This window comes from Platalea leucorodia (assembly GCF_965183815.1).
Source record: "Platalea leucorodia genome assembly, chromosome: 8".
NCBI lineage: Eukaryota > Metazoa > Chordata > Aves > Pelecaniformes > Threskiornithidae > Platalea > Platalea leucorodia.
This window is the reverse complement of record NC_138830.1, coordinates 47,036,499-47,319,571: the sequence shown is the minus strand read 5'-3', so window position 1 is coordinate 47,319,571 and position 283,073 is coordinate 47,036,499. Positions and strand designations below refer to the sequence as shown.

Below are 283,073 nucleotides of genomic sequence, written 5' to 3'. Positions count from 1 at the left end.
CTGCTGTCCTATCAAGCTGTCTTTATCTCAACCCACTAGTTTTACTTTTTTTTTTCCTGATTCTCTCCCCCATCCCATTGGGTGGGGTGAGCAAGCGGCTGTGCTGTGCTTAGCTGCCAACTGGGGTTAAACCATGACACCTCCGCATCGAGGAACCAGCTTTCAAGCATTGTCCCCCCCAAGACCACAGACACCCCTCGCCTTAGGAACAGGTATCAGTGTTTTATGGGACTACAAGTGCATCTGATCATCCAAATGCAGGATTTTTAGCACCAAGTGAGACACCTATGTCAAAGAGTGGACCTAAAACATACAAAATGTTTTCTAATATTCTGACATGCAGAATTAGTATTATTACTGGTGGTAGTGGTGTTACCTAATTTTAAATGCTGTGTATGACATAATTCAGTATTTCTTTTTATATATTTGTGCCTATTTATAGTTATGTATCTCCAGGGACACATATATTATTATTATTTGTTAGTAATCCATTGGCCATCTTTAATTACAAAAGTACCGTTAGACTTTATGATAAATTCATACAAGGACTCATGGAAATAAACACTGAGACTCTGCATTCACCGTCAGATGATTTAAGGTCCTTGAAAGGTCAACACAAATTAAATTGCATAATTAACTATAAATTTAATTAAGGAGTCACAGAATGAGAGAGAAAAGAACACTGAGATCAAATTTTCCATTCTACATCCTTAAACATTAACTCAGTTGGCATCAGGAAGATTGAAATCACAGACAGACAGACAGGGGAAATATTATTGGCTTTTCAACAACTATCTTGGACCCAATTATTTCCTAGTGTGTACATACATATTCAAAAAATATATATGTACAGAAGGCAACGATAGCATAATTAACCATCTTCCTCAAAAGTCTGCGAGCAGGTGAATAAATAAGAAACTAAGTCTGGTCCCATTCCAATGCCTAAGAGCATCTTTTGTTCCATAGAAAAAGACAGTTGGTAGCTTTAAAAATCAGAAAAATAGCCTCTGAGAATGTGGGCATGACATAAAATTCCTACAGAATACTTTCTTGACATAGCAACTATAGAAACAGAATGAAGAGCCTCTTCATTCTAGACCTCCTTTCTTTACATGGCATGTAAAAGAACACGACTTCTGCCTTTGGGCCCTGGTGCTGCTGTGAAATGTTTTATTGATATGTTTTATCTGTATTAATAATTTAAAATTATTTTTCCTCTTGACAGATTTTATGCCTAAAGAACTGAATTACTTGATTTAAACCTCTAGAAAATATTTTTCAAAATAAATTTACCTGTCCTATACATGCTAGCTGAAAAATGTTATACAGTAACTTTACATATTTTAAATTCCATCCTTTTCATTAAAATAGCTTTTAGCACAGAGAAATTTCCTTTTGTTAGTAATTCTACAATATGTCCAAAATCAAAAAAATCTTTAGGATCTTCCTGGGAATTCATTTTACTTTGATCATATTCAAATCCATTGCTTGAAAATCGCTAACCTGAAAAATGAAAACAATCTTCACCCTAAGACTTCTTAGAAATGTAATTTAGTGAATATTAAATAAACAAATGAATTTAAAAATCTAACCACCCATCCTAACCCTTCAGGAATTCCATTCACAACAGATCTCAAAACCGTAACTGATATCATTGCTTCCCATTACCCCTGCTTGAAAGACAGCATAAAAATGGAAAAAAAAAAAAAAAAAAAACAATGAAAATGAGGAAAGTAGAATGTGGGCACTGGTACAAGAAATCCAAAAGTGTCACATGCAGACAGGCCTGAACAAAGAGAATTATATAGCAGCTGTGCTAAAATCCACGCTACAATATGCATGTAATATCTCAGACTCTCCCATTTAAAATAAAGTCAAATCCTTGCCCACATAAGGCTAATCCTACTCACTATACTCATGCAAGTACCTCCATAGGCAGTGAAATGATTTCTTGCATAAGGCAAATAGGAGTTGCCTTCAACCTGAAATCAGACAGAACCATTCCTCTTCCATTTAAATTCAGCAGCAAGTGGGTTCATCAATTGTAAGCACAGTACTTAACATCAAACAATATATACTGTAACAACAACATCAAAAACTATATACTGCTTGTAGTCATTTTACTGAAATTTAGAAGTGCCTTTACTTCCGGAAATGAGCTCAGTGTGAAACTGGTTATTTAACAGAAAAAAGACGTTCCAAAACACTCTTCAGAAGGGGCTCAGGTCATCTAAGCAGGTTCCAATACAAACACAACGCCTCTCTCCTGTGAGAGTAAGAAGCTGAAGCTGAATCAAAAAAAATCACGTACGGAAAGTGATATGCAAAAAGTACCTACCTGGATTCCTGCCTTCCCTCTACTGAAGTGATTATTCCCCTCAGTTCAGCACTTGAGAGACCACATCTGGAATATTATAGGCACCTTTGGGCTCCCCAATATAAGAAAGACATTGATACACTGGATTGAGCCCCGCAGAAGGTAACCAAGATGATTCGGGGACTGGAGTGTCTCTGTGCAAGGAGAGACTGAGCATACTGGATTTTTCAACCCAGAGAAGGCTTGGGGGGATCTCATTGCTGCCTTCAGCTACATGTCAGGAGGATATAGAGAAGACGGAGACAGACTCTCCCCGGAGATACAATGATAAGAGGCTATGGATACATGTTACAACACAGACAATGCAGATTAGATTTAAGCAAAAAATTTTCACCATGAAGACAGGTATCGTGCGAATAGGGGCCAGAGAGATTTGAGTCTCCCACCTTGGAGATATCCAACTGGACAAGGCTCTGGACAACCTCCTCTACCTGTATCTGCTTTAAGTCAGAGGATGAACAAGGTGACCTCCAGAAGCCCCTTCCAACCTACGCTGTTCCACAGCTCTGGGAGATCAATAGGAAAGGTCTTCAACTGAATGACGGGAGCAAGGACAGCAAAAAATAATTAGTGCACAAATTCATGCCTACAAATATCAAGGTCATACTGCTGCTCCATTCTTTAATGGAAAATTACGTTAAAAATATCTATCTGAAAAACACTTTCAAATCTTTTGAGGCTTTTCACAAAAATTAAGTTGGAAATAAAAGTTAGGTATTAAGACTCTCCATGCAAAAATGACTGTCTTTTTTCATATTTTAAGTAAATTTTTGAGAAAACAGAATGAACGTCTGGATTTTTTTCGAAAGAGAATAATTTGAAAAATTTTCCTTCAAAATATTTTTTTTATTACATTTCAGAACACAGCAAGCTGTGAAAATACGAGATGCTTCCTATCAAATTCCAGTCCCTCTTTTCCTGACCTCTTCTGTTTTTAGCAGCAAGCACAGATTTATACAGCCTGGTCTACCACAGAGTAGAAACTCCCAGCAAGGTATTACCTTCGCCCATGGGCTTGTGTAATCAGCTTGCCCAGAAATGGCAGAGCACTGGGAATGCCCAGCACTTCTGGCACTGCTGGTCTAGCACAGGTGCAGGGCTAGCTGAGCTGGCGTAAGACCTGGCCAAGTAACGTGAAGGCAAATATATCTGCATATATTTGGTGATGAGACCCCTACAGCAGCTAGCGCTGATGAAATCTCACTGCTACTAGATCAATGCTGTTACCACCAGCAAGGCACAAAATTTTCTACACAGAAAAGACTTTCCTGTTCCCATAAACAACGATTAATCAATTTTGCTCATCCTGAGGCATTTTATCTAAGACTAATTATATAATCCAACTGACATTTATTTCATTACCACCTTTTCCATTAAAAAAAAAAAAAAGTGATGAACAGTATCCCCCAAACGTCTCGTTACTAATACATAAAAATTCTCAGTCAAAAAAAGATCTCATTATAGCAAGAAAATTTATTTTGCCTTACAAAAATTGGCTGTCACAAAAAGTCCATGCGGGTAGCATAGCAGCTACCACACTTAAGCATCAGTTCAGCACTGGGCTCCAAGAACCTCAAAAAAAACCACAGGAGATGGTAAGCTGAGTTGAGGAGGTCTGTCACTTCAGCAGACTGCGCTAACAGTACAGTTTTATAATGAAGTCCCTAGATTGAGGAAAATGTAAAATCATTCAAGAATAAAATTATCTGTCTTCAGCAAGGGTTTCTCACTGATTTTCCCTTATCAGTAAATTGGGAAACACCCACTGAGGACGGCAACTTTGTACAGTTCCATCCGTAAGGAATGCCATTCCGAACCTTACCTAAATGTACTTGAGCTCCCAGTCAGTCACGCTCCCTATTTCTAAAGGCTAGGAAAAAAACTTTCTTGAGAAAGTGACAGAATTCAGACTGGACACACAGGCCATAAATGACCAGAGACAGATGCTGCTTTAGTCCTCCTTGTTTTGTGATGTTATGAGAAAGACAAGCTAACAGATACGAGCAGCAGAAATTCTGAATATTTTTTATCTTTGTTCCAGCTCTCCCAAATACAGTCCATAAGCGAACTCCTATGTAATAAATCATTTATTTGTGGAAAATTTTCTTTAATACAAATCTATTTTACCAAAACAGAAAAGCAGAGGCAACAAAAAGAAACAAGTAACAATGTAAACTACCTATAACATCACCCTGACACAACACATCACTGCTGAGGTACTGCACTAAGTGTGCACATAAGAGTCTGGCCTGAATTCCGCAACACATCCAGGTTTCATTCAGGTGCACAACTGAACGAGAAAAACAGGAACCCCTAAAAGCTGGAAAACACACGGGATAAAAGGGTAAAAAACTGCCCCATCTCCATACGCATGTGATGCAGATTTGGAAACTAACCTACAATGTTTAGGTAGATTCAAGATGAGTGTGCTGAGTACCGATAAGTACCAAAAAAGTTATTGTTAACTGTGACCATGTTTCTGCAGGCTTTGAGCATCATATGTCGCACACTGTGTTGACTGACCCAGAAACAACTGTTCTCTGTCTCAGAAGTAGTTGCAATTCCTACTGGACGTAAAGGACAAGACTGTCACAGAAAGGGGTCTAAAGCCAGGCTGAGATAGGGATTTTTTTCAGAATTACCAAACACTAAGCAATTCCCTTGCATTCAAGGTCAGCTACTAAGGCCTCTAGCTTTTCCAGTTTTTCGGCTTATGTAATAGTCTAAGCATAGATTTTTCAGTCAGACATAAGACTCCAAGTCTGTCAGGATTCAAGTTAATACTGATACTATGGGTAAACGTAAGGCACCATTTGGGAAAGATGCCAACACCAAAATTTGCAGAAGTGTTAAACATTAGAAATTCCTGAAATTTAAAGCAGAGAAAATATTTTAATATCCTTAAGTACAGCATCACATGCAGACATGACTCTTCACATGCAGAACGAGGCCAAGGGGGCACATATCCAGAAAAACAACACAAAGAAAATCAGCTTTTCTGATATGTATATAGACTTACACCTTCATGCCATAACTAAACAACCAAGAGCCCTAAAATGAAGCCATACAGTTTCCATTTATTGAAACGACAGAGAAGGAGCCTTTCAAGGAGTCAAATATTCTGAGGGGCTGAAGAAATTAATCACAAGATAACTTTTGCAGCAGCATTTTGAGTGATTTTAGGGTAGGAATGTATTAATTAAGAACAAAGGTACTATAGTTTTGGCAAAAGGCACAGGTATCCCTGAGCCATAATGAAACGTACGTGTAAATTTCCAGTAAACCTTCATTTCAACTGCCTTAGACTCGCTTAATGCTTGCCTGGATTTAAAAAGAACAGGAGAAGAAAAAAAAGATGATCAATGACAGCAGAAAACTTTTTACAGAAAGACCAGAAAGTTCAGAAGTTTTACATCCACCCCAAACTTCATTACAACTCTGAATCCATCACTACTGATCCAAAGAGAAACTGAACAGCCTAGATCTGATGGTAAAGTTGTTCCAATGTGAGAGGACTCGCTCACCGGACTACGAAGCCACCCGGGGGCAGGGAAGTGAAGAAAGCCACCTACATACTCACGGAGCACCCATTTCCATTTCCCTCACTCGCGAGCAGTACCAGTGGGACCACTCTGCAAGTGCCCGCAGTGCTAACGCACGCACAGGAGAAGGAAACCGCCAACATAACTTGGTTCCTAAAAAAATCCAAACGGCTGCCAGGACGTGCCACAAAAGGCCTTATTTCTTGCATTCTTTACCTCAGCAGCCGACTATGTGCTTTTCTTAGAGATAAACAACCAATTATGAAAGCTCACATGCTTTAGTACCTGCTGCAACCCTGTTTTCTCTGTCTCTAGCACTAAGGCATTTATCATTCACAAAGAGAAACGTTTCCAAGATCCCTGGTAACAAGTAGATCTTAGTATTGTAAAGTGGGTTTAGCCCTTACTTGGACTCCATTCTTCTCCTGGCCCCCATCCAGCCACAGTGAATTATTTCCTCTGCGCTGCTCAGATAATCCCGTCCATCCCCGCGGGTTTATTCCCAGGCAGTCCCCTCCCTTTCTGCCAAAGTGCCGGGCTGGACTCGGCTTTCAAGAGCCGTTATCCGCCTACAGCTCCTTATCCAAGCAGCAAATCCCCGCAGCGCCCCTAACACTTTCCTTCCCTTTCCCCGGGCCCTGCAGGAGGGGACGGAGCGGAGCCGGGGTTACTCCAGGCCCCGGGAGCTCAGGAGCCCCCCAGGCCGGCTCAGGCCCCCACCTATGTGCAGCCCCGAGCACCCCGCGGGCGGCCCGGCCCGCCGTGCGGCCTGCGCCGGCCCCGCCGCCTCCGGGCCCCGCTCCCCCCGGGCCGGACCGGCCCCCGCACCCCGGGGACCCGCTCCCCTCGGGCCGGGCCACCGCCCGCCCCCGCCGGGCTGCCCCGGCTCCCTCCCGCCCCCCCCCCCGCCGCGGCTGGAGGCAGGGCAGGGCAGGGGCAGCTCCGGCCGGCCCCCGCGGGGCGGAGGTCACCCGCCTCCCCCCGCCCTCCGCCCATGGGCGCCGGCTCCGTCCCTCCGCCGCCGCCGCCGCCGCCGCCGCTCCGGCCCCGCACGCAGGAGGAGGCGGCGGGGCGCGTCTCCCGGCGGCGGCTGCGCCCGCCTCGCCGCCCGCTGCCGCCCGCCCGCCGCCGGGGAGCCGCGGCGGAGGCGCATGGAGACAACGGCCGCCGCTGCGTGCTGGGGTAAGGCGCGCCGAGGCGGCGGGAGCCGCGCCGGGCGCTCGCCCCTGCCGCGGGCGGCAGCGGGGGGCGCGGCGGGGCGGGGGGCGGCCCGCGGCCGGGCAGGGCTCTGCCCCGGTCGGCGGCGCGGCGCGGCGGGGGAGCGCTTCCGCGGAAACTTTCTGTTACTCGGGCACCCCCTCCCCAAAAAGCAGCAGCTGCCCCCGCCCCGGGCTGCGCCCCCGCGCCGTGCCGAGGCTGCGGCGGCGAGCGCGGGAGCCGGAGGGGAAAACCCGCTGCGGGCGATGAGCGGCGAGGTGCCGGCGGCGGGGCAGACGCCGGGACCATCCCCGGGCGCGGGGGCAGCGTGCCTCGTCCGGGAGCAAGCACGGCCCCGGCCAAGGGCCGTACAAACAGTGCACGGCACCCGACGGACGGGCGGGGGGTCGTGTTTTGTATGCAACTGCGGGAGCAAACAAGCCCACCTTTTAAGAAATCTAAACGTTTTGTTATTTAGGGCACGTTTTACTCACACGCGTTTTGTTGCCTGCAAGTATAAACCCTTGAAGTGCGAGTTATAAATATTAAAGCTTAAATGCATAGGGGGAGTTTGTGTATCAAATTTTAGAATAAATTTATTCCAACCCGATTTGACACACGCACATGCCTAATGTATTCAAGATGCACTTAAACAAATTAGGAAACAGTTATTTTGTTTTACAATGGTAGGTGCCTGTTTCAGAGACTGGTGAATGACTTAACAACAATAATTAGCATATTTATATAACACTTTGTTGTTTATACATGGGGTTTTGACTCTCAGAGGCATTAAAGTCATATATAATACAATTTCCTGAACTGGAGGGATTCCTGGAAGTATGAAGCAATGACTTGCTTGGTTTTTTCACCCCCATTCAAGCTACATCTGTGCGTATATTCAGAGCCTGCAACATGTAATCCTGCCCCAGAGAGAGCGGGTGCATGTTAACAACACAGTGTGTCTTCAACTGACATCTGGTTGCAAAACAAAAACAAACTGCTATTAAGGACCTTTTTTTCCATTTTTCCCTCCTTAGTTCTTTTCTTCCAACTTCCTCTCATCTCTGGAAGCTCCATCCATATTGGAATAGGCAGCAATTATTCCAATCTCTGTAAGTAGTCTCTTTTTTTTTTTTTTTAAACTGCATTAATAGCATGCCTTGCAGTCATGTACAGCTGTAGGAATATTATATTTAAAGTCCTCTAGCAGATAAACATCAATCCATTAAAAAGCAAATAGCTTCCTGACTAAGACCACAACTGAGTTAACAGAAATTGACTTAACCTTGTGATCTTTATACAGACAAAACTCACAGAAATGAGTGAGAGAATTGTCTGTACTTCAATACTTCAGTACTTCAATATTTCTTTTTTTTTTTTTTTTAAATCCTCCTTTTCAGCATCTTCTCCCACGACAACAAATTAGCACATAGCTGCTAAAACTGATTTACAAATTGAGCACACTGACATCAGTCAAAATTTATATCATTTTGGCACTCACTAGTGAAAAAAATGTGGCTAAAGATTACTTCCAATCACTGAAATAAAACAATTCCTGACATTTGACTTCCTTCTACTCTCCTTTTTATGACTGACTTTTGTAGTTATTACATGAAAGTTTTTTGAAAAGGAAATGTAACGTTTTAGGAGCCAGTTCTGCCTTTGTCACTGGTCCTGTTTTGGCAGAAAACGACATGTATGCAGGGAAGCAGAGTAGCTCATCCAATCTCTTATATGAAAGAATGTGTAATGATAAAAATATATGCACAACAATTAAAAGAACCAAGATATCTCTCAGAGCAATTGCTGCAGCTCAAGAAGAGCCATGCTGAAATGTTGTAATTAGATTATGACTTCGGTAACAACTTTCAAGCTAAAATGCCCATCATGGATGAGAAATCATATGATTAAACCTGAAGTTTAAAGAAAGAACAGGCAAAAAGTTGTCTTATTTACTCTGGAACACACATAAAGGAATAACAAAGGCAGCTACTATCACTCACAGACTAGAACTACTATCAAGCTTAATGTTTGCTGCCACAACCTACCAACTTGGAGAAGTAACTCATAGTGTCAAGACCAGCGTCTGTCAACACTAGGTATTTGTAGGATCTAACCCCAAGATAACTTTGGTAACTGGAAGTGGAGTTTGGTTGGTAAAGCTGAAGACAGTGCAAAACCAAGTAAATGCAAAGTGTTCTCTTTCAGATTGCCTGGTAATCCGTTGAACTCCTAGAAAAAACATGTTAAAGTTGGGCTCAGTTGGGCAACTGCAAAATTAAAATTGTTTATTAAATTTTAATTTTATATTAATATTATATTTATATTTATATTAATAATAATAATAAATGATTAAAATTGTTCACCCTCTGGCTACCTAATCGATGGCCAACTGGCATCACTGAAGTCACAGAAAATACATAACAACAATACAAAAACGACAGGAAATTGTAAATGTTTACATTAGCATAGCTACATGTGGCAGTCTGCTCATTTATTAGTGAATTGCCGGTAGACTTGGCAAAAAAATACTTGATGTGCTTATGTTGTTGCAGGTTAATATTGCAAAAATACTCTTTAGATAATTTTTGCACAGAACTTTTGGTTTTACATTATGCGTGAAATGACATTTCGTGGCACTTCATTATATATGTAGCCAGTATATGTTTAGTTTGGGGATTCATATCAAAATAACATAATTTCTCATCCATTGTTCACTTTCACGTTCCTTGACCCTTAAGCTCAGATTTTTCCCTGCCATTGCCCCTCCCAGAGAGACCACTTCCTTATGGCGGGACAACTTTGTATTGCATTAACTCTAGATTAGTGGAGTTTTGTAATAGAACTGTTGCAGCAAACAGTTCAGAGTAGTCTGAGTATTGCCCTAATTTCCAAATGGGTGCCTATGTTTCTTCAAAATTAAGTGTTCTTATGACAATATTTTTGTTTTACTTTGGCCTTAACTGAGTACAGTTCAGCCAGGCCCGGCGTTCTGGCCTTCTACACAAGGGCTATTGTGTTTAATTACTGTACTGCCTGGACTGTGAAATGTTCTACTGACAATAACAGATAATATTAACACAATACCAGGTGGGCAGTAGCCAAAAGAACACCCAACAAACCAAACTGTAGCTTGTATTATGCTTTCACAGCAAACATGGAAAGAGACTGGTGTTATCCCAGGCCGTTACTATGTACTACAGGAAGGAGCTATGCAGAATTAATGTATGCCGCGTACTAGACCTGTTTACTCTCCAAACAGTGATTTTCCTAAGCAAGTGCAACGGCCCGGGAGCAGGACTGCAGCTTTTCTCATACAAAGTCAGCTGTGCCTCAAGAATACTGCATCTTGTACAGGACAAAGGGGTAGAGTCACAGAAGCCAAGTCCAGGCAAGCTAATACTCAAGAATGGACCTATGTGACTTCAACCACACAGTTCCAAGGCGGGCTGATGGTTCCAGCATTTAGTGGAACTTTCCGATCAGAAATAAAATTTGCTATTAGCTTTGTTGCTTTACGTGTTCCTTTCTGAAAGAAACACTGGATTTTCTTTGCAAAGCGTTTTTAGCTTTTGGTCAGGTTTGTTTGTTTTTTAAAGTAAAAAGTCAAAATTATCTCTAGAAAATATTGATGACAATGAGTATAAATCATTATTAATCAGCAGTCATGAACCTCAGTCAGCGTTTGTAATACTTAAATGAAGGGGGCCCAAAACTATCCGAGAAGTAAAAAGGCAGACAGTGGTCAAGGGCAGACAAAACCGCCTTCCCTTCCTGCATGCCGCTGCCTCCTCCACCTCCTCCCCGGCAGTTCTGAGATTCATCTCTGCAGAAACGCATTTTAAGCACAGGTAAAAGCAAACAAATCAACTGATTTTTCAATCAGTTATCCAGATTGCCAATACATGTCAGCTATTATAAAAAGATAGTTGTTTTATGACTATTAAGTGACTATAGTTATGTATTTAAATATTAGTAAATCTTTATGATAACCATTTTGAACTATGTCTCTGCTGTTACATCTAAGAGCACAAGGAATGTCCAGAGATACGCAAAACATTCATTTGGATGCATGAATCAGGAAAAACAAAACTGAAATATGCAGACAGCATTTTAAAATCCAGCATTAAGACGCTCTGTAAAGGTGTTATAACCTTTATAGATCTTACAAACTTACTCTTACTAAACAGAATTATCTCACAAAATCAAGAAGGAACAAGAGCATTCAGAATGTGGTGCGCTCCCCTTTCTGCATGAAAACCCACCTAAGCCAGGCACAGGGTCGTACTTCCTAGAAAGTAAAAGTGCAGAAAATCCTGATCCTGAAACCAGTAGGCCCTTGAGTAGACATTTGGATGCTATCCGTCAGCATTCGGCTCAGACACCGTAACAGCACAGCTGGCTGCCAGCTGTGTTGTCACTGACTACAGCACTGCTAGCTGTGCTCTGAGACCCCGGGAAAACTGTGGAAGGTTGAACAAACTTCTATTCATAAACAAGGAAAACTTTCTGTACACAGCAAGAATAAAATGCTCTCTCCACTGCTACAGACTAGGGAGTCTTGTTCTTGATGGCAAATCCTGTATTCTTCCCAGAATGGTCTCCCGACTCAGCCAGTTCAACACAGTTGTCCAGAGGCCAGTACTCAATGAGCATAACTTCACATTCGTATGCACAGGTGGAGCCCAGTGCCTCAGTTCAAGCAGGTGAAGAAACTGGGTAATTTTGGGTCTGTGCAAGTATTTTACAGTGGTTCTGTTGGCTGCACCAGATTTGAGACATACAGAGAGACAAGAGATTGCTTCAAGCCTGTGCGTGACAGCCTTGCTGTGAGCTGGTGTCCTGGAGAGAGTACATTATGCCAGGAAGTTTGAGAGACAGACTGACAGATCTGCACCAAGACTGCTGCATCCCGCAGCAGTACATTCCCTTGCATTTGGGGGATGCCTTGAGAAGTGTCAGTGATCAAAGCACCAACATCTGCCACCCATTACCAGTCTCTCTCTTCTCTAACAGAGAATGCCAGAAACCATGTATGTCTGTGATGCCAGGCAGTGAGGGAAACACACGCTCTAGTTGCCCCCTCTGCTCTAAGTGCACAGCAAAGTTTAATCCCCAAAATAATCTGCTCGTCCTTCACTGATTTTTTTTTCTCAAAGTGTGGACGTTTTCTGAAGGCACTCATCTCTCCCTACAGTTTTCCACATTCCAATTCAGGCTTTAATGACTCCAACTGTGCAGAAGGGAAGGCTATTTAAACACCTCCAGAACCACACCTCAGAATTCTTTGTTCTTCTCCCCTAATAAGTCATATCCTGCTCAGTATCTTTCTGCCATCAATTTATTTTATGATGGCTTGAAATCATCTCAGTTACATCAAGAATGATTTTTTCACCTTTTCATTTATTAGACTGAAATCTGCACTAGGAAGGTATCAATTTCTCTCCAAGCCTGACAATTTCTCATCCTCATTTATGAGGATGTAGGCTGACAACCCCAAATCGTTTATTTCCACTGTAACTACTGACTTAATGCTTTAGTTTCAGCAGCTTCTCCCAACTCCTACCTCCCATTCCTGTTTTATTTTTTTTTTAGTGGAGAGAATAATAGTTTATAATTCATTCCTATGTAACTACTATGCAAAAATACAGATTAGAGTCCAACCCTGCTCCCTACCAAATAAATAGAAACAATGCTTTAGTTTTTGAAGGGGATCTCATCAAACTGGTACAGCAGCCATACTGAGAAACCGCCCAGAGAAGAGTAGGGGGCAGATACATTTTAGAGTTGCTGAGGGCTATTAACTCTTGCAGTCTGACATTTCATTATTATGTAATGATTTTATTTGAGCTGTATGTTCAAGCACCTAAAAATGCAGTAGATGCCCAGATGCCTTTATGCAGAGCATCTTCCAAGGAGAGGTGGACGCCTAATTGACTATGAGCTTTTGTAAAGCCTACTTAGAGTCTCTGTCTTCAGATGCTTTGAAAATTTGGCCTCAAATTCAGAGCTGGCAGAAGCAAGCAATTCAGTTGGCTTTGACAGCATTTATGTGAACAGTGATTTTAGCTCCAAGACTTAATACATATCTTGCTAGAACTTCCTGAAATCCCTCAGACTGTTTTTTAAAAATGATGACATTATATGACATTGAGACACCTACAGTCTTCAAGGACCTGTGTGAAGATAATTCACTGGAGGACATTCCAGGCAAAGCCACTTGATCACTGTCTATTCTTAATGCAAATAGTGCTTCTATGACACTTTGTTTCTTTGGCCTCTTTAATTCTAAGTTTCTTATCTTTTAATTGCTGTTTTTAGTTGCAAGCCTGTTAATCCCTTTACTTCTATCATTAAAATGAGGATTTTCCTTTCAGCAATTGTTTTCTTTCTTCATTAGAAGCATTATAAAAAGAAATCGTGAAATACATGCAGTTTTAGGGTTGGTTTTTTTTTACTTTTCAATCTCTCCTATTGGCAATTAATCTTTTTTAGTTTCATGATTTAAGAGAAGCAGCTCTGTAAGCATCTGATCTTTACACATTTTCAGCATCCTAGCTTTATTTTGAATTAGCTGCAAAATTGTTACAAGATTACTTCTACCACTACCGTAGACACTTAAAAGACCCAACTAAGACTGACGCTTTATCGTGCTAGATCCTGCACAAAATAACTGGCCTTGTCCTTCCAGATTGCAGGTGTCTAGATAACACAAAAGGTGGGAAGAGAAAAAAGGTTGGCAGAAAAATTAATTGCTTTAGATTACATAGCAACTTACGGAGAAAGCAAGGCTCTCCTGGCTCCTGGATTGGTATCTGTCCGTTACTTGGCATTGACTCTTGCTAACAAGATACTGCACTAGCTATTTTCTCTTGTAGCATTTTTTTTCCCATCTTTGTCCAGTCCCATGTCTGTCTTTGTACTTGGGGTTGAAGGAACAGACTTGCCGCAAGGCCATCTCCAGAACATTTATTCTACTTTTACTTTTTCATGTGAGTATTTTATGTAGCTGAATTAATTGTCCACAGACAACCTGTTGTCCATCAGGCTCAGACCTAAGAGAGAAATATTCTGAAGTTACACTTAACCATAACCTTCAGTTGCCACTTACTTAGAACAGAAAAGTAACTGCAGCTGGCCTGTAATGTTTTTCTAGTTAGATCACAAATACAGGTAGGTCTCCCTTCCACTGGGGAGCCCAAGAGATAGACAGAAATGACATATTTTGCATCAGAAAGTTGAACACTTTGGTCAGTAGAACAGCTTTCTGAGTCACTCTAAATCATTTAATAGGCTGCTTCCAATTTTTAAACATTGAAAACAGGCCCCAGCTTACAGAATGGGTTCAGTCAGGGATTTCTACAGCAAGGACTCAGGATGTTAAAGAGATGAGGTTTACAAAAGAGATCCCAGATCCTCTGGGGAAGAGAGTAATACAGTACATGGCAGAACACCCAGCAGACAGTGAGCTTTTAGTCCCAGTTGGAAGACTAATTCTTACTAGGACAGCCTCATATTGAACTTTGCTTCTAATCCTCACTTAACCATCTCCTCTTATTAGCAGAGTTCAATGTTTTGGGCTAAATGCTCCCCGTTTATGATTATTTACAAGTTAGACTACTGAGGTACGCAATGGCCATTTTCACTCTCCAAACACACGCAGTATGCAAGTCATTGGCCCAAACAACTGGCAAGAAGTAAAAGACTTTTTTAATAAAGTAGGTCATAGAAAGCCCAACACAGAACAGAAGAGACTAGAGTTTTTAGAAATTTGTAAACGGTGTTTCCTTGTTGTCATCTTAACGTATTGCCCTGAAACTTGCCTCTAAAGGTACAGTGCTTAGGCAGCCTACTATGCGATCCTCGTTCCCTGTTCAGCAAACAAATGTAAAAACCCTGCAGACTTGAACAGACAATAAAAGCTCTGAATGACAAATTAACACTCCTGGTTTATTGCAGATGCCATGTTGACAAGTAGCCCAACAACATCTAGTCATTTGGTATTGTAATTATAACTGCCTCAGAGACACATTGGGAGAGGAACGTGAATCCAAAGCGATTTCTGTTTTGGCTTAGAACTTGGTGCTACAGAAATAACACACACATTGCAAAGAGGAGCAACAAAGAGTAGCTGTTTCAGATTACTTTTATGCATCATTTGGAGAGTATGTTAAACTACATTAATAATCACGCTCCTCACACTAAACACGTTTGTGGAATCAGATGTTCCTTTAGAAAGAATATGGGACATTCAATAATAGATTGAAAAAGCAGTTACAATGGATTCATGCTATTGTGCGCGGGGGTGCATGCTGTATAGTATTCCTCTTAGCATCAGTCCCAATCAGAAACTGTCCCAGTGTTTAGGGAGAGCACAAAATCAGACCACTACCAACACAGATTTTGTATATACATAGACACTTTTAGAAAAGGTTTTGCTTTTAGAACAGCACAATCCGAAATGGAAACATGAGTGGAAACTGTACTTATGCAACTTGATCCTATTAGGCAACCTGAAAGATGTCTAAAAACCTGATAGAAGTCTAAAATCAAAAAGAAGAAAAAAGCTATGTTCAGAGCTACATTTCTGTGCTTCTGATTAAAAAAAAAGATGTTTCTGTTGAATGAAGCAAGCTGTAAATTGGAAATTTTCCCAAAGCTGGAGGCATAAGATCATGCTTCAGGAGTGCTGGAGCATCTATAGAGGTAAAAATAAGAACTTTTTCCCAGATTTTCAAGCATGTAAAACTGATTTCCAAATACAACCAAGGACAGCATGGTAAAGTGCAGGGCTAAAGGTAGTATCAAGGTACCTTAATAGTATAGAAATGACATCTTGTGTCTGTCCTCTGATTTAAGGTTATTGTAAATTTCTTTAGTTGCCATCAGTGCAAAAATACTAAGGAATTGAGGGGCACAAGAAGTCACCAGAGAGATAAGAATCTCTCTTCCTTATATTGTGTTTTGCACAGGTTTCTGTGTCATGCTCATCTAAATCACATAAGCACAGCAGAGCATTAAGCATCAAACCAACATGTGCCATGTGTTGTTTATTCTCTCATCCTCTCGCCCAACTCAAGAGTTGTTAAATCCTATCTGTGTCACTGGAGGATCCTTCTTCACCACAACTATCTTCCCGCGGCTGGCTACAAAGGTTTCAAAGCCAGGCTGCAGGCAAGAATGAAGAGTATGATTTTTTGCAAAGTGCAAAGGGTTATGTTGCAGAGAATAGTTCCTGCTGGTGGATGATCAGGGCATTATCAGACTCAGTGGTTGATGCGAGAAGTGCGCACCCACTTTAACAGATATATAATTCCATGGTCATTTGAATAAAAAAAAAATTGTGGTATTACTAACATAGGAAAATACAAATTTGGATAATGTACAATATCCGTAAACTATTATGTGTATTTTAATGCTGCAGGTGAATTTTCAACTTGTGGATTAATTTTATGCATCACATTTATATAATATTGCACCTTAACCTAAATTTGATATGATCATTTTGATGTTCTTAAATTACTAATTTTCCCTTCATAAATTCATTCAAATGCATGCTGATCTAGAATACAAACTTTGAAAACCATCAGTATGTCATTGCGTGGCAGACTCTGCTTGGGAACAGGTGGGCTTAGAACTGGGAAGTGCTCATGCGAAAGAGACTTTGTTAGCTCCCTGTCATCTGTAGAAAAATTGTTTTCAAATCAATTTTACCTCAGGGTAAAACATACTTTAAAGACAGAATACTTTGTGCTGGCCTCTACTGAGATAGAAACATCACCTTAGAAAGTAATGCATTTTCTCACAAATGAAACTATCTGTCTCAAAAGAATTTTCATTGCATAGAACTTAAACATTGTTATTTGTTCAGTCAGTACCATACTGAATGTGATGCCTACCTCTGTCCATGCCTGCTGCATGACCACAGGCCTGTGCCTCAGTTTCTTCCTCAAAAAAGCATTTACATATTTTAAGTCTTCATGTTTTTTTCAGTTATTTTGCAGCTCCCCTTGAGAATAGATGGAAGATTCGTATCAGTTGGATTCACAAAAGCCATAATTTGCTCTTGCTACATCTGGGAAATACAGCTTTATGGGATAGGTTTGCACACCCTTTTTTTTTTTAAACCATCATTGTCCCCCACTGCTTTTCAGTCCAAAAAAATTGGATCTGCCCGTATAATTTCTTATAGCTTATACAATCTTAATGGTTCTCCCTGAAGATAATAAAACATCGCAGTGGTTTTCTAGCACTTTCCTAAAGACCGTATCCCAAAGTGACTTACACAGCTCAACAACTAGCAGAAACAGAAAGCATAGTATTACTTTCTGGATGAGACAGGAGGCGTTTAAGTGACCTTCAAAGCAGAGCCAGTAAAGCGATGAAAAGTAAAACAGGAATTTTGTGTTGCAGGAACTGTAGAAAACTTTCTTACATCCAAAAAAAGTAGTGAAATTGTAGCCAGGGATAGAGGAGAATTGTGTTGGACTAGTAAGAACAGGAACAGCGAACAAGACAGACACGAAAGGGTATAGACTGGAGCAACTTCAGAGAGGTTTAAAATAACTAGGGCAACTTCAAACTAGATTATGAACTAAACAGACTTTATGGAAGATATAAATATGTGAGATGCATACCAGGACCAATTACTCTAATAAATTTGCTAATATATTATTTTTTCCTTTTGCATCATTTTCTTGCAGGTGAATTCCTTTTTGATATTTGCAATGACTCTGTAACCAGTCTAAAGTTAACAGAAGTTGTTCCCATTTACACAATGACTACATTTGGTACCACAAAGTAATTATTGCTTAGCTGCTGCTTCTATAATATTTTAACTCTGAAAATAAAATAAACCCAGACAGGAATCAGCACAACTTTAATTGCTGGGAATTCTATGGCATTTTACCCCAAAATTGTCTGAGATGCCTACTAGAAATACAGTAGCCATTTGGGAAACATACCGCAAGGTGTTCTGAAAGTACAAACCAATATGATCTGATTACTGGCCTCTAGATTGCAGAGTTGCCAGGTACAAGCCTACAATCTAAGATTTACTCTAACAGTATGTTGTCAATGCTGGTGATATTTATAAATGCATTTGGGGGTACTGACATCTTCCACTGGAGCAGCTGTGTGGAGAATTGGAAATCATGAACAATTACTTCAAACTGCATGATTTTGCAGCTACAGAGGATGACAAAAAGACTCCAAATGAAAAATACTGGAGAGCAAACAAAAACGTGATGTAGCAGAACTGCCTGTCTTCTGCTGGGTACCGATTTGCACACTAGCCCTCTGTGCCTTTACTTTCAAGAGCTAGTGTTTTTCAAGTTGGGCTTCAACTTTCATTTGCCTGTATTTGGAATGTTTCAGATTGCTCACATAAAGTAACGTGAATACAGCTCTAGTACTCTAATGAAATTTAAAGCTGATTTCCAAAGAGTCTTTTTGCACAAAGGTCTTCCTTGCCAGACTTACAAACTTTTTATTCTGTCATTAAGGAACTTTTTTTTGTCTATTTTACTTCTCTTTCCCATTATTGCAAGGCCCTACAAAACCGTGAAACTGAATTATGTCAGCGTATCCATTTGCGCACTCAGATGCACTTGTCAGAAAATAGTTTCCTTTTATCTACCATCAAAACAAGGCCACTTTCAATAGCACTACTAGTGAAATGTGAAAAAAAAAATAATAACAACTTCTTTGAATAATGTAGGAGTTTCTCTTCCCTCTTTTCCTGGATAATTTTCTGACTTCCTGATCTCCATGGATTTATTTGTTCCTTATATTATGTTAATAGAGTTTTAACCTAACAGACTGGAATACATTTACATAAAAAGTTCTTTTTTCAATGATCTGCTCCGTGTGGTTTAGATGGTACAGCTGGTCCCTGGCATTCCATGGGATATTTTGTATTGTGCAGTTAATGTGTCAAAAAAAAAAAAAAAAAGAAAAGAAAAGACATACCCTTCCCTGCATAGAGATGGCCCAACTCCTTTTTAAGTTTTGTATCATGCAGCTGCTGTTTGAATGTTTATGGACGTCAAACAAAACAGCTGTTCTGAGTAGCCAGTGAAAGCTGTTGCTTGCTGGCATTGCATTTGCAGCGACCACTCTCTCCTCAGGCATACCCTCAGACCTTTTGGACTAGGAAGGGGTGATCCTGTTCAGATACGACAAGTGATGACACTCCCACCAGCACTCCCATTTCTTGTGCAAATATGTTTTGCACCGGTGAATATTAGCATGACTGAAACTGTTCTTAAGTTACAGGGCTTAGGCTGGTATCAGCTCTCCTTTGAGAGTAGGAAATTGCTGTTCATGCATGTGTGTATGCATAAAGATAAAAGGAACCATACACTATAAAGGACTACATACACTATAAAAGGACAAGCTAAAATTACTCTTTTTCCCCTGTCTCTAGGCAGAGATGAGTGATTCAGTTTTCTACTCAGCCCCCAAGAATCAACAGTAGTCCTGGGAAGTGGCTTCAATCTTTCAACTGAGGAGCCAGTCAAAGATTTCGCTTCATGCAGAGCTGCAGACCCTACTATATAGGATTTAAAGTCTCTGCAAACCAAACCTGAGTTTATGTGTCCATAAATCTACCCAAGGCTTTATTAAGATTATTCAAAAAGTCCTTCCCCACTCTATCAGACTGAGTTCCTACCATTAATTGTCAAACTGGAAAGGGATTGTGAGAGAGTTATACTTAGAGCTAAGAAGCCCTTAATCCAGTCCTTCAGGTTTATGCAACATAGCAGATCTCTTTTTTTCCCTCATTTATCCATTTTGGGTGTTCAGCTGGGGCAAAGATGGATTGTTTTGGTTTGGATGTTAAAGCATCTAAGTCGGTCAGAAGGCTAGGTGCCTCAGAGACATGGTACCCTTGTGATTTCTTTGGTATGCTTCACCTAGACCTCATCTGTCTCAAACACTATTTAACCGATCAGCAACAGTATAGGAAATATTTGAGTCCGACACCCTTTTCACATCTGACAAAGAGGAGAGCGTGTTTTCATCCGCCCAGGGCTTTCAAAAGCAGGAAGATTGACTTTCAGGAGACATGTGGCTTTGTCGCTCAGGAAGGAGTTGCTTGTTACACAAAGTCATCTATTGTTTCCTCCTTTCAGATGAACAGAGCATTCTGCCGTGTAAAAAAGAAGAACTACAGTGTGGTGACGGACTCTGCCTCTTAAACTGGCTGCGCTGTCACTATAAGAAGGACTGTGGCAGAGACTACATGTCCATCAAGCTAACATGCTCAAGTGAGTTACCCTTCACTTTCCTAAATCATGACACAACGCTCTACAAATGTGAATCCATTTGCTCACCAAATTGGTGTTTGTAGCAATATACTGTTCTAAACATTAGATTTGATCTGGTTTTGCTGTTACAAGGATATGGATATTTAAAGGTTTATTTATTCATATGTCTAAATCACTTATACTGCATGCTGATTTCAAGTAGAATAGTAGACATAGCAGTAGCGGGAATGGAAGATTTGGTCGAGCTCAAAATGCATTAAGCTAATGTATTGTGAAGGCTGCTGCTCTGAAATGCCAGTTGAAGGAGGAGAAAGAAAAAAAAAAAAAAGCCTAAAGAAGGCAGTCGGCATTGCCAGAAACAGTTAGACCCTGGCAGCTCTGCAGAGCAGTGACTGCTGGCTGGGCACTCTGCATTTGGAAATGTTAATGTGAATAAACGAACAAACTGCCAACTGATTAAAATAATACTTGGGCAAGGGAGAGGTAAGAATTACTGTCAAGTCAGAGATATCCAGTGTATTTAAAGGAGTCATAGGGTAACTTTTGTAAACAGCGCAGATAGTTTTAGCCATTTGTTTTAGAACCAGATTTGTTGCAAGTACTTTGAAAGATGAGTTGGAGGATTTCTGATGAACAAGTGTGTTGTAATCTCAGCAATTGCTGTTTACTAGCAAACTTGGTGATGTAACCATCTCAGCTTTTTCTTTTCCTACTTTTTGCCCGTTATGTTTACTTGTTAATTTCAAGCTATGGATTTAACTCTGAAACCTTCTTTTTAACATACCTATTTTATAACTAGCCACATCTAAGAGGGCAAATTACTTTTAGACCTCTTTTCTACACGGTACAAATAGGATGGATCACATACTTCTGTCACTAATTACTTGCCAGAAATATTTGCAGACTTGGGGTTTTTAGGTAATACAACATTGTACACAGAAGAACGCAGCCGCAATTTTGCAAAAAGACCAGAAGTTACAATAGGGAGAGCAGATTGACAGCTACTGGCAATAGACTTCAGATGAAAGTAAACCAAAAAATGAGTTTCAAGAGTGAGCCTAGTACACTCCATCCTCTAATGGGCATTCAGATGCACGGAGGCAAGATAGAGCTAATGGAAAGCAAAACCCTCTGAAACATGCATAGCGTAGGCAGCAGGCCCTCAACACCAGCTGTTCAGTCTACAGATCCATGCTTGTGACAGCCCGCTACCTGGCTTTACAGTGGAGCTGAAGCACTCATGCAACGCAAGCACTCTCTGGATTTGATCATAGTCCATTAAGTAGAGCAGGATTCAGGTCAGATCCATGGAGCACGAAAGATTATGAGTTTATAATTGAGAATTCAGAAGGGCTACAGTTAACGTGCATGGGAGGACACACAAGACCTCAATTTAGACAAGACCTCAGGTTCTTATGCTCTTAATTCTTAGTCTAATCAGCAGGGAGCTAGACTATGTGGTTTTTTCTTCCAAGAAAACATATCGGGTGTGGTCATGGAAGATTTAGTGGGAACACATCAGTTTTGATGATCTTGCATCTTGCCTGGATCACCTGAAAACCTTTCAGCAACTTACATCGCACAGAAGTATGCGTTACTTTCTGCCCATCTATCAAAGTATGCATAAAGTAGTGAGTGGCAATAAACTCTTCTTAGTATATGTAAATATATATTTTCTTCTAAATGCAAAGCTGTCAATTCAGTGTTAATAAGAAAAAACTACAACAATGACAGCTGACAAAATAGAGTCAAGTAGTCACAGGTTTGCTCTGAACACATTACAGTAGTTAAGAGCTGAAAAATACAAAACCAACAGATCATTTGCAATGGTTACAGAAGCGCACACAAATCAGAAATTGCCTAGAGGAAAAATTCATTATTTTTCAATGGAAAGACTGATTTGCTGTTCACAGATGAACCTGAGAGCAGAGTGTCATCCAGCGAGGCACTAACATCTGTCACTTCACATATACTTCACAGACACACAAATGTTTCAGACAAGACAAGTACCAAAGCACCTCTATCCTGTGTTGGTTTTGCTGAATAACAGCAAGACCTGTTACAAGATCAGCACCAACAGAAAATCTATACAGAACAACTATGCAGTTAGATCGGGTGTACCATTTCCTTCAGTCTCATACTGTCCAGAATAGCACTGCTACCTAGTAATAAAGGACAAGGCAGTGACAGAGCTAGATGGAATTCAGAAGCCGACAGATTTCCATATGCAGTTAGCATTCACATCGGGAAGTCGTGTCTGAACATGTGGCTAAATGAGCAAATGAAAAAAGTACTGGTGTATTAAAAAAAAAAAATCCCTTCGTGGCTAATCTATAGGTAACTATATAATATGCATATAAGGGAGGGTGTATATATAAAAATATACATGTATCATCTTTATTCTTTTTCTTTCTATATATGTGCAAGATAGAGGCACTCCACTTGAATTATTTATCATTCTTACTTCTAACTTTCTGCTTTTGTAATACTAACATCTAAACATTTAGCCCATAGGTTGGAAAATACTTTTGTTCATTCAGTCTATTTCATCCTAATACATTTTAGATTTCCTGGCAGGATCCAAGAACCTGTGATGCCGACTGAGGGCAATAGTCATTTAAAGTACTACAGCCTTGAGCCATAAAGCATGAATAAAAACATCAGACATTTACATATAAGTTACCATTATTCTTTCTCATCTTAAATTTGTTACATTTACTTTACAGTTAATGGCATCTCCACTCAGAAATTTAATTTTCTTTTTATTTTGGCCAAGAAAAACGTCATCTACTTCATATGAAACCCATACATAATAAAAAAACAGGTACCAAGAAGGAATTGTAGTTCCCTTACTGCATGTTTTTCTGTTAAAGCACTAGTAATAGACACCTTTAAAGCTTGTTTCAATCATATAACCTATCCATTATTTTGTGTGTCCTTGGACAATTTGTCATGCTGTTTAAGGAAACTGATTAAAAATGCAAATAGCGTTATCACATAAGAATGTTGTTTTCTTATGTTGATGTTTTCGGAGACATGGGGATTGTCACTTTTTTTTTTTAATTGAAAAGGATTTTTATATATATATATATAAATAAAAATTTACTTTCATGTGATTATTTCAACAACCTAAAAACCTTTTGGTAAGTGGCATTAAGTCACTTAAATGTGGTTTTTAACAACAGGTAAATGTAGCATACTATAGAGCTACAGCTATCAAACTATCACTACTAAAAAATCTATGGCCATCATCTCCCCACGTATGTTTAGAGGCCACATCTGCATTCCTCCACACTTACACACAGAAATTCCCAGTGAAAATTTTCACCTTCTGCTAAATTTCTGTTTCTTCAAGGACAAAAGCTGATGTAATATTTTCTGAGTCAAAATGCTGGTAGTCAGCAGTGTCATCACTAGTCTGTGTATTTATGAATGCATATTACTAGCGTGCAATAGAGCCTATTACTACCTGTAGTTAGGATGAATTAAGTGGAAAGGAGGAGAAAAAAGACAGCTGTTGTCTGGGCTTTTTTTAAACCCAAACAAAAGCTATAGCCCAAATTTCTGCCATGCAATATGGTATTCCTTGACTAAAAATGCCTCAATGGATGCTAAGCAGATGTTTTGAAATGAGTTTCCATTGGGGTGGAAGTTTATGATTCTCATCATAAATCATAATGTAAAACTAGTACATACAGGTTAAAATTCCCATTTTTATGGAAATGAATAATTTCAGCATAAAAAAATTAACAGAATAAAGCCATATTCCACCTTTTGAGTTGCCTGTGAAAACAGCCCTTGTCAAAGTTATTGTTAGTTACAGAAACTGAAAATGACGATATGCTGGAAGTTAAATCCCTTTCTATTGCTTAAAGTAAGTTGTTGTTGGAGTACTGTTGCTGTCATCAATGATTTTTATGCTTGCAGCCTGAAATTCTGCAGAGGGCAGTGAAAAGCTTAAGCGGCACGTAGCATTAAATCTTACTAAGATTTGAGAGGATCTTCCATGGTGTACAGTTCTTCATCTAACATTTGTATCCTACAGCTGTAGACCGGCTCTTGTCTCCAGATCAAGCTCTGTCAGTTAAAGATCGTGCCATCACAGTTTCCCACCTCCATCGACTAACTAGAAGGAGTCATCCTCATAAACCAGTTGATGGAGTGCTTAAAATGAGTGCTCCCTGATCTGTGCTAAAGACACCACCAGCTAGGAAGGATAGCTTTATATTTAAATAGGGGGGTTGAATCAGCTCCTCAGATTTTGCCAGCAGCTTATTAAGAAGTTTTCTATGAACATCAAGAATTACGGGGAGAGTAGCCCCTAGCAAAAGGAGAAGACCGTCATAGAGAAGATGGTAGTATCTTCACAAGTGTCTGTTCTGGTTGAAGCATAGCTTGTTGAAAGCTTGACCCTGAGAAAGTAGGCCCAAGATTCCTTCCTGAGCCTAAAACTTCCTGAGTACAGGAGGTCCACATATTGTACTATGTATAGAGGAAGTGTCCATAAATGCTGTTCGGATCACAATCCCTGCTTCTAGTGGAATGACTGAACATACAAGCATATTGCACAGCACTCAACAGGACAGCAAATGAACCCTCTCAGTACTACTCACAAGACTGTTTTCCATGCAATTAGCAAAGCACTTTTGTGATAGGATCAATTAATTACATGGCCAAGCAGCTGGTGATACTGTCACATAGTGTGCAGAGGTCTGTTTCTTAAATTCATTATATGGAATGTTTATCAAAGTCCAAAAAGACTTTCAGTGCTGATAACATGCTTTACTGTGTTTTTTGTTTTGCTCTTTCTATTTTAATTTTGTTCTACTTCCTTCCCCCACCTCTGGCTTTCTAGAAACCCAAGATACCTTTTAGTAAAGCTGAAGCAGCAGTAATAGTACTGTTTCTGTATGACAACTAGCGGTTACACAGCACATATACCGTAAAGAACACACATATCTTTTGGAACCATGTTGAAATATCTGTACAATAATTTTACTGTCAAACATACATCAACATGCATCAAACTGGAAAATAAGAACCTTTTCAGGTGCTTCTGAAAAACAGCACAGTTCACTCTCCAGTAAATACCTACAGTTAGGACTTAGGTACTTAGTTGTTTCTACTCACAGGCAAGTCTGTCATCAACTTTTGAGACCACAGAATTTTTGGTGGACTACAGCTATACAGGGATTCCCAGGGAAGCCGATCACATGCAACTTCATCTGGTAAAGCTGGAATAAAACAGCAATTCAGTCTCGGCTATCAACTGATATAATAGAGCAGTCACCCAGAAGAACCAGGATAAAATATAGCCACAAAAGTAAAAGGGATGTCTTTCCTATTGCCCCAAGAAAATTATCCCATCAATCTGAAAACTGGTCAATCATTCCTATCAACACTAGAGTTCTTAAAAATGCATCACAGAAGCATGGTGGGTTTTTTGCTTTGGACTGGATGGTACTTAGGTTTAAACTAGCAGCTCTCGTGTGAGTATTCAGGCCTTTAAACAAACACAAAACTTCAGATTATAGAATCCAAAAGCATGGAAGGTTGTGCTTTGTGCAGGTGTAAAAACAAAAAGCTTTTCCATAGTATACCCATTAGAACTTTATTTGTCCATCAGTTTTCTTTTTCGGTCTGAGAAAGCCTTTTTTCTTAAAACAGAGAAATAAACGGCCAAGTTCCTCAGTCTGTTATATGTGCTCGCTATGCATGTACATTCAGCGCAGGGATTTTGGATTTGTCAGTAGCGAAGGGGAATGCATGAGATCTGCTTCTTAAAACACTGGCAGTACATCAACCATAGAAGCAGCCTAATGATAGAGTGAAAGGGAAATGACTTTCAAATCACCTCCTGCTCACTGTGTCATTAAAGCCTACCAAATATTCTGGATTCATGTACTTAGGCATTGGGAGGGAATAAAATGAGAACCTTTTGTTCTAGCATTTATAAAATCAGTTACAATAGTGTCCATAATGGGGGCTCCCTGTACCAGTTACCATGTGGTCTCAGTACTCATTTAGAATAAGAGATTGCTTTGTATCAGCTATGCAGGTAAGCAGGATCTCAGAAATGGGAAGGGCGAAGGAAAAAGCGATGCTAAGAAAGGAGTTCAGAAATAAATACCTAGGAAAGGGGAAAAACAAAACTGACAGCTCTTTCTCAGTCATATGACACCATTTTTACCATCATGTAGCTCACTGAAATCTCTTGTGGGCCACTGCTGTAAGGCAAGAATGAGGCCATGCTATTTTGAGGATATCCACCACTATTGTGGGCAGTCCAGTCACACTGGAACTCTTGACATTATTGCTTGTCCAGCTATGAGCAAATGGCAGAGACATTCAACGTTTCCTATTTGAGACAGTGAAAAAAAAATCAACATCCACAGGATCTACTGAGAGTAAGAGCGGACTTTACAGTGAGGCTATATTCCAGGAGAGATTTCCATCATATGTTTAGCATATTGCTATAAGATGGAAAACATCGGTGCTACTGCTGCAAACCATAGTCTAGTTCTGGCAGGACGAGCCTCAACAAGCGGTGGGTCAAATAAGAAGAACGTGGGATAAGTTCTTTAGAGAGGAGGGAATCTTTGTTCTTTTTATAGCACCTCACACATCCAGTTTCCTAACCATGGCTTCTAGGCATTTTGTTAATGTAAGTAAAGAATAACAGTACCAGTCGGCGTGTTGAGCCATAGCTCTTATGTTCCTAAAAGGCTGTTTAATGGCATCGCGGTAATCAACAACAACTTGACAAGCTGCATGTGTGCATTCACAGAGATGATTCTTACACAACCAACAGTATGTGCTTACCAACAGGTGATGTGTGCATACACATATATAAACACAGCTCTGTAAAAGAGACGCCTTAACGTAGAAAGAAAAAATAAAACATGAATTCATTTCCTATTGCAGGATTGTAAGTCCCCACAATTCAGTTAATTTTTACCATCTGTAGTTGTATTGGCTTTCAGAGACAAAATAGTTACTTCCTTAGCTTACTCCGAGAACTTAATTTTAGCATTTAAGAAGAAAAACACTGACATAAAAGTATTTCATTTAATGTGCAGCTACCATGAAATTCAGCCTAATGGGAAAGAACATGAACTATCTAAAGTGTATTTCAAATATGAATATATTTGCCTGTTCCTTCCTGTATCAGTCAACCAGAATCACCACATGAAAAAACGCATTCTTGTATCTTTCTTCCTCTCTCTTTCTCTCCCTTTCTCTTTCTTGTGCTCTCTTTTCTTAACTTGACTGACGGTGATTTTTCGCTGTTAAATCCTCTTGAATCAGAAGTAGAACCACTGCTAAGTCTTAAGAAAAGCATTGTACTGCATGTACTCAAGGGAAGCTGCCTTGAGAAGCAATGCATGGATTTGTTCCAGTTGAGAAAACAAGCTAATATTTCCCTTGCCATATGAGGAAATCAAATGTATAATCTTTGCTCAAGGGTTAACCATACATTTCTCAGAAAATACACTCAGCAAAGTAGTGTTGACCTGTAGCACTTAAGACATACTTGCCTTCACCCACTCTTTTTTCAGTCCTCTAGCCAACCATGTAGCACAGAAGCTTACATGCGTACAAAGATTTTAACTGTCTTTTAGTATCTCAAATTACCTATGTGCTTTTTTTTTTTTTTAAGGCTGTATTATCTATCTAGAGACTTTCCTGAAACCATGAGAAAGTAGTTTTAAAGGCTAAAATTTTGCTTCAGATTTAAATATATGTTTTCATGGGAACCAAAGAATTTGCCCCACTGAAGCCAAAGATGGTCATAACCTGTGCAATCATTGCTCCCACTTCCAAAGGTTACATGACTGGAGTCTTTTGTACCAAAGAAATTAAGTGTCTTTTATGTCACTTGACACCTCTCTTTTTATTATTAAAGCAATTAAACACTGCACAAAAACTTAAAATAATTCTGTCATGAAGACTTTAGGCTCATATTAATAGGAGCGAGGTTTATGTTTGTTCTAAAAGCTGCATCTACACAGATAATACCACAAATTGCCCTTCTATTAAGTACCGCAGGCCATTTGGATTAATAATCTCCATCGCTGTCTATGCAGCTTTATATAAAGTCACGTAGGTAATCCCGCCTATGGAAAGTTCTGTCTAGGTAATCCTGCCTAGAGCCAACCAGGATGGTTAACATAATCTTGCCATGACACTGTTGAGGAAGGTATGTTTGAATACTACACAGACTTCGATTTTGGACAGTTCTTGTCAGAAAAGCAGCTTTCAAGGGAGGCACAGTACTGTTATTTAAACAGCTATTACATGAACATAACAGTGCTTGAGACAAGAGTGACAGCAGTCATTGAAAATATTACATTTTAACCTAATGAATGCACTCTTTTTTTTTTCCATTCATTCCAAGTTAAGTCCATTAGATGTCCTTTTAAAGTTATTCCAGCTGAAGAAAAGGAATTTGTCATTTCACAATCATCTCCTTGCAAATTTGTATCCAGGCTTCTCCTAGTCCTTGCAAACAGTTTCAGGGAAGGTATACAGACCCACTGAGTACAGGTTTACCTCCTCTAGATTGTCACTGGAGACAGACAGGTACGCAGGAAAGTGATTTCATAGAGGTTCAACTTGCTCTGTAGATGCATCCAGTCTCTTCTTACTGCCCAAATGGGAGGCCTAGAAAGCACTGATTCCTAAAATAAGCTCCAAAGAGAAGTTCCAAAAGTGGGTGAATACTTGCTCTTAATCTGTGTGATACTGTTATGCACCACTGAAGTAGACAGGAAACCCTAGTTTTAGTGGTCCTTGAAGGAAACACAAATGGAAGGCGTGTCAGAGGCACTGTTACAGGAAAGAACTCCTAACTCAAGAGACACAGTCAGTCCTGTGCCTGCCCGTTTCTTCCTGAGAGGTCATTTCATCTTCTTTTAACTTCACTTCTTCACCTAGCAAATGTACATAACTATACTTGTCAGCTTTGAAAATTATATTCAGGAATATCTTTATAATACAAGCTTCTGTATTAGGAAAAAGACTTCAGCATCCCCAAAAAAGATAAAGGGGGAGGGAGAAGGGAAAAAAAACCTGTCTGCATCTAATTTGGGGGCACCTTAGTAAATCAGTTCTTATAATCTTGCTGACTCATTCAGGCTTCTTAAGACAGCAAATTGTTTGTTGTAATGATAGTTTAAACAATCTTTATCATGCAATTAAGTTCTGAATTCACTGCTACTTGTTACTCTTACTTCTTCTTTGCTTGCTTAGTCACAAGAAGATGCTTTGGCCTCCAGTTAGATTTCAGTTCTTTGGAGCATTAATGAAATTTATTTCTGTTTTATTAGGAGAATTTAGATTGTTGTCAAAATTACTATCCACTCTTTCCCTGTTACAGCAATATGCAGCCTGTTGCATACAAAAATGCTGTTGCTGGACTTGTTTATAAATTTCATGTACTGCCTTAGTCTGGACTATCAAAACTAATGACAACATTATCCTCCTCTCTTACAACTTTTGTTTATCCTTTCTAAGGCTTAATTTGAAAGGCTGCTTCTTCCAGTGATGTTATGTTCATCCAGCATATTTTTCTCTTTTATTTGCTGACATGAAGTTTTATTTAATGCATACTGTACTGCCTGCTGAGGGTCAGTATTTGTTAATCTTGCTTGATATAAAAATCCTACTCACATACTACCGACTTTTGTAAGCAGAAATGAACAATGGACATAATTGAAATAGCCCTCAAGTTACTGTTAATTAGAGCAGAACTTTTATCTGTATTATGCATCTTTAATTTGACAACTTATCTTTTCATAAGCACGTAGCTAAAAAGAATAGAGGGTTTAGAAAATATCAACTAAGCATAGAATTCTGGCATACCATAAACAGAAAAGGCAAGCCTGCATGGCTCCGGTACCCTTTGTCTCCTAGCTAGAGAAATTAGCAATGGCTAATGGAAAACAGTAGCCTTAAGAAAGGAGTATGATCAGGTGCTATCAAGCAAAGATGCCAGTGCCAGGTCTCCCTGAAACGGGACAGTCATTCTGACGATGACCTCCCTTGCCCCGTGAACTTAGAAAATGCTCAATTCTGCAAACACAGCTATTTTCAAGGTAGAGAAAATAAGACTAAATTATTTGATAGAATATAAAGAATGACTCGTTCAGTTTCATAGTGAGAAATGATCAGTATTATATTTTGAAATATATTAAAATATTTCTTTGTATGGTTGCGGTTTTTCAGGAGAGAAGCTAAGGTTTAAAAGGGGCGTTTCTGTCAAAGCAGCCTGCCAAAGGCTGCTCTGTAAAGACGCAAACACGGACAAGAAACTAATCTAGTTAAAGAGTTATCTTGATATGCCTTTTCCTTCATCTGTAATGTGAAGTTTATGAATTTCAGAAAAAGCTATTTTAACACATTTCAGTAATTTTTATTATAACACTTCTATAATACAAACTTTCAAAACGACAAGACAAGAAAGAGAGCCCATCAGCTAGGCAAATACTGTTCCCACAATGTAAATAGGTAAAACAGTTTCTGAACATGGCTCTCAGTGCTCCCAGAATTGAAAATTTTGTATGAATAAAATCAAGAATGCATTTACAGTGTGTAAAGTATGCACATAAGCGCTTTCCTGAATTGAGGCCTAACTTCTTTGTCCACAGTCTCTTTATAAATAAATAGCAGAATCCAGCTTTTTGGCACATTAGGTTTATGAAATATGAGTTAGTGGGAAACGCTATATGCAGTAGAATTGAGAATAAGATGAAAAATACAGAGCAAGTAGAAAAAAGTCAGTGGGGCCAGGGGGCATAAAGCCTCCTTGAAATCCTAAATTCAAATATGCCGTAAGTCATGACTGAAATAATTTGGTTGGTTTCATCTGAGTGGCTGACAGAAGAGGCTTGTTCATATCATTGCATTGCAAGAGAAGCGTTCGTAGCTGCCAGGCTTTGTTCCAGAGAGAAAAGTGGCAAATAAATGCGTATTTTTAATATATATATATATATATATATATATATATGTGTGTGTATATATATATACACACATATATACATATATATGTGTGTGTGTGTGTATATATATACACACATAAGCAGGATAGAAAAAAAATACATAATGGTAGACAAAAAATACTCTTCTGATCTATCTTACTAAGCATCATTGGAGACTCTCATAAACAACAGTAATTCACAGAACTAGTAAATGATGTTTATAAATGAATGAAACCCTGCTGACATCCTTCTCTGAGGAGAGAAGTAGAAGTAATCCCCTCAGTCCTTCTCCGTGGGAGAGCCAGAGAAATGTACAAAACAGTGGTATGTGAAAGGAAGACTAAAGAGTTCAGTGTCTAACTTAGATGATGCTTCTGGCCTAAAGCGCTAATAAGTCCTTCACCATCTTTGTAACACTGCACTTGCCATAACAGTTACATGGGAAAAAAGATTCTTTGCTGGGAATTAAGCATCCTTTTATAACAACCTTTAGTGCAATTACAGGGATAGCTTTTGTGTTGCATGGATTCAGTTGTCTGGCCCCGGGTGCGCTGGATTCATTTGAAGTTGAATTACTTACCTGTTTGGGAGTTGGATCTGCTTGGTGTTCGTAGCTGAGCCCCGCTACCGCGCGTGGCTCTCCTGAGCTGTGTTGGCATAGTTGTTTGTGCATCTGCTCTAGAAACAAGGTCTGGGGACCAATCCTGTGTCTGCTCTAGGAGCAAGGTCAGGGTGCCAATTCTGCTTCCAGAATAAAATTGTTGTGGGGAAGGTTTTTATTCACACAGCGTGCTTCACACCATGGCCATAAAAAGTTGTGGTGGCTTAACTCAGGGAATGGTGCTCTACCAGATGAGGGACAGGAATGGTTAAGGCTGGCATTGCTTTCTGCGTGCCTCCGCTAGTGAAGCCGCAAGTCTGCTACTAAGAACAAAAACAGCCATTCTGGGGATTCTCCCAGGAAAGAGAAATGTCAGAACTGACACAATGTTTGCAGTAATAAGCTGTGTTGGCAAAATTCTTGTAGATGTCACCAAAATGCAAATGAACTCCACTGACTCAGGGAAGCAATCTCCAGAAGAAAGAGACACAGAACTTATTTGCATTTAGCAGGGGATTACAAATATCATTGTTCTCTCTCCTCCTTGCAGACTGAAACTGTTGGCTCAGTGTCAGCAGTGCAGAGATGCAGTTCTCTTTCATGAAACTAGTTTAATACCAAGAGAATGAAGTGTGTATCCCTGTGCTTGTCAGCTAGCTCTTCTTCACACATACTTTGCTGCAGGAATCCTGATTCTCAAAACTAGGATATAGTATACGATATAGTACAGCAGAAACATGTAGAAGTACATAACTGGTACAGAAACAAAGAGGTCAGTCAATAAAAATACAAGACAGATTCGTCGCTTCAATAAGATACAGTGAGGTCAGTCCACAAGCTTTTACTGGGCTCCAAACGTTTTCTTGCCCTGAGTACTAAGCTGGAGATAGTAGTCAGCACAGGCTTTGCAAAGTACTACAGAAACCCCATTCTGGAAATACTCCATGGAACATGAGTTAACAAAAAGAACAGGAAGGTTACCCGATGATAAAAATGCATGAACGAGGCAGGTATAATGCAACATCTTAGTTTTTGTTGTCTGGAGAAATTAAATATCATCAGGATAAAAACAAAATATACAAAGATAGTACAGGAATGTTACTTACATTTCCCACTTTTTAAGGAATATAAAGCAAAATATGAAAAATCCTAACAGACATAAATGCCATGCTTTCACCGTAAAGAATAGCACAGTAATCCCCACTGCAGAAGAGATGAAAACATCAAGAAAAAAAAAAAACAAACCACCACCCACAAACCATGTTTCCATAGCAAGTCTCTTTTTTCCTATTTTCTATCTTCACATAACCCATGTAATATTCATTAGAAGTAATTGCTCAGCTCAAGGAAACAGTGTGCTGGTAATTCATGCCTCTTCGACAGGTCATAGAAAGTGCAGGAAAAATATGCAGAATTAGAACGTGACTTAACACAGAGCGTAAGACATAGATCATGTGCCGCAGAAAGTGTCAGTTGGGTTTAATTTAAATCACAAGTCAATTCAAGGAAGAGCAGAGCTAAGTCAACAACCAAAAGGGCAATAGCTTACAAATCACATTCAGTTAAAGCGCCACTCTACTCAAATGCATTGGTGTGTCAATTCACAGCCTCAGTGCAACCATCTGTCCTCAGAAGGCTGCAATGCAATTTGAACATTGCCGGTCCTTTCAGCAGGCACACAAAGTGTTCTTCTGACAAAATTGGAGCATGCTTGTACTAATAGAGGTCAGCATGGGATTTCATGACTGAACAAGCCAAAAAAGGGGGTCATAGTCTCGATGTGCTAAAATTGTGCACATTTAGTTTATTTTTTGGTGCTTGAGAAATTGACTGTCTCACGAGAGATGCTAACATCCTAATGATTTGGTGTTGGGTAACATGCTCCTCTTTAGCACTAATACCATGCCTTCCCTTTGGAAAGGGAGCAAGCATTTAGACTTTGGATACCAAGCTCCTGACACATCATCTTTTCTACCAGGACAGAAAAAACTATGTTGGATATATAGGCGGTAGATTTCCAGTCACGTAGCTATCCATTGCACTACGAAGTCCAGCAAGCACCATGTCCTCCCCACTGTGTAGGACACTGTTTCATCGTAACAGGGAGCTAACACAATGCAAAATAAGACCACAGATTTTCATTCTGTAACCCACCAAAAGCCATGTGACCTGTTCTATAGAGAACCACAATGCCCTGTCACATGTTACTTAGAAAAATGGGGCACCTGCAGCATTAGAGTTACACGGGGATAGTTCTGCTCTCGGTCTGCTCCCTTTAGCAGTTGTTTCATCCAAGTCAGAAGGGAAGAGATGGGTGAGAAGCCTGCCTCCTCTGTCTCCTCTGCAGTTATGAAGGACAGGCAAACTGACATTCACCAAATGGAAATAAAACATGTCTTAAAGTCAGCATCCCTCCTACCACCTTATGGAAACAGGAAAACCTTGCTTCAGTCTGCTAAGTTGTAGTGAAAAAAAGCCTAATTTTATCAGTAGAAATTGCCCACAAGAATGAGAAGAGCTCTTTATTAAAGGATGATTAAGTGAAAGCTAAGATTAAGGCTGACATTAGGCAAACTGATTTCATATTAATCTTGATTTGGGATCATAGCACAGCAATTATTTGTGATAATATATGTATATACATATTTGTAGGAGGCAGACATGGGTTTTATGGGTTTGATGCATTCATATTAAATTATCTTGAGTTAGAATCCAAAGGACAATGCTTATAGAGTAAATAAGACTAGTGAAATATTCCATTGATTCAAAGACATCCATCACAAATGTCACCACATCCCTACCATAGAAAGCGGTTCCATACAAATGTTACGTACACACTGACGGGACCCATGGCTGCAACCCGTTCCTCTCTCCCCAGGCTTCTGAGCCCCAAATGGCACACTGCAGCCACGACTGCTTTTTGTGATAAGGCAACTAATCCTTTTAACCCAGTCTTTGACCTAACTGAACAGGCTAGTGACTGAACTTGCTGCATATTTTTCCTGTCCACCCTAAACAAGCTGTTCTGTGCAAGGAGCAGAGACAAGGTGCTGGAGCAGAAGGAAGAGGTGTTACTGTTTTCATTGCTTCTTCAGTGTTAACTACTAGGACAAATAAGTTGAATGTACTTTTATTTGGACGAAGCTTAATGGAACAACTGTTACAAATGGTCTTTGAAAAAAAAGATCCCATTCTCACAGATGAGAGTTTCCTTACCATCTCCTCCACTCAGGAAGGTATTGCTACCCTAAAGAAGTCACATCTAAGCAAATGTGACAGATCAACTACATGTTATTCCAAGGTTCAAGCACCCTTCTCCCACATTTATTCTTGTAATTCAATACCAATAATGAAGATTAAGTATACTGTCTTTACAGGAACATACTAATTAGAATTAAAAGTTGTTACTTCAAGATGAGGCAAAACCTTCAAGTTAGATTTCTCTGCTTAAAATTGCTTTTATAGTTTACAAAAAAAATTACTAAGATCAAAAACAATTTGCCAAAATTCCAGTGGAGAAAAATAAAAACTTCATTGAAAAAATACAACCATAACAAAAAAAATATATGTTTCAAATCTAATTCAATAAGCTTGCAAATAACGATTATAGTTATGCATGCGTGGATAAACTTATAGATGCTTGCATGGACGAATAATTCATCTGATCTCATACCACGATCATTATGCATGTACATTAAACCTGCACATGTAAAACTGGTATGAATGCAGTTTTGAAAAAGACAGCATTCCCACAGCACATCTTACTGACATCCTGCTCATTTGGAATCCTACCTCGGTGAAATGTCTGCTTCTTTGTAATTTCATGTTTGGGAATAATTGAGAGATGAGCAGATAACTGAGCCAGTGCACAAGATAATTTGACTGGACACTGTATTGATTCCTCCTATAATGATTCAGGAACTGGTGGTGATGAAGACTTGTTTGGATAGAGTAGTAGTAGTGCAGAAGAAATTACAGGGTACCCATGCTTCATCAGTGCTATCTACCTCATAGTCAGTGAGAGAGTAAAACATGAAATCTTGTGCTAAATTAATCAGAGGAAATAGGACCATAATTCATACAGTCAGTAATCATCTTGACAAATATTGTAAATTAATGCATTATACATTGTTCATTACTTTTTATCTCAGTCACAGTAATTTTCTAAGGTTGATATGTATATGTTTCTCTTTGCAGAGTTTTTGGCTAATCAAACACTGATAAAGGGCAACATGAGGAATAAACATACACATTATTAGGCCATCTCTAATCCTTCTTCACAGACAGGGTTTATCTCCAAGTAACACAGGAGATGAACAGGAGCAGTGACTTTCTTTTCAGCACCAAAAAGCTCGCTGAACAGTCTTAGCACTTCCTCAATCAACAGTTACCCACACCTTCACAAGCATTCAGTGCTTGCAAGCTCAGGTATATTGTTAGCAATGAGGCCATCTGTTTTTATCATCAACTCTGTCTTCCTTGGCCCAACCCTAAAATCTGGTATTTTAGGAAACTATGCAGCAGCTGCTAGTTAGAAAAATCTGTGATCTCATCCCCAGAAGGACTTAACAGGATGGTATTAACAAGTGACACAGTAAATATGAATACATCAATTATTTTAATAATCCAGACAGCATGATATTTCTTATATCGTATGCTGTTAGCACAAGGGAGATCAGAGGATCTAAAGTGGAAGTCCCTGCACTATATGATATTCAGTACAGCCTTTAAAACAAATTGTAGTAGGACAACATGCACAGACTGAACATTATAAAGCCGTAGGTGTAGCTCCATAAAACATAGTGGTTATCCTTGTTAACATTTCTAGCACATTTCTCCAATTAATACCAATGCAGAAGATATCTAGAAGAAGGCAGGGGTTCAAACGTTTTACATAGCATTCATGCCTGCCTTGGTAAAGAATTGTAATCCGTCCCTTTATCTCCAGTAGCTACAAAACAAAACAAAAAAAACCAACCACAAACCCAACAAAAACCACAAACCAAAAACACACACAAACAAAAAAAACAACCCACACAAATGACCAAACCAAAAAAAACCTACATATAACTTCAAACCACATTCCCTTACAATTTACAATGGAAGGCAGGACCTCTCCCTTCTCCAGGTCATGAACAACACATCACTGTAGTACAGTTTGAAGACACCCCCAGCACTCTTGATTAAGACCCCTCAAAAGATACCTCATGATGCACAAGACAAGAATGAGTAGTTAAAGGAACTATTTGATACCTGCCGAGATTTCAAACCTTTCCCATTTAATGTTTTTCCTCAAGGTTCAGGACAGTGGGCACTTCGGATTAAAAAAATAAATAAATTAAAACAATCAAAAAAGTATCCACTTTCCATTGCCATTCTACCTGGGCATTTTGCCAGTACAATTATATTTAGGATATGCTGTGGAATCCATGGTTTTATAAATTCTGAGAAATAGCTGTTCACCTGCTACTCCAAGGTAATGTAATATTTCAAAATTGCTTTGAGGCAATAAGGTAATTCTGAGTTTACATCTTGTCTCTACAGCAGATCAAAAACTCACTGTTAGCTTTTTAATAATTAATATGAAGGTCATCTCAGCTTTTTACATCTTTCACTTTCCAGTTACAATAACCATCAGGAGTTCATGCTTACAATGAAGCACAAGAGCTTTAAAGAGAAAACAGCCACCTTTTCTAAGCTTATTTTTGTTCAATTTCAGCAAATTAAGCAGTCATTGCATTGCTCTTGCTTTAAGCAATTGAAGTTCAAGGCTTCCATATTGTCTTAGCATTCACTTGGTTCACTCATTCAGCTAACGCTCACACAGATTGGTAATCTTCGGGGGAGGCCTCAGATTTCAAGCCCTGTCTCACCAGACTTTGGACAGGTGACCTGCGGAGATCGCTGGGGTAAAATGTGAATTCCAGCCCTGGGTTTCGATCATGGTTGTTGTTACTTGGTCCCCTCCAAGAGCCATAGCACCTTTTCACACAAAAGGACCAAGTTTTTACTGCTGTGCAAAGCTCTGTGACTCTGCTGCTGTTGGAAGGGGTTTTCCCAAAGTCTTTAATTGCAGGGTCATTATGAAGATAGCATCCAGCACAGATGACACATATCCCATTGCATTTTGCTAGGATTTGATTTTTCTTTAGTAACCCTAGAGCACCATTTTCCCCTTTTATTACTTTCAGTGCTACATCACTTTCCTGAATAAGCCTTTTTCAGGAGAGCATTCACTTTCCTCCAGCTCACACATTGTATTTCTACTGTCATATAAAATAGGACCTATTTTCATGCTGTCATTTTCTTCACAAAAAAATTCATTGCCTACTAATGCAAAGAATATAAAATTTCAACTTGCTTTTAATCTTTGAATGTCTTTTACTCTGATTGTTCGTACATAAGAAAGATGTTCATACATTCACACGCGAATTGAAGTAGCAGTGTATCCAGCTATCTCATGCAAATACTAGTCCACATAAGAGCAGGTGCATACAATTTATCTAAGTTTAGCATTCTCTTTGAGACAGTGATAAAGTCTTCTCGTGAACTTTTTACGTTACCCTCATATTGAAGCATATTCCGACTTCTCCTCGGAATATCAACGTTTACCCTATGCTGAAACTAGCCTTCAAGTGGAAGCTACATTTTATATTTAAAATACACACATGTACACACTGCAGTTTATATAGAAAGGTGAATAAATGCACTTTCCTAAAGGCTACGCTTGTTTGGGTGGGAATTTGTTTGTTTGTTTGCTTTTAAAGCCCCTCCTCTGCCGTCTCAAATGAAAGAGCAACCAACATGATATTATTTGTACGAAGGAACTATGTGGAACCTATGAAATAAGCTATATATGCAAGGCAGCAGAATGTTACGCTATTCCAGGAGAAACACCGCTGCCTGTCAGCTGGGGTGAAGTTACTTTTTCCAGCCCTTCAGTGGTGTGAATCTTCTCTCCTCTTTAAGTCTGACTCAGCTCTGCAGGCCAAAGATAAATATGGGAGAGGGCAGAATACATGATGTGTACCAAGCAGCCCCTAGGCACTGCACAGCATATATATGGAATGGTGGTTGGCTGTATGGCAAGTCCCATACTGGGATTTACCAGTCCTCTAACCAAACAGGTCTTCTATAGTAAGCAATAGGGATTTTAAAGAAAGGGATTTTTCCCCCCAGTTTTTTGAGCAGTAAAGTTTGAGTAATTTAATTTCTATAGATCTTTCAGTGTCCTTGAATTTTGGTGGCTCCTTTAGCAACAAAGGGACTAGGTGATTGAAATCGTCCCAAGAATCAATATCTGGTTTGCTATTATTGACGTTCCTGCAGGCTGTCTAAGCAGAAGTCGTAGTCCTATTCAGACAAGATCTGAGGGAATGAAATCACTTCTTAATGGTATGAGAAAACTCCTTGATTTATGCTGTAGCTTTTACAGATACAAATGATAATGTAAGTCATATTGTAGGCTTTGTATACTCTGTGACATCAACACAGTAACTCATACAGAAGTGCATAATAACACTGCAAAACCATTTTAATTATTTAAAAAAATTCAAGTCACCTTGAAAGAAAGACCGAGCTATATCACATATGATATCACCTCTTAAAGAAAGATCTTTGGATTCCAGCATTTGTTAACGGGTTTCTACCTTAGCACCCAGTTCCTTATATAACTAGCTAGCTGAGTATTTCAGTTGTTGTCATTATTTTCTAAGTGGTGAACATCAATCATTCCTCTACATTTTTTTTTTTAGTAGATTACTACTGTTGAAGACTGGAGATGAGGACAGAAAAAGAAATAGGATTATTTCAATTGGAAAAGTCCTAAATAAGAAGCAGCACATAGCCACAAGCACTCTAGAAGGAGTGTTTGAGGTATATATAAGGTGGATATGACTCCTGAAGCTCAGTTAGTAGTTCAACCTCAGAACTTGGTTGCAGATACCATCTTTGTTAGCTCTTTTCCAGAGTTTCAAATCATGTGAGCAGGTTAATGATTGCTGAAGATGCTGGTTAATAGAACCAATTGAATAGTTCAATGCAACAAAAGGAAAATACAAAACTTCATAATTTAAAGTGTCTCATCAATTTGAGACAATTTAATAATAAGCAGAAGTGGACAGCTGATTTACAGATTTCATAAATGCATATAGTGGGCAATAGAACACAAGTCAGCTGCTCGCCGGTTGTTTCTGTTAGCTCATTTTCTCTGTGGAGGTAGGAAAGTAAAGTTTGTAAAGAATGGAACTTCTCTGTGGCAAGTTTTGGCTTTTTGGCTTTTTTTTCCCCCAATATAGATTAGTAGTCCAGGCTACATCTTCCATGAGCTGTCATCTGCCCTATAGCTACCTCTTTAGCTCACATTAGATATAGTTCAGACAGAGCTCAACCTCCTAAAGAGCAGACATGAGACATCTAGATCACAGTTCAAGCAGACAGACTGCTGAGGTAAAATATAGAATTATTTGCCAATTACAATTTTTCAAACCTTTCCCTCTCAGAATAAAAAGAAAAATTATTATATTGCTACATTTTTGCCAAATTCTATATGAGAAGCTTAGGTGCCAAAATACCAGAGTTTCTCACAATAAAAAAAAAATACCAACCGAAGTTGGATCTGAGTTTATGAAAGTAACTTTACTTTAATGGGTAAAATAGGATTCTCATCATACTTATTTCCAAGCCCCAATATAGAGTTTCTGAAAAAAGTAATAGGTTCGGGTCCTGCTTATAAAATTGTATTAGTTCAAAGTTGTTTGTATATGAGAAAATAGGGGAAGAAATGTATTGTCCATCAGAAAGTGGGCTGTTATACTTCCAGAGTGATTTGTTTCACTGCAGTGGTATTTATCATGTTGATAAAATAGACCATGGATCTGAAAATTGGAAGATTTTTCCTGTTAATTTGAAACAGCACCTATACATGCTGCTGTGACATCAACATAATACCCTAAAGCCACAGCATCTGAAAAGATTTATTTTCTGAGCCCTTATGCAGCCACATTCTCTTTGCTTCTGACATTCTCAATTTGCAGGCTGCTGGTGATCCAATCTTATTCATTCTGGCTCTATAATAAGGATGTCAATGCACGAAGAGAAAAGTCATTATCTGATAGCCAGCAGACATGATAAAAAGGCAGAGTTAGATATCTCAGAGGAAAGGCCACCCTTTCTGCCTTGGATGAGCTTCTCAAGGTCATGGGCTGCTTTTGTACCTGTAAGTATGCTCCAAATTCACTTTAAGCTGAGTGCATCAGATAGATAAAACTGAAATGTCCCTACCACATAGTCTCATGTTCTGAATAAGGTTTTGATTTTTTACTATTAATTAGTGAAAAGTTTTAATTATGATTAGAACATATATATACAGTGAGAAAGATCAAAGAAGCAATGTGAGCTGCAGAGAAACAGTCTAAATTTATGGGTCCTGCCTGGTTAATGGCATTCCGTATGAATGGAATGGTTTGGATTATGCTGAAGTATCTCCCACAGTAGCAATAATCAGGCAAGACTAGTTAACCGTTTGTACAGAAAGTTTTTTACCTCATATTTAAAAATAATAATTAATATTATCTGTTTTGGGGAGCTGTTTAAATGTCACAGCTGCAGCAACTGACAGCAAAAATGTATTTATTCGTCGACTTTGCCAAGTAACTCTTACGTACCATTCCAGAAGATAAGTTACCATCAAGCACAAGTTAATGGGCTCTCATAAGCAGTAAGTGGATGAAAGTTTGAGCTGCAATATCCATGAGCTAAACTAGATCAACCAATCTTTAATCTATGAATATGTACACCATACGATGCCCTTTACAAGCCACATTAAGGTAAAAGTTTGAAGCAATCCCTATACAGTTATTATTGAATAACAGTTGTAGCTTAAGAGGCAGTTTAATGTTATGTATGCAAATCAGAAAAGCCTACGGAACAGGAGGACAGCACGTGACTGGCCCCTAGGCTGTAGGTAGCAGAGGCAAGCAGTGCGAGAGAATTAAATATGCTCCTGGGCATCCTGAACTGAAAATTCGTTTCCCCACGCTATTTTATGGCTCGTGTAAAACTGATTTATAGAGAGGACATTTCCCAGATTATTCTTGTGTTCCATTCATTTGCTCAACTTTGCTACAAGATAATAAGATAAATGCAAAAGGACCGGTAGCCTTGCCTGTTCTTATCATCATCACCAGTTCCTCTTAAACACTACTTAAACATTTACCATACTAAGGCAGCAGTTCTTATCTGCTTCCTGTATCTCTCTAGAATATAGGAATAACCTGATGCACAGTGTTCCCATAGCTAAATGAGTGTAACTGGTGAGCTGAGTGGTTTTATTCTTTTGGTATTAAAAACACATAGATGTGAGTTTGCATTGTAGCATGACAATCTGCACTACTGTATAGCTGCTTTAGAGGTCAAGAACCCAAACATTCAGCGCATTCAAATATTAAGGCAGTGCCACCTAATTCGTTACACTTGACACAAGCCATTGCCATAGCCAGACCTACAAAACCCTTTCTTCAGTGACCAATTTTCTATCTTCCATACTTTAACAACAGCTACACTGTACTTACTCAGTTTTTAAGTCTTTCTGGGCTCCTAGTATTCCTACCTTAATAAGTTGCTGTTACAGCTGCTGTAGCTCTTATGTGATGGAGCACTCAACAATAGGTGTGCCAAGATTAATCTTTCACCAGAGGCACAGAAGGTAGTCTTGCGAGAAGACAAAAAGTAGATTGCAAGAAGCTATTTGAGGAGAACATACCTAGTTTCTTCCCAATCCAAACTGGTCAGAATTAGTAAAAAGCACAGTATTTTCCTCTTTCTTATAATGGGGAGGGAGCATTCAGTTCCAGTTTTATCATTAAGTGAGACTGTTAACCAGGGAGTCAGAAGAAAGCATAGATCCATACAAAGTGTTCCATGGAAAATGTGCCGATTTCAGTATCATGTCTGACAGAGCTGAGCTGTTCTTATAAGCTTTTCCTTTTATAGAATTACTGACATTTTTTTAATACTTTCACTACACCTAGGGATTGGAAAGGTTAAAAAAAAATAAAATCAAAACTTGTTAAATTGCCATTCCATTTAAAACTGGCAGGTTGTTTGCACAAAAATAAGAGAGTTGAACAAAGTATAAATGTAAATGAAATACAGGCCAGATTTCAATTTGAAGCCATTCCTGATGTATACTTGGGATAACCAAGGTAAGTCCCATAAGCAGATGACATCCTGGCATTTATCTAGCATAAGTGGGAGGTTCCAACATTCCTCAGGATCCAGATGGAACAGCTTTGAATCCAACAGAGACTTTTTTCCTTTTTTTTTTTTTTTTTTTAAAAAAAAGATTTAGCTCCTATGAGGCCTTTGCATTCAAGGACTTGAATAATATCCCTCTCTCCCTTGCTACAGTGATGCTCTGTACAAAGCCATCGCCTGTGATCCAAAACCTTTTCCAGCTTGTTTTTGTAATGTACCTACCTTACTCATTTTGTGAACTCCTGCCTGGGAGCTACAGAAATAAACAGTGTGATAGCAGTCTGATAGCAGCTGCAGCCAAGAGGCTTATTTCACAGTACAGCAGCAAGTGCAGAATCCAATTGGTCACTCTTGGCCAGACTAAATCATCTTTGACCAGGAACCGTTCATAAAGGCAGGATCAACAAAATCTTCATCAGTTCCGCTAATTTAGCTTATTTGTGTGCCTCCCTGGGACATCTCAACTCCTTCTTGCCATCTGTCAGTCTCCTCCCCTTGATAAAGAGACTGCATATTCCAACACTGTCCCAACCAGGAATTAAAAAAATAAGGATATCACAGAAACATGCTTTAAATTGCTTCGGTGTTTGAGACACTTTGTTGTGATTATTTAAAAATCAAAGCATACTATGTACTATCCTATACTGAGCTTCTTCCTACTCATTTCCAGTCCTGTACACTTTGTTAATATAGCCTATTTAAAGGTAGCAGGAGGTGCTAGATCACCAACCCCAAACAACTTGTACTAACCCAGGGCGTACAGGTAATACAACACTGTTCTGTCAGTGTGGTTCAGCTCTAGTTCAGCAAGTAATCACTAAGCCCATTCTGTCCTTAGGCAAGGCTTAACTGAGGCTGGCAGGGATTGTAGAGGTGTATGATTCTGCACACAAAACCTTCCAGTACAACACAGCAGCATTTCTTCATGAGCTGTTTATGCACGTTTCAGTCTGGGAAACCACTCCATATCTCATCCTCTCCACCAATGATAACATGAATTATCATCTTTATTAAAATGATAGATTTTAAACCAAGGGAAGAGATTTGGTTATCTTAGTAAGATCCAGCCTTAGAATCATCTCTGATTTTTAAAGGGAACAAAGAAAACCCTATCAATTACAGACACCAGTGCAGCTTCACTAGAGCTGCTGTACCTTAGGGGAGAAAGAAAAAAAAAAAAAAAAAAAAAAAACCACACACAAAACTATTTCAGTATGGAGAGAAGTGATTTTCATTTATATGTAGTGCTTCCCTTCTGTCTCATCTGGGATGCAAGCAGGTAAAAGCCAGTGAAGAAGAGAGAAGCCACTCCTAATAAAGGGCTATATCTTGGATGAACCAAGCTCCCGTGACACATCTGCACACCAAAATATTTCACTCTGACGGGATCTGATCCAACTGAAACTTCAGCATTCCTTACTGCCAAGTTAGAAAGGAATAAGAAGTGTCCCTCCAAAGATAGGTTAATGAGAAGGAGAAATAGCACAACATATGCCAAAAAAGTCGAGCTGTACTACACCTTCAGTTACGTGGAGTTACTTTACAAGTTGGTCTGTTGAGATGCAGGAGCACTGGGTAAAATAATAGAATGTGATATTTAAGGGATTTTGCAGATGGATAATTTATTGTTTAACACCGAATGGATAGCATAGGCAATTTTCCACTAGTACTCTCATTCTAAATTAAATGTTCGCTCAGCCATATGTGCCCCTTGCATTGTATTCACAGCTGCAACAGCCAGCATGTTCCATTTGTGCCGTGTCTGGTTAGTTACGCAACTCCCATCACTGGATAAAAGCAATGGTTTGTGCAGCCAATATAATTCATATTTAGAGGATTAGATATAAAGTATTCATATTTATGCATGTATTGTTTACAATTTGCAGCTTCATGGAAAAAATACAACTTAGCTCAAAAAGAAAGCAGTTTGCTATTGCTGTTGTATTTATGGGCTTTTCATAAATTTCCAGATACTTCTATTCTGAATGAAAAAACATAGCATTTTTATACACAGAAATGTATGGTTTATCAAAAGAAGATGTATTTGGATAAGAGGAGAAAAATTTATAGGATGTTCCTTTGCCAAAAGTAATGTAAACATCTTTTGCCCCAAAAAAATTCAAATCCAAAGAATTTATACCAACACAGCATCTCATTCTGTAGTTGTTACTCACTTGAGCAATTCCCATAGTAGTCAGTCAGTCTGTAAAGTCTGGAGGACTAGACTCACAGTGTCAAACTGAAAATAATATCATAAGAGAAGTTTATCAACCGCGTATTCTTTTAGGAGCTAGGCTAAGGGGTGTTATTCATATATTGCAATATATCTTGTCTTTACCAGAGACTGGGTTCAATTAGATTAAGAGCATAAAAAAAGAGAAAGATTCATGATGGTGAGAAACAAGAGATAAAATAGACAAGATTTGGAACAGCTAAGGAAGCCCTGGGAAAGTGCTAGATAAATGGGCTGTCTTGAAATAAAAAATAACACCTCAAGTACAAGTGGAGAGTATAAGAGAGAGTACTTTCTATTTGAAGTCACTGCTAACCTGTTAAATTCCTATAAAGCAAAGTAGGACCAAATATTAGTGCTCACACTGGGTGGCATCACAGGAATCTCCAAAATAGTGTGTTAAGATACCAGCTGGCTTCCATAGCTAAACAATACACAACAAAAATAAAAATAAAATTAAAAAAAAAAATCTGGTCTACTCTTCTTTTCTTTAGACAGTCCCTTCCTGTTAAGAGGATCATTTAGAAGTTGTCCAAGTTTCAGAAGATCCAAAAGCACTCACTGTGGCCTCTTTTCTTTCCCACTGAACTTGATGGGAAGTTTATCACTGACTCTAGTTTCAGCACTACTTGACCTCAATTTGAAGCCCCCAAGCCTGATAGTGTGTGGAGCAACCTCACACCCCAGGCTCATGTTCTCATCATGATGGCAACAAAGTTGATTCTTCCCTTTTATCTTTGCATGTCAGCAAAAATTACCAATAAATTATCGGCCAATGCTTTCAGTTCAGGTGTCAATTTGCAGCAGTTGTGATTCAAACTAACTGGCAGTGCTGTAGTATTTGAATCTTTCAAAGACAGAATTTGCAAAAATCTGAATAAACAAGGCTATGGAAGGCCAGTGGGAGTACACACGTGGTGGACACATTACCAATAGAGATAGTTTTAAAAACTGTACAAATGAGAAACACCATTAGAATTTTATAAACTCCAAGGAAGTTTCTTTCTAGTGCAATGGTCTTAAGATCAGCAGAATGTACCCCTCAAACATATATCCCATACCTGAAAAGTCTTTGCGCTTGGAGTATTAAGTAGGACAGTTTTCCATACCTTTTTGATTTAATGCTACAGAATCAGTTTACTTTTCAGAAAATTCAGTTTTCTCTTTTGGCATAAAATGCGTTGTAAAAGCTCAGCACATTTCTTGGCCGTCTATCTTAATTGCTCATAAAGATTCTCAGCCAACAGTCAAGTGCTGCTAAAAAACGAACAAAAACCCTACTACATGCTAATTCCCCAGGTTTTTTTATATTTCTAGTCAGTTCTCTCAATGTCAAGCATTAGCCAATGATAATATACATTGGCTTGAAGCCATCATCTTCTTTTTAAGCTTATTGTGACTGTAAGACACTAAGTGGTATATCCCAAAGGAAAAGAGTGGGGAAAACATTGCTGAAAACTATCTGCTAACATCTCTCTGTGTAAAAAGCACTTCCACTTCCAAAAGCACATACTCACTTCGCAGAACATTTAAAAGAGCAAAATTTTGTTAGTCTTAGTTTCTGTAGGAAACAAATTATTTATCTGTTCAACTGGCATATAGCCAGATATAAAAATATATCCATGCCGTATTTAAAAGCCAGTCTTGGTATATATGCATCTCCAATAATTTCTTGCATCAATAAAATTCTGGTTTACTTGGTACATAGTCTGATCCTGAGCAGCTACTGGGAGATTGTTTCTTTGTTTTTTAATAAGCTGTGGATTAAGGATGGGAAAATGGGTGCTTATTGCAACTTGTTTTCAAGGCCTAGGCCCAAATTTGGTTACCTTTACTGCATGCCCAAACTTTTGTCCACAAATAAACATACAGAGCCTTTTACTTAAGCAGGAATTCTATCTGCTGAAATCCTGAATCCTTTATCCCATCATTTCTAACATTTACCTCCCCTCCATTAGCAGTATGATCCCCCATAAATACATCTATGGGCAATTAATTCACGTATAATCATATGTCACCAGTTGATTCTGTAGAGGAAACTTGTTGTTTAACTTTTGATACTCTCTCTTTAGCTTGTCTCAAAAGGATATTTGACTTGGAAATAGACTACTGGAGCTATTCTGACTTTTCATAGTTTGGGATATTCTTGCATTTTCCATTTCTCTCCCTTAAGCAGATTTATTATTGAGTTTAAATAATACATCTAGAGAGTTGGGGTTTTTTTTAACACCGACAAAAGCAGTTATAGTTTTGCCACATACAATATGAGTGCATTGCGACTGAAAAATCAAAATGGGATGGAAGTAAGAGTAGTAATGTTGCTGTTGAACTGCTTGCCTGGAATAAAGGCACACAAGCCAGATAGAGCTCAGCTCAGTCTGCCATCACCTGGTGAAGCACAGGGTGATGTGCTTCTGCGCATCACAGCACATCACTTCTACTGCACCACAATACTTCCACGCTGTTGTAAGTTGAAGTCTGCCTGCCCACACATCTCCTTCCTTACACAGTATCAGGCCAAACTAGGGAGGATGAAATGAGAATGACTGCAACAAACCTAACCTCTCCACAACTCACGTAGCCAGTTTGAACACCAGGAAGGCCTGGACTAAAGCACAGGTTTGGCACCATCCTTGAGTTACTGTTTAAACATATGGGGGAAACCCAAATGGCAATAAATAAAGTTTATTTACTTTCAGGTTTTTAATGAGTAAATTTTAAGTGCTCATTGTGATGGTTTTCTATTTCAACAATTTATTAGATATTAAAGCCAACAAGACTGCCATATATGCCCAAGCTTCTGCCTACTAAAAAGCCACGTCTTTGATGAAAATCCAGTGCCTCGCTAAGAATCCCCCTCTGAATGAGTCTCTTCCCCCCTCTGCTCCAAATCAGTTTCTTGGGATGCTGACTCATCCCACAAACTAAAGCACACCCTACACTACAAAAGCATGCTCCTCTGTTTTGCTCTTGCCCAAAACTTTCTCTGCAAAACCTTGGAGTCTTTTCACACCTAGTGACAAAACACAATTCCTCTGTTCTGCTTGGAGCCCAAATTTTTGAGTTTTCACATTCGTCCTTGTGCACTGAAGTTCTATCAGCATCAATCAATTCACGATACAAAGGATCTTTCCAGGAATAAGCAATCAAAATTACCATTATGCAACATGCATCATTGACTCCAGCAGGATATTCCCCAATAGCAGGGAAACGATGGCCTAGTGACTCCCCCAGAGTCAGTTACTAACAGCTCCAGAAATCAGTCTAATAAATGGGTTGTCCATAAGAGCATGAATTTGTGCGATAGATCTGTCACAGGCTGTCTCTTAGGGCTTTGAACACCCTTAGTTTTGGCATCTGCATAACCACACTTTGTAAATCTCTCTTTTCACAACTGACACGTTCTTTCTCTCTCTGGTGTACAGAAGTTCACTTGAACCAGAGCAGCCCAACCAGTGAATTCCCCAGCTACGGTGAAAACGGAAGTGATACCAGTTTACTTGTTTCACCCCTTCTGGTGGCTGGAGTAGTGATCGGACTTGTGCTATTTCTATCCTGTGTTACAATCATTGTTGGCAGTCTGCGAAAGGATGGACGGTTAAGACATCCGCATCTGAGGAGAGATGCTGTTTATGGTAAGATAGCTAGTTATAGCAAGATAATACTTACCTTTATTAATATCTGGTGCTATGGGCAACAAAAAGCATCTGGCTGCTGTGCAAGGGATACAAAAAATAAAATAATTTAAAAATAGGATGAGTAGGCCACAGGCAGCTTTGTAGTTTAATAGCATCTTTATGCTGGCACTGAATTCAAATAGTACAAGCTCCATAGTTAATGGTTAATATAAACAAGGCCAGTGCCGACAGCATTTCTTAAAGAGCTTATTTTCCCTTGATACAGTATAAGATTTCTTCTCCGTCGCTAGACTCCTGGTAGTTTTATTTTCATATCCCATTATAGCCTTGGTATAGCATATATTGTAATTTCTATTTGTTGGAATGTCAGGAATTTTTTCGCTTCTGCAGTGTGCACCAACCTACAACAATGACTGGCAATTACTTCTTTTCTGACCACAAAAGTTAATAACTGGATGTAAATAGAACAACAGGGCATCAAAATGTCATTACAACTGTCATAATCATTAAAGAGACTGGTTTGCTACCAAAAAAGTGCCAGCTCCTATCCCCCTACCGCCAACAAAAATCCCCCGTACTTTAAAAGGATTTGAGAATATGGAGTTAATTGTAGAATTATATTTTTGGCCAATTTTGGGTTTGCTGACCAGAAGTTAAAAGCCACTTTGTCAAGGAAATGACAGAATCTGATTATTTATATATTTAAGGAAAAAACAGCTACAAAAAGTTACTTTGTAAGTTTTCAGCTAGTAAAACTTCAAATTATAAATGGATTGAGTGGAGCATCAACAATTTTTGTCATCTGTGGTTAAGCTCCTATGTCTGCAGTTTGTTATGAGGGTACAGTTCTTTGCATATTGTTGAGGTTTTCTTCTTTATATAGATAAGATAATAGTGAGCCACATAAAAATGCATTGGCTCAAATCCTGATTTCACTGAGGTAAATCAAGTATCCACTGAAGTCAATTGGAGTTTATTTAATTATTTGGACCAGGAATTTTCACGTCTAAAAGAAACACATTTCCTAGCATCAGTTTGTCCACCTAGAGCCAGGAATAATTATGTTGGGCTTTCCCAGAAACATTTATCCAGATAAGTGAATAACGGCTATGTTTTGGGAGCAAATTTTAGACTCCAAGTGAAATGCAAACTCCCATGGTAATGTACAGAGGGGGAAAAGGAAAAACAAATTCAAAAAACTAATGTCTATTATTATTGTAACATCTATTTTTCCTACTTTTCAGCAGGTAAATTTGGGATTAAATGGTTAAACCCAAATTGGAGTTACTGTTTTACCCATGAATATTTTGGCATGACAAAGTACTGACCATTAGGATTCAATCACTACATTTAACTGCACTACTATGTTAATTTCAGTTCCTTCAAAAACCCTGAAGCCAGGCGAACACATAAAGGACAATTTTCAAACTGCTTGTTAGAAATAACAATGCGAGAGAAATGGAAAAAGAAAAGCATGGTGGTATTTTCAGAGAAATTAAAAAGAATAATCTTAAACTAAATTGTGCCAGTCTACCCAAGTGAAAATTTTACATTAGCACACGCCATCCTACTATCTCAGCATGCTTCCACTGGCCAGCATGGGAGCAGCAGGAGTCACTGTGAAGTTGGCTTCCTTCACTTATCAAGCAAAAGGAAAGCACAGTGCATGATAGACTGGATTAGTCCTGGTAAATTCCTGGGGGATAAATTGGCAGAAGTGAAAACTGCCAGGAGGAACAGGCAGTTCAAGTGAGTCCTGCCTTTTACCCTCTACTGAGAGAGACACTACTTTGATGTCACTTTAGAAGCTGGCCCTTCTCTCCAGGTACTATTTTAATGCATCAAGTGAAAAGGAGGAATCACTTTATTTGGAAGACAATTGCAGGGGCTAGGGGGTGGGAAATTGCTGCATTTCCACAATTTGGGACATTCTTATGGAAATTTACCCCGGAATGTTGAGCATTAACTAACTATGCTCAAAGACAGAAAATAGCACTACCTTCTTGCTATTTCTGGAGCTACGAAACTCTTTTGTGAAAGCATTAAGAAAGCCCTGGAGCAGGCAGCAAGATGATTTTTTTCTACTATTTTCCAGTTTTTCCCCTTTTTAAGAGTGTTTTATTGAGAACAGCATTTTCTCAAGACACGTACCTACAATCAAACACCTAAGCCTCCTTTTAAAACCTTCACAGAATTGATAAGTTTTCAACATATGCAACTCCTGGGAACTTCAGCAATCTTGCTAATGTTTGAAGCTGCATGCAGCAGAACTGCCACTCTTTTTCAACCTTTGAGGCACAAGAAAAGCTTTAGACACTTGCATCTTGTAGGGCAGCGCTAATGGTATAGTCCCTGTGCCATAGCCTGAAACACCACAGTTCGTCTATAGATGACGCTAACTTGCTCTTAAAGGAATAGAAATGCCCTGTGAAACCTGATTGTTCCAGAATACCAGTAATTCCTCTGCCTCAGATAGGTTTTATTTTCTGATTTATGGTAGTGTTATAAACAGTGATACTGTCTCAGAGAATCTACCATGGAGGAAGAGAGCAGCACGTATTAATTGCTTGTTTTCCAGCTCCAGATGGCTTCTCTTATGGTGGCTCTTTTGGAGAGCTGAGATCCACCTGTATGGAGGAGTTTCCCCCAACTTTTGATTTTGGTTCCTATCTGGATACACTTTCTCAGGTCAACGTCATGTATCCTGATTCACCTCCACGGTAAGCACTTTCCTAAGATTCCAAGTGTTATAGTCCTGCACTTGCAAAGCCTGTTAAAGAAGAAAATAAAACTGCTAGACTTATACCCACTACAAAAATGCAGGTCACACAAACTCTAAGTACAGACAGAGTTTATTTAGTTTGAGTATAAGTTCAAGTTTTCCTTAGCAGAATATATCTTTACTAAATAAAGGCATGTGTACAGCCAATTCTCATTTACTAATATTCACATTAAAATTTATCATATTGATGGCATACTAATGAAACACACAAGTTAAATTACTTCTGAATATCTTTCTTTGAAAAAAATTATTTTACAAGTCAAAGGGGGGGAAGTGCAGGAAACCTTTAAACCTTTCCATATTTTTCAGCAAGTCTCACTTCTCAGCTTTCTTAACCATGGCATTCTATCAGAAAGCAGAACTGAAGAAAACATACCATTCTGACATACCTAGTAGTTGTTCTTAACCTCCTAATTTAGGATAGGGAGAAAATTGTTTGGGATTGTTCATCTTATATCAGTAATCTGTGAAGGAGGACAACTACCATTTTAGCTGTTTAACCCAAACCTGCTCTAGAGAGCCATAGTTGCCTGGATTGTAGTAGCGTCTTTGGAGAAGACCGTCCTTCAAATATCAGGCAGTTCTAATTGCCTGGGGAGGCAACACCGCCAGAAGAGGCTCTTTCCAAAGACAGTTATTCCAGAAATTATATAGCAGCTCCTTCCACATTTGTGTGCCTGCATTTGCAGGGTACAAGAACAGCCATCACGAGTAACAAGAGTCGCACTTTAGGCCATCAGTATCTCCTCTGCGCGCCTCATGCACCTCGAGGTTAATAAATGAAGGAATTCAGTTACTCCCTCCACTGAACCAACAGATATTGTTTTAAACTGAACATCACTTCAGGCTTTCTGTGGTGCTGTATCTTACCAACAGCTGATAACAGTTGAACAGCCATGCTCCCCCCCTTTTTTCTCTCTTTCCTTCCTTTTAAGCAGACTCTGTTTCGAGTTAAACCAATATACTCGTAAGACCAGCCCTTTTCTGACTGCTTGTATACATATAAAATACACAGCAAGTCAGTAGTATGAACGTACAACATATAGACCTTTGCTTTTTCTATTTTATGCATGTTTTACATGTAGGGATGGGGTCAGAACGCCAAGGCGCAGCTGGAGCTGAACTTGGCAAAGGATGCAAAGAATAAGAAGGGGGGCTTCTACAGGTATGTCAGCCAGAAAAGGAAGGTCAAAGAAAGCGTACCCCGCCTTGATAAGCAAGACTGGCAAACTGGTAACAACGGACGAGGAGAAGGCTGAGGTACTCAACAACTTCTTTGCCTCAGTCTTCACTGACAACCCCTCTTCCCACACCTCTCAAGTGGCTGGACCGCAAGACAGGGACTGGGGGAGCAAAGTCCCTCCCACTGTGCAAGAAGATCAGGTTTGAGACCACCTGAGGAACCTGAACATACATAAGTCTATGGGACCTGACGAGATGCATCACAGAGTCCTGTGGGAAGTGGCTGATGTAGTTGCCAGGCCACTCTCCATGATATTTGAAAAGTCATGGCAGTCAGGTGAAGTCCCTGGTGACCGGAAAAAGGGAAACATTGCACCCATTTTTAAAAAGGGTAGAAAGGAGGATCCCGGGAACTACTGACCTGTCAGCCTCACCTCTGTGCCTGGGAAGATCATGGAACAGATCCTCCTAGAAGCTATGCTAAGGCACATGGAGGACAGGGACGTGATTAGAGACAGCCAGCACGACTTCACCAAGGGCAAAGAGTGCCTGACCTACCTAGTGGCCTTCTATAATGGAGTGACTACATCAGTGGACAAGGGAAGAGCTACAGATGTCGTCTGTCTGGACTTCTGTAAGGCCTTTGCCACAGTCCCCCACAACATCCTTCTCACTAAACTGGAGAGATATGGATTTGATGGGTAGACTGTTTGGTGGATGAGGAATTGGTTGGATGGTCGCATCCAGAAGGCAGTGGTCAACGTCTCAATGTCCAGATGGACATCAGTGACAAGTGGTGTCCCTCAGGGGTCTGTATTGGGACAAGTACTGTTTAATATCTTCATCAATGACACAGAGAGTGGGATCAAGTGCACCCTCAGCAAGTTTGCAGATGACACCAAGCTGAGTGGTGCGGCTGACATGCCTGAGGGATGGGATGCCATCCAGAGGGACCTGGACAAGCCTAAGAAGTGGGCCTGTGTGAATCCTGTGAGGTTCAACAAGGCCAAGTGCAGGGTCCTGCACCTGGGTCGGGGCAATCCCCGGTATCAATACAGGCTGGGGGATGAAGGGATGGAGAGCAGCCCTGCGGAGAAGGACTTGGGGGTACTGGTGGATGAAAAGCTGGACGTGAGCCAACAACGTGCGCTTTCAGCCCAGAAAGCCAACCATATCCTGGGCTGCATCAAAAGAAGCGTGGCCAGCAGGTCGAGGGAGGTGATTCTGCCCCTCTACTCTGCTCTGCTGAGACCCCACCTGGAGCACTGTGTCCAGCTCTGGAGCCCTCAGCACAGGAAAGACATGGACCTGTTGGAGCGGGTCCAGAGGAGGGCCCAAAAATGATCAGAGGGCTGGAACACCTCTCCTATGAGGAAAGGCCAAGAGAGTTGGGGTTGTTCAACCTGAGGAAGAGAAGGCTCCGGGAAGACCTTATCGCAGCCTTTCAGTACTTAAAGGGGGCTTATAAGAAAGATGGGGACAGACTTTCTAGCAGGGCCTGTAGTAATTGGACCAAGGGGTAATGGCATTAAACTAAAAGAGGGTAGATTCAGACTAGATAAGAGGAAGACATTTTTTATGATGAAGGTGGTGAAACACTGGAACAGGTTGCCCAGAGAGGTGGTAGATGCCCCATCCCTGGAAACATTCACGGTCAGGTTGGACGGGGCTTTGAGCAACCTGATCGAGTCGAAGATGTCCCTGCCCATTGCAGGGGGCTTGAACTAGATGACCTTTAAAGGTCCCTTCCAACCCAAACTATTCTATGATTCGATTACAAAGTCATACTATATAATAAATGGACTTTTAGAGATGGTGTAAATATTTTAGCAGAAAGCTCACATGTGAAAAATTATTGAGCCTGGCATCTAAATTTGTACAACTTCATATAAATCCATTTAAAAATTTAGACTGGTTTTTGGACCCACACCCACGAGTCTTTACTAATAAAAGCCAGCCAGCTGACACCCAAGCAACAGCTTGAGTGGGCAGTTGGCCAGATTTCTGAGAACAAGCTCAGACTCCTGTGAACAAGCTCTGAGAACATATTTCTTTAGCAGACAGGTCTCCTAAGATTAAACCAAAGGTTGCTTCCATTTCCAGTTTGAAACAGGCCCAAAGAAGGAATTTCCACCTCTGTGGAGCTCTCTGTTTGGAAGGAGACACCAGTGATACAGGATAGCACTAGATGATCTGTGCTTTCCTGTAAATTCTCCAGCTACTTATGTAATAAGCCTGGCACAAGTTAACTGTCTTGTGTCCTACCTTGTTCTAGGAAACTATTCTGGGACATCAATACTAGCATCAGAGAGACATAAAGGTGTCCAGCCACTGCCCCCTCAAGATTCCCCTTTGGGCTGACTGGACTGTGTCCCTGAGGGGCCCAAGATCTGACTCTGCATACACAAGGAAACACTGCTCATCCCATTAATTGCAGATCTGCATGACAGGTTAAAAGTAAAGATTATTGTTAATGGTTTTGCTGTTTTCTCACTGCTACTATAGTTAAATATTTTAGAAAAAGTAGCTTTGGCAAATCATTAAAATCTTACTAACTTTTACATCTTAGCAACACAACTTGTAGAAGACTTCAGGAAAAGCAGAGCTTAGCAGATGGCCGAAAGCAAAGCTACGTGGAGAGACATTTAAACTTACTATTAATACATTATATGGTCCATTGTAACTTTCTGTTCAGAAAAGCATTGGTTGAGAAGCATTGTATGAATACATTGCATTGTGCAAGAGGCTGAAAAATTTCTGTATAGCTACCTTTACACTCTCCTCCACAGCGTAACACTAAAGTGTGTTTTTTCTAATTAGTAGAGCATGGAGATTATTTGGACTGATGGGTGCTAACAGCAGGAAAACTGACTGTCAGATGTGGCCTTGAAGCATAAACAAGACATGCTTGACCTGGTGCATTTAAAATATTAACTCACTGGGATCAATCTTGCTACATATGATAATGTTTTGAACAGTAGGTTTACTGAAATGTAGCACTGGCTAAATTAATGCAATTCCTCCTTCTAATTCATGCAGTGCAAGATGTAATTTAAAGCTAAACTAGCATGCCCAAAAGCTAATAATGCAACTGTAGCATAAACAGAACAGAAATGAAGAGCAGCAAGGAAAGCAACTGCATTGGCAAATAACTCTCAACACATACTTGCAGTGAAAGAATTCGGTGACTGAAAACTAGCGTCCTGCTGCCACGAGCGGACACCAAGGCATTAGCTTCATTTAACAGCATTGTTCTAATACAGCCTGCAAGAGGCAACAGTATTACATCACTGCATACTAGGTGCTGCGGAGCTGAGTATTCTTGAACATACTATTTTTGCTAAGACCATATTTTCTGAAATTATTTCAGTAGAAAGCGTGACACCTCTGTTTGGCCAAGGGGGTGATTATAATCAGTCTAGAATGTTTTCATTAGATTTTATGGTTGGGCTTTAAACCATTAAACAAGCGGGAAAGGAATTTTAGGGGAAGGCTGATGAAACATAGAGTCAGAGTTAAGAGAGCCCATTTCTATGGCTGAGGGAGAACCAACTGTCCAGGACTGCCCACTCTTGACTCTCCAATTGAAAGTCCAATACAAAATACTATTTCTATAAAAACTTAAATTGGGAAATTAATTTATGCATTGGTATGTTAATAATTTAATTGCTTTGATATCTAAATCACAAAGTTCATTTGAGGCTTAATTTGATTATCACCATAGACACTTCCACCAACCACTTTCTTACATTAAATTTAGAGGAATATCATGCACGGAGTTTTGTCATTAGCCTGCCATAGTTGCAGGGTGGTTACAGAGAAGCCATTTGGTCAATTTGTCTTGACAACCCAAAATATACAGTGCTTCTATCCGTAAACATCGCTCTAGGATAATTAATGACTTTCTAATGAATCTCAGATCTGTGTTAGCATCTGTCAGATTGATTTTACGTGAGGTGTAGAAGGGAAATAGAAAAACAAAATACAGTGGGTATGAACTAAGCAGTTTCAAGGTATTAGGGGTCTGTATTTTAGAGCCTATTTCTAACACGTACAGATACTTGTGGCAGTGCTAGAAGTTAAGTTCTTGTTTCATAGTCTGCGTTACCAGAGATGGCAAAGTATTTGTTTCTAAGAAATTTCGGTCATCCAAGAAAGATGTCCAGGTGATCTAACAACAATTCTAAACCACAGAATTCTTCTCCCTCCAAATTAGGAAACTCGAACAAATTCAACAAGGACAAAATATAAGAACAATCTCCCTGCCACAGTTTAACAATCATCATAGTAAATATGACTTTGAAAGAAATACTGGAAAGCCTGTAAATCCAACATTTGCCAATTTGTTCAACATCCACTGTGATGGTATGAGTAGAATCATCTAATTGAATTTTTAGGATCTTTAAACTTTTAAGAAGAATCAAGGAAAAAAAAAAAGAGTATTATTTGGAATTATATGGCAGGCAGCAGACCTTTAATCAAAAAAGTCTTCTGGAGTTTGATCAAGATGGCTATAGTTGTCATTTTGCATATCCCAAACACATGCTGTTGATACTGTGTGGATACCTTTATAGATAGAAATCACGAGCTCATGCTCATGTTCACTGTGCCCAGAGTTCATTGTAACAGATGCAATTATGGTGAGCTTTCCTAATTATCATCTTTTTATATATGTGTGTATATATATAAGAAAGCTGTTTAAAAAGAATTTGAGCTTACATGTTTTAAATGGCTTGAAGTACAGAACCAGTCAAGAACCAAGTAAATTAAAAACAATTGCATTTTCTTGGTGAGAGTCTCTAAAATCCTAACAATGAGGAGATTTGAGGTTCCCTGCATGAAAGGAATTTTATCAACTTCTCATATTTTGGCCAGAGGAAATGCATTTGACCCTACTTGACTACGTGCTTTTTCACACCTTAGTGATTGGATATTAATGGTATGTACAGAGCTTTAGGCAACCAAGGTTATCGCCTTTTTCATCTGTGACTCACGACTGTCTAATACAGAACATCACTGAGGAATGACTCTTGAGTGAGATGGAGGGATTTAGTTTCAGGAATAGTTTTACTGGAAGCCACAAAAGTCCTCTCTGTATTTCACATTGAAATGTGTCCTGCAGGGCGCACTATGATAAAAACCTGTTAGTCCCCTGTTAACCTAGTACTCACATTAGAACACATTGGGTTGTTTTTTTTTTTTTTTGGTTGTTCATTTTAAGTGTGCTCACTCTACCTCATCTGCTCATTTTGCCTAATCTATATAGGATCAATTCTAGAGAAAATTGTTTAGGCTTGATAAATGCCAGTCCTCATAATACCCATGTTCAGTCTGCATTGTTTAAATGGGCAAATCTATTTAAAAATTACTTTAAAGTGGCAAAAGGAAATACTCATGTCAAAGATTGACCCTAATTTCCCTCTAAATATGAAAACCAAAATACCCTAAACTACTTAAGGTACTTTCTTCTCTAAGACATTCTTTTCCATCCCCCACTCCTGAGGAAGCAAGTTAGCCGTATCAGAGGGAAGAAGGCTTGAACCAGCTTCCTAGATTTTCTTGAAAGACAGAATTAGGCTTGCAGGAAACTAACAAAAAACTTGCTATATTGTGCTGTATTCCTTTGCCAAGGCCACTTTTCCTGCAAGCCTGCAAGGTAAGTAGTTTTTGGCACATTGCAATGACAGTTGGCAAAGCATGAGATGGACATTTGTGGTTCAGATTTCACTTCAGTACCCTCATTGAGATTTTCAGTCAGTAAAGTAAAAAAATACCACTGGAAATACGACAGTATTAAATCCACTGGAAATCATGACATAAGACTCTCAATTCTTTCAACTCCGAATTCTGAGCAACTAGACCCTCAAAAGCCCCTCCCTGCACATCCTAGTGCTATTCCTAATTAATATTGGATATAGAAACAAGTTAATTGCTTTTTAATTAGTTAGTTGCTCTCTGCTGTGAAGGGATTTTTACATGACACCCCCATTTCACAGCCCACCTGGTGAGCACAGGGAGATCGCCTTAGTGCCCAACATGAAGCCAGCCCTTGAGAGGCCAGGGTCTGCAAGTGAGATCCCAGCAAGTGTATCTAGACTGGTATTTCAGGTGTCTCTGGTATATGTCTAAACAGAGCCCTGCCTTAGTGAGGTTCTCAGCTGATGTGAATGCCACCACACCAGTGGGAGCACCATCAAGTTCCGTCTGCGGTATGGACAGGTTTTTCCTCAAGCTGCCTTTATATTGCTGGTTTCTCCTAACAGATCATCCGTCAGGAAGCCATTTCAATTAGAGGAACATAGGTTTGAAAGGATCTTCTGCAGTTACCCAGTCCCACCCCAACTGCTGCAAGTAATAATTTTTAATAGAAATTTACCTATTCCATAACAGAGTTTGCAAGGATCTTTTGTGCCCATTGTACTCATTCTAGAATACCTAAGGACAGACCTAATTCCTAATTATTATGGCAGCCTTCTTACTTCCAGCTTAAATTTGTTTACAGGCATTTTATGATCATTTCTTTTTGTGGCATTTCCATTCCTCTTAAATACCCATGCCGTTCTCTTTACTTGCTTCCTGTATTTGTAGTCAAAAATCTCACACCTCAGCCTGCATGTTATGAGGCTAAGGCACAAAGTTCTCTTAGCTCTCTGTCATCAAAAATATCTGTTGGGACGCTGTGTCATCTGACCAGCCTTTCTCTACACCTGTCCCAGTTTCACTCTAGAAGTGAAAACTATTGCTGCATACTAAAAAAAAAAAAAAAAAAAAAAAAAAAAAGCAGTGAAAGCAGAAAAACCTGATGAAAGAGAGGCACCAAACATTTCTAACCAGAAATTCATTGTGCTGTGCGAACAATCACAACTTCACAACTTAAAGCTGTTGAGTCATTGATAACAGTACTGAAAAAAAGGAATATTTTTCTCTTAATTTCCCAGTAGTTAGACTTTCTGTTGCATACTGCAACTACTGTTTCCTTCACCTGCTCAGAATTCATTCCTAGAATAATTAAAGCAAAGCCCTTTCTAGGATTATGAACCTAAAACATGTCACATGGCAAACTTCCCTGGGTATTAGCAGGTCCTAAGCATTCCTGCTGACATGCAAAAACTGGTATTGTTGTTTAGAACCCTGTTGGTGAATTAACTCCATGGCTTGGGAGGCTACAAGAAATTATTTTGAAATAAATTTGTCTTAACTGATTATTATTACTCAACCACTGCCCATAGCTTCACTGTCATTTACTGTATAATGGTTACAGAAATCCAGAGACTAAACACTGCTTATGATCAAGTGATTCTTATTATATATAAAATTAATGCCAGGCTGAAATGTATCATAAAATCTTCATCATAGAATGACTTCTTTTATTTAAAACATTTATTTTGATTGTTTAAAGCTGCACAATTATGTTGAAACCGTATTATATGTTTCAAATGCTATCTGCTATATGTAAACAGTGTTTTCATGAGAACATTTAATTTAATTTTTCATCTGAAATATTTATTCAGCGAAGAGTCACAACTTCCTCGAGATTATCTTGACACATAGTGCAGAATAAAGATCCAGACTTTTAGTGCTTATTAACACAAATATTCCTATTGTAGTTGCAGTTTTGCCTTTTTTTCACTAGCTATTGTTTGCATCTTAAAAAATTCTGTAAGTAGAACCTTCTTTCCCCAGAGAGTAGGTCATAATTTATGAATGACAGCTAGTTAAATAAGCTCTTTTGGGTTACCTTAGCAACAAACCTATCTTAATACTTATTGCAATGAGACCTGACAAATTCATGAAGTTATTCCCCCCTCACAATATTCTGAGTCAACAAGGTCAGCTTGAAGAGCTGCTGTATTTTTTAAGCAACATTCTTCTCTCTACAGATCACATTTACATGCGGTAAGATGATGTTAACAGACATCAGCCCTCCTTGCCTTTCCTAGTACAATTATCCCCTAAAAATTCAATAACATAGTCTACAATGACAATGAAGTTATTCTGACAAGAAACAAGGCCAAAAAACAAAAGAAGTAGACAACAGCACGTTTCATGGTCAGTAACCCCTTCCTTCTCATGACTGCCTGTGAGATACGCTGAACCTTAAGATAATATTTTTTTTTAAAAAAAAAGTGGATTAAAGTGAATTCACTACAAGTACTGTAAGCAAGGATTTTTTTCAGGGCTGAAAAAGAGATGCATGATATTCATGAGATGCAGTGTAATGAGTCCTGTGGTCCATTATTAAGTTATGGTAACATAATACTTTTCAAAAGCATTTGCTTTCTTGTCTAAAATGATTTTCCTGTGGCTGCTGTACTGAACTACAAGCATCAGCTACTTTTTACATGTACAATAACTTCACAGAACTGCATCTCTCGGATAAAACATAACTATAATTATTTTTTGCAAGAAACTAGCAAGTATTTTTGTTTTCCCACTTAAGTCATGCAAGCTCCATGCTCTTTCATTTTCGATTGCAAAACATATATATACACACATACATATGTAGGTGTCATTCCCTTAGCAGTTACTGAGGTTGCACTTTTATGATATGGCTAAGAAGTTCTGCCTGTGAGCTATGGTCTAAGACGCGCCCCACTTCTTCCATCTTTTATACTTCTACTTCCCTTGTGTTACATTGATGCCCACCTGACTACGCTGTGAGCTTCCAACGTAGATAGCTAAATCAGTAGAAATCCAGCCCAGAAAAAACACACACACAAAAAAAAATAAAAACCACGCACACAACCTTTTTGCCTATTTAGCTCCAGATTGGGGATCATGGTTTGGAGGAAGTAGTGCAAGGGACACGGTGGGAGTATGCAGCAGGTCAGGCGACACTTCCTTTCAATGACATGGACATTGGCTCATGTTGAAACCACAGCTTTACACATCACTGAGCTCTACAACTGGCACCTTCTCAGATGAAATCAACAGCATTAGTTACCATACTTATATGACTTGCATGTAGCAGTATAATTTTAATATTATGAATCATCATTACTGATAGTTATGGATGCACTGGTTCTTTTTGGTGGTAGCCATCATTACATAATACCTCTTGGCCCCTCTGGTACCGAGGTCTCCATACTAGCTGATGAGAAAGCAGCTCCTTCATTCTATTCTAGTTTGCACTGTTTGCAAGTAAAAAGAAAGAAACCTAAAAGCTGTGTCAAAGGTGCAGACCTCACAATGCAGGACAACTTAGCAGTACCACTTGGTTCGTGATACACACCTCACTGCACTGAATTGCAAGAGTCCATTCACCTCTTGTCCTCAACCATGAAGCTTTATTTTAAGACAACAGTAAGGATTTAGCCCAGTATCACTCACATCAATACGTGGTAATCCACTGCTATTGCTATTACAATTTTTTTATAAGTAATCCTTTAAATCTTTTGAGGAATGATTTTCCAACCACCAACATACATGGACAGTGGGTGCCTGTCAAACTGTGTATTACTTCTTATAACACTGGCTTAGAATCCTCTAATAAAAAAAGATCTGGTAAATACTAGATGCATAAGTTTACATACTATGGTCTCTTTGAAGAAGAGACTGTGCTTTTCTGTTTGCAAAATAAAATTCATGCTTGTAGTGTTGATAATTCATTAGTTATACTATAGGAATACCTCTATAACAGTACTCTGAAAGCACAACCAAATTACTGAGGGGGAAAAAAAAAAACCACCACCCCACCCCCCAAAAAAAACCACCCACAAAAGACTCAGAAGCTAGGGAAAAAAATACAAAAAGTTAAAGTTGCTTGTATGACCTTAATTCATCTCCTTTCTATCCTCAACAGAAAATGCTAGGAACCTTCTCTGTAGCCTCCACTACTAGTATCATAGCAATAGCTGTTTGCAATGTCAGCATTACAAGCAAAGATACCAGGCTTAGAAGAGAATATGGGAAACTATCAAGATCATAAACTGCTAATGAAATACAAGAAGTTATTTCAAAAAAAAAAAAAAAAAGCTATTTGAATTATTTGTATTTGGCGCCTTGGCCATAACGATCTGTAGGTACAGTTGTGAAGGTGCCAAAAAGTTACTTAATTGAAAATCTGGTACATGTTCCTTACTGCCCTATTCGATTTTTAAAACATGAACTTAATTGCCAAAAATGAGAGGGGGAATATTACTTGGACTGGAGTTTGGAGAAAAAGAGACAATTATTTTTTTATCCATCATATATATGAAGAAAAAGTGCCCTAACACTAATATATTGATATTTGGAACTAAACACTGAAATGCCAGATCTTGAATACCATCCTTTGCTACCCATTTGTCTTGATGCTTAAAAGTCTCCTTCACAAAAGATCATTTTGCTATTTATCCCAGCAAGCATTTTAGTTCTACAGAGCTGAGCTATGGTCCATGAAAGACATTAAAATTAAATCCAAGGGAAAGAAATGCAGATTATCAGATAACAACACTAAGTAGAAGGTTCATACTGTGCCCATTTCTCCTTTAGGTCTGTGGTGGATTTTCCTTGCGCTGGGCCTGGGCCCAGAATCAGGAAACAGAGAATCTTCTTCCCTTTTGTGTCTCAGCAAAAGGATTCAAAATTTTCCACCTTGAAACACACATTACTGTGGGCTTTTCAAAACTGAAACTCTTTTACTATGGTAACAGGACCCAGTAGGTGCTCTTCATTAGCCTGATTAAGTCAGTCAAAATCTGAGGAAAGATTTAAATAAATTTACTGGGCTGTAGGTCAGCAGAATGTAAATTAAGTAAAGATGCCACTCATACTAAGTAATCCTGCAAAGAGTGGCTCTTCCTTTCCTTTAGTTCATGAAGAGCTGAGGACATCAGGTCCTCAATCTCTGACTAAGGTCTAAGATCTTTTAAAAGAATATCAGGTATGCTTGAAAGCTTCAGTGGGCTTAGTAGAGGCTGGACTGAAATCTTTTCCACATGCTATACAAAACCAATTTGACTTCCTACATGCTGAGACTTGTTTCTGAAGTATCTAGCAGCCCTATTCAGGATCTTCAGAACAGAGTTATGTTTTTAAATACCATTCTTTCTGATGGGGAAATCGAAATTTTCTAGTCTGAATTTAAAACCATTGTCCTCATGAATATAAAAATAAGATAAAAGGGAGGTAAAAATAAAACCACCTGTGGATATTTGAGTTATTTAGTAACCTAAATAACTTTCTTACCTTTCCCTTTCCCAAAAAACACTTCTATCACCCAGACTAGGAACAATACCATCAAAATCCTCAGGAGCGCTCTGAGGGAAAGGTATGAATGAGTGCAGCAGAACCAAGTATTTTTCTAAGGCAGGGCCTCCGTGGTTGATTGCAGTAGATTTGAGCTCACTGTAACCAATGCAAGCTGCCCTGCTGCAAGCCACTTACAGTCTACAAGCAGGGTTTATTAGCTTGGGTTTAGCCTGGCAGTAATGCAATTACAGGGGGCAGAATGACTGCCTGCAGTCTACTGGGAAGACATATGCTAAATATCCTAAGTTTCAGGAAATATCCTAGATCTTAACAGCTCTGCAGTCAGTGTGGTTGAGGAAATGGGTTCTTAATTTGTCTGGCTCCAGCAGAATTCTTTTTCAGGTTAACTGAGTAGGCAAAGGTTTTTTACAGGAAACATTCCCTCCTTCAGAATTGGATTTAAAATGATCCTGAAACAATTAAACAAGGCAGCCACAAACAAAGCAGGTCCAGCATTTAAGATCATGATGTTATGTTATGCTACTTCTGCCTATAGCCAGTGAGCCAGGAAAACAGGACCTTCCTTCAGACCACTAGACCTGGGCTGGTTTAACAGCAAAAGCAGAGTCAGCTTTAGTTTGTGGACAAACAGGTGATGCTAGGATAGCCACACAGTGGACCACCCAGATAACAGACCAGGTTCACCAGTCTGGTTCAGCCCTCCCCGGGGCCGCAGTGCAATCGCTGCAGAGCCCTTAGGCTCAGGGGGTTGAGCAGTGCCAGCACAGCACGGTACAAACACATGGAGCTTGCTCATGTCCGCTCTGTCTGTTCCCATCCCCTTCCTGCAACGCAGAACATGGGAAAACCCAAGCACAAAGACACGCTGGTCTATCCAGGCTCATTATTTACTCCTCATGGGCTTCCCTAGGCTGTGCAGTCGAAGCTCCAATCTAAGGTGCCTGTCTGCATTCGCACTGGGACAGCAAGCACTGAGCACAGTAGCGGAGTGAGGAGGTAATAGTTTCCCCTGGCTCCACCTTCATGGCACAGACAGAACTACAAAACCTGGATAGACCTGAGCTGGCTCCTCATGGAAATCCCACAAATTGGTCTGTCTTGCATTCCTCCTTTTCGGGAGGGGAGTCTGCCAAGTCTCAGAATGACCAGCATGAGTCTGTCAAGATTATTCATCACAGCTCTGCACCTCAGCAAGAAATCCTGCTGCCCCTGCCAACACAGATCTGCAACCCAGACAACCCACCGCATGTAACTGCTGGCTGAGCACCAGAGACCTGTGAGTCAGGAGGACAGTATTTGATGTGATACTGTACTTTAGACTCCAGCTAAAGCTCTCTATACCTTGTTTCGTAACTAAAATAGCAACACCACTTCCTTTTTCCCCAGCCATTTTGTAGCTTAGCTACTTACAAGCAGCTGAGAGCAGGAATGAACCCCCACTGTGTTGCACTTACGACAACTGGTGCAGCGTGCACGGGTTTCTGTGAGCCAGCAGTGTTATTCCTCCCACTCCTGCATAACTGGCTGCAAGGAGCTGGGCTCATCCCCAGGCACCTCAGCCGAACGGTGCTGCCACAGATGTTACTTTCATGCAGGAGGATGGGGTCTGACCTTTCTCTGAGATCTCTGGGATTATCTTTAGGTATTTGGAGATGTGCTTTTAAGTAGTATGCTCTCAAGTGTCTCACATGGCAGGGTAAGCAAGCATGTGGGCTGAGGAACAAAACACCAGACGATCCTTTTCTTCTCACTTTACCTGCCCCTGTTATGCTGAAAATAAGGTACTGTGGCACTTTTCACAGGAATCTAATGAAAAATTCCTTTTTTTCTTTCAGCTACGATGAATGTGTGGGTCCAGGAGCAACTCAAATATATATTCCCACAGATGATCCTCCCCCATATTCTCTTACAGACCCACGTCAAAGAAATGAAATATCTATAAACATTAGCCTGGAAGAGGAAGCAGCATCTGGGACTACAGGACAGGCTGCAAATTATGCAGTCAGGCTGCAGGACTTGCAGCCGCCCATTTCATCCATCTCTTTGTCATCTCTTACTCTGGAGGCTGCTCCCCTGTACGAGACAGTGGTGTGTGAACAGAATATTCCCATCCCACTTGTTCCAGTGGAAGTACTGAAAAATTCTTCCACCGACTATCAGACTCTTCTGAACCAAATCATGTGAATAAAAGTGGCTCTTTCCTTCAATTCTTCTGAAGAACTAAGACCGACAAAACCATTTAAATGGAAGAATAAAACCTCTGAAAGTTTTACCTATTTTATATCTTTAAACAGGGATGCAATCAGATTTTATTTTTTACAGTGAATTTTGAAAGTTTACCTAAACTTCCCTCTTTGTGCTTCAAAGCGTTCCATGACATCACACAGCATAAAAGAGCAGCAGTGACAAGCAGTGCATCTGACCTTTTTGAAGCATTTCAAAACGCATTGAAATCAGCCACTCTTAATGTAGATACATGTTATCCAGTCAAGCCTACTTGTTGATTTTATGATACTTTGCATGGTTTAGAGCAGAAGGAAGAAGAAGAGCATTTTGTTGTCTTTGTAGATGTCACCAGTACATTTCATTCAGTGTCTTGGCAACAAAGCCTTTTTAAATAACAGAGACAGAACACTGCCTGCACAACATGACTATCAGTACCATACAGGAGCAAAAGAAAAATAATAGTATTTTGGTAGTCACATTTTTCCTTTGGAAAGCCTGGCCAGCACCAGGCTTTCCAGACCATTGCAAAGCCTGCTGTAAGTCTTCCTCAAAAGAAACCAGCAGCAAGTGATGGAGAGGTGGCAGTGAATCCCCAAGCACCTATTGGTTTTACCTGCGGAAGCTGTACTACAGCTGCGTGCAGGCCTGGGAGCTGCATGCCCTTCACAGGGACTCGATATAGCCAAGCGCAGGGCAGTGCCTGGAATCCCAGAAGATGCTTCATGCCGATTCCCACACACGACTGCGTTTTCAGGCACTAACTGCTCTCTCTTCAGTAAGGAACCTGTAGTGTTACAAAGGACCTTGACTTCTAGTAATGGCATTAGTGTGATGTAAATAATAGATGCTGGACTTGGCATGCACAGTAGCAGAGAACCTCACTTTGTGCGGAAACCTCTTTTATTAGGCATGAGCCTTATCACTGAAATTTTGCTACCCACAAATGTAGCCTTTGTTTGTAGACATAGCCTTCTCACACATTCATATGATAAATGCATACAAGTTGGAGATGCACACTAGCAGGAACAGCAGAGGTAAACTGCAGATGCGAGAGTTTAATCTAACATGGTACACAAGCACCCTATTCTCCACATAAGGACTAAACTACATCTTCAACCAGTACTAGATAGCAGAGTTACCAAAGGCTCACCTCCACTAAATCTTAGAGGTATTTTCACGGGGGGGTGGAAATAAATTCTTTTTTTTTTTTTTTTTTTTTTTACACTGATAAAATGGACTTCAGTTCATTACTCCCCCTGAAGGATATGTAAAAATGAGTATAGTAAATATATAATTGTGTTTAAAAGGAAGCATCATCCAAATTGTTAAAATTGCACTTAGATTTTCTGTAAATACTAAATAATTTTCAACTGTAATCATCATTCAACACTCCAAAGATTGACACAATTATAATTAATACTTAGATGGGAAGTAATTATATGGTTCTTACTGCTGTATAAATTATACCATTACTGAGTCATATGCACATGATGCGATAAGGTAAGTATGCATTTTTTGCCAAGTACATGAGAGTAAGTATGTATTTTGCTAAAATAACAGAAATCTTTTGCAGTTCAGCAAAATTTTCAATATTCTCAGTATACTGTACCCAAAGCAACAAAAATTCACAATTTTGCATTGCAAAACTGCTGGCAGGCCTTGCCAGAATGTAAGCTATATTTCACATTTGTATTTTTAGCAGACAGAACTATTCCTCCGTATAAAGCACTAGTGTAAACAGTTTTGTGGTATGCAAAGTATCCTGCAATAAGAGAAGCAAAACTCCACACCATCTATTAGGGGCCAGAAATTAAAACCAACATAGAAATGTACCAGTCAGTTTTATTGGCAGGAAAATAAAAAGGGAAGGAAAGCACAGAGGTTTATTTATGCAGAATAGGGCATGCTTTCATAGCTGTGTCTTCCTGCAGCTCTTGGAGAGCTGCCTAGAACAGGGTAAGACACTGGGACCAGACCTGCTTACTTCAGGCTGCTACTGGGGAGGGGGAGGGGGAAATCTAATAAACAAATATTAGAAAGCAAATGTGATTTTTTTTTTCCTGAAAGAGAGTCCCTCTTTCACCTGTAACATGGCAAACCTGAAGGTTCTTCTGACAAGCACAGATGACTTTTCACATCTGGCAGGCAAGTCTCTACTCTGTTACAGATGCTTACAGTTTTGTGCATTTTGGGAAATCCTTTCAACCTGCTTGGCTTTTAACCTGACAGGGATTTCATGACCTTCCACTAACTTTCTATCTGTGGTTTACAAAATAAACTAATTTTAAGTAGGCCTCTGATGAAAATGGGAGATTTGCATTTTGCCTCATGATAGAAATGCATTACTAAGATTATAGAAAGCTAATCAAAGTCTCTCTTCATTTGGTAACAAGTTATACATCCTTAGCATCGCGATCTGGTTTGTGTGTAGCAGCATTACTTACAAATAGCTGTCGACTCCCTCTTGTGGTATGCCACTTTATAAAGTCAAGTCATCTAGTTATCACGCTACAAAGAGTTCACAATGGGGGACTTGTCCATCAAAATAATCCCAGCTTCTTTGTTACACAGATATGGAAGCCAACCAAAATATAAAATTCCATACTGTAGCATTTTTGTAAGTTACCACTAAATAGTTTATGTCATTAATTATAAACAAATATCTTTAAAAAACAAACTGTGAATTCAAAGTAGAGTATGCTGCCTTCAGTGATACCTTACCACGTTCACTTGCAAGAGTGGCTTAGAATTTTCTACTCTTGTTAATCTTTTTAACCAGGTGATATCCAACAAAGTTATGGGAAAAAAAGCTTATAAACCCAACCCATATACCTCTGCAAACAGACAATACTAGAAAGTTTATAGCTCTAAAGTTGGTCTGACAGCTTCCACTGCTACTACTGGAACAGTGTTGAGATGTCTTGTAATGATGCAATAAGAACATGATTTCATTTCTTGGAGAATATTTAAGATCCCAGATATATCTCGGCAAAGCTGACAGAGTGTCTCCTGATGCTCCTCTTAAGAAATTCATATCCTCCTATCAGATTTTATCCTAAACTCTCACGTAATTTTAATGTCCATCCCAAAAGAGGCTTAACACAGGCCTTTCATTTATTACATGATTAATATCAGAAAGAAACTGTTTGGACATGCTGTTTCTTGCTGTGTGATAATAATACTGTATTTCTGTAGTCATCTCTTTTGCTTCAATTTTTAGTATACTGATCTTTACACAAAACTTTTAGTAAAGAACATACATGTATTCGATAAAGCTTCTGTGCTTTTTATTGCGTCAATATCACTTTGGTACTACCCACAGCCCTTAGCCTCCTGTTACAGGCAACTAAGCAACTGTCGACTAAGCAACATCGTGGTTCAGCCACTTACATTTGGATTTTACATTTGTCAGAGATCGCAGGAATCGCAGCCACCGGAGCAGTCAGGTCTCTCCTGCTCAGGGGGGCGAGTCAGCGTGCCCAGCCAGGATCAGCCCAGCTCAGCAAGAGCAGGAAGGGAAGAGTCTGCAATGTTGCTGCAGTGGAAATTGTTACCCTTGAAATACTGTCAGGCATTTTGAGAAGCATCAGAAACCCTCACAAACACATTCATAGGTACCTCTGAAAATTGCTAAGGTCAGGAGCCTGGAAAATGGCAATATACGACCAAGGAAAAAGAGGAAAAGCCAGGAAATAACAGGCCAGTCTTCCCAGAAATATTCAAACATAATTTTTTAGCACAGCAAGATGCGTAGCAGCATATTTCCTGAATGGAAACCACATCAAACTGATCTAACTGGTCATGGTACTGTCTGACAGATCATTCCTATAACCACAGACTTCTGTAAATTAAAATAATAATCATCATACAAGACAGTATTTATCTATTGCCATGTGTTAGTTTGAAAGGATGTGTCAGGTGGGATCACCTATGTCCTAATGAAAATACTGAGTATTGCTGGATTTCAGAGCTCAGAGAGAGAATGGACCTGTTAAAAATCAGGAAGTTACATTAAACTAGGAGAGGCAGGAGTATGTAGGAGAGCAGTACTGGAATTTGAAGAGACAGAGAAACAACCTGGAAAGAACAAGATGCAATTCAGTGAACACAAACACAATCCCTGCACTTCAGAAATGTAGGCTCAAATTCACAAACGCATGACAGAGTGACCTGTTAGACTGCAGAAGAATGTCTGAGAATTAGAATGAAAAATATGGGCTAACTATGAGCCAATAATGTCATACTACCAGGAAAAAAGAAGAAAACCCAGCAACAACAGTCTGGGAATATAAACAGCACTACTATTCTTGGAACATTCAAAATAGCTCTTCACTCATTACTGCTCTGTTAGGAAACCAAGTCCAGGCTGAGGCTCTACAAGTCAAGGAGGCTGACAAACCTGACTGCCTAGAGAAAAGGAACAAGAAAGTTAAAAGACCTGCTTATTATTTTTCTTGTTTTTGCATGACAGAGAACAGAAGCTGTTCTCCATTGCCATATAGAAATGAGATATGAGAATTGAGGGGAAATGGAGAACTTGTGTTTTATAAGCTGTAGAGAAAGAAAGATTCCACGTTACCGGGAACAGAAAGGACAAGTTTCAGTCCTCTCCTTCTAGTGGAGCTTTCCATGTCTTCTCTTTATCATTGTCTGACAGTGTCCGACACTGCTTCATGGCCTGGGAATTGGCAGTTGTACTTTTGTCACTTAATACCAGCAGCTTTCCAGACCCTAAATGTTCTGCCAATACCCCCTGGGAAAAGAGGGTTCTCTTAGCCCAGACCACATTAGTGACACTGAGAACTATGTGATTTCTAACACCATACTGTTGGCACAGCAAAAAGCTTTCAGTGAAAATACTCATCACCAAAATTACATTCAAGCACCTCCAGCTCTAACTCCACTGAAGTGATGTGCTACATGGGAAGTGGGAATTGTAGATAGATCAGAAACTAAATCCATATTTTCTGAATCCCCAACAGCATCTGATGCATTAAAACTTCTTCTCAGCTAGCAAAGTTCATATTCATTTCCCTTTTCCTCAGCTCACAGTAACGTATGCTTGAACACTGGCTACTGAACTCATAAGCATACAATAAATTCACAGCTCGGATTTCAGACAGGTCCATATATGCATATATTCTCACTTCCGTTAAAGCAAGAAAAATTAACAAGCAAAACCGCTTCCATGTCCAGCAGACGCACAAACAAAGTTAAAGCTTTAAGGAACCTGGAAGTATCCATGGTGGTCCATTCATGTTTTGGGTCCAATGCCTTGATACTCGTATTTGTTCTCCTGCAACTTCTATCAATATTGTTTCAACAATCCTCCTCTGCCTAAATCAGTCCAACTGCAATGAAAAAAAGAGTCAGGTATGTAGCCTGATGCAATTCTCCAGGTACTGGCATTGTGTCTTTTGAACTCCCAGGAAACAGCAACACTTTACATGCACAGCTGGAAGCGGCCATTCCTTTCTACTGAATTCCTCTTCTCTCCTAGGACTAATGACCAGGCTTTTGCCTTGCTGTAGTCTTTTAAAAAAAAAAAAAAAAAAAAAAAAAAAAAATCCTTTTCATAGATTCTGCCTTCTGTTACACTCCAACTCAACCTAATACATTCACAACAGAGAGACATTTTTTTTTAATTTAAATTCAAATGACAATGAAGATGTGAGAGAACCCTGTAAAAATTAAGATTATTTTGTCACAGCTTTGCTCCTAGCAGGATTTTATATTTCTGCAAGAGATTGAAATCAAAAATAAACAAAATTAATACACCCAGGAAAGAGCAAAACTTCTTTACAAAACATTTCAAAATCTCATTGAAGAAGGAGGAACAAGATGGGAGACCTCCTAGCTCAGGGAACTGCAACTGGAGTGTTGGGCACCTGGGTCATGGGCGAGTATTCTGCCCTGTTGGCAGTGATGGGATTGGTACCACACACACACCAGGGAAGTGATTAAGCTTCCCTTTTAGAGAACAGGCTTTTAAAGTATTGGGACCTTCAAAACACAGAACATAAATCCCATCCTTGGAGGCTGTGCTAGGAAACTAATTCAGAGAATAAGAACACAGTGATAGCTAGATAGATGCGACAACTCGGTATTTACTATGTTATGCAAATGTGCTTTACTGAAAAGTGAAACACTCAACAGAAACAGCAACAAAGCAAGATTCCCCATACCATTCTACTAAAATGCACCAGGCTTTAAGAAAATGCAGCTATTCTATATGTTAATGAGAACTGCAAAGGTTAAAGAATCCAATTCCCCCCCGTGGGAGTGGGTATGCAGAAACACGAAATCCAGCCCTCTCATTTGGGTCAATAAAGTTTTGCATATGGTGAGAAGAGAGCTGAGCTGCCTGCAGGCACCCTACTAAGAGCACAGCCAAGCTTGTCTGTGTATGCATGCACATATGGTAGGGGAGGAAACTCAGACATTGCAGCAGATGGCCAGATGGCCTCATTTTAACATGTGGTGATAGTATAGGGATTTGTCCCCCCCTTCCCTCTTGGCTAGATCAACAATTTTTATACAGCAATTATCCATACACAAATTCTACATAACTATTTCCTAATGACATTTCACTTGGAATGACGATCAAAAGCATATGTTTTCGGAAAGCCCTCTTACCTGGAAAGTTGGAGAGAAAAACAGTTTGTTTGCAACAGCACACAGCCACTTTCTGCAAGAAAGAAACAGGACTGCAGTCAAGTATGCCCAAGATTTCCCTTAGTCAGAAGCCATACGTTCCCAGCAGTTAACAGTGGGACAGATACTAATTTTAAAATTTATCATGTAATGAAGACAATTTATAATAAGATAAGCCATTAAAAAAAACATCAAGTCAAATTCACACTTGCAGCAAGTCAAGTCAGTGGAGACACTGCTGAAGACACCAGCCCAGCTGGTCTACAACAAAAAATAATGTCATGGGAGGCCAATGCTGGCACTAATTTGTGAAAACACACAGGTGCACAACATCATAGCAGCCATAGGAAATGACTCTAAAACTCAGACTCCAAAAATCAAGATTAACAAAATCATGTGGCTCTAAGTCAGGTTTGTTTTCCAGCTGCTGAGCCTGCCCTCCATTTCAAACCCATCCCAGGAAACTCTTCAGCCACCACAGCAGAAGACACAAGTCTCTTTCAGCTGATCGTTACCCAAAGCTAGTCCAGGAATCCAGAGGCAACATACAATAAAAATAATAACAAAACAGGCACAAGAAACATGCTATGTTACAGATGGCCTCATCTCACCCCACAGCACAATTACCATTAGGGCAGCTTTCACCCTCACACCAGCCCCTGAGCGCAGGGCCTCGCCTGCCCAGGCCTGTGCCCGCAGCGGACACCGCCCCCCGGGGGGCTCGCGGCCGGCTGGGAGAGCAGCCGGGGCCACGGCAGAGGAAAGAGGCAGGAGCGGGCCCGCGGAGACCGGTGACACAGCGCTGCCGGAGCCGCGCAGCGGGAAGCGAGGGGCCTCACCTCAGCGCGGTGGCGGCAACGCCGCGCCCTCACGCGACGCCGCCACGCGCCCGTACTGAGGCGACGACCGCCCGCGCGCAGCGCCCGGCACGGCCCCGCGCGGCACCGCCCCCTCCGCCCTCCCGCCTTTCGCTTTCGGTTCGCCGGGGCGCCCGCCCCCCGCCCTGACTGACACGGCGAGGCGCCACTGACCGCCCGGCGCGCCGGCGGAGTGGCCAATGGCGGGCCGAGCGGCGCCGCGGCCCGGCGGCCCGGCCGGTCTGACGCCGCCATGAAGGAGCCGGCGGCGGCGGCCGCCGAGGAGGAGGTGTTGCGGGACTACCTGGCCTACTACGCGGCCCGAGGGGCGGAGGGGGAGCTGGCGGTGTGCGACGAGGCCTCCCTGAAGGCGAGGGCGCGACGGCTGCTGGGCCCGCGGCGGCGCGGCGCCCTGGACGTGTGCAGCGTGGCGGAGCGGTGCCGGCGGGCCCGGGGCGAGCGGGGCGGCAGCGTCCTCCGCGACCTGCTCAAGGCGCTGGAGGTGCTGGAGCTGCTCTGCGTCAACCTGCTCCTCTCCCCGTGGCGGAAGGAGATCAGGTCGCTGAAGGTAGGGAAGCGCCGCGGAGCTCGGGCAGGGGCCGCAGCCGGCCCTGGGGAGGGGTCCTCCGGCCTCGGGGCCTGGCGGCCGCGGGCTTTCGAGGCCTCTTCCCCGGGCCTGTGGCGCAGGGAGCACGGCAGCGGCGCCCGCGCCCCGGGGCGTTAGGGGCAGCGTTTAGGAGCCCGTTTTGAACGGGTTAGGGGCACCCTGAGCGGTGCGAGTGTGCTGCGGGGTGTTCGTTGGCCTTTGCAGGCCTTGTCCTCGCCGAGGCCGGGCCTTCAGGGCCTCCCCAGGAGCGCTGAGCAGTTCGAGCGTTTGGAAACGGAGCCCTTCGGTTATTGTGAGACGGTAGAGAAGTAAATAGCACAATGAAAGGCTTAGACTCTCATTACTCTCAGTTTTAACCTTAGTTTGCCTGTAAGGAGGGGATGCTTTTTAGCATTAGTTACTGCTTTTGCTAACAGTTTGATGCCAAAGGCCAGGTGGGCCTCTCTGGTCCAGTGATTTTACCACCTATCCTAGCTCTGGTGACTGCAGCTGGTAAAGTGGGCAGGCAAACCCCCTTCGAAAGAGGAGATGCAGTTGCTTTTTGCAGCAAGGTGGTCAAGGTTACCCTGCTTCCCTAGCACACTGAACACATCTCATTGCCCAGAAGAGACAGCAATCTTCAACCCATGCAAAATCTACTTGTATTTAAGCAAAATCCCTGAACACCCAAAATGCAAACTTATTTCCCTTCCTGCAGCAACAGGTGCTGGTGAGGAAAAGCCATTTCTTTCCTTCTTTGTGCCCTTAGGTCTCATTTGCAGATTCTCGAACAGCTGTAGATTCCTGTTCTCATTCATCTCCCTAAAACAGGGCAAAGCATAAGATATTCAGGTCTACAGTCAGCGGGCTCAGCTTTTCATAACACAAGAATCCTAGGCTTCATTAAAATCAAGTTTTGAAGACCACTGTGCATAATCCAAAGTGCAAGACAGCCTGCTGAAGGCCTGAAATAATTCTACTGCAAGGCACAAGTTGGAGAACAACCAGTATCTTGTGCACATACAGGTTTGATAAAAAGTTACTGGTCATATGCAGAATACTACTTCACATATTTCCTGCCTCTCACCCACTCTGATATCATGCCCCCCCCCCCCCCCCCCCTTACTTCCTCTCTCCTTACTTCCCTCAATGGTAAAAGGCACCATTGACAACTTTATCTGAGAATGGACTGAGGCTCAGTGCTGTCTTATACTTGGCCTTTTAGGGGGTCAGTTTTGTTCTCCCCCAAACTTGTGCTTGTGAGACCAGTGCTTAGGTCTCAGCCTTAGGAAGTATTTAAGTCAGTCTCAAGCTGGGAGGCCTGAAAATAAAGGTACGCCAGTTCTGGAAGTCTTGACTTTGCATTCCTGCCTCCCTTCTGTTCTGACTTGCTTGGAGTTGGTCGTGCTTAGGTCAACATAGTCTCTCCTATCATAGCATTTCAGACAAAACCAAAAACCACTTCCAGTTTACAAACTAGGCCTCATGTCTGGGGTAGCTCCAAAACCGAGCAAATGTTGAATGATTATTTAAGTTGTTAGACAGCAGCAGCGTTTTATTCAAGTCATGTTTTGCAGATAGCTTGTGCAAAGAGAGCGTGTTTTGGCAATATTTCTGCTAGAATAGTCTCCCTTCAAAAAGGTGCTTTCAGAGAAATGGCAACTTAATTCAGGGGTAGCAAAGTTACAGCAGAAGTCTGAACCATGGAAAAAGAAAGCGTTGGAGTCTTGTCACCAGTTAAGAAATATGATTAACTGAGTGCATCGTGTCTGTGTCTTTAGGAAAAGATTAGACCTCAGTGATTTGTTCTATGAATCTTCGTTTGTTTAACAATCTTCTGTTCTTCAGTAGAGCACATAAGACTTATTTCTGAATTTCTCTAGTTCGACTAAAATGATTTTCTTACTCTCTTCCTTTTTGAATATTGATGCTCTTAGCCAGTATGTCAGCAGGTTTAAACCGGCATAACTTCACTGAAATTAATGTGCTATAGCAAAGTTATAATGCTTGAGAGGCTGACAAAATAATGCTGATAGAAAGCCTCACTCACTTCGATTCAAAATTCAGACTTTTAGAACATAGGGGTTTTTTTAAAGATTTGAGTAATTTTTTAAGTACTTTTGATTTTTGGGAAGTTTTTCACGCTTCCCTCCACCCCACCCCCCCAGTGTTCATCTGTTTTTCAATGTTGCATTCTGTTTCAGACATTCACCGGTAATTTTGTCTACTATATTCAGTCTGTGCTCCCAGATGACATTGTAAAAACAGTACTGGAGAAAATAGGTTACATTGCAACAACAGCAACAGAGTTTTCACTTGTCAAAAAGAGAAACAATGAGGAAACAAAGCAGACTGCATTTGAAATATTCCTGGCAAGAATTGAGTGTGAAACCATCCTCAAAATGACAAATGAAGAAAAACATGGCAATTTGGAGAAGACCCTACAGAAACGAACACAAATGCACTGGCATCATGGAGATAAGGACAAAGAGGATCAGACGCCCCAGAGAGAAGATGCTGAAAATCTAGAAGATAAAGAGAACAGTGAGACATCTTTGTGCCTTGCTACTCAACAGAAGTCTTCAACTAATAGCAGTATATCCTTTGAAGCTGCTGGGAATCTGAAGATCAAAGATGACGTGCCTCAGTTAGCGGCTACTCAATCCACTAACAGGCTTCAAGAACACCAAAGGCAAGTCATTAACACCGTACATTTTCCGGGCAAATGCTCAGACAGCGAGGACTTCTTGATCAAATATAGTGACATTGTCATAAGACAAACACCTATTTTCAGTGAGAATCTTTCTCCAAAAGCTTTTGAAAAAAAGCCAAGAGCTAGTCTAAGTGAAGAATGTGTTTTGGCAGTCACTGCAGAGTCAACTGCAAATGAGATCAGGCCTGTGCCACTCTCCCCAGGAGCAAGCGGTCCGCCAGCCTTTGCAATATTTGCTGACAGCTCTTGTGACAGCAAAAACACTTTGGAGTACAAAGCTCAAGAAGTCCCTGAAGAATCAATTGTAGCAGAAATTAACGATGCCATAAATTGCATAGACCTGGACCCCGCAGATGAACCCAATGAGCTGAAGTCTCTGCCGTACAAGGACATTGCATCTGTCCAAAACTGCAGTGTCCCTAAGGAAGATGAAGTTCGTGAGCTGTCTTTAACCTTCACAAAACTACAAATCAAGGACACTCAGGAAGACCTTATGTATCCAGTAGAGGAAACTGGCCAACCTGAGTCAGTGTCATATGCAAGTACAAGTGACAGGCATGTAAGAGAATTTAATCACTCCAAAATAAAACATACATATCTGACTAATGGTCAGATGCAGAACAGAGCAGCTGCACATATTGAGCCATCTTCAGATACATGCTGTACTACTGCGAACATGGAGGATTCCACTACTGGTTCTGATAGCAAGAGACTATTAATGGATACTCCTAATGCACATACCGCTTCTGAGTGCTTCAGACACATCAGAGAGCCCCCTAACCTCACCTACATTCCACCACAAAGTATTGATGTTCGGTCTTCACACATAAGAAGGACCAGTGCACAGGGCAGAAGGAACGTCTTGCAGCCTGAACGTGACTCTCCCGAATCCAGTGAAGTAAAGCTGGAGAACTATAACTCAAAAGTAAATGAAATTCAGGAGCCTTATGTCATTATTGACAAAACCGACCAAGGAATGTTATGCCATCACACTTGATTCTACCAGTGCTGTATTTGTAATCTGCCTGGGTTTTTTCCTCTCACTTGTGGCCTTGATCATCTTTTCAAGGCAATGATTAGCTTTGTCAAAACAGTTTAAAAGAAAAAAATACCACTGCTTTTGGACCGTAAAAAAGGGAAGTAGTAAGCAAATTCCTAATGGCTCCTTCTCATCTGGAACCTTTAGCACTGAAACCTGAATGGTCTCCTTTCTCAAGCATAGGCAACTTCCATAAATTTAATCCAATTTAATTCATTAGCCAGATTCCTTCTGTACTTAATGCCAGAAGGTTTCTTCAGTTAAGCATACTTCTACCTTTTTTTTTTTTCCCCTGCTTTACAGACCTATTCCTGGAGTATTCTTCAAGTATAGCATGCTATACAATGATAGAAACAGGTAAATGTTTCTAAACTGGAAGACCCAACTTGATAGCTTTACAAATACTATACTGGAGTGTACTTCTGTTAACTCATTACGTTCCTATGAAGCTGTGCTCTGAGCTAATCTTGCTCCTGTTTTCAGCTGAAAATAAGTTTAGAAAGTTTGATAACATCCCTTTAGCTTAAAGAAGTTAACAGCCCTGTGAACACTTCTGGTTTTATTTTTGCATTAGGAATAACAGTTTTAGCTCTTATAGAGGCAATAACCTGTATTACAGGTTTTATACCTGTCTCCACTTGTTAGAATTTTTTGTGGCTACCACCACAAATTTCAAGAGAAGCACATCGATGCTCGTCGTAATTGTTCACTGCTACCAGAAGAGGGAGATCCAGCTACTGCTGCCAATTCCCTTGCTCCTGTTCCTGCTATGTAACTCTGGACCAGCTCTGGAGTTCACTGGACTTTTCTGTAAGCCAGTTCATCTCACTAAAATGAAGGGAAAAAACTACCATTCTCTGCCATTTTAGTGGCGGGGGGGGGGGGGGGGGGGGGGGGGGATCAAGTCAGAGAAGGGTCCCAGTGAGTATTAGAGCCAGGATAAGGGATATCCTGTAGGTGGGAGCGCTGCATGAAAAGCATTGTGCTGAGAAGGAAAGAGAGCAGTATTGTTAGATCAGATCAGCTGTAAGCTGGAATCCCAGCCTTGAGAACCTCTGTCATACACAACATTTAATTAAATTTAGAAAAGCACAGAGTCACTGGTACTATCTTTCAGCACAATCGTCAATGTTTCTTTATACACTGGTTACCTAGAAAGACAGTTTACTTTAATACTGCTTCAGGTAACTTTTCCAGTAGCACTTCAATGCTAAGAATGTTTTGTTGTTTCATGTATAGTTAAAATATTAGCTGAAATTAATTTAGTATAAATTGTTTATATTGACTTTCGTCCCCCAAAAATTCAAAGAAAAACCTAAGGAGCTAAAATGTAAAGATCTGCTTTTTGACCAACTAATTGTTGAAGTCCTGTCATCACCTGATTCCAGCAGTGTAGGAGGAATAAAACTTTGACACAGCTAACAAACATCAACAGGACTGCCTTCAGTTTTGGGTGGGGTTGGGAGAAACAGAGATCATGAACACGTGCACGCAATACTTCTGTACTGGGTCTGGCTAGGCTTGAGCTAACTTTCTTAATAGCAGCCCCTGGGGTGGTGTGTTTGGGATTTGTGGCTAAAATCATTGCTAATACACCAGTAATTTGGCTATTGCTGAACAGTGCTTGTGCAGTGTCACAGCTTTCTCTTTTTCTAACTATACTCCCCACCCATCAATGAGTAACTGGGAGAGGACACAGCTGGGACAGCTGACCTGCTCTGGCCAAAGGGATATACCGTACCATGTAACATCATGCTCAGCAATAAAACTGGGGTCGCAGAAGGTGGTGGGATTTTTTGTCTACCACAGTGGTCATTGCTTAGAGACTGGCTGGGTATCGGTCAGCTTGCATCACTTGTTTTTTTTCCCCCTCTTTCCTTCACTTATTAAACCTCTCTCTCAACCCAAAAGCTCTCTTAATTTTGCTCTTCCTATTCACCCCTGTACTGCTGGGGAAGCAGGGAGCAAGCAGCTGTGTAGGCGCTTAGCTGCTGGCTGGGTCGACCCACCACAACCTCCTTGGCTCTTCTTTCAAGTACCTATCTGTTCTTCCTAACCAGTTTGGTTTTTCTAAGTTATATTTTTCCCCCTGTGGGGGTTATTAAAATTATGTGTTTTAAATCTCATATTGTGTCAATTATTCAGGAACTCTAATTTAAAACTGCAAAAAATCCTTCTCATCACAAATGAAGATGTCTCCTAAGTATTTAGATGACCACCAGTACTACAAGATTCATATACCTAACATCCCATTTTTATCTTTACCGTAGCCACACGAGAAGTAGTTAACAGCGCCTTACACATGAAAAACCAATACAAATGGCAACTAAAGACCACCATTTGAAAAGACACCATCTTGGGCATCTAACTCCATTAATGCCATACTGCTGGCCTTCACTAAAGTTGTTCAGTTAACATCTATGGTGAGAAACACTTATGTCTTTACTAAACTTCCCCTGATGGGCCTGTGCACAATTGCTTCCGTCTTCATGGTACCTGGCACACATGAGACAGAGCTTCACTTGGCCCCAGTTTGAGCAGTTTTGGACCAGCATCTTCCATGTCCAGGAGCTTATGAACAACCTCACGTGGGGAAAACAAAATATACAGAGGTCTTTCAGAAGAGAGGAAACATAGCCCTAACTTGCTAACAGTGCACCACAGTCCACAGCTCCACCAAGTCACAGGAACACTGGTGGAGATAGTAATGATGGACAATGCCCACTGAACACAGTTAAACTGTGCAAAATTTATTAAATATAAAATGGCCACATTCTGAGAATCTGCTTTTTGTTAATGCTTGAGTACCTGCATTAAGGAAGAATCTCCTCTTCATGGCAGACTGGCCAGGACTGGTAAGTGTTCTGTCTGATTTGTAGGGAGAGCTACTATGCACTTAAAAGTCTTCTGGATATTTTCATCTGAATTTCTTGTTGCTGCAAGAACACCTTTAACTTCTCTTCCTGTACCAATGGTAGCATTTTGAGGTCTTGTACTAGGAACTACTTTTGTATTTGCACATTTCTGGGCCCTCAAGAGACAAGTGCTTTACAGTTAAAGATGCTTGTGAAGAGACAGGATTTGAAATAAAAGATAGGTCATATTTAATAGGCCTTAGGCAGTAGTCCTTTGTGCAGCTGCTTCCACATGAGTAAGGCAGAACTGGATTTAAAATCCTAGTTGTAATCTAGTCAGACCTAAGAGGGACAGACAAAAGGGACCATAAGATTTCTGACCCCATCTGCCAGTGCCCTCCTGTCCTGTTGGTAGTAACCACTGCACCTCTCCTTGGCTAATTAACTTAAATAAGAGCAACCACTCAAGCAGCACTGCTAGTCAGCAAGAGGGCTGCCTGGGCCCCTTTCTAAAGGAAGGTGATTTGTGTTTGTAAAGTGTGTGCCTATCCTCTGGTAAGCTGTCAACTTTAATTGTGCTACAGCTGGTCCTGATTTGTCTATGAATTGAATGGGGATTTACTGACTGGTTGGATGTCTTTCTGTCATACAGACACAAGGCCAATTCTGTTCCCAAATTTATATGCTACACACAACCACTTTGAATGGCTCGGCTCTCCCAAGCCTTGGATTAGAGAAATTCTCTTTTGATCAGTGCAGACACAGAGCTCAGGCGGCAGACCTGGTAGCTGGGCGATATTCACTCGCACAACCTCTCCCCGCTGGGTCTCTTACAGTAGTCATTTTTCCCCCTTAACATTCGTATCACACATACACCCTTGGCCTGTCTGGAGTTAAGGTGCTCAAGAAGCATAGCTTGGGTTTAGAACAAACTTGGCTGGTTTTAAAGCCAAGAATGAAAACCAAATTTCAGTGTTAAGACGGAAAAATAAAAAAAGACCAAAAACACACAACCATAAAGCATGCAGACACTAAATGAATAAAGAAATTACAATTTGCTTCAGAATTATAAATCACCATCTTAAGAAACAACAGTTCCCTGAGACACAGACAAAGCATACTTGAGAGGGACTGGCAAGGGCTTGCAAAGCACCAATGAAGATACTGTTTCTACTTGTTCAGAGTCATTTTGCCACAAAAAGACAATTTCTGAAACACTGCTTTATCATTTTTTACCTTACTTGTACCTAAACACTGGGAGAATAAAGACCAGTAACCCACCACCACAGCTAAAGGTCCCACCCGTTGGAAATTAATTGGCACAGCTCTCTTAAGTGAGATAGCCGATTAAATCCCACAAGGCTCCTTTTCACAGCATCGAATAGTAAAAAAAATGAAGTTAGGATTGGGATGGAATATAGAGACATCTGCAGAGCAGCATACTCGCAGTGGAAGTCCTAACAGCTCAATACTTTTTCTGGGGGATGCAAGGGAGGAATGTATCACTGTGACCAGGCAGACGGCTTCTAGGGTGGAGCAGAGGATTCAACTCAAAGCCTTCTGGCATAAAAAGAAGTAAAATCAAGTAGCATATATGCAATATGCAGGTAACAAACAGCTCCTTTACTCTGTCACTCTCCTTATTGAGCCTCTGTATGTGTTCAGACAGAGATCAATCTTGTAGGTGTATGTTTACACAATACTCAGCAAAATAGTGCCCTGATCCTGATACAGCACAAATAATTATCACATGACAGCCTCTTAAAAAAATGTTAAATGATCAATTAAAAAATTGATCTGGACTAGACAGAAGACTGCATTTCTCTTATGTAGGAATTAATCTACCAACTGCTAGTTTGTGTTCTGAAACTAAACTTTTCATTTTCAAAAAAACAACAACAACAACAAAAAACCAAACAAAACAAAACAAAACAAAAAAACCAAACAAAAAACCTTGCAACTTTCAGTCAGCCCCCTCAAATGCTGGGAGCCAGTGGGGGGAAACGCCACCATAATTCTCACCTGACTTTATCCTGCTTTAGAAATGCACAATGTTTACTTAAACCTCCATACACTACAGGAAGGACTGGATTCGCCAAGTCCTGAAACAGGACAGTAACTTGCTGGAGAGCCATTATTCCGGAGAGGGACAAAGACCTTCAGGTCCGAATCTTGTAATAGCAACTGATGGCAGAATACCCAGCACTTTGTATGCAGGAGGAAGTGCACTGAAGAGAGATGCTGGATTATTTCCTGGTGTAGGCAGTCATTTTGTATGCTAATTACACAGGTGAAAACAATTTTCAAGGTTTCTTAAGACCTACAGTTTTGGACAGTCACCTCTGAAATGTTTAATCAAACAACGAAGATCTAAACATGCTTCCCATGCTAGAAGTAATACACAAAAGGCCATGCTAAGAGAATGCAACTGTTAAATGTTTTAATTTTGACAGTCTCTCTAACTTGCTTCAAATCAATTTATATGCTGCTCCCAGATATTATTGATTTGCTAAGACACCTTGACCAGGACAAAGTAAACAGCAAAGTCTGGACAACACATCCCTCTATCCAGACTACTATCTAATAAAGAAAAAGCAATACAGAAGGAGAGAATCACTTTTCACACGTCTTGCAGTTTAGACACGGAACTCATTGTGACAGAAGTAATTAAATCCAGAATAGTCAAAATGTATGCAAAAACAGTAATGTATGGTTCAGTCTACAAGTATAGGCTACATCCAACTTAGGGACCGAATCTTAAAAGCCCAGAGAAGTGGCAGCTTGTTTATATGATCCGTTCCACTGGTACTGAAGTTCAGTCAGCCCACAGAAACAGAGTACTTTCTGTAGTATTTTGCGACTTGCTATCCAGTCACTGCTTCTTAAACAGTCATAAAAGGAACAAAATATGTATCAGACTAATGCTGATTGCCCTTTTTTCCCTCCCCTCATCAACTGAGAGATTTCAGGAAACAAAAGCAAATAAATTCCAGGCTTAAAAACAGCTAGTTATGATTACTACAGTATTTTTATCTGCACATCTATAGCAGACTCCAAACATTTTACATTTATGACACATAACGAGCAACAAGTTTTCATTAAATACCACAGCCTTCCTGTATAGGAAAATCTATACATGAAAATTAATAGATAGCAAAACATAAAATAAACATGTTTAAATAAACATAATTATGAATATCAATAACCTCCATCCAAACTACTGTTTTGATATAAGGAAGGGGGAAAAGAAAATCTGACCAAAAGCATAAATTGCTTTCAAAAGCTGAAAGATAACAGTGAGATTCCTTGTACTGTATGATTCTCTGTACATAAGTGCTATTTTCTGGACTGTGTACAAAATATACATCCTTGCCTTCTACAACCCATAATGAAATTAGAATTAAGAACAAACTGGAACTTCAACTTTATAGAACTATTTCCAAATAAATAGTTCTTTTGGTCTCTTACAGAAGAAAACATTTTGAAACTTTAACAGTATTTTTGAAGAATGACTACTATCCCCCTACAAATAACCTTCAGTAAGTAAGATGATTACTTAACACACAAACTTATTTTTAAGCTAGAATTCTAAAGCTTTACAACAGAACAATAGAATGGCACTACTGAGTTCACAAGCTTTAGTATACTAATATAGTACTTCACTAGGAGATGCTTTCTCAGTGCACCGATCATTATTAAGTTGCACTGATTTGGAAAAAAAGTATCCCACCAGATGGAAGTAAGAAGAAATGAACTGCATTTCCTGCCTTGGAAAACAGTGCAGTCATTTCAGCTACAATGATTTTTAGGCATACCACAAAACCAGCTACCACAAAACTACAAAATAAAAGCAGTGAAGTGATCTCCAAAATACCATCAGGTATTGTTCAAAATCAGGTGGAACACAGAAAAGCCAAGTAACTGAAAATGTATATCCTCAAACAAGTTACAGACAAATGTCTGTAATAAGCGATCAGAGTACTAACTGAAGTCTTGGACATCAGCCATTTTTGGGAGCATTCACTACAAAGCTATGACAGATGCTCAACTACATTAATATAGGTGTGTTTTAAAGCACTGTTAACCTTGCTTGCTCCAATTCAACCAACCAAAACTATTATGGAAAAAAAAAATTACATACCATACTTTAGGAATCATTCCCCTCAAATTAAACAGAAAAAGTAATGTGAAAATGGTCAGAACTGCTACATTAAAAGAGTTATCTTGAAGACAACACTCAGAGGGTAAAGCAGAAATTAAGAGCAACTCAACACTTCAGCAAACAAGGGCAAGAATGAAACCTCCACTGTTGTCTATCTACTCCCCAAGTACCTGTAAGTCACAATAAACTGATCAAGATATAAACCCAAAGAACCATCTGTATTTTTCTTTATAAAAAAAGTACAATTGAATCCAAAATAGTTAAGAAATCACTTAGGTTTTTATAACCATTTGAAAGGAACAACAAATACAGTTCCGTGCATCCTGTATTTTCACTAGTCCTCAACTCAGCCATGGTAGGGCCAGTGATTTCATGAACACTAGAGAGAAATAAGCTCTTTTAAAAACCTGGCTTAAAAAAAAAGCCTCAGAGCCATTTTGCAATCACTTTTGAAAACTGCTTTGGTTTTTTTGCCACTGAATTCAGTGGGACTATGCTAGTGCATTTTTATCTTCAGAACGAAAGCTATATTGTGATTTGATGTAAAGCAGAAGAAACTTACTGAATTCAATGAAATTGCACTAGCATAGGTTGGATTAGAGTAAGACCCCTATTTCAACCTGACAAGACCTATTTAACAAAACTACTTTAACTTGATGCACTTCATTTGCTTCCTCTAATAATAAAAGAGGACATCCCACCTCTTGCATGAAACTATTTCTTTCAATTTACAAAAACAGGGTTGTCTTGGGGGAATAAAAAAGAAATAACTTAGGTTACTTATAGGAAGCAGCAGTGAAGTGGGAAATGGGAGAAATGGCCATATTTTAGCTGAACCAAACTGACACAGTAAGGCTGATGGAGAACAAAAACATGAAAGGGAATTGGCTTATATTCTGTTTATGACTTGTTTCTGAACATTTCATAGCATTAAGTCCACAATATTCTACAAAGCATAATTCAAAAGCAAAAACCACCTTATTTAGAAATATTGAATATACTCAAAATTGCCCCCAAATCAGAATTCATAAACATGTTTTTTAAAATACAACAACCGCAGACATCTATAAATGGTGTTGCATATTATATGGATTTAGTATTTGGTCCCGGTTTTCTTCATACTTCTCTATCATTTTCTGCATGTCATGGTCAGCTCCAATAACCTTGAAAAGAAGATGATGAACATTAGAAATAATGACACCATAAAACATGTTTGCTTTTGAGCAAAACAGAACAGGACTACCACTGAAGCCAAACCTATATACTCCTAGAGATCTGTTCCATTACCTTTCTGTTCAGGATCTGGCATTCACTGAAAAGCTACGTGTTTGATCCTGTAAACAATCACAGTGTACAGCCCCTCAAATTCCAGCGAAGAGATGGAAGACCAGACTTTTATGCCATACACTCTGGATAGATGTAAACATTTTTCTGAGACTTCCTTCTCCAAAGGTTATTAGAAAAGCAGATTTATTTACTTTTAGCACTAAATAACACTCTTAGTATTTGGCGTGTACAAGCCTCCGTATGCTTAATTGGTTGTAACTAAAATAATACTCACAAGCACTGGGCAGGAAACTTTGAATAGTGTATGTTTAATGAGCCACTCTTCATAGAGCTGATGAATAGCTTCTAAATATTCCTAGAAAAGAGGCATTCAAATAACACATATGCACAGGGATGAAACACACATTGCAATTTTTATACATTTGGTACATAGTTAAGAACTACATATACAAGCCAGCATCAGACATTTCCACTAACAAAAATAAAAAGCATCAGAAGGTTTCTGAGAAAAATTAGTTCCCAGTGTAAGGTTTTACTCCATGAAGAACCCCACAGACACAGAGCTTACAGGAACACAGGGCTCTCAGCTCCTTTTAAGATCAAGAACCACGTTTCTCTCCCATAGGTATAATCTGGCTCAACATTTTACAGAGAAAAATACAACAAAGAGAAGTAAGGACAAAAAGGGCAATACTGCAAAGAATATGTATTGAAGGCACTTTCTGTGTCTATACGTTTTCCTAAAATTCCCAGTTCACTCTCTCCTAACTCGTGACTCAATTTCCTCTAAAAGCACTTCTACCCGTCATCAACTATTGTTTTTTCATGGAGACCATTTAACATTTTTCATTCATAATTGCTCCCCCCTACCCCTCAGTAGAGCTGCGAAGTAACATAATGTCTCTTCAAATCCATTATAGCAAGGATTTATTTCCAAGACAAAATTTCACATGGCCCAAAATTTAGCTCTTTGCATGTATCTTCAACTGACAATTGCTTCTGCTGAACTACCCAACACTAGACATACCTTTGTAGAATACAGTATGTCTTCCGCAACTACATTTATTTCTGGTTAGGCTTTCTTTAGGAGAAAACTTGTTTAACAAAGGGCCATTCTGTAACTGTGACACAGAAAGTGATCATGCAATTACTACAGTTTATTTTTGAGCAGATTCCCATGCTAACAACTTTCAAGAAGTTGCTTGTTTTCAGGCACAAGCAGAGACACTTTTCATGCATAAACATCCTGGTAATAGCAGACAACAAGAGAGCGCCCACATAAGTCTTCAGCACCTGCATGCACAGGTATTTGTGCTTCAACTGGGTGCCCTTATGCCACTTAATGATACAAAAGCAATTGCCTTTTTACATCTTAGAGAAGATTAACAGTTGATTAATACTCCACCTAAACAGTCAGCTATAGTACACTGATTACTAAAACATAACACTTGGGAAAGTCAGTGTGCATGACAGATCATTTTTATAAAATAAATCAAAATGAAATACTGAAGTTTTAACTTGCAATAGAAACAGCTGCACCACATTTTAGCAATACACTCAGGATATGATTTTAGTGTTTAGATGGGAATCATTATGTTTTTAAAGCTCATTGTAACCACATATATTGAAGGAACTCCTTACCAGAGGAATGATCTTTTCCTCTTCTCTGCATCTTCTCTTTAACCTCTCATAACAAACTTCAGGAGAAGTCTGCAGATAAACTGCCATAACAAAAATTACGATAGTTATGTTCAAGGATCAGCTTTAAAAGCAAAAAAAGAAACTTATTTCACAAACTACAGAAGGAAATAATCCTGACTTGGGTACCAGCACTGAACCTCCCCTTTGGCATTACTGTTAATCAATCCATGAACGATCCACAAATTCCTGCTGTCTGATGCTACACATTGGAACCACTATTATATTGAATAATGTGATTATTTAAGACCCAAGAAACAAGAATTATTTTTTGTCCCAGTAAGGAAACCCACCCACAAACATGCCCCTCCAGATTCCATCAAAATTTTACCTATCAAATCAACTGCAACATTGGTGTTGTTCTGGATCCAGTCAAACCATTCCGTTAGGACAACATAATCCACCTCTGGCATTTTTCCACTGAATAAACATAAAAGTCATCACTCACTGAACAGCATACACAGATCAATTCTAAACTTGTATTTTTTTCACCTGACTAGAATTACTCCCAATTTACTCCAGCATACGTGAAAGGAAAACAAGACCAATATTACGCCCACCCAAACTGAAGGCCTCATAAAGCACTGTTTATACAGTAGAAAGACCAAATCTTTTTCTTTTTTAAAAAAAAGTACTTACTAACACAAAGTTTGTTATTAACAGTTAAAAACATTATTTTGCCCACTATAGTTAAGAGATAATTACTTGGTGACTAAGGAGAAAAACATTACCATGTTGACATTTATACAATAACAACAAATTAGCGTCAATGGTATTTATTGCTCAAGTTCTTTATATCAGGATCATTTCAAATATATCTGAACTACTGCAATGCATGTCACCAGAAAGGCTTGATTTACTAAGCAACACTGACAATTCATTACAGAAGCCATAGTAAAGAGCAGTGAAAAAATAATGACACCGTGTAAATAAAATTTACTCCCACTGTAAGAAATATTTGTGGAAAGAGTACTGATATAGTCAACATGCTTAATTTGACACTCTGTATTCAGAGAGCATAGACAATATTGGAGACAACTGTCCCAAAGTTATCTCAGTAAGAATAATAAAGTATCAAACAACTCATGTAAAAGGGAGTCTATAGAGGACATATTAAGTATCACATACTACGTTTTTACTAGTATCAGAATTTTCACTTATTACCATATTCCTAAATAGTCAAATATTACTAATTTTGCATTATTCTGTCTTTAAAACTGGTGATAGAAACACATACTCCACACTTTCCTAAATGCTTCTGCAACAGAAATGTTAAAAAAAGAGATGGGGTTGAGAGGCTCCTGTCCTCTCCAGCTGAATGATTAAGACCAGTTGCAACATTTTAAATAGTGCTGAAGAAAAAGATTCCACAGATTTCTAAACCATTCTCCTGGCAACATGCTTTGATCACTGGCAAAACTGAGTAAAGACGATCCAGAAAGATATTTCCACTTAAGTATGCGAGAAAGCAAAATCCGTACTCGTACCACCTCCCTTCTTTATCTGCCATCCAGCTGAATATCTTGCCTCCCAAAGCACCCAAGAAATGGGATAACACAATTCACTGCTATTCTTCTAATATATCAATCATATATGTTTCTGGGCAGCAGGCATATACATAAGCCAAATACTGCTTCTGCTGCTTTTCTGCAAGATATATGGGGAAAAGAGGAAGGTCAAAAGGAATTAGAAATAAGAAAAAGCCCCACTATTATTACCCTAAAAGACAGATAGATCCAGGCCAATTCTGCATTGACCTGCCCTGCAGCCAACATGCCTTCATCTTCCCTGTGTCAGTGGAGTCCCCTGGATAATCCTGTGCGGATTCCGGATCAGGCTCAAGACCCCAAAAGATACAGGTAATATAAAAGGCACAGAAGGGTGTTTTCATTTCCAAGGTTTGCTGACATTTGACTCCTACCAAGTAAAGTTTTTACTGCAGAAGTTAAACATGAATGGAACAAGCTTTATATCATAAATAACTATGAATTCGAATGGGACAAAGTGAATTGCTAGTGGCTACCCTATAACATATCATGCATACTCACGTGCACACATTTAAAATTCTTCTACAGTTTTACACCTAATATGAGTGTGTCTTTCAGTGCTAAACTCAGATGTGCAATCGCAGTAAGAACTCAGACACTCATGCATATCTCTGCATGCCGGAGCAGCTCACAGCAATTGCTCACAATTTAAGCCTTCCATCATCGTCGTAAATCTTACTCTATTTCTCTCTCTGGGAAAAAGCCTGCAAAGCCAAAACACAAATACTGAGTGACACTGGATCAAAAAAGAGCTGGTATTCCTGATATTCCCACAGCTCTTAATTCCTTGCTTAAACTAATCATTCTACCAAAGGAGAAGAGCTTGCGTAGACTAGAGATCACAAGGGATTCTTCTCCATCTTTAAGACTAGGACCCTAAGCAATACCTTCTCTTACAGAAAAGAAAGCAGAAAATAACCTCTGCTCTTTGCAGCATGCTTACCCCTTTCAGTCTGAGTCTTATTTTGAATAAAAAAGTTCTATTTCATTTTTACATACTTTTAATGGGAAAATGCCTTCCATACAGTTATTTAACAATCCCTTTGCTGAAGATACCTGTGGAATAGCTTGAGCCCGAGGGGGGTTTTTTAATAACATTTTCAGCAAAACTTAAAGATACATCAGGTCAGTTTTGTTTTCCAGACCTTCCATCAGACAGGCATAATTCACCTTCTACAATGGGCAACCTCTCCTGTGTTCTCTGCATGATTTTCGCACATTGACTAACCCACACAAGAATTCGGATCACTCCCCTACAGAGACAGGAGATTCCTTCTAGGAAATAGTACCAAGGAAAGAAAAAGACTCTGGAGGATACAAAGGAATTTTCCTTTGCAAAGGCCGTTCAGTTACAGAATGATTTTTAAAATTTTCATGCAGCAGTTGAAGAAAAACACACAGCAAGGGAAGCAATCGTTTTAAGTTATACAGCCTTCCCCCTGCCACAGGGCACTATTATCCTTCTACATTAAAGTTTCAAGTGTAAAGTTTGTATTTTCTCTTTGTTCCTCTGATGGCTAAGACACCATCTTCTAATTTTTAGCCCTTAATGTATCCACAGCCTTTTTGTATCTAATTATTCTTTTGTTATTATAGTTTTGCAATTTCAATAACTCCCATTTTTTGTGTTTGTACCCAGTGTGCTCATAGGTGACAAGTGTATTCTCCCAACTTTTCTACACAAACACGCCAAGCTGTTTTTGTCTCTTTAAACAGGCTTTCCATTCTTTTGATCATGCCAGTACCCCAGCTTCACATCTGTTTCAGTTTTAGTTCATAGATCATGAATGAGCAGTTAAAAGTGTAAAAAGTAATGTTAAAAAGCTCTCATAAAAGCTATGTACAAAAGCACCAACATTTCCGTCTCCCTCCTGGAAGCCCTTTGCCAAATACTTCCAAGAGTCACATTTACTGTTCTCTGGGCTATGCAATACTAGCATTATTTTGTGATCAATTTTTGTCTATAAATATATAAAAAGATATATATATATTTCTGCTTTTCGACAATTTTTCATCTTCTAGTTGAAATTTCTGTTGTCAGTTCAACTCAATGATAGAATTTATATATACTCTCACCCTTTGCACCAAAGCATCAATCCCAAGGCTGATCCAACATGAGTAACCTCCTTCTAGCCTGATACGTCCCCTTTCAGTATCTCCGTTCAATGGGATTTTCTATCACATTACAACGCCAGCTTCTGCACTTAGGAATAATCATTCATGAAAGTCTCCCAAAACCTCCTTGATAAATACATAACTTCAGTTCAGATTGACGAGAACGCCTTTGTTGAGGGGGGCAAGAAGTGTGGAATGTTACAAAACACAGTTATTAGATCAGTCTAACAGGACATGTTGTTGGTCACTGACTTTGCATTTTTTGTCCAAAGCTGTAATTATTCTTTCCTTCATCATTTGCTCTGAAGTTGTGCTAAATACTGAGGCAGATGAACAAACCTGCAGTTACTAAGATGACTTTCCCTACCCCCTACCATGGGCTCTACAGTAGTTGTTTTAAGTCACAGGAGTACTGCCTCTACGTTACAATACTTTCTCCTAGTGCAAGATTTCACATGCTTTCAGAACTCTGAAACGGACTTCATTTCTACTGTAGCTGTGGTTACTACTATCTCCATACTCCCATTATCATCCTGTCTTTTCTTATATGCAGTTTTCTCTCCTGGACACAGAAGTTTAGTTTTTGAGACAAGTCTAGGTACCTTTAAAGAACTACGACACGTAAGGATAGGGCAGCGATCAAACAACATGGAGTAAAGCTATAGAACGGCTTGCCATAGGACATCCTGGAAACTAAAGGTTTACACGAGCTTAGGGCGAAACTGGACAGGTTCGTGGAAAAGATTCCCTGTGGGTTACTAAATACAGAGAAACCACTGCTGAATAAGGAAGTCCCTAAACTGTAAGTTACTGGATATACTTGGAAATTATCATAAATGCTTACCCTGTTCGTTCTTACACTCTTTTCAAGTACTTTTGGCCACCACTGGAGACAGGATAGGAGGGAGGACAGATTTAATTATTTTTTTAGTGTGACTCAAAAATGGCTATTTTCATGCAGCTCCAATTTTTCCTTGTTATAATCCTTTTACACACCCTTATATCGTATTTTGGTTTGCTATTGGTAGCATCAGCTGGCTTCTATCTTGCTGTAACAAAACAAAGCAAATGCCTTCTGTACAACAGTAAAAAGTGCTGAAGCCACAAAACATCTTAGATGTCCTTAAAAACGTTATTACAAAATTAATACATAGAGTTGACACAAGCAGACTTAGCCTCATAGCAGCAAAGTTCCCAGTCTTTGGGACAAAAGCACTTTGTCAACAATGAAAAAAAAAAAAAAAATCAGTAATTAAAAACGAGAAAGGCATTCCAGTACATTTCCACTGTATACAGACTGGGATAAATAATGTCTCTTTCTGTTTGCCTTGCATCTTACTCCATCTCAACTTTCCAAGCAGTTCCAGTAACAGACTAGGAGCTTATGTAGCATGGATGCCATCTTGTGGCCTGCAGTCATTCTCCCTGCAGACAGGGCGAAGAAACAGGTTTTGTCCCTTAAGACCACTGAAAAATCCATTAAAACAACAATCTGTTACGTACACTTCTCAATACAAGGTCAGCATTCTAAACAAAACAAAAAAAGAAAAAAAAAATCAGTGCCGATTACTGCACTGCTTCAGTTCATATGTGATGGATGAGTTAAACATCAGCCAGGTAATAAATGTTTTTTCTATCTCAGGCCACGATCTTATCCCCCAGAACAAAATAACCTGGGGTAGGACCCACTGCCCTGCTTCTGGGGGTGGGGAGCCGATTCAGAAAATGACATTGAGAGACTAACAGCTCTTGTTCTTTCATTACTCACTAGCCTACCAGGGTTTTCAGGCTATTTTGATCCTATGAATCCTGATTCTGAGCACTAGCACGTGAGGGCTGGTAACGCTTGTCACCCGAGTTCCTGCTTGCAAGAAATGCCAATCCTGGATGCTAGGTTGGATAATGCTATCTAGTTCTCTCCCTCCTACAGTGTTATTCTTTATATCCTCATGGTTTTTGATCTGTTCAGTATGCACTTGCTTTGATTTAAGCAAGACTTTTGTATTCAGCTGGAGAGCAGATAACTTCAATAAATGGTGTTCTAAATAATAAGATGTTCTAAATACACAAGAGCACTTCTGAAAAAGGCTCGTCTGGCCCATGTCCTGCAGGTTTTATTTTACCAGTGGGCACTATGTCCTGTACAAACCCCACTGCCACTCCAACAAAGAACTGACATATTTCACAGACCACTTAGATGCAAATTACCAAAGAACTCATCAGTCGATTATATTTTTTTAATCTAATTAAGCCAAGAAAGTAACGTAGAAAACCATATACCATACCTTCGATACAAATTTTCTACAAAAATGTATTTTGCACTGTGAATTGATCGCTCCATCATTCTTATGGGGGAAATCTACAAAATAAAAACTTGACAGTCACTGACTAGTTTACATTTTTCAGCATGTTTGTTTCTTTTCAAGCTCATATTGCACATCATGTCCTTTACATTATGAAATACATAACATTTTCAGTTCTTCCAGACCTTGTGATAAAAAAATTTACTGGGAAGGTGGGAACCACAAAAAACAAGTATTCTTACTTACGGTCACTGCATTATTAAACACCTACATAACTGATTTGTTATTCATATGCAAGTTTCAAAGGTAACTGCAGAAGCATTCAACTGAGCAGCTGAAGTTAACTTAGGGGGACAAAAAAGCAGCAATCCACTTAGGATGTGCAGAGCAACAGGAGCTATTGCTACCTGACTTGCTGCCACCTTCAGGTGTGTTACTGTGTCAACAGCACAGGCCTAACATCAGAAAAACCTAACAAGAAAACAGAACTTTTTAAAGAAATAATTACAACTGACAAAGTACTGCTGCCTTAGCCAGTCTTGCACATGTTCAAAGAGCACTTCATTTTGGAAGAGAGAGACTCCCTGACACTCTCTGGCCCCTGCAGAGCAAGGCAACCCTGGCAGAGCTCTTTCCAACCAGGTATTCTGCACGTTAATGACCACAGAAGCAACAACTGCTCCAGCAAGGCTCAAATGGCAAATGACAGCAAAGCACAGATTAAAATGCAGGGCGGTCCTCAGGAATTTTTGAATGAATGTTTTCTGCAACAGAATGAGATTTCTATTATCTTGAAAAAACACCTCTTCCAAAAAGCTAATGATTATATGTGCGGGATGGCTATCGTATGTGGTACTTCTGAAAGTTTGCCCTGACACAAACTCAGAAAATGTAATGCAAGAACAATCATTATGATGTAAGCGTGCCACCTAAGATCAGATCTTGTAATCAGGGAATGGAAGATTGAGCACAGAATGTGATGAAAGGTGTTTGAAGGAAAGAGAAATTAACAGATCTTGATAAAAGATGGAGTCTGTGAATCAACAGAAAAAAAGAAAAAATTGCAAGAAAAAAGGATGCAAACCATCTGAAAAAAAAGCAATAGAAAATTTTAGTGGAAGTATTTTGGATAAACACAAGAAGCAATGGCTGAATTTGGGCTAGACAGCATGGAGCAGTAGAATGAATACTAACACTATCTTTAAGATTACGTAATGTTTGCCAAGGATTTGAAATAGCTAAATTTATATAGAGACCAATTAGAGACAAGTCACTGATGCGTGATGATGAAAAGATTTGCGCAAGTCTAGCTCATAAGGATGGTGCAAAAAAAGCAGTATTAGTTTGGGGAAGTAAAAGCAGGTAGGAGGCAGATGTTTCGCCCCTGGAGCACGTGTTGAGCCTATCAATCAACAACGTCTTTGCACCATAAAAATTCACACTCACTGCAGGAACAAAGAAAGAATGCAAACAGCATCTTAACTTTTGGATGCAAGGTTAAAAATATTTATTACTCACAACTGCATCTAACTTTTTTAAATTAAAAGAAAAATATGTTTGTTTACCATTGGTCTGGTATGCTGCTCCAACATTGTAAGCTGTATGTAAGTCTGCAATGTTATCCCCCATCTTGATGCATCTTGGTACATTAAGCCCTGGGGTTAGAGATGGAAGTGAGACAGACAGACATTCTGGTTAGGTCAAACAGCAAAAAAAGTGAAGTTGGGTATTTCACAAGCTTTTGCACAACAACAGAATTGCTAAAAGAAATGCACTAAAGCCACTGACACCAGGTTTGACAAGACTTCAGTGATCATTTGGTCTCCACAATGCACATGTAAGAATTACAGCCCTGGTCCTTAGAGACACTAAGTGGGGCACTTGGAATGCTTGCTGAAGGCAACAGGAATTAGTCTGCACCTGGAACAGTTAGGACCAAGGCATAGCTCATATGAGACAATTCAAATATGTTTAGTAATTGAAAAAACGTATCTGCTGCTCTACTTTTGTGCACTGACAGACTCTCAGTACACCCAGTCCATCCAGAAATGCAAATATGGTTCCAGCAAGTATGTTCTGGGCCTCAGAAAAAGTGTCTTTTAACACAGACAACTAACTGTTCTTCCCAAAGGATCCTCAAAGCAGTTCTTCCACTCTTTCTGATTGCTGCAATTCCACACACACATACACTTAGAAGCAACAGTCTATCCTGCAAAACAGAGAAAAGATCTGACTCAAAATAAGACATCATTCAGTGTCTATTTGCTGAGGTGACAAGCTTTAAGTCAGCAGCATGGCTTCAGTCCACAGATCTGACCTCTTTCTTTTCTCCTTGTCCAAGATCAGAATCAGAAAGTCTTCTGAAGTGCACAGGTTGCTGTGATGACACAGCCAAGCGTGCTCCATCCCTTGACAAATACTAAGAAAGTAAAGCATCAGCAGCTCCTAGTAGGGAGAATTTACTTTTCCAGAGGACCTATGCTAGCAGTAATTGCATCAAATACATGTTTGGGCACATGTGGTTTGGGGTGTATCCACACCGCTGTGTTGACAGCAAATTCCACATGAGCTTGAGCACAGATACCCATCTCAGCCAGCAATGCGGTTTTTGCAATGGAGGTGATCATACAAGCAGGGAAGACTGACATCAGAAACCACTTCCACCACCCCAGCAAAAGCCTATCTGCAGATGTAGTCAGAGCCCTGACTGCTGTCCCCGAGCACAGCTGTGACAAAGGGAGATACTTGCGGGGAGCAGTTCCAAGAGACAATGACTACCCAAAAGACAACAGAAGCTCTCAACACCTCACAGGACTGAATTTTCCTTATCTTCAGCAGTCAAACAATATTAACCGATCAGATCCACCCCTCTCTTTCTGAGTGGTGTTCTTCCCTTCTTTGAAATAAGCGTAAGTGGATTTAGAAACAACTCTCACACTCAAGGCTTACCTTTCTGTGAATTTCTTTAGTTCATACCCAATAAAAGACCCAGTCCTTGCCGAAACCACATTTTATATGCAATGTTTCTACTATATGCATGTCAATCACAGTAAAAGATCCTTTGTGTCATGGAGGGTTGTTTTTTTTGTCTGTTTGTTTGTTTTTCTGTATGAGATTATGACCACACCTTTCATAACAGTTTTGCTGATTGGCAAGAAGTCCTCATGCGTGCTTTTCTAAAGGAACAGTGGTTGTAACTGTAGAAGTAATTTCTGCCACTTACCAGGATATTATGACCACGAACATTCCTCCACTTAGTCACCGGTTCTGTCAAAACCTTGTTAAAAAGAATTACTCCATGTTAAACATGTTTTAGATTCAAAATACTTAATTTGACCCTGCAAGTCTACAACTATTTTTAACGAATATTCATGCAGTAAGTCAGAGTATTCAGGACTTGTATTGGGAAGCGTATACCTCTTCAAAAACCAGCACTGAATACTGTAATACAAAAGGTAATAATGAACACTGTTTAAAAAATAAAGTAATATCATTACACAGCATCTTTTTAGCATTTTTAAACCACCAAAATAAAACACTGGATCGATTACCTAATGAGCCTGGATATAATTTCACTTTTTGAAGTCAAAATCAGTACCATGTAAGGGAAAGAATGGCCTAATTGAGTATAGATTGCATTTCAATGGCCTGCTCATGCCCTCACAAATTAATTTCTCAGAGAGTAACACTTGTCAGCAAAGGAAAAGAGAATCAGACTGCTATCATATTACTTTTCATTTTATTTTTGTGATCTAACGAACAAAATGTATTCAAAACTTTTACAAAATTAATCAGAAAAGCTTCTACCCTGAATAGGTAAAATCACAAGAGACTTATCTGGTTTAAACAGGGTCTAAAACTTCAACCATACTGTAGAGCCAGGCCTAAGAGAATCTGATAAGCCTAGGAAGTTAACTAGCTTTTTAAAAAATGTTGCAAATTAAATGCAAATTCAAGTTTGCTATCCTCTGGGTTAACAGTTATTTACTCCGTAAGGATCATTCCTCTTAAATTACCAAACAACATCTGGCAACCCAGCATTTCTATGAGGAATCCTAAGACTTACTATCAAATGTGTTCCCAGGTCTGCTGGGAAAAGTATTAATATCTGATGTACACAAAAGCGATGGCTCACTGAGGTTTGATCTTGATTTTGTTTAAAATACAGTAAGCCAGCCCTTCCCCTAATCTTGTTCTAAGCAATACGAAATCAAATACCATACCAGTCTAAGAAATCTTCAGAAACAATCCTAACAGATTTTTCATTTTTCAAAAAAGCCATCCATTTACTGGGATCTCAGTTACATGACATCAGTATTTTTACATCATTACCTCTTTGTCTTTACTTTGCTTATTACAAGATACATCTAAGATTTAAGTGACATGAAATAGCAAACATGCATGCCCAAACATGCCCAACCCATGTGGGCTGCTGTGACTTTACAGAGGTACAAACTCTCATCCACAGGTTTTACTGAGATTTTGGCATCATGTTACACATGATCTAAATGTCTCTTCTGCAATTTGACTATAAATAGCTGGGGGAGAGGGAGGTGTACCAGTAAGGGCATTGGCCCACAACCTGCTGCTCCTTTTTCATTAGCCTAAGAAAGGACAACACTTCTAAGTTAACTGTCAATTTTAAGACAAGCAACTGCTTAATGATGTAAATAAAGACAAAGAAATGTACATCCAGTACCTCAATGCTAGTAGTTTGTGCAAAATAATCCAGGCATGTTGTTTTTCCACTTGCAATGTTCCCCTCGATACATATCTGATGAAAAACAGTATCACCTTTAAAAACCCTGCTATCGCATAGTAGTAAACGGCATGTGTAAAAATATACTCTTTCCATATCAAGCATGCTATTTCCTTATAACGTAAATAGATTCTTTTATAGGAAGACACAGGGGATAAGTTTGGATTTTGTGACTCCCCACAGACCACCCCTTTTCCCTCCGTGACACACATATACCAAGGGTCTCTCCGCCAGGCAAGGGGCAGCCCTACCCTGTGGGACCCCGCAGCCAGCCGCAGCCCACCGCCTCCCCTGGCCCCAGCCGGCTCCGAGGGCCACCCGCAACTCACCGCAGAGACCGCAATTCAGCTTCCAACTTACAGCAAATGCCAACTGAAGTAATAACTCCAGTATCCATTAAATAGAGAGCTTAAGCTTTAAAATGCATTAAATTTTTATTTTCAGAAACCTGCACAATTAAAATAAACTACGAAAATTTTGTTTCAGCTGTCTTAAAATAACTTATAGCTTTAATTAATTAGATTCCAAATACAAAAAGAACCCTCACAGGTGGGGCTGGGTAGGGCAACCGCAACGCCACCCACGCAACACTGACCCAAACCGGCACCTGGCCCTACGCAATGCCAAGCGTTTGCACAAACCCCTCTCGACTTTACCACACTTTACACAACTCGGTAAGCGCAGGTTTGCACCCAGTAAGGCTCGGTAATGGCCCCACCACCTCGGCACCACTCGGTACAACAGCCACATCCAGTGGTTGCCGATACACGTACGCTCAGATTATCACAAAATAAGAGACTGTACGTTTCACATAGCTTTCTTGAACAAAATGCAAGTACTTACAACCGTCTTTCTATCATCTTCTTTTATCAGATGTTTATCTAGAATGGAAATAAACAGGAGTTACAACCAAGAAGGAGGTCTTCATAACTTAGTTATACTGAGCCTCTTAATGTGAGTCCCTCCATGAAGTTTTTAGGCTCTTTATTGCTTAATACTAATATTTGCTAAATTACCAGTCTTTAAGGTTTTAGGTAATCATTGGGTCGTGTAACAGACACGTTGCAGCATACGCTGACACAGTTTTAGCTGAAGTCTTCCATTACCCTTGACACTACAAAGAGCCAAATGGCGAGCGTGTGCACTCTTTCAGCAGGTTTGTGTTACACTTACTGCTCCTCAGTCAGTTTCCACCGGGGAAAAAAGGAACTTTGGGAAGGCCAGTCATGGCGCGACGCCCACGGACTTCGCAGGCCTCGCTAGAAAGCTGGGTAAGGACGAAGAGTTTATGACACCTCCAAGACAAGCAATTTAGATGCCTTACATCTCAAAACTGCCTATATAAAACTTCTACCAGCAACGCTAAGATTAGTAGGCCCTTAACAAACCAAAAGACAAAAAGAAGGCAGTTTTGGTACCCAACGCCGCCAGCGAGGGGCCACGAAGACGGTGGGGGCCGCGACGTACGAGACGCGGGGAGAAGCAGGGTGCGCAGCCCGGAGGGGCGGGCACGGGGAGCCCCGCCGCTGCCCCGGTACCAGGCTCGCTGGCTCCTCACGCCGCCTCACCGCCGGCGCAGGGTTCGGAGAGGAACGCAGCAAGGCGCCCCGCTTCCCCCAGCGCCCCCGCACCCTGTTCATCCTCCGGGCGGCGGCGGGCGCTGCGGCGGGCCCCGCTTGCCGCCCCCCAGACCCGCGGCCCCGGCACCCCCGCCCCGCCGCCCCGCGCCCCCGCCCGCGGACTCACAGCCGCCAGCGCCGCTCGGGCCGGGCCGGGAGCGCAGCGCCAGGCCGCCCGCCGAGGAGCCCGCGGCCGCTCCGCCGGCCCGGGCGGCCCCTGGGGCGCCGCTCCCCGGGCCCCGCCGGCCCCGGGCGCCGCGCAGGGCCGCGGGCCGCGCCCAGGCCGCGCCCAGCCGCCACATGGCCCATCCCCGCCCGCGCCGGCCCCGCGCCGGCCCCGCGCCGCCCCGCTTCCGGCCGCTGCGCCCTCCCTTCCGCCGCGGGGGGGTGGGTGGCGCCGGGGCGGGGCCGGCGCCGGGGCCGGTCCCGGCCCCAGTCCAGGGGCGCGGCTGCAGGTGCCGCTGCCGGTGCAGCAGCCCGCGGCCCGGCCCGGCGCCATGGCGGCGGTGGCGGCGGTGGACAGCGGCTTCCCGCGCTCCCCGCGGGGCGCCGTGAAGATCGCCCGCGCGGTAGGCCCTGAGGGGAGCGGGGCGGGGCCCTGCGGGGGCCCTCCGCGCCCGGGGGGGGGCGGGCGGGGAGCGGCGGGGCACCGGTCCCCCGGACCCCCTGACCCCCCCTGACCCCCCGACCTCCCTTGACCCCCCGACCCCCTGCCCTTTCTGTCCCTTCAGCTGGTGGCGTTCGTGACGTTCCTCTGCTTCGCGGCCTCCCGCACCCCCGGGGCGTACGCGGCGCTGGCCGGCATGGAGGTGGTGATCACGGCGCTCTTTTTCCTGCTGTACTTGCTAAAGCTCGATAAAAAGATGAGCTGGCTCTTCTGGCCGCTGGCTGTGAGTATTGGGTGGCCCGCCGGTGAAGCGGGGTGACCCGTCCCGGGGAGGCCCTCGGGCCCCTCCGGCCGCTGCTCCCATGAAGTTAAAGCAAAAACCGGCGTTTGGTTGTTGTTGGACCAGTTGGACCTAACAGAGATGGCAGCGCTCTTCTGCATCCATTCCTAAATAGCTGCCGTATATCCGTTAACAGTCCCTCTTGTAATGGGCATCATTTGCTTAACTTTCTAATGCTGTACTTTTCATCTTTCTCATCACAAATTAAACATACACTTTCACTTAAATAACTTCCCCTCTTACCTCCCTTTTTAAAATTTATTTGCTGCTTTACTCTATCAAGCGTAGCCAAGTTGCATAAATTTGACTGCAAAAAAAAAAAAAAAAGGTAAAATGAGGAAGTTTTATCCCAAACGTTCTTTTTACCATCAAACCACTGGGTGTCACTGGCGATCTGAGGCGGATATTAGGGTAATTCTAGTTTCATAGTAAACCAGCAATTTTGACTGATTTCATGCAATATTGGGAGCTATTGACGTTCTTCTTCAGGCGCGTAGGTCAGAATAAATATTTTGCTTCCCCTGGCTGTTTCAGGATATTTTCAACTCGGTGATTGCAGCGTTGTTCCTCCTTGTTGTGTGCCTGTGTGCAGTAATAATCAAGAGCAACAATGGGACACTGGCTGGAGGAGTAAGTACAGACCTTACTAAGGAATTTCAGTTCTTAAAGTGGACGTGATTTGAACCTCATGGTATATTTACACTGTGGTACGACCATGAAAATAGCTCTGTTATAGAAGAACATACTCAGCCGTCACAAGCAAAGTGAATACACATTCAATGTATCTCACTAAAAAAAAAACAAAAACTCAAATCACTGGTAATTTAAAGATATTACTAGACTTAAGAATTACTACAAGAAGTACTAACACTGAAAACTCCTAGAGTTCAACTAACTTGAGTAACCTGCACTTACTTCCATAGCTTGAAATCCCGGGTGGGAGAATCCATAGCTCTTTTAGGACTGTCCAGTTTGGTTACACTATTTAAGAAGAAATGCCTACAGTCCTGCTAAAAAGAGTTGAAACTTTTTAACAGACATGCTGCTGCCTCCCTCCTGATGTGTACATTATTTTTTCTGACACAAACTGAGAAATTATGGCAGTTGAAAAGGTTTTTTCCTACTACGGTTGTAAAATTTTTGTGTATTTAAGATCAAACCAGTTTAATAGTTTAAGCAACTGGTATTTTTAATTCAAATGAGAACTAATGTAATTAACATTAGTAAACAATAAGGGGAAAAAACCTCAGTTTTGAAAGTATTTAAGTCTCTTGAAGGACAAGATAAGCTAAAATGTGACAAGCGACGAAAAGAAACGCAGAACTTGCCACAGGAGTTTTTCAAAACCAGCTTAAGAGACAATGAGGTGGAAAGCAGATGTCTTTGCTGGCAACGACATCCGAAGCAAAAAGGAGACTTTCTGATACAGGGACCGGCTATGCTAGAACATAATATATAGTCTCAGTTGTGAAGTTAATAGGAAGCAGGAGCCTAAGCGGGTAGCTTGGGAAACAAGTTTGGGCGGAATGTATGACATCTTCAGTGTCGGGAGACGCAGAGTTGCGCTGAGGCCCGTGCTCCTAGGGCACACGCTGCCTTGGACTGTGCTCTCCCGAAGGAGCCTGCCTTAGCGTTACTCCACTCATCGGACAATTCCATTTTAAAACATGCTTGCATCAAAAAACTTGTGTGCATGTGGGATCGGGCTGAAGGGCAAGAGCTGAGCAAGTGAACTCAGCGGTCGTTTTGCAAACACCTTTTTCCAGTTGCCTGCCTGAAGTTGTATATTTTTTAAATACTTATGTAGATTTTCTTCAATTTGGAATATGTTTCCCGTTCAGAGCTTCAGAGGAGAGGCGCACTGTTTTTTTCCTGCTAGGCTTGTTTCTACAATCGTTGACTTTTCTCCGGGCCAATAGCATTAATTAGGCAGTCCTCAAAGAGACAGAAGGGGTTTCATTTAGGATAAAAGCACTGTCTGGCATAATGCAGCATTAGCTTAGCTTTCAAGGAGAGCACAGCATCTCCAAGGCAAACATCAAACAAAGCCAGGGTGTAGACTGCTGTAGAAAAGGCTGATGGGATTTAAATACAGATGTTATTTATCAGCTGTCTCACATCACACATATATTTAGAAGGCCAGAACCAACTTAGGAAGATGTGTTTACTGCTTCTTTGAGGAACAGTAGATGAGTTGCTACAGTAAAAGACAGAGATTCTATGGGGACACTAACATTGTCATCATTTTTTATAGGTGTTTGGTCTTGTATTGCTTGTTCTCTCTGTTGTCGATGCGGTTCTTCTTTTCCAGAAGATTAGTCTTGGTGGACCAAGAGGAAGGAATACTGCAAAATGAGATTACCATTTTAGTAAAAGAACAATTTCTCCATTGATGACTGTTTTACTGGTCTCTTGTAAAGAATTTGTATTTTTACATGTTCACCTTTGAATTTACCATGCATTTATGTACTTTTTTGCAAGTATTATTCAGAAGTTTTCTTACGTTTACAAATGTCGTTTCAGTGTTGCAATTTCAGCAGTATAAGCATTGCAGAAAATTGTCCTGGTTTTGTAAACTTAATTACATTTTCACCTGTATGAAAATTAATTTCATAATTGTCTTCTTTCTGTAATAAAAAGAAAATACAAATAGGCCTCAGTGCGTTATTTAGCATCATTTATTAAGTCACGTGAAGTAAGAATTACTTGATTTAATGTACCAATAAACATCTTTAGGAACAGGGTTATTTTACTTGTGTCCCTCGTGCCACAGGTCAGCGTCCTGGCCGATGACTGTCTCGTGCCATGTGAGCGCTTTATTGCTGCGAGACCTTCTGATCCTCGGATTTTCATGTTCAGAATACAACCACGCTGCCTCCCTCGTGCGACCCAATCACGACTCCACTGCCGTGCAGTGAAGGTCGTAGGTAAAGTTAAATTAGTATGATAAGCCACATACATAAATAAGTGTTGGTGGGGGCTGCTGCTGCAGCTGCTCCTGTGCTCGGAGAGCCCACGGTGAAGCTCGGCGCCCCCCAGCCCGTCTGACCGCGCCGCACGGCCGGCACCCGGCGATGGGAGGGAGTTGGAAGGGCGATGGAGCGCAGCGGGCAAAAGCGAGCAGACGAAGGGCGCACGCTGTGAGCAGGGGCTTTGTGCTACAACGCCGCCTCCGATACCGCGGCGTGCAGGGAGCGGGGGACCCGCCGGGGCCGGGGCCGGGGCCGGGGCCGGGGCCGGGCCGCGCCGCGCAGGCGGGGCGCTGGGCGCTGGGGCTCCGCCGGGCCCCGCAGCGGGGCGGCGGCCGGCTCGGCGCTCGGTGGTGCCCGCGGCCCGGGCCCGCCCTGCCCCGGCGGGACCCCCCTGCCGCGGCGGGCGGCGGGGGCTGGGGACGGGGCCGCCGGCGGGGCCGCCCCCGGGGCTGGGGGTGCTGAGGCTTTTTTTCACGTTTCCGCAGTGTCACGATTTCCGCTTCCCTCCTTCACAGAAGGAAAAAAAAACCCGAACCCGCGGAGCGGCAGAGCAGGGCCCGAGCCGCCCGCGCTCCGCGCCCGCCGCAGCCATGGAGGAGCCCGAGGCCGCGGGGGCCGCCGCGCCGCCGCCCGGGCTGCGCTCGCTCCTGCCGCCCCGGGAGTTCCTCTGCTCCCGCAAGGGCCAGCTCCTCCTCGCGGAGTCGGTAAGGGCCGGGGCGGAGCGGCAGCACCCCCGGGCCGGGGGCGCGCTCGGGTTTGGGGCGGGGGGGACGCAGGGCCCCGGGGACGCGGCTCCGGGCGCCTCCCGCCGTGAGGAGCCGGTTACCTCCGGCGGCGGGGCGGGGCGGGGCGGCGGGGAGCGGGCTCACCCCGTGCCGGAGCCGGAGAGGCGGCCTTCCTCGGTGCCGTCCGTCGGCCCGCCCGCGGCGTGCCCGGAGCCGGGGGAGGGCGCAGCCGAGGGGGAGAACCGGGGGAAGAGCCACGCTAACGCGGGGAGACCGCAGGGCTGAGCCTTCAGCGGACTGTGGTCAGGCGGAGCACGCTAGGAAACCAAAATACTTGTCACGTTAAGCTTCCAGTGCCTTACCTGCGTTCCCTTTTCAGTTAAAAATTTGATTTGATTTCGTTTTAACCTATTTGCAGCGTGAATCCAGTCACCCCTACTGCCCAGATTTGCGTTATCTCCTAGTGCCATGCGGGAGGGAGGGTTTGCAAGTCAGCTCGTCCCGAGTACGTAAAGAAAGGCTTGACTCGTAACTTCACTATGATGTGCGGCATTGCGCAGGGCATCGCGATCTCTCGGCTTTTGTCCTGAGCCCTCCAAAAGCCGTGTTTGTCCCTGAGCGCAGGGAGGCACACGCTTGCTCGCTTTCACACTTGGCTTACTGTGAAAGCACCAAATCATCATCGTTACAAACAAGCGCGGTCTGGCACTGGAAGCACTGCTCCCCCAGAAACACACCGTGGTTTTCCTTTAGGTCCAGGTTCTGAGATCCAGGCTGGCAGTAATTATAGGCCTTTGACTTTTGGTGTAACGCCTTCTGGTATTTTACTTGTAAAGGCTTAAAGCCGGGCAGATGAAACAGGAGCCAGCTGGTAGGAAAAGAGAACACTTATGCCATGGGTAGTGGCTATTTGACAAGCAAAAGTTAAATTTTAAGAGGAAGTTAGTTGATTGAAATTAGACTTTCAACATCATTTACACTAGAAATAATGAGAAATTTAAACACCCAAGTTCTCTGCAATTTTAGCTAGAGTTTTGACAGCAGGTGGTCAAAAATCAGGACAGCCCAAGCTAGTAGCCAAGTACGCGGAAGGCAGTTTCGATGTGTGAGGTGTCTCTGGCTACCCACCGTGCTGGCTCCGAGGAGGGAACAAGGAAATTCAAGCACGAGAAAGGGAAGGAAGGGGCAGCGAGCAGGCAGCGCCGTCAAGCCCCCTGCCCGGCTTTTCTCTGCCAGCCCTGGGAGTCTGCGAGGCCGCAGGCACTGCCCTGCGGCAGACAGCAAGGGGAACAGCCAGGAGATGCGAGGCTGGCTTTGAGAAGAAAAGCCATTCGTTCAGGAGACGAGGATGACTTCTGTGGTGGGGAAGGCAGGCCTCGGGCTGGATAGCAGCAGGCAGCAGCAGCTGTGTCAGCTCCACCAAAAACGCTGTAAAAATTCCAGGTACCCCCATCACTCATACAGCACCTGTAGCTGACAAAACCCACACATTTAGAAGATACCAAAGCCCAGCTGACTTTGCTCCTTTGGTTTTTGTTACACACTGTAACATCTACTGGAATTTCCTATGCAAGCTTACTAATTAGGACTTTCAGGCGGCCTGGCTTTTTAACATCTCTGAACGATGTCATATTTGAGGAATACTGTTTGGGTCACGGGATCAGACTCACCCTTTTGTTGTCATAGAGAAGCACTGATTATGCCTCCTCAGAGTCATAAAAACTGCTCTGTCTTGACAAAACAGGGGTTTATCCTTTGTAAGGCTACTCAGGGCTTCCTGCGGGTTTGACTGGCTGAAAGCAGCTCTAAAATCCCCTCTGCGAAGCTGCAGCGAAGCTTTCTGTGTGCTCCGCGCAGGCCGGCCCACGTGCTTGGGTTGCCCCTTCCTGGCAGAGGGGAGGCAGCAGTAGCTTCTCTCCAGTTGTCTCAGCTTTACAAGAAGAAATCTTTGAAGGCAACACAGGCCCCAGAATAAATCCAGTCTGTATGCAATTAGAGAAATGCAGTGCCAAATAATTGAAGATGAGTCCAAGTTAAATCTATCGTAGTTTAAATCTGTGTTTCATCTTTAGCTTTGTATTTCTTGTCTTGAATCTTTGATTTTTCCTCTTTGACACAATACTAACATGGGGTGGGGTTGGGTTCTGCATAAATGTATGTAAATAATATTCATGGGATACAGGTTTTGAATAGTGTCTTTTGTTAGAAGCAAAATGGGGTTCTCATTATTGTTGAGAAATATCTCCATCACGTTATTATTCAGCAGCTTGGCAAGTCGCGAGAAATGCACTTTACTTCTCCGTCTTTAAAGTGATGCAAATGCTGGCATCTCTGCAGGTGGGTCAGAGGTTCTCTGCTCAGCTATAGGAAATGCCAAGTCAGTTTTTTCAACATTCAAAAAGCAAACCACCAAATACTGAAAAATGTATTACCAGCAAAGCACAGAAGCAACTTGCAAACATATCTGGACTGGGGCAGATGATTATACTTCTCCTTTTCTGTCTATGGCAGGAAGGGAATAGGAGTTCGCTTCAGCAAATTCCCTCAGCCCAGTGACCGTGCTGGTTGTGTACTTGGTGGAAGTAACCTCATTAAAAAGTCTTGTTTTGCCCAGCAGAAGTGGCTGGCAAACGATCGGTTCAGCTGTCATAAATTACAGCGGACTGACTCCGACTTTGTAAATTAAGACAACTGCCACATTCACCCCAGCCCGCTCCCTTCACTGGCACTGCTGGAGGCGGCGGGGAGCGCTGGTGCCGGCAGCACGGGGCGTCCCAGGGAGGGTCGCGCAGGCAGCCGCGCCGGCAGCGTGGGAGCTCAGCGCTGCTGGCGAGGATTCCTTTGTTCGGATTGACGGAAACTGCTGTAGCCGCTTTTTAAAAATAACATTTACACAGGTTTTCACGTGAAGTGAGTACGGATCTTTGCAGTGTTGGGGTGTAATTTTTATGTCGGCATGTAAACTGCTCTGTGGGCTATCAGGTCTGGACATTCTGGTGCGTCCTCTAGAACAAGTCAGGCTGGTGATGAAGCTGATTACTGCTAGAAGCTTAATTATAATCTCAAATTTTATTCAGAGAAAGAAGTCGTCCCCCCCTCCACCGCGCTCCTCTTCCTTTTGATCTTCCTGCCTTGGTAATTTTTTATTCCACCTGGGATAGCTACACAGCCACAAAGCAGCAGGAGCATCAAGTACATGTGCAAGCTTTGCTGTCTCTCCTGATCCTATTTATTCTCACTGTCTTGCTCCTCCATGTTCTAATCACCATTCTTTATCTGCCAGATTAAGTTTTTCTGTTTCTTTTTTCCTTTCTATTTTCTCTTCATACCATTATTTCTTCTATACATTTTAACACTCTTAAGCCACTCATTTTTCCTAAATACTCAAGTTTCTATCTTGAAGGTCAACATCTCATCCATGCTCTTTTCCCCCCTTAAGAGATGCATTTTTCTGTTCCCTCTGTCCTATGTCGGAACCATTTACCAGCCACTCTCATCCCTGCCACCAGAGCTTGTCCAGGCACGATCCACATGTACACATCCTGCTGCTCACCCCGGCTATTTCAAGTTTTTGTGTTTGTCCTGGTGACTGCTTTAATTGGCTTCTCCGTAGCCCCCTGAAGCCAGCATGCAGTGGCACTATGTATTTTTTTAATAAAAATATAGTATGAATATGTAAAGTTGTCCAATATAAGGTTGTGTCACCTTTGTGGTGACACAAAGGATGTAGAAATCGTTGTACCTGTTTTTCTCCTCTTTTCCTGTCTTCTGTCTTTTCAGTCTTCTCTGAACTGACCTTCGTAACTGAAACTTGCAGCTGCTCTGTGTAAAGCCTCCCTTGAAGAGGAGCCCGGTGCCTTTCTCTGGGTCTGTAGCCAGAAGGTGGCCCTTGCGGCTAATTCTGGGGGAGCCAAGAACTTCACCTCCATGACAAGTACGACAGAGAAGTAACTGAAGAGCAGAGACCACTAAGTGATCTACTTTCTCTCTCTGCCAACAAACAATAACCAAATGGACTCTTGTCCTAGCCGCTTTTAAAACTGTTTAAGCAAACCTGTTCTTTCCTGCGGAGGGGAAACGAGGAGGAGGCATCTGACGGCGCGGAGCAGCGAGCGGAGGGTGCCGGGGCGCGTGTAGTAGCATGCAATGATGTCAGCTGCTTCCTGGCACCCGCGTCATCCCCGACGGGCTGCGCCGGGGCTGTTCTCCCTGCGCGGAGGATACAGACGCCTTCGCGCTCTGCCGTGACCTCGGCGCTTCAGAAGTCCTTCCTCCTGTAAGGAGCACAGTGCTTTCTAACCGTTGTAACTCATTATTTTTTATACTTTGAATTGCAAGCTGGTTATAAAGTGTAACTTCATGATGCCTGGCCAATTTAAGAAGCCCAGCAACACAATATTAAGTAATAATTACATGGGAGAAAATTACTTTTTGAAATGCAATACCAGAGAAGTTTCTTTAAAAAAGAAAAAGTAATATGTAATAGTTTTCCCTTTTATGTGCCTTCCCATTCCCACAAAAAAGATGCTGAATGAAGAATCAGGCCTCTTTTTTGCCAGGATTTTTTATAATCTTACGGCTGCCGGCCTATGAAAGGCTCCTGCTCTGTTCTTTGCTGCACTAGAGCCTCCTGCATCCGCGTCTTCCTCCGCAGCGAAGCTGGCAACAACCGCACCAACCTTTCAGCAGCAGTGCAGGAACAACTCCGACTCCTAGCTGCTATCAATGCCAAGGGTGTAATCCCAAAGGAAAAACACCCCCCCTGTGTAAATACAAATGGACAAAACTGATAAAACGTTATTTTTTTTCTTTTCTCCCAGAAGCAGCAGTGCTTTCTGAGTCTGAAAGTGCTAGAAATGAACTTGCAACTGCATTGAGGCTCACCAACTTCCTCTCTACTATTTTTTAGCATAGACACAGAGCTGTTTGTTAGAAAAATGACAAGATCCCATTGCTGGACCTTTCTCTGAAATCGCTTTTAAACACACAGCTTCAGGAAAAAAGGTGCAGAACAAGTGTGACGTGCAGTGGATCATTTGACGGTCTTTAGAGGGGTCAGGCTATATTCTGAAGGTTGCTTTTGAGTTTGTCATTTTTAGAGCAACTTTCAGTTTGCCAGGTGTTTGTCTGAAAGACTTGAAACCTAGAAAAGTAAGCAAGTAGGTGTGCATTATTTCTGGGTACAGACTGGCATATCAATGTTTGTATTGTGGGAGGAGAGGTATATTTTTAAGATTGCCAAATTTTTAGATGATATCAAATGCTTCAGTTAATAGCACTGCGATTAAATGGTCAGACAAGATGATAACAAGATAGCTACTGATGCTTATAATTCAGAAAAGATAGTAATAGAAATATCCATTATTGCTCGGGGAGTCCACGCACCCCACCTGTCAAGACGGGGAAACGAGCTCTCAACAAAGAGAAATGAGAAACATCGTCAAAAGCCGACAGCTTTGCAGGCTCTTGTATTACACAGGGCTGTCCCCAAGTTACCAAGTAGATCAGGCATTAAGATCCACGTCAGGGCCGCGATGGAGCCACCAGGCAGACAAAAAAAGAAAACCAAAGAACAAACTGCAGCACCGTCACCGTCACTTGGCAGAGCCTTCAGGCACCTCCTTCCTTTTGTTCCTCTGGCTCTTTCTAATGTCTGCCTGCCTCCCCTTCCAGCGCCTTCCAGCCTTGCCTCAGCAAAGACCGTAGCATGTAAAAATACCGTCTTTCAAACCTTCATTCTCAAAATCTGGTCCACTATTTTAGAGGTGTGTATTTCACCTAAAATCTTCCTGGGGCCTTTTCAGTCTCTGAATGTCTCCAAAACGAGGAATGATACTTAACTGGCACAACGGGATGCTGACCAGTGGAGTCAGGGGTGGAGAGCTGGGACGGGCTGGCCTCAAGCCCACCACTCAAGGTGGTGGTGATGGCCAGAGCACAGCTACTGTTCAGCAGGGCTGAGGAACAGGCAGCAGGAGACTGCTGTGATCCTACCAATATACCGAGGGGTTGGTTTGAGCAAGTAACTGGCCTGTTAACTGGATTTTAAAATGGACAACTAATATTTCCCCAAATGCCAGCTTCTCCAGATCAGACCGAATTGGAAAGCTGAGATGCTCAGACTGATCCTTTCCTCTCTTCAGCAACTTACCTCGCACCCAAGCAGGAATCCCGCCGGCACACCAGCACGCTGGAGCGGCAGCCCCTTGGCGAGCTCTTGCCACAAAACAAGTTTCTGTTTGCATCCAGGGCTGTTACAGCAGGGTCTCAGGCACTGCAATGCGTTTCAAAGCACTGCAGACCTACCCAGTGCCATCAGGGTGAGGGGAAGACGGCAGGAACCTTAAATTACACAAATTCCCAGAAGGCTGATCTTAAGAGAAACACAAAGGCTCTTCGTTTCACCTCACAGTTAACACGTCTGACAGAAAAACTTTTTCTCTGTATAAAGGCAGACAGAGCACAGGAGTCACCATATCAAACAGAATCGAGATCAAAGTGATCTCTGCTGTGCATCATCAACTTAACATATCTGAAATTTGCCTCTCTACCTCCCCTCACTGCTGTAGTATGATGTATTATTTAACACTGCATTTAATTCTTTCATAAGAGATCTACCAAGTTCAGTTCAGGTCTAACGTTCTGCTGTTGAAAGAGGGTGGGTTGGTGGGACCTATCCTGAACGCGGCTCCTCCCTGCTGCTGTGTCCCTGCACACTTCTCTGTCTCAACATCTCAGTTACCACATGCTTTCTTTTAGCCAGAAAGAGATTTTTTTTTTTTTTTTAAACACCAGAACAAGAAAAAAAATGTCCTAGCTACCTGGTGATTTCTTTTTAAACCAAGGAAACATGAAACCATGTCTAAATTATGTTCCGCAAATGTGAGCAAAGCAGATTCACAAAGTTAAAGTCCAGTCCTTTCTGCTTTTATTCCGTGAGGGCGGGAAGGGAATAGGCGGTGTGATAGGAAAGAGAAAGAAGTTCTCTCTCCTCTTGGCAGTTTTCAAGTTCAGCTATATCCACTTCTTAGTCACAGAAATAAAATACCATGTTAAGGATAAGATACATTGAATGAATTCCCTCCGCTATATGAAAACTCTAGCCGCAAAGAGGATATGTAAGCAATAAGCAAATAATAATAGGATAAATAACAATAGGGTAAACATTAACAGGTAACAGGCCTCGATGCAGAAGTGAACTGTATATACTATACCAGATCTCATTTCATTGGGTTATAAGAAACTGAACAATGCATAGGCATTTTAAGATAAATACAGTATCTTACTAAAAATGTCACATCCTCGCAAACTTCACCACCCCGTCCTCATGGATCAAAACAGTATACTCCAGTTATTAGCATCCTGGTCGAGAACTGACTGCTTTCCCCAAAAACCAGGCTTAGAGTAAAGGGTTCTTAATTAATGAAATTAAGAAATTATTTCAACAGGATTGAACTGCTTAGTTGCACCCTAAACCTAAATGGACTCTCTTGATACATGTGCTTGAGGGTTGACTAACCTCTCATAGGAGTAATTATTAATCAATAATAAATTAGAACTTATCATTCAAGTATAATAATGATTTTTTTTCTGAGGTGCGGGTGGTTCCCAGGAACACATGGTAGCAGCAAATAAAATCATAGAACTGAAATTTAATGAGGCAAATACATTGATCGTCACAGTCCAAACACTTACGCTTTTCAAGAAGCCACACCTGCCTTCAGACGGGCCATCTGGGGGAAAATAATACATCTCAGTATTACATGAGTGAGAATGTCAGTGTCCCAAATTTAGAATTTAGAAGTTAAAAAAAAAAAATCTTTGTAACCGAATGCTCAAACAGTACCTGCTGCTATGTTGACCAAAAGCAGCTCAGCATTGCTAAGGCAGAGATTTGTCTCCAAGGGGAAGGGCTGACTAGAGCAGCTCAGGTGCAAACTAGCACATAGTACTCATACCTGCAGAAAATGTTTTATTCAGTATGCTAGCTACTTTTTTAATTTTAAGCTAATTTGAAGAAAACAGCAACCAGTTACCACGTGAGGCAGTAGAGCAGTAGGGCTGGAGCCTCTTCTTGGAGGTGACCAACTCCCAGTACATCATTTGAAGATTTTGTTAAGTTTCTCCACAGCTGCCTCACCTCCCACTTTCACAAACCCAGTAGCTGAAAGTCCAGAAGTGTAGCACAGCATTTTGGTACTGCTGGTTTAGGTGAAAATGCATTTTATTCAGCCATTGTCCCATTGTGAAACTTTCTATTTTGAGCCATAAACAATAGTCTAAAGGTATTTTAATTGAGTGGGAAAACAAATGCCGTTTTTATTATTTTGTAGAGTTAGGAAACATCATGCAGATAGAACAAATCTATGGGAGTTATCTATCCTACCGCTCTCTAAAACAGCTGTCTACACTGGAAAACTAGAACCAGAGACTTCCAGAAATGACAGAATAATTAATCCTCAGCTCTTTACTATCCATCAACAGCAGACTTTCTTCTTTCAACTCTAAGAAGATTAACAAATGCTGAGTTACTTGGGGCTATCTGAGCAATGATTTGGATTTCAAATGAGAACTGTCACGGTTGAAAGCTCAAAGCTCTGTTTGCTTGGCAGCGCCCCACTCTATTTTCAGAATTACGTTGTCAGAACAGTTTACAACCCAGAGCAAATTACTGACTGGGAGAGGTGCAAATCCACCAAGCTCTCCAGAAAGTCGATTTCACATGCATTGAAATAAACACCATTACTTTAGATTTATTCCAAACAACAAAACGCATTTGGCCCAAGATAAAAAAGTAGGAAGCAAGATACGCCATCACCAGCAGCACCGACAGAACCACGCAGGGAGAATAACGCTTCAAAGCTGCTCAGCTGCCTGAGGCGCTGCTGTTCCATGCGAGTAACTGGCGTTTTCCCTTTACTCTAGGTGCTGTCATTTATCATCTTTATCTGCTACATTGCATCTCTAGCTGCCTCTTTCATGATGGCACCACTACTAGAGTTTCTGCTGGCGCTGTTTCTTTTTTTTGCCTATGCCTCCAAACTTAATGAGAAGTTTAAAGGACTCTACTGGCCTTTGACGGTAAGTGAAACGTGCAATATAAAAACACAGATTTAATTGTACAGTATAACATGAGTAAAAGGGACCATACGGGAGTTTAGGCTGACTGTTAACAACTTCACCCCCTTATCAGAAACCTGTCCATATTGCCTCGCATTCAGAAGGTCCCACAGCACTCTTCAAACTACGCCATACTACATACTACAGCTTCCTTGGAGCTGACACAAAGCATGGTTTTATTAAAGCACAGAATTTATGCCTGATTTCAGGCAAATGGCTTAGGGCTGGATCTCCAGAACCAGGCAACATCAGCCTAAATAAGTCTGACCACTGCTGGAGTCTCCTTAACATTGCCACCCTTACAAATGGGGAACTGAGGCACGCTATGTAGCAATGCATATACTTTATTAAAATGTTTTAAAATTCTCAGGTGAGTGCTGTTGAGATGCATACTCACATGCAAACAAACGTGCTTTTGTTAAGGGGGGAGGCCCTGCAGCTCCTGCCGGCAGCTGCTCATTGACACGAAGGAACCCGCTGGCCGCTCACCGGGGAGTGTCCAGGGTCGGGGTTGCGGGCGGTTACTGCACGCTGGCCGCTGGATGTCTCTCTTGCTTCGAACAGAGATTGTAGAGGGAGCATTTGTCTAGCAGCGCAAATACTTGGAAAAAAAAAATGCTAATCCAATCGGTTCGGATTCTCTTTTGGTACAGTTTTGCAATAGTTCGTCATAGTGAGAGTTGAATTAGAGCTCTCAATGTATAAAAATAACATTAGCAAGGCCGCTGGTGGATAAAACAATAGCAGTGACTTTGACTATGACAGCATACATGGTTTTCGGATTGTAATCTCAGTTCCATCGTTTTCCCGTTTCCTACATGCATCCGATTCCAGAACTAAGACAAAAAAAGCACGTGTATGTTTATTATGTCCATTACCATAATATACTCCAGCCACAGGCTGTAGATAATTGACCTCGTCCCGATTTCAGAGGAGTCAAGTTTCATATAGGGTTTGTGTTTTGAGGCAGTATCTTATCCACCCATCTGTTCTGAAAAGGCAGATCTAATTGCGAACAGAGGTGAAGATACCATTACTGCGCTCGCGTGACTTACGCACGCCCTGGGAATCGCAGCTCTTTAGTTAATACCCCGTTCAGAGACACCGTTGCTCCAGCACATCACTGCTTGTATTCGAGGCCATGGCCCCTGCCCTGCAGAGCGACAGGCTCAGCCACAGAAGCACACATTTTGATGACAGCAATGGGTGTGTTCACTTCAGGCTAGCTGCTGGAGTTACAAGCGTACATACTAAGTATAAATCAGTTTTTAAACACTGAACAAAGTGTTTAGTTCCTAAATGAGGAGTTCCTACAGACAGGCCTACTTGTGTATAGAAACAAGCACCCGCCTGTTGCCCACGGGCACCGGTACGCTCCTCCAGAGCCGCTGCTACTGCAGGAGTTCTGCTTAAAGATGAGACTTTCAAAGGCATTTCAAATGATTCTTCCATTAGCCCTTGCTGCGCTCCAAGTTAAAACGTCACAGAAAGATAGACTGCCTTAGCCTGAAGAGAGCTCTGCCTGACATACCCATGTTAAAGTAGGATTTATACCAACGTCTGTAAGAACAGAAGCTAATGCCAAGATTCTGGCCACCTCGCATTTAAAAATATTTCCCAGATGAGCAATTCATCCGCTACGAAATACCAGGCTGTAGTCACGCTCCAGCATCAGGCAAGTCCACTGATGCAACAACAAAGGTTTTTAATGGTAATTTCTGAAATCATTTTTCGAGGAGTTTCTATGTTGGAATTACATGACTAATCTGAGAATGCAACATTGCTTATTTTACAGGATTTCTTGCGGTGCGTCACTGCTGCCATTATTTACTTTGCCATTTCAATTGCTGCTGTCTCAAAATACAATGACGGAGCATCTAAAGCGGCAGGAGTAAGTAGACGTGAGCTTTCCACTTAGGTATTTTGGTGAACTGCGTACGGACAGGCTTTAGAAACAATCCAAGTTTGACCCCATTGCAAGTAGCAGAAGTTTCTGCAGTTAACTGAGAATTAGATTTGCCTAAAGCAAGGAAGAAATGGTCAGTTATTTAGAAAAACAGGGTTTGAATCAATGAATAGCTTTTTCATCCTAACAGCGCTGCTCAATGTTAACTGTACTACGTAGGGAAGGCACCTATTCTGCTTTTTAATTTCACCAGCTGTGCAGGGAAGATAAACTTCTCTGTTCCTGCAAAGAATAAAGATCCTTGAATGGAGGGAATAATAATAATAAAAAAGAAATCAAACCTGTAACTACTAAGGACAGTCTAAATTAAGTCATTTCAACCTCCTGCTTCTACTGCTTAATTTTTCTTGGATGAGTTGAAACAAGAGCAGTGTCATTTTACCCTCCAGTATACAGACTGCCGAGGAGAGAGCCTTCGTTGTCAGCATTTTGTGTTCAGAAATAAGATACAGCCTCTGCATCTGCAACTTGACTCTAAGCATCAATAATGTATGCAACATAAATAAAATTTGCATAATAATTTTAAAAGATAGGGAAGAACAATACCCAGTAGCATTAGCCAGCAACCCTTACCGAACCATCCCAAGTCATACACAATTCAAACCAAAGACCTTGTTTTAATCTTTGTCGCTCCGCTTAGACATGGAGCAATCCAACGTAGCATTTACCCTAGCTTCTCAGACGGAAAAACAGCCTAGTCTTGCCACACCGCTGCTGCTTTGACACTAAATAGGTAACCTCAGAATCATTTTATCTCAATCATCTAGTTCACTCTGCAATAGACACGGCTCCTTGCAAACCAGTAAAAAATTACTTCCAGAGAAATCGAGGTGATTTCTTGGTGGCAAAGAGCTGCCTCGGGATGGCGGAGGTGCAGGTTGCGTTCTCCTGTAGCTCCGGCACAGGGCAGTGCTGATGCTCAGAACGTGCCCAGAGCCAGAGAGGGAGGGAGCCTGGGGAGCGGCTAAGGACACAGCTGATAGAGCAACTGCAGGGATCACTACTCAGGCTCCCAAATTAGCTGTAATTTAGTTGATGCCAATGGGTCATGAGATATTTCCCTTCCCTGTCTTTTTAGAAAGGCACAGGCCAAAAAAATCAAGCCCAAGTTTTCTTTAAGAATTTTTCTTGTCAGGTTTATTTTGGTTTATCATTGATGGACGTGAACTGTTGTTAAAAAGAGTATTATTTTTCCATTTTAGGTGTTCGGATTTATAGCCACGATAGTGTACGCCATTGATTTCTACATAACCTTCAATGACCTGGTTACTTTTCTCAAGCAAGGCAGTTCTGATTCCCCTGAAGGGCGCAAGTCAGAAGGTAGGTAAAATTCCCCGTTTTGGTTAAACGAGCGTGTAACGCGAGACTTTCTTCTCCATTTCACCCTTCACAGGGGAGCAAGAGCACTCACTTAGTAACAAGTTTCTGTTCTTGGCTACCTTGATTTTGTATGCCACAACTATGCTGAATTATGAAGCTGCTTAGTCTTAAAATACAACTGGAATTTCAGTGATTTATAAAGACAACTAGCAAGCCAGGAACATGAAGTTTTGTGCCATCTAACTTTGAAAGCCCCCAAATTCAATTATAGAAATTATTGTGCAGCACAGACTTTTTTCCTCCCATCAAGATGCCTTAAAAATAAACATCTACTACTTTTTTTTTGATAACTTAATAATTAACATCCATTAGTCCACAGTCTTTTATGTCCAGTACCACTTTTCTTTTTATCATCTCTATCATCATTACCTCTTATTCAGGGTCAAGCTTTGACCATCTGTGGACAAATGGCCTTGAAATCCAAGGGCCACACAGCATAAAATTAAGAAGATGATTGTTATCAAATTTCTTTCCAATACAGGAGGTGCAGCCTGCCTCAAATCAGACAGATCCACTTAGACAAAGAGGGACCCACTGCTGGGAGTTCAAACCCATTTCAAGTCAAGGCAGGGCACAGTTAGCTACTCTGCAGCACCCAGGAGCCCAAATCAGGCATCATGCCCCTGTGACGCTACTCGTTGCACTCACACAGGTGAAAGACTGCTCCACACTTAAAAACAAATAAAAAATCCCCAAACCCCAAAAAACACCCCCCACAAAACCAAAATCCACAAAAACCCTCAAAAACAAACACCTAAGATGTGTACAGAATCCTAGAAGGTATATAGTAATGCTAACAGTCTTTTCTAGGTATTTTAGTAGACTGTTCAATGTTTTGCAAGCTTTAGGCCAAAAAGAGAGAGACAAAGAAAAGAATTAAAGGAACAGATAATAGGAAACAGACTGTTAGATTAAAACTGTTTATCCCCACAAACTGAACTGACCTTGGAAGAAGATCAGGTGACAAGGGTACAAAATTAGACTAAAGATTAGATCTAATTTGCCTAGAGATGGAGAGAGAAATATATAAACTTACAAATATGCAGTCACGCAGCTTTGTGTCAATGCTTTGACCATGCAAGAAGGGCTGCGCCCTGCAGTACAGCTCCTCCAGCACCAACTCACGTTTATGCTGTAGCTCTCAACTGCTGAGGCCAGAAATCCCTTGCTTCCTTGCAAGCCGAGTCTCGAGCTTGGGCAAGATGTACCTCTAGAGGCCTGTCGGGATTTCTTAACATCTTAAAGCTTCTGGTTTTCAGATACGTTTAACTGGCAGTGCGTAACCGTGACCCACAGCAAACGGCAATATCGTAGTACAGGAAGCATGGCTTCAGCAGACTTCCTCTTGGTGGTCATGCTAACAATAATATCTCTGCAACTTGTTTCAGCTGAACCGTTCTCTCAGTTGTCGTGGTCTAAGTCCCTCTCAGCAAGTCCTTTGAAACACCATTTAAAGCTCCATCATATTACAACTGTTATCTTACCAGCGTTTTCCTAAATCTGGCACGTCCTTCGAAGCAGACACCTGCCGAAGAGCAGCATCTCTCTTCCAGCAAGAGCTAAAGCTGCCCTGGGGATTTCCAGTTTTCATTTTCACTATTGTTCCTTGTTTTAAATTTCAGATGAGGACTCAGATTCCGACTCGGACTGAAGAACTGAACACCAACCAAGTGTGAAGGGAAGATGATCAAGCACTTTCCTCTCTGCTGAATGCACTGCCAATTGAAATATCTCCCTTATTTCAGCCTCAGTATCCTCTTTCCACCTCCCTGTTTATGGAATCACCAAAGCACAGACAGGGCAGTGATGTGGCAAAGGAGACTATTCCCAATGCCATTACGACGCTCCTTCAGAACTACGGATTTTGCAGTAGTTCAACCTGCCAGAGAGGCCTGTATCCAAACAACACATCTCAATTCTCCGTTGCGCCTCCTTACTCAGCACTACAATGCACTGAGTAAACGGGAACATAGTATTTTAAACATATAAGCGGAGCTTTTAATATGCTTAATTCCAAATTTTTAACACTTATAGCTTTTATACTTCTCGCTGTGCCAAAGAAGAGAGGCTCAGAATGGCTCTACTTTATTTGTATTTTTCTTGATTAACTAACAGTATTTCTTTATCTGAAGTCTGAATATTCCACTATATCTCAAGCACTGAAGGCATAGATTATAGTTAACATGTTGGCTTCAACACATTTATATCTACTGCCTATCTGCAACAGGAAAAAGTGACAACTGGAAATCTGCAGTAAGAACAAACCTCCCAGTATAATTGTGCCGCAGGGTAGCTGGCTCATCAAACATTCAATATCACTTTTTTAAGCTGCTTGGGTGGGGTCACATCCCATCTTCTGTAATTTCACCGCAGATAGGAGGTAGAACACGAGGCATCGTCTTACCGGCCCCTTCCTACCATTTGCGTGGAAGCCCTTGTACATGTTTGCACGCACAGGTAAGGATGGCTTGCCAAATACCATCCAACATTACCTGCCTGTCGAAGCCTGAAAATATTTATGTGCAAGATATCACTGTCTGATCTCCTGATGCTCTGTGTTGCGAACACCGGTCCTCCCATGAGAAGTAGCGCTGGACTTGGTCCGCTGGGTTCGCAAAACAGACGACTCTTTCTGTCAGTCTCAGGATACCTGGGCCCCAGGAGGGCACTGCATCCTTCCCACTGTGAAAATGCACAAAAACTGCAACCTCCAAACTAAAGAATGTCTGCAATGAAATTCATTTTCTCAGCCCCCTTTTTTGGGGGGGTGGGGAGGTGGGTTGGTTTGTCATCATGTGTCATTCCCCCCCCCCCCCCCCCCGAAGGACGTGATTTATCTCATGGTCTCGTATTCTGGGGGAAAGCCACCTGAATTTACAAGAAGGTGTAGCACAACCTGCCTTGAAATATTTGTGTCCACCTATAAATACATACTGCTTGGAAAAAGCGTGGCATGCTCCTTGCATATGGCATCAGATAGGTCTATTTCAAAGAAACCTGTATACATTTTAAAAAAATTCATATAGTACCAGAACAGGTGGCCTTAACAAAAAGTAATTAAAATGAGAACAGATGGTACTAACAGAATAAATTAAAAACAGGGATAAAACAATAAAGGCAGATTTCCTTTGCAACAAAATTACCGCTTGGGTTCCAGTTCCCTGCTAGCAGCTGGCTGCTGACGGGCAGAAACACGGTACCTAACAGCGAGCAGGTGCTTGGGAAGGGGCTGCCCAGATTCGGAGTTGTCGCACAGGCAGCTCCTACATCTCCTGCTTTCAGACCACTGAATAAAAGCAAAACAAATGGTTGCTTCCAAGTGTGACAAATAATCTTTGCTTTTATGAGAAAGAGCTCTTTAGACCTTTTCTGGTATGAAATTCCATGTTTCTTTCTTTTCTATTGTCATATCTTACTGGCATACACTGTGACGTCAGGGGACCTGGGCTCATTTTTATATTCAATTGTTTTGTATTTCTCCTTTTGTTTTTTTTAATTAAAAAATGTACTGCATGTCACAGCTGGAAATTAGTACATGGTTAATATTTAGAAACCATGCTGGATTAAACCTCTTTTAATAGAAGTGTTGGGTGTCTTATTTGAAGACCTGGTTTTACCGCCTTGCCTCTGACCAGCGAGAGTAATGGGGTTTCAGGAAGCTCCACCAAGAAGGACACGGCGTGCTGGGGAGGTGACGATAGCACAGAGGCGGCACTGGAGACCAGTCACTCATGCTGACACGTCTTGCAAGGAGAAACTTCATCTTCAGCACATAAGCATGAAAGAATTTAACCAAGAGTTAGTTTTAGCATATGTAGTAGACATCGGGGATACAGTGCTCTTACTTGGCAACTGCTAACACTGTAAACGGCAATCCCCTTTGGGTTTGCCCTTCACAGACATGTTACAACCTGAAACCTGCTATGGTTTTCTAGTAATTTTTTCACGTTGGAATACTCCTAAAATCAACAGAAGAGGCAAACAAAATTGCTCATTAGTTGCTTCAGGACTACTTCAGCAGGCATGCAATGAATTGCCTGTCCAGGGACTTTCGTTATTAGCGTTCAAGTATTTGATGATTTCATTTATTTCTAAGCAGTTTGCTCCCAGGGTCAAGCACTTGTGTAAGATTCCAGCCTTTTATTTAAAAAGATCTGTTCCCATGATTGAAATAAAATACACTTCTGTATTTTATGAATATCATTTCAGAAAAAAAGAATTCAATTAAAAATAATTACCTCAAAGCCAATTCTGATTGGGGGGACGGGGGGGCTGACTCAGTCTTCTGTTCATCTGCCAGCAATATTGCACTAAGCTGAGCCTGGTGTAGGGCAGAGGAAAAGTCCGTTTGGTTCTATGGCTTTGTTTGTTTGCTTGGTTTTCCTCAACTGACAAGGTCAAAATAGCGGGAGCGCTGGTTTCTCTGCAATTCAGGATTCGCAACACAAGCGTAACATTACACCCGCAGCACGGAGGCCTTACTGAAGTTCTTTTGGTGACCAGCAGGGTCATAATCAAGCATCTCTTTGACCACAATACGTTCTTGTTCCAAACAGGAGCCGTTTCCAAAACCCATACGAGCCAATATATGCCTTCATCACAATTAGACCACAACTATTCCCATTTTGAATTCCTGTGCTTGTTGAACGGCGCTCAGCAGCAGACAAACCTAGGGAGCGGTGAGAGTTTCCAACACCAAGCGTGGAATAAATCTGTGTAGAAACAACGTAAGAACCCTTACGATACCAACGCTGTGAATCAAAGCCACTAACAGGAAGGAAAACCAGCCTGCGGGCGTCACAGATGACTGACTTCATACAGCTCTCGCGCTGTTTGAAGGCCTCTCTCCCTCCTTCTCCTATCGGAAAGCTTTTACACTTACCTGTGGAAGATTTGTTCAGTCCCGTGTGGTGATTTTGGACAGGTGATGTCAAGGAACTCAAAAGGCATTTCCAAGCAGCCTTTTTAGATTCTCACAGAAATAAGAGGCTCGACTGTCCTTTTAACACTTTGTCCATGACTCCACTTAATTTTGCTTTTCACCTGATACTGTTCAAAGTTCTGCAAGTCTTAAATTCCCAACTGACAAAGTAATTTCCAAGACACTAAGTGAAGAGTGGTGTCTCTCAGCCTGTGTGGTATCTGAGAAGAATGCCTCCACCAGCCTAGTGTGTTGGGAAGCAGAAGACAATTTAATGCTCTGCATAGCAAGCAGATGTTTTTCATTCATTATGCTTCTGGTAAGTGTTCATTGTGCAAATTTCTAAGCCTGAATTTTATAGCTGCATCTTCCCCTGCTAGGAGACCAGCAGCCTGTATCATTAAGTGAGCATGTACTTGTAACCGAACACTAACAGTGCATGCTTCCGACACCTGTACTTCTAAAATGCATAAATACGTGAGAAAACATACATATTGCTACGAGGCTGAGCTACACCTCATAGCAGGCAGCTTGTAACCAACCTTGTAAGAGATTAAAAATAATAAAAATGAAGTGGCTTCATTCCAAAGACCAGGATACAAACTGCCCCGAAGAGCAAATGCAAGATACACATCACCTTGTATTTTTACATATGCACACAGAAGCTCCACCTAACCATCCTTTAACCCTTTTCTGAGCACGGAGAAAGGGAGATAATACATCAAGGAAGCAGAACAAATTTAGATAAGCACTGAGAATGTGAATCTTGTTACAAGACACTCGAGACACCTTTTTGCATGGAGTATTAGTTTAAAAGTCAGGCTGGAGACACCGTGTCTTGATTTTCTTCGAAGTAAACAGGACTGCATCAAAATACCCTCACTGCAACACAGATTCCTCCTTTACTGGAAAAATTCACAGTACTCTTGAGTGTTTTGTAAAACTTCTAGGTCAGAAAGTAAAGCAATGCTACCCAGAAAATGTAAGTGTATTTTTTTTCTATTTTTTTAAAATTCATTTTTCAATCTATTTCCTTGGAAAAGAAAACAGTGATTCCAATGTTAATTTTGGCCAAATAATACCTGTGCTTTTATTCTATATATATTTGCGATGCTGTCCATCACATTTTGTTAGCCTGATCCATTAAATAAGAAATCAATTATGGTCTTCCCAGGAGACTGAAGGAAGAATCCATATTTAAGAGTTAGACAGGATAAACTTTTTTTTTTAAATTCAACAGCCAGCAAAGCTTCTCTTGACCAAGGAACACCATGGATAACATCAGCAGCAATATGGCATTAAGTCCAGCACTTTAACACTTTGTTTTCTTAAACAGCACCAGTTTCATTAAGGCCTGATCTCTAAGCAGATCCAACTGATGCAACACCACAACAGATTAGAATTTACCGCTGCTGACAACCCCCCACAGGCGAATGAACCGGCCCATCTCCTAGCAGAGAAGCTGTACAAGCACATGACTCTCCTCAGTGAATCCTTCTGTAGGAGCTCACTCGTCCCACCACCTTCTTCCACCTCCCCACACACACATTAGCCCTACGCAGCATGTTACGAGCATCATTGATAGTCCCAAATCTTTCCACACCGCTCATTCAACCATCCGTGCGTTTCCTCAGTTCTTACCCTTATTAACTTGGTCCTTTCACCTCGCACCTAAACTGCCTGGATACCAAAAATCCCGACTGCATCAAGGTAGGACTTGCAACCTACAGCCCAAGAGGTGGCAGAGCATTACCCACTCACTCCGGCATTTCAGCCCCCAAATTCCTTTTCAATCCAGAACGTGATGCTGCAAACCACAAGATAGAGCATTTTGGCCCATTACAGCGTACCAGATGGAGAAACCTCCACAAGAGCAATCCCACCACAACCACTTTAGCAATAAAGCAGTTCCATGTGCTTTCTGCTACATATAACCTCTCATCAAGGACTGCTTATACGTGGGTTTTCATTAACTCCTGCATCTATGAAGTTTGTCTTGTGAGGGCTGGTTGATGCTTAACCCCTATGCCATTGTCTTGCATAGGAGGTGCATTTAGCAACTGCACTTACTGGATTATCAACCAATCAACCACGACACTTAGTATGCCGAGTTTATATATTGCCTTTACAGATGAAGACAATGTTGTAGTACTTTAATATGTCCATTTATTAAACAGGAAGTCCTTCACAAATGATTTCATACTATATTGATCAAGATAAGTGTTAGAAAACTACCATTTTCCCTACATACAAAAATACAGACTTTTACCACTATGAAGACATGATCAGAAGAGTACCATGAAAATCCATAGAGCTCAAATCTTCAAATATCAGAAAGAAAAAAGACAGAAAGACAACTAAATAAAAAAAATTTACAAAAAGTATTGTGCCCATATACGAAAGACTGGAAAGGCAAAATGACATTTAAAACCGATAAATACACCACTTAAATTATGCTATAACAGTATGGGTTTTAAAAACAAGACTGCTTTCTGTATTGCAAGACATTACAATTCTTCAGCTTGTGTTTTTTGTTTAGCATAAAAAAAACAACAGAAAAGAAGCACACAACATATTGAAAATCATTCCAGGTGTAAAAACAAGCTGGAGGTTACGTTTTCTTGTAGAGTTACCTTGCCTTTGAAACCGGTCAAGCATTAACAGCACAACTTTCACATACAGAGCTGGAAGATGCTACACTTAGACATGCAAGTTACAGCTGTCGATACCGAGGGCGCAGTGATCACAGCTGGTAGGTACCGCTACGGAAAGCATCTGTTTTATCAGCTGGCCCTGTGTGCAGTTTGAGAACTTCAAGAACACTTACCAAAATAATGTGAAACTGCTTCAAGGCTGTAAGTTGTCTCTATGTGAACATTTGCTAACTTGTGATATTCTTCAAATCCTTGATCAGGATTTGGTGATAAATGGGTACCTGATCTGCAGTCCCCTAAGTCAATGGGGAATTTTGCCTGAGTAAGGGCAAGTCAGGTTCTGCAGTCACACACACAGTATGCTCGTAAGATTCTCCTTGGCAAAACATTGATTTCTCTTACTTCAAAAGCAAAATACCAGCAGACTTGTGCTCATATGATGAAAGGAAAATTGCATCCCCTTTGCTCAGTCCGAGATGGAATTCTAACCCACTATTTCTTCTAATACTTCTGAGCTGTTCACAATTACAAATCTGTCAGTAGAGGACCTATATCCCCGAGGGATAAAAGTCTTTTGGTCAGGCCTGGATGCACCTTCCTCAGACACCATAGATCATAAATTATGAGCTAGAATTAGAATGTTTAGATTAGGCCTGCTGTGTTTTTCTACAAAACCCAGAATCAGCACCGAGGATACAGATATCCCACGCTGAGCATCTCTTCACACAAGTCTCAAGGAAAGAAATTTGGAGTACCTTCTAGCTCACATCAGAATCTGCTTTATCACCATCTTTCAGGCAGCAGCTGAAGGCAGACCAGAGCAAAAGTGACACAATCTTTTGATTCACCGTGATATCAGATTTACTACTTAGTGCACAAAGGGAAAGCAATGGCCACAGTAGCTGTAAAACTGGTATTAGTGGAAACAAAGCACAATGAAGCCAGAGATGCATTAGTGACTCACATTACAAAAATAGTGTTTACTGGTTTAATAAATTTACATCTCTATTTTTGTGAGTGACAAGTGTTTATACCACACATGGAAGGCACACTAGGTGAAGCAGTTTTTCGGTATTTGTTTACAATTCTGTGAAGAGACATACAAAGTGTCAACTTTCAAATCAAAATTGAGCATTAAAATGAGAAATAAATACATACTTTACTATTTTATTGTGGGTTCCTGAACCCTTACAAACTTCAACATATACAAATAGTTTCAAAATGACACTAATACAGAAGAGAGTAAGTCTAGACAGATACAATGATTAGCTAAGTCATTTGTTATATTATGTCATAAATGTTGTGCCTTAAGTATAGAAATCATTTTAAAATGCAATAAATTGGCCACAATATATAAATCAAAGTATTTTCTTACTCCGGAACTGTGATGTACGAGTTAAAGCTGGATGAACTGTAGTGCTAAGATACACTTTCCCTCCACAATATCCAACAAGTAGAAACCAGTAAACATTCAAGATTAAAGTATAAACAGTAGAAAAATGAAGGTAGCAATTGTTGTAATAAAAGGGTGCTAGCCAGAACCATTTTAACCTGTAGACATCAAGATAAATGCAACATTACTAAAATTTAGACAACAATACTTTTGGGATTAAAAGGTTACCAAAAGTGATAAATCAGCCTGGTTAAGAGAGGGTATTTTCTTTCAAACACATGAAGGTTTTAATTAAATATGTCTATTGAGACATTTGTCCAAAGCAAAACAAATACAATACCCTGAAATTTCCCATATTCTAGACAATAGTCCATGACAGTCAGAAGAGGCAGATGGTCATATTTCATTCTGTTCCTCACATCCAGATGTTCTTAAAATAGCTGTAGGGACCAGCCCCAATCAAAAAAAATAAGAAAAAACCCAGATACTCCGTTAATGTGATCTGGCTATTGCTTTCTGAAATGCTCCTATGTCCTCATTATGAATTCATGAAGATAGTTTCCATATCCTTCCACATACGCTAACTGGCTTTTTAAAATTTTACCCATTAAGTCCCTGGTATACAGATAAAACCTTCATAGTAAACACAAAGCTCTATGTTATAAATATGTCAATCAAGGTAACTATGTATATCGTATATAAAATTATATATCTTCTGTTTGCCAAGTATAATTTAAAAAGGAATATCTGTGGCTAGTTATAAAAAAATACTTATTAACCCATAGAGATTAAAAGGCAATTTCACTAACTCATCCATCCAGCACATTTGAAAGAGTTGCACTGGCGTTATGGATAGGTAACTTTATCTAATCACATTTTCATGATAAATAGACAACTTTCATTTCTGGGCATATATAAGAACACTTTTGAAAGCTAAATATCCGAAAAAGAAAATTAGATTGTGTTGTATACTCTAAATTAAAGGCTATCATAAATCACAGTGTAAGCAGATTTTTTAAAGATTATTTTAGAACACAAATGGTTAAATTATAGACAGATTTAAAAAAAGACAACGCAAAAATAAGACCAAAACAACAAAGGAACCCTTTCAGGTTGGACAGCACTGCTCTGACTCTGTCAAACAGATCTATCCAGGTGGCCAAGTGGCTAACAGGGACAACAATATACCAAGAAAATCGCTGAAGTGGCATTCAGAGATTTCCTGAATATTTGTATGAATTCATTTTTAACCAACTCCCTCTGTTAAAATAAAGAGAGGAATTTGGCATAATTTCTACAAACTATTTTCAAGCATTCTTCTGGGTTTTGTACCTATTTCAGTTTCATTTTTAAATTATTACTTTTGTTGCCATTAAAATTCACATACACATCTCTACCTGCACAGTCTTTTTGAGCCTTGTTGGCCCTCCAAACAATCCATTATTTTATGCTATAAACAACAAAAACTAAGTACTCAGTTTTCAGAAATGCTACATCACGGCTTTACTCATTTCGGTGGGACTGAGCAGAAATTAGTCTGAAACTATCCTTTCTCCTAGATACATAGAACCCTTCTGATGCAAGCACCTACACCCCGCAGGTCTCTGCGAACGAACTACCACACTGCAGCTGAGCAGAAGTGATTTGATAGTCACACCCGTTTGTCAACATGCCTCAGGTTTTAAAATGCACCATTAACGACGATGGTGTAGAATCTCTCCAACTGTATTACACAGCCAGCACGGCCCCGGAGTCAGGAACAGAGAAACACTTCTACACCTACTTTTACTACTGATTCAAGGTGTCCCTCTCTCCCCTTTGCTATGAAGTGCAGAAGCAATCTTTCCTTCTGCGGCTGGGGATTATTCATGTTCACGTATCATTTTGAAAGCACTGGATTATTAAGCGTCAAGTTTGGGTTTCTCTCTCCTTCTCACCCTTTATCATATCTCAAATTCATGATCGGACTGTGCCTGCCTTTTTATTTATCCTAAATACCTGCTGAAGATGTTTGGCTCCAAAGCTTTCAGCGTAAGACCTCTTGTTTATGCTCCGATTTTCATGTACAAAGCTGTTCAGCATCTCATCTGAGCAGGAGAGAGGCTATTATTTTCTACACTATTTGAATTGCTATTAAGTTTGGGGTTTTTTTTAAATTATGCCCTAAAAACATTATTCTTACTTATGTTGCACTGTTGGTTTAGTTTTGGGGTTTTTTTCCCCACAAAAGAGAACAAGAAGGAACATTTACAAAGCTGTCATGAGACAAGAAAGTAACAGATATAGAACAAGGACTAAGGGGGGGGGGGGGGGGGAGGGTTGCATTAATAAAACCACGTATTAGATAAGCATTCACGGTGCCAGCACATCCCCAAAATAGCACAAAGGTGACAAATATCAAACTTGTTTAGGGACCTTAAAGTTCATGGAAAACTAGTGGTTAATTCACTTACGACAGTCTACCTGCAGCTTGTAGCAGATCAGTTCTCCTGCTGTGGTCCACAGCACTTCAAGAACCAGCAAGTCTGCTGTGTTAGGAAGGGGCAATCATCAGATGGTACAAAACAACTTGGGGGGGTGGGGGGGGAGTGGGGTGTAAAAGAAGATTATCTTAGGGAAGACTGGAAACTTTCCCCAGTTTTCACCTCTTCTTTCTAGAATCAACAATGAAATACAAACAGATAAAAATTGTCGATTGTATCATGAGTTGCACAGCGAAACAGGTGACAAAGCCTATGAAGCAGTACCCCAGACTACTGATTTTATTTACATTGACATATAGAAGACATCTTAAAAGCAAAAGATGAGAAGCTGCTTCCAAGGCACAGCTCACTGCTGATGCCATGCTTCTCAATACAAAGCCCATGATGAATAGCACAGACTGAAATACAGGCATCTAACCTTGTCTCTCAAAAAAGGCAGAGGTAGATGAATCTCTCTCAACCTTTAAGCACGTGGCTCCTACCAGAAAGTGTACACAGAAATGCATGCAGCATACCAGCTAGCTTCCAAAGTCCTAGGGGAAAGACTAAAATTTCCCCCAGCACATCCAGCCCAAACATCATAAGCTATCATAAAAGGGAAGAGTACCATACTTAAGCAAGAGGTCATTAGACACAGTATTTTTATCTTCCTTATATTGAAGCAGACACTATACAGATCAATGAAGATGGCTTAACAAAAATTAAATATTAAAACTTTAGATGAGGCATGAATATATGAAATGAACAGGTAGAGAGTAAGAGGGAATCGACTTCACTAAGAAGCGATGAAATTGTCAAATCAGTTCTTATGGTGTTAGAAACTTCTATTGTAGGCGGTTTGCAGATCATGACAGGAACGTAAGAGAAACTTGAACTAAGGCTGACACAACTGAGCATACATAGCATTAAAAGGAAAACATATATTCTTACAACACTACACAACAGCTATTACGCTGTTGCTCCAATCATATCTTATGCTTTAATTAATCTTTTGGTGTCTGTGCATAGGTTTCAAAATTTACTGTCATTTCTACATGCAGAAATACATGGAGATTGCATAGTTTGATGACAGAGGACCAATCGGAACCATTACGGTTTTGAGCATCCTGCTCCTACAAAGTTCAACTGTTTAGCTTTAATTTAGTTTTATTTACAGTGGATTTTGAGTCCCTTTATGGAGCTAAACAGCACTCTTAAGGACTAAAAGAAATTATCCCAGTGTGCTTAGCAATTACAAGCAAGACTAACTGGCTGGGATAAGCAATTTAATGTCACTTTTCTAAGCAAGTTTAAAAAAAAAAATTTAAACTTTCTACCCTATTTTCTTCCTTCAGAGCTTTTTTATGACGACTGCAGTTTGCATAACAGTCTTAAAATATTACCACCTCTTCAATACACCAGGTAAAATTAAGTCGGGGGGCAGGGGAATCAACCGTGTATATATCATATGATGTTAATGTTTCAAATTTAGTTGTCTCTCACAGCTACTTTATCTCCCTTCTATATAATCCAAAGAGCACATGATGTCCCCCCAGAGTAATAAATGCTTAACTTAGATTTTTTAGAAAGTATATACTGTACAATACTAAAATCATCTTTGGTCCCCAAAATAAGTAAATTACAAATATACATTTGTTTTTCTGTTTTACAAAGTGTATCAGATAGTATTTTTTAAATTAATATTCTCTTTGATTTCTACCCTGAAAGCTGTACTAAGCTCAAGTCATGATGTAAGTAATAAACAGTGGCATACAGTTCTCAGCTCAAGAAAACTTATTTCACATGTAAAAGCACTCAATGTCATTCAGGTATACACGATGAAGTATTACACTGTATTAGAAGTATAACTGCATCATTCTGCATTTGTCATTCCAGCTAAAAGATAGCAAAAGCTTTTCATGATCTCACTCCAGAAAAAGCTTGGTGAAGTTATCCTGTTTCTAGGTAAGGAAAGGCGTAAGGATTTGAAAGAGACCAAATTCATAAACTTGCAGGTGCATGAGACCTTCCACCCCTCTGAAAAACCAGAATCAGCACAGGGAGTACAGGAGAGGAACAGGGAGTTCTCTTACGTACGCACCATTTCAGTCCTTGTCATCAACCAGCAAACAGGACACGCTCCTAATGAAAAGCCTTTGCTATGCATCACCTAACTTCTGTTTCTTGATTTCAGATGAGGGTTCTACTCTAAAAGCATGGATCTTCTGGAGGACAATATTCTGTACTTGAGTAGGGGGTTTTGGTTTTGGTTTTTTGGTATGGTTTTGTTTTGGGCGTTTTTGTTGTGTGGTGGTGTTTTTTGGTTTGTTGGGGTGTTTTTTTGTTAGGGTTTTTTTGGTTGGAGTTTTTTTTTGTGTGTTTTGTTGTGGTGTTTTGTTTTTAACAATCTTTATACAAACTGCTTTAATGCCAGTTTACAATTCCAGTCTAGACACGCTTGTGCTACTTTTAAAAAGGCTCTTTTAATAACGGACAATCTCTGCAAACTCTCCTTGCAAACTTTGCCAATACTCGGCAGAGTGCTGAGAAACAGCAGAGCTGTAACAACCGTGCTGGCAACAACAAACTTCATAATTTCATACCACGCTGAGCATGGAAGTGTCGTTTACTGTTCGTGAAATGCACGGTAATCCTGGTGAGACACCACCTCAACAAAATGTCTGTGTTCTAAACCCAACAGGAGAGAGTGGCTTACGTGGCTCGATCTTTTTTTAAACTGGTGTTCCCTTTGGCATTAACTTACAATGAAGCAGAATAAAATGTTACTATAGTAACTGGTAACCCATTACTCATTAAGAAAAGGCAAGTTTTCTTTAACCTCATTAGTAACTCTTTCTGAGTTTTAATCTCCATCTTAGCCACTAAGATGAAATGCACTGTAGATATCAGTAAATTGAAAATGAAAAGACATCAGTTTTGTCACCAGTTTTTCACACATCAAAATAATTCTCTGTTGCCTGATTCAAACATTGCAGCGTTAGGTTCACACCTGTCACTATCCCAGTTCCCTCTGCTATTAAAAAAGCCCAGGCACTTCTATTGATCTTCTGTTTGGTATAACCTGTTTTTCATATTTCAAAGTGACCTCTTGCAACGTATTGCTGTTTGTTCTTAAGACTCCAGTTAACTTCATTCATCTACTTAAAGAGTACAGCTACAGAAGAACACAACGCAAAAAGTGTTCAAGTCAAATATGAGATAAATTCAGGCATACGTGGCATACAGTTCCGCTGATTTCAAAGATTTCATCAGCTTACACCAGAAAGCAATTCAGTTCTAGAGATCATCTCCCCTACACATGTTCTTCATGTAACATGCAGGCATGCATATGCCAAATAATGGATTACAGATAAAAACACCAATCAAAAACCCAGAAAAATATCAAGAGACATCTTCCTAATAACATTCTGGTATCATCTAACTGATTACAGCAGAATTCAAGTTTTGAGTAGAGAACATATCCTTCTCTTTACTGGAAGTACAATTACAGTAAGAAAACTTCAGTTAGGTAAAACTATTTCTAAACAAATCAATACAACCATATTATCCTCCAATTATCTAAACTCATTTTCCAAAGAAATATTAGGGAAAAAAGTTTGCAGAAACACCCAATTAAAAAAAAAAAAAAAAATCAGTTTTACCTACTACCAGATTTAATTTTAGAAGAAACAAACAACCCTCTGAAAAGGACAATATTTATCTTACATGAATCACAATATTGCAACCTTAGGAACACTTTATAAGCACATCATAATTTTTTCCTATTTCTTGCTCACTTAAGGCTTCTCAGAAAGGTTGAACCTTAAAAAAAAAAAAAACACCAAAACAAACCAAAAAAACCCCAAACAACAACCAAAACAAACAAACAAAAAGACCCCACAGAAAACAGGGGAGGAAAAAAAAAAAAAAAAAAAAAAAAGAGCTGTGACTGGAATGCAAGTCTACTGGATTGACAACCCCTTCTTTCTCTACTGTGCCCCTCAACCACCTTTTCTCCACCCTGCCTCCCAAGCGTATTTCTTTTCCCATTTCAGAATGAAAAATAGAACGTATCCCAACATTAGCAGACAACCATATACCTGCACTTGATGCATTATGGTGACCATTCAGTAAACACGCTAATTTTGCGCAAGTTCAGATCTGGCCAAGGCCATGCATGAACTCAATATGGCAATTGCAGAGTAACCCATAGGGTAACTACCTCAACACTGTATCCATCAAAGAAAAAATGTGAAATGGTTGTCCATTTCAGCTATGTAAGTGCACCAAGAGTGAAACTACAGGAGATCTTGCAGACGAGAATTGAGCTGCACCGCCGAGGCTGCACGAGGATGGATACAGAGAGTTTGTTGGACACGATACATGGCTAAAGTTATTGCTATTTGCCCCTCACTTCCTTTTCGCATGTATTACATTTACTTTTGGTGGATTTCTTTCCTATATTAACCAAGCAATGTAGTGCTGGTCTTAGTGTTTACGATAGACGAAGAAACAATGGCAGAACATGTATATTCAGAGCTTGAACTTGGGAGAGGGAAGGCAAGTACTGTGCAGTTAATCCAAAGCAACAACATACTGCAAAACATATATATATTATATATTATATATTATATAAGATATATAATATATGTATATATATGCGGACATCTTAAACGGATCTTGCTTTTGAATGACCAACATTTACTGCCTTCATGACAACGGCTTCTGACTCGATGCATCTCTGCACATACGCAGGGCTGGGAATTCTTTGCCACCATCTGATCTTCCTTTTCTTCCTTAAATAAAGAAAAAACCCTTTATTCCATTAGGGAGTTAAGCACTTCTTTCCCTTTGCAGTCCCATTTGAATGTCGGTTTCATGCATCCAGACGCTGAATCTCAGGGCGATGATCTACTTCTCTGGATTCTGTCCGAGCACGTATGTAATCACTGGTCTGCCGACTACTTTGTTGTCTGCTGGTCATTCGCCACTTTTTAATAGCTAAATATGTGTTCACAGCATACACTGCCATTGCCAAGAAACCAAATATCTACAAGAAGTAGAAAGAGTTGTCAAAGACAATTTTTGAAAACAAGAACAATAGTAGTTTCACAACAAATTCCTCAGAAACTTAGTTTTCTACTTTATTTGCACTGACAAATCATCATGGCCTGTAAAATTGATCTTTTTCTTCTTCAATGAACTAGAGAATCTGCAAAAGCAGCTAAGATCAATGATCCCAGAAAACAAAGTTCTCTGTCTACAAACATGACAATTAAATCCTGCAATGCAACTTCAACGGAAGAACCTCTTGTAAAGAAGAATACAGCTCTTCATCCAACAGTTCATTCCTCAGGGTGCACATAATAGTGAGTGAATGACCAGAGAACAGATGACCAGTCCAGACCATCAGCCTGGAGAAGGAGCTAATTTGCAGTTCTTCCTATATGCTTCTGCAGAACTCTTGTGAGATTTTCAGTGTCCAGGTTTGGGGGGGGAAAAGAAAAAAAAAGTTGCCGACTCAAGCACAAAATTAATTTGCTTGACCTTACTGTTCTAGATTTAAAATCTTGAAGTAAAGTACTACTGTACTCACTCCACAGAACAAAAACGATCTGTAGCGAGCAAGAATTCAGCAAATTATGTGTAAGCAGCTCCCAATCTCTTGTGAATTTTTGGCTCAATCTTTTCCGTAGGCTTGCAATATAGAGCAGTATCCTCTAAGCTAGCTATAGAGAAAGAAGTTCAACTGTTAATGTGTTCTCTGCAAGTCATTTTTCTGTTTGTTCTTGCCTCAAGCCTTAAAGCAAACATGTCAAAGGATGTCAATACTTTCTAAATCAGAATTAGCATATAGCCAACTGTAAAATTAGAAGTAAACTGCAGCGGCACAGGCAACAGGAGCATTCAATGAACACAAGGAAAAAGTTACTCTTAGTTTTAATAAAAGATAGTAGTCATATATAAAGAAGTTCAAATTCTTACCACAGCAGCAATTTCTGCTCCAGTTTTATGGTTTAAAGCAGCAAGTACTACAGAGGCAATGAAAAAGAAGAAAGTGCTGAGTCCAGTGTTGACCAGATCCTAAAAAATAAATTCATTAGCATTACTAAACAATGATTCTTTGCTTGCTGTTATTAGAAGTGATGAAACAGAAGGTTAGAACAAGAACTATAGCAATACATTCCCACTTTCTATGCAGTTTATCACTTATACAAAAGAAGGCAAAAAGATTATTACACAGGAAAAGTAGCGTCTGTGAACTAAAGTCAAATAGCATGTACATATAAAGCACCAGTGCAGATTCTGGATGCGTTACCTCAATTTCTACTAGGTTTATTAGAAAAGTACTGTCAGCACGAACAATGAGTAAAGCCGTTCTACCTCAGCTGACGCTGAAGTAACCTGAATATCAGCACTCCAGGAACCCCTTGTTCTCTTTCACATGACAACAGTGCTCCATATACTGCCCAGATAACAGTCATCAATTTTACTACAAATTCTTTAAGGCCTTTATTGTAGAAAACTGTATGTCCCATGTTATTTCTATAACCGCTGCCCATGATGTAAGAATACACAGCTTTTTACATATTTATTGCATAAAATTGATGTTTCCAGCAGACATTTTAGAACATATGCACAGCAACACCCCAGCAGCACCTACGTGAAAATTCTTGCTTTGCTCCAAGCCCAGAAAAATGACAGGCAACATGCAATTCAGTTATACATATGCTGCATATGTCACTTCACGTTCAGATGATTATGCTGCCATGCCTTACAAAAAGCAGGGTCATTAATGTATCATTGGAACATAAGAATTCTGAATGGCAGCTACTAGCACAAGAATAATTATGTCAATACAATACTATCTGATCAGACCCAAGGAAAAAAAATTCAAGAGTTGGGACTTTAAAATAATAGAAGAAATAAAGTGCTAGATTCATTAGGGACTAGCTGTTCAGTATGCTACTCGGGGCATCTTTTACGGTTCTTTAAAACATTTGATACGTATGTACACTGCACTATATGTACACTACAGAGATGTGGGAAATAACAGACTATCATGATAACTGAATGAACAGGTGAAGTCAGGGAGCAAGGAGGGGTGTGGAGGAATCAGAGAATGGCAGCTCAGCACAAATATCCTGAAGGAACATGAAATCAGTGAGAGGTAAATACTATCATAGCCAAAAGGAATGGAAAGAAAACCTGTATACAAGTTTGCTGTGCAACTTACAGTTTTGAGTTAGAGGGGAAAAACAAACAAAAACAAAACCACACTGAACATGCCAACTCCCACCATTAAAAAATCCCATCGCCACTCTTTAGTTAGAATTCAAGGACAGATTTGTTCTACTTGACTCTCTTCTTTCACATGCAGGGCAGGCTCACCTCCCATTCCTGCTCCTCCACTTACTGCAAGTACAATTTTATTTTTTTTATCCCCCCTTCCCATGCATCTTGTGAAATGCTGTAAGAAGTTAGGCTTAGAAAACTGAAGATATAAATCTAAACTTATTCCCTGGGTATGACTCCCATGACTCTGTTCCAGCTATGTAGCACAACGACTTTGAAAAGACCACTGTCACCCAGCCACCCCCAAAACATCTATTTTTCTAGCCATGATTTGAGAATGCTTTAGAAAGTAATTGTAAAAACTGAGTTTCTGGCACTGTTATTCACAGGGAAAACTATTTTGAGGGTGCTGACTCAGCAACAGCTGGTTATCAAAATTAGGCGTACCTGGAGATAAACTGTACGATGTATCACTGTGGCCTGATCCTCATCTGAAAGGGGCACTTTCCCAAGAAATCTGAGAGGCTTCCACCACTCATCGCTATTTCCACCCATGTGTTCAGATTTCACAAGCTCAGTAAGACCCAAACTGTCTTACCAAATAGTAAGGAAACAAAAGCAAATTGTGGGTCTCAGAACCTCCTACCATCTTTCCACCTGCCAGTGTATAATTAGAGAGACACTTTTTATCTCTGTTCAAGCTCACTGAGATAAATGTTATCTGGTACTTACGGCATCAAACAACATTGGGATTTTAGTAAACAGTTATTGCAATTTTAATTATATAATTTCTTGCCTTACAAAGATAAATTTAAGAAACAGAGATATTGGAAAATAAATGGCATTTCACAATTTCTCCCAAGTACCCTCCCACTGCAACTCTGAGTTCAGCAGCTCTAACTGTGCTTCTGGGGTTGCCAACAAGAGCTGTGGTTCTCATCTGCACAACCCTTTCTTCACTAGAGGGGAAGTCTCACTATATGTGACAACAGACACCAAGCTCAACAGTATGCAACAGTTTCATCAAGTCTGTAGAGTAAACACACGTATGTCACCAAGAATGCTGAAACTTAAGTACTGAGGAGAGGGCAGCTATGCTCTTCAATAATTTTTTTAACATTTAAAAAAAAATTAGTTCAACCCAAGGTCAAGTTGTGTATTTTACTACCAGAGTACATTTGCTACCTACAGAAATGACCTACAGAATGGAGATAAAAACCAAGAAATAACTCAGAACGTAGTAATTACAGTAGGTAAGCATCTCAATATGTGATGCCATGACAAAAAAAAGGGAGAAGCAGCACTTATACATTCCTTTGGACATATGGACACAATAGGTGTAAGGCGGTAATCTTACCTTTGCAAGGGACCCTGGAATGCTGCATCCTGTTCCGGTATCCACATTTTTAAAAGTATGTTGAAAAATTGGACAGGGTACAGAGAAGAGCCACAGAAGTTATTTGAAAGGAGGAGAAAATTTCTAACAGTATGAATCAAAGAACCTAAACTGCTTTGAATATTAAAAAGATTGAGCTGTGTACATGAAGACTCCACTGTTCAAATAATCAAAAAATACTAGCTGTTTTAAAAGTTTAGCACAGAAAAGCACAATAAAATTAATAGTATAACAAAATTAACAGCTGCAAAGTTAAGGCAAAAGTCACATTCAAAATGAAGTAAGTTTTAATAGTAAGGGAGCTAACCATCGCAACAACCAAAGATGTGCTTAATATTCCACCTTTTCACTTCTTATAATCCAGATTATGTTTTTTCAAATGCACATTTTGTACTTCTTTAGTACCATGCTTGATTAAGTGGATGGCACATAATGCTCTATGATTTATGGGGTCAGATGTGCTTATTAATTAATCCTGCTGACCTCTGACTTTTTGAATCTGTCCGCTTGATCATCTTGCCAAAGGAGAATAGTATAAGCAAGACAGCTAGACCTATCCACAACATGACAGATGTTACCATCTATCTCCTCACTACAAACTGACTTGAAGGCTTCTTGTAAGAAGTTTGAGATACTGCAGAATATGAAATACTGCTGAAATCAGACTGCTGGTGCCTTTGCCATGATTTTTCCAGGAAACCAAAGATACAAATGCATTAGAAACTTTGTCATCATCACTGGCATTTTATTTTATTGTACTCTTTAGAAAGAATATCAAATTTCTCCTTGCAAAGAATCCAACAATTCAAATTTAAAGACTTGATTCCATCTTGAGGCTCCAATTTATTTGTTTCTGCAATTCCATTTTCCCTGTTTAGGTCAAAACCTTTTAATGCAATTAATAATCGATTCATATTCATACAATAAGGCTGGTTTCTTAAAAAGCTAAAACTAACACAATCTTTCATATCCACAGATCAGACAGACTGTTTGGAGCTTAAGGAGCAATGACATTTACCAATAACATTGTCATATAACGGTAACATCACAGACACAAATATTGGTGGAGGTTTTTAATCCAAAATTTGGTACTTACTACTTAGAGCAGAAAGATAAGAAACGAAAAAACACAACTGTTTTGGAAGAAGTCAGAGCAGAAACAAAAGAGAATGAACGACAGCAAGAATTCAAGAAGTAAAGGACACTCCCTAAAATAATGTAGCTTTTTTCCACATAAGAGAAAATTAATAATCGTGACAATAAAAAGAATAAACTAATTGAAAAAAGATGAGCCATTTCAAATCTGGCCATGATGTAGCTTAAGTTCTTGCTATTATATTTATAGACAAAGTAAAAACCACATCACACAGATAGAAGAATTTCTGCTGAAATTACAGCAACCTCATGAGACAGTATGCTGTGCCATAAAATACTGTACAAAGCTGCCATCCATAACAGAGAATAAAATCTATGAGCTGAATCAAATCCACTCTAGACTGCTGCTGCTCCCTGTCTCCTTTCCAAAAGGATTTAAAAATGAAAGACTGACTTCTGGTCACTTGCTAGTTATTCGCAAGTCCTTCTGTTCAGTCACCAACAGTCCTATTAGTCCAAAGGAGAGTATCCAAGGACATGTATTTGCTACTGCCATCACCAGCCATCTGTCCCACCCACAAGGAGCATAAGGCAGAGGAGGCATCTTAACTCACGGATGAAGATGGGTTTATGCCAAGACAACATTTTATACTAAAATAGATAGGGCGAGGCTTTTGTTCTGCCAATTCTGCTGTAAAGGTGGGAAACTCTAGAAAAGAAAAGCGGACAGCATCCTACAGTCTTTTGTTTTTTAAAGGTCTGGGCAGGTATGGTTCCTGGATTAATGAGGATGGAGAGGCTGAATTGGAGCTATGAACAAGAGGTCTGTTAACAGACCTGAAAGCTCCTGTTAAGTAACTCCTGAAAGGGAGTCCCCCGCAAGGGACATCAGCTTCGAAAGCTTCTGTTTAGTCCTCCAATTTGGTATGTTACCAAGAGTTAGCTCAGTTGCTCAGAGGTTTCAGTAATATCCACATGCTTTTATCCATGACTTCACATATGCAAACTTTTAAGAGACATTCAATCAAAATACATGCTCTGCCTTTTTATCCTGTATTTCACGGTGAAGAGACTGCACGAGTGACCAGATACTATTTAAAAGGGAGACAGTACCATATTGCAATTGTAATATGTATAAACAAAAATATGACATTTAAACTGGTGGTTGCTTTTATCATTTGCTTTCTGAAATCCAAGAGTTTACATTTAGATGGAGTTTAAAGTAGCTAAATGAATGTAATCTGGAAAAGAAGCCTGCACATTTCAACAGTTTGACTTTGTCACAAAAGGTGACAGAAGTTAGCAGCCTGCTGCTGTCCAGGTTATTTTCCACAAGAGAGCTCAAAGTAACATTTCCTTTTAGCTCTGTTTTGGTTTTGGTGGTTTGTTTTTCAGTTGGTGGGGAAAGGGAGGGGAAGGGCGGTCCTAGGAAGAAGTCCTAGGTAGAAAGAACAGAATTAACTGGATGAGCATTAACTCCCATCTCTTTTTTTCCTCATTTATTTAGGCTTACGTAGGTACGGGAGCCTTTATTCAAACACTAGATTCTGCTACTCCAAGATTTACATAAGCGTTGCTTCCCCTGATAAAACAGTCCATGACCGATTTCAGAAATACGTTAGTGACCCAGAGGGCTGGATTCACGCTGTGCAAACAGAGGTATCAGCGCCCATCTCACAACGTGGGGCCGTGGGGCCTGGCCCCCGCGCAGGGCTGAAGGCCCCCGTGGGTCCCACATCACACACAGCAGCCCCCAAAGGTCTCTAGCGTTCACCTGCAGGTGCTCCTGTTCAGGTGCTCTGATCCAGTCCCAGGTGTCTGGCACTTGCTGGAAATCTGTTCTATTTCCAGCATCTCAAGCAAAGTATGTAGAAAACCCTGAATTAACACAAGTGACTTTCAAAAACCTCAGTCAGCTCTCCGAGAGGTCAGGGACAAGCTATGATTTTGAAAAAATGGGAGAAGTGGCCTCAAAACCAAGATTCATATGTTTTTATTCTTATTTCTAACTATTTTTGAGTTAGAATACAAGCTCTGTTAGATGTAGTAATTCTGCTGCAAATGACAAAACACATTTCCAAGTTAATGTTTTTCCCTGCATGTTTTTCCAATAAGCAGTCCTACACACAGACAGGACCAGCAGTTATCATCACAAAGCAACAGACATTACTAGCAATAGCTACCAAACCATGTAATATTTCTCGTATTTAAAACTTGTGTTTGTATTTCTTACAGAATAACGCATCATTGTTTACACCATGCTGCACCAAATGAGAACAAATGCCCACGCAGAGCACTAACCCAGAGGAAATTAATTCTGACAATTTTTTTATTTATAAAATATTAAATTTTATCCTTAATAGGTATTGCTATTTTGACAGCAGTAAACATAAAAGTGAAGGATGACTTACTTAATTTCTCATTCAACAGCTAAGCAAGCCAAAGAAAACCAAGATGTTTTTTCAAAACAGAAGGGGAAAAATATAAATTTAAAAAAAAAAAAAAAAATCAAGATTGCCCTGTGAAGGCCTTTAAACTACAGCTTTGTAATTATACTCTTCAGAGCAAAGGTTGGCATAAGACAGTTTGTCATTCTGGAACCACATCAAATTTTCTGCCAACTACTTTGGTGTCAGTTGCATGCACACAAGGTTTCATCACTGCAACGACTGGAAAAAAAAAAAACAACCCAACCCTGCAAAAATGATGAAATAAGTTTGCAGGCAGCACAAAATACACTACTGATCTGTGTCTTGAAAGAGACACACCTGACTCCTCGTGTTTCCTCCCTGTAGCAGTGCTTCCCTGGGACTGAGTCCAGGCTAATAAGCCCAGCAGAACTCTAATTAGTTTGTGCTGGGCTCAATCCTGTGCCTCATCTTTGAGGCTGCTCTAGGCTGAAAAACTGCATCCAAAACTGTGCACACACACAAAATAAACACCCACTGGAGTTCTGGTAGTGTAAAAAAAAGAAATTTTTTTTTTTCTTCTTTAAATCAATGGTCAAAATCTATTGGAAGATTTTTTTTTCTCTACACACAGACACAGTCCATTCTACTGGCTGATTATGCAACGATTTATGTCTGTAATGACTCCAATTTCTCTCATCATACAAACTCTCATCCAAGAGACACAGTTAAATTTCAGTGTTCTCAGCTATTTGCCACCACTTCTCCCACTCCGCAAGTCATCTCAGTTCTCAGCCCTGAAAAAAGGTCCTGCAGCATTACAGTGGATCTACTCTGCAGTGACAGTAATTGCCAGAAAGCCTGGCAAACCACATGCAAATTCATCAGAACACCAAAGTTAGGAGTAACAGAACTGTTAACTTTCCTACCCCATCCCTACTTCTAAAGGGCCATGTCATCCACACGGTTTGGCCACAAGATCTTAATCTCTCCCTATAGAACACATGAGATTCAAATAATAAATAATAATTAAAAAAGGGGGGGGGAGAATCTAGCCAAACACAAAATTATAGCAAACATTCAGTTACTAGTTAACTCTGAAAACAAACATTTCAAAGCAGCAGCAGAGTCTCTGCTGCGGTGTACTCTTAATTCCCCTATGCCACTTGCAAGTCTCCTTGCAGAATAGGCGCCCTTTGAGCTGGGAAGCATAAAGGAAATGGAAATTTCCACTGACAGGTTCCCCAGCTTTCGCATTTTTGCATAATATCGATAGTGCTGCACAACACAGACAAGCGACTGCTCTTTCATCTTACTGTAACAGACCTGCCTCTTTCCAACCCACCCAAGCAAGGTTCTTTTCCAGCCTCACCATCTCCGTGTTTCTTTCATGTTTACCTCAGGAAAATGTGAAAATGGGTGGCAAGTCTCTAATTAGGATCAAAACAAAGCTCTCCTCCCCAAATGGCTAAAATATATATTAAAAAAAATTTAGTAAATCTGCATACCTGTTAGATGCTAGTATATACTGATTCACATCTTCATTCCAACCAGGGATAGCAGACATCAGACAATATCCACAACGCATTAGAAAGAAGTCTAATTTTAATAAAGTACTAAAGGAAACAACCCTGTGTTGGACAATAGCAGTTGATGGCCTGGTACTTTCTAATAAGTAGGATCATTTGAAAGCAAATGGTTTTAAATAGTTCCTAGGAAGTTTCTGCAAGTGCTGTGTTTAAAGAAAGTCGTCTTCCTAAATTTAAGACTATTAAATTCTTTCAAGCACTGTAACAGCCTCTTCTCACACAGCTTCTAAAATCAAAATTTGAGATTTTTTGTAAGGGAAATACCCATTATAAAGTCATACATATTTTTTTAAAGCATGTATATTAAAGCATTTATACCTAAGCAGGAGTGACTTCCTCCTAAAGCATTCAAGAGTGTGAAAGTCTGTTGTTCAGAAAGCAACTCCTGTGATAACTGTGTCATATATAGAGGCTGCAAAATTATCAAAATAACCATCAAAACACAGGAAAGTACTAAATACTGAAAGAGGCAAATAATGTACGAATATACATCTAAATTGTAAAGAATAAAAATGCAAAAATAAGCCAAAAAAGCATTCAGCCACAACTCTACATTCTTAAATTTCCTACTAACTTTACCAAAGTAATATCCCATAGGTGTTTTATCAGCAGCCTTTGATCTCCCACTCTCTACATGCAACAGCAGACTACAGCTATCTGAATAATGAAGATACTCCCACACTCCTCTCAGAGTAACGGTCCTATCAGACTAATGATTAAAATCAGTAAGCAATACCAGGAAGAAGGATGGTCTCATCAGTTAATGAAAGTCAGAAGCTTCCGTTCTCTTCTCACTTCTATCAGAGATCTTTGGTATAATGATGGAAGAAGCATTTCATCTTCAGTATGTAACCAAAAGAATGAGACTTGTGAGATCATGACAATTTACTTCTACCTCTGCTGATTTGGCAATATGAACTAAAGCAAAACGCATTTGCAGTGTATTCCATTTGCCCTTCAGGTTGAACTCCAACCATGTCATGTCACTCCATGCTGTTTAGGTAGGGGGTTCAGAGTGTGGCCATTGCCTTAAAACCCAAAATACTTAACTTTAAAACAAAAGAAACACAGCAAACAAAAAATCTACACCACAACTGGTTGGATTGTTAAGCCCTCTTTTCTGTAAAGATCTCTAACAGACTGCTCTGCAGAGACAAGTAACCCTGCACTCAAAGCTGCAATTCTTGTCACTCGACTACCGTAAGAAGTCAGGGTGGCTGAAAGGACCTCCCAGTTAGACACCGATATCTACTGCATTATTTGGGAGGAAAGGCAGAGAGCTGCATATAGGCTTCTGTACTTATGTATGTTCAACATATTGTCACAGTGTTCTGGTAGGCAGTAGAAGTGTGCCACAGGGCTCAACAACAGAACAAAAGGTACAGACATACAGAACCAAGGGTAAGCAAAGTCATTAAATTGACTCTTCCAGAGATACAACTTCAGCTCAGTCATGGACACCATGCATACCACTACTCTATGGTCTCTTGTTAAAATGTCTTGGTCAAACCTACTTTGACCATAAGCTACATCTAGTATTCACTATGAAACCACTCGCGTCACACAGCAAAACCATCACATTTTGTGTGACACTGATGCACTTACACACTTGTTATCATGCTCTTGTACATCCTACTAGCGTGTACAGAAGTGTGTGACATAAAAAGATGGTCTTCAATTGCTGTTATCAGCTCTCAGGCTGCTGCGATGTTCCTTAAACAGCCAAGCTGGCAACAGAAAGAGAGACTACCTTCTCTCTGCAGCTGCTGCGTTTCAGCTTGCCACGAAAATAAGTGGTGACAATACTGGCAGAATGGAGACAAAAGGAGCAAAGGCAAGACAATCCAGTAACATTCCAGTGGTTCCACTGGTTTTATTGTGCAAGCTATCTCCATCTCCCCCACCTACAGTTACCAGTCAGAGTTCTCAGTCCACCTAATCTATCTACCAAGTACCCTTAGGAAGAGTTCCTCAATAGATTATGCATCTCCAGGGTGCAAAGAATCTACTAATTCCACATTCCAGTCTCATTTTAGACAGGTCATTTAGGCTTACAAACAGTTACTGAACATGCAAATGGCACCATTAATAGATTGCATTAAAACCAAACAAATAATCACACAGAAGCCTAGAAACCTCTGTGACTGGTCTCCAAAAGTACTTACAAAATTACTGTTATAAAATAAAACATAACATAGGCACATATGTATCTGTGCTGTCCAAAGAAGTTGATATAAATATTGTCCTTGAAGCTGACAGATCTTTTGCTAGAGTGACGAACATGTTGATTTTGTGACCTGTGTTTATGCAACCCAATCTGAAAGTTTAACTCGTAATACAGCATGGAAACGGAGACTTGTACAAAAGGAATGTGCACTGCCAGCAGTTCTCTTCCTAAAACTGCTCGTATTTGAGAACACATTAAGCATTGCCAGTCAATGTATAATAGTTATGTGTGTAAGCAATTCAAAACACCTGATTTTCACAGAAAGCATATAATTTTTTACATTACTACCTGATGATTGCATTAATCTGTGTAAGAAAATATATGTAGTATGGCTGTCCTAATATAAAAAACAGCTTAAGAGAGAACAACAGGCTACTGTAAATACAGCATCTGTCAAAGTTAAATAACTGCAGGCTACATTTTTATCCACTTCATTCACAAACAGTAATTGCTGGCATTAGCAGGAAGTTTTCCTTCCAAAGAGATCTACCAGAAGACAATTTTAGTTCTATTTAATGTAGTTTAATCTTGCTACATTTCAAAGCTCATTCTGCTCTTAGTATTCAAAATAAATATAAGTAAAATGTATAAAGAACAGTCATACACGATCTTAAACAACAGTAGAAAGTAAAGTTCAAAAACCAAACTTAAAACCAGATTTGCAGCTATTTTTAACAGAGTGAGGATTTGTATGAACTTACAGTAAGATTCCAGTTGATCTGCGGTATTCTTGTGTGAAGATTTAGACTGAACATAAGCAACAGAACTCCAGTAACCACCAATGCACTACAGCTCACAAACTCGAAGAAATAAAGGCCTTCGCAAGGGGAGCATTCCATGATGGTCTCTATGCAGATGAAAGCAATCAGTGCCAAAACCTAGGAAGAAAAACAAGTGGAAAAAATATAAATAGATTTCCACATTTTTAAAATAGCCACAAGTATTCCTGAAATTTCCATTGGGAACACGATCAGTTTACACTCAGGAATGTGTGATTTTAGTTTATAACAGGGCACTGTCTAAAGAGCAAAAACAAAAGCAAATTAATGTAAGGCTTTCTGGATATCTCCTGTTCAACGAAGTATATTTTAGCAAAATTACAGGAGTCTAACATCAAAATGACTGAGACACCCAGAAAGACATGAAACCCCTTCAGGCCACTGGCTTAATATGCAAACAGCACCTCAAACATTTTATTTCATTTTTCACTCATGATATACTATTCCAAAACTTGAAGATGGAATGCCTTTGTCTATTGGGCCAACCTCAAGCTCAATTATATAATATGACTATAGTGTGATTGTGAAAGACATTTCAATAAAGCTGCTATTTAAAATTCACTACCAACTTGAGATCTAGGTCAATTCAAAATAGAATAGATTCGGGATCTCTACCAGCCTCCAAAAATGCCTGCCCTTTTCATGGTTTTTTTTATCATCAGTATGCTGTATTTCATATAAAAATCTATTTTATCATTCCCTTACTTATAAGACAAGAAAACAAGCAGCTAATAGATGAAGAAGAAACTCCTGGTGCTGCAAACAGATATATCTAACTGGCATAATGGTTAGTCACACTGAATTCAGAAGGTATCTTGGTAGAGTTAACACAAATGCAGACTTTTGCAAGACGAGAGTTTAATTTACTGTATGGGATAAAACAGTGAACTCACTATACTTAAAAAAAATCTGCCCAACGTACAAAACTAAAATATGTTACAACCATACACCAATATTAGCTATCAATATTAGTCACTTATACCTACACAGAGTATACAACTTACATATGGAAGTAAGTCTCAAACTGATTCCTCTTTAAATATAACTGGCAAAAGAAAACCAGTTGAATGGACGGCTTTGGTGTGTTATTTTGATTTTCCATGGTAAGCAAGGAAGGCCTTAAGAGTGTTTTGCTTTGGTTTTCAAGACAACAACCCTCCCACCCACCCACTTACATTTTTCAGAAAGAATTCACTTTTTTGCTCTGCCGCAAAATTCTAATGAGACTGTAATAAGTCACTTCAATTTGAGGATGAAGAGCTCTGGGGGATAGCCTCCTCAGAGCTAAATATTCCATAATTTGAAAGTTTTGCACAAACAAAACATAAGTTTAAATGATTGACAGAAGCCACAATACAAATCAATTTCTGCTAAATTCTTCTTTGCCAATTTCAATAATGTTTTGCAGATACACTTTCTTCCAGCACTTTTTATGCTTCATCCATTAATTTGTCTTTGCCTCCTACAACAAAACAAGCAAAATGAAGAAAAAGGATTTTGAAGGAAGGTATCATTTTTGTCACTAACAAACATCAGCAGTAATTCTAAGTAAAGGACAATACTCCACAATGCTTTGTTTGCCACATACTTCAGAATACAGTAGCTAATTTAAGTTTAAAAATGGATTAAAACAAAGCAAACCGGTTTTAATCAAAAAACTCATACTTGGGTAGAAAGTCTCTCTCAGTTCACTTAGCACGCTGTCTTTAAGAGAGCACTTGCCATACTAATTTTTGGCAGCTCATAGAGCAAGCCAGTTCACATCACACAAATTCTGAACAGATATCCAGTGACTAAACACTTAACTTCAGATTTTTACCTTTGACACTGAATAGCTTTGGGAAAAAAGAAAAAGTATGCAGTGAAATGGATCATTCTGAAAAACAGAATCAAAGTCAAATTATCATTTCAGCAATGACACACACACACACACAAATACTGTCCAGATCACAGCTTCACTTTACAGTATTAGCATGTAATCAAGTCCACCTTTTCTGTGAACACAAGCCTCATAACTGAAGATGACACTGAATACGATTTAAAAAAAAAATCTCTAAAAAAAAAGTCTTAGCCGTTTCAAGCAGGATCAATATCAAGTATTAATGCTAAATGTTAGCTGGCAATACTTTAACTTTTAGATATTCCAATATAATAAAGTCTCCATTGTTTGTGCCACTATTTTTGATATGACACTTCTAAAATTTTTATTCTTTTAAAAGAAATGGTTCTGCAATATTCTCTAGAAATACTGCAGTACAAGCCCAAACAATATTAGGGTCATTTTCTAAAAATATAAACAGCTCTGAATTGTGCCACTGGCATTAGGCTGAAGGAGCCAAGAGCTCTGGCGTGCCAGTCGTTACGCTGGGCAACTGCTACCTGGCATAGGAAGTCTCTGTTGTTTTGCTGATAAAAATCTTACACTGGCTCTTCTCCATACCAGACAGCATTGCTTCTTCAAGGCTAACATACCCATCTTAGCAGTCAAAGCTCAAAAAAGATGAGAGTTTCTTGCATACAGCACTAGAAATAAATTATGTACTGAAGAGACACTTGAAGCAATGAACTCTAATCATCACAGGTTACTTATATACTCCCAAGCTCAGAATTAATAAACCTCAGAATTAATAAACCTCAGAGCAATTCTACCTTAAGATTTCATTTTATCCATTAAGAAATTATAAAAGGCATTTACCCATAACACACCCTTGTAAAAAAAAAAAAAAAAAAAGTTTTAATTTTGTATACTTTGGTTTGACTTAAACCAAACCATTTCAAATGCAAGTAAAGATGAAGGTGTGCCATCAGTTTAAGTAACATGCAGTGGCATTAGTGTACAGCAGTCTGGGCTGTGGCAGCCCAAGTCTATTGATATGTTTATCAGGAAGGTTGAGAGAAAACCTCAATTGCTTCAGTTTATGATGGAGATTCTGGCCACTAAGTGGAGGCTGTGTTTTGGAAACATACACGATAACTGACTATTAACAGGAGTATTATCATCACAGCATGGATCAGGACACCTGAACACTTGTTGGTTGGGGAGGGGCAGGGAAAGGAGAACATTGCCATGCATACAATTTATTTTTAACACTTTTGTACTTCAAGCAGGATTCCAACTAAACGTGTTACCATTTTTCTTGCAATAAAAATATATTTAACCCTTCCCAAAGATTATCCATCCTACCAGTGCTACAGATAATACCTTCCTGTGAACTGCCCATTATTTGTCTCACAATGAATGCCATGACAAAAAATAAAATCCGAATTAATCACCACATCAGAAAAAGCTATCCTCCCACAGAAACGTCCCTTTTTGTAAACACAATAAAAAAAAAAAATCTCAGTCTTTAATAATAAATATTTTATCTCTGAAACATCAGGGTAATCTTGTCTTCCCACACATTTATAAAATTGCCAGAAACATCCTTCCAATTAACTACAAGTACTGTGAATCTTCTATAATCACACACTAGTGCTCCTTTCATTGGCCATTCCACTCAGAGATGAACCTAATTTTGTTTCTAATAAAAAACGTGAACTCCTCTGAACACATGAAATGAAAGTGAAATACATTATAGAATCAAACCCATGACTTACTAAGACAGCTACATTACTTAAGTGTTGTGTAAATGCTGCAACATGAGCCAAAGCAGCTTGCCAAAGGCCATGGTTCATCCAGTGATCAAGTTAATTTAAAAAAAAGAACACGTTAACATCGTAAGAAAAATGCCTCATCTTCTTTGCATTTTTAAACGTATAATTTATGAGACATGCTATATAAATTAGGTAGTAAATTAATACAATTTTGCCACCTAGAATACCACTTGATTGACATGGCCATAAAGCAGCCTGATGTGATCATACGCGCGCCCCTCCGCAAACTGCAGACAGACCAAAAGTCAGTCTTGGTCTCAGCTACCCCAGCTTATTTTCTGAGGGACTTCAGTGCAGGTTTAACACTAATCATTTTTTCCTGTTCTCTCACAGAGCTCTGTAACTATAATGAAAACACCTTCTTTCTAACCTACATTCATCTCCGTTGCCTGTCTAACACCCGTCACTGCCTACTGAATTAACTCACAGCTTACTGAGCCTCAAAGACCTAAAAAGTCACTCCTCCAGAGCTTCCTACGCTCCTCCCTCTGCCACACCACACACCAAGATAAAACTGGTGCCTTGCCTTTACCACGTTGGCTATACAGAGTCTCTTGGGAAGAGGGAAGAAGGACAAAGACCCTCCAGCCCTCCTGGGAAGCCTCCACGCTCCATCCAGACACCATTTGAGGGTGCAGAGCCTTGCGCTGCCCCAGGTGACTGAGGCGCAAAGCTGCAGCAGAGAAAAACCCGTGCTCCCCAGCTGCTAAAGCTTTGCTCTTGCTCTGTAACCCAAGTCACCAACGCTACCTCAGAAAACCAGGAGACAGGATCTACCTAGGCCTGCGTCTGCCTTGCATGACTGCAGTTACAGGACTAGCTAAAAAAAAAAACAAAAACAAAAACAAAAAACCCCAAAACCCAGCATCGTATCAGAGTACAGGTCTCAGCCAACAAAATGCATGCTGCCATTTGTCCAACGCAGGAAGCAACCCTCACTTTCGAGTCACACCTCATAGTTTAGGGTGATGAGTTTTGACAAGTTTTTCCACAAGCAGAAGTTTCAAGGTTGGTTTACTGAGGAAAAATGAGAAGTTGAACGTGGTGAAGAGCTCCTCTTACATGAATTACTGCTCTCTCTCCCACAAATGACACAGCTACAGCTTTCTTGGGCAGAGTCAAATACAGAAAGTTTCCTCTGATGGATGAAACAAACCTTTTCATCTGTTTTTCTCTGCACTGAGTACTTTGGAGAGTTTTCTGTTGCACCCTAATTCCTCCAATGCCCTAAGATTTATATAACTCTCTTTTATTACTGTCTTTCTCTTTTTTAACAGTTGCTTTTGCTTTCCCTTCTACTTCCACTCTTCTTGAAGTACAGGGGATATTGCGTTGATACACAACTTTGTCACGATGGAAATATCTGCTTATTCTACTGGATGCTCAGATCCACACAGAGGCATCCTAGGCTACCTGCAATACCACCTTTTTCTTAAACAAAGGAGATGCAAGAGGCTGGGCAGCAATGCAGGATCAACAAGAATGAGCTTCAGGGTAAGCTGGGTGCACCCAGACTTGCAGCCCAGTGTGTGTAATACTGCTCCAGCTCTGTGACGGAGCAAAGCTGCCCCTGCCCTTCATCCCTCGCCTCCCACCACCACACAATGCAAAGGCAGAAGAAAGAAATCTCCAAGTAGAGGATTAACTATGAGATGTATTTCCCAATAATTGTGCTTTTTGACTTGAATAAACTGGGAAACTGTTACCCCATTTTATCGTTTGGGACGGTTAGGACTGCTAAGATAACTCATGTACAGTGCGAGGCTATTGCAATTCTATTAACCAGCACTGAACCCCCACATAAAGGCTCCATTCAGGGTAAAGCAGCCCCTTACTGGAAGGGGATGAGGTGACCACAATTTAGGGCCATTTAATTCCTGACAGAGAGCCTCTATACTAGGATCCAGTGTCCTTTAATTTAGCAACATTAGCCTCCACATTATTGTATTCATCTCAACTTTCCTGTAAATTCCCCTGGAGAAGGGCCCTTAATGAAGAAATCATCTGCCTTAGGGCTATGTAAATGGCTTATTTACATCACTTTCTTGGCAACACAGGCACTTCAGACGTAAAACACTGTATTTCCCCAAAACAGAGAAAATGTGCTATGACAGGCACCAATGCTGAAAGAGAGCTTTTAGGAGGTTGCTAATGGTGTATTTTTCCTGTCAGAACATGTTGTGTTTTATTTTTGAAGAAAACAATCAAACAACTTTGCACTAAAAATAAAAAAGACAGTTCTGCAATGAAAACAAAGTAAAAAATGAGTTTTCCTGTTTATCTAAAACGTTACCACAGAAAGCCTTATTGTGTGGTTAAATGACATAATTACGCATGATTTCCAAAAAACCACAAAATGGTCAGCATTTTTTCTGCCTGAAAAATACCCACAGAATTTTAGTAAGAATGTCACACTACCAAGACATTTTTACATCCAGACTGTTTAAATTAATGGTACAGCAGAATACATATGCACAAAATAGAGAAGAAATAAATTGCTTTTACACCACTTAAAGTATCTGAAGACATTAAACTTTCTTGAATTAAAATTTAGATTTATTGTTCTCATTTACTTGGCCCAGCAGTCCCAACTTAATGTATGAAACCAAGTGGGTCTCATTCCTTGCAAAGCACATGCATTTCCCACATCTAAAACAGCTGGCACAGATACGAATATTTGGGATCATATGGCTTAAACACAGTCCTGCTTCTCCAGCAGGAAACCATCTTTTACCCTAAGCAGAAGAATGACTGATTTCCCGCCTGTTCCTAGTCTGCATCCTTAACACTAAAAGAAATGTGTTATTAACTCTGGTAACTGGACTGCAAGGAGCCTTAAATCACAAATGAGTATTAAACTTTTCTTACAAGATAGAAAATTTAGGAAAACGACGCTTACCAGAGAGGGAAGCTTAAGCAGCGCCAGTGATTCAGCACCCCGGATAAACTAAGTTGTGCTCTAATGGCACAAAACACAACACTGAACAAATCCAGAGAAACTCACCAGACCTCTGAATTCCACTCTGATTTGGTTTTGGTGGTGACAATAGAAATAACAGCAGAACATTTAAACTTCAGATCTTCACTGCACCTCTAGGGTTTTACATGTAGCTGCAATCCTTAAGTTTTCATTATTTCTTAGTTCACTTCTGGATATAACATGGCAAGACTTCAGCACATTAAATACTGTGGAATCTTTATTAAATCAGCTGATCTTTTGCCACCTCCAGCAGTTCTCTATAATCCTTGAAAGATGCAGCTACTGCTGACTTCCCTTTCTCAGCTTAGGCAAAAGACCAATTCTAAATACAGAACATATTTCTGAGGCCAGAAACATTTTGATGGCATATTATGAGAAAGGCTCATATTTAAGAATGAGGGTAATCAACGCTCAAAGGTAACAACAGAACAATAGTTGTTTTGAAACACTAAGTACATCAAAACTAACACTTATTCTAAAAAAAGAATAATTAACTGGACTGAACTAAGGTTGAACAGAAGAGATTCTCAACTGGCTAAAATAGAAATGCATCAATTTTAAAAGTGAACTTAATCATAGAGTCTAGAACAAAAAAAAAGCTGCAGACACGAAGCAGTGACTTATTTCCTGCTAACTATCCATTAGTACAGTGTTTCGCTTATTGCTTGGACACACCTATACAACAAACATTCTGATCTGCTCGATAAATGCAAAACCAATTCCAGTTCAAATACTATTAAACAAATAGCATTTTACAGTATAGAAATATTTTATGTTTGGGGTTTTTTTAAAGAGAAAAAAAAAACATAGTTCTTCCTGTTACTGCTAAATAATTTAAGATTTTTTTTCACATTACATTTATATTGTCTTCAAAGTAACCCCATCTTAGCATTCGAAGTAATAACTGAACAGGCAGACAGTTGTGAAGCCCTGCTTTGCACAACTCCCGCCCAGCTCATTCTGGAGGTGTCAGTGACCAGCCCCATGCGGCGCTGCTCCGCACGAGGTGGCCCCGGGCTGCAGCATCCGACACGGCCCTGGCCACCACCTCCTCCCCTTTCTCCCTAGAGGAGCAGGGTCGCTGCCCAGGTGGCCCCTCACACCAGTGCCTTCTGGCATCAGGGGGGACCGGAGAAGTCACCTCGCGACTCCCACTCTCAGCCCCATCGCCATCGGTATCTCACCCACTGTTATTTTGGCACCTGTAAAGAAGTTACTCACCCCTACTTCGCGTGACTCTGCAGACCTGACTGCCAGTTTGTCTTATTTACTCACACCCAACCAACACACAAATATCTCCCTAACAAAACAAACAAACAAAAATGCAAACAAACAAACAAAAAATCACTCCGATTCGGGTATATTTCAGGTTTTATCTAACCAAGCAGATGACCAAAAGAACAACTGAACAGAATCTGAAGCCAAGGCACATTGCAAGGAGGTATTTGTTTTAGGCACCTTACACTTCCTCACAGAAACCTGAATGAGATTCAAAAATACCTTCCAGATTAGACGAAAAAGGAATGCAACATGCCACCTGTCCCATAAACAAAAGCCCGTCAATAGTTTTGTAGCAACCCCATCCTATAGAAATGTTCATTTGAAGATCATAGAGAGCCACGCTTTAAACAAAGGCAAACAAAACACACAAAACGTAACCAGTTTCTCCCACCAATTTCTTTCCATGGGAACCTGTGCCTCCAGTCCCCAGAAAGTACAATTCATGTGTATCATAATTCAAAATATTTACATACGCAACAGGTCCTGCAAGACAATAATGAACAAAATCCCAACATACTGAGTTATAAATTTCTAACTTTCCCATTTATATGCTGTATTAATCACTTAATTCCTGTACAACCCAGTGAAGTGAACAACTCAAATGGAAAGGCTTATTCCGTATCTATAGTACACTAAATTGTGCCAATGGCTTCAGTGAGTGGACATAAAACAGTAAATTATAGGAGGTAGGGTGTTTCCCCCCCCTTTTCACCATATGCTGATATTTGAGGCTCGATTTTCCCATTCATTGTCTCATACTCATTTTGACAGACATCTGCAAGGATAGCTTTTTATAGCCACCTCTAACTCCCAAACATCACCAACTAGTCTCTCTAACAATACTGCCTGGAGCAAGACACGGCAGGTTCCTCAGAGGCAGCTGCAACTCACCAAGGTCAGACAGTAAAAATTCTCTCAACAGCCACCTCCGCAAGCCTCGGCATACCCATGCCTAGGCCGGAGGAGCAGAGAGAGACACGCCACAAAGCAAAGGGAACTCTGGCAGACTAACCACTGCAATACGTCCTCATCAGACTTCAGAACAGCCCTCCAGAGTGCTGGTAAAAACCATAATTAAATCACGCACATAACAGAAAAGTGGAAATTCTTAAACAGTAAAACTACTCAACTAAGTTTGTTCAAGTCCAATTTTATTACAATTTTACTAGCGTTTGCATATCGTGTTCTTAGACAAATGTCATGGTTCAACTCCAGTCGGCAACTAAGCACCACACAGCCGCTGGCTCACACCCTGCCCCCCCACCCCAGTATGAGGGAGAGTCAGGGAAAAAAAAGTAAAACCCATGGGTTGACATAAAGACAGTTTAATAGCACAGCAAAGGAAGAGAAAATAATAATGATGATAACAGCATATACAAACCAAGTGATGCACAATGCAATCGCTCGCCACCCACTGACCGATGCCCAGCCCGCCACCCAGCAGCGGTCCTCCCCCTCCTGGCCAGCTCCCCCCAGTTTCTATACTGAGCATGACGCCATACGGTATGGGATATCCCTTTGGCCAGGCTGGGTCAGCTGTCCTGGCTGTGCCCCTCCCAGCTTCTTGTGCCCCTGGCAGAGCGTGGGAAGCTGGAAAGTCCTTGACTGGTGTAAGCACTACTTAGCAACAACTACAACATCCGTGTGTATCAACATTGTTCTCATCCTAAATCCAAAACACAGCACTGTACCAGCTACTAGGAAGAAAATTAACTCTATCCCAGTCGAAATCAGGAGAACAAGCTAGGTAAAAATAGGTCAGAAAAATATCACACATTTCTTCAGTGCTGCACTAAATATAATTTTGTATAAATTGAGTCTTCTGCATCTTCCACTGCCAGCTGCGCATAGTGGGGGCAGAAGGGTGGGAGGGAGGAGAATAAAGTATTTTTCCATTAGTCCCATTTGCTGCTAGCCCTCCTCATGCAGGCTTTACTACAATAGTAACACAGAGTGAAAACTGACTACAGGAAACAAAATGGGGAAAAAAATCTAGCTCAACAGCTGAGTTCAAAAAAGTTTAGTAACCCACTCTTTCAGTCACCAAGGCAGGGGAAGATACAACTTAGCTTCCTTAAAAATCACTGGTAATTCTCATTTGTCTTAAAGACTAATGTAATAGTCAGTATCACTAGAAGTCACTAGTTTTGTATCAGCATTTATTAGTTTGTTAATAACGGTTGTGCAGGATGCTCAAGAGAGCATGTCCAGGAGAGGTACCGCTCAGTACATTGTCCAACTTCCCATCCCCAGTCTTCCAGCAAGGGTACAGTATCCTCTCCAGTCCATTCCCTAGTATTTTCTATTAAGTCAAGCTGTAAGAACTCATAACTTACCATATCTTTGCTATTTAAACAAAATGGATAAATACAGTTACCCTGTTTTTGTCTTCAGGCTGCACACACGTGTTCTGTGTGGTACACAGACACACATGCTCTCTGCTGGAACACAGCAAGTTACTGAGATTGTGTCTGCATGATTTTTAAACAAAGTAAAAAAAAAAAAAAATTGGCTATTGCTTTACTTATGAGAATTCTCTACTCAGCTCTTAAAATCAACACTTGACCTGGCTTCGTGTTCCCATTCATGTTCATAAGCCAACCTGCACTGGAAACCTGGCTAGTCAAAACAGTATTAAAACACAGTACTGTGAATCTGTAACAAACAGTAGGATAAATTAATCGGTTTTAAGAAGTAAAGGTGTACTCATAAAATTTGTCAAGAATTTGATCTGCACAGCCCCCTGTTTAACTAGCGTGTTAGGCTATTTTAAAAAGTGAAAGTTCTATTTTAAGACTATCAGAATCAGTCTGTATCCTTTAAAATCCCATTTAATCCCAATTATGAGTAAACATCAAACATCCCACAAATACTAAAACAAGAAAGGAATTTTAATGAGAAAACAATCAAGAACTTAAAGGAGTCCTAAGGAATCCATTAAAGTTTTTTGGGGTTGTTTTTGTTGAAAGGAAATGGTGCAAAATGTCCTTGCAATCCCAACGTTCCCAAGATTGCAATCTGAAGGCCCCCTTAGATGCCATGCCTTAAAAGGCAAAGAGTCTAGACAGACTGGTAAATCAGAACATTAAAAAAAATAGACGTAGGCCAGAACATTAAAGACCGCTGCCAGCTGTACTGGGGAATGCACGAAACCTTCAAGCCCGTCTTGCTGTTTAGACTGTCTTAGAAGCATTATACAGTAGTATTCTCATCCAACATAGAAAAGAGCCCACAAACTTTCATTGCATAACTGCAAATCCACCTACTCGTGATTTTATAACTCAAGAACAGATCTGCCTAAAGACTGCAAACTAACTTGGCACACTGCAAACAGAGGACTATAAAATGTTGTTAACAACACAAAAGCCCTGAGACTCTGGCAACAGTGCCTTCGCCTTCTCCGTCACGATTCTTACTGCACTGCCGCCATGAACTAAACATACTGAACATCCCAAAGACTTAGGACACTATCCTATAATTCTGGAAGAGCAATTTTTCCAAAATGCTTTTAAAATGTTATAATGTGATAACATCATATAAAATTAAAAAATCCCAATGTTTAATAAAAGGTTTCATCTACATTAGATAAATTAGTTTCTTCTAAAAGAGTATATGATCAAACAAGTAATTAATTTATTCACAACACTCAAGTGACAATATCCGTTCCTAGCATGAAAATTATTTTGTAAAACAAAAGTTTCTGAAGGTTATTAAAGACTTGTAGAACTTAAGTATTGCATAATATTCACAACATGCTTGTTGCTTTCTTGCATGAACATTTCAGTTTAACATGTACAAAAGTACAGAAATTTACTACTATGGAAATGCTTGTGTTTGATTCATAAAATATTTTCGCAAAAAATTGCCAGAACTGTTACGAGCATTTGAAAATAACAATGTTTAGCTTAAGTGAAAGTTACAGCAGAAGTACCACTGTATGCAACTCCAGATCTCAGCACAGGACGTATTTCTACATATCAGGCACATGGGTGCTGTGCTTTTAAGCTATGTGGTAACGAAGGGAACTATCACAAACAAGTTCAGCTCACTTGCAAGCTGAACACTTTGTGAACGTACAGACAAGCTAAAGAAAATTTAAAGAAGTGTCTTGAACACGACATTGTTCAAGCATCAACACCTGAATATCAAAACACATTAAAAAAAATTTAACTGCAGACAATGCTGAAAACACTTGTTTGGGTAAAAACACATCATAGTCTTCCAAAAGCTGAGGCATTAAATACCATAGCCTTAATTACAATGAATTAAATACAATAGTCAGAAATGTGATACTTAGTTGTAGTTCCCACTTTAATTTACACACAGTGAGATTAAAACATTAAGTTACTCTGCTTACCTGCAACCACGTTTCAGGCATTATGCTGCTCTAGTAGCTTACTGCAGCATGAGTACAGATTTCATCCTGGACATCTACTAACTAAAACAATGCTCGAGACCTGCCACTGCAAAGACTTGATTCATGCTGTTGCATACTGTGTGGGCTTCTCAGTTTGGGTGAGCGCTACACCAGCTCTAAGACCTCTTTGCCAATAGTCAGTAATATTTTTGACCCATCTTTCCTCTACTTATGGTTGTACGTTTTACACGTACTCTACATCAGGTTGGTGTTATCCAGCTTTTGCTTTCCTCCTCCCACATTCTGAAGAGTTGATAGTACAAGTTCCAGAGAAACTTAAACATTATTTCCATGTTTTGGAAGCAACTGACTACACACATCATCTGAGAATTAGGTGACTTATTTAAAAAAAATAATCAGAATATATATTTTTTAATCAGTCTCTAATTTAGAAGTAGTGACTACTACCACTACGGAGTAACAGCAGTTGACCCACTGTTAAGATGTCTATTCATTGTGCATCTAGTCCTCTTTGTATACAAAATTTCAGTACAAAATTATTTGTTGAGGTCTAGAAGCAAGGCAGGTATTTCTGAAATGCAATTTCAGCACAGGATGATGACTATCAAAGAGCATGCAAGTTGATTTGACAAAATGATGCATTAACTTGCGTCAGAAGCAACAGATTCTTCCTATACTGGTTATGTTACAAGAAAAACACAACCTCTTAAATTTCTAGTCCTTCTCCTTATCCCAAGATGATAATTAAATCACTAGGGAGGCTCATCAACAAAAGACATTACCAGAATGATTACAAGAAAAGAAAGTAGCTTTCCAAATAATACCATTAGAACCACATTTCTTACAGTATACTAATTGTAGATGCTACAGTATCTATTACTATTACACTGGTTCATAATGGGAGGAAAAAAAATAGAGCATACTTATTACAGAGATTATAGAAATTTCTTCTGAAAGCAGAATTTAACACTCTCCACCATCTGAGAGAGAAATTCTCCCTAAGAGAGAAATTTAACAGGAATTTGAAGTTTACTGACAGTAGGACACCAGCCCGTGGCCAGATGGTAGTTAAGAGACAACATGAAATAGACCAAAACCCATTCACCTTTCTGTGGGAAGACAACCACAGTCTTATCTTTAGTTGCACACAGCAACAATAAAAAGCAAAGCTGAACAGCTTATCTCATCATTCTTTCCTCTGTGGTAAACGTCAGTATAAAAATATTGCCACACGGCAATGCAGATGTACAGCCTTTACAGAGAAATCTTTCCAAAGAGAAATCAAGAGTTTTAGAGACATTGAAGAGACACAGTTTACCTAAAGAGGACTTTGAAGCATATTTGTGTATTACAAATTTGATCCCTGTAATACGACATTATAACAGTCTTTTTCTAAGACGAAATGCCAAAGATCACCAGTATCCACTGTCATACTTAACACCTTCTGAACAAGCAGCTACAAACACCACTGAGAATCAAACCTCAATGTACAACACACAGAGTCACAAAGATTTCTTACATAAATGCATATTTATTGTTTGGAAATTATAAGAGAATAAAAGCTGGAAGGTACAGTTAATCACAGACTGACTATAAATTACCAATGCAATCCTCGGACATAACAGGAGAGGTATCTCCAGCAGAAGCTTGAAAAGTGACATATCATACACACCGGTAAGACACACTTGCAAGGTTACCTACTACTCAGGTTGTGCCTACTGAAAAACGATTACATCAGTCAGACGGTGGTGCAAAGAAGGGCTGCCGGACGGTCCCGAGACAGAGAGCCCTCTTAGGAGCAGAGCCCAAAACAATTTTGTCCTGCCTTGTGCAAGATGAAGGCTGGCTGAGTGCAGAGAGCTGCTGCGAAGTGCACAAAGGAGTAAGGAGTAGTTATGGAAAGTGGCAATGTTAACACAGGAACAAATGGCTATAAATTTGCTAGAATTAAGTTCACACCACAAATGAGGAAGGTTTCTATACCCCCAAAGTGCAGAACAAACGAACAGAAGTTAACTTTAAGGTGAAACTATCGCTTATGGAAAAAACCATCAGGTACAGGGCTGCCTGTGGCACCGAAGGTGCCTTAGAAGGCTCAGATGTCTCCTGCAACGCTCTGCTTCTCACCGAGACCACTGAATGCTCTACGTCAGCACCAATGACCTGACCACCGCGGAATGACCCAGCCACGCAGAGAACATCATCTACTGACCTCTATTAGGCACAGTCTAATTTTCTGTAGCTTAGTTAATACCCCATTTACATAAAACCAAACTTTACAACAACTATGTGAAAGAAATATCTCGATTTATTCATATTGCATTCAGTGTCCAACTGGTAACTTCTACGATTTACAGAATGACAACTGCCTGTAAAGCACCCCGCTCTAACAACCCATAAACGAAGCAGATCAGGAATCGCACTGCTGTGCAGCTGCACAGGAGAACTCAGAGAGACCCAGGGAGAAAGGAGCGGGGAGGAGTTAGACATGCTGTAAGGTGTGACACACCGGACTGGGGTGGGAGGTTGGGGACTCCATCTAATCCTCCCCTCCAGAAGTGATCAGAACAAGATGCTGAGCTGAAGGCACAAGAAGGCAGCGATAATTAAATATGAGATTACTGAACACCTCATAATAGTTTTCAACTGGATTCTAGTAGCTAGCAATTAGCTTGCTCCTTGGAACATAAATGTTATTACTCTAATTTTTCAATGTAATTAACAATGAGAATTCTCAACAGTCATATTACCCATGTAGGCATGTATTACAGGCTTTTGGAATTTTGTTTTCTTCATTGCAATAGATCCTGATAGCAAAGAATTTTACTGTAGTCCTGGCCTTAACCAATTTCTGGATCTGGAAATGTATAATGACAGTAAGCCACAAAACAACTTTTTCCAACATTCAGCTACTCTCCACCAATGAAGATGGAACTTTTTATTCTGAAAATTGCGAACATATGAACTGCTATTCCCACCAGATTTCATTTAGCTCAAAATCTTGCCTCCACTGACGGGCAATAGCATAAGCTATAGAGAACAAGACTTGAGCAAGCACGCAGTGATACTTCCCAGTACACTCATCAGCAACTTGTAGCTTGGAGACCTCCCAAGCAGAAGTATTATCTTCTTGAAAAGGAGTCTCTGATGGATTTTTGTAGCATTTTGAACAGACACACGAAGAAAAGAAAGCCTAGGGCTGTCTGAGCCACAGCGGCCATCACTAACAACCACAAATGCCATCCTCTTTTAAGCTAGCACATGATAAGGGTTTTCTGACCCTTGCTACTTCCATCAGAAGGTTGCTCTGTGGTCCTACTGCTCCAGTTAAACTATTCCTAACTACTGCCAATGTCACAAGAACTGGCCAGGCACAATTTTTCACATCACTTGTCCCAACTGTTAAAGGTGATAAACGTTACTTTAAATCGAGTGCCTGTGAAAACCTGGCAGGATCCTGGTGAGAACCAACGAGACTCCCAACAGGATCCTGCCTGGTTTCCTCGTAACTCACCTGGTGACCTGATGAACAGCCCACTCGGAGCTACAGTTCCCAAAGAATCCGAGAAGCAGACAACAGGCAGTCATGATTCACCATGGGAATTTCTGTGGGAACTATGTGTCAACGCCCAACTTTAATGATAGTAAGATCCTTGAAGGTGCAGAATTGTAACAATCAAGGAAAAATAATAATGCATTTAAAGAAGCTGAAGAGAAAAATAAAGTAAGGAGGAAAAAAAGCAGGCAATCTCATCTAAAATGAAACAATTTCCAGCAAATGGGTGGTACCTGCTAACTAGCCTGTCTCTTTTGGATGATAGCAACGAGCCCCTCCTGATTCCTCACATCTTTCTTCAGCAAGCACACTCAGAAAAAGGAGAGACTCTCCTTAGGAAATTCAAGGGAATGAGGAAGAAGTACTGAAATGAAACAAATCATTTGAGGATGTCCATAGGAAAGTTTTCCAGGGATATCTGTTTGATTATTGTACAGTAATCTCCATGGGAAGTATTAAAGCCCCCAAAAGCATGAGAAATGTTAAACCATGCCAGAGAGTAATGAAAATAAACTCTAAAGAGCTTTTCTGGTCTGGTCTCCCAGGACAGCTATCTAATCTCTCACATCTGCCGTATGGCAAGGTACTGCTCCATCTAAATGCTGGAAAGTCAGCTGAGAATTTCCAGCTAGATTTCAACTTCCCCAAAGGAAAAGCATTTCTTTAGTCAGTACACAAGTGTACTGGCTTCTCCCCGACTTCCATTTCAGGTTCAAACCCTCTTTTTTTTTTTTTTTTAAAAAAAAAAAAAAAAAAAAGAGGCACAAAACCGAACATGAGCACTCCATGCTAATTTAAGTCTTCACACACCCCCACATTGATTTCCCTTCACACCATTTACTTCCCACCTGCCTGATGACACCCCATCAGGTGTCTCAGCCACCCCAGTAGCCCTGAAAACTCCCTTCCTGACATGGTCCAACACTCATCACCTTCCTTTGAGCTTCAGAGGCTTACAGCTCCAGCCCCACTTACAGCAGATGTTTCCTCACAGATCCAAATACACACACATGCTACTATTTCAACAGAATCACAAGATACAGGCAAAAGAGCTACTTTCTGAAAAGCTCACCTGCCTAACAATATAACTTTCAAAAAGAGGAAAATCGGTTCAATACTAAGCTGTTCCATGTGGGTCCGTTCTATTACTTCCTCGCTATTCTTCATATTGAATATTACTGACCTTTAGCAGGCAGCTGTATGCACTACGTAACTGTTCAACTTAGCCTTGAATATTAATAAGAAGCCCTAAATAGTAAAATACAGTTTTCTTAGTTTGCATACCCAATTTAAAATGAACAAAAAAAACCATAATGCTAGTCAACCTTTTCTGGGAGCCAAGGGAAAGAAAGCCAAAATAAGACTCAGAAATAAGATGCACAATACTATACATGAATCATTTATGATAACCCATTATGCTGGTGCCCCTTTAAAGGACACTTTAGGGCATATTCTCTTGAAATATTAATAAATATGAGTTAAAACTATTCTCCCCTCTAGCAGCACTTAAATTACTCTATACATGTCTAAAATGTCATACTGCTTTCCACCTTGTCACAAGTCCTAATATTTTGAATCAATAAAGACAAATCTACAACAAAATAACAGAGCCCTAGGATCACCTATTTTCAGTCACTTGGTTGTTTGGGTGGGGTTTTTTTTCCCCCCATTCCCTGTTAGTTCTGCTTTTGACAATCAAAAATGGGCATTTGGAAGATGAGCATTTAAAGCCACAATGCCCAACAGTTATCCTTCATATACAGCACTACAGACTAATCTGCTGAAAGTCCTTCAACTGAAGATTAGAATAAACAGCAACGTTTGTCTTGAGCTGATACTTTCATCTGCCAGTCATATATGTATTTTAAGACAAATCCTCAGGCTAAATGAAGCACATGCATTGTAATCTTTCCTGTAACAGTCTTTTTACTAGAATATATTTAGAGACCTTTTATCTTAACTAATACTTGTATTTTTCTTTTTTAAGTTTTCTTGTGTGCAATAAAGGGAGTTCTCGTTTTTAAGAGCTAGAGTTCTATACTATGAACTTTGATACATTTTAGTTCCCACAGTATTTTTGTAAAGGTATTATTAAACATTATAATTAAAATAATTATACTTGGCAAATAAGCGAATTAAGTGCACTGTGGAACGTGTTCTATCTTTTCTTTCTTTTCCAAAACCGCTCAGTTTTCCATCAGTTTGCAAAATCCAGTAGTCTGCTCTACCAGTCATTACCATGAATTAGATAGAGCTCCTTTTGAGTAAAACTGTGCAGAAGCTAAACGTGTCAAGATGGCACATAGGCTTCCACCCTGTGCTAGCTAATTTGATTTCTTGTTAACTTCTGACCCACTGGATTCATACACTCTCTAGGAACCACACGCAATAGCTCAGATCACTTATTAAAAAGGCACAAAACATTACTCAGTTGCCCTGAAGATATTAATCTGCACGTGTACGTCTTCCTAATGATGTGCTGGAAGTAGTGAAGTCTTTGTTCAACAGACAAGAAAACTCTCACATCTCTAACTCCAGCACAGTGTGGTTTTCCCCCCCATCCTTCTTTACAAGACTTAAAAAATTACGAGGTGTACTCCACGTACCTCTGGAACTTGTTCCAAGCAAATCAGATCTTAATAATAAAGGATTCACTTACTCATGATCTGCAATCACTCATTTTAATTACAAGCTTTTAATGTGACCTGCCACAGTTATTAGTGTACTACAGAAAGGATCAGCAGTCGGAACAGAAACAAAAATCCCGAGGGCAGATTATTTCAGCATATTAGGAAGCACCACCCCAGGATTTCCACCACATGGACAGTTTCTAACAGTTCAAAGACAGGTAGATGTTGCACAGCGATGACAGATTCCTTGGCTTCAGTCCTGAAAACACATAATGCAAATGCAGCTATTCCCTGTCGTTAGACTACTCAGGCAACACGCTCGTTGCTACCACTTGCAGACCACAGACTCTGTTCTACACTGAGGAGATGAGAAGAGAACAAATAGCACCCCCAACTCCTGGATTTTACTGGGTATTCATAAAAAATGATCACAGATTCATCACTGCAGCCCTCTATAAATTTGTGTCAGTGTTGAACCTAGGATACTTTGAACATATTTTACATGGAACCTGCACATGCAAGCTTTGTCTTGTACTAACTAGCAGTGGCTTTAAATGCAGAAGTTCTATCTATATATACATGAAATATTGAAATGTTTCTATCATCATAGTCCTCAAAGAACTCACCCATTTTAAAGGAAAACAATTTGTAGTACCCTATAAGAAACTACCCACAAATTTATTTCAAACTTACTGCCATTTTCATGAAACACTTATTTTAAAATGTCCTGAAAACCACATTTGTTGGTTTAAAAAATATTAATACCAAAGTGACTTTGAAAGTAGATCAGACGAAGACAAACATCAGCATCATCAACAGAAAACCGGACAAAACGCTTAGGTGTTATTACACACGTTTAGCTGCTATGATGCTCCAAGACTTGCACAGACTCCATCAAACTAAACAGTTTCGCAGTTCAAAGTACATTAACAAATACAGCTTACATTTAATTCGGAACGGAAAAACGCGGGTTTGGGCTTTTTTGTGTTTGTTTTTTTTTTTCCTCCAGGGTTTATTTTCTTTCACCCTGTGCACTTAAGAGAACTGCAGCCTGTCAAAGGCAAGCACACAAGCGGACGCTGCGCAGGCCCCCAGCCGGCCCCCGGGGACAGCCCACGCCGCCGCTCCTCACCCGGGGGCTGCCGGCAGCGCCCGCCCCCCCGTGCCTCCCACGCCAGGGACGGGGGACCGGGACACGGGCGCCCACCCGGCCAGGGCCACTGCCTGCCTCCGGCCACAGCCACACCGCTCTCCCGTAAGTCCATCAAAGCGAAACAACATTTAATATATGAACTGAAGTATTTATGTACTCAGAAGTTGCCTTTTTTTTTTTTTTTTAACCTACACAAAACCTGTGGCGATGGAGCGGGTTTTAATACCCCATCGACCTCAGGGCAGAGGCAGGCCCTGGCATGCACGCTGAGGTAAAAGATCAACAGCCGGCAGAGCTGAACACCCCTGCAAAGCCCACCGTAATGGAGGCCTAACGCGGGCCGCTTCCCGCGGCAGGGGAAGCCGCACCACCTGACGGGAGCGAGCCCGGGCCACCTCCAGCCCCCCGCAATCCAGCAGCGTTCCTCTGGCCGCCGGGCAGGACGGCGGGGGCCGGGAGGGCCGACCCGGCCGACGCGACCCCCGCAGCCGGCGGCGCCGACCCCGCAAACGGCGCGGCCCCGCGCCCAGCCCGGCGGCGAGACGGCGCTCCCGGGCCGGCCGCGGCGGCTGCCGGCCCGCGCCGGGCTTCCCGGCCGCCTGAAATGGAGGACGGTTGGGCCGCCGCCAGGCGCCGCGCCCGCAGGTACGCACCTCGCCGGCGGGGCGAGCGGCACGGCCCCGCTCCCCGCCGCTACGGGGGAAGGAGCCCGCCGGGGGGCTCTGCCCAGCGCGGGCGGCCGCGGGCCCGCTCCCCGCCGGCGGTACCTACCACCTCGGCCAGCTTGATCCTGCCGAAGGTGCCCCGCAGGTAGTCCAGGTCGCAGCGGAGGCCGCCCAGCCCGCGGCGCTGGCTGACGGGCTCCGTGGTGGGCTGGTAGGGACTGCTGGCCCCCGAGATCATGGAGGTGCTGGACGCCTCGCCGTCGAAGCCCTCTAGGTCATCGCCGCTCCTCATGGTGCCGCCGGTGCCGGTGCCGCCGCGCTGCTGAGGGGCTGGCCGCCGAGCTCCGGCCCGAGCCGCGCCGCGCTCACCTAGCGGAGCGCCGGCTGCATGGCTCCCCCGTCCCCCGTCAGGCGGAGCGGCGCGGGGAGGGCGAAGGCAGCATGGTGCGGTGCCGTGCGGTGCTGTGCGCGCCCCGGGCCGCCTGCCGCTGCCGCCGCCTCAGCCCCGGCACCGCGCGGGAGGGGGAGGGGGAGCGGGAGGAGGAGAGCGGCGGCGCGGGCAGCCCTCAGCGCCGCGCGCCGCGCCCAGCGCCCCGCCGCCGGGGGGCGCCCTCGCCCCGCCGAGGGCCGCCCGCAGCCGCCGTGCCGGGGCCGCCGCGCCGCGCCCGGGCCGGGCTCTCGCTGGGAGGAGGCCGCCGGGGCACCCTCGGCCCCCGCGGCGGCGCGGCCACCCCGCGGCTCGCCCCGCTCCGCTCCGCTCCCCCGGTCCCGCTCCCGGCAGGGCAGCTCAGCTCCGGACGGGGACGCTGCCGCCGCCGCCGCTCCTCCCCCTGCGCTCAGCGGAAAGGGCGGAGAGAGCCCGCCCCGGAGGGCGCGCCGCGGCCGGGCGGTGCCTCCACCGGCCCTCGGCCGCCCGCCCGCTCCGCCCCCGCGGCCGGCACCTGCCCCCGGCCGCGTCCCCGCCCCCGGAGCCGCCCGGGCAGGGGAGGGCCCGCACCTGCCCCCGGGCCGCCGCCCGGCTCCGCTCCCCGCCCGGGGCGGGCGGCCGCCGGGCCGCGCCGCTGGGAGGCGGCGGCCGCTGCCTCCTGGGGGTTTTGGCGCTTCAGCGGTCTGCTGCGTTTTGACCCCGGGTTCTTTAAAACGCACCGATGTTGATGCTGACGCTGCGAACGTCGGCGACACTGACATTTGACATCGCGTTCCTAACTCGGAGCTAAGCCTTCGAGATACGTAAAGCAGTTCACACTGCTCGGAATTACGCTTCCAAGCTGTTACGATAGCGTACCCACCGTCGTTCGGATACTGGAAACCTTCAGGGTACTCTTCCGTGAGCGTTAGAAACATTTTAAAGTGCAATTTTAAACAGTGAAGTTTTCCAAGTAAACGGTTAGTTTTGACAGGCTCTGAATCACTTTTTGGAGACGCTTTTTCTCTTGCTGTGTCACCATAAATAAGGACAAATTGCAACATCATCTGGCAAATACAGGTGTCTCAAATGCAGCTGAAGAAGTTTTCTTAACATGGAGACAGACAGACAGACCGACCGCTGTGTACCACAGACTGACCTGAAATTCGAGGCGCTCAGTGTTGCACCCTGTGATCCGCCATCTCTATCAGCCAGATCCCTACTCTTGTTCTCATCATTGACAGCCTACACCGCTTTCTCTTCTTTCACGTTACTCGTACAGGACTTTCACGGGTATTAATTCTGCTGGCATCTTCCTCTGACCTCCAAGAGTCTTTCTCACCAATACAGTTTTTCTGTTTTCTGTGAACACTGTGGATTATCAACCGTGTGATTTCCTTTCCAGTTATCTTTGTGTTTTGCTTAATCTCTCCCTTTCAGTTCTCTTGAAGCCCCTTTAATCCTTCTATGGTTCTGCCCTGTACCATGTGATTTTTAATTTCAAGAGATTTTTCTTCTTTTCTTTGGCCTCTGTATAAACAGACCCTAAGAAGTAGGACCAAAGAGACAGACTCAGAGAGCGCACCAGGAACCCTGGATGGAGAAAGAGTCAGGTTTTTGTCTACCATTAAGAGTCATTGCTTGGTTAACTGGAGACACCGTTGAACACTATGCAGCTGATAGAAGTCTTTTCATAGCATCTCTGGGACACCCTGGTGCTGGAAGAGGCTGATATTCTCAAGCAAGATGAAGAGCTAGGGGGCATGCTTAAGAAACAAACACATTGCCCTTTGGTGATGGGCAAAGAGCGGGAAAAGGAAAAAAAAAAAAGAAAAAAGAAACCATGAGCAAGGCATGGAGAAGGATGGAAACTCTGTTGCTTGGGTCACAAGAAACTAGCCTAACGATATGAAATCATAAATGTAAGGGGGAAATCCTGGCCATGACGGACTAATAGGTTTTTACAATCTCGTATTTAAGTTCTTGTATAACTTGGGAGAAATCAGAAGTCTCACAAAGCTCCTTTTCTTGCAGCGAATGTCATGGGTAGGTGGTTGGCACTTTGAGAGCTTCTCTGGGTTCTTTTTAACTTAAGGCTCCCCAGCTGTCTCAGGAACACAGGATATCCACATTTACCTACAGAGACATTTAACATTTGTTTTCAGGGACTGCTGTGGGGGTTCTAGAAAACTATCCTGAGCAAAATAATGAAAACATTTTTGAAACATCCAGTGAACATTATTTTGATGAATCTTTTGCAGTATGTTGAAGGAGAATCAAAAGGTGGTATTGCAGAAGGCAAATGAAGGACAAAGGGAGAAATGGTTGAGTGATTTAAGAAAAAGGATAGGTGATAAGAGATCTTGGTTCTGGTTTGTGGCGTAGCCACTGCCTCCTGCGCAGCCTTCAGCACGCTTAAAAGCTTCGTTTTTCCTATGAAGTGGAGGACGCAAAGTTTAAATGTATTTAAAATCATTAGAGTGTTTTGAGAACGCTGCAAGGTATAGACACACCGAAACACCCCTGTTCTTCAGTGAGCTAATTGCCTAGGCAGTGAAAGCACAGTAAACTGTTCCCTCTGTTCTAACCAAAGCGTTATTTGAACAATTGTGAGGCACGTTTTTGGCAAGCGTGTTGACAGTGTCACTGACGGCGGTTTCACAGACATTCCAGGCAGCTCCTAGGGCAGCGGGATATCAGCATCGCCGTCCATAGCCATGGTGCCCCTTTCGGCACCAGGGTCTGTGCAGCCGGCATCCCCCTTGCTGTAAATGGCACTGAGCCAATACCAAGCCATACTGGGGGATTTTCTGGCGTCCTCCTGGACGGGTGGGTGGGCTGGACAGACTTGGCAAGGGCTTGTGAGGTTGCTGCCAACATTTAACAAAGGAATCCTTTACACACATTCTTGCCTGATACGGCACCTTTTCAGCCTGCTCTGTAGCACTTGAAGGGGGGGGGGGGGGGGAAATCTACGTTTAATATGTAAATAAAAGTATTGATCCAGTAAAAGGTCATTGCATTCATCCAAGACAGATCACGTTGCTTTCAGATAACTTTGTTTTTACAAGTTCACGAGCTTTTCAAGCACAGCCTGCCATTTCACTGTGTGGCTGCATACCAAGACTAGGAAAATGGGGAACCAGGTCCGTGATCAGCACTCAAGACACCACCATATTATCAAGCTAATTGGATCATGGAATTCATCACAGAGGATTTCACATCCAGCTAAAATATGACCGAACAGAGAAAAACAAGCAAGAAACACACAGAGGGGAGGAAATCCAAGTATGCTATTCGTAGACACTATAATTAAATGATCAAAGATCGGTATTTTTACAGAACAGTTAAGCCAGCTTTGACAGAATTAAAAATTCCCCATCAGAAAGAATCTCCAGTGGTGATAAATTAAAACCAACTGGTGATTTAGGTGTAAAAAGCAGTGGAAAGAGAATCTGAAATATTATCGCTAATCAAACTGAACAAAACAACCCTCATCTCTCAGCTTTCATCTCAGCTATTCATACAGCCTTTACTAAACAGCCTTTCATAAACTTGTGAACTTCTTGTGGGTTCATTTCATAAAGCACACTGAAGTTTTATTTTCACAATTAAAGTGTGTGATTCTACTGCAACTGAATATGAATATCACCTTAAAACCACATTTTTAAAGCTGCATTTATGTAGTTTTAACACACTTTAAAGTATTTTCACGTTTATGCATAAAATTTTGTACATCTGAATGGTGCTTATTACAAACAGTGCTTAAATGTAGTTCAGAGCGCAAAAGGAATTAGAATCCTAACAGGAAAGTTACATCTGTGCAAGTACCTGAAAAGAGCTGAGAGGTTCTTTAAGAAAATGCTCCAGTATTTCCACGTGACCGACCCAAAAGGAAGGAGCACTGGTATGCTGCCAAATTCCAAGAGAGCTGAGCAGTGATTAGAGTTTAACTTTGGCATCAGAGAGGAGGTTTTTTTCCCCCTTGAATTTCTCAATGTAAAAAAATCCTGAAGCTTTTTCTCAACTTTTCAGTTGGGGGAAAAAACCCCAAACACCCCACCCTAAAAAGCTAATAAAGAACTTGCTTTAGGAAAACATCTGGTAGTTTTAAGTGCCTTAGTTCAGTAAATTGTCCATTTTCACAGTGTGGGAGTGTGGCATGCACACTTTGAGTCTGTAGCCATGAGCAGCATGGGAAGCAGGCAAATAATTTTGCTGAGTCAGAGTTAGGAATTAATACAACGTACAGCAGGAATAAGCTGCAAATTCTGACACGGACTTTCAGCAGAAGGAAAATTGTACGAACAGTGGGGAGTCGTGCAGTCAGTTATCTCTAACTGGTGGAGGATGCCTGCTGCTGAACAGTACAAGGATTCCTGCTTCACCATGTCTAACCACAGCTGGAGTAGCCCCGTGCAACCTCCCAGGGTAAGACCACTCATCGTGAAGGCACCTCAGGAACAATAACGAGAACTGAATTCCTCAGCTAGGAGTCAAAGCACAGTCATACCAACCGAGGAACGTACCAAGAGAAGCAGAGAGGAGGACAGAAACTAATTTGAAGGGCAGCCTATAAAAGCTTCTTCCACCAAATATCCAGAGAGGTTTCACGGGCTGACAGCATAGTGCCCGCTTCTCAAATCTGACGGGTTGGTCAGGGTACTTTAGGCACATACTGACACAGCACAGCAAGCAACTCTTGGCTTTTCGTCTGGTTAAAGAAGTGCAGCTCTAGTATGAGAAAGTGTTAGTGAACCCTATTCCTATCCTGCAGTTACAGTATAACATCAGCCCCATGCATACTTTCAACACCTTCACCTGTATTCCAGCCCTTATGCTTTGGAAAATAAACCGAGCAGCCCTGCAAGGGCCTACAGATTGCGGCAGATTCCTCCAATATGAGCACCATGGGGCAGCCATCAGGTCTCACAGCTGGGACCAGAAGGCAGCGGTGACTGGAAGTCACCACAGGGCCTGACCCAAGGAGCTGTATGGCGTTGGCTTCACCTCTTAAGGGGACAGGTAAAAGTGTCAGTCCTGGAGTTTCACCATCACCGTCAGGAAACAGTATTTCTCCTTCAAAAACAAACCAACAAAAAGAAAAAAATCCCCCCAAAAGCAAACCCAATAAAGGCAACATTGCCAATAAAATTAGTTAGACCCTTACTTTGCAGACTTACGAACATGACTTTATATGCTATTAACAATGAGCCATTCGCAGAGCAACTTTTTTTTTTTTTTTTTTACTCCAGGATTAGAGGTTGACATCTCCTTCAGTAGTGTCTACTGGTCCAGGTTTTTTTTTTCCCCTTCCTTCATCACTGATGAAGTAGTCACTGACTCCTTTCACCTCTAAAAACTTTTAAGGACATCTGCAATCTGCAAGTGCCAGAGAGGGGTTACCTTGCAGCCACAGCTGGGCTGAAGGGCAGCAGACATTCTACATAGCAGGGAGGTGAAATTAATTTCTATAAAAAACAGAAGCAAAACCTCATATTCTTAAGAAAAGTGCCAGTAGACCTTTAACGGTGCTGGGAACCAGCCAAGACTGTGGGTTGTATTTCTTTTGAAAGAATCCTGTATAATGAAGCACACTGAAAAATATGCAGAGAGACTGACAGCAGTGTTTATTTTATTCATGGCACTACATTTATTCAGGGAACAGAAGAAAAAAAGCCCTGAACCAAGAAAAAAGGTAGTCTTCTTCCAATAAAACCATAAAAACACACAGGCCTAGAACAGAAGGTCAGAAAACACTAGTTCCCTCTGACTGCGTGGGCATGGTCACGCTGCCCCTGTGATATCCAGTATTTTTATAGCAAGAGATGGAGCATGTAGGGTACAGCAGGCCTTTGGAGGGAAAGAGCTGATTTTTATTCTTTGAGGAGGTGGGAAGCTGAAGGGGAGGATGAAAAAATTGTACAAACCATGTTTTATAAGCAAAGTTTTAAAGGTCCCTTAGCAGGCTTAAAAAAAAAAAAAAGATGAAGTACACTCACTACATTCTTTCTTTCCACGGACGAAATGGGCCAGCGAAAACAACTGACCTCAACTGTTTTAATACCGTGTGCGCTGTTACGTAACCAAAGCGGCCAGGCCCCTGCACTTCTGGTGGGGAACTGCAAATGCTAAAAACCTTCGTTTTTTAGTTATCCTTCCGAATTTGTTTTACTTACAGCTAAACTACAGTTTATTGCTAATATCAGCTAACATGACAACCGTTCAAAGAATATTCCTTTTTTTCAACAGCACTTAATTCCTCCATATGACAGAACTTTATATTCAGCTAATTTGGCTCATTGCCTTGCAGACTATTTCTTTAGTTACATGGGTCTTCTACATGCAAGGGAAAGTTCTGGCTTTTTTTTTTTTTCTTTCTTTCTTTTTTTAAACAGGAAAAATAATTTCAAGTCTTCCATCGCTGGCTATAAACTCAAGGCAGGCATATGGCCCCAGCTCTACAAAGCCATACACAGCGGAACTAATAAATCCTGATTCCTTGCAGACTTATGTCTTCTCTTCCTACCTTCCCCACCTCACCCCTCCCACTGAGCCCAATGACCCAGCACTCTCCCGAGGGTCCCTTTTCACACACAGCAGGCTTAGCTCCTATTTACGTCCTCGAACTACTGCTTGAGCAAAAGGAAGCAAGTGCTACGCCAGGTTCCATGTGTGCAGACCGATAGATTTTTGTTTGGCCTGTCTCGCCTATGAACTAGCCAAACTTACTTGGCAATCCCTACCTAAAGCAGAGGAAATCTTTAGATTTATTGTCTCCACCAAGCCACTAATTTTCATGCAACTGGTATTAAGTCAGCTATCTGCGAGATCTTTCTTGTTACTGAAGTTGGCCAAAAGATTTAAGTTATTTTTGAGGAGGGAGTAGAACAGGACAGAGCGCAAATGCAAAAGAAGAGGAAACAGTGCTAAAAATATTTAAAATATGACAGCATTCTTTTAATAGTTGTGTTGTACTTCTGTTCAGCTAAAAGGTGACTTGGAGAGATTTTGACAGGCTTTTGCTAAATTTGAAATATTTCAGATCCTGCCAATTTCACTGGCAATTTCTTAGCCCAGCAAAACAGCATTGCAAGGTATCGGTCAAAACATCCTAACGCAGCTAGTTAAACAGCTGCCAATTATAGTTGTCTACTGACAATCCAGTATTTTTCTGGGGCATGTGCGCTTTTCCCAGAAGAATACACCTGCGTGTAACAATTCATACACAAACTTCAGTATCAGTTAAGGAACCCCAATCTCTTGCATATATCAAAGGCTAATATACCACTTGCTTGTTTCAAAACCAGCCCATTGCAACAGGAACTAACAATTATTACCAAGGATACTGTCAGCTGACAGCTGTGAGTTGAGTCACACGGTCAGATTACAGCACAGACGATAAAAGTCTCTATCACTCTCCGTACTGACCTCCACACCTAAGCTAGATAAATCCAGTTCTGGGTTTGGCTGGAAGTACCAAGAGCTCTCCCCCTCGCCTTTTGCTTTTCTTCTGGATTGAAGAGATTTTCTGTGCAGTCAGTGTCTGATCTTCAATGAAATGGAACTTTTTCCTACTTCTCCCTCTCTGCCTATGGGCACAGGAACTTAAGTCTTTCAGACCATCTGAAAATTCTGAACATCTTCACTTTTCTAATAATCTCCAAAGCACAGTCAGTACACCAAGCCCTTCACGGATAATAATTTGATTCTTCTGGAAAAGAGAGGTTTTGATTTCATAGTACTTAGTGATTTATTATCAGTGTAAAATAGTTTTTATTAACCAACCACAGCAAGTGACATTCATTTCCATCTTTATCCTACCATTTAAGACATACATGACCAATATGGTCATTTAAACTTGAATGCAACATCCAAGTTTGCTCTGCAACTGAAATGTGCGTCAAGTCTGTGTTCAGATACAGCCTTTCATTACTGGGCCTCTGCCTAGGCATGTACTACCCTCCCGCAACACGTGCCCACCATTCCTATCTGCACTGTAGCCACGCTGTGAATTCGCTGTACCTGGCACAGGCTTTTCCTGCCCATCCCAGACCGCCCCGCAGGACAGTCAAAAGGCTGGTGTCAGACCACAAACTCTGCTGGGCTCTTTCACAGAGGGAAACGGGCAACACAGGGCAAGACAAAAAGTGTAGACGGTCACTTGGGCCAATGCACGCAAGTCAGAGTACTCCTAGTCCCTCAGACTGCAAGTCCAGTGAACAATACGTAGAGTTGGTCTGGTCCAGGCCTCAGTATCCATTATCTTTTCAGTGGTCTTATTCCCTCTGTTCTGGCAATTAACTCAATTCTAATGCTGGCATCTCATTCCCTCTCTAAAAGGAAAGTCCCTGTTTTTTGGAATGCTGTCAGTTTGGTAAACTGAGTGCCAGAGGTTTACAATTGCATGTTTCCTTTTCTCAAGAATGTCAATATTTTACTGCACGTTCTTGTGAATATTCATGCAAGACTATTCCTAGCACCTTTTAGTTGCAACCACCTTTCTGGCATATTTTGAAGGATTTCCCCCCCCCCGTTTTTAAGCATTTGGCAAGTCTGAGACAAGGATGACATTTTTACATGCGTCATAAAGCTACACAGAGTGCTACATACAAACAAGTACCAACAGTTTCATTAGTGAATATTCATACTAAAAAAATCAAACATTTCAAAGGCAGCTTGTGCAACCTAATTCAGCTTTCTTGTGCACAGATACAACGGTTTTCTTTTAGTGCTGGACATTGCTATTTCAGCTTTTGTTCTGAAAGAAAGGAACCAGAGTGTCTTAATTAAGACAACTCAAAATTAGAAAGAAAAAAAAAGCTTAACCCATATTAACAAAATTCTTAGAACTGAATGAAACTGCTTTTGTTTGGGAAAAAATCAGCAATTCACTCTTTGGAAGATACTTAGCCTAAAAAAAAAAATGCCAAACAAGAATTATTAAGGGAACACCCCAAGCAATGCATATATTACCTTGCAATGGCACCTTAAGCAGCATTACCTACAGGCACTGATCCCAAGTCTGCCACCTTCTGGACTTGGAACATTTCATCTCCAGAAACCTTCAGCAAAACATAATTATAATTTAATTGTCAGGCAGAGGAGAGTCAAAGGATCTTTTTCTTCAGATAAAAAGTTACAACTAGCAACGTTGATTCTGCCATACGGAAAGTCTGCAAAGGCAATAGAGAAAATTAACTGCTTCCCTTGTTTATGACATTATCTTACTGACCTCTTGCATGTAACTATTAGCGTGGTTTCAATATAACCCCTCTGGTAACTTGAAATCCGTGACTATGGATGCTGGAACACAAACCAAAGCGATTACATAGCTATTTCAGAGGGCAACAGTGCTACATATCAACTTACACTGACAAGTCAAATCTTTTGCATCAGTCATTTCTAAACAATGTCAGCACCCTGCTCTTAGGTGCATTGCTGTATTTGGCAAAAGAAATGTCTAAAGGTGCTAATACTACTAATTTTATTTTTTTTTCAGCCATTTTAAAGCAGAATTAGGTGCCCTATACTTAAGATTTATGGAGACATGCATGATGTTGAAGGATTGTAACAGCACATTTATACTACCACTTGCAAAGCGCTTCATTTGAGAAAATTAACTTCCTTCAGCTTTTTTTAAGCATCTGAATTTCAAGAGGCATTGACGTACGCATGCAAGTCAGAGCTTGCTTCATTTCACTTTTCCAGAGAAAAGAAAGCATGCTAGATCAGATTCTGCCCTCACCTGCACTTCTGCAACTCCCATTACATGGAATGGCTGTTTATAAACTAGTTACATTTGACTGCAGAAATGTCAGATGTTTGTGAAACCAGAGCCATGTGGTGTCCCAAAGCATTAGTTCAGACTGTTGGCTTTCTTAATTATTTGTGCTTACATTATCTTCTCCACACAGTCTGAGTGGATCAGAGAAGAAATAATTAATTATTATGAATCCTGTAGTAGAACAGGTTGGAAGTTTATGTCAATGCTTCCTTGAAGGGGAAACTGAATTCCATCAAAAGTGTGCTTTTGGAACTACACTGCCTCTATCCTATGAATATATTATTTAATTTTTAATTAAAACCACCAAATAACAGACAAGTTCTGGTTTTGGTACTAAATATGCTATCTAGATATTCCATGCAGCTCTACATATAGACCCAGACAACCGGAGTCTGGTTTAGGTCATCAATAACAACCTAATCTATAGCCTTTCCCTTGTATATATTTGAACTACAAAGACTCAGAAATTTACTCAAGCATAGGTTCTTATCTGAGAAGTTCATTTCCTAACAAAATCCTGCCATGGCTGAAAAGCCAGAGGGGTTAAGACCACCATCTGGAACAGTACAGGCAGTGAAAGATTCATCTTGTAAGAGTAGTTTAGAGCCTCCAGCAAGATGTTTTCTACACCAAAACCTTATTATCCTTTTTTTTTTTTATTTTGAAGAAATTTTGCTTTCAAAACAAACAAATTACAGTTGAACAGCAGCAAAGTAAACCTAAGAGTTACAAGGGTGTTCCTCCATTTCAATCCACTGTTATGGTCTTTCTGAAGAAAGTCACTTTCAACTTCAGCATGTCTGAAGATGAAGTCTTCATTTAGTTTCCTCCCAAATTAACATAATTGATAATTATCTTCATATATTAAAAAAGTATTTTCTAAATCCCATCTTAAAGGACTAAAATTAATTCTTTATATTAATGAACTCATTAAAACATAAAGCATTACGGCAATTCTAAAATGGTAATTGTTTCATGGCCTCATAAGGATTCACTTCTAGAGGAACTATACACAGGCATCCAGTTAAAGTAACAATGAAGTAAACAAGCAGAATCCTCATTAAATCAGTCTACTCTTTCTATGCTTATTAGGAAGAACTTGTTACACTCACCGAAGAGGGAAAACAGCTTTGCTATCGGCAGAGAAGAGGCATTTGCACCACTCAAGCCATTTACTCCTTAAACTTCTCATAACCTGGATTTTAATCCTGCAAATTTAGGACCGGTGCTCTGCCTGGATACAGTATTCCACAAAATATATTAGAAGGTATACATCTTAACCTGGGATATATACAACTGTTTCCCCATTCTCATGAAATACATTACTTTGCCAGTTCTGCTGACATAACCGTTAATGTGTAGGCTATCACAAGCACACCTCTCTGCAAACGTAGCTATACCAGCTTCGCTTTACTTACACAAGGTGCATGCTCTAAACTCCAGAAAGGAGTTGCATTAGCAAAGGCTGGCACAAGAACTCCCAAGGAGGAAGCTGTCATTAAGGTATACAACTGTACAAGCCAACTTATTTCCCCTGTTCACAGAACTGACTAATATTCTGCTCCCACAGAAGCAGCTCTAGAAGGGGGATCTTAAAAACAACAAAAAAGCACAGCGTGAAGCAGTCTGGATTCGTGTTTATTGAAGCCAGTAATTAAAGACGTCCTCATTTTGCCAGCACTAGAAAGCAAGATTCCACATGACTGCATACTGCACCTGGTTAAAGCCATACAAGTGGACTAAGGTTTGTTTCATACATTTGCAGTCCTAATTGTCAGTTGGAAATAAAACCAATAAACTTAGTATACAGGACAGTGAACTTTCATTTACAGCATGTATATTGTTAAGTTCATGATGTACAGAGCAGTCACTTTCAACATAGTTAAATTAAATAAAATACGAAATTCTGTTCAGTTTAAACAGTTTTTTTAAATGCCAATAAAAAAAGTGCAAACTTAAAATCAAGCAGCATAACCACAGCATTTTTATGGAGGGCCAATCTTTAAACTTTTCTATTTGCTTCAAGTTGAATGCTTTCATCTTGTGTTTCCTTAGTTTAAACATGAACAGTAGATGCAGTCACTATAATGCATATAAATATAGTCATATAATAGTTTAAACAGTCTACCATACAAGTGTATCTGCAAATAAAATGAAGTTTCGCTTGAAAACGTAAAGGCTGTTTGCAATTTGGCCTTTGGTTCCAATGCTTGAAGACACCAGAATAACCACTGTGCAGCTCACCAAAGTTGACAGACTTTGGCAACCACAGGATGCTACATTACTTACAACTTTCTTTCAATAAACTAGGAGCATTCACTTGCAATTAGAAACCGGAAATTTGTTTCTGTTTTGTCAGAAGCATCTTTCTGCAAAGCTGGTAAGTTATCATACGTTATCAGTTTTGATCAATTTTAGTATATTTAACCTTTTTATAGAACTGGAAAGTACTTCAATTTTAAGTTTTAGCCATATTGCTGGAGAAAGTGCTTATCAGGTTAGATGACAAAAAAAATGCAGTTTCAGACTGAGGTTTTCAAACTATATCCCATTATGATCACACACTTTTCCAATTTTCCTGTTGAGTTTTTGATGTTTTAGTCTCCAATCTCAATTCTCAGTGTCAAGAGGACAGTGTGTAATTACTTCTTCTGGTGTGGTAACGCGCAGCCGGCACCCATGACACCAGGAAGTCCATCCACATTACCCATCAGCCATCCACAGTCTTAAGTCTAACTGTTACCTAGACAACTGTATAACTTCAGGTCATACTGTTTATTAAAAAAAAGTAAAAAAAAAGAAAAATATAGTATTTTCAACAAAAAACAACTGGCACAAATAACATACTCGTGTTAATGTTTGTCAAAGAGGCAAGTAAATACTCTTAGCTTTCTAGATAATGTTTAGACAGACTTACAAGAACAGCCTCTTGATGTAACATAGGATTTGAAGTTAACATCCAGTACTATGTTAGTGGTCAATCTAATTCTGTATATTTAAGTAACAATATATATTAGGGAAGTTATATCCAGACATCAGATTTAGTACAACAAGTTCATATCAATAAAAAGTAAACTCTGCATAATTCAAATTGTGGTTTTTCCCTTCAGCGTTAAGAGCACAGAATATGCTTGGTATTTTTAATTTATGGTAGTGTGTACATGTAAAACAAGCATACCGTATATAAAATCAAAGTGCCATTTCAGTAACCATAGCAGTTTTGTTTGTTTTTAGAGAATGATGGTTTTATGTGACCATGGACAGAGCTCCGTTAGAGCAACGGGGACAACCACAACCCATCTTTCCAAATGAAATGCTACATTAAAGAAGATACAAAACAAGTTATTGAGTATGTTCATCATGTACACATTCATACTTTTTAGGTTACCTTCAGAATTGGAGTTGGCTGCACCTGCAGCAGATGTGGTTGGAACTAGGGCCTTGAAAGTTTTTTTTAAAAACCTCCATAGGTCTAAGGCAGGAATCAATTTTAGCTTGGTAGCTAATATTTAGTTACAAAACGTAAGAAAAAAAAAAATACTGAGAGTGTTCTGTAGCACATTTCATTATGGGAAAATGATACGTCACCCACCATTCTTCATAGTCTAGCCTCTTGGCATAAAAAAAGGCAGAAGCTATCAGAAAACAGGATTTAAAATTAAATACAAATCGCCAAACTACTGATTTTAAAATAAAACCAAACAGTGACTGTTTGTACTACAGTGCACAATAAGTTCAAGCACCTTCTAAAGACACATCACACACTGTGCCAGGCACTTGGATCTAAACAAGTTATAGTTTCTCCCTTTGTCAGCTACACCAGAAAGGGCACCCACACTCTTAGACTTCTTTAAAAACTAAAACAAGATTTATAACAAGAATAAATTCCCATGATGCGTAGTGTTTGGCCTGGAATTCTCCAATGTAAAGTAGTCTTTTTAAAACAGTGATTATTTACCCTATGTGAAACACAGGGTTTAACAACATTGCTCCTCTCCAGTCAATCCAACATTCTAGTTTCTTACTGTCCCAAATCTGTTTCCCCTTTTAGGGCTCCATTCCCTGCCTAGGCTTCTTTCACCTAATTAATGCTCTGTTACACCACCACCACCACCACCTTTCCAAGAATATAATGCATTTGCAAACATACAAGTAGCCAATTCCAGTAACTCTGAAAGAGGATTTCATTTCTCTTTCTTGCCTTGTGTGCAGTCAGTAGTAGTATTTTAATAAGAATTCGCCATTTTGCTTCTCTGTGTTCTTCACAACAGGAAATGCAGCTGCACCTGCTTACCTCCAAAACCAAAAGAATTGCCCTATATAAACTCTAAATGGTTATCTTATACAGAGGGATTTTATATGCAAACTTCCTGAATGTGCACTTTTTACTGGGACAAGGCAATGATGTAGTAAGCTCATTTCCCCTGCCCCAAGAAAACTGATAGCATCTGCCATAGCAGAAAATTCCTGGTCTTATCAGATCAATATACATAGTTATTTGGTCATTTACATATGCATTTTTTTTATGCGCTATCAAGCTTCGTTCTCTGTTGGAGGAGAGTTTGTTGTTACCATAGAGTCTGGCTTGCGAGTCATCCTATCCAATTCCTCTTGAACGTTTGTCAAAACTGTTTTTTGTCCTAAGAAGAAAAAAGGACAAGGTTAAAGCAACCTAATTTCAATGAAATGTTTTAACCGATGAGTACAAGGATTCATAAAATCATTTTTGTATGACAATATATTATTTAATTTCTCATTACTTTGCCACCTACCCAAGAACACAGGGCCTGACACAATGCAAGGTAATGTCTACGTAAAGACTGATAAATACTAAGGTTTGATTCACTTTAAAGAGATGAAATGCTGAATTATACGGCACCATAAAGCACAAAAATATCTGTGATATATTTTACCGCAACTAACATTTTAAAAACAATGACATTTAAGAGTTTTCTATAAAAGTCAACTGTACACAGTTCTATTAAATAAAGTTCTTGCTATCAGTACTAATAAATGCAGATTTTAACCACAAGTTTTCCAAGGTATGCAGGACACCTGCTACAAAAATCGTATTTGTTTTGTCACACTTACACTTGCTGCATTTTAATATTAAGCAACTAACAGGAAGAACTCTGATGTCTGCAGACAATGTTTCCCTTAAAAAAGGGGACATGAATTGCATATTCATGTAATAGCTCAGAGCAGTCATTTCAAAGGACTTCTTCAATTGGAAACAGACACACTGGAGCATTTCATGGAAAGGCGTATCTTACATTTTTATATTAAGACTCAAAACTTTTTAACAATTCTCTAACTGAACCATTAGTTTAATTCTCTCATTCTGAAAATTATAAACTCACAGACAAATTAATTGCTAAAATTGGAACAATATATTCTAATGCTTAGAGCATACAAGCATTTAAGATTAAAAAGCTATATTTTTAGGCTAAAAGTAGATTATATAACCATGTACAGCTTCCTTACATAGCCAGAGAATTTAACAAGCATCTGTTTTCCAGCTCAAATGTGTGTGAAATATTAGGTGGATTTTTTCCAGGGTACATGCTGAAAACATTAAGAAGGCAAGATTTGACTGTTAGAGATTTAAGTGGTTTTTTCCAAAGTACAAAGACATAACCAAGTTAAAAGGTTACCTTTAATCACTATAAAGGTTTTAAATTTAAGCACTAGTTGTAAGCCACAGTACTCTTAGTAGCATCTATTCAAAGCATGAGTATTTAAACAAAATTTTAAAATTAGTACATTAACTGTAATATAACTTACAATACAAAACACTTTACATGTAGACTAATGGTATCTTGGAGTTAAAAAACCCTAAACCCTAAAACAATAAAAAACACACAAAATTCTTGCTCAAACCAAAGTAGGTCTAAACAAAAACCGTTTTTAATGCTAGATGAACTGGATCCTTAAGCCCCCAAAATAATACCAAGCATCTGTCTCCTGCAACTACCTCATACTGGACAGGAAAAACATTGCCAAGCTGTTCAATGATATGTAGGTTTATATACTCCCCTTTACCACCATCATAGGTGAGCACCTTTCAGAGGAGAAGAAATTTTTAAGAAAATAAAGTTTTTACGAAAATAAAAATTTCCCCTCTGTTATAAATTAAATTGATACTTGCTTTCAGTTTCCCTACAAAAATATCATCAAGGACAGTAATGGCCTGAGTCAATTAGATGTGTTCTATTTGATTACATGTACTCTCCTTTCTAGATTAGGGTGAGAGCAGGGAACCCTAGTTCTTTATCTATTGCACAGCAATAGAAGATTGAAGGCAAATCTTAGAATTTACAAGAATCTTCTTGTGAATATAAATGAAATACCTTTTTAAGTCTAGAAGTCAAGGCGGAGAAAAATAACCCACCACAGAAACGACTAATTAAAGTTCTTTAAAATATCATGGTCTACACATGGAAGAAAGACAGTCCAGAAACATAAAGGCAAATAAGATGGGTGAGGAATTACACAGCAGGAACAATGGACATGACATTGCAGCATCTGCCCAGATGAGAGAGTTCTCTCAAGTAAGAGTTAACATAGCAGAAAGCAATCAGTTAGGCTGACCTAGGCTGTTGAGATCCACAACGTCTCCCGCATCCTGTGACAAAACGTCAAAATTTCAACCACAGGATATTCATAGCTGTGGGAGAAACGGGTGGTCTCTTTAAAGCTAAATATTTTTAGTGTCAACCTTCTGAAAACTTAGGGCTCTTTAAACAGTTTAAATTAGACATTTAAAAAGCCTACAAAGACCATTTTAGCACATTTACTCGCACAGAGGATGCTGCCATAAATAAGACTTTCTCCAAAATATTCTCCTCAACTCTTCCACAAAACAGCAAGTAATCTTTTCCGTTACCACCAGCACCAGCTACCTTATAAACTCAACAAGTGCTTTTGAGATACCAGTGTGAGGAGCCCTTACCTTCTCAGGAAAGTTTAATCTTATATTGGTTGAATATAAGGTGTGAGCACATCAGCTGACAAGGAACAGGCATATTCTCTTGTGAGTGAAAGCCGATTGTTCTGTTCTGAAAGTCAGGGAATGAGCATGAGCTGCCAACTTGATGCAGCCAAGAAAAGCCAACTGCGATCTTGAGATCACTCAGGAGAAGTACTTCCACCAAAGAAAGAGAACTGCTGTACCAGGCACTACAATGAGATATATCTGGAGTGCTGCATACAATTCTAATCACTCATGTTCAGGAAAAGATAAGCCAATGATGGGAACTAATGAAGAAGAAACTAGTAGGGAAAACAGAGCTCAACCTCTAACAGAAGACTAGAAGAGAACTTGTCTAATTTAGTCTAACAAAACAAGAAAATTAAGAAAGGATGTATGACTGCTGTCTCTAGATGTTTCAGGAGAGAAATAATCTATTTAAATTAGAAGTTAATGCTGACACAAGAAAAAAAGAAAAAGGTACACATAGCCATTTGTTATCTTTGAAAACTCCTGAAAAGCACATGATGTTCTACAAGACTGAAAGAGGAAAGAGTAAAGCCCATTACAGACTAGTTAGTTTTTACTCTAGTATTTTTTCCAGAAATTGCAATTATGTTTTAGATGCTTACAAACAGCCTACCAGCACAACAATCAACACGGAACTGTTACCAACAAGTTGTGTCAAGCCAACCAAATTTCTTTCTATGATAGGGTAACAGGCCCTGTGGAGAAGGGAGAAGTGGTTGATATCACATCTCACGTAACCCTTATATAAATAAATTAGAAAAAAAAAAGTCTTGATATTTCAGAAAAATGTATTGTAATTAATAAAATTACCCATTAGCTATCCATAGTACGAGTCAATATTTTTATTCAGCAATTAACCCTGTCCAACTGTTGAAGATATCAGATACACAGGCAAGCATGCTTGAAGGGACTACAAAGGATTTTGAAAGACAGGATTGGAAGTAAAACGTTATTTATATAAATTATCAAAGTGGTGCACAATAACAGAATGGAAAATAATGTTAAAAGCAAACATACGACCTTTGGAAATACTAAGGTAATTTGGTAAGACTAGAAAACCTCCTACTAGGAGGCAGAAATTGTATTAAACTGGCTGTACTGTTACAAGAAATGCCGATCAATATCATACAGATTAAAAAAACATAGCATCATGCTGAGACATCTAAATAGAATCACAATACATAACACGGATTAAGTAACCCCTACTTAGGGCAGCCAAAGCCTTGTCTGAAGTACTGCATTCATTTCTGAGCACCAAAAGAAACAGGTCATCAGAGTAGGCAGTCCAAAGGAGAACAGTAAGAATTATCAGAGCCATAAAAAACATGTGCTGTGAGGAAAGGCCGACAGAAGTGTATTTTTGCAGTCCAGACAAAAGTCAGATGCGAAAGGGTAATAGCTGTCAAATATGCAAAAGATTGCTGCAAAGACAAAGGGGCTACACTGATCTCTGTCTCCACTCGAACAAGACAAATAGTACTGGGATTAAGAAATACTGACTGTACAAGAGAAAAAATAACCAAGAAATTAAGTACTGGAATAGGCTTCCTGGAGAGATGACATTACATCTTTTATTTCAGAGTTTGTCTACTTTTTAATCACTAGCCAGGAACTCCCTAACTGATTCTGCTTTAGATAAAGAGCACGGATGAAATAATCCCTAAAAATTATTTCCAGTCCTGTTTCTATAAAAACAGTTAATTTGACATTGTGGTCAGTAATAGCATGATGCTGCACTTGATGAAGCAGGGGACACCTTTCAGTGTTTAACTGAAGAGGGCATTCGGGATTAGGAAAGAATTAATTAAATATTTTTATAATGTAGGTACAGTAATATTATGTAAATAATACAAATAATTCTTGTATTGTTATCTTTCTAATAAATAAAATGCAATAAAGATTAATTACAGAAGTCATCATGCTAAAACAAAAGAAAACCCCAACAAAATACTGACTTGCTATAAGTCAAATTCTAGCCATTTTTGAGCTTTCGGAGCATGGAATGTCATATAAAACCCTTACCAATGTAAACAAAAAAAATCCTTACTTCACCTCTCCACGAATAGTTGCAGTTCAAATACCCACACTCCAACAACTGCTCTGGTTCTCTTACTGGCAGTATCATCACTGTGGCTGGCATCAAATATTTTTCATTTCCAGTTCAGAGTATCTGGGGCTTACACACTCCTCTAAGCATCAGAAACTGTGGGTTTGGCATCACCATTAAATTTCACATGATTTCACAAGTCTGGGATCAGAAGTAGAGTATCTATCAATAATTTAGTACTGAAATAATTCTGGAAGGAAAGCTCCTGAACGTGTGATGGGAATGCCAATATCAAAAAGAAACAGTTAAATAATCCAAGTAGTACATTTCTAACATTGGGTGGAACAATCACATGGTTTGTAACAGTGAGTTTTCTACAGGTACCAAGTATTCTGACAGGTTTCTTTTCTCTTCACCCAAACTAATGCAATTACGTATCAACAAACATCTCATACAATGCAGTCATAGGCACATACACAGAATGAATCTACGTGATCAGTGTTATCAGTTGTGCTGGATCACAAAAAATACTAAATTAATGAGAGAATAACATCAAGCTGTCATAAGTAGTAATCCATTTAAACTTGAACTCTGGAGAGATTTCAATAGTTTGACTGCAGACTACAGTCCAAGCCCAATAAACTGCATTTCCTTCAAAAAACAGCTAAGTGTCAAGAAAGGAAGGAATTCTGAAGTTAAAAAAAAGAAAACCAGCACTTTCTGAATATGATCAAGACTCAAATGTTATTTATATCCCAGCACTATAACTTCACTCGAAGAATCAAGTTATAATAGGGTTAATAGAAGCCCTGGAGTTGTGAAGTTGCAGTAGTTTAGTTCTTTTTTAAAGATTGCACATTTTGGCACTGTCATCTGTCAAGGTCTGTCACTTTAGCGACCAGTTTAAAAGATACACGCAGTTAGACCAATGTGGGCCAAATATAACATTAAAAATATGCAAAACAGCTTGCAATAACAAGCCCAATACCTGATTTCTTGGCTGTACTTTGCACTGCTCCAGCACCAGGACTCCCAGGAGAGCCAGTCTTTTTGCTCAAGAGGCTGTTAAAGAAACTAGCCAAGACACCTTCACTTGCAGCATTATCTAAATAAAAAACAAATATATATATATCTCAAAGAATAGTTATTGCTGGTAAGTGATAGAACTTATTTTTTAACATATATACATAACTCTCTTACCAATCAAGGAAATAAACCTCAAATATGAGAGAGTCTCTCCTTGCTCAATTTAAAGACACTAGTCCTTTGCATTCTTTGGCAGAGACGACTGAAAGCATATTACCACTTTTCTGGAACGGGGTGGGGGGCGTGTCACAAAATTTTAATCTAAATATTTGTATGCTTTTGTTTTTTTCTAAATGTAGAAGCCAAGAAACAAAGCATGAAGTATGGATGTGCAATTCAAAGATTTATAAGTCCATAACAAACCGCATAGATGTTTTAGTGCAGTCTTTCATGCCACACTACTTTTCATAAATCAGAACTTGGATATACAGCAATGAGATATAATCCAGAACTGCATGAGTATTTTATCCGCTGTAAGTGAGGTATGACACCGCAGCGCATAATTAAAAACAATACTGGCCCTACCAACTTTCTTAATGCACAGAGAGGAAAGAAACCACTCAACAACGTGGAGCTCCCTCTTCGGGCTGAGGGAGGGGCAAGGGTGTAATTTCCAAGTTACTTCATGTACAATGTCAGACAATGACATTCTAGAAAGGGTGTAGCAGAAGAACAGGTTTCATTGTGGAGTCCAGAATAAGCAATACGAAGTATAAAACTGCATGTACCTTAAAGCAGTCCCCACTAATCATCCAACTGACACATAATAAATGTATTTAGGCAACTTAAGGAAATAATGTATTTGAACTCTGACTGACTGCTTGGCAATAGCGTAACTCTACTTCAAGTCATATGAATGACTCAAAAGAAAAAAAGCAAATAAAACGTGAAGCTATGTCATAAATTCATTTGTGTTATTAAACTAACTATACAATTAGTGAATAAATTCCAAAATCTTTCTACAAGAGAGGATTTTTTTTTTTTGAGGGAAATAACACATGATAAAAACAGTAAAATGCTTATTCATACTTTTAATATTTGGATCTGGTTTCTTAACTGATGTTATTGGTGAGGCACTGGGTACACTAGCGGGACCAGCTCTGCCTTGAGTTCTTGGGGATCCTGCAGGGCCTCTTGCAGGAGATTCCTTAAAAAAAGTCCAAATCACACAAATCAGAGAAGAACTTAAATTGATTAGTTATATAAAGCAAATGTAACATTACATACAAATTACTTTTCAAACCTTTATATTAGCACTGTAGTGTATGCACACTAGGGGAAAAAAAAAGAAAAAAAAAAAGACGACACAACACCAGTTATTTTGGGCATGTGCCTCCACAAAGAGAAAGGATGAATTGCTGTAGGAACTTCTCAGTTCAATAATCATCAGATATTTCTATGTTTCCACAGTGAATTAGAATGAAGTACTTTAGAAGCAACATTGTAAAATTTTGGCACTTCTTTTTTAATTTAATCTCCCCAAACTGCAGAAAGTATGTATTTTACATTTACATTTACAAAATGAACCTCTCCATGTTAGAATCATTCCCTCTTCCCTAGAAGGAAACAAAACACCTCCTACTCTTCTCTTGGATCTACTTACTGATGCTCTTGTAGGCGTTGCTGGCTGTTTGGCAAGGAATGACTGCAAAAAGAGCATATTAATAATATTAAATGTATTTCAGAAAATATAAAGGAATAAAATACAGTGAAGGTGACTAACCATTAATTTATTTGCTAATTTTTTTTCCTCAATATTTACAGGCTTCCTCTTATATACTTCCAGACTTTACCACTAGATGACAGAGTTAAAATGAGTAAATAAGCTTCAGTCGTTTGTCTTACACAGCTGTTCCCGAACTACAAGCCATAACCACAGACACCCAAGTCTGTAACCTCTACGATACTTATAATCAATTATACAGGAAAGTATTACTAGTTTTTTTAAACAACAGAGCAGTGAAGAAAACAAGAAGATACAGCATGGCCAAACTGGAAGCCTTAAAGTCTTTCAAGCCTCTGGCTGTAAGAAAACAGCAACACTAAGAAAAATATTTATATTTTACAGATCAATACATCTATTTTGTGAAATTTCAAATTATCTTCTTGCTCTTCTCCTCTGAAATGCAAATTATTTCTGTTCTCAGCATATTTTCCTTTCAACTTGCCAAGATAAGTAGCCATATTTTCTACTCATATTTGTTAAAATAAAGTCTTATTTCACAATTACATCTGAATTTGAAAGCTGAAAAGTGGGTATATAGTGATTTAAACGAAGAATGAAAAACTGAAGGTAGTAACAATGGAGAGCTTAAACCGAAATCTTATATAGTAAGGACTTATTTTCATTCTTTCATTCTTACCTGTTGTTTCATAAGAAATACTTGTTCATCTTCTGCTGCCAGTTCTTTATCATGGACTAACTGTTGAACAAAACATTTTGTTATTAGAAGTAAAAACTGAAATTACTGTAACTGTTTTTATGTTTTGGTGACCTAAAGAGAAGAAAAAGAGGCGAATGTTTAATACCATTCTTTACTGTGGGTTTTTTTTTTTAAAAATTCTTTACATTTAAGAGAGTAGTAACATTAAAGAAGTTGTCATTAAAAAAAAAAAAAAATTGTAAGTGAACGGAGTAGACTAGCATTGGTGCCAGCCTGTGGGTATTCTCCTAGAAAGATGAGCACTTGATAAGTAGCCACACCCACCTTTTTAAGTTTAGGTATTAATCTCATCAGCATCTCTTCACAGACCAGAGATTACCTTACTCCAGAAGACCCCAAACTCAATCCCTCAGCCCCCAAAAGCATTACACTAGCTCTCATCAGTCATAACACTCCTATCAGGCAATAATTATTTCCCATAGGTGACATGAGTTACAAACAACAGGATTAAACCTTTCCCTTACATTAAATTTTCAAACAGCTCTTCCCTTTTCCAAATACTGGGGCTTGAGCTAGAAACGTTAAGCATGTAAGAAAGTTGTAAAAGCAGCTTTCCAATACAGACCAGAATACAATTTCATTTACAATTTTCCATATTATCCATTTTACACATATCCTATTCCTGTGCGCCTATACTCACAAAATTAGCAATACACAGAATTTATATAAATTATTTACTGCTTTTGCCTTACATGAAGAAATCTGTCATTAATAATATGTTAATGCAATAGTGATATACCGTCTTGTTTTATGAGATTTGCCTTTATATGGTAACCTCAATGCCATGTGTGTATACATGTAAATTGTTGAAGTCCTACAACACTATTCTCCATTTTCAAAAAGTGGGTTTATCCCACACATGCAAAAACATTTTTGTGAAACAGTTATTTTTGGACTGCCTTTTCATTTACTACGGTGAATGATTTCTGTGATTGCTTGCAGTATTTTAAACAACCGGAAAATGAAAGCCTGATGTTTCACACATTTGAATACAAAAAAAATTACATTTAGGTTTTGAGTTCTTCAGTATTAATAGTTATTAGCAGCCATTCAAGCAAACTGCACCTATTTGTTGGGGGGCAGGGAAGAGTTTATCCCTTTTTACCTTTCTTACAGGAGGTTTTACAATGAAGTCCTCATATGCATCTTCTGGTTTCACTGTTGTGAAGTTTTCATGTAAAATGGCAATTTTCTTTTCATTGTCCCAACCAGCAGGTCTATAAAAAGAAGGAAAGTTCTCCCTTTTCAGTCACAAAAAGCACTTCTACAGAGACCATTTATTTACTGCCCTCTACCTGAATACAGCAATTTTATTATAGGTCAATCCTAATTCTCGGCTAAATTCCAAAGATACTAAAAAGCTGGAATGGTATACTCTGAGCCAAGTAACCCAAGTAATATGCACTAAGTTGTTTTTTTTAATTCAGGATTTTAGAATACTCACATACTGAGCTTTTGAATGACACAAACCAGTCAAGTTATTTTTATATATATGTTACATGAAGTGTAGTGCTTAACAGAAAGCAATCTGAAACCACGCTGCTTATACAATTGACTTACATAAAAACTGCATCCTTTTCTACCACTAAGGCAGGCGTGGTAAACTGAAAACCGTATGTTTTATGTACAATGTACTTATACAACAGATCAAGGTTCTTTTCCTCCTTAACTGATGTATAAATCAAGGCAGCCCCATCTGATTATTTATTTAAGGAAAATTATGTAAGATATAGTTTTTAAATTACAGTAAGAATTTCAAAACAGGAGCTAATGCACATATAATTACTAGACCTAATTTTGAAAAGTAGTTCAAGGCAAAAGCTACAGCCATTTAGTGGTCATGGAGAGGAAGAGGGTCTAACAGGAGAAGACTCATGATACTTTTCTTTGACATACACAAAAGTTACCTACCCTCCCAGGAACTTAACGTTGAAAAAGTCAAAAACTTAAAGAGACAGCTCAGGTTTATATGGAAACTGCAAGTTCTCAGGGGAAAACCAAGAAAAACCACCTCAGAAAACGCAAGACAAATCCTCTGTAAAGGAACAAAAGCTCCAAATCCCACGCAAAATTTTAAAATTATAAAACGTTTTATACATCTCTCAACATTCTCAAAACAACAAACGCTACACAGTAAATAACTAAATACCAAGCAATCCTGAAGTGCAATTTCTCAGATTAACTATGTGCAATTCAACACTAAAACGTATTTTCTTGCTTCCAGGTTACAGCAAATCCCCTCAGCACAAGAAAGGATACACTGTAAGCAGAATCTACGAATGTGTGACTGAATGAAGTCAAAGTGTTCTTCTCTGTAGTCGTGCTCTTTCTCTAGTACACTCACTGCATCGCACTGGAAGAAAGGGAGAAAAACAAAACCAGAAAAACCCAGTCATTTAATCCCAACATCTTCCTTATTATTACACACACATCACATTTACTTTGAGCCTTTGGTTTTAAAATGCCACCAATAAATCAAAACATAAAGTAATTAACATATAATTGACAAGGTTATTACCCTTCTGCAAAATTAAAAATTTACACTGATGGCAGAAGCTTACTTTTAAAATAAATCCCTTTACTAATAATCCAGAATTCATTTTGCATGTCTGTATAAAGCATGCCTTCTAAAAGAAAAGTAATTAAACTTTTCTGTAGTAGCAAACAGAATTAGAAACTCACTTTTGTACAAACTACCAGCACAGGAATACCAAGGTTGTGAGTCAGCACGTTTTCTCCAAGTGGCAAAGAAACATGTTCATCCTCTTGGCCAGAAGAAGGGCCTCTTCTCTGTGGTGATCCTTGGTAGCCTTCTTCAGGTTCTACATACTCTTGAAACTCCTTTATAACTATTAAGAGAGAGATCTTCTTCAGGTACAACAAAGGAACTAGTTGTTCTTTTTAAACCATAATTAATCTATGACTAACAAGAAATCTCAACTTTGTTTTTTCCTTTTATAATGAGGCACTACATGAGAACAGAACGCAAGCTTAAGCCTTGCTGCCCCTTCAAACACAACAATTCTCCAACAAAATTTACAGCAAGCTAAATTGAGTGCTATTTGGAGCCATGACAAATAATCAAAACTAGCTGCAAGAGCTATAGTATGCACAAATGCACATTCCTCAATTCAATGCATTTCATTGTAGGGGAGCTGACAACAAAAAACGTAAATGTAGTGTAGCAACGTAGCCTATACTCACTGCAATTTGTACCTAGTTTTTGAAGAAAGCATGGTGAAAATGCAAATGGACACAGAAAACACCAAGCTGAAACAGCCACTCTTTCTTATATACTATTACTCAAGTTTCTATTACTCTACATTTCTGTTGCGGGAGTCAGAAATATATATATGCTAGGAATATAAAAAATACACTGCATAAATACAGACTCAAAGACTTCTAAATATTATCTGAAGAGACTCAGTTATATTCAGGAAAACTACAATGGCCCAGAGGAAACTAAACGCTTTCTGTGTTTTCAATGTTTTAATTTTACAGCAACAATGAGTGTTCCAATAATATCGAATACTATCAAATACTGAAGTGCCTAAGAAATAGTATTAACACCATTTTGGAAGCGCACTGTGACCCCACGCATGCTTTATCAAAACTGGGCTGCGACTTACAGTTTTTATGTCTTTTTTTCAGGATAAAAGCCACAGACCAGATAAATCTGCCTACTGTATGTGTCTGCTCCCAGGCACAGCGCTTCCCAAAGGCCCAAGGCTCTCCCTCACATGACAATCCCACCTGAAGCATCCTCCTTGCTCAGCCATGAGAAGCCCTCAGGAAAGAGACAAGCAAAGCTCCATGATTTGCTCCCATGAAGGCATCTTTATTCTACAAACAGTGGGAGCAGGCTGACTGTATGTACAGTAAGGAAAACTTTTCAAAAGCCTCCCAAAGAGTGTTGTTCAGTACATCCACCCATGTGACAGAGAAGGGAGTGCAACTGTACTGCAGGCCACCTGACACTTCTGAGGTTTAAGAAGTGGTAAAACCTCAGCAAAGTTTATAATACAAATCTTGCAAAATAAAGTCACTGTACCTTTTCAAAATAGGAACCATACCTGCAATAGAATGGGCATGTGGAAGGAAGAACAAATCAGAAAAACACTTCTGTTCTAAGCTGCACAACCTACAATTTTTATTTGAAATATAAAATTGTGTGATTCTTGTGGCAAACGAGAGCTCTAGTGCAGAGAAAAGCTTAAAAAACCCACATTAAATATAGACCATAAGACTTCCAATCACCAAGTCAGTATGTCCCAAGGTCCAAAGGAAAAAAAAAAAAAAAATCGAATGCAATTGCTTTTAAACTTGGGGAGGCAGTGCCTTCTGGTGGAGAGGAAACAATAATGCTTTCAAAGAGATGCTTTCCTCTAGTACTGCTTCATATTCAGCAACTGGAAATCAAAATTCCATTGTACATTCTGCACATTAAATATGTTTATTGACTATCTCACAGAAAGCAAATTAATTCTAGAGCATTTAACTAGAAAAGAGTTTTTAAAAAGTACTTATTTCATTACTCAGACTCTTCCTAGCTCAGGATAGAAAAAGAACTATTGAAGACAAGTGTATTACAGCAGTTAAAAGAATACCATCTACATCCATTCCAATCATTCAGATAAGCCTCTCCGACTTAATCAGATGTAAAAGAGTATTTGACAATACTGCTCTTAATTTACTACAGCTTTTTAATCAGACAATACTAGTTTCCTAGGTTTTGTTCATATTAAAGCAGGAAAATCTTTTCTTTATTGAGATATCTATTAGTATAAACCCCCTCAAATCTGGGAAAGAAAAGCCTCTCTTGAAAACAGTAAGACTCTGACAACACGCTACAAATCATTATTCAAGATACCCCATGAATTTTACTAATATAAACAATAGCAAATGCAACATAGAAACTTCAGAAATCTGATGGCACATCCTCATGAATTTCTGCTGAATGGGAACGAAGGCCATAATCCTAGAGAGTCAAGATTCCCAACTCTTCCCTCTCCCCAAGAGTAAGCAGTACCAACACCACCCATCACAGACCAGGGATCAACAAGGCCGTATCTCACTCTGGTTGATCCATGCATGGAGGGAGAAAACACTTCACTGTGGAGATAAACTGTTGTTGTGCATTGTTAATAATGCATATGGTCTGGCATTAATCCCTGATAGAGACTGAGAAATGCTACAGAATACACTCAGCTTTAGTTAACAACGTCTGTTGAACAAGTAACTACTAGAGTTAAAAGAAGGTAAAAGCTATACTAAGAACCTGTAGCTACTTTATCCTGAACGCAGATACACTTGTTTCTGAATTAGAGTGGTTTAAATCCCTGTTAGGGACAGGCTCTTCAACACTTTTTAAAGACTCTCATTCAACTCCCATTCCCATTCAAAATTTAGTCTTGTGAAATCCAAAGTAAATCTGTACCACAAGTGCTGTCAGACCACCTCTTACGGACAAGCTGCATTCCAAGCAGCTAAGAAGCTCACGTCAGTTAAAGTGTTTCCTCATCACACAGAAATTTAATACTTTTTCCTTACCTCCCATATCTTTTTCTCACCTGATCTCCACTCTCAAACTTTTAATGGACATAAAGCTAATCATGCACAGCTTGCATAAATCTTCTCTTTTTCCTTTTTTCTAGCAAGCTATGAATAGTTTCTCCTCCACATAATTCGTATTAAGGAATCACATTCCGTACGATATGGGAAATAACTCTTTTCTTTATTAAGAAGGAGGGGAAAATGACTTTGGCTTAAATTTTTTTGAACGGGAAATAAAGATAAGACAATGCACATAGAATAGGAAGCCAGAAAAACAACTGTTCATCTGACAAATCAGTAGTATTTTGCTACCTATCAGTAAGGTCAAATACTAGGAATGGCCTACTACATTTGAAAAATTGTCAGCAGGTGATAATATGCCATAAAAATGACTTTGGCTTAAAATTTTTTGAACAGGAAATACAGATAAGACGATGCACATAGAATAGGAAGCCAGAAAAACAACCGTTCATCTGACAAATCAGTAGTATTTTGCTACCTATCAGTAAGGTCAAATACTAGGAATGGCCTACTACATTTGAAAAATTATCAGCAGGTGATAATATGCCATAAAAATCACATCTCCGCTACAGTGTGCTAATCTATCTACCAAACTTGTGGCTTATCTAGGTAAAAAGCCTTTTATTTAGACTTTTGCATTTAACACAGCAAACAAATGCAAGTTTCCAGTTAACTGTTTTTTTATTTATGTTGCTGCTTATTTACACAAGCTACTGAAAGCTAACTATAACAACAACAGATTCATGTCAGGGGAGCAATTGACTCAAAGTGCCACCAAGAAAGCAATCCACAATTATTCTTAGGTTTGACTGTTCCAGTAACAATAAAATCCTCAGTCTTGTAGTACTGTTTAAGTGCAGTATGGAAGTGGCAGACAAACGCTACAGCTTACTTAACTAGATAATTCACAAAAGCACTGAACAGCACAACAAGAAAAATGCAGAAAAATTTTCTGAGACAATCATTCCATATTTACACTCTAAAAGTTTCACAATTAGTTCATGCAGCTTTTAGCTTTTTTGTGCACTATCTTTACTGATCATAAACTTTAGTCTTGTGAAAAGAATTTCTAGACAAAAGATGTCTGGGCAAAGTGAGTTTTTTTTATCTTTTAGCTTAAGAATTCTTTCAGCTCTATGTCAGACAAAAAAAAAAAAGAAAGAAGGCAGAGAACCTGAAACTAATTCAGCTTGAATGGGACACTACTTATTTTTCTGAAAAATATGTTATTGTGTCTCAAGTCTTTAGCTTCAAACGCTCCAGAGGACATTAATATAATAGCCATTTTACCGGTATACTTCCTTCCTGCATTTCTTGATTCTTGACAGTCTTCTTTTCTGTTTTGCTGTCATAAACAGGGAGGCAAAATTTAGATCTTCCCTGAAATAATTATTCAAATGTGTGTTATTTAAACAATGATTTATCATAATTGAGCCTGAATTAAATTAGAACATTTGAAGTGACATTATTTATCTGAATCCACATTAGCCAAGCTGTTAGCAACGAATTTTCAGAGCAGCTCAGCGATAGGAGTGAGTGCAGAAAAACAATGCTCTTGGTATATTCTGAATAATTCAATTTCTTTCAAGGCAGCCTGTTGCTTCCGTATGTGTGTCCTGCCTCCCATTCTGGAAGCTCTTCAACACAAAAGGAAAGCTTCTCATATACCAGATGGAGCCTAGGGTCACCCACCCAGGAAAGCCAGGAGTCAGTATCTCAAATAGCAAACACAAGACAAAAGGCTGGGCGGAGAAAGGCCACCAAAACCTTGAAAGCAAAGACAAGCAATCCAAAGTTCAATTCCATTGAGAATGGTGAGCTAACAAAAGGATTTCTGGAAACTGGTAATAAGATCTAGCAATGGAGGAAGAACAACCTAGCAGCGCTTCAAACGGATGCTAATGGGATTATACTAGAAAATGTTTCCCCAGAGTCAACAAGAACTACTGGTTACTGGTAGCGAGTATAATAGCTAGGGAAAGCTGGGCGGACATTCAGCTTGATCCACATGCCCCGGCTGACATCTAGAAGCAAGCATAAGGGAATTTGCTTCTACAAGCTGAAATCAAGAAACATATACATCCATGTGGCGCTACGCTGCAGTGGGGCTTTACTCGAACGAATTTAGCACATCTCTTCACTCTGCACCCTGTTTCTATGTTTAGACTGCCTGCTTTGCATACGTGCTTTGTTATCCCAGTTTTTTCATATCTATCTGGGCTATTTTAACACAGTGATTCTCCATTTTCTACGTGGCAGCTTTTCTTGGGAAGCATATGCAGGATTTTAGTAAGGAAAACTTTGCTGGTGTAGCTTTATTGATGGACTGCAGTCACAAGGGGTTCTTCAGGCATGTGTGCTCTGTATTGTCTAACGAGTTACACTAATATAGCCATAGCTATAATAGGTATTTCTTTTAGCACGATTCGCTATTAAGAGCATTACAAACTGTGGTGGCCAAAGTTTTGAGCACAGATCTGGCCTTAGGGACAATCTGCAAGAACTCAGAAGACAAGTATCTGAGATGACAGAAGCGTCCTACACAGTGACTGAGAAAAGGAGAGAGATGGAAGCTTGGGAGTGGAGCCCTTAAGGCCCCTGTTTCACCTGCATGCTGACATTGGACCGAAGTTCACCGCTCAGCCATAGGATGGCAGCAGAGTCCTGCAAGCGTGTGAATTGGGCCGCTCTCAAATTTTCCCTCGACTCTATTAAAGCGCAAGAGAAACTAGCAATCTCTATGATACTTTAATTTAGAAATCTCTAAGACAACGCCTTCTAAGTTCCCCAAATGCAGTGCTAAAGCTTTGCCACAGCTGCAACTGGCTCCTCCACACAGTACATTCTTAGTGAAGGCTGAAAATACTTCTCTTTTCAAAAGTAAAATTTAAGTGCACAAACTCCACATTTATTTGGATTGCCATAAAATTTGGTTTGTCTCAGAAAAGTGCAAATCGGGTTAGCTACTGTATTGTGAGACTCAAACTGCCTTTCCATCTCCCATTCCCAAATCTCTTCACACATTAAAAAAAAAAAAACAACAAACTTTTTCCCTTAAAAATTGTTGGATTTTACTTTTTTTTTTTTTTTTTAATATAACCTGGTGATCAAACCCAAGTGGTTTCAGTCATTAAGTTTAAACTCTAGCTAGTATGCTGTAGGCACAAGCCTTTTGGGAAAATAATATTTAACATTCAGAAAGGAGATCAGCTATACAAATACATGTGAATGCTCACATGCCAAACAGATTACACTGCTCCCTAAAGTAACTCTAAAGAAGCTACTAGACAGTATTTGCAAGGTTTAAACACTCCAGTACAGCTAGCCACCAGCCCTGAACAAAAGCAGCAACCAGCAAGGATCAGTCTGAATCTATGCTTCAGCTGAGAAGGAATGCATGTTGCTAAGGTCTTTTCCACTGAAGGAATTTATTTTGAGTAATTCAATAAGAAAACAGAAAAAACTCAAGAAACATTCAAAACTATTTTAGGAAAGAAAAGAAGCTGCAGGAAAGAACACTGCAGCAATGACTGCTTGCCAGTGCCAGATTCTTTCCTGCCACAGATACACCAGGAAAGAAAGTTAATTTATACAACATTCCTAAAGTCACAGGGTAGGAATAGCTGTAGTGAGAGACAATTAGATGTACCAGGATCGCAGTCTGAGCTTCGTGAAAAACAAGAGCAGAGATACCTACTGGAACACAAACAGTATGGGAATGGGACCTGGCTTAGATACCACAGGAAAGCAGACAGCTCACTTCCGTTACTGATTTTTGTCACTCTTTTTAAAAATGTGATTCTGTATGAAGTTAAGTTTTTTAAAAACTGGCCTTTGTAAAAATCAAATTATCAAAATCTCATTGTTGTGAGGGATTTAGACCAGTGATTCACCTGATGTTTTGTTAGCACAGCAAAACCAGAAGAGTTGTTTTAAAGCCTAATAGAGTCTATTTGAATTAGAGTTGTAATCACAACTTCAAAGTAATTCTTATCTAACCCATTCTCAAAACACTAATCTGAAGAAATTTATCATTACAAAAGAAAGTTGCAAGAGCTAGTAAAAAAAAAAAGGGGGGGGGACAAGAATGTACGGATGCACAAAGATGCACAAAGACTTACACTTCTGTTCCATGTCTCTCATCTCTTCTGGAGGAATTTTCATCTTATCAATATGTTCTTGCAAGACACTGGCCCATTTCTGTAAAGACTCCATAACAGTCCAAGGTCTAGACATATCTGCAACAAAGACTACAATGGTGTCTTGCAGGGATTCTGCAGAAACTGCAAACTTCAATAGCCCTTTATGGTATAAGTCTCCATCCAGAATCCAAACGTTACAGCGAGTATGATCTGAAAGGAAAAGGTACAGTTGTAACTCAACAGATGCCGACTTTTTGCTTTGCTAGTCTGCAAGTACACAGATGAGTACATTAGTGTTAAACACGAAAGCCCAGCTACCAGCAGATCTTGCCTGTTTATTTTTAACACAAGTGCATGTGTAAATGCGTACCTTACTTGGTAGATGCTTTCACTGAACAGGATTTTTTCTTGGTTCAGAATCTTTTCATTTAAAAAATAATTTCTGTTCTTTAGCTTTTACTAAGGACAGCTGACACAACAGTTTTTAGATACTGCACAGCATTCGTGAATTTGAAATACGTATATTCCAACTAAAACCAAAATACATGTGACACATATGTAACTCCAAGTTCAAAAAGGGGTAGTTATAACTGAGTCCAGTAAGGAAGCCTGAGGTGTCCCTCAGACACATAAGCTGGTTTAACATACTAAAGACAACTCACAACAGAAATAAGCTGCAAACAAGATACAAGCAATAAGCAGCTTAAGCTTCTAGCACAGGAGTAGGAAGAGCAAACACAGGATAAACTTACAACCTACCAAACTTTAAAGTTGTGCTACCTGCTCTTAATTCACACTGACTTAACACTGACTCCTACTTGCAGGCTTCTTACAGAACGAGTACTGGACAAAAGATTTGGTATTTTAGTTTCTGTCTTTTTCCCCCACCCCACCCCCGTGTTTTGATAGTGACTGGACATTTTTTGTTGAAATGCAAGGGGGAGGGGCACAGAAATCAGTTGTGACAGATGGCTGGCATGAGAAGTTTTACTCCAAACATTAACTTTGTCAAGAATAGAAGAAACTGAAAATGAAGCATCACTTAGGAATGATGTATCAGGTACTCTGAACAACCATTTCTGTCCAAATTAAAAAAAAAAAAGAAAAAGAAAAAAAACTACATTATCCTTAGAACTTCCTCCTGAAAAGGAACAACTCCATTTGTTTCTATCTTCTAGACTCTTCCTAGTACCTCTTCCAAAATATTCCCTATTCTACTACAGCTCTCCAGAGGGAACAGTAGGTCTTCATAGGTATTACATGCAAGATACGGGAATTCTGAAATACATGGATCAGCAAACCATCACTGTAGAGCCCAGATTTTCAAAACAGCTACTGAGCTTCATAATTACTCTGCCTCACTATATTTCCCTACCCTGTGCTCCAAATCTTTTAACTTCACAAAATAAATCCAGTTGCTGTGGCTATCATAACTTTAAGAAAGAATTCATCAGGATCAAAAACATTGGCTCTAAAAAAAGGCAAAAACTCGACTAAGGAAATTGGAAGGAGAAAAGAGCAAAGATACACATACTCCCCTTCTAATCAGGTCTTGGATAAAATTACTGAACAGCCAAGTTACAGACAGATTACATCAAGATGCTATACGTGGGCAGTCTTGGCATTTGTTATGCTCCTACTTAAGTACTGTTAGGCTGTCATAAGACATTCAAACATCAGTCATCACACAAACAGGCCAACAGCTACACTTTTAACTTAAACATCTTCTCACTTCCAACTGTGCATCTCAGATCTATCCTTTGCGCTGAACAGTTACAGTAATCGCTGTGTATCTATGAAACGCACTTTTGCATATTCACCGTTTCCCCCCTCCTTCCCCTCCACTTCAGGAAACCATCTCACTGAAATCACACAGGATTCTCACAGCACTGGATGTACGAATCTAAAGCTATCAGAAGACGCCTAAGGACAGAGGGGAAGTCTGGTAAAAGTTTGGAAAAACAGGAAGGAAGCTAGGACATAATGTGAACACATTTACATGCTTACTATTACACTACAGTAAATGAAACATCAATGCAAGACTCTTATCCTCTGCCTTCCAGAAGCATCCTTTGTATAGTCCCAAAAGCAGAAATCCACCAGTGAATAAAAACCCTGTGAGCTTTCTACAAGTGAAAGGTTATTAATAGACATTAACTATGTCTATGTACAACTGCCTCCTTGTAGCAAAAATGAAAGTTTTAAAAACCTAACTTAAGTCTACCTATAGTCTATGGAAGTTTACAACTCTCATTAGCACTTTCATAGTTTCTCCTGTGGTGAGTGCTTTGACTGCAGAAAAGACTTTCACACCTTAGCAAGTAACAAAATAAACATCCTAATTCACTGCTTCCAAGTCACTTTTTTAAGCCAATATCTAAAGGTTACAAAGGTTTTGTTTGGTTAACACCTTTGTCCTACTTAAGGATTTAGTTTCTGCTTAACATCTAGAATACAGACTGGAACTAGAATAGAGGTGGAACTAGAATGCAGTTGGAACTATCACTCAAACGAAATCAATCTGCTAGGAAGACTGGAAGCCTAGCACTCACATTAAAATGTACTTTAAAAAAAAGGTAACATATGAAAATGAAAGGTTTTCCTCCTTTCTTATACTAAAGAGGTCTGGCTTGTGATTTACATTTGCTACAAATATAAAACACACTTAAAAATGCAGTACTGGTTGTCCACAATTTGGCAAGGACTTGATGGCAAATTCAACCTTGTCAGCACCACATGAAGCTCCTAGTTAGTCATATGATGTGAATGTTAACTGGACCTTTCACAGTGGCTATGACATGAGACACCAAAACAGAGCAAACAATTACCAGATCATGTTGGGAAAGCAGGTGCTGCTTATTAAGGACTACTAAAATAGCTCCTAAAACTACATTTCTAAATCCTGTCAATATTTCATTATCCCTTTAGCCATGAAAAAGATTTTCCAGCTTTAGTGAATTTTACCGCAGATGGCTGATTCTGTGAAGTGTAACTACATCTCCTGCATTTATTCAAAAGGTATCAGTGGTAATTAGATAGCCCTCGTCCAAGCTGTGAAGAGAAACAGAACAGGGAAATACAATTTTCAAGAGAACTACTTTAAAGATGGTGACGAAAAAAACAATTTTCCCATTAGAAACCAGTGTACCAGAGGCACTTGGTTCAATCTGGAACAACCAGTTCAACTGGAATATGCATATGATATGACTGAGGCCAGTCCAAACCTGAGGCAAAAAACCAAGACCACTTGATTTTGCTGCAAGTAAGAACGTAACAACAGAATGGCTCTACTTCACTGGCACGTTTGGCACAGTCAGGACAACTGTATTGCATTTGTAATCTGAGGCAGTTCAACTGAAAGTTCTCTATGATGTTTATAATGGCCAGCCAACCCACACAGTATCGCTGCAAAACCAGTCGATGTAGTTTGTCTCACTGTCTTGCTCTATGTCCTCACTTTAACTCTGCCCCATCACTGCAAGAGACTCTGAAAGCTACTCTAGAAATAAATATCCTTTAACAAAATTATGCAGAGCCTCTCTTCTACCTCCTACGAATTAAGATTCTCAGCTCTCAAAAGCAGACTAACCAGCATAGACTCAAAACACCTGCTCATCACAAAGAAAGGCAAAAAATTAAAACTGGCCACACTCCCTGAGAAATTCCACTAAGAGAGAACTCTAGGGCCTGAGCTCCAAGGTCATTTAATATTTGGAGCTAACTTTACAGCTAGTGCTGTAAGTGCTTTCATCCGGATGAACTATCGTGTCATGTATGCAGAAGCAGCCATATACTCCAAGGATATTGTACCTGGGGCTAATGATCTAGGAGAATCCTCTCTCTCTCTCTCAGGATTGCTTCTCAGGCGTCCCCGAACCTCTTCTTGAACAAATGCCTTAGCCTAGGCAGAATTTGGGACAGTAGGCTAGGAAGCAGATTTTTCAGGTAGAGATTCAGTAGTGAACTTTTTCTAGGTTATCCTGAGACCTAGGGACCAAAGCACTGCGTGTTAAATTGAACAACTAACATCTAAGAGACCTGAACCAGCTAACTACCAATGCAGTGATGTGTATCTTGCCATCCAAGCTAGGTATTAGCCACTGCCAAGAAACAAGCAGATGACAGTGAAAACCAAAAAGCTAGTGGGCACCTGTATTAGCCACAGGGGTTCTTCAAAAAAGAGGTGTTTTCTATGCATTTGTTTAACTTTCCTATAAAAAAAGAACAATTCAATCACTGATCTAATCTTTAGGTGAAAAGACAAAAGTAACTGTAAACTAAGATATGCACCTAGCAATCTAGAGTTATTCTACTTCAAATGTAGGAGGAGCCAAATTCAAATATCCCTTAAGGAGGAAGGTAGGGGGGGAGAAGAAGCAACACAGAAGATTTTTCTTAAGATTTCCAAAGGGAGGTGGGAGGTAGATAATGACTCAGCACTATGACCAAATATTTCTCCTGGACAGAGTAAGCTCTTCTGAAATGAAGAAGAAAAAGGCAAAGAGAGCAAAGAACTCTTCTAGCACTGGGAAAGAAGTCGAAAAGATCTTCTCACTCCACTACAGAGCTTCGGTTACCAGTGTTGATTTGACACCCCTGGAAATCCTTGTGCTTTGCTGGTCTTGAATAGGCTGGGGTATAATAAAAAGCAGATACCCTCAAAAATTAATATGTGATAGCAAGCTCCTGCATGCCTATCTTAGGTTTCTTTATGGCTTCCAAGAATTGTGGGTTATAAAGGCTTTGTTCCTAAATCTGTATCTGAGCATACAGACATCTAAAGCACGCAAAGAGCTTAAAGAAACAAACCCAAACCTGTCCTAGAGAAGGAAGAGTGTTCTCTTTGCCCGCTGGGAGGTCCTGACCCACTTTGCTATTTATTTTGCTTGGTGATGACACTAATGAGACAGAAAGGAAGAAGGCATGTATTATTAGATCCTAACATATCCATTAAACGGATGCATGAAGACCTGAATTCTCCAGCTGAGTCCGATAGTCAAAAAAGTCTCTTTTTTCCCTGCTAATGCTGCCTGAGTTCTTATGACAGGCTTCTCCGAATCAGCTTAAATACTTATCACTTCCAGATACTCAGGAATAGCCCCAAAAATATTTCCAAAGTAGGGACATACTTGGGGTTTGATAGACAGCACCAGGAAAAATAGCACAGCAAACATTTTTCTGCTTATAATACCATCTCCTTTGATGTTGGAAGAAGCCCGATGTCACAGGCTGTCTTAACACTCCTAATCATAGGGGTTTTTTTTCCCCCTAAAGTATTTATGTAGCACTAAAGAAGATTGTGCACGGTGAGAAAGCACTTAAACCAAGAACCTCAAAAAGCCGAGAATGGCTCAGCACTTAACATTACAGCACAAAAGATTTTTAGGAACTGCAAGATTAGGTGGCCACTGAAGGCACAGGCAATGTACTCATCCTTTAATTGTGCCTAACTTAGTATCCATAGACAGTTTATTACCATGTGAGCGCAGGACCAATCTCCATAACAACCAGTCACATATGGTACTTAATCACTCGTGCAAGCTTTCGGTACATTTCCATTTCCAAAATACCATTACAGGATCTTCCTAGTTCATTCGTTTTCAGGAACATGGATGAACCACCATCATTGCTTCCCTTTTCTGAACTGAAAACTCAGAAGCAAGTAATGAATAGGAAGACTGTCATTCCCCGTTTTTGAAGAGGGAAACTAACACAAAAACTTCCAGCAGTTTGCCCAAAATGAGACAAGCAGAGGCGGATTTAGGAGCAAGGATAATGAACTCACTCCCCATCTCTTCCTGTCCCTAACCTCCCTAAAAATAGGAGTATTCTAATCATTAGACCTTCCATATAGTAGAGAATAGCAACCATCAAGGGCAACAAAGAGAAAGACAAGGGGCAAAGAGACAAGCTCCTATTTGAGAAAAGGAAATGCTAATTCTGATTTTAAGTTCTGTTCTTCACTCATTCAGCTCTAACAAAACATCTCAGTTACAGTTAACCAAAATGCCGCACACAGCCCCCACAAGAAAACAATAAAACCCCACGCCCAGAAATCCATACTGAGAATTAAATTCCCATGGATGTATCACTTACTTTCTATACTTATCAAGCAGTCATACCAAATGACAGTATACCTGCTAATAAATCAACATCAGCAAATATAGCTACCCTAAAAGTAAATGGATCCTGCAGGCTGCTCAGGTGTACTTTTTCCTCACACACAGGTCAAGCTGTAAGAAGGGCAAGAGGAAGAATGTACACTGAATGTAAAACGCATTTCACTTTTAAGAAATTGATATAGCTTCTAAAACACACAGAACAATGCTGGAACCAGCTACTTGGGCGTAAACCAAAGCACACTGATGAAACCACAGTTATAAAAAAAGAATGTCAGCTGCTTAATTACAGAAGTTACATATAAAATTAACTTACCGTCTCTGTCTTCATCATGAATATTTAGATACAAGTATTCCAGCCCTCTTCCTTTCTTGCCATGCTCTGCTCCCTGTATTTTAGCCATAAGTGTGGTTTTACCTGAACCATCATCACCTGCCAGTAAGTTTTTACAGGAAAAAAAAAAGACACTTTCAGAATTAATTCTAACTTTGTAGAGAAGATTTTTCAAAACACACTTAAGTAACCAGAAGTATCTTTGTACATTTTTGGACCGTACTTGTTTCTTGTTTTCTTTCAAGTATTCCAGCTAAATCCAATGGCTTATTCCATGACAATAAGAATGAAGCACTTAATTATTCTGTATTACATTCAGTTTGTTTAAATGTTATAAATCTAACAGCATAAGCCAAAGAGAAAGTAAAACCATCAGCCTGAAGACAATAATACCGTAGATCATATAACGTAACCTAATTTTAACAAACTGTCATGTCAGTTCGTTCACATCATTGTTTTAAACACGCTTTGTTTCTACAAAAAAACCCCCAACCACCCAACTGCTTGCATATGTTACTTACCAAAAACGAGAATATTCTTGCCCGATGGCAATTTAGATCTTGACCGGGTAGAAACTTCACTCAGTATTGAGGACCTAGAAAAACAGGACCGTTCTTGTCAGACCGACGTGCGCACGGCCGTGCGCACATACGCACGCTCACACACACACACGGCCCGCACGCTGCCCATTTGACAGCACTGATGAGCTCAGCAGATCCGCACAGACCAATCCAGTCGCATTCATTCTGTTTACAAACCAGATATGATGTTACAGTTCAAGATTTAAGTTCATTTTGAAAGACCAAAAGTATGCCACCTTTTTGAGAAAAGCTTTTATAATTTGTAAGGCACATGCAGTAACACGTTCTTAAGTTCTTCTCCTTTATGAGAAGTCACATTACTGCAAAAGATTACTTTTCAACTGATGACTAACCCTTCCCACAATCCATTACTGTATTTTATACACAATTTTTCTGCATTATTAGTATTTTTAACAGCGTTACACAGAGATAAGCGAGGGGAGAACAAGCGCTCGAGTCTCCTGGAGCCCGTCCCGCAGCGCCAGACCCCCCGGCTCCGCACCCCGCTCTCCCTCGCCCCGCAGCCGCGCTGGCCTCGCTGATGGGGGCGCGGGGCTCCCCTCACGCACCCCGCGGGGCCTTTCGCAGCCGGGAGGGACGGCGCTCCTCACCGGCCCCGGCGCCTCGCCGCCGGCAGCTGCGTGCCGCGCCGCCGCCGCCCGCCGCTCCTGTCAGCGCGGCCCGAGCGCGGCCCCGCGGCCGGCGCCCACCGCCGCCCCTGCCCCGGCCCAGCGGGGCGCACGCTCCGCTCCAGCCCGGCCGAGGCGGGGGCTCACGCCCGCCGCGGGAGGGCCGAGGCGGCTCGGCAGAGCGCGGAGACCCCGCCGTGACAGGCGCGGGACGCCGAGAGCAGCCGCTCGCCTCCGCCGCCGGGCTGCCGCGGCCCCCCCCCCCCCGCCCCCTCGCCCCCCCGCGCCCGGCGCGGCCGCTCACCACAGGTTCTGCCCCTCCTCCTCCTCGCTGGGGAGCTCGGCGCCGCCGGGCCCCTCCGGCCCCAGCAGCTTCTTCTCCACCAGCACCGGCGCCATCTTGCCAACTGCAGCCACAAAGAGTGACCTCACCCGGGCCCGCCGAGGACCCCGCTCCTCCCTCTCCCCGGCCCGGCCCTGCGGGCGCCCCGCGCCGCCAGCCCCGCCGCGCCCGCCGCCGCCCCCTGCGCCCCGCGGCCGCGCCGCCGCTCCCCGCCGCGGCCGCGCCGCTTTCCGATCAGGCGGCGCCCGGGCAGCCCCGGCCGCGCTCCCCGCCCTGGGCGGCGCCTCCCGCCGCGGGTGGGGCCGCCGCCGGCAGCGCCCCCTGGCGCTCGCCGCTGCCCGCAGCGGGGCCGCCCGGCGGCACAGCGCCGGTAGCCGCCGCCGCAGCCGCCGCCCGCCGAGAGCCGTCCCGGGCGGAGGGCGGGCGGTCACCGCGCCGGGGCACCGACCGGGCACCGACCCTGCCCCTGCCCCGCCTGCCCCGGGGCGCGGGGCGCCCTGCGTGGCGTGGCAGCGGGACGAAGCGATGCATTTAGGGGAAAGGGCCTGGTTTAGATGGTTTCCTCCTGAAGCAAGCTGTAATTGCCACCCAAATCCTTACGCCCCGCCAGTAAATTCTGTTCTTCTAGTAGAGCTTTTCAAAGTGCTAAAATATTGTGCTGTGCGGCCTAGAAATGGCTTTAATTATTCTTACGCAATTATATTTTTATGATGCCCGTTATGTGTGGATTTCAAAGCATTTTAGGCAAGAAAATTAATACGATTATCAAGATTGTAGAGTCAATCAAAAGGGGAGAAAAAGATGAGTTGACTTGCACAAGTTCACACAGCAGGTTTCTGCTGGCTTCTAGTCCGTGACTCTTCCCTTCTGGGTTACGCAATCGTGTTTTAGCGATGCCTTTTTCAGCAACTCGCATGACGAGCGTACCTGAAGCACCAGAAGAGGTTGCCCAAAGAGGCTGTGGAATTTCATCCCTGAAGATCTTCAGAACTTGACAAGGCACTGAGCAGCTTGACTAACTTTGAAATGAGCCCTGCTCTGAGAAGGGAGATTGGATTCTGGACTCCAGAGGTCCTTTCCAACCTAAATTATACCTAAGATTAGGTAAATTGTCAGCATTGTGATGTTCTGACTCTGTGTCAAGTCAAGACATATTTTCTCCACTTGAAATATATTTAGGCCAGAATAATACAGATTACTAATACACATTCAGTCAATAGATGAAATAGCAGCTTGCCTAGACAAGCTCTGAGTCCTTGGAAAAATCCTTTGCAGAGCGTGTAACAGCCCAAACTCTCCCTGCTGTGCGTACCACTCCTCCGTAGTCCTTTTGGCTCCTATTCTGCAAATACATATGCCAATATTTAACTACGCTGCTTTGAATAGCTCCATTCAAAGACATCTTTTATAGATGCTTGAATATTTTAATAATATAAAAACCAGAGTGCAACAGGTGAAAATATTAGAAGACCTATTTATTGTATCATTGGCATCATCTTTACTGCAAGTCTTTCAGTTTTCGGTTATCTTGCTTGTTTTTAAGCATTTAAGCTGCATCGTAGTGAAAGCCTAGTGCTAATAAGGTAACTAAAGTTTTTCCATAATAAATTAGCTACCAATTAATCATTCCTTTATCAGAATAGATAAAAAATACAAATTAAATACTAAGGCTATCACTGAAAAATCAAGTTACTAAGGCTTTCATTAAAGCTTTCTGTAAAAATTGTGTAATTAGCAGAAACGGTGGTTCTGCTCGCTTCCTTCAATAATACACCAAAAAACGTCCAACTGTAAACAGAAGCCAAATTTTATCAGTACCTGCATTCTACTTAGTTCAACACTGAAGTATTTTATGTAGGTCCAGGAACGTGACCCCGGTCATTAATATCAGTCAAGAATTACTGCAGCTGAACCACACACTACATCTGCTACCCAGAAGTTCTGAGGTTTCCACGAGCTTTCTATTCCAATGTACTTACTGTACCAACGTAAGATTCGCCTACTATATGCCGCAGTGTTTAACCATACATTCGGTGTTTTCTGTCACAGATATATTTTCCTGCACATACAGCACATTAAACGCATGACAAAATATTTTACCTGCTTTAAACATTTCACTGATTAAGAGGAAACAAATTCAGACACAACATTAACACTTATCAGTTTCTGACATAAAATATTCATTTTAGTAATACAGCCTTTTCTTACAAATGGTATAAAGCAAACAAAAACATTCAAACAGAAAGTCAAATTGAATGTTACATAAATCAAATGTTCAAGAAGGTTAAATTAAAAAAAATAAATTTTACTGATAAAGATTTTGTTAGCTATGTTAGCATTCTTTAAAAAAAACAAACGTATTCAATTACATGTAGTTTAAATTTACAAAGCATAACAGCTCTGTCAGTGAATGCTATAACTGAAAAACATGAGTCCAAGCCAATCTAAATTCTCTCAGGGCTTGTATTGTTGTGACAATACCTCACTATTAATAAGGCTGTTCTTCAGCATTCTGCAACAAAATCCAAAATACTCTTGAAAGATGTTATTGATGATCTTTGGTTTTTTCTTGCCTCTATAAAATGGAGATGAAAGAGAAAATATCAAGACAAGCGTTGACACAAAACACTGCACAACTTTAGAAAACGTTTCAGTAGAAAAATGCTTGCCACTAAACGCCCCCACACATCTCCAAAGCACAGCAGAAGTGCTATCTACGCCCTCCATAGAGGGCATCTCTGTGTAAGGATTTTCACAAATCATCACCAGAAAACAGACTGAGCAGAGAAAGTATCAACTTACTAATAAACATAGTGATTCATTTAGAGTCCTTAACTGAAATTTTTATCCTCTTTGTATCCTGTCAGGTGGCACTGGAAGGTTCAAAGGCTCTCTAATATTTTCCCAGTTTAGTTCTCTCTCTCCAAGCACAAGCCCCAATTGAATTACATCAGAGAGCACTCTAGCGCTTAGTGTGCACAGCACTGAACTGACAAAAAGCACAATCCCATGGGGTGCAAATTCTGATAGCCTGTTGTTTTTTTGCAAGTCAATTCACGGTCAAAAGCTGAAAACTGAGCTGACAGCATATATGATTAGTAGAAAATTAAATCATGATTACTTGCAACTGTAACCTGTAGTATTTCTTGGAAAGATCAACACTTGTCCGTCCTTTCTGAAATGGATAAGACCACAAAATTAAATTCCAGTGATTACCCATTTTTTTTACTCCACTCAAAAGACAGTTAATTTCTTCAGTTGTGAAATCTTTTCGGGTTCTTCTTCTCTTGTTTAAAGTTCTTGTGTTAACGCCCATGGAATATGTTTCATTGTTCTGCAAATATTTATTTTGGTGTAATTAAAAAATATGTAAATTTACATACTATTTCACATTTGGAAGTAGCGCATTATTACTGACAATACAATCTTAAGTAGTTCTAAAGAAATGATCGCTTTGTCAAGATAACAGTGGTTCTTCAAGATTTCTTCACTGTCACCCACTTACTGAAATACAGTATTTTTCCATGACCTTTACCTTCATTTCTGTCGTGCCTACGTACTTTATACCTTTAGTATGTTTATTCCTTTAGGTTTCTGGTATTTCTACACTATGCAAATTTTCATTAGTGCAGGAAAGAGCATACCTCCGCATCCATTATTCAGAAAGAACTGTCAGTTGAAAAATGCTTAACTCACTTCAGGAATAAATCAGTGTGACTGGAGTAGAATCACCAGAGAGGAATATTTTTTAATAAGGCTCACTTTGCTACTGGGCTCCTGTTAAAGGTGACTTAAAACGAAATTATGCAATTCACAGAGATTTTATCTGGACATTTATAAATACATGAGTGTATGATTAGGCTTTGCATAACTAACCTCATCTTTGTCAAGTGAGTATTTGCAATTTTCTTTTAAGCGCTGACATTGCTGGTTGCACATTTCTTTGACTCTTTGTCTCTTCAAGTTAGCATCTTGGTTTTTTTGGAAAGCTATGAAAGTGTGAACAAGGCCACCTCTTAGTTACTTTAAACTGAGATCTACTGTAAAACTGAATATAGTGTTGTAAAGGGACGCTTCTTCTAATGAACTTGAATATGTGAATGTTGCTTTATTAGTAACATTTTCGTTACATCTTTTTCTCATCATTGACATTAACACATGAGGATTATTTATGCATTGGAAGCAACTAGCAAATAACAGGAATGAACTCAAACATCAATAATACTACGGTTGAAGGTACAAGAATATATCTAGATAAAGGTCTTAGCCATTCGTCTCCAATAGCAAGCACAGGTGCTTTTCTCAATGCCCTGACCTAAATGCAAAACTTGATCTTTAAGTTATGCTTATTACAGAATTAACTTTCTGGTAATACTCACACTTTTCATACGTAGGTATCAAGTTATAGTCGTCAATCAACCTAGTATTTTTACTATGTTCATCTCTATTTGAAGTATCAGATTTGTTTTTTCTAATTGGAGTCAAAAGAATATCTTAAAAAAAAACAAACAAGAAAACATTATGCATCTTTCTTAAAAAAAAAAAAAAAAACACAGGTAATGTTTTAGGAATTAAAATTTAAGAGAGAACCATCTTTTGAGCCATACTACTATCTGGTCTTGGAAGAAAGACTGAAAAATTCAGTTTACTTTAGAAAATGTTTACTTGCTAAAGGTAATATATTAGTGTAATGGGCTCGTGAGACGAAATGAAGTTGGGTGCTTTTTTTAAATTTTAAAAGACCTCCATGGCTATCATAGCCAAATTAATTAATTTCTGAATCTTAAGGGGGGGAGGAGAATAATAAAAAATATTAATCTACTAGCTTCTAGCAGAAATTAATTAAATAAAATAACAATGTAAACAAGTTTTTTGGAAATAAGAGACTAAAAATAAATTCCTGATGGGTGGGCTGATTTTTGAAAAGAAAATGTTTTTTAAAGTAGTATTAATGTTTTAGAGTTTAAGTACTGATTTAAAGGGCTGCTTCAGCCTACTTCAAAAATTTCTGGTCATCAATCATAAGAAACAGTATTGGTTACTAGCTGATGAATGTCATAATGTATGACTGTAGTTGGAGCTCTGCAGGATGTACCCACAAACACCACATTCTGAAGAAAATTCCTTGTGAATTATGTAAAAAATATGTATCTGCAGAGTAAGGAAAAAAATTATAACCATTAACTTTTTTGCTACAGAATAAAATACTGTAAAAGATATGTACTCTGCTATTTACAAATGGACAGTTGCTGTGTATTATAAAGAATACCAGTTTTTATGGGCAACTGATGGTTCTGTAAACACAGGGTTCCTAAACTGCACTGCAGAAACTGGTGGAATTTATATTCACTTTTCCATCTCTACCCTGTTAATAACATCTTATTCAACACCTCATAATAGAGGACAGGTAAAAGTACTCCTGTACTTAATTTTCTGATCGGTTGTTTTCAGTTACTTGCTCTAGTATTGTTGTACACGTTAAGGTTTACCCTTTTAGCTATTTAGCACACAGAGACCCAAGTCCTTAGCAGAGCTCCAAGCAGGAACAGAAACAGGTCTAATAGGGTAACAGGGCCATAACTGTATAATAGTGTGATGCTGAATCCAGGAACAGGCAGCCGTACTGTGTTCTGATGCTGACTATGCCTCTCCCTTTTAAAAATTAATGCCACAAAACTGAAAAAGAGCAGATGGCACGGAAGTAACCCTGACAGGATTCAAAGCAGTATCTACGAAGCAAGTGCCAGATAGCTTTGTTGTGAACTAATGTGCATAACACAATTTCATGATTACAGAATATGCATTTTCTGGCCTATTAAAATACAGATTTTTCACAGAATCCACAGAAAAAAAAAACAAACCCAAAACATAATTCCCTATCCACAGCCTCCCGTGGTAAAGTCCTGCAAAATAATTGCTTAGACATTAAGGGCTTTGTGCATTATTTTCCAAACCAAGCCCTTACTTTGGAAACTATCCTTTTTGCTCCTAAAAGTTGATATTTCCGTATGCAGTCTTTTTTTCTTCACTGGGGTCAGCAGTATTCCTGGAAAATATAAGATGGACACCAGTACAAATGCCAGTAAGTAATAACTGTTTAATTTTCAAAATGCCTCCTTTAAACCAGAAAAATATAGGATGTGCTTTTATTTAATTCATTAAGAATTACAAGCCTCTTACATCCATAAGTATGTAATATTAGAATGAAATGACCTTGTTATGATGTCATACATCCATTCACACTTACTTCAACTTAATATATTCCCTTCTGTTAGTACTTGACTAACTTTGGCAAACAGGACAGAGTCTCATCAAAGCCTATCATGAGGATATATCACTACTCCCAAGAAATACACAAGATCCTCAAAACAGAAGCATCTAGTTCTGACCTCACTTAGTACACATTACTGGTAAATAAAATCAAATGAGTGAGTTTACAAGAGCAGGACAATCAGAATCAGACCAAAAAAAGTTCAGAATTTAAATACGATTTAAAACAATAGTTACAACTATTAAAAAAAAAATCATAATTACTCTCATGAGTTGCATATCTACTGTTGTTACAAGCAGCCAATTTGCGAAGTTCCTTTTTATATCTTTCTTCAGCTTCTAGAATGACTTTGTGACGGTCACACTGGTATGGACAACTTTGCAACATCTTGGTAAAGGTTTTACTATTGAAGGACAGTCCTCCTGCTGTACAACCTGGAAAAACAAAAAGTAGGATATTGTAGAAACAGCAAGCACAAACACTATGGAAGGCATCACAAAGTCCAGCATTTTATTTTGCTCGCTATGATCTACAATTTGACCTCCAGTCTTCCATATATGCATCTCAAAAGAGGTTACACTTTTATGTATCTTCTTGAAAATACTTATTTCTTGTTTTGTACTTGCTCTCTCTCTCTCTCAAAAAAAGTATTTTCAGCATGACCTATGGGACCAAGTTATACTGCATTTCAACTCTGGAAGTACTAATGAGGCATGGATCCTCTACAGAAGCAAAAATCAGTGGGATGGGAAGAAAGGGGCCTCAGTTCCCTTTGCACATTTATCCAGGAGCCAAAATATAAAAGATGTCTTTGCTATACTTTGAAACTTTCTCTGTGTTGTAACAAGTATCTGTATTAACCTGAATAGATGATAAGTCTAGCTTAGGTATGAATTTCCTCACAGGAAGACTTCCTGTTTGTTTTTGAGGACATTCCTAGGGTAATTTATGGTTTAGTTATTCTTGGATGTTCTCACAGTTCGTTACATCAGCTGAGGAACTTCTGCACTGTGAGGAATTATAAGAAGGGCACTGGCACACATCTGCAATATTCTAGCCTAAGATAAGGCAGTGCTAAAGCTCAGGTTGAATTTAGTTTGTCAACTTAGGTTCATATGCCTAAACGATGTTCAAAGGTGGGTTATGGGCTGCCTTTTTTTTTTTTTTTTTTTTTTTTTGTGCTTTTGGTGTTTTGTTTGGGATTTTTTTGGTTTGTTTTTAATAAAGAGACACAGGCTTGATTACAAAATCCACTTACACATCCTTAGTACCAGCAGCGTTCTTATAACCTACTAATAGACCGTGTTCAGGAAGTAGCAGATGGGGTAACCGAGGGCTGCAATCATGGATTACTATAAAACTGACTGCCTGTACTTAATAGCAGTAAGGCAGAGAAAAGAGAAGAGCTGCAGAATAGTTAGGAGGCATAGCAGGGGAATACATGAGGGAACTGAGCAGGGCTACATGTTGTTCCTCCCTCTTTCCAATCAGAGAATGGAGGAAAACACCCACTCTTAAGTATCCTTGTAAGTAGCGTGTCATCTTTTAAGTTGTTGTATATGCTGTTAGTAAACCCACATTAAGAAAAGATACATAGACCAAAACTGGAATATGTAAGCTTTATTTCAATATTTATGTTTTATTTTAGGGGCAGAAAAAGGAAAGGAAGCAGTTAAGAATTACAGAATAGGTAATCGGATAGATGTGTTAAAGTTTCTGTAATGTCAGCTCACTTACTGCGTTGCTAACTCTTTAAGGCTTCTTTTATGGACTCAGGAAAGAAAGACCTAAGATAATATTTACCTAAACACCTTAAATCTGCCATTTTATGGGATGCAGATGTAGTTGAAGTAGTTTTTTCTTTCTTGGTCATCTCTGAGTAGAATGAATGTTGATCTAAATTAGGAGGGAAAAAACCCACTGAGAAAATGCAACCTATCCTTTGCCATGGTAATCGTGCATCAGCATACCTATATTCAATTGTATTTTCTATTTGTAGATTATTAAAGTTTAATTTACATAACAGCAGAAAATCCAAATGAAATTCCTGAAGTTAAATGGATCGCATCTATATTTTTGTAAATCCAGAATAATTATATTTAATTCAGAGCTTTTTCATCCCTCTCCCAAAGCATATTACTTCAACTTGAACACAGCAAAATAACCCTGTAAACTTACATTGCTTAACTAAGCCCTATAAACTTTATTTATATTTGGAATCAGATGCTGAAAAATGTGATGTACTAGAATAATAGTTATTCTCCATTTAAATAGATATAACCTGGAGATCAGCTTGGTCACCTGTAAAGCTACCATTCTGGCAAATACTAATCTAATGAATAATTTTTATAAATTAACGGGAAACTAAATTACAAATAAAGATTTGATTGAAGAGATCCCAATTCTGAAATAAATATATCAGACTAAGAAGATCACTGCAAATCTGAAAAACATTTATCTTAAACACATGTTCAACATGTAGGAATAGCTTCAGGCAAAAGTCGCTCTCGCAGGTAGGTTCTATCCCAAATCTTACAAGTACAGAACAAAACCAGCATCCTTACGCATTTTCTATTAATGGCTTTCATTGTTCAATATGGATTGCATCCAGACTAAACTTAAAACATTTATCTCTGACACATTAATTTGAACAGTTAAAATCAGTTAAAAAAGAAAGCTAAAATATGTATTAGAAGAAAAGCAGAATAAATATATTCTTCTGGTAAAATTGTATACAATATAAAATTCCAAAACTATGCAAACAGTTAAAGGGTATTATACATAATATACTTTGTCATATAGTGATGTATAACATCTGATAAAAAGTAGTGATAAAAGTACACAAAGCTAATTAAAATCTCATTAAGAACAAAATTATTTAAGAAAGGAATATGTTTAGCTATTTGTACCTGATGTGCATGTTTGTTTCATATTTTTAACAATCTCTGCTGGTTGTTTAAATAAGTGTTCACTGGGAAGATCAAAATGTGAACAAATTAAAAAAATAATCAAACTTCACAACATACATTTACCTGTAAATTAATACACACATTCCAAAGGCAAAACAATAACCACAGTAAATATGTGAAAGATAAAACTCTAAAAAATTATTCTAATTATCCCAAGTTACTGGGGTGGTAGTATCCAGCATATAATCACTGTGTGTTAGAAACCTGTTTACCAGAGATCTGTGATTAGCATTCCTTGCAGTGCTGTTCAGAATGTCTGTTCCAGCGTTTGGAATGCAGTGCTTTCAAGGGATGCTGGTTTCCAGAGTCATTTGCAATTCCCGTTCACGTAAAGATTACTTAGTACACATAAAACTTTCACAAGGTCTTCAAAATGCTGTGGCCCTCACTGGATGTAGCAATTACTCTAAAAGGTAATCGATTTTCTTCTTTTCTTACACTGGTTAACTTTTATGCAACCAACATGCTCCTACGATATGGTGATCATACATTTTTCTGTCATTGACTACTTCTGAATGCTGCAGGAGCAAGGAGCCTAATCCATGGTTATGCTTGGGTAACTCCTGTTTTCACACAAACACATATGCAAGGAAAGACCTTTTTTTCCAGCAGAAAATTAATTTCTTAATAGTTCTCTGTTTCAGAGGCCAGAACAACAACTAAAGAAGCTCTGTGAAATTGTGCTGATCAGCAGCAAAGTAAAATTTACCTGAATGTACCATGGAAAATATCCCAGGCTCTTGATAATTTCTGTGGTAGTTGCAAAGTTACAATATAATGCATGCAAGGAAACTGCATAGGAGCAGGGTCCAGCCAGCCACATAAAAAAAGCACAATAAAAATGTGGAACTCGCAGTTTTGTTTATACTCTGTCATTGCCTGTCTTGACAGATATTCCAGATATAAATTCAAGATAACGGAATCTGTATTTATCCTTGCAAGTTGCCTATAATTAATTTTTTGTTTATCAGTAGGAAAGATAACCATAAGAAGCAAAAGAAAAAGAGGAAAATAAGCATTGGTGTGAGAGCAACAAGCAAGAGAACAGTGAATGACTAAACAAGGCTGTATCTTTCTCTTCCCACGCAGGAAAGCAATTGAATATGAGGGGAGAAAAGCGGGGGGTGGGGGTGTGTGAAGCTTTTTTCCCTAGTTTGTAGGCACTCCAATTTCAATTTTTTGCAGAGCAGTTCCGTAACTGCTGTCTTCCTAGTGAGTGCATATTACAGGAGGCTTTGTGGTTTCATCCAAACCAATAGGTCAAATCTTGATCTACTGAATCAGTGAGAATTTTGAGGCAAAAACTATGGATGCTGTTTCATCCCTATGTTGAAGGCAGAACGTGGCCTGTAACAGGCGCTCTATACAATCCATCAGAAGCCTACCATTCACAGAAAAAGATCAGAAGCTTTTATTACTACAACGTCTATAATTTTTCATCTGTGATGTCAAAAACACTTCCACAAAATATTCTCTAGTGAGCCACCAAAAGGCTACATATTTTCACCAGAAGAAAAAGACATCGTTAGTAACAGGTAATTCAAAAGTCTGACATTCAATTTGGAAATTACTAAAGAAAAGCAACGTAGTATTTCTGCTTAGGTGTAAGATACTTACCTTACTTGAAGAGTAGACTGATCTTTTACACAAGCAGTTTTTTCATTTATATTGTGACTTTGAAGTACACTGTCTGTTTGCAGTTCATTAACCGAACATGGAATATTACTCTGTTCACTTTGTCTAGTAGAAGCATTTACTGGATCCATAGGGTTCACTATTTCATTTTTCAGTGGAGAAGAATTTACAGACGGAGCAAGAACCTGATCATCTGACTTAGAGGTCAACTGAGGACAATGTACTTCTTCATGTGGTCTTTCTATATAAGTTTTTGGATCAGCAGGATTCACTTCATGGTATTTTGATGCTTCAATATTGGCTTCTGAAGATCTGTCTACAAATACTCTTCCTTGCACTCGTTCCTGTATTGAAAAATACTAGTTAGCAACTCTATGAGCTCTATGAAAATATTAAATCTAGTAACAAGATTAACTAGGATAGACCAGTCTAACTCTGAAGGTAAAGCAAATTGCAGAGAAGCTTCAAAAACCCCTGACTGAGTTGAGAGCCAACAAGACAGCAGTGCTGCTGAAGGTGTTGAAGGGGGAGTTATTAAGTGATAGTTCCAGGCTGAAGCAATGGATTTGCTGCTATTAGAATCATAGAATCATTTAGGCTGGAAAAGACCCTTAAGATCAACCAAGTCCAACCGTTAACCTATCACTGCCAAGTCCACCACTAAACCATGTCCCTAAGCACCACATCTACCCGTCTTTTAAATGCCTTCAGGGATGGGGACTCAACCACTTCCCTGGGCAGCCTGTTTACTTTCTGTTTCTCCCTAAACTCTGGAAAAATTTGCTTAGTTTTATCCTACTTTGGTAAATAGGCCAACCTCATCATGTTCTTTTTCAATCAAATTTATTCTGTGTAAAATTTCTTTTGCTTTCTTCCAGTAGTCTTGTAGACTTCTTTTTCTGACTTGCACGTCCAACTCTTCTGCATTGTTCACGTTTAATGAATTATCATTTATTTTCAGGGACAATTGTTCAGCTTTATAAAATATAAAACAATATTAATATTCCAAATTTTATCAATGAACACCTTAATAACTATTTATTACATTTTAGTATGTTGAGGAACAGCCCCAATAATTTAATGCAAAATATAACCACTGAATAATAATTTTATATAACTTAATTTACACTTACACATAAACGTTAATATGCTTCAAATATAAACTGCAATTACAACAGGTGAACTTGCAATTATAGTTACTATAAGCTGTTTACACAAAGATGCTGTGCTCTAAAAATGACTTTATCATGCACTTAATCCTAAGTCTATAGGTCCTTTACCAGTATGAGTCTCTTTTTTTTTTTTAAAACAACTCCATATTAATGGACACTGAAAATCACCACACCCCTTCAATCTTAAACAAAACTCTCAGTTATGTTTTCAGTACAAAAATGTAGATACATGCTTTTTACCAATTATCAATTGCATAATACCTTCCATGCTTTAGAGATTAAAGGACAAGGTGTCTTTCTGTTTCACTAGTGGTATTACACAGTTCATTACAAAAAACTTAAATAGGATACTTCAAAATATAGCCTACTTAAAAATAAAGATCAAGATTTTTTTAATATTGCAAAATAATTGTAGTCATGGTGATTTCAGGCTTGATTATCTACTGGTTTACTTTCTATATACAATGGTACATACCCAGGAATAGAGTACCAATTGCATGTTAAATGGCAACGTTAATATTTTGCACATAATTTAGACACAGGAAAGCTTTTAAGAACTGGCCCTACATACATAGGTTTCACAAATGCATTATTGCAACATCGCTTCAATTTTTACTTTTCTTTTTTCTGCCCAAATGCCATAATCAGTCCATGGTGGCAAATATGCAACTTTTCTGCAGAAAACAAACATCTCTTGGAGTACAATGAATTACAAAGCTGCTACAGTTAAAATAATTTAGAAAGTCAACAGAACTTAAAGATGGAAATCATCTCTGTAATTTTTAAAGCAATAACAGTAAGCTTACTCATTTGTTTGCAGTTTTGCAGCACAAAAGTAGCAGCTTTGTTTAGTTCCTCATCCTGAGACTCGGTTAATACCTGAATCATAAGCGGAAGACCATTGTTCTGGAGCAGTTCACATTGGTTTTCTTCTAAAATAGGATATTGTGAAGGAACATAGTTTGGTTTCAGCACATGCACACTTAATCTTACAGTAATTTTAGAAACTAATATTAGTAACTTTCAGGGAAATTCTGAAAAAGAGATTTTCATTATGGATCCAAGCATGCTGTAATGACCTGCTACCTGGGTTGCAGCAGAAGCGCTCTAGATCACACAGGATGATTTGACCATAGCTCAAAGTTCTTGTAAGAAAACTGAAGGAGGACTGAGACAAGTTACAGGATAGAAATCCAAACTCATTTAATTGTTGCCTAAAATATTTGAATTATGGCTTCTGTATTTCTTTTCCTCTGGTATATACTCCTGAAGTATATACGCTTCATTTATGTAAGCCTTGAGATGCAAAAGTATCAAAAGCTTAAAGTTTATAATTAGCAAAAATCTAATAAAATTAGTTTAATCCTGGTCTAGCTAATCTGTCCCTCCTCATTAACTATGTAATTAGCTCAATTTTTTTATTGTGATCTGATTTGCAGTATGGATTCATAAAACTGACAACTTTCTAAAAATAGTTCTTTGTTGTCTAAACTTAATAAAACAATGGAATCAACAAATGAAATATGATTATTTTGTCAGTGTTGACGTTTTAAGGGAAACTTTTATTCTGTTGGTTTAATCATATTTCAATTTGAAAGACATTTTCCATTAAGCTTTGTTTCAATTAATTCTTTATGAAAAAGTATCTTTTAAAACATCAGCTTTATGACCTACTGAGCTAACTATTGAACTTGTTATTGACATTTAGAGGATGATAATCAATCAGGATTTTTTTTAACATAATCCCTTTTTCTTGTGTGTCTGAACATACATGAGAAAAGACAGTATAAATAAAAAATGATCCGTATCTTGCAACTTGCCATTCTGTTTGCTTGTACTACCATAAAACACCAAATTAAGTGTTACATTTTCACCAGATACACTCAGGAAAGCCCTGAGGAGCCTGGCAAAAACATTTCAGGGTTACCTACTGCTTATGTTACTTCAAAAACAATACCGTTATATAGCTTTTTAAAAAATTAATAGCTATGTAAACAGTGGACAGAAGCTGTATATATCAAGGTCCATTAAAATAGAGCTCAAAAAGACTTATTTGGTATGTATGTATTGTAGTAGTTTTCAGGTCTGGATTAATTTTACCCTGTGATACCTAAGCCCAGCCCTGAATTCTTGCATAATAGTCTACTTTTTTTAAGCTCTTAAAGATACTATCTGCTAACAGGTTTTAAAATTTAAAGATGGAACATTATAGCAAACATTTTTTTTCTGAATATTAGTATTACATTATTTAATAGAACTTTCACTCATGTTCCAGTTTTGATGAAATTACACCATTGAAGTAGTTAGTGTATGAGAATTTAGCAGAAACTGACAGAAAAAAAAAAAAAGAAAAAATCTTACCACAAACTTCAGTACAGTGTCCAATTGTTAGAATAATACTAATTTTTTCTCCTGTATCCAGAGTGTCATTGGACAGCAGCTTCAGTAGCTCTGACACAGTGTGATACTTTGTCAAGACAACACCCATGGCAGCTATTATGTTAAAAACAATTTGAAGAAAAAGAAACCAGAGAGTAAGTATATAGGCATCACACAAGTATAAAATGCTGTTTTTCAAGGGAACTCTACAGACCTCCACAAGCCTTGGGCCTGCACAGTCCTTCTCTCCTCTCTCTTTCATTTTAACACTTCAAATTACCACATCCCTCCTGGTGCAGTAATTCTGCCCATGCTACTCCCCATATCCAACACTGCCCTTTCTCCCAGATTGTGCTGTATAGAGATGTGGCAGAAGATCTGATAAACAAGGGCTTTGCAATGTGCAAGTTTTGTAGACCTCTGCTGAGTTTCTCCACATCCTTTATCAGCTCCGGAATAGAGCAAGAAAGAGTAGAATAAGATTTGACATATAGTCTACCTGACACAAAAAGAGCTAGAAATGTTTCTGGTAGTGGGCAACCTCTTCCTGACACTGGGAACACCACTGCTAGTACATACATGCTGAAACCTAGTCTTGTCACGTACCAACTTCTTTGAAACTAGGCTCAAAAGTAGTGCAGGTATATGCTTTTAAACTTTTTTCAACTACCGTTAGTGAGCACTTATGGCAGAAGTGTCAAATATAATAATCATGGCCAACAGCACAGATTCATCAGGCTCACAGGTTTCTCAAAATCTTCTGATGGAATACACAAAGACCTCATTAGGATAGCACTATCCAGACAGCAAATGAGAGTAAAGACGCGTTACGCAGACATACCACATTTGTTCAGCTCCATGCCTGAGTTACTAAAGCCTCTTAAAGCTTACAAAGCCTATTAGCTTAGGCATAGACCTACAGAAACACAGCTCTAACTCCAGGATCCAAGATGACTGCCACACCCAGTTCTCAGCTTTACTTACACAAAACTAGCTCTAGTATCTTATTGTTAATTTTCAGTATAGTTTAAATTTCACTATATTTATTTTAGGAACAATGGGAAAATAACCCATCTCAGATAAACTGAACAATTTCCTATATACACATTTGAATTTAAAAAAAATCCGCAATATCAAGTGGGATGTATATAACTTAATTGCCATTTAGTGTCCATTCATACCACTTTTCCACCAAAACCAGACTTTAAAAATTGCATTTTAAAATTGCCATACATAAAAAACAGTAGCGGTCTTTTCACTCACAGTCATTAGCAATGCAGGCATCCAGAGTCTTTGTTACTACTACTGCAAGTTTTGTGCTTGAGTGACTCGTACAGGAATCATGCATAAGCTTGATGAGAACTTTAGCTAATGTATCCAGGCCCCCAACAGAAACAAAATATTTCTGCACATATGCTTAGGGAAAAAAGAAAAAAATGTGTCTTAAATAATACAAGTTGCAAATTGTTTTAGCATTTTATCGGTTAGGCTCATCACAATTTTTCTGTGCATGTATTAATCATTACATTTCCACCCATACAAGAGAAGTTAGATATCTATTAATCTTGACCCTAATACATGCACACAAAGGGCAAACATTATGCCTGAGTTCTACCTAAGTCATTGTTTTCAGAGATGTAATAATGGCTTATATTTGTAAAATACTTTTAATCAAAACAGCTTCCAAATAGTTTTTACTGACCTTACTAAATGTAGTCAGTTTGTGGCTATTTGTGGACTTAAGTGCAAGGCAGTGTAAATAAAGATGGTGGAATATAGTTTTCAGAATAAAAGTTGGAAGAACAGCAAATGAATTTGTAGATAATGACAAAAAGAAATCAAACATTTAACTATCCAATTAAATTTATTTTACAAAAGAATAACTATTTAAAGCTTGAGCTACACTTACAGTTATTTGCAACTGTGAGACCAACAAATGAACAAATAGGACGAACTATCTCAGGCTCTGTGCAACTTTCAAGCCACTCTTTGGCATATGGAAAAACTGAACAGCAAATGTTTTGATTATCTTCTGGAAAAGTAAAAACAAATAACCCCAAAATCAAAATGTAATATGAAATTTCAGTTGAACCGTAAAAATGAAAACAAACTGTTGTCACTTTGGAGAAATATTTTAAACTTTTTTCACAATTTTAACAGCAACACTTACCATTCTGAGGATTGTTAACACAGGCACAGAGAGTACTGCAGACTGAAGACCACAGCTGATAGCACTGATTAGTATTTTCATCTGACAGATTCATCTCAGATGTGGAAAGAGTTGTTCTGTTAAGAACAATGGAAACAAGTCCCAAATAGTCAAGCAAACTTAAGTCCTAAATGGTCTATCATTTTTCTGTTTGAATTGCAACTGTTTGTTTACCTGAATAACTGTAGCAGAAGACCAATGCAGCCTGTATCTCTGACATAGGTTTGCCCACTTTCTAAAAAAGAACACACACACGACTCCGAAGACACATGCAACTTGAGACAAAATCTTAATGTCAAGTTTAATTTACATATATACATTCTATTTCCATTTCCTAAGCATATAGCCCCCCAAAAAACAAATACAAAAATCACACCAACACATTGGCAAAAAATGTTCCATTTCTTTCTACGTCTAGTTTTTTCTATACGTTGTCAGAAACCATTGGTTTGCATTATATTTTTTTTTAAACTATAATTTCATTTTTAGAATTAAAACACTTCCTGCTATTTAAGGAAATCCCAGTGAGTGATGATCTGCTTACACAATTGAGGTTCAGTTACATGCAGCCATTCATCTTTATAAATTAACTTTACCAAAACATTACTTATTGAGTGTTCTGAATTTCTGTACTGCAGATTGGCAAATAGAAAAAAAGTGGTGTTTTAATGCAGAAAAAAAACCCAACTTACTATTATTTGAAACCAGTACTAAGATGACATAAACAGACATTCTTTTCAAGTTCACACCAGAATCCTTATTAATTAAAAATAAAATGAGGTCTTCAAACAATGCAGAAGTACACAAAGTTTGTTGACAATAAACTGAAACCAGAAAATAAAAGCCATTAAGTTCTAAAGCAAGCCATTGATAATCCTAAATTATTTTTGTAATACAGTTAACCAGAGTCTGAGTTGCGTCCAGTATGTGGTGAGTGGAGACAAAACAGGACTATGAAGTGACTGAGGGCTTCCCCCTGCAGCCCGTTCTAAACCAGCCAGGACCTAGGCAAACTTTGGAACAACCTATGAGTGATTTAATACTTGCTGCCGAGGAAGAGAAGTAGTACAGCTGTCTGGTATCATAAAGACATGCTGTCTACACAAATCAAAACAAAACCAAGATTATTTCTTCAAATCTGTGGATGGACAGCAGAACAGTGGCACCTTTACTGCCCCTTGCTCAAGCTGGTAATCTTGTAATCCGATTTTTTGAGACAAAAAAATAATGGAGGCAAAGCACAAGCAGAAGTAATAACATGGGATCATAACTCACTCAAAAATACAAATAATATTACCATTACTCTCTATTATAATTCCTAATGTAAATAAAGCTGCTTCCTTTACTATGCAATGAACACTTGACTTTGCAAGATCATTTATAAACATCAAACCACCAATTTCTCGAAAATATTCGCTTGCTTCACCTATAACAGAAAAAAAGAACAAAAATTAAACTTTCGCTTTTGTTTCTCTGTAAAAATGAAAACCTTCCAAGATTTTATAACTTCTCAAGCCTTATATCCTTTCGACAATTTTTTTTACAGTGACAACCAGCTTAACATATGTTGTGAACATAAATGATTGCATTGTTTCTAAGGAAAAACACTTCTTACTGTTTTGTTGACAAATTGAATAAATAGTGATCAAAGCCTCTTTCTGAGATACAGGGCAGTCCATCTGATATTTAAGACATTCAAGCAGTAAGTTCAGATCTGTTTTCATATCTAAGAGCAAACACAAAAAAACTCATGAAAATTGTTATCTCTTCTTTTTATTAATCTATTTAGTATTACAATAAACCTGCCCAAAAATGTAGTATGTATACGCATTTTAAAGAAAAAAAAAAAAAAAAGAGAAAAAATGGAGCTACACCACTTCTATCCATCTCTAAATAATAAACATACTTAACCTAAAAATATTCCTCTCCATAGTTTGTTATTTGAGCATGATTTCCTTTGCTAAAGTAACAGCCCCCCCTTAATATTTCTGGCCTTTAATTACTAGTAACTGTTAGTAAATGTGCTGTAAATTACTAAATACTAAATTCGCAATTACAAGGTGCATTATGTGTATTTCAGTGAATAATACAGAACTATGAAAATATTCAGAGTGAAAATGCAATTGAAAATCGCAGAGTGAATAGGGAAAGAATCCAACAAAGCAAGGCTTATCATAGAATTGTAGAATCATTAAGGTTGGAAAAGACCCTTAAGATCATCGAGTCCAACCGTTAACCTAGCACTGCCAGGTCCACCACTAAACCATGTCCCTAAGCACCACATCTACCCATCTTCTCAATACCTCCAGGGATGGAGACTCAACCACTTCCCTGGGCAGCCTCTTCCAGTGCCTGACTGCCCTTTCGGGGAAGAAGTTTTTCCTAATATCCAACCTAAACTTCCCCTGGCACAGCTTGAGGCCATTTCCTCTCGTCCTATCACCTGTTACTAGGGAGAAGAGACTGACCCCCACCTCGCTACAGCCTCCTTTCAGGTAGTTGTAGAGAGCAATAAGGTCTCCCCTCAGCCTCCTCTTCTCCAGACTAAACAACCCCAGCTCCCTCAGCCCCTCCTCACCAGAGTTGTGCTCCAGACCCTTCACCAGCTTCGTTGCCCTTCTCTGGACACGCTCCAGCACCTCGATGTCCTTCCTGGGGTGAGGGGCCCAACACTGAACACAGTACTCGAGGTGCGGCCTCACCAGTGCCGAGTACAGGGGCACTATCACCTCCCTGGTCCTGCTGGCCATGCTATTCCTGATACAAGCCAGGATGCCATTGGCCCTCTTGGCCACCTGGGCACACTGCTGGCTCATGTTCAGGCGGCTGTCAACCAACACCCCCAGGTCCTTTTCCGCCAGGCAGCTCTCCAGCCACTCCTCCCCCAGCCTGTAGCACTGCATGGGGTTGTTGTGACCCAAGTGCAGGACCCGGCACTGAGCCTTGTTGAACCTCATACAATTGGCCCCAGCCCATCGATCCAGCCTGGCCAGGTCCCTCTCTAGAGCCTTCCTACCCTCCAGCAGATCAACACTCCTGCCCAACTTGGTGTCATCTGCAAACTTACTGAGGGTTGCTATAGGATATTTAGTTACGGAAGACTTAATCACTTACCACAGCAGCTAGAATCTTGAATCAGGTTGTTAGGTTAGTAAGGTAACAAAAGGATTTTCTGGGCACCTACATACAACCCTAGGTAGGTAAACAACTTTGAAAATCTGTTTCTTAGTCTTTTGGGTATAATAAAAAGCCTTATTTGATAATTATTTGCAACAGTAACAGCAGATACTGTATATTTGAAACACTTTTAAGATTTAGTATTTCTTAAAGAAGTTAAAATACAATAAAAATGTGGGTAAATATTAGCAAAAAAAAGTTACTTTGTGGTGGTATTATTTACTATTTGAAAGTTTGTCATTAGATTTGCCCTTTAGCTATCCAATAAAGAATCCAAAAAATTTGGCAACAAGGAAAAAGAGTATTTCCCTGACAGGTCACCACCCCATGACAGACCTATCACAGTCTACTAAAACTTTGTAAAATTGATGCAGATAATAAATGACAAATTATATTAGGTATCTTACCACATTGTTTTTTCTGCACCTTTTGAGGTTCCATTTTTTATTGCCTCTTTGTTCTTGTTCTACAATGGCAAGGAAAAAGTGTGTTGTTTTCTGTTCAGATTAGTAGTATTGATAGCATCATATGCAGTATAAATTAAATAATTTTTCTTAAAATACACTCTTTCCAGTTTTCTGGTGTTACTCTATCATCTGACACGCACGGAGTTTAATATGCTCTTGCATGGCAAAGATTTCCTTTGGAAATAGAGTATTTTATAGTAACACTGCATTTGTAACTATTGTGTTGTTATCTTTTGAAAGTTAACATTTTGCAGAAAACAGGTGATATCATGTTACCATTGTGGGGCACTAAAAATGTCCGTCATTAAAAATATACCTAGCTCTGTTTCATTTATCACAATAAATCTGATCCAATTTTCCTTACAATAGGTTGCCAACTTTGTCATCACCCAACAGCTGGCAGTAAGATCACCAAGTAATGTTATGTAGAGGATCTAGTATCTGACATCCACTATAAAACATTCAGCCTCCTACCGCTACTCAGTGAGCCACTAAACCGTAACTATGTTGGTTTATTGGTATTGATAAAAGCAAAGACAATGAGCATGAACTGAGACATTATTTCTTAAACTAAGAATTTATTTTAGTTCACCAAAGAAATTATCACATTACACAAACCATGTAAACCAGAAAAACCCACACCATTGATTCTACATAAACCTAATGTGCCAGCATTTGAGAGTTAATTGAACAGCAGAGTGGAATCAGGTTTGGAAGCAGAAAGATGGTCCTTTAACCATGCTCCAAGTCCCAAACACAAAAGGTTGATGCAAGCATCACAGTAACCTATTTCAATCTGTCAAAAATTATTTAGCTCCATGTAGAAACTTTAAATCAGTGATAAATCCAGCTTAATAATGGATTAGTTATCCTTCCAAAGTAGAGCAAAGGCTCTAAGAAATATCAGTGTCGTCTTAATGAAGACAGCCAGCCCTGCTTTCCATTTAGAGTCACTGACTGTCCCCATTCCTTCGCCGCTTCCATTAGTTCAGATGCTCCATATGGATCCTTACAGTAGCATTGGTGAAGCATGTGTTTTGAGAGGGAAAGTTTAAAGAGAGTTCATCTTCCTTTACCGTTTCAGAAGTGATAATATATATGCATTTCATTATTTTTTGCAAATCTAACCCTGCCACAATAGTGGAAATCTTGCAAGTCTTCCTCACCTTCTTTTGCCCTTACTGATACCACCCTACTAGCCTAAAAGAAAACAAAAACTACTTATGTGTTCCTTAACAAAAGAAAGGCTGTAAAAATGAGCTCACTTTGGAGCTAATCTCAGTTCAGTAAAGTTTAATTAAATACACATTTATACAATTAAAGAGCCTTTAATATAAGAAGCACGCTTTTTTTAAACACTATAGAAAGATGTGTCTTGACCTTAACCAGATCTTTTTCTTTTGCAACATACAGAAGGTACACAAAGTAGTGTTTACAAGCCAGCCTATATTAAAATGCAAATAGCTCAACTCTGTTATTGCATCACAGGGCAAAGATGAAAAGATAAGTAACAGGATTTGCTGCAACAGACTTCTGGCAAATGTTTCATGTAAAAGAAACCAGATTACCTCTTCCCCACCGGTTATGGACAGCAACGCAGTAACATCCCTTCAAACCTCAAAAAAAAGAGTCTTAAAAAAAGTGCAGATATATTCGTTTGTTCAGCAGCATTAGAGCACACGGCTTGAAGATTCAGAGAGACGAACACCGCAGGTTAGCGCAGCTCACCTGGAGGCGGTCGGGAGCGTCCCGTCAGTCGGGGCCTGGGCTGCCACTCGCCCCTGCGCGGCCACACCAGGATGGAAACAGCCGGGCTCAGGGCTGTTCTTCCTTTCCAAAACCCAGTGGTCAAATCCCGTACAATGGAAGACGTCTGGATTGTTGGTGCCCCATTGAAACCAAAATTCACACCAGCAGCTCAGGATGCATCTGCTAACTTTTGAGAAACGCTCTTCAGTGTAACAGGCCTTTGAAGTCTTCCAGTGCTATTTTAGCATTCATCCCATCCCCTCCGCCCTCTCAAATGAGCCATGTATAATTTATAGTTCATTTTCAGAGTTTGACTTTGAAGTAGAAGTCTTAACGAGTACCCCAGATCCTCCCAAATATAAAAAGGAAAGAACATGTAAAAGATTTAAAAAAAAGAAAGGGGGGAGGGGGGGCAACAGTCTAAAGATGAAACGGCAAAAGCATTCTTCTGGCAGCTTTTGGGAAGGGTGGGAAATATCCAGAGGATGGGAAGTGGGGCACGGATTAGGTACCTGTTGATCCGGCGGCGGGAGTGCTCTGCTCACCACGAAGGCGGCCCCGGGCGCCGCCCGCCGGCCTGAGGGGAGCGAGCCGGCCGCCGCCCTCAGCCGCGCGCCCTTCCCGCCGCGCCGCGCGCGGCCGTTAGCCCGGGCCCGGCCCCTCAGGAGGCAGCCGCAGCCAGCGCCAGCGGGGCCGGGCGGCGCCGGCAGCCGCGGCCCCTCTCGGGCCGGCAGCGGGCCGTGCCTTCTAACCTCCGCCCAGCGCCGTCCCAGCCTCGGCGGGGCTCCGGGCCAAGGCCGGGGGGAGATCGCTCGGCTTTCAATGCGGCTCAGTTTCCATACTCTGCATTTTGGAAACTTAACGACGCCACAAAAAGCCATCACTTGACATTCGCCAGACACAAAGGGTGCAGGAAAAAGAATCTTTTACTAGATGAATACAGCTGAGAGAACCAAGCTTCCAGGCACATAATCCCTTTCCCTAATGTCCTTGAACTCAACAAAAGGTATTACAGCTTTCCCTAGCTCATCTCACAGTTAGATCCTCCGACCATCACAGTTACATTAGCCTTTTCCAACCTTTTGCAAGTACTCCTCCCTCCATCTGAAGAGCAGCTTTTAGGAAAAAAAAAATTCAGCTCTGCTGCAAACCAGGTAAGCCAATTTGTAAATGCAACTTACCATGCCAAAAAACAGCTGCTGCTTTTTTCTTTCAGAGGTGAATCAGAAAACTCTAGATTTAAAAAGAATTTCAGGATTTGGTATGACTTTATTTGTCCTCAGGGGGGGGAAAAAAAAAAAAAAAAGGAGATAAAATCGTTACAAATAAAGGAACTTTAATTGGCAGGTAATACAGAACAGTCCAGTCAGTGGCAGAACACCACAGTATTTACAGAACGCAGCAGCAACACCTGGCAGCAACAAATGCGAGATCATTGTCCTACAGCTGGAAAGTCGCTGAAGTCTGTGACATTCCACTGTAAATATAGGTGTTATTAAAAATTACAAACTGCCCTGTAATGACTTTGATAACCTCCTGTGCAGCAGCTCCTGCAAAAGAGAAAAACAAAACAAAACAAAAAACAATAAAAAAACAAAAGAGAAGGTAGTTAGCAGGTTTTATTTAAAAACTAGTAAAAGAATGTTATTTATCTAGAACTCAGTACACTAGAATTCTTTCAGAAGTGCCTGGTACAACTCCTAGGAGGAAAAAATGCCTTTCACTACTTCCAAGTATAGAAGAGACTCAGAAAGCTGTTACTTCAAAAGTTAGCTTTACATATGCTTTGCTGTATATACTTTCTCTCCATGCACGTACACACACACCAAGTAAAAATGTGTGAGCAGACAGACCCATGCAAGTTGTGACCTAAGTGAAACGGAGAGGTTCAATTTAAAAAAATCAGGTACAGTTAAACTGTAAAATAAACTGAAGGGTCACTTCACTGTGACCCCTTTGTGTTCTCCTGTAGTATGAAATATTCTGTATTTCTTCAGAAGTTATCTTTACATATCTTTCTGAAGCACTGCACATACCAAATTTCACTTAATCAGAAAAAAATTCCTACATCAACAGAGTATTTAATACATAGTTATCTTCAGCACCACATGAAGCCAAATAAAGAAGTTAACTGATATATCGAATTTGAGCATCCATTAAAACATATTTAGTTTTGATAATATCTGCAGGTTGGATTAAGGTAAGCAATCAACGCTATTTATTTAATAGATACTTAAGTGTATTGTGTTAAAGGAAGATGTTTACTGTGCTAATTTTAATATTACTACAATTATTCCTTTCCTTTATTTTTTTTAAAACTCAAAGCCTCTTTCAAGCATTTTATTTTTAAACACATTTTTAAGCTACTAGAATCGATCTACTGAGATTATTTTTTAAGTTTATTTGGGTTTTTTTACTGACTTTAAACCCTTGCTGTATCCACTTTTTCTATATACCATAAGAGGTCACATCTGGAGCGTGAAAGGGGAGGATTTTGTTCTAATACTACCTTTGAGTACAGCCCATGAATACAGTCTTTGCTCTGACAATACAAAGTAATTAAAACAGCGGAGATTCTGACTAAACTGTGTACTACAGCAGGTTGGTTTGTACAGACCTTAGAAATACAGTGACATTCTCACCTCCCATGAAGGCAGCAATAGCATGTGGCTCAGCAGCTCCGTAGCGACAACTGGATAGCAAAGTAACAGTTAGTATTTTCAGGTCAGTTTTACTGACAAAGTGACACTTAAGATATAATACTTACAACTCATGAACATAGTCATCTTTCACCACTACAGACAACCCATGTTCTTGTAAGAAACCAGTAAGGCATGATTTTAGTTTTCCAATATCATCTTCTACCTGATAGTTGTAGACACCTGGAAAATAAGTTAACTGTTTCACCACAGAACTGTAACACAAAGTTCAAAGTTAATGGGTTTAAATGGCAGCGTATTTTATTTTTCTGAAAAGTTTCTAAGCTGATTAAAATGTGAAATTATTACTACTAGACTAATAATAATTGAATATTCTGTTGATGTTACTCATGGTAATGACAAATGACTGCATAGCTGAACCAATTCATAATCCATGCAACCCATTTTGGTGGTATCAATTCAGACAAATTCCTTAAGTTCCTAAAGAGAAAAAATTGTCACTTTAATTTTCACATTCTTAAAGTTAAATTAATATGGAAACAAAACCACAACTAATGCTATATTTGTAGTTTATAACTAGTATTATAGTAACTATTGGATCTTTGTATTTCTTTTCATGACATTAAGTAACTCTGGTATTAACATACCTGGATATCGACCATGCTGCTTATAAAATCTATCTACAGCCCGTAGCATCAAGTACAGCACTAGTTCACTGTCCGGGTTATCCATATGGGAAACTGAAAACAGCAAGACAACTGGTTAGCTGGTACAGAGGAAATGGAAAAAGAAAGGTTTTGAATTACTTGAAATCAAGTATTTCCCATGTGCTTAAACTGTAAAATCTGCAGTAAAAATAAAACTTAATGAAAACCTGCAACTGAGAATCTTGATGAATCAACTGCCAGATACACAATTTTGACTCCAGAGTGTATGACAAAACCATACAGTATGTATTTGATAGAAACTCTTCCGTGAAGATATTCACATTTCAACTCTGACAGCTGCTATAACATCAAATGGGATATTCCTTAGTTATCATTTTGGGATTTGAAACGCATGCTCCATATGTTTAACTGTAATGACTGTAATTATAAAACAGGTCTTAAATCCCTTAACATACAGCTCAGTAGTCTTTCTAAATACTAGCTACTACTTAAATCCCATTGCATATTACCAAGTAATTCAAGGAGCTTTCACTTAAATTATAAATACTATGAAACGTATGTATACACAAAATGGATACACTTTGTATATATATTTGGTCCAAAACATTGAGAGGACTTGTATAAGCTTAAATTAAACAAACTTTGATAAAACATATTTCCAGCTTTTATTTAATTTATGCAGGTTCAAAAAGTAAAATGCAATATTAAGTAACTAGTTTCCTAGTTCACATACTGAAAAGCTGAGAGGGGCCAAGACAATTCTCCTATCTTTGGTCAGGTGAAAGCACCTTTCCAGCTCTGTAAGAAATAACTGAGGTATAGAAAAGAGAAGTTTGAAGAAAACAATGTTTTATTTATGTGCTATCAAAAAAAATCTGCAAGAAAAAAAAAAAAAACAAAACATGCGCCAATCTGCAAGGTCATTTTTGAACTTTCAAAATCAAATTGAATTCAACATTCTAGACTTAAAAAACCCATTCTTCTAGTTGACACCAAATTATAAAACTGCATACTGAAATACAACATGTAACATACAATTCTTTCTGATCACAAAACCATTTCAAGTTGAAAATGCAATTTAAGTGCCAAAAAGGAGTACTTACTGATTTCATCCTTGTTAAAAGTGTTTAAACCGTATTCTTCAGACAGAGATCTACATCGTACTACTCGGAGAAAAGCTGAGTTGCTGCCTAAGCAGAGGGTGCAGAAAGGAGAGCATCACCTACTTGAACGTGTCACCAATTACTAAGTCTTTGTAAGTCTCTATCTCCGATGTGTTAAAACATGAAAGACTAAAACTTATCAAAATTCCATTTAACGCTTTTCTGTTTCTTCCAGTAGCTTGCAGTAATAAAATCTATTAAACTACATATAGGTCTATGATCACAAGAATTTTAGTGAAATACGTTGTGGTTATTTACTTCTAGAATCTACACGTTATCTGCCACGTTAATGTAACAGTTCACATATAGCAATTCATCAGTCACAGCCATCAACTTCATGTTTTCCTCTTCCATGCTGCAAATGAACATGGTTCTTTTCACCTTCCAGTACATCTACCGCTGTCTCACATATTCTCAATTAATATTCTAACAGCACAGCTACGAGCAGGAAAAGGTTCTTCTCCAGTATCATTGCTATCAAACAACTCCATGTGCAGCTACTACCTAGCACTCAAAAATGAGGAACTGCGAGGTTCTCCAAACTCCCAGCAAATGATGTATCAAGGCGGGGGCAGCGTGCTCTTGGCTACGTGCTTACAGGAAAATGCTCCAGTTGCAGGGAGACATAGCCAGGCTGCTGTGTGGACACGCATACATATCCCGAACAGACATAACCTGAAATGCCATCAACAGTACTACCCACTGCATCGCTGTTTTACCTTTTCAGACTACCAGAAGTTTACAGAGCCTGCACTCTAAAGTCAGTATCACAGAACAGGCAAGAGTGATTAACTACTAATGACAGGAAGTAGAGAGCATCTGCTACCTGTTGTTTGGACATGAAAAAATATCGTATCTTTTAAAAGCCAACCTTTATAGACTCACTAGTGAGAGATGCTGAACATCTGTTACTTCCACTAAAGATAAGGGATGCAACTGCTAAGCACTTATTTGAAAAATTCAAATATTGGGTTAACAATTAGTAACTACATTATCATTCAAAAGTTTTTGATTATTTGATCATCTGCATAAACACAGGAACAGAATCCAAGCATACTCACAAAACAATTTTAATTCTCTCTCTGAAATAGATTCAGGTGCCTAGAAGAGAGAATATACTCATTCCAGTACATACAATGACCAGGGAATTTATATTTTCAGAGATATTCATATATTCATTGTGAAATAACTAGTTGTTCTTGTAAAAAAAAAAAAAAAAAGAAGATCTTAAATTGTACATAATATATCCCTATATGCCTTTAACTTCTGTAGGACCAAAAGTGATAAGTAAAACAGACCACAGATACTAAACTTCATTAGAACTTACTTAAGCCTTTTGAAGAGAACGAGGTAATTAAGCCTTGTCTTTTCATATCTGTCTCCTGCGACTTATTTCTGTACAGAACGTCAGGGTAAAAATATTTCTATCCTGTCAGAATGGCGGTACATTTGTAATTACCTTGCCTAGGGATTGTAACAATTTAGCAGCATGGTTACCCACAGCAGCAATATCCTTCTTTGCTTTTTCACGGTATCTGTTAATAATAAAGAAGTCTTAATAATCACAGCATAAAGCCATCAACTTCACAGTGAAGACCTTTTCTTCTTGTTTTATATTATAAAGACAAAATACAAGCCACATGAATGGAAGCGAGCTACCTCAAGGCCATGAATGCACTTTATTACCTGCCTGTATGACTCTTCGGCATGGCTGAGCTGTTCACTAAACGCATGGCTTAGAAGCCGGTTAAAACTAAAATGAATATTACTACAAACAGTCAGAGGAAGAATATTAAATAGTTTCAGAACAACAGCTGTATGTCCTTCATTGGGCTTCTAATATTTCATTAATTTCTGGATTTTAATATTTGTAGCCATAGGATATTAGTTCTGTTAAGACCCAGCACAATGCAAACATCTCAACAAAACAGTATTTAATAAAATTCAATTTAAGAGCTTATTTTAAGGAACTGTAATTGTTTTATCTGCAAATTAAAACCCTGCAATGCTTATTGGAATTGAGAACTGAAGTACATCATGACCTGGAAATTCAGGACTGATGCTTATAGAATTCAGACTTACAAATTAGGCTATCTGTGAAAATTCAAACAATTATGGTTTCATTTAGCAAAACAATGATACAAGTTCTTGGCTTTACTGTCATTATATAGAGTAACTGCCATGAAGCAATAGCAATCACTTATTTTAGACACGTAACAGATTTAGATTTTTAGATCTACCTTTTTAATGCTATTTGTCACAGTTCTGAGGAATGCACACCTAAAATTACAGATTTCATTTTGATTAGTAAACACTATTAAGGCACACAATCTTTTTTCTAGTAGAGGCTGTGTTTCAGAATCTATGGAGAAACAATCAAAATCTATTAGAAATAATACTTTCCTATTTCAACAATTCAACAATACGATTGCACAGACAATAAATTTGAAGTCTTCTGCAAGATACTGCTTCATTTTAAAGAATAAAAAAAAGGAGGAAGAAGCAATCAACTGTGAAGGAAGTGTGGTAACACTGTAAGAAAGTCTTTTTGGCCCAACAATTTGCATCACGTCAGGAATAGTAAGTTCATGTTGAGGATACATGCATTCAAAGATGGCCCTCCTAAAATCTCGATCCACACTGATGCTGTTTAGAATCTGCAGTTAATGTTCATTCACCCTCTTCCTCATCTACCAAGCAATCCCTTCACAGGGCATTAATTAGAAATAAGTATTTAGAATTAAATATCTAGGAAACTAGAATTTCTGTAACCAGACTGACATACATATTGAGGAGAAAAACCAAAGGCTGTGTTTAAGCAACAACTCGCTTTGGACAGCAGTAGCTGGGCTATGGGATCTACTATCTATAGGAAGATCTTTATGAGATCTGAAACTAAGAAAAGCGATCACTTACTACCCAGCCTTAGGAAACTGGGATGTGCTGAAGGCTTAGGCCCTGCTTCCATACAGCAGGCAGCACCTACACAGGGAGCAGACAGCCCCAGGCTGCCGTGCTTCCCACTCCCCTCCTCACCCCGGTCCCACACACGCACTTTTTTTTTTTAAATACAGGAATTTATGCACTTTGTGAGGCCTGCAGTCATCACCATTTACTACCATTAGTAACTATTAAAGACAAAATTGTATACTTACACATTTTGCAATTTGATAAATTTATTGGAGTCTGCTATCATATCAGGAATAGTGCCCCGGACAGGCAAGCTTCCTTGTCCCTCATTTGCCACAAATTCCTTTACAGCTCGAGCCAAAATCCAGAAGGAGGGTGACTGCAAATGCACGAGGGACAGCCATGTACACAAATGTTATTTATGATGCTTTTTCTACATTTAAGTCTCACCCTTAGTTACTCATTACCTGCTCTGTGAGATTTATGCAGCAATCATCATTAAAAATCTCTTCAATGCATCTTGGAATCTATGAAAAAAAAAAAATTGGGTTTGTATTTACTTGACTTTGGATTTCTTGAATTATCTCAACACTCATTATATAGATGATCCAACTCTAAGCGACCTCAGAGTTTCATACCAAAATCTCTTCTGAATCTTCCATAGTCAGTGCTTCTCAGACATACTTCAAACAGTAGCACTGCCTGAGAACAAGGCACATGCTCAAGATGAATGTTACAAAATCTCACCTTACTTCCATCTTCTACCTGGAAGATTTAAGAAAACTGGTAGCAGCATCAGCAAAAGGTACTACCAGTCCCAGCTGCCCACCCTACCTGCTAGAGGCAGAGCAGCAAAAGGGCCAGGGCAGTGAAGAGGGGCAGCAACAGTGAGAGTGTTTTGACTTCTTAAGGAGTGTTTTGACTTCTTAACTGCTGCGGTTCAGTCTGGCACATAAACTGAAATACATCACTACCAGCCTGGGACACAGGTTGGAGTGGCTCAGATGTCAGCACTAAGTTTTACATGCTGCTTTTTTGAGAGATTGAACATGACTGTCCAAGCGAGGATCAGCACAGTTCAAATAAAAATGGAATGTAATCTAGAAAGAATCACAGAACGTGCTTTTACCTCACGTAGCTTTTGCAATTTACCGCGGATGAAAGATTAAGGAAATCAGAGGTCAATTCTAAACCACAAGCAACTACTTCAGGATTATTTAAAAACAATGAAAACTTCCCTTTTAATGTTTTTAAGCTTGATCAGTTTATGAAAGGAATTTCATAATATGTTTCTTCAAGAGGAAAGTACTGAATTTGCTGAGTCAAAGGTCCCTTGCGGCACTTCATTTCTATACAGAATAAATACTGTAGCAAGCAGCTTCAATATAGCACAATTTCAACAAGTGCTTTCTGAGGCCCTCTCCTAGCAATGTATTTGAATCGGACTTCGTCCACACCAGTGACTGCTAGTTCTTTGTAATTGTACCAAGCACTTCACAGTTTAATCTGTAAATTGAAATCTGATGAAGTCTAAGACAGGAATACACCACTAATCGCCTCTGGTTACTGACTCATTCTACACTTGAATTCAAGCCTTCAGGAAGGAAACGTAGCTTCCTTGCATGAGCAAGGAAATAAAAGAATTTCCATAAGTTACAGTGCCACCTAGTCTAGGTCTATTTTACTACACGATTTCAATTTTAGAAACTACTAATCCTGTTTTACCTAAATACAAATGTTGCAAATGGAATTCCTGTCCTGAAAGTGCATTATATATTCTGAAAAAATGAGGTAGTTGAAATTTTGTCAATTTTGTGATATAAATGTTTATTTTACCTCTGTGGTATTTAATGCTGTGTTCACATTTTTTATAGCTTCTTCAAAGTTTTCCTCGTCTTCTGGGGTCCCATTTTCATTCTTTAAGATACCTTATTGGAAAAAAAAAATTAAAAATACAAAATCCCCTAAATTACATCTCATTATTTAGGTCTTACCAACAGAACAGACTGGCTTTGGATGCATTTGTGACATAATAACTGATCAGCAAAAAATTGAATTACCAGTAAGATGTACTGCTAAAACTAACTACATATACATTCTGCATATGATTAATTTTCCTGTGATGTTAAACAGACATTACTTATCACCAAAAATACAAGTTTATTTGCATGAGAACGAGAATAAAGTTTCGTGATCACTAAATTAATGCAGACAGTGGTAAAAAGGCAATTCAACTCTCCTTCCCATCCCCAGTCATCTTGTGTTGGGGTTTTTTTGTCAAATTTGGCAAACACTCATGAACCCACACAGCAAGCCAGACCAAGAAACGGACTCCACTAAAAACCTAGTTTAACCAAAGGTAATTACTACAGATCAGATAAGTTCCCTAGCCCAACCTGGGGATAAGGACAACAGAACCACTCAGCAATCTGCACGCAGGCCAGCTTTAAATGAGGCAATACCAAAAATTCAGTTCATGTTTTTATTCTACAATCATTTAAGACAATCTATTTCTAGATCCTAAAAATGCCTCATTAACTTTAGCACCCGCAAAAGGTATTAGGTTAAAACATCTGCAAAAATGAAGTCTGTTCACTTACTAGTTACAGTGTATTCAGCCATTAGATAGTCTTTCTCTCTCTCTCTCTAATTAGTTTTTTAGAACTGCAATAGTTACCAACAGTTTGGTGGGTCAACTGACCAACCAAATACTTGCAGTTATTAACAATTTCATCGTCTAAAGCCACTTGCTTTCTTCTTTGTCACATTTTCCATGTGAAACATCAACATTTTCTACAGGATTTTCTCTTGAGGCCTCTCTTCCCACCCAAGTCAAAACATACTCTTGATCTTAAACAGCAAACAGTAAGAAACACTGCCAAACTGCATTTATAAGCAAATCCAGGATCTTAAGATCCACCTGTATAAAACAATCACTTAGCTGAAGAATCATACTGTATATGCCAGCAGATTTCATAAGTTCACCCTGAGAGAACTTCTGGTTATTTTTCAGATATTGCCTTATATATTTCTGCCAGTATGAATAAGTGACTCCTAGGACATATATTACCTTGCCGAATCAGTTGTCTGAAGGCTTCTTTTTCTTTGTAACTCTTAGGCAACTGATCACTTTTCTAAATTTAAAAACACAAAAACATTTTGTCTTTAAAATATCTACTACTAACTTCATTGTGTTCAGACTCTGAACTCTAGAGTTTGTCATGGTCCACGTACAATCACTTGTATTTCAATTATTCTATGATTCACCTTGTTCTCTTTATTTGTTACACACTGCCAAAATAATCTAGTTTAGAAAAGACATATCTAAAGTAGTAGTAGTAGTAATAATAATAACAGACTGATGACTTATCCAGTTTCGCAATATACCTCGTTGAACCATTTTGTTAGATACTTGGCTACAATCACAATCCATGGAGTGTGGCTATGGTCCTGTAATTGAACAGCAGAGAAAGCTCTGTCAAGTTGAGAAAGATAAAAACGGGAGACAAATTGAAAACCGATTTTAAATGTAAACTCCTAACATCCCTTCCACTCTTGTAAAAACACAGGACATGTTCCAGATTTTGATTCAGAAATAACATTCTCTAACTACTATAAAACAAATTATTAAATTATTATTCCTTAACTTAAAAGAAGGGTGGCTGAGCCAAGTTCTCCAATATTTTTCTGGAGTGGAACTTATGTTATGCACCAATACCTACACTGCAAAGCTCTGCAGCAGTAGGTAATCATAAAGATAATTTAAAAAGGAGGGGTGAGGGGGAATCAATCTAACAAAAGATCAAGTTGCCCAAGAATATTCCTTACTTCCCACGCCCCCCACTTGCTTAAGATTTAAATACAGACTGCAACATTTGGGGCAGAGGCCAAAAACAGTACCTCATGACTGATTCTACAGTTGCCTCTGCTCAGATGGGACTCGGCACCAAAAAAAGTCATCTGCCAGGAGTCATTCTCATAGAATCCCTGTTCTACCTCTGCCTCTGTCTTAGAGCACATAGTGGAAACCACATACCAACCTTTTTGTCCATATGATCCAAGTCGTAAGACTGAATGTGTTCCCTCAGTTCTGGAAATGGTTTGTCCAGTCTCAGATCTTCTAACGTATTGTCAGGATGAGATTCAACAACTGTGAAAAAAATAACACAATGCATTTCATGGTTTTATGTCTGGCTTTCAAAACAGAGCTATACATCAAATACAGGGCATCATCTGCTTGTTTAACTGCTTGATGCTCAAACTAAGTGTTTTGCATAAGTTAATTTTAATGTCAGGATAATCTCCAATTTTACTCTCTGTTGCAGTCCATAATTTCTATGCATTCCTCAAAGAATGCTCCTGGTGATGGAGCTGCAAACTACGTAAGGCTTAACAAATAGTAAATACATCACAAGATGAAAAAAAACCAAACCCAAAGTGACATTACACATTGAAGCTTTAAACCTTTTAGAAAAGTCTTTATCTCAGAAAACCCTCTAACCTGTATGTTCTTTAATGATGACTCTCATATAACCAACCAGTCCGTACGTCCTGCAGACCAGCAGAGGAACATTAGAACTCCAGAGAAGTTCAGCCAAGCGCAGCAACGTACTGTAAGGAATAACATTTTTTTTTTTTTTTCAGATGTACAAGAGGACAACAGTTAACTATAAAGTTAACTCTTATACGAGTCACTTGTGAAAGAGAAATTTTCTGTGAGAATTCTAATATTATGATTTTAAGTACATGTAAGGTGATTAATTTTATACGTTAATTTACACTAGGTTAGAAATATGCTTATCCATTAGCTTACTTATGTTTAATTTCATCCTCCCAAATGCTCCAAACATCATTTAAACAAAAAACTTCAATGAGTTGTGAAAGAAAGGAAAAAAAAGAATTAGATCTTTGTGTTGCGCAAACGTAACTTTCAGTAGGGGCAATTCCAATCAGAGGTTTTCAAACAGCACGTAAGAAATACTCTTTATTCACAAATGCCTGGAAGGGAATCACCACTTCAAAGAGGCAAGTGGGCTCTTATTTCTGTAAGACAGTACCTCTAGCTCTTCTGTAAGTAGGGGGAGGGAGAAATATATAAAGTATGAACAACAGCCACCTCCTTACAAAAGCAAGATTTAACTATTCATCTATCCAGCAACCTCTTGCTTCCATGGAGGCAGCCTGTCTACCGAAACAGAAGCACGCTCTTCTCCCCCAGGTTTCTCAGTACTGTGGGAGCTGTCATTTTTCATCTGTACTATTTACTGGGAGGCAGCATGGGAGAGGCCTCTCAGCAGGAAGCAGTTAAAAAAAAAAAATCAGAAGAAAACGCACGAACTTCTGGTCTTGACAAAGTTTATGTGGGCAATATAATTACCTACATGGGTAAAGTGGAAAGACCTATACAAACGATAAAATACATTTGCAAAAAATCTAAAGGTATCACAGCTCCTATTATCTGTTTGGTTTTACATGAGAATACTACTCATTACAGCAATTTTGGACCAGAAACAACTTTCACTACAAAAGAGTACTTGACATAAATACACCTGGAGACAGCACCCAGGAATCAGGCAGGGATCTAAAAGCGATCTTAAACCATATGTTAACATATAAAAAGGTCCACAGAAAAATGCCATCATTTACTGTAATTTTCCTTCACAATGACAGAGTTCTGTTTTGCATAAGTTTTCCTGCAAGAATATGCCTGCAATTGAAACCTGCTTTTACAAATGAATGAACACAAACAAACAACTTTAGATGATTCTTTACCTTTCTGGTAGTTGTGTTGCAACCACCAAGTTAAAACGATTAAAAAAGGAAGGGTCATTGTCTAGAAGTTTTTCTGGACTCTAAATAGTAGGAAAAAAAAATATGTCAGGAAACTGAAAATTTCTGAACACACGGCAAGTCTGTTCAACATTCAACATAAAGTGTTAAGTGAAAGCTATAAAATTTTGAAGAAGTTATTTTATAACGTTTAAAATACATAAATTGACTTTTTGCAAATAACTTAAGATCTTCCTCAAACGTTGTTTTATCACGAAGCTACTTAAACTGCAACATTACAAAGACAACACATAGCTATTATTTCATGCTTTTATCACATTGTATAACAAGAAACATACAACTAATTTAGGAAAACAAACCTCTTCAACAAAGTTTCCAGAAACTTCATTATTCAATTCTTGCAAGAGCTCAGTGGCACTCTGGGCACGATTCTGTTTCAGAACAATCAAAACAAAGTGTAATCTCTTGGAACATAATTTATATAGTATAGCAGTACTACATATGCTACATGCTGGAAAAAAAAAAAAAAAAAAGACTTCATCATAAGCTAGGATTTCTTATTCTAAGCCTTGCTTATCTGAACAAAAAATAAATCTCTTAACAGCAGACACTTGCTTGAAACCATTTTTAGAAATATCGTTTTAAAAACAAAAATTATGTGACAGCTATTCATTAATTTCCAAGAGTTACCTATGCCTTTCGCACTCTCCTGGTTTTGTGATTCCCCCCCATCCACCTCTCTACTCTTAGCTTTACTTCTTCAACCACCTTCCCAAGATTTTCTTAACCATATCCTGTTCATTTTTTCTATTCAATCTTGCCAGAATTGAGCTTATCTTCTCACTTATGAGCAACTAAAAAGTAAGTGTGGGGAATTTTGTCAAAGAATAAATAGATTTTAACCTATACAGACATGTTTTTAGCATCACTCGTTATACTACATTTGAGTATTTACTCAATACTTTCATGCTTTCAATATACCTAAAGTGACATTTGTTATCTCCTTACCTGACCAATTTGGCTCTTCTGTAGAAAGAAACTGAAAAGGAGACAAGAAAAAAAGTTACACGGGAAGTTTTATTTTGAAGAAAAGCAACATTAAAGCTACATTTGGTAGCGCAGAATATGTTGCTGACTCTCATACACAACAAACCAAGTTCCCCCTTAAATCTGCTTGTCTTTTCCCCACCACTGTAATATTTTCCTCATGATCAGCTTCTTAAGGAAACTTTCCAAAGCCTGAGCCACGAATCTGAAAAATAAGACATGCCAAACTCCTCTAGAAGCCAGGATCATAATGCAGATTCTTTTTCATTAGGCTAATTAAAGACTCATTAGTACTCATTTCTTCATGTAATGCAACACCCTTCCCCCACACATAACCCCTGTAAGTAAACAGATATTTGTAGGTATCTACCTGAACCATAAGAGAATGTGATCTAGAATTAGTAAACAAATTCTTTTTTATAGGGTTTGTAAAGAGCTTCTTACTCTTTCCCCCGCTGCACACAGCCTTTCAAAGCTATGAAAGCTAACAAATGGCTATCAGTCACAGTTTCACAATGATAAACTAATGAAAAGTAAGCTATTTCCATCACCAAAATTACCGAAAATACATTTAGCCATGCTGAAACACAAGCAAATCTTGCACTGTCACATCTCAAGACTACAGCAAACAAGTTATTTTTAACCTTTTTTATATTGAGTAGACCATTGTCTTTATAAACTTGATGCACGAAGCAAATAGACCTCTAAGACACAAAAACAGCAGCTAAAAAAACTATGTAAAATTTAGCAGCTAATATCAAAACGATTGTGCACTCTGTATATGTCACAAACACCCAAAACCACAAAAGACCTGGAGAAACATATAGAAGCTTTTAAAATTATTACGAATTTTATAGGATTTCTTAACAAGTATAGAGATGGAACTACTTATGAAACCCTGTTACTTCTCAATTTGTATCAGAAACTGCTAACAAACCTACTTATTTCCAACATCTTCTCCAGAGACCTGATTCCCATCGACAATTGTAAATGAACCAATACCTTGGGGAGGCAAAAAAAAAAAAAAAAACAAAACTATGAATAACTTAGCATCGTGAAATTACCAGATACATTACAAAGAAAATACAGAAGAGGTACCTACTTACCTGGCAGCACTAAGTTTTTGAGTATTTCGGTTCCTGTTGCTGTTGCATTTATCACACAAACATGGGCAGATTCCAAAGCTTCTTGTCCATGGTCACCCCACAATCTACATTGAGATGGAAACAGAAACGTTCCGAAATTACTTCATTTCAGATTGTAAAGCCCATATATAGAAATGAAAAAAATTTAAACAATCACAAACCGAGGCTAGGATACTACTTGCCACTCACTGTTGAGAGGGGCTAAACAGCACTAATCAAAATAAGCCTTCCTTAAGAAAACTTACTCTGACGAACTCGAAACCTTCTGAAGAGCAACCCAACTTCACTGGCATTTCATTTTCTCCACCTTTACACCCTACAGCATATGAAGGCGCACACCTTTTCCTGTTGTAACATATTTAACTTTTTAAAAATCAGCACGGGTCAAAACACTCCTTACACAATTTCGTCCCAAAACTAAATGCTGCCTTTTTCCTAGCTTTTACTATAAATAATACATTTTTGTATTTTTTATAATACAAGACACTGAAACGTACAAGCAGACGGAAACCAGCCTCATGAGTTCGGTAATGCATTTAAGACTTCTATAAAGTAATATTCAGGCTGCGGTCGGGACCTGACCGTGCTCAGTCACCAGCGCCCCACCGCTTTGGCGCGGGCTGCGATTTCACTCTCCTCAGCCGCGGAGAAGGCGGCTACCGAAGGGGCAGCGCCAAGCACGGGAGCCGCCACCGGGGCTTTCCAGTGCACGCGGGCGCGTGGAAGTTAACCCACGCCACGCTCCGACGCCGGCCGGCTCCCGCAGAAGCCGCCCTTCTCCCGTTTAGCTTCGCTCTTGCCTGCCTCGCTCCCCCACGCCGGCACAAACATTCCCGCAGCGGCTCGGCGAACCCGGTAAGCGACCGGCCCGGGCACAGCCTCCCCCCGCCCCGGCTCCTCCCGCCACCCGCCGTCACGGCACGGCACGGCACGGCCCGGCCCGGGCGGCCGGAGCCGGCGGCCGCCGCCCCCCGGGGAGCTCGGCGCAAAGCGCGGCCCCAGGCGGGCCGCCCGCCGCGCCGCTCCTCAGAAGCGGCCGCGGAGGAGGCCGCCGCTGGAACGGTCGCCCAGAGCCGCGGGAGCGCGGGCTGCGGCCCCCGGCCCAACCTGCAGCGAGAGGCAGGGCCAGGCGCCGCGGCGGCCCGCTCTCCGCCGAGCCGGGAGGGCGACAGCGCCGGGCGGCCCCCAGCAGCCCGGGAGCGGGGCAGGCGGAGCCCCCGCCGCGCTACCTCAGCTGCCGGTCGTATCGCTGCTCCTTGAGGCTGGCCTTGCCCGCCTGCGCCATTGCCGCACGCTGCCCCGCCGCAGGCGCTGCGCAGGCGCGGGCGGGCGCATGCGCGGGGGGGGGGGGGGGGCGCGCCGGGCCGCCGCGCCGCCCGGGGGCGCTGTGGGGCCGCCGGGGAGGGGCGGAGCCCGGTGGGAGCGGGCGGCCCCGCGGAGCCACCGCCTCCGCCCTCCGCCGCCGCCGCCTCCCCTCAGGGCCGGGAGGGGCCCGCGGGGCGGGGGCGCGGCGGGGCGGCCCCGCCTGGCCCGGGTGAGCCCTGCGGGACGAGGCCGGCGCCCGCGCCCCACACGGCGCTGGTACGGGCGGGCGCCTGCTCGCCCCGCGTCGCGCCCGGCTCCGCTGAAAGCGTCCGGCGGCTGCCTGCGTGCTGCGGGCACCGGGGCCCCGGGTTTCCCGGGGGTGACGCGGGGCTGCGCTGCGGGGCTGCGGGATTCGTCCCGCGGCGTCTTGTGTCAGTCACGGGCGTTGCTTGAGTCTGGCGTGAACAGGTGAAATCCGTGTTGTCACGGAGACGTTACCAAATCCCGCCGGGTGTGAGAAGAGCTGCCGTCATCGTTCGTCATCGGAATCGAGGCGGCAGTTCGGAAAACGGTAGAAAAAATTGTGCTGAGAAAGCAGGCCGTGATGTCTTTGTGGGACACCGAAGCTGATGGGAATCACGAGCATGGAAACATAGGACGCCGTTTCCTTCAGGAATATATTGCTAAAAATAAGGTGCCATTCCCAGAATTTATGTTCAAAATGGGTATTTCTGTTCATCTCGCATTCCGCTTTCTGGTATGAAGCGTTGAAGCATTTTATAGCAGCCTGAGTCAGAAGCCCTGCAGATACCTGCGTTCAGAAAAATCGGTTTAGATATGTTTTGCTGACGTGGTGTACGTTATTACAATTATTTCTATTTAGTATTGAGACAATAAAATCTGAAATCTGTTGGCGTCCATGTACCTCTGGTATGAAAATCTTTCCATGTAGGATCCATATAGGTTGTGCTATGAAAGTGTACAAAAAAAGAGAAAACCTCCACATCTTTAAAAATCTCAACCACCATCTGGCACTAAGTTTCAACAACAAAAGGGAAGTCCTCAAATGTCTGCATCGTTCCAGCTGATTCGTTAGCCCATGAAAGGGTATTCTGTTATCCTTTTCATCTGCTTCTCTTTAGTAAATTTAATTTGCTATATATCTGCTGCAATGAAGTATACAACAGTGCAATTAAAATTTAGTTGTTTATACCTTGCGAATGATATTGTAATACAATACAGTGCTTCCTCTTTTGTTTTCCCATGTACAGTATCTTCCAAAGTTCACTTTTCTCAGGCTTTGTGTTTGCTGTGTCACAGTAAATCCTTCCTTCTGTTGACATTTCAGTGACTGTCGCAGTATTTGTGGGAACGTTCTGTTTACCAACATCAAAAGTTGTCTCCTCCTGTTCTTGCTATCTGCTACAATTATACAGTTTCCACTGGACAAGCCATAAATCATAAGAATTTATTATTTCAGACTTAGTTCCAAAATACAGTCCCCATTTCTGGTATAAAGCAGCCAAGTGTGTATAGCTTTCAAAGTCAAAGACAAGCAATAATAAAAAATGGCATGCAAGGGCTGGGAACCTCCTAGGGAGCCAGGTACCCCGTTCCTCTTTTTCTGCCCCACTTCCCCAAGAATGTTCCAAATAAATTCCTTCTTTCCTCTTGGCCCTCTTGGCCCATATTTTATTCAAGTTTTTTCTCTTGCAGAATTGTCTATTAATTTCATGCATGTTCTTTTTGTCCTTTTCTTCTCAATCCCTTCTTTACTTAGGGACCCTTTTTTTTTCCCCCCTTATGCCAGGAAGAGGTGCTCACTAAATACATGTTGAGTTCTTTCCCTTAGAAACCTCATGAACCTAACTATGTAGCTGTGGGAGAAGGATTACCACTTTCAGCTCCTGAAGTTACACTGGATGCATGAGAATCTCAATTTATAGTCATTACGTTTTTGTGTTTGCAAAGAAAAAATTGAGAATATAAAATTTGAAATTTCTATTGTCAATCAACAAGTATAGGCAGTCACTTTTTAAATAAAATACTAAAAAATGAAAAAAACCTGGAATGATTCTGCTTTTTAATGTTTAGCATTGGCAATACGCCCTTGTGTTCATATTTACCTTGCGAAGTATTCTTGTGCAGTTTCTGGATTCATTATAAATTATTTTAACGCACAGATAAAGAACAGATGTCACCTTACTATAAGTCCCATTTGGAAACTGCCAGCATTAGTAATGGCAATGTAAGAAGAGAGGTGAGCTGCCTGGATAAACAAGATACTCTTTCAAGAACCTGAGGTGTAGGCAAGCTCTGGAGTGATGAATGTTTTAACATTTAATCTGTTCGTACCTATCGTACTTCAAAGGTGCTAGAGTGAGCAGCCTGTACCCAAACTGACTGTATTTTTGCCATATTTTTGTTAATAGGCAATGACACATCAGACACACTCATATGCATTAAAGAAGGCACATGACACCTCATTCAAATGTATGTCGCCATTATTAAAGATGCTCAGCAAAGGTAATTACCAAGTTACTTAAGCAAATACACTTAGAGTGCCATTTAGCCATTCACCTTGGAACCAAATAACTATTCTGGATGATTTGCTGGAGGTCTGGTGATCTGCTGGAGGGTAGGAAGGCTCTAGAGAGGGACCTGGCCAGGCTGGATCGATGGGCCGAGGCCAATTGTATGAGGTTCAACAAGGCTCAGTGCCGGGTCCTGCACTTGGGTCACAACAACCCCATGCAACGCTACAGGCTGGGGGAGGAGTGGCTGGAGAGCTGCCTGGTGGAAAAGGCCCTGGGGGTGCTGGTCGAAGGCCGCCTGAACATGAGCCAGCAGTGTGCTCAGGTGGCCAAGAGGGCCAATGGCACCCTGGCTTGTATCAGGAATAGCATGGCCAGCAGGACCAGGGAGGTGATAGTGCCCCTGTACTCGGCACTGGTGAGGCCGCACCTCGAGTACTGTGTTCAGTTTTGGGCCCCTCACTCCAAGAAGGACATCGAGGTGCTGGAGCGTGGCCAGAGAAGGGCAACGAAGCTGGTGAAGGGTCTGGAGCACAAGTCTGGTGAGGAGGGGCTGAGGGAGCTGGGGTTGTTTAGTCTGGAGAAGAGGAGGCTGAGGGGAGACCTTATTGCTCTCTACAACTACCTGAAAGGAGGTTGTAGTGAGGTGGGGGTCGGTCTCTTCTCCCTAGTAGCAAGTGATAGGACGAGAGGAAATGGCCTCAAGCCGCGCCAGGGGAAGTTTAGGTTGGATATTAGGAAAAACTTCTTCCCCGAAAGGGTAGTCAGGCACTGGAAGAGGCTGCCCAGGGAAGTGGTTGAGTCTCCATCCCTGGAGGTATTTAAAAGACGGGCAGACGTGGTGCTTGAGGACATGGTTTAGTGGTGGACCTGGCAGTGATAGGTTAATGATTGGACTCTATGATCTTAAGGGTCTTTTCCAACCTAAACGATTCAATTCAATTTGATTCGATTCAATTCGATTCTTTCATTTTATGTTCCCTAAAATGCAGCTCTGCCCCTCTACAGTGATGCAGTAATATATACCAAAAGCATTATCCTCAAGTGACCATGATCTCTGTGTGAATACCTCCCGATGACTCCAGATCTGTATTACAGAGACAACTTGCCTTACAGATTCAAAAATCCCATTTCCTCAGTCCTGCAAAGCTTAACATGTTCAACTTCTATTTGGCATTCCAGTCTTACTTGGAGCTTTCTAACTGTCATGGTTAGTTCTTATATAGCAATTTTAATAAAGGGAGCTCAAATTAAATCATAAAGAAAATTATTTCATATATAGAGATGGGACAACTGAAGCATTTGTTGTTAGTTCAGTATCGCAACGTAGTGACAGGTTCAGAAGAACCCATAAATTTGTCCTAGGCTGCTGCTTTGTTCACTCATCATTACTGTCAAAGAGGAATAAAACTGTAAGTATGAAGACTGGGGAAGACAGAATTATTCTTTAAGGTAGCTTGAAACGTTTCACTGTAGTAAATGGAATTATGTCTTCCTGTCATTCACTGCTCAGCAGACACTTTTGAGATGTAGTCAAAGCCCGTGAGAAATTTGTGGAAATCACGAGTACTTCCCTTTTAGCTCAGCATTGGAGAAATCCGCCCTTTAAGCACCTACCACTCTGTTCTTCTCACTTCCATAAGTTCAACAGTGTGATGTAATTATCCTCAATTCAAGTTGGTAAAATTGAGATTAGAATTAGATTACTACCGCAACTTTTGAAGTGATAGATGATAATTTGAAGACAGAATCAGTGAAAATCCAGTCTTAGAGGCAGCTAATGTCAAGAGGCATCAGGGTTATGGAATAATGTGATATTTGTACAAGCAGCAGTATTACCCTGGCTTTAAGGAAAACTCAGTATTTTCCTCAAAAAGAAAGAAGGCTGATTGGATGGGGGAGCACATTAAACTGACATATACACACTGGCTATCATTTATAGCTAAAATTTTACTCAAGCTATTTTTTTCTTTCCTCTCAGGTATTGCCATTCCCCCTTTTCACTTTTTCTAAATCCAACCATTTAAACCTCCATTTTGTGGAGTCCACTTCCTGCCATGTCTTCAGCATGTCTTCTCTTGTCTCAGAGTTCTTTCTATGCCCTGCCTTTGTAGTCCACGTATGTGGACATCTACATGTTTTTGAACGTGAGAAGATAAAAGCTGAAGTGGTGAATGGTGCCAAATGCATGTAGACATTGGGCCACTTCAATGGCACTGTGCCCTGCGAGCAAGACCTGAGCCTCAGTTTTCAAGTTTCTCTTGAAAACCATGGCTCAGTATTGTCTATCTTGCATATGGTTTTCCCCAATCTGTAGTCTGCTTTTTTAACATACAAAATTCCTCTTCCATTTCTTCTTTCCACTGCTAAGTTAGTATTTTTTGTATTTCTCCCCATGGCCTAGAACAGCTTTCCTAACTATTTGCGCCTGACTGACTCTGTCTACGCCTGGCTTCCCTGTCTACAAACACAACACAGAGCCACACAGGAATAAGACCCAAAGCATCACAACTTCTCGCAGCTCCTTTGTCCTACTAAGCAGCAAAGTATTTTAACCCAGTGGCAGCGCTGCTGCACCACTTCCAGTAGTTGAGTCAGCACGCGGACCTGTGTGCGCAGACTCTTTGGCCGCAGACACACCTGCAGTGCCAGTGCCTGGTGCGTGTCAGGCCTATGCAGGGACCCGAGTAGGTCACAGCAGTTTAACAGAAATAAATTGAGAAGCTGACCTGAGTAAGTCATTGTGGAACTATTCTGTGGATGCTTTTACAGCAGTTTACATCCCTTCTTGAGTGATTTAGCTTGTATCAGTGAATCTCAAAGGTTTTATAGCTGAATCCTATGGAAAGCTCCTGAAAAAGGAAATCAATTCTTACCAGGCAGTACCACAACATAAAAGTTGCATAAAATGCTTTCATTGATCTTTTCCTTCCATTTTCTTGACTGCATAATAGAAGAATCCCTATTTCCGTGTGCTATCATCTTTGTAAAAATCAATATGTTTATAAAATGTACCCTTGACAGACAGCATTTCCTCAGATCTAACAAAATTACCACCAAGGAGCCATTTTTCTTGCCACAAAGATGTCTTAAGACATTTTACAGCTGCAGATTGGGTATCTCATTGTAGCCTCTTCATGGATTTAGCAGGGTGCAGGCAACTACTGGATCATACCAGATAACTGAGGCTTCACAGATCAGCTCCTTTGTCTGGAGTCTGCTGTGTTCCGTTCCCTAACATAACCACACTTTTATTTTTGTCTTTTTAAAAAGTTTCTTTAGAGTTACAAAGAAAACAAATTGGATTGTGAATTTATCCTTAATTGGTGTGATTTTTACCTTGTTTAAAAGTAGCACAAGTTTGGTGGTTTTTGTTTTTTTTTTTTTTTTTTCTGAGACGAGAATGTTCTCCATCTCATCTACGCACTGATTCTGAAGTTTTAATTACAAATCAGGTGGAAACATCATTCATTTTTTGCAGCTGGAGAGCGTGTTTAAGAAAAGAGAGGCAGTGAGTAGGTGATGTTTCCCCCTGCAGAACATAAAAGCGAGAAGGGCAGTCCCCATTACAATCTGCACACGTTACTGTGCCCTGATGCTCAGAGCAGGTTACGGCTTTTGCTTCCTTGTGGTGTAGAATGGGAAACTACTACTACTTTTTCCTAAACTTGATCCCACCTGGACAGTCTTGGTTCCTCTCTAAGTCCTGGGACTTCAGTTACCTCAGTTTTACATTTTCCTTCTCCTGTGCTAAGTTAGCAAACAGAGCGAGCAGCAGCAGGAGCAGCAAAGTTGGGAGCAGGAGGAACGCGGGCGCTTTCCCTGTCCTGCGGGAATTGCTTTGGTTGCTCTGTGTCTTTAAGGGGCTGACCCGCTCCCACGGTGAGCCATTATAAAGGCAGGTAAGCAGCAGTGCCCCGATCAAAGAGCTGAGAGCAAAGCAGGGTGCAGCTCCCCTATAATGACTGGCCACCACAGTTGGGGATATGGGCAGGATGACGGTAGGTTACAGCGTTTCCATGCTGCGTCTCTCTATCTTCCCCCACTCATTTTTCTTTCTAGAGCTGTTGCCTGAGCCCTGCAGAGCTGCCTGCATTTCGTTGCCTGCAAGCATCAAGTATATACAGCAGGTAATTAATTTACTTTATTGATAATAAATAGCACCCAGAAAGTGGCACCAAAAGATGCACAAACTTATGCCTGCTGCCTTTCGTTGTTGCAATCAATATTCCAAAACTGAGGGAAGCAGGACCGAGTGTTTTTTTAATCAGGCTGCAGATATTACAGATGGGTCCCTTTCCAAAAAGCTGTTATGAAAAGGATTAACTGCGTCTGTCTTTCCAAAAGCAATACTTTTAAGTAAAGAAGATTTAGCAGAGCAGTAATAGATCTTCTGATCCTGCTCAGCTGTTGAAATGTGATATCTAGGCTTCCATAGAAGTGAATAAAATAAGGTATATGTTATATATTTCTGGAACATCAATAAATTGTACAGATCAGTATCAGAGATCTCTTAGAGAACAACTCATGCTTTCTCATTTGACAGTTTTTAATTTAGTCATCCTCCTTTGCTTCCCACCTCCAAGAATGTGTGTCACAGAGTGAGAGGATATGTGAAGCTACTGAAAGATTCCTACAACAGTGTTTTACAGCACCTGCACCCTTTACAGAGAAGGATGGATGAGTGACTGGTGTTGTCCAATAAGACAATCATTTGCATAACCTTCAGGAGTCCCTCTCTCTTTTGACAGCAATTATTTTAGGTGCTGAGTGTCCAACAAAAGTCTTTTGCATAACCTTCAGGAGCCTGGCTCTCTCCTAAGAGCAATTATTTTAGCTTCTGAGAGCAAATTTGAATGCCAAGTGAAGCTGGTTAGTGCTAGTAGATAGTGTTATGTGTTTGGGCATATAGGTAGCAATAATAAAGCCCTGTATATTCTCATAAAGCTCATAAGAAACAAATTATATTGCCTAAGCTTGTGTAACAGCGTTTAAACCTTAAATCTGCTTTATAGGCAGGCTGAGAAAAGACATTATTTTATAAGCTTAGCTTTTCAGAAAATGCCAAAGAGAAATAAGAGTATAATAGATCACTGTTTTTGTTACATAAATTCAAGGAGGGTAAATACCTGTGCTTGATTAAAAAAAAGTTTCCACTTGTGAAAGTATATGGAATGCTACAATCAAAAATGTGCTTCTTGGCAATCTTAAAGTAAAACTGTTAATAATTTCTGAACATAAGCAGTAAAAGAATTTAATTGCTGCTTGCACTACTGTACCAAAGTAGAAAAAGAACTGGTAAGAATAAGTAATTCTTTGATACAGATAAGGTTTTGTTATCTCCAACAGCATAAGAACGTTCCAGCTCTGGCAGCAGAGAGCTGTATTATTAAATTGGTCTTTCTGCCCACTCTATTGGGGTCAGGAAGTCCAAAAATGTTAATTATCACACTATAGCCTTCGCTCAGGGTAGAGAGATACCATAATGGGCATGAGTGAAGAATGAAGCTGCCTCAAAGATTTACTGCAGTCATAAAATGGTTTTAAAAATAACTGCATAGTCAGTAGCTAAGAGATTGAGTCATCTGCATCTGAGTTGAATCACTGGAGCTTTTACAGTATCTTTCCCAGGAAGAATTAAATGCTGTTTCTTTGAGGGAGTGTATGTGTGCGTGCAAGCGTGTTTCCACCTGCACCCACCTTGGAAGGTCTTCAGATACCTTAGCAATGCAATTACAAACTCCGCAGAAAATTAGTGGCACAAGGAACTTGAGATACATCCGTCTGCTGATGTGCTGTGACTTCCTCAGTGTGTTTTGTACAAGACATTTGAATCCCCCATCTTGTTGCAGCCTGTTTGTCCTAATAAAAACACACCAGCTTAGAATTTAGGTGAACTTCTTGGATACCAAACTTTCAAGTCACTCCTGCTCAGCAAGCTTTACTTCAAGCCTCATGAAAACCTGTAATGATTATTTTGTGTATAGTAGGAAGAAAATAATGGTGCTTTCCTTTCTTTCCTTTTGAAGGACCTTCAGAGTGGCACAAATCTTATCCTATTGCCCAAGGGAACCGCCAGTCACCTATCGATATAGTTTCTGCAAGAGCAGTTTATGACCCTAATCTGAAGCCACTGCTTATCTCCTATGAATCATGTACATCTCTCAACATCTCCAACAATGGCCATTCAGTTATGGTTGAGTTTGAAGATACTGATGACAAGACAGGTGAGACTAACATGCAGCCAACTAACTCGGAATACCATTTTGTGATTTAGTGAGGGAAACAATTAAGTACATCCTGTATAGTATATTTTATATGATGTAGAATTTCAGTTTAGAAGAAGGCATATGACCAGAACCCTTTACATTTTGTTGTCTTGAGCCTCACATTTATTGTCTTCGCTTGAGTCTCTCTAGTAATGCAATATTGCACAGCAGCATAGTGTTTCTGCATTAGGAAAAGCTCTTGCATCAGGAAAATTAGAAGTTTGTTTGCAGTGCTTCCCTCTTAAATGGGGATTGTCAGTTTGCTAGACAGGGAATCCATGCATCTCTCCAGCAGTCCTAAACCACATCCGGCATGCAGAGTAGGTATGTACACTCCTCGCTGCCCTGTTTCCATGATCATCCAAATCAAAGATGCTAACACACATGCCAGCTCTGTCTGGCTCACTGCCCAGTTTCCGTCCGCAGGGGTAGGGAAGAGAAGAGGATTAGTGGAGATGAGGTCATACAGCGCAGTCATCATAATCATAGTCCACTATAACAAGTTGTACCTGGACCAGTCACTAGCTATTACCTTGCATTGTTTTCTTTCCTCCCTGCCTCATAGCAGTTCAGTTTCTTCAGAAATTATAAAATCTTCAGCTAATTCTGAGTTGGTAGCATTGTGGATGTTGGACTGTCTGCAGTTGTATATTATTCTTGTCTCTTAGCTCTTGGCAGAGAATATAAATGCTTTACTTGATTGATTATTCATGTTAATTCTACCTTCATGGTAGACCTTGCTTTTATGTCTGGGGGTAGGGGAAGAGCATTCAAATGGAGATGAAGAAGTAGCTGATAAATGGAAAGAGTGCATTTTAAAACAGTGCTCTGAAGAATTTTTAAACCTATCAGCTGATTTCATCTTCCATTTGGGTGCGTTTATTGATTCTAGCTAAGTAGGATATCCTAGATACTCAAAGCAAGTTACTTTTTCTGTGAAGTGACTTGTCTGTGCTGGTAACACTTTGAAATAAGGGCTCAGGGTTAGACTTCCAGATGTTCTGTTTTAAAATTTCTCTTCTGGAATGAACCTAAGAACCGGCCCAACTGAATGGTCAGGCTTTTGAGCATCTTCACTAAATTTGAAGAGAAGACTGGATATGCATTTTCCAAAATCTCACTACACGGATCCATTAAGCATGTCACCCTACAAACAGAATTTGTAGAATATATCTTGAAGTATTATCTTAGCTTGCTAACTACTTCTACTTTTGTGCAATTCTAAGCTGAACTATATCTATGTAACAGTGAACTTTATCCAGCTTTATAAGTTTAAGAACATAATCTATTACCCTGCATTTAGAGATACAGCCTCAGAGCACATGCAGGAATGAAAACCTCTGCCCTTTCTATACTAAGCACATGCCTTGTTTTAATAACACTTCCAAGGAAGAAGACTGCTAGGAGTGGAAAACATGGTTTAAAGTGTTTTTAGTTGTGTTGAAATAGATCTAGTGACTCACAGCTCTGCATAAATGGCACAACAGAGTTTTCACAGTAATCCATCATAGCTACATTTCTTAAAATAATGTTTGAGACAGGTGATGCATTCCATTGCTAAGTTCAGAAAAACATACTAGGAGGTAGTTATTCTTAATTAATACTAAAATCTTCACTTTGGCAAGGCCAGGTTCCTGCATAAAAGCCATCTGGAATTATGCACGTGTGGTAGCACTGTGCAAGCCCCAGCTCTAATTTTTTTTTAATAAAATGTTATGGACTATACTGAGGGTAAGTGCTTTACAGATACTAAACGTAATTGTAATTTTCTTAATATAATATTTTGATCAGGTTTTCATGTCTGTTGTGCAAAATTTATTTGATTTAGTGCCATATAAAATTACAGGAGGATTACTGATGCTGTTGAGGAAGTATCTTCTATAGGTGGCATCTTAAACATTCATCTGTTCTTAAGTGTTATTTCTAAATGATGTATGAAGTTTCTCTGTAGCATTTCCTCACCTTTATAAGTTGATTTGAGATTCTGAATGGTGTCATATAAAGTACAAGCTATTATATTACCCCTTGTATGGGATCACGTATTTAAAGGGAACAGAATATAGATAACCTCCACAGGAAGGAAAGAGACTGTACAGAGGAAATACCTTGAGCATCAGGTAGACAATTCAGCTAAGTATCTACGCTCTTTTGCACACAAAAAAAAAAATCTCAAGTAGTACTGTCAAAAATATTTTAGGTACATGAGTTTTAAATTGTGATGTATTTTTTTAATATTCAACTTGGATTTATTGTTTTTAACAAGAAAGGCATAACCGTAACAAAGCTGCTACATCTTTATGTGTTAAATATACTCTTTCAAAAAAGCCGCAAAATTCTCTACAAGTAGCTACTCAATGTTTTTTAATTCAAATTTTTACGTTAATTCACGTGCTTTCCATTAAGAAATACAACCCTTCTAAATGTCTGGATGATGCATATCTTTGATATTGGCAACTGGGAGATGCTGCTGGCTTTTTTCCACTGTTGTGCCAACAGTGGTTAGTTTTTACTAACAGGAAGCTAAAAAGCCAGAATGCCTAACTTTTTTCTTTTTCCTTCCCCCCCCCCCCCCCCCCGCCTAGCAATCAGTGGTGGTCCCTTTGAGAATCCATTTCGGCTAAAGCAGTTTCACTTTCACTGGGGGACAAAACACAGCCAGGGATCGGAGCATACAATTGATGGCAAAGCTTTTCCATGTGAGGTAATGATGTGTTTTTACAGATGGGGTTAATTCATGCAAATGCTGTTAACAAATGACTTTGTCTGCAGTGGGAACTGCATGTCCCTTAGGATTCTGATTGCTTACTCACCATGGTTAGGTCAGCACAGACTTTAATGAGAATTTTATTCGTTACGTGGAAGTTATTATCTGTTGATCACCTTGGTTTTTAGAATGCAAACTTATCCTCTCAGTGCAGCCCTTTCTCCAAGATTCTCAGTCATCTTATCCTGGTCAACAGGACACAGCTAGCCCCACAGTTCAGCTGCTGTGCTCACCCAGCACCTCTAACAGTCCTTTGCTGTGTAGTTTAGCCTGCTGCACGCAATTGATTGCATCCTTTTACTTATACAGACTGGAAGGATATACTGACAAACATAATGCTGAGAAGCCACGTATAGCTCCACTACCTGGCACAGTTAGCTTAGGCTTCAGCTGGTGGTCACGACCTGTGAAATGACCATGCTGGTGGTATCCGTAGCTTAATGGCTTCATCTGGGGCCTCTTGAGAGAGTTCTGCAAAGCTAGGACAAGGCACAGGCATTTCCCAGCACAGCCTATCCCAAATGCTACAGTGGCGTAGCATCCTGGAGTCTACCAGAGAGTGCTAGAGCATAGTGCTTCTTTGGGTGAAGGCCTGTACCAGGGAAGCTGGGTTACAGGTTAATGCCTGATTTGTTTCAAATTTAAGTCTGATGTATAGAAACTGTTTAGTGTCTGTCTGTGCTCATGGACTGGTCCAAAATATTGAACTTGTTCATCTCTCCAAAGATGCCTTTGGAGCAAAACCTACATTCTGTTATGAATGACCATTAGTGCCTGTTAACATGAGACAACCTGTGTTCACAGCTTCTATCACTGATTTGTTTAATTCTTATTTGTTGTTTTTCTTTAAAGCTCCACTTAGTTCACTGGAATGCCAGAAAATATGCAACATTTGGAGAAGCAGCAGCAGCTCCAGATGGCTTGGCAGTAGTTGGTGTTTTCTTGGAGGTAAGAATCACAAAAATAGCATGTTTACATGATGAAAAGCATTATGCTGTCAAGTGTTTGAGAACCAAGCCACATATTTAAGAAGTGCTTAAGGAAAACAGATGACTTATTGGAAGCAGTAACTCATTGCAAATTGCTGTTAAATTTACTTTAGTAGGAATGTTGAGATTCAGATAAGAAAACACCTATTCAAAGCATGATTATAGTCATTCTTATTTAACCTGTCTATTCCATTATTTTAGATTGGGAAAGAACATGCCGATATGAACAGACTCACTGATGCTTTGTACATGGTAAAATTTAAAGTAAGTTCTAAGCTCTTTAAATTTGTTTCTGGGATATCCCTTAAAAAATCAAGCTCATGTACGTGTTTGAGACAAAAATGGAAAATCAGCCACCACAAATCTCCCCATCAGTAGAACATCACTGTAGTTGTATTCTCTTCCCCTCCAAAGTTCAGCTTATTTGCCTGATCTCAGGTGCCTCCCAAGGCTATGCTGATCCCACTTCAGAGGTTCTACCTTTCCCGGAGTATCTAAAATCAAAAGCTCCACGACCCTTCAGGCTCAGCTCTTACACTCAGCAAAATAATCCTTTTCCATTTGGCCTAGCCTTGAACAAGTCAAAGCTGGCTGGCTATCTTCTGCTGCAAAGCTCTGTCAGGGGACAATCTTAACAAGGTCCTGAGCTCGTCTATTCTTACAGTGACCCCTGAAGGTGGTCTTTAACCAGATGTATCTGAAAGCTTTGCTGAAGATTGATACCTGCTGCACTTTCTCAAGTGCAGACTGATTAGACCATTACAATGTTATCCTTTCTGGATATACATGAGGTTAATGCATTCTATAATATGCATAAGTTCTAATATGCAAAATAAACTGTATCTAATACTTGAGTGGGCATATTATTTCTCATTCCTCTGTATATGCTTCTAAAAGACAGGAAATGAAGGCAGTTACACAGCAGTATATAGGCTGCAGACACACTAAATAATACTTTAATGTTTAGGTGATTTCTTCCACTTGCAGGGAAGAAATAGTGATCCCTAGGGATCACTAACTTGGCCTCAATGGCCTCAAAAAGAAATGGCCTCAAAAAGAAATGGCCTCAAAAAGAAATGGCCTCAAGCTGCGCCAGGGGAGGTTTAGGTTGAATATTAGAAAAAACTTCTTCACTGAAAGGGTAGTCAGGCACTGGAAGAGGCTGCCCAGGGAAGTGGTTGAGTCCCCATCCCTGGAGGTATTTAAAAGACGGGCAGACGTGGTGCTTGAGGACATGGTTTAGTGGTGGACCTGGCAGTGATAGGTTAACAGTTGGACTCGATGATCTTAAGGGTCTTTTCTAACCTTAATGATTCTATGATTCTAAGTTGTAGTCATGGAAGGTCTGCAGGTTTGCCACTGGGAATAAACTGCTCATTCTGTTCCTTATGAGCAATTTTACAGACAGTTGGACAGTGCTTTCTGAGTGACTAAGTACCTTTTAGATACTCCCACAGGCTGAAAAATCTTGCCCCAGACTGTGGTAGTTAAGGCAATCGCTACTTTAGGCAGCACCTCCTTCTATTGCTACTGGTCTTCTGATTGATCCACGTTCCTCTAATTTCAGACTTGAACATTTGATTTTTAAAGCCAATATTTGTCCTAGCAGACAATGACTGTTTGGGGCCAAGTTTTCCATAGTTTCAAATTTTCTACTGAAATAGATGGGAAGCATAGAAAATGGCAAGTAATGAGACAAGGAATTCTGCCACGATATTATCTATAGCTCACGCTGAACACTATATACAGAATACACTTCCTGCATTATTTTTAGACCTTTTGTGATAAGAGCTGAATTGTGATAGATGCAATGGGGCAAGAACTCAAAGTCCAGTAAGCCAGCAGCAGGCATCACGCTTGCCATGCTACTCTTAGATAACAGTTGTTATAAGGCAGCCAAATATAGGCTTTCTTTCCCCTACCTTTTAATATTACTTTAGCACTTTTTTCTCTTTCAAAAAGAGTTCTTTAACCTGCACTTAAAAGTAAAAATAAATTTTAAGTATCAATTTTTTTCCCAGGGAACAAAAGCTCAATTTCAAAGCTTCAACCCCAAATGTCTCCTGCCTTTGAGTCTAGATTATTGGACATACCTTGGTTCTTTGACAACACCACCCCTTAATGAGAGTGTAACATGGATAGTGCTGAAAGAACCCATCAGAATTTCTGAGAAACAGGTAAACTTTTGATACTCTCCCAGTTCTTAAGGATTCAACACTGGAGAAACAGGCAGTGACTGTTTTGATTTGCAATGGGGCTAAGTTAAAAGACCATTAGCCTGTGAATAATCAGTCTGCTCAATAATCAGGGCTTCTGTTTTTCTCTGTTAATACTCTCTAGGATCTTTACTTGAAGCTGTTCTATTAACAGATTAAAATGTAGTGAATACTTTCCTTTGGTCCTTTTTAAAAAATATTAATATCGATTACCCTCCTAAGCAGTAAATTATTTCACCTGAATTTACAGCTGGAGAAATTCCGCATGCTCTTCTTCACCAGTGAGGAAGACCAGAGGATCCAAATGGTGAATAATTTTCGCCCCCCTCAGCCTCTTAAGGGGAGAGTAGTTCGAGCTTCCTTCAAGGCCTGAAGAAAACTGATAATAGACCTGAGATATCCAAGAGCTTCCACATCTGAGATACTATAAACAGAAACTCTGGTCTTCAGATCACTCATGGAACACATGAGAGAGCCGTTTCCATGAACATTCTACTTAGAGGGGGACAATCTTCTGATTTTGTATTTTATTTGAATTGCTCATTCTTCTGAAAAATGGGATCTTTTTAACTAGCACTTTTTAATGTAAGGGATATTTGAGTAAACTAGAGTGTTCTCCAAGACCTGAAACTCTAAAAATTAAGGTGACATTAACATCCCACTTTATGTAAAACGGGAAATTTTGTAGTGATCTACCTGTACTGATGGCCACAACTTCTAATTGTCTCATTTAATACATGATGAAATTGTAGTCAAGAATTTTGGATAAATTGGACTTAAATTTTCCTTACTGATCTCTTGTTAGCATTTGCTGAGCTCTGTCTTCTTTTGCTGTATTCTTGCTGTCTGTCAACACATACAGTGCACAGGAGTAGCATTAGAAAAAATTTCTTTACTCGCCTCAAGTAGGCACTGGTATGAAAACTATATATATATTTTAAAGTTACTGTTCTAAGATTCTATTTTATAACTAATTTATAACAACAATATAAACACTGTTTAAAAGCAGGCCATTTTATTGCAGTGTTGTTTGGACATTTGTTCTTTTAGCCCATGCAGCATATGTAACTAGAATGCCCTTGTCAATTTTGTTGAAAAGAACATCTGTAACAATTCAGGTATGTGTTTTGTCGTTCTCAATTGTTCAGATTCTACCTCAGTTAAGTGATTTGCTCTGCAAGACGACCTCCTTCATTGTCTGCCCTAAACAAAGTAGATGTTTACTTTAGGGACCTAACATGGGTAGACCTTGACTGCACTGAAAGTGCATTGCTGCACAAATCGTCCCCTCACTATGGCAGTCTGTCAGGGATACTCCCTCCAGATACGAGGTTTCATCAGTCCTGAGTCCTTTTACCTCTTCAAAAGGAAGTTGCTTTAGAAAAGCTCTGTGTTAGTATTACTGCTTCTGCAGCTTAGTGACAAAACTCGGACTTGTGTGTCCGGTACTAAATACAGTGATGTTATCTGTAACTACCCACAGTCTATTTTCAGTTACTTTAATTCTGGGCTTCAAATGTTCTACTTCTGTATAGTTCAGATAGAAATTGCTGATGTTTATCAGTTTTCATCAGCTTAGATGGAGAAATCATCAAAGATGTGCAATGTGAAGGAAAGCAGGGTGAAAGAGGAGAACAGCTACGATGGGGTCATCCTTTTCAGAAAGGGAGAAAGACACTAGATGTGAAGCACAGTATAAGGAATGGAAGCCTAGAATTCTAGACCTGACTTGACCACGGTTTTTCTGGTATGCTGACCTAAAACACTCTGTTCCTCAGTTTCCTCTTATATAAAATGAGGGTAACACTGACCTACCTCACAGGAATGTTGTGAGGGCCAATTTGGCGTTGTTTTAGGCGTGAGATTCTTATACAGCAGATGCTAAAGGAAATGGAAAATCATTACAAAATATAATGTTTTTAGCTGTTATGAATGTAACTTTGCTAGTAATGCAAACTGGTATTGCAGAAAATCTATTTAATGTATCTTAATTTCTTTAACAAATTAAATAAATGAGACTTTAAAATCAAGTGGGCATTTCTGTCCTTTATTTTGAATAGACCTACCTCTCCCTACTTACAGCACTGTTTGTTTTTCTTGGACTTTCATTAACAGAAATGCTGTTTGATATCTCCAACTGATGCATCTATTTCAGATCAAGGAATGATTTGATTGTTTACTTTCAGTTTCATAGAAACCTTGATTATACTATAGTAGAATAATCTAAGTACAGCTAAGAGTTACCCCTCCCAAGTTTCTGGGCTTTTTTTTTTTTTTTTTTTTTAAGTTCTAGAAAGCCTACCTCTGTTTAAAAACTATTCTTAGTCTATATCATAATTCTTCCCATCTTTTGGGACTAGTAGTTTCTACTTCAGCTTAATCCTTTCACTCAAATTCTGACATATTTTGTGCATCTTGAATGACTTCTTGCCCAGTCAGAATTAAATTATTGTTGTCAGGAATCTTATGTCCCTGTCAAAATTAAAACCTACTTGAAGAGACTCATTTTAAAATGTAAAAAGTCTTTCAAAAGAACCTTACATATTTGATAGTCCAAGTACATTTTATTAGGGTAAATTAAAATACTTTCCTGATTAAGCTATATATATGGTAAGTAATATTGGTTAAATTTTAACCAAGCTAACAAAGTACTGCTGCATTAGTATTAGTATACACTTTCACAGAGCTGCTCACTGATGAGTATTTTCAGTGTTTTCTCTCATTCTAGGCATATAAGTAGGTTTCTGCTCACTCAGCCTTTCACAAAAGGTAAAGAGGGCTTGTATACTAAAACTTTGTCCAGTTTTTCCCCAGCTACAACCACTCAGTCTAATGAAATAAAAATCTTACTTATCCACAGAATGTGTCCATTCTGTGACCTTGAACACAGTACTTAAGCTTCTTTAAGGGTGGTTTACTCATGTACAACAGAAGGATAATGTTTAGCTCACAAGGTTATTGTAAAAGCTTAGCTATTGTAAAGAGCTTTAAACGCTGAATCCCCCAAGGTGTTCAGTTTCTGGGAAAAACTGATCCATACCTTCCTTCAGAAACAAATTTTATCTTATTTACAGGGTTTTTTCAGTTGTTGGATTAAAGAACATGATCTATTTTTACCATGGTGAAGCAAAATATAAAAGGAAGCCTTTTATATACTTTTCATTTCTTGAAATCCTGGTCATCCAATAAAAAAGCACAAATATTTAATTTCTGTATAGTTTTAAAGGTATAAACTACATTCTACAACTTAATGCACTTCATTTATTTTGAGATTATAAAAGCAAACTGCAAGAAAAAATATCAAATATTATATGAAATAGTGAATTTTATTGTATATTCAATGAATAACGCAATCAGGATGATGAAGGTATAGTATTCAGTTAGATTAAGCTTTGCTGTACAGTGTTTTCCCTGTAGCTGAAAATATAATCTACTAGGAAAACATAGCAAAACTAACAAAAATAAAACTGATTGTTCCCCACCAAAAGACTTAAAATCACCAATCTAAGTTACTTTTCAGGAGGGGTAGCATGAAGATCTTCACTGATGATTCTTTCTCCTTTAGCAAAGTTATCCTAGTAGTAATATTCTAGGGTACAAGGAACCATATTCATTGGTATTCCTTATACAGATTCTTGACTTGTTAATATATTGGTTGAAATAGAGTTAACTTGAGAGCCTTATAGCAAGAACTCCTTTATTTCTTTTACCAACATTGGTTTATCTTGTTATCCATGAGATGAGGATAATCAAACCCAAGGACTGTGTACTATATAATATGCTTTGAGACCCTCAGAAGAGACTAACTAAACAGTACAAACTTCTATTATTTAATAATTCCACTTTTGATCTGAGCTATGTTTCAGTGCTTGCATATACAGACATGACCATCAATTTACAAAGTGCTGTGTTTCGTAAGACCATAGGAATCAAGCCACTACTACCACTTTGCTTGTCTGAACTCCTAGCAGTATTCTAGCTAGGGCCTCTATACACATGTCCCCCTCAAAGGCAATTCACAGGGCCAAATACCTGTGCTATGCATCAGTACTTTTTGAGGATTTGCAGAAACTTCATTTTCTCTGTTTTCCTTCTAAACTGTCTTCCTCTGCACATAAACATTCCTCAGCAAAGCTCCTCCATCAAGGTCATTCAAGTTCTAGAACCTGTGCTATCCTTATCTTCTACCAACTATGTTGAAGGAAAAATAGCAGTTGAATCTAACTACTCCAGCAAGGCTTAGCTTAACTTGGAATAGGATCACAGTTGTCATGACTGAGAGAACACGAGGCCTTATATTTAGGACGGTGACTGAAATTGCCCAGCTGTAAAAGCTAGACTAAAAATGCCATCTAGTGGCTGTCTGTTTCCATTCTTACCACAACGCTTAAAACAATTTTTAAGGCCAATTCAGTCAAAATACAACGGATGAGAGAATTTAACCTTGACAAGAATTATTTTTAAAGGTATGAGTGAGTGTAATTGAAATCCCTGTGCTGGCTCTACATATGCAGTCCTTGAAACTCCTTTATCAGATAAAAATCAATCTTACAAAAGAAACTCAATAAATCAGTCACAATTTTTTGTTCCTCTTTTCACTGATAGAGTGGAGATATCCTCTGCCTGGTAAACTGCATGCTATCTTAACTTTACCTTTTTAACTTTAATAGCTATAGTTAAGGTTCAACTTAGGTTTTTTTTTTTCCCCATCCTCTGCAAACAGAAAGATTTTTAGGCAGTTTCAGTGGTACCATTGATATGATCTAGCAGTGATTTATAATGATATATTTCATGCTGAGTGTAAATTAACCCAAATATAAGCATGAGGGGAAAAGTGTTGCAAGGTACCTTGTCACCAGATGGTGCTTTTGGTGGTGTTTAAAGGTCAGAAAGATAAAAAAAGGGAGCATTTCAGGAAAAAAGCAGAGATAAGCCTGAAAAAAAGGAGATGTTATCTTATACCTGAGATTAGCTGTTTTCCTCTCTGAATTCCTTCTGCATGCAAAAGTGACCATTTAGTAAAGACACTGAATATCAAAGCGTGTTGCTCTACACTGCCTGTAAGAGGGGGAGGTCTCAATTTTTTTCTCACTTACCCTGGGGAAACTACAGTATATTGATGAAACCTGACTGACTTTCACAGAACTATTCCCAATTTGCATGGCTGCAAGGCAGAGAATGTTTCTACCTCTGATGTTCCATTTATACTGCTACTTGCATTTTAGTAAAATTTCAGCCCCTCACTCCAGGTTGTGAACAGCAACATAGTAATGCAAACCGTCATTTTGTTTCATTTCACATTAATATAGTGGAATATTAAATGCAGCAATTCAAGAGTCAACTCAGTCTGTTCATCTGTTGGAGGTGAAGAAGGTGGAAGGAGGAGAGGGAGGAAAGGAATATGATTAGTTTTCTACACATGAGCTCTTCATACCAAGCCAGAAGCCTCTCCTGCGCTTGTAAGCTGCCCCCAATAAATTCAAACTCACTTTTACAGTGGCACAGAACCTTAACTGAACACGTATTTCAGTTTAACTTGAATTAGTTTGTAAGCAACACCTGGTAAAAATTATATATGTGGAGTTCAGATGCAATTACAGCAACTAGATAGGCCTTTGCACCAGTCCAATTACATTAACTTAAACTGGATTTTCAGTTTAACCCCTGCAACTTCATATATAGACACACTGCTTAGCCTCTGGTGTAGCACCAGAGATTAAATGAAGTTGGAGAGTTGGAATGGCATTTTTCCTACAGTTGTTCGTTGTGTTTACCTCTGCTCATTGACATTTCTTGCAGCTTGTTTGCTTTCCTAGCATTTGAGTATTTGTTTTAGACCATATAGGAGGATCAAAGACTGGAATTTGCTGTAACCAAACTAGGAAAATGCAATTGCTTTAACAGACCTAGAGGAAATTTATTTTTCCCAGTCTCATTCATGTTTTTTTGTACTGTTTATAAGAAGAGATCTCTGCATCTAACGTGCTAATTTACCTTTTGTCAAGATTCAAAATATGATATACAGCAAATGTAACGTATGTCACTATGCACAGGGCAAAATACACACAGAAAACAGCTGATGTTTTTAAGGGCTCTCAGCAGGAAGGTATCCAAGTGTTTTGTGGGCTGGCATTGAACTCGTTTCCGTTCAAAAAGCTGTGTAGCTAGACTGTTGTGCTTTTTGTGCAAAGGCAAGTTCCGACTCCATCTGTATTCCCTGAGATGGACCAGAGAGCCAATTCATTCAAAGCACCTACCTCCCTTTGCATGACGGTCATTCACAAGTTTCCAAAGGGTTTGGATCTATGGCTATTTTCTAATGTGTATCACTAGACTGAGTCTTTCTCTCCATTTCAGGAAAACTTCTAGTAAACTGCTTCTCTTTGGATTCAAATTGTGTTTGTTACTAGTCAGCTTTTTGGAAAAGGAGTAGTTATTTATTAGAAATATTATTCTGATTTTTTAACTTGCTTTCTTACGAACACCAGGCTTATTTGATGGTCCTGTTCTTCGTGTGTCCCCATAACAAGAAATGTTCAAAAAGCACTAGGAGTCCCACACCTTTCATGAATATCAATCAGTTAGTGGAAAGTAATCCATCACAGCACCTGCTGTGAAGGCAGCGGTAGCTGATGGGCATCTGTTTGCAGCTTCTGGAAGCAGAAGCTGTATATATTGCACCAAATTAGCCACAACCAGTTGCCCAAACAAACAAGGGGAGGAAAAAAAGTAATGATGTTCCATAGGAACAAAGGAAACCCCAAATAGTGCAGTACCAGTGTAAGGAAAGTCAGATAGAAAGCTTTAAGTTTCCCTGTCCAGTCAGTCACAGAATTATTCTCCTTTGATAAAAGGACATGAAAAATTAGAAACAGCTGTTCTTCCACCTCCTAGATCCACCTCCTAGATACATTCTGGCTGTTTCTTAACTTCAACTGAAGACCTCATTATCCCAAACTGTCAGAGCTGTACCAAATATACTTTCATATGCCATTTCCAAGTGATGCATACATATGAGCTCTTTTGCCTCCTAAATTTTTCAGTTCTTCTAGACAGCGTTGGCTTTTCAGAGAGAAAGGGTGATATAGTGCTGTTAGGAGTCCAGTTACTGTGGAACCACGATTCTCTGAACTTCAGTTAACTATAATTCTTTCAGCAACATAGATGCTCCCAGAGCTGAGTTGGCTGCTACTCTTTTCAAAGCAGAATACTAAGTGCTAAAACCCTCAAGGAAAGTTTATGGTCTGTGGGAGATCTCCCCACACTCCCTCGCAAGAAGTCAGTTTTTCTTATCAGTTTTTGCAGACATCTACCTTCAGTTCTGTGTATGAAAATCCTCATTGTGCAAATGTTCTCTGTTACCACTGAATAATTCAGATAATTCTGTATTAACTTACTTGAATTACTCCAGGTATGTAAGATTGTGCATCTTCTATTATACTTCATTAATTTTTTTGAAACAAATGTTTAAAATCCAGAACAGACTGCTGAAATATGTCTGCTTTGCAAAGGCTGCACAAAGTAATTTACTTTTGTCTTTGTAAACAGATTTTGGGAACTGATGAAGTAGAACAAATACAATTGTTTCTGTGACGGTGTCAGCATCTTCAGTATATTGTAATTTAACCTTGAGCTAGTTATTCTCCTCAGATCATTCTTAATGCTTTGTTAAGAAACTTGACACAGCTAAGATAATGAATAATAAGTCATTTTTGCCTTAATATTAAGGTCATCATAGAATCTAAAATTAAATCAAGGCATAAAAGATCACAAAACAGTAAACCCAAGCTTATTTCAAGTCCCTGTATGCAGTGAGAGATATGCAATATAAGCAGAAATAAAGCAATTTTAAAATATTTTGTTAATCCCCCAAGGTCAGAAGTAAAGACACCATGTGCGTGAGTGGCCTGATCGCAACCAGTTGCATGCAATGGCTTTTCTCAAACTGACCTTTTAGGCTTAAATAAACATTTCACTTTCTGAAACCTATTTAAGTCTGCTGAAACTGTCATTGACTTTAATGGGAGATGGATCATGGCCTAAACAAGCAACACAGAAATGAGCACAAAAACCTATTTGCAAAGAAATCAGAGTTGCTAATTGTACAAGTCGACAGATAAAATTATACCTTGAAAAAATCTAAATATAGCATTAGCTACATTTTAACCTATCACTGCACCTTAATGCAATGCCGCTGGAATTACACTCATTTGCTTGTAAATACTGGCAAGAACTTTCTCCTGGCACAGGACATTTGATACTGAACTTTAGCTCACCTATAAACAGGGAAGTCAAAATCAAATCTTAGTTTTATTTAAAGAAACTTGAGTTATAATTTTTTCAATGCAAATTGAACAAGATAGAGCACTATGGCAACCAAGCCACTGTTGCCACAGAAATTTGCCATTTTAATTAGGTATTCCTGAAGGCAAAAATACTGCAAGCCTGAGCAATACTGTTTCTGTCCTCAAATCATATCAGAGTAGCATTTCTACTTTTTTAAACTTTATTTATACATTACTCTGGGTCATCAGCATAACGAAACACTCCAAAGCAAAATCTAAATCTCAATTCAACTTAATATCCAGTCCTCATATTAACACTGAAACCCATTAAGTTTCTTGGAAGCCTTCAATATGCTATTCCTTCTTGTGCTTAGAAAATATGGAATGAAAGCAACACCCTTGTGTGCAGGACTGTTAATTGTTTCACCTTCATTTACACATTTCCTAAATCACTTCAGCTTATGCATGTGAGTTTATGAAATTACTGCATGAACGTGTGACCAATAAGTAATAGCTTTCAGCTGAAGAGAAGCATTTAAACATGCTGGGAACACAGGAAACCCAGAGCAGTCAAGTTAATTTTTAGGCTGCTGTATGAAGTTTTATCACTGTTGTAAATGGTACAAAAGATGAAAAAATTGGTAGGTCAGAATGAAGAGTGCCTTGGCACCCAGAAACTACTGTTGGTATATCCAAGCAGTGGAGCAAAGCAGAGAGATGCAGGTAAGGGCTGCTGTGCATGACCTCTTTTAGTTCAGTAAATTTGTCAGACAAATAAAATAATTATGTCAAACTTAAGATAATTGTTTTCATGTGTGGTAGAATAATGTCCTGAAATTTTTCTTTAAGGTGACCTTCTATTTTTTTCCTTGGTTTGGTCTTCCAATATGTTTCGTTGTATTAACAAAAACAAGAAAAAAACCTCAGACTCACGAAGATGATCGTGCATCCTTCCACTTGAGATAATCTGGGAACACATTTATCTCATCTAGGATACCTGCAACACACTATTTAAATGAAAAACGCTTCAGTACAAGAAGCCAGGAAAATAAAAAAATGCACTGGTAATATCAAAGCCTTTTGTGACTTGTGACCCTCTGTTTTTGCAAAATCATTATTGCAGGTTAAAGTGAGGAGTACTTAGTAACCAATCCATAGTACACAATATCTACTTATTAACCACCATGCACTTTGGGCCCCTTCCTTGTCTTGTTACATGGTATAAAACCACTCAGTAGAAATTTTAACCAAAACAAGCAGACACATGAAACCAAACAGGGAGCCAGTAAAACGAGCCCTTAATTTGTGCTCTCCATCATTTATATGGCCTATCATTTTCAAAAGGGCTTTGTGATTTTGAGCCTCATCAGCTGGTGGCCTCGGCACTGAAGGAGGTAGAATTGTATTTAAAAAACAAACAAACAAAAATCCTAAGGACCCTCCCTCAAGAGAATAACGGATTTTGAAGTTTATTAAGGGGGGGGGGGGGGGAAATCTTGCTGATGCTTTGTTTTCTAATGCATCTCATCTGCTTGCTTTTATTGGTCACGTTATTATCCTGCTTAAAAATACGCAGGAAACCGAGAAGCGCCGGGCGCCTGACCCGCCCTCAGCACCTCACCCGCGCGGTGCGGCAGCCAAGGGCACGGCTCTATTGACCGAGCGCGGGGCAGCTGAGGTGACGGGCGGCTCCGGGGCCCGGCCCAGCGCCCGCCCCCGGGACGCCTCCTCACCCCTGGGCCTGACGGCAGCTCCGGAGCGAGCTTTACCTCGCCCCTCCGCAGCTGCGACCGAGCTTGCCGGCGGAGGAGCTGCTGCGGGCAAAGGCAGGCGCTGAGGGGAACATGGCGGAGGGGCGGGAGGGAGGCCGGGCTCGGCCCCACGCGCTTCGTCCGTCCCGCCGCGTCCTGACAGGAACCCGCGCGCCGCGCCACGGCGCGGCAGTTGCTCGGGGCGGGGCTCCGAGGGCGTCTCCGGCGTCGGAGGCGCGGGTTGGGCTGCGGGGCTGTCAATCAGCGCTCCACCGCCGGCGCCGCGCCGGCGAGCCCGGAACCTGCAGGCGGCGGGGGTCGCGTGGCGGCTGCTGCGGCCGGTGGGTGCGCCCGGGGGCGCCGCGCGGGGGGGCGGGCGGGAAGAAGGCGCCGCCCTTGCCGCCGCAGGGGCGCTTCAGCCGCCGCCGGGTGAGCGCCGGCCGCGGGGGCTCGCCTGGGCGGCGGCCGCCAGCGCTTCCGCCCTGGCACCGGCCGAGCCGGGCAGGGGGCGGTGCCGCGGGACGGAGGGAGCGGAGCCGGGCCGGAGCTGGCGAGCCTGCTCAAGGGGCAGCGCTCACGGCGGCGGGAGGACGGGGCCGTGGGGGCAGGAAGGCCGCGGGGCGGCTCTGCGGGGAGAGGCCCGCGGGGGTGTGTGTGGGGCAGGGCGTGCGGTGCGGTGTGCGGGCGGCGCGGGGCAGGGGCTGGGGAGGCGGGGGGGAGCTTGTCGGGGGCAGCGGGGTAGGGGCTGGTGCGTGGGGGTAAGGGTTGGGTGTGCGGGCAGTGGCGGGAGCGGGCGTGAGGGGAATATGGGGGGGGGGGGGGCTGTAGAACTAAATGTAATGGGTATCTGTCGTTTTATTGGAAAAAGTGGGCGCTCCTCTTCTGTGAGCCCCCAGCGCGTCCTCTGACTTCCCAGCAGCAAGTGGGCTGTGTTGTGGGGCGCTTCGGGTTTCAGTGATGACACTAATTCACCTGATGAGGAAGTGCTGCGTTTGGTGCTGGAGCGGTAGGTGTGCCACGCAGGAGCGTAAGGTTTTATGTAATTGGCTCTTACATAATGGGCTTTAGCACATTGCTTTTATTAGCACTGCTACCGTGTTTTAACATGGCTTGTGCTGGAGCAGCTAACGGATGCAGGTGGGTGCCCTGGGCAGAAGCAGTGGAGTCTGCGCACTGTGACTGGGTAGGAACCTGAGGACATGGAAATCGTAGTTACGGGCAGTGAGTAGGGGTGGTTCAGAAATGTGCTTCAGGACTGATCGATGCTACCTGACCTCAGGCAAACACATGTCTAAATGGTATTAGGCAACTCTGCTGCTAGGAAAAAAACCCACCACCTTGCTGTGTCTTGTCTGCCAGCTGATGTGAACAGGGTTAAGTTTGTTTAAAACATTGTTTCTATAGGCTTTTTGAGTCAAGAACATGAAAGTCGTCATTGTTTCAGTCTCACGTGGTTCAGAAGGGTGGGAAGAGAACGAAGAAAAAAAAAAAAAAGGATGGGGAATGGCCTGGGAAAGGTTGGCAAACATGAAGGCTTGTCTTGCACTGTTGGTGCTTTTTGGGTTTAGCTGATGCTGGAGTTAGCGGTATCAGCTGTCTGCCTATTAGCTTTATCTTGGTTGTGTTCTCTCTGCAGTACAACAAAAGGTGTTGGTTGTGTTGGGAGATGCCAGTGTCCCAGGAGACTGCAGGCAAGCCTTGAGCAATGAACTGGCATCGCCTTTACCATCTGCTCTCCTGCCATCAGCAGTAAAATTGTGCTGTGTCTTTGCCTGTACTCATAGACTCCCCAGAATTATAGTGGTGGGGACCTTGGTGGGGGCTTGTCTACTCTTTTCTGTTGTTAAGCATGGGTGGTACACTTCAGAAATGTTTTGTGACACATTGCTTTTGTTTTCCAAATAGGATTTCAGTAAAGTCCTTGTGTTGTATCAGTAGGCCTTTTGTTTAGAATAGTTCAAGTTTGTTTTTTAGCTCCTTCTGATCTCTTAGAACAATTTTTATACAACTGTCCAGGCTGGCTTCTTGTTATTTCTCATTAAAAGTCCTGCTAAAAAAACAATATTGCAGTAGTATGTAGCAACTTTGGCCTGAGACCTAGAGCACAAAGTGCTACAGGCCACCTGAAAGTGGTTCAGAGCTCCCAGAAAACTGTATTGTTCTAACTGGCTGCTAGCATGATCTTTTCAGAGTAACTGTACTTGTGGTGCTACTATACAGTTAGCTTTCGAAATCCATGGGGCAAAATTCTGTTGTGGAGTAAGCATCTAGTTGTACTTAGCAATTTCCCACAGCTTGAATACCTTATTTAAAGTAGGAGACAACATGATGGATGTCCCCCATGGCAACTGAAGAACTTCAGCTGTTCAGGTGCCCTAGGTTTTAGCGCTGTTGGCAGCAGAGCTCTTCACAGCTGCTTGTTCTCATTGCACTCCAAATGAACAAGCCAAATTGTAAACCCATAAAAGTTGTCAGTGTAACCATGTTATAACTTTCACCGCATCAAAGTGCGCAATGCCATGATAAATGCATTAATTAACCAGCAGTAGAATCCGCCTTCAACTGCACAAAAAAAATCCTACCTGCATGAAGGTTGGTTAAGACCTTGAAGATAAAAAAAGGAAGAGTTGAGCTTATAAGCTGGAACAGAATTGGAAAGGTAGACTAGCTTGTTCTAGATGTGAGGATCATGGCAATTCATATAAATCATTAATTTGCCACATCTTTCAGTTTTTCCGTAGGGTTTGAGCACTGATCTTAAGAGTGTATTAATGGAGTTGTGCTCTAGCAGGCTTTTTTAAAGTTGTGCATTAATTGTCACTTGAGTTCCTGTTTTCTAACTCGTTGGATCTCTTTGTTCTATGTCATGTTAGACAAGGCTTTTCACTGAACAGTTTATGATGGCATTTCTTGTAATGTTGGAATTTCTTCTTAGCCTTGCCACAATGAGGAAAACCATGCCTGGAAAATAAAAATCAGCTTTTCTGATGAGTTAGCTGGAGAGGGGCAGTCATACCCTAGGCTAAATTCACCAAGGTTATGATTAAGTGATGGAAATTCTATCACTTTTAAGATGCCTCTATCTATAACGGTCTTTTTTGGGAAAAAGTTCTAAATATTTCTGTGAGCTCTAGGCTTGCTTTTGTATTGCTATATAGAAAGCTTCTTGTGAACCTTCTAAATTTTATACCTTTCCTATTCTTACATTCCAGGCTGTAAGGGCATTCTGTGTTACTGAAGGAAGGTGCTCCTATTTGTGAAGTGACTTATGATGTCAGGAACTGTATCATCCTGGATCTTAAGCTCAGCAAGAAACAGCATTGTTTTACAAGGAAAAGGACGTTTGTACTCCATCTGTATCCCAAATAGAAACAAGATAAAATGGAAGCTTGTTTTCTCCAAAACACGTCTCTACCCTGCTGGGAGCTGCAGCTTAGACAATACTTTCTCCTTAAAAAAAGCATTCCGACACACTTCCACCGAAGAAGAACATTTCTCTTTCCAGTTGTCGCCATCACAAATCAACGATATACTCAGAGCAGGTGAATTATCCCATAAAGTACTGGATTTGAATGGTAAAAATGCAAATTCTGTGTTGAGGTTTGAAAGTAACCAGTTGGCATCCAACACCCCTATTGAAGACCGCAGAAGCGCAGCCACTTGCTTGCAGACCAAAGGGATGATGTTTGGAGTCTTCGATGGTCATGCGGGTTCTGCGTGTGCTCAGGCGGTAAGCGAGAGGCTACTTCATTATATAGCGGTGTCTCTCATGTCTCGGCAAACCCTGGAAGAGATCGAGCTTGCTGTGGAGTGCATGAAACCAGTTCTGCCTATTCTGCAGTGGCACAAGCATCCAAATGATGTAGAGTATCGAGAAATAACTTCACAATATTTTGAAAGCCTCCGGGTTTACTGGCAACATTTGCTGGACCTAGACACTGAGCCAGGATTTAGTTTAGAAGAAGCCATGATATGTGCATTCAAAAGGTTAGACTCAGACATATCACTGGAAGTTCAGGCTCCCCAGGAAAATGAATTGATGAGAAATATTGCCCTTCAAGTAGCTTTTTCTGGTGCAACCGCCTGTGTAGCTCATGTTGATGGTGTTCACTTACATGTCGCAAATACTGGTGACTGCAGAGCAATTTTAGGGGTTTGTGAAGAAGACGGAACGTGGTCTACTCTCCCTTTAACCCGAGACCACAACGCCTTCGATGAATTTGAAATTAGAAGACTGAAGAGAGAACATCCTAGATCTGAGGAGAAAACCCTATTTGTGAATGACAGATTACTGGGGATTCTCATGCCCTCCAGAGCTTTTGGAGATGTGCAATTAAAATGGAGTAAAGAATTGCAACACAGCATTCTCGAGAATAGCTGTGATCTTGAGGCTTTAAATATTTATCAGTACGTTCCTCCAAACTACCATACACCCCCTTATTTAACTGCGGAGCCTGAAGTCACATACCACAAATTAAGAAGCAAGGATAAGTTTCTAGTTATTGCTTCGGATGGACTGTGGGAGATGCTAAGCAATGAGAAGGTTGTAAAACTTGTTGCTGGACAGCTTACAGAGCATCATGTGCAGAAACCACAACTGGCTTTTGAGAAACCAGTTAATTTGGGTTATATGCACAGCTTGTTACTTCAGAGGAAAAACGGAGGTGTTGCCTCACTTGACCAGAACGTAGCTACTCATTTAATAAGGCATGCAGTTGGAAGTAATGAGTATGGGGAGGTGGACCAAGAGAAACTTGCTGCCATGCTGACACTGCCTGAAGACCTTGCGAGAATGTACAGAGATGATATCACAGTTACTGTGGTGTATTTTAATTCAGAAACAATTGAAAATTACTACAGAAACAAGGAATAGAGACTTGCACTGCTGCTGTTCTATACCACTAGCCAACTTTGATACAGAAAGCATTACTGTTTTTCTCTGATAGTCGAGCTCTTACCAGTGTTACGGTCTGGAAGTTCCTAAATCTTTGTTACTTACTAGTCTCGAAAATAACTTTTCTAGAAGCAAGTTTGGTGACAGTTCCCTGGGTTTCCAGGTCTGTGCGCACTGAAGAAAAATGTTTTGATGAACGTTCACTGAAATGTAAGTGAACTAAAGATTGCTGACCCAGTTCTGATTCCATGGGAACCACTGGTAAAACTCTCCGAATGAACAAACGAGATAAATTTCACTGAGACTGGTACAATTTAACAGAGAGATGGATAATACCTGTAGCTATGTGGAGTGTAAGAAAGGTTCTGCTCTTGTGGAAAATGAGTAGCATTCTATTGAAGCACTGTAATTGAATTAAATAAATAAACTACCAAACCTTTATTTGATGTAATAGTGTCAGATACTTTAACAAATTGCCTTGTATATGTGAAGACAACACTAAAGAAGGCTGTTCAAAGAGTCCTGGGATTGTCAGACATTTTTTTTTTTCCTAATTCTTTTTTTTTTAAGTTAGGAAACAAAATAATATTTTCTTCCACAATTATTTTGCAGCGTGAATGCATATTCTCTTAACTCTGTATGTGGGCTTGTGTGACAACTTACAGCTCAAACACACATGAGGGACTTCACAATTCCCTGTTTAGGAATTAACAGTACTAGACTTAAGCATTTAAATGTCTAATTTGCTTAAAGAGTGTACCCTTTTATTAAGTATTGATCTATGAAGAGCTGTGCATCAAATCCACCAACTGTAAATGAAGTTTGACAGGTCCAGAAGTTCAAAAATTCATCTAAACGTAAATACAGCAAAAGAGAGAGCACCTTTCTCTTCAGATTTAACTTAGATGAGAGAAATAACAGTGCTGATATTTCACCAAAATATGTTTAATCTTTATTTTACTCTTTTTCTTGCCTTTGGACATCAGGTTTTCCTTATAGGTGCAGACTTATTTTCTCTAACGAATGTATGTTCTAATCTCTGAACATACACTTTTGTGTATTTTACAACGGTTTTCTTTTATACTGTGCTTGCAAATAAGCTGTATTTTCTTAAATTTCACATACGGTGTTCTCTAGTGACTCTTTTCCTTGTTTAGGCACAGCAGTAACTGTTGCCCACAAGAACATGCGTACTGGGAATACAGGACTGTTTACTGCTGTTGCTACCGAGTAGGAACTTGTGTGGGTGCAGCAGAGCACATAAAAACATTGCTTTTTTTTTTTCCTGTATTTCACTTAAAATAAAAGCGTTATCCTTCTGCAGTTTAGCAGATGAAAAAGTACTTAAATTTTTCTCAAAATGTTAAGTAGATGAGATCTTGGGGCATAAACCGGTAGCAGTTGTGGATTTGGGGCTTTTTGTATACTTTTCCTTCAGATAAAAATTCTCAGTGCTTTTTCAGGCATTTAAATAATCAGTTGTGAAGACTGATTTGAAGGAAACTAAAGCTGTTTAAAAAATAGTCATGCTTTTGACGATTCAGGATTGACCTGTAATTCAGTGCTACAGTTGCAATCACTGAATGCACCCTTAAAAAAACCCGACTGTTTGGAAAACTAATTTACTCAAGTTTTTTTTCATCTAGTGCATATTGGAGTGCATCCAGCAATTCAGCCTGGTGGCGGGTAGCCCTGTTTTTCAGGTAAAATGAGTAGGTCTATTCCTCTGGATTTCAACAAAACAGGATTGCCTCAAGAAACCTGACGCTTAAATCTTGGTGAGAGGGACTACGGGAAGACTTTAAGTACGTGCAAGATGTTACAGATGCTGCTGAAATCCTTGTTGCTTGGGTCCAATTTACTTTAAAGTGTGCCCTCATCCTTGAGGCTGGTGCTGTGGCGACTGAGATTCACCTGCCAGAAGGCGGCAAGCAATGAAGGTCAGGCTCTGTCAGCCTCCGGAGGGGCCTGGGCTACCCGCAAGGCAATTGGGTGAGGAGGGGAGAGCTCTTCAGCAGCATTCCTACACCCTGTTGGCTCTAAGCATTTTGTTCTTTCAAATCCTTTTGTGTGATTAGTTACATGCTTCATTGCTTGAAATTTAGACATAAAGCAGTAAAAGAATGCATTTCTAGACTACCTCTTATAGAGAAATTACTTAACAGCGTAGCTAGAGGAACAAAGGGGCTCAACCACCTTAGAGTTGATATGAAGCGATACATTTTTTATGAAGGTAATCTAGAAAACTTTTGCTGTAGAGCAAACCTGCAACTGCAAAAGTACCATAGCAAACCAGTGAGTATACAGTCATAAAATAAAAACAAGCTGGTTTTGTTCTTTTCACCACGCAGTGGTGAAATCTAGGTCGTCTTTTTTGAAAGAGTCGTTGTGGTACTGTGTCATCTAAGCGTTACTCCTGGGTACGTTATTGTGCGTAGGTCATTGTAACTGCAACAGCAAATTGATAATGATTGTTTTGGGGGATGCATTTGGCAGTAAGAACGGTACCACTTCTAATTTCTTGTTAGTTTTGCTCAGTTTAACATGCAATGCTATAATTATCCTATAGTAGAAAAGGATAACATTAAACTAGTTAGAGGTGTTTGTTTTTTTTTTTAATGCAAATCATGGATTTAACTGCATGCTCCCCGGAATTTGTTGCAGGCCAATGAAAACAATCTATCCATACTTGTGATAAGGAGAATAATGACTCTACCCATTTGAACTGGATCATAAGACATTTTTATCTCTAACTGCAAACACAGCTAATAGGCATTAATAAAAGTAGTATTTTGTGACTTGGAGAATCAACAATGTTTAAATGAGAAAAAAAAAATGCATTAATCTGCTCCTGCAAGCACAATGATGTGAAGATTTGATAGCACATTTAGATGCAAGTCCTGCAATATTGAAAATATTTTGGAACAAACATCTTTGCAGGCAGCCTGTTTGGTTTAGGTTAGATAGTTCTGCTTGGTGTTTGTTTTCTTTATTTCAATAGTCTTCCAGAGAAGCAGTAGTCAAAAACACAGGCACGTAAATTCTGTGTCTCAAAATGTGGTATTATGGGCATTATGACTCTTAAGTAAAACATCTGAGGTTAAGCACTGATGTAAATACTAGAAAAAAATATTATTTTCTTCCCTAAAACTTAAACCTTGGGTTGAAATACAACTTTGTCACTTTGTTTTTTTTTTTCCAGAACTCTTATTCCATGTTCCTCAATTATGATGCTTATTTATATTTAAGTATTCAGGCCTCCACAATGTATTTGGAGTTTTGGAGGGGTCTTTTTTTTTTTTTTTTTTTGGTAACTTCTTTGTAAATAGTGAGAGGGATCACTGGTTTTGTAAGTAAAAATATTAATTTCGCACTTAGAACTAATCTTTATTAAATGGATGCAGGACTTAATGTTTTGGTTACTGTACTGGAATCTGGCATTCTTTCTACTGAATGCTCATATGAAAAGATGCCAGGTCAGAGAGCATAAACGTCCAAGCTAGGGTACAAGTAAATAGTTTGAGTAGGCGTGAGTTTGCTTAAGCATTTGTAGCTCTGCGGTTTTCCCACAATGGTGGTGTGTGCTCTTTACTACCACAAGCTTAATACCTCAGTAAAAAGTAGAAATGCAAGAATCCAAGGCATGTGTTTCTCTTGGGGTTGCAAAGCCTGGTGTGACATGAAGAAAAAAAAGTTTTTCTTTCTTTATATCTGTTGTGGAGAGGTTAACTTTCAAAGAAGTACTATTGTCAAATAAAACACTTGAAATTTTACTAAATCTTTGTCTTTATCCTGAAGAACCAGTTCAAACTGCTGCTGTCAGATCACTCCAGTTGTCAGCCAGGTAAGAGTTAGTCTTATTTCTTGTTGCATTAGTTAATTGCTGCTCAGGGACTTTACGGCCCATTGGCCTGCACTCCAGCACCACGCTACCAAGCGGTGGGGCATCTACTTGAGTTTGGCTTCTTTGAGACTGTGCTACCAGAGACTCTTGGAATGGCGTGACTGAAGCTCTTTAAGAACTTGAAGGAAAAAGATGACGGAGCCAAGCAATTGTGGAAAGGAAGCAGAATTGTGGTTTCTATTTGGGTTAAGCAAACTTAACTGGGCACTTTTCATTTCTTAAAAGAGAAAAAAAAGTACATTTTTTTGCCTTCTGGTGAGCTTTTTTGAACTAGAAACAATGCAGAGGGGAAAATGTGGTTAACAAGCAATGCTTAAAAGGGTGCTGCAGCCCTAGGCAGCAGATAAATCATACTTCTCATACCTCCCTGCTGAAATTTTGGAGCCAATCCTCCAGGGACTTGTTCTAGAATGGGTTTGAGACTGCCTTCGTACTTCTCTCAAATCAGCCTAAAGATGCTAGCTGTGGAAATAGTTCTTCATGGCTGTAGGCTGCTGAAGTGCATTAGAAACCAGCAGCTCACTGCCAGCTCAGAGGGGTTCCGAGCTCCGATGGTGGAGCCTTTGACATGCTCTTTCCTATTTTGGTTCAGCGTGCTTTGCTTTGTGCTCTCTGAAATGGTCTTTGTTGCTTTGAGGTGGCTCTTACATCACTGCTTCATGCTCCACAGTTCTGTGGTGGTGTTCTTAACAAAAAGGATTTCAATTTCAGTGCTTTACTGAGTAAATCTTTGATTTCGTACCTGCAGAACCGAGGTTAGCCAGAAGATGTCATCTCAGTTTTGCAAAAGGAGAGCTCTGTTATGACCTCAGTCTCTCTTCGCTATTATGTATGTGTTCATAACATACATTTCAGGTGCTATTGAAAAATTTGAAAATATTGAAAAATGGAGAAAAAAACCCCCAGCAATCACCTACACACACCTTAAAAATTCTGTGTGATTTATTAGTACTTCCAACTTCTGAACAGGGTAATCTGAGCAAGAGTTTGATTAACTTTAATTCTCAGCCAAAAATGAGTTTTAATGGCCTAAGTACCCTAAGTGGTTAGGCTTTGTGGAAAACAGTCTCCTTGTGCTGGCGCTGCTAGGTAGAAGAACATGAAAGTGAAGCCAAGAGGCACGTCTCTGAATTTCCTGAGGAGTCTTCCATTGCACGAGAGGAAAAGATGCTTCCTAAGCTGAGGAAACCTTTGCTCAACCCTTAGCCGAGTGGCTAGCTCCTGCTGTCGTGCAGCTCAGGAGCTGCAGGTGGCCACGGCTGTCCCATGGCTATGCTATGGCTTAGGTTAAGTTGTTTTGGTTTGGACAGACTTCTAGTCTGGAAACTACATTGAAATGCTCCTGGAGGAACTGGCTGCTCTGAGGAGCTGGAGATGCACTGTTCAGCCTGGGTGTTCACAGAGATCTTGGTTCAACCTGGTTGTCAGCTGGGATTCTTGAATAAGATGAGGGTTGGAGATGTAAATGTTTCGTTTGTTTAGTGGTGGACGGGTTTTGCCCCCTCCCTCCCCCTCCTTTTTTTATTTTTGCCTTTATCTGCAGTTTTTTCTTCCGGACAAAGTTGCCTGCACTGGATGCTGCTTATAAAAACTTGCATCTCTTATGTATTCTCGCTGTTGTTTTTCCACCCTCCACCACTCTCTCTCTTCTTTTCCCATTACTCCATGGTGTTTTGTTTTCTATTTATTGTTCTGGGCAACTACTTCAAGAAAAAGGGGCAACACTGCATTTTTTTTTTTTTTCTTTAAGAGCAATATGAGAAGTGGGACATGGTTTTCTTCCACACACAGCAGGTGAGGGTATTCTAGAGCATGACAGGATGTGCTTTCAGCCAGGTGCATACATGAATGATCCTACAAGCAGTTACAGAAAAGCCTTTTCAACTGTTTGCTGCTGGTACAGCAATGCAGTATAGCACAGCAACTATCAAAGATCTGAAGTGCTGGGTGATGAGCAGTAATTGCTTTGTCGTCTTTGTTACCACAGATAAAAGTAATGCATTCTCCTCTCAGAGCAACTTTACCTTCTGTTTAATCCCAAACTTCAGCCTGAGATATGTTTGAGTCTGTTTCTAACCACTTACCATGAAAGTAAAGTACTCGGACAATGCTGGCAACTCAGCTGAAAGATTAAAATGATGGGCAGTAGTGGGGCAGAATAAAGCGGCGGTGTTTGGCTTACAGAGTTGATCCTCCATGGACTTGCTCCACGCATGGGCTTGGGTCAGGTTCTGATCCCAACCCATTTGCTAATCAGATCTTTTCCTGTGATCTGTCTCTCTTCTAAAAGTGAAATCTAGTAATTTGGCTAGATTTTTAGAGAAACTAGGTCATGATTAAAATCTTCCAGGGTTGGGGCTCATGTTGCACCATCTTATTTTAAACAAAACAAAATAGTTATCTCTTACTGTTTGCAAGCACATATAAAGCTAATAAGCGCTATGCATCCATCCCTAATTCTGATGTTGCCATGCATTAAGAAATTTACTGTTTGCCCATGGTTTTCTTTGCTGTGATATCCCCTCTGAATTCCTAAGGCATGTACATAGGACCTTTCTCTCATTTGCAGAGCTGTGTTTATGAATAAGAGATAATTGCTGTATTTTTTTTAAACTATGATAATAGTAGAGAGTAAATTCCCTAACAACTCTGATTCTTTTTCAAAAAATGTGGCTAACATTGCTGAAAAGGTTAGTTATTTTTATTATGACTTTGTTTAAAGTAAGCCCCGTGTCTTTGAAATCTTTGGCTATGGTAGAACAGATTGCACTAGTCAACAGTCCCAAAGTTTCTCTGGTGACATTATGCAGAAGAAAGTGTAGAACTCTCTGTAAAACCCACAAAAACAATGTGACATTGCTGCCCTTTTACAGCTATGTTACAAAAAGAAAAAGGGGATTCAATTTCATTTTGAATTCAATTTCTGTGTGGCTTTCCAACCATCTGACACAAAAGTAGAGGTACTCAGTTATCTTCATTTCCTTTTCTGGAGTGCTAGTTAATTTTTTAAATGTGGGTTTTTTTGTTTGTGCGTGCGTTTGTTTTTTTTTTTTTTTTTTTTTTTTTTTCCCCAGTCAGGCTTTTAGAGGCATTCTAGTGTCATTTTCAGTGAATGCTAGTAATAAATATTTCTACCTTATTCACCTGCCAACTCATCTTTTATTCATCCCGCTGATGAAAACAATCTCCTGTGAAACTTCTGTTGCTGAAAGAGTTCAAAAACTTTCCCATTACAGATGTAATAGATCCTTTTTCACCTTAGTGTAAGAATTTTCTATTACTTTGTTACACATTTTTGAAGAAGTTAGGAATTGTAAAGTTCTGACATTTAACTAGGGCAAAAGAAATAATGCAACCCAGTAAATGTAGCAACAGGTGAACATGCACTTACTTTATGTCCTTATTGCAAAATGCCGATGTTGTACCAAAATAAAAACTGTCTGTCCTTACATTTCCTTAAAACTTCAGAGTTGTGGATTGGTGCAGCTGTACCTCAAGTCCTTACTCCTCAAACACTGCTGGGCTTGCATTACGGCAGTGGTACCAAACACGCAGGAGAATTGTTACTTGTAAAGTTTTGTGTCTTGGGAACTGGAGCTGAGAATAAATTAATTGGCAATGTGTATTGATGGAAAAAAGGAAGCACCCACAATACTGACTCCCTTCTTTTCCATGTAGGGTAAGAAAGTGCTTATGTAGGAATTTGGGGAGATGCCACTGAACGAAATCCAGTTAAGTCATAATTTGTTTTTCTTACTTGAGTTGAAATTGCTAATTTATGCAAACTATTGGTAGCATGATCTTGGCTTAATTGCTGGTACCTCTTTATTAGAAACTAGCAAATGACTTAGCTGTAATCAAACAGCTTTTGTAAAAACTAAATTGTTGCAGGAGTTTACATATCTAGATAAAAATGTAACAATTACTAAATAAATCTGAAACAGGCTGTAGTATTCACCAG

The 283,073-nt window shown here is 40.1% G+C and overlaps 10 protein-coding genes across 21 annotated transcripts; 5 read left to right on the top strand and 5 right to left on the bottom strand.

Moving 5' to 3' along the window:
* Nucleotides 1-7,070: 7,070 nt before the first annotated feature.
* BEAN1 (brain expressed associated with NEDD4 1) lies at nt 7,071-66,435 on the top strand (the record flags this gene model as incomplete). The annotated part of the gene is made up of 6 exons (XM_082320849.1): nt 7,071-7,101; nt 8,154-8,228; nt 20,253-20,387; nt 48,882-49,091; nt 51,673-51,814; nt 66,087-66,435. 6 exons carry the CDS (start codon nt 7,071-7,073, stop codon nt 66,433-66,435), a joined length of 942 nt encoding a protein of 313 aa, XP_082176975.1.
* A 7,795-nt stretch (nt 66,436-74,230) lies between these two features.
* On the top strand, nt 74,231-79,208 carry LOC309594441 (uncharacterized protein). Its single transcript, XM_082320244.1, has 2 exons — nt 74,231-74,556; nt 76,779-79,208. Exons 1-2 carry the CDS (start codon nt 74,242-74,244, stop codon nt 78,282-78,284), a joined length of 1,821 nt encoding a protein of 606 aa, XP_082176370.1. The 5' UTR covers nt 74,231-74,241; the 3' UTR covers nt 78,285-79,208.
* A 7,019-nt stretch (nt 79,209-86,227) lies between these two features.
* TK2 (thymidine kinase 2) lies at nt 86,228-100,973 on the bottom strand (the record flags this gene model as incomplete). 4 transcript variants are annotated; one of them, XM_082319308.1, is made up of 10 exons in its annotated part: nt 86,228-86,506; nt 86,905-86,985; nt 88,272-88,351; nt 88,660-88,748; nt 94,276-94,349; nt 95,859-95,948; nt 97,517-97,570; nt 98,993-99,067; nt 99,896-99,933; nt 100,799-100,973. In XM_082319308.1, the coding sequence occupies 10 exons, from the start codon at nt 100,971-100,973 to the stop codon at nt 86,408-86,410; spliced, it is 855 nt and encodes a 284-aa protein (XP_082175434.1). In that variant the 3' UTR covers nt 86,228-86,407. The 4 variants fall into 4 exon arrangements, with proteins under 4 accessions (XP_082175434.1, XP_082175436.1, XP_082175435.1 ...); XM_082319310.1 differs by having other exon boundaries at nt 99,896-100,319; nt 100,799-100,836; XM_082319309.1 differs by lacking the exon at nt 100,799-100,973 and adding an exon at nt 100,226-100,725.
* A 115-nt stretch (nt 100,974-101,088) lies between these two features.
* On the top strand, nt 101,089-121,300 carry LOC309594705 (CKLF-like MARVEL transmembrane domain-containing protein 3). Of its 4 annotated transcripts, XM_082320963.1 has the most exons (7): nt 101,089-101,240; nt 101,403-101,561; nt 102,153-102,248; nt 104,392-104,545; nt 105,106-105,294; nt 114,241-114,396; nt 116,231-116,317. In XM_082320963.1, the coding sequence occupies exons 1-6, from the start codon at nt 101,169-101,171 to the stop codon at nt 114,360-114,362; spliced, it is 792 nt and encodes a 263-aa protein (XP_082177089.1). In that variant the 5' UTR covers nt 101,089-101,168; the 3' UTR covers nt 114,363-114,396; nt 116,231-116,317. The 4 variants fall into 4 exon arrangements, with proteins under 4 accessions (XP_082177089.1, XP_082177090.1, XP_082177092.1 ...); XM_082320964.1 differs by lacking the exons at nt 114,241-114,396; nt 116,231-116,317 and adding an exon at nt 109,096-109,980; XM_082320965.1 differs by lacking the exons at nt 101,089-101,240; nt 101,403-101,561; nt 102,153-102,248; nt 104,392-104,545 and adding exons at nt 117,604-117,721; nt 119,404-121,300 and having other exon boundaries at nt 105,116-105,294; nt 116,231-116,326.
* Nucleotides 121,301-124,851: 3,551 nt separating this feature from the next.
* Nucleotides 124,852-166,763, bottom strand: CMTM4 (CKLF like MARVEL transmembrane domain containing 4). Its single transcript, XM_082319699.1, has 4 exons — nt 166,405-166,763; nt 145,924-146,100; nt 135,197-135,295; nt 124,852-134,261 (listed from the first exon to the last, which is right to left on the bottom strand). The coding sequence occupies exons 1-4, from the start codon at nt 166,588-166,590 to the stop codon at nt 134,088-134,090; spliced, it is 636 nt and encodes a 211-aa protein (XP_082175825.1). The 5' UTR covers nt 166,591-166,763; the 3' UTR covers nt 124,852-134,087.
* Nucleotides 166,764-178,111: 11,348 nt separating this feature from the next.
* On the bottom strand, nt 178,112-206,932 carry DYNC1LI2 (dynein cytoplasmic 1 light intermediate chain 2). 3 transcript variants are annotated; one of them, XM_082319697.1, is made up of 14 exons: nt 206,752-206,922; nt 205,759-205,832; nt 205,220-205,336; nt 198,764-198,994; nt 191,751-191,917; nt 191,328-191,421; nt 190,629-190,764; nt 190,174-190,285; nt 188,988-189,047; nt 188,228-188,269; nt 187,654-187,771; nt 186,527-186,643; nt 181,064-181,131; nt 178,112-179,262 (listed from the first exon to the last, which is right to left on the bottom strand). In XM_082319697.1, exons 1-14 carry the CDS (start codon nt 206,844-206,846, stop codon nt 179,224-179,226), a joined length of 1,470 nt encoding a protein of 489 aa, XP_082175823.1. In that variant the 5' UTR covers nt 206,847-206,922; the 3' UTR covers nt 178,112-179,223. The 3 variants fall into 3 exon arrangements, 2 of the variants coding, with proteins under 2 accessions (XP_082175823.1, XP_082175824.1); XR_014228985.1 differs by lacking the exon at nt 178,112-179,262 and adding an exon at nt 185,539-185,739 and having other exon boundaries at nt 181,085-181,131; XM_082319698.1 differs by having other exon boundaries at nt 178,112-181,131; nt 206,752-206,932.
* A 2,964-nt stretch (nt 206,933-209,896) lies between these two features.
* Nucleotides 209,897-229,215, bottom strand: TERB1 (telomere repeat binding bouquet formation protein 1; the record flags this gene model as incomplete). The annotated part of the gene is given in 21 exon segments (XM_082319076.1): nt 209,897-210,124; nt 210,667-210,779; nt 211,170-211,283; nt 212,756-212,836; nt 213,325-213,495; nt 214,865-214,957; nt 216,243-216,255; nt 216,259-216,349; nt 217,648-218,009; nt 218,483-218,640; nt 219,644-219,769; nt 221,199-221,330; nt 222,480-222,632; nt 223,126-223,248; nt 223,387-223,502; nt 223,600-223,660; nt 224,118-224,249; nt 224,723-224,851; nt 225,041-225,151; nt 227,010-227,068; nt 228,798-229,215. Coding segments are annotated over 20 exon segments (2,541 nt in total). The 5' UTR covers nt 227,044-227,068; nt 228,798-229,215.
* A 922-nt stretch (nt 229,216-230,137) lies between these two features.
* Nucleotides 230,138-245,508, bottom strand: NAE1 (NEDD8 activating enzyme E1 subunit 1). Of its 3 annotated transcripts, none has more exons than XM_082319101.1 (20): nt 245,431-245,508; nt 244,163-244,266; nt 243,998-244,058; nt 243,018-243,048; nt 242,369-242,440; nt 241,992-242,071; nt 240,721-240,830; nt 240,260-240,369; nt 239,607-239,669; nt 239,290-239,353; nt 238,056-238,147; nt 236,687-236,746; nt 236,465-236,598; nt 234,769-234,844; nt 234,371-234,410; nt 233,250-233,336; nt 232,126-232,218; nt 231,586-231,700; nt 231,436-231,510; nt 230,138-230,368 (listed from the first exon to the last, which is right to left on the bottom strand). In XM_082319101.1, exons 1-20 carry the CDS (start codon nt 245,484-245,486, stop codon nt 230,314-230,316), a joined length of 1,578 nt encoding a protein of 525 aa, XP_082175227.1. In that variant the 5' UTR covers nt 245,487-245,508; the 3' UTR covers nt 230,138-230,313. The 3 variants fall into 3 exon arrangements, with proteins under 3 accessions (XP_082175227.1, XP_082175226.1, XP_082175228.1); XM_082319100.1 differs by having other exon boundaries at nt 231,461-231,510; XM_082319102.1 differs by lacking the exon at nt 245,431-245,508 and having other exon boundaries at nt 231,461-231,510; nt 243,994-244,058; nt 244,163-244,250.
* A 6,493-nt stretch (nt 245,509-252,001) lies between these two features.
* On the top strand, nt 252,002-260,651 carry CA7 (carbonic anhydrase 7; the record flags this gene model as incomplete). Its single annotated transcript, XM_082320508.1, has 7 exons — nt 252,002-252,041; nt 254,070-254,267; nt 256,892-257,010; nt 257,926-258,021; nt 258,264-258,326; nt 260,084-260,239; nt 260,529-260,651. 7 exons carry the CDS (start codon nt 252,002-252,004, stop codon nt 260,649-260,651), a joined length of 795 nt encoding a protein of 264 aa, XP_082176634.1.
* Nucleotides 260,652-270,581: 9,930 nt separating this feature from the next.
* On the top strand, nt 270,582-275,603 carry PDP2 (pyruvate dehydrogenase phosphatase catalytic subunit 2). 2 transcript variants are annotated; one of them, XM_082319146.1, is made up of 2 exons: nt 270,582-270,655; nt 273,527-275,603. In XM_082319146.1, the coding sequence occupies exon 2, from the start codon at nt 273,583-273,585 to the stop codon at nt 275,185-275,187; it is 1,605 nt and encodes a 534-aa protein (XP_082175272.1). In that variant the 5' UTR covers nt 270,582-270,655; nt 273,527-273,582; the 3' UTR covers nt 275,188-275,603. The 2 variants fall into 2 exon arrangements, with proteins under 2 accessions (XP_082175272.1, XP_082175273.1); XM_082319147.1 differs by lacking the exon at nt 270,582-270,655 and adding an exon at nt 271,256-271,320.
* Nucleotides 275,604-283,073: the final 7,470 nt, after the last annotated feature.

Bases quoted from the DNA above. Each gene is read 5' to 3' on its own strand.
- LOC309594441 (XM_082320244.1), top strand. From the start codon at position 74,242: ATGAAGGAGCCGGCGGCGGCGGCCGCCGAGGAGGAGGTGTTGCGGGAC. The intron at 74,557-76,778 runs GTAGGGAAGCGC...ATTCTGTTTCAG, and splicing joins AGGAGATCAGGTCGCTGAAG to ACATTCACCGGTAATTTTGT.
- LOC309594705 (XM_082320963.1), top strand. From the start codon at position 101,169: ATGGCGGCGGTGGCGGCGGTGGACAGCGGCTTCCCGCGCTCCCCGCGG. The intron at 101,562-102,152 runs GTGAGTATTGGG...TGGCTGTTTCAG, and splicing joins GGCTCTTCTGGCCGCTGGCT to GATATTTTCAACTCGGTGAT. The intron at 105,295-114,240 runs GTAAGGGCCGGG...CCTTTACTCTAG, and splicing joins AGCTCCTCCTCGCGGAGTCG to GTGCTGTCATTTATCATCTT.
- CMTM4 (XM_082319699.1), bottom strand. From the start codon at position 166,590: ATGAGGAGCGGCGATGACCTAGAGGGCTTCGACGGCGAGGCGTCCAGC. The intron at 146,101-166,404 runs GTAGGTACCGCC...TTTTCTTCCTAG, and splicing joins GGATCAAGCTGGCCGAGGTG to GTTTTGGCACTGATTGCTTT. The intron at 134,262-135,196 runs GTAAGAATTTGA...TACTTCTTGTAG, and splicing joins GAGCAGAAATTGCTGCTGTG to ATATTTGGTTTCTTGGCAAT.
- DYNC1LI2 (XM_082319698.1), bottom strand. From the start codon at position 206,846: ATGGCGCCGGTGCTGGTGGAGAAGAAGCTGCTGGGGCCGGAGGGGCCC. The intron at 191,422-191,750 runs GTGAGTTTCTAA...CCTTTCTTCCAG, and splicing joins TGCTGGTAGTTTGTACAAAA to TGCGATGCAGTGAGTGTACT. The intron at 189,048-190,173 runs GTAAAAAGGGAT...TTTGTTCAACAG, and splicing joins TAAAACCTCCTGTAAGAAAG to TTAGTCCATGATAAAGAACT.
- NAE1 (XM_082319100.1), bottom strand. From the start codon at position 245,486: ATGGCGCAGGCGGGCAAGGCCAGCCTCAAGGAGCAGCGATACGACCGG. The intron at 239,354-239,606 runs GTATATTGCGAA...TTTTAAATTTAG, and splicing joins TAACAAAATGGTTCAACGAG to AAAAGTGATCAGTTGCCTAA. The intron at 231,701-232,125 runs GTATGTTAATAC...CTTATTTTCCAG, and splicing joins GCAGCATGGTCGATATCCAG to GTGTCTACAACTATCAGGTA.
- PDP2 (XM_082319146.1), top strand. From the start codon at position 273,583: ATGATGTCAGGAACTGTATCATCCTGGATCTTAAGCTCAGCAAGAAAC.